This window comes from Strigops habroptila, chromosome 3, assembly GCF_004027225.2.
Source record: "Strigops habroptila isolate Jane chromosome 3, bStrHab1.2.pri, whole genome shotgun sequence".
NCBI classification, from domain to species: Eukaryota; Metazoa; Chordata; class Aves; order Psittaciformes; family Psittacidae; genus Strigops; species Strigops habroptila.
In genome coordinates, this window is record NC_044279.2 from 72431277 (window position 1) to 72719634 (window position 288358).

General features: G+C 40.0%; 6 protein-coding genes and 2 non-coding genes across 21 annotated transcripts; 4 read left to right on the forward strand and 4 right to left on the reverse strand.

Moving 5' to 3' along the window:
• Positions 1-5191: 5191 nt before the first annotated feature.
• On the reverse strand, positions 5192-57104 carry SLC41A2 (solute carrier family 41 member 2). 3 transcript variants are annotated; one of them, XM_030478080.1, is made up of 13 exons: positions 56975-57079; positions 55573-55704; positions 53517-53546; positions 48089-48832; positions 45200-45307; positions 39016-39087; positions 37959-38103; positions 35937-36083; positions 26341-26488; positions 25692-25771; positions 16590-16721; positions 15451-15599; positions 5192-5515 (listed from the first exon to the last, which is right to left on the reverse strand). In XM_030478080.1, the coding sequence occupies exons 4-13, from the start codon at positions 48641-48643 to the stop codon at positions 5330-5332; spliced, it is 1722 nt and encodes a 573-aa protein (XP_030333940.1). In that variant the 5' UTR covers positions 48644-48832; positions 53517-53546; positions 55573-55704; positions 56975-57079; the 3' UTR covers positions 5192-5329. The 3 variants fall into 3 exon arrangements, with proteins under 3 accessions (XP_030333940.1, XP_030333939.1, XP_030333942.1); XM_030478079.1 differs by lacking the exon at positions 53517-53546 and having other exon boundaries at positions 56975-57104; XM_030478082.1 differs by lacking the exons at positions 53517-53546; positions 55573-55704.
• Positions 57105-59593: 2489 nt separating this feature from the next.
• On the forward strand, positions 59594-65238 carry C3H12orf45 (chromosome 3 C12orf45 homolog). The gene is made up of 4 exons (XM_030478087.1): positions 59594-59697; positions 61116-61202; positions 61479-61615; positions 62598-65238. The coding sequence occupies exons 1-4, from the start codon at positions 59637-59639 to the stop codon at positions 62778-62780; spliced, it is 468 nt and encodes a 155-aa protein (XP_030333947.1). The 5' UTR covers positions 59594-59636; the 3' UTR covers positions 62781-65238.
• ALDH1L2 (aldehyde dehydrogenase 1 family member L2) lies at positions 64385-97454 on the reverse strand. 3 transcript variants are annotated; one of them, XM_030478085.1, is made up of 24 exons: positions 97265-97344; positions 97175-97232; positions 90812-90953; positions 88356-88590; positions 84692-84857; positions 83740-83841; positions 82066-82155; positions 80933-81067; positions 80447-80572; positions 78918-79009; positions 77889-78036; positions 77037-77156; positions 75804-75931; positions 73465-73615; positions 72502-72572; positions 72291-72396; positions 71828-71915; positions 70975-71068; positions 70636-70732; positions 69704-69802; positions 68822-68987; positions 67512-67617; positions 66136-66335; positions 64385-65134 (listed from the first exon to the last, which is right to left on the reverse strand). In XM_030478085.1, the coding sequence occupies exons 1-24, from the start codon at positions 97342-97344 to the stop codon at positions 65079-65081; spliced, it is 2856 nt and encodes a 951-aa protein (XP_030333945.1). In that variant the 3' UTR covers positions 64385-65078. The 3 variants fall into 3 exon arrangements, with proteins under 3 accessions (XP_030333945.1, XP_030333943.1, XP_030333944.1); XM_030478083.1 differs by having other exon boundaries at positions 97175-97454; XM_030478084.1 differs by lacking the exon at positions 80933-81067 and having other exon boundaries at positions 97175-97330.
• A 7746-nt stretch (positions 97455-105200) lies between these two features.
• WASHC4 (WASH complex subunit 4) lies at positions 105201-143999 on the forward strand. Of its 5 annotated transcripts, XM_030478089.1 has the most exons (34): positions 105201-105317; positions 109286-109425; positions 110467-110520; positions 110639-110704; positions 110877-110922; positions 112849-112916; positions 115721-115803; positions 116970-117012; positions 117527-117630; positions 118041-118161; positions 119689-119812; positions 119913-120040; positions 120742-120902; positions 122990-123116; positions 124451-124576; positions 125748-125855; positions 127634-127780; positions 127890-127969; positions 128884-128989; positions 129760-129876; positions 130820-130988; positions 131118-131272; positions 132660-132734; positions 133541-133645; positions 134063-134197; positions 134917-135025; positions 135715-135781; positions 136476-136562; positions 137095-137242; positions 137420-137516; positions 138011-138207; positions 139329-139428; positions 140758-140833; positions 141553-143999. In XM_030478089.1, the coding sequence occupies exons 1-33, from the start codon at positions 105257-105259 to the stop codon at positions 140823-140825; spliced, it is 3522 nt and encodes a 1173-aa protein (XP_030333949.1). In that variant the 5' UTR covers positions 105201-105256; the 3' UTR covers positions 140826-140833; positions 141553-143999. The 5 variants fall into 5 exon arrangements, with proteins under 5 accessions (XP_030333949.1, XP_030333948.1, XP_030333950.1 ...); XM_030478088.1 differs by having other exon boundaries at positions 140758-143999; XM_030478090.1 differs by lacking the exon at positions 134063-134197 and having other exon boundaries at positions 140758-143999.
• Positions 144000-144509: 510 nt separating this feature from the next.
• On the reverse strand, positions 144510-180696 carry APPL2 (adaptor protein, phosphotyrosine interacting with PH domain and leucine zipper 2). The gene is made up of 21 exons (XM_030478093.2): positions 180481-180696; positions 175517-175615; positions 165585-165644; positions 165048-165119; positions 163036-163123; positions 160876-160917; positions 160700-160758; positions 159595-159741; positions 157300-157382; positions 153278-153436; positions 152013-152201; positions 151652-151694; positions 151518-151574; positions 151315-151403; positions 149569-149721; positions 149395-149447; positions 148062-148236; positions 147370-147406; positions 147099-147239; positions 146370-146417; positions 144510-145593 (listed from the first exon to the last, which is right to left on the reverse strand). The coding sequence occupies exons 1-21, from the start codon at positions 180532-180534 to the stop codon at positions 145465-145467; spliced, it is 1977 nt and encodes a 658-aa protein (XP_030333953.1). The 5' UTR covers positions 180535-180696; the 3' UTR covers positions 144510-145464.
• Positions 180697-197203: 16507 nt separating this feature from the next.
• On the forward strand, positions 197204-221517 carry C3H12orf75 (chromosome 3 C12orf75 homolog). 6 transcript variants are annotated; one of them, XR_003990652.1, is made up of 8 exons: positions 197261-197411; positions 204568-204592; positions 210758-210793; positions 211901-211980; positions 212784-212819; positions 214392-214529; positions 216567-216636; positions 217291-221517. XR_003990652.1 is itself a non-coding variant. In XM_030480255.1 (6 exons), the coding sequence occupies exons 1-5, from the start codon at positions 197369-197371 to the stop codon at positions 212781-212783; spliced, it is 189 nt and encodes a 62-aa protein (XP_030336115.1). In that variant the 5' UTR covers positions 197204-197368; the 3' UTR covers positions 212784-212819; positions 214392-215502. The 6 variants fall into 6 exon arrangements, 3 of the variants coding, with proteins under 3 accessions (XP_030336115.1, XP_030336112.1, XP_030336113.1); XR_003990653.1 differs by having other exon boundaries at positions 197265-197411; positions 212779-212819; XM_030480255.1 differs by lacking the exons at positions 216567-216636; positions 217291-221517 and having other exon boundaries at positions 197204-197411; positions 212779-212819; positions 214392-215502.
• A 16056-nt stretch (positions 221518-237573) lies between these two features.
• On the reverse strand, positions 237574-237645 carry TRNAG-UCC. The gene has a single exon. It is a non-coding gene; the product is annotated as a tRNA-Gly (tRNA).
• Positions 237646-247247: 9602 nt separating this feature from the next.
• TRNAG-UCC lies at positions 247248-247319 on the forward strand. The gene has a single exon. It is a non-coding gene; the product is annotated as a tRNA-Gly (tRNA).
• Positions 247320-288358: the final 41039 nt, after the last annotated feature.

Sequence of the window (288358 nt, forward strand, 5' to 3'; positions counted from 1 at the left end):
CTTCATTGATCAAAATGAGAAGATGACAGAAAAAAACTGGTAAACAGACAAAATCCTTTTTAGATCCTTTTCAAAGTAAAACATGGAATGTAAATCTGAGAACTTAGAGATATTAAATCTCCCAAAGATGTCTACCATATAATTCATTCAGGACCCCAGTTCTCTTGCAAAAAGCAGATCTAAAATTATTCAAGGAAAGCAATTCTTTGACCCCTCAAGACTTTCAGCTACTCTTGAAGAGGAAGCAATCTCCCAAAAGAGCAAGTTGTAGAATGCTAAGTAAAGGAAGAAGCAAACTTCAAGTATGGTTTGAACTGAAAAATAAAAGCATAAATAGATCTTATGATGAACTATCTGCAAATTAAATAAACAACTAGCAGGACTTGAAATCAAATTCAATTTTTAGCTGCAGAGAAAGCAAAGCCCAGCCAGCCCTGCCAATGCTCAATGACTAAGGAGTACACTGCTGCTCTTTGGTACCCACCCAGAATACTGCAATTGTGTATATTTACTAAACACATTGGTTCTTAGCTTCGATCATAAATTATTCATGTTTTGTTAGTAGTCAATTCCCTACAGCATCCATGCAGAGCATCCATGATGATCACTGAATCATTTTCATTGAATTTACCAGAAAGATTTTCCTTCATGACTCTCAGAATGAGGCTTTAATGACAAAACACGCCTCTTTACCAGTTCTTTCTCCTCACCTTTAAATACAGAGAGATGATTTTTTAACTTTGAGTATGTATGGGAAAATGATAATCCAAAAGATAACTGAACAACAGACTGACTTGATTAGGAATGGATTAGAGAACACAACTGAAACAATGTATTGTATCACAGAAAACCTAGCCCAAAATGAAAGAAAAATCCTAAGAGACTTCACATTGCTTCCAGTACCTCTGGTACTGTTTTCAAACATCATCTTACTCTTTTTAAAGCAGGTTATAATTCAATTACCATATTCTATTACAATTTTCTGCACTTCTAAAGACACTATTTCCTTTGCAATAGCAATTCTACTATTATAACAATAATAAGGAATTTCAAACACTTCATTTTACAAAGTGCTTATACTACAGTTTTCCAATGTGTATTCTGGATTATTCTTGGACTTGAGAGCTTTTCATGATGCTCAGAACTGAAGTGAAGTAGCAAATCCATTAAAAAGATGACAGGTCTTATTTTGAGTCCTGATTCTGCAAACTATTCTGCATTTATAAAGCTTTAATCCTCAGGCTGTTTTAATCTTTATATGAGAAAAGCCTAATTCAGTTGGCAAATTGTAAAAAGAATTGAAATTAATTTGCTGCTCACCAGTTTCTCATCAGTATTCTAAAAGCCCCAGTGAAATTAATATATTAAACATGGGAGTGGAAGAGGATATTGCAAATATAAACATCACAGATTAAGACAAGATGTACAGTGATGCTGTAAAACTCAAAATATTGATCTAAATGTGTTAGAAGAAGAATCCTCTCCTGTATCAAACAGCATAATAAAGCTGTGGAGCTATCCGCTATATAATCACTCTGAAAATAAGTTGGAGTCATTCAGTAACTCACTAGAATGCAAAGATCATTTCAAAGCATTACACAGAAAAAGAAAATAAAACACCTATGGTATGAAATGCTTCTGACTCCAAATTTTAAAGCTGTATTTAGTTGTAGTTTAGCAAATGAGATTCTCCCCTTTCATGCATGCTCTTAGAACAACAGAGATAGATAGTCATAAAATCCTTCAGAATGGCAAATGATACACCTTTCAAATAACCTGCCCCTACTTCTATTTACCCTACAGATATTTCTGAAGTAGAGAAGAAAACAGTACAGAGTAAGAATGGCCAAACGAGAGCACATCAACAGTTACTCAAAATCAGGTTACAGATAGCAACTCAAAGGCAAAGTTACTGGACCTTCTGGCTGGCCTAGAACATCAGCAAAATGAAAATTGTACAAGAAGTTGCAGGAGGAGCTTTAAAGATGACCTGTAGCTTAAATGAGATGAATGAGCTAATATGAGCAAGAGTCAAATACAGAAAATGCTACATGCTGACACAAAAGCAGAGAGATGTGAATCAGACATAGCCTTGATTTAGGCTAGAAATTGTAAAGGAAGGTTTGAAAGAATCTCCTAGAAGGTGGAAGGGAGGAAAACATGATGAATTTTATACAGAGAGTGATCATTTTATCTGCAAGATTATAAAATATGGCTGGTGTGATAACAAGAGACAGAATAACAACTCAGTATGTTCCTTTCATTGTATGCTTTAGGCAGTACAAAGAGCACCCATTTATCTCTAATCAAATTTTTGGTAACATTTCTTACTGACACATACATTGAAGTAATTGACTATTACTGGGACGCATTTAAAAAATCAATTTGGTGGAATACTGTGGAGAGGTTGACTTCACTTAAGGGTTAAGATTGGTTTAGGGAGTACAGCTTTTGTGCAGATTATAGATTCTATGGTATCCAAGTACTCTTTCGTGTCTTCTCCCATATTTTCCTCATGATTGGAATAATATTCCCCCTGAAACTTTGTGGTAAGAGCTTTTTACCTTCATAACAGTAGATAGCAGAGTTAGCAAACCTTGTAAGTTTTTAAAATGCCCCTTCCACACAGGACTCAAAACCCCAAAAAAAGTAGTACATTATTTACTCCTTGCTCTTCCAGATGTTAAGATTTTCTCTGCTTTATCAATGTCATACTCCTTTCCCCACTCAAACTCCTCTTTAATCATATCTTACTGAGAGCATTCTTTCTTTTTTTTAACCCTCACTTCCACCATTCCCTAAAGCATTTCTTTTTCCACCTCTTTCCTAACTCCTTTCAACACAAATTATATTTTATTTCCCTTCCTGAAAACCAAGTTTGATGGTGACATTTTATTCTTTTCTCCAAATAACTTCCTTCTGTTTTGCTCTTGCCTCTCACAATGAATGCTGTGTGAAAGTTTGTACCTCTCTCTTTCCCTCAATATGTATTTAGCTCTCTCAACCATGAAATAAACTTTCCCTCTCTTGAAGTACTACATTTTTCCATTACACTCTTCCATCACTTATTGTTTCCATGCCCACATTATTCCAGTCTGTCAACATATTTCCCTTTTTCAAATATCCCTGAATTTGTCCCATTTAACATTTCTTCCCTAATTCCGCAATCTAACCTCTCACCTATTAGTTGCAGACTGTACCAGCAGTTGTTGCTTATTTACTGGGTAAATACTACACACTAAGGATACTGTCATGACTAAATACCACAATGCCCTCATGTATCAGATAAGCGCAGATCACAAGTATCTAAAGAAATTTCAGTTTTTAAGAATCCTGCAATTCATTTAAAAAGGATCCTAAAATTCATTAACTCTAATGAGAAATGTGCTTGAAATGGCAGATTAGCTGATTCAGATGGCAGTTCTATCAGAATAAAAAAAAAATGCATCTTCATCTGTAACGAAACCAACCATTATTAAAAGAAAAAGTTACATCTAGTCCATTTTAAACAATTTAATAGGAGTATTTCCCACAATGCTACATGTAAGAATCTATTTTAAATAACATTAATATAAACTAAGAAAAGTCAGAGAACCTTAAGTTAGAAAGATTCTATCTTTCCCTCACATAATAAAAGACATAATACATATGATTCATTCAAACAACTATATTATTGTAACTGTAAAAAAAGCTTAAATAAAAGAGTTTCAATGCAGGAGCTAAAAGTCAGGCATTTAAATCCATGTGTAGGCACTGAATAGCTGGTTTAATTTTCAGAATTGCAAACACTTTCAACTTCCACAGAGTTTAAGTTGACCGACACCTATAGATGTCCCACTAACACCAATCCACATAATTTAATTCATCTGAGTAGGTCCATCAAATTAAAAGGGAGGACTTCTATGCATAAATCACAACTAATGTTTACAGGATTACAACATATGCTGATATATGCATTTAGTTTTCTAATCTGTCTCAAAATTTAAAACTTTCAATCACAACATTTAAAATATAAATTGTTTATTTAATTATGCATTTAGGATGTATGTTATAGTCTTTAAAAACATATCCTACTAGATTTTCCAACAGAGCAATTAGTAACTTTTTTTAAAGTGGCAACCAGAGTCCTCATGCTCAATATATTATTTGAGATATTGAGTTATACAAATAAGAGAAATCATTCAGAAGCATACTCATTTTCCTTATCGACCATATTACCTCCACTGTTTGAAAGCAGAAATCCTGTTTGCAGAGATTTCTGCTTAGAAATGGATGACATAGATAGCTCTGGAGTTTTAGAAGTTTGTTTAACTTCCTAAATGCCTAAAAAAGAAATATAATCTTTTATATCCCGAGTTTTAAACAGGGATCAGTATTTACATTTGTATCAACACCTCTAAATACTTCATTAAAATCAGGATACTGGCCATCACAACACCATTAATAGCAGTTAGTTAAACATCTTTTCAGTCGCTAAATGAAAATATACTTTCCAATACAAGGAGTTCTAATCATTCACTCATTATTATGAGGTCAATGTTGTGTTATTTGTCTTTACTATGCTCTTGTTCTAATAAATCGTAACAGCAAAATAATTAGGTTGCTCTTTCTAGCACAAGGAAGAAGGGCTCAGTCCTGCAGACGCTTTTCAAGTGTCTAATTTTATAAATGCTGATGGTTATATTAGTATACACAAAATAAAGCTTGTGACAAAATGTTTAGACTGTCAGGGTTCAAATCACCAGAACAGTTAGCAATATCAAGTCTGCAATGGTCAGAGAGATACAGCGCTGAAATTGCAAGATAAGAACACATCATCAACTAATCATGTAATGTCTATGAAACTGGATTAATCTGGTGCCTATGAAGCACTTCTGTGGTAGAATGAAAATGTATGTACCCACTTTGTTCCCAGAAGGGAAAGACAACGCAAACCACTGATTGGGTATTACCCTCTTCTTCATTACCACTGAATGAGCAATTAGAGATTGTTCTGGTTCGCAATACAGGTAAGGAACTGTTCTTTTAAAAGACAGATCTTTTAAAAAATTTAAAACTTCATAAAGGATTGATCTGCCCCTAATTGTGTCTACTCAGATGTCTTCAAATAGCAGCAACCTACCTTGGTTTCTGAGTCAAGGTCTCAAGTATCCTTCTAGTTCCATCCTATTTTTTAAAAATCATACCAAACTAAAATCATTAAGGCTGGTTTATATCTGCGACAACTTGATTTACTTATACCAAATGGAACAATCACTTTGAGGACCTTCAAGTGGAATGATTGGTCTTGTCAATATTCCAGGAAAAGTCATGGTACCCATTGGAATAATTAGTCTCCGACATCACCATCTCTGTCACCTATGAGCCACAGAAAATGAAAACCTACAGCTAATAAGGCAGTTCCAAGCAGATCTCCCAGTGCAGTAAGATAAGGGATAGAAAAGCTATCAGGGTCTTTTCCTTTTTTCCAGAAGTGGTGCACCATCCAGTCAGCAATCCATAACAGAGTAAACACCTACACAATATCAAACAAACAAAATCTGTATTATTGTCACATAAATTACATTGAAAAGAAGTCAATAGCCAACATCGTGTCCTTAGTCCACAGTACTACTGTATACAACTACATTTGAAAAATATAAATAATTAATGTGAATGAGTTTCAGATTAAAACCATCTACAAGAAGAGACACGGACACTCAGCCAACTTCTCTCAGTCAATCACGTGCACAGATAGAAGGAACATATTGAATCATTTTCTGTGCTTGAGGACTTCTGAAAATGGCAAGAAAAAGCAAAAACTCCAACCAAATATGCAACTGCACTTCCCACACATGACATTTTGTACACTGAAAGTATAAGTGGGGCTGCAGGATCATTCAGAACTGACTGACATTGCCCCAGGTGAAAACACTTGACTCAGGTGTAACTCTTGTTTCCACAGGTCTAGAACTGACCTGAAATCAGACATGATACAAAGAATACCAGGTTAGATTAAGAACAGTTTCATCTGCGTTGTATGAACTGCAAAAAATGGCCTAGAAGCTACTTTTATGCTTGAAATACCAGCTTCAGCCCTTCTGTAATAAGGCACACCTGCAATATATATTATGAAATTGTCACTCCAGGCTGAATTGGTCCCAGAGTAAAAGATTTCATTCCCAACTGTGAATGTCTGAACATTCGAGAGGTTTGATCTTAATACTAAAGGTATGCATAATCATTAATCCAATTTTAGAAAAGAATCCTTTTAATGTTGCACAGCTGTACGATAAGAGATTCTGGTTTGGAGGAATCATGTGGTGCGGCATGGCACAAGGTGAATGGAGAAAGGACTAATGGAGCTTCTATTTCTTCTTGTCTCTTCTAAGGAGCTGCTTAAGATGAAATAAATACTGTATTTTATGTCTTTTTAGTTATTCGGATCTTTAGGTAATGTAAACTTAAGACAGTTACCACCATAATCCTTTTTTTAAAAGTCTACTATGTACATTTAAAAGAATATGCATTATTAAAAGTAGCAAAAGGTATAAAATTCATATTTTATTTAGTAAATGATCAATTACGGGTATCAAAAGCATCTGTATGCACTTATTTATTGAAATACTGATAAGATGGTTGCAAGACACTTCTCCACAATCCAAAATACAGTAAAATGAATGTCATTTAATAAATTGTGCTGAAAAGTTTCTCAATTAATCTTTGCTTTGAAAAAGTATATCTTAAAATACAAGCCTGAATTTCTAATTAAATTTAAAAAAAAAAAAAAAAAAGGAGGAGTATTTGCTTAATGAAAAATTCATGGCTTATTTATATAAACATATCTTCTGAAAAGGGAACTCTGTAGTCTAAGCTAATTATGCAAGTCCTAGGTGTGCTGACTGGAATCCAAACAAATATATTTAAAACAGATGTTTTCTTTGGAAGACTATCAGATTCTTTGAGTCGGCTCCTTCTTCTAACAGAGACAAAAAGAGGCCTGTTTATAAAAGACCCCGTCCATTAACATCTCCTACAGTATGTGCACAGAAGACTCTGTAGCACCCCACATCAACAATAGTTCTGCATGTTCTATTAGAAGATGAAAGCATTTGTAGCAAGGACAATTTATAATGCATTTATATAACACAACCCATTAGACGTAACACACACAGTTCCATTTAAATGACAGTATGTACTTCTGGCTCTTAAAAATCATGACATGAAAAAAAAGTTTAATTTCTCTATGTATTTTCCAGCTTGAAATAGCTGCCTTAGACTACTGTGAAAAATGAGTAGTTCGGCAATTAAGTTTTGTGAACCTTCCCCAATAATTATTTTTGCTATATTAACTTATGGGTGCACAACACATAATGCAAATTATAACAAACCTGGCATCTGTAAGTAACAGAAAAAAGTTATAGCATATTATATTAGCTGCTGCTTATACCAGTATATGCTGGCAGTTGGGACATAGTGCTTCCAGAGTAAGTTATAAGACTGCAGTTCACCAGCCTTTATTTTTGGTGAAGAAATAATCATCATGCATTTGCATGACTAGAAAGTCACTAACATTTAAGAATTATACAGATCAGTCTTTGGAAATGGTTATTTACTTGGCCACAGTAGTTGGTATTAAAAGAGAGAAGTCAATCAATGGGACTTAAATCCTCAAGGAGATTTCCTTCTTATCAATGTTGAGAGGGTGTAAAATCCCTACTATGAGTTTGCTGAAAGTAAGTCCTTGTATTTAAAGTGATACGAGAAGTCGCTCACAGAGATCAAAGAAAAACCATACAAAAGACATTACAAGACTTGTTACTTCAGTGGCACAACAGACCTACACTCCTGTAATTTCAGCAAAATGATGCAGATGGCGTAGCAGTACAAACATGTATACTTCTGCTCTGCATTCATGCTCTGAAGAAGAAAGCCTTCCTACTTCAAATTGAAAACCAGCTGGTTTTCAGGGAAAAAAATAAAGGGACCATTATCACAGAAAAGCCGAATAACACAAACAGATCATTTTTTGTACTGGCATGAAATTCTGTAGGAAAGTGATAAGAAATGCTTGCAAATATACAAATAAATATGTAAATAAACTCAGTACAGTTCAAGATGTGAGCTAGTATTTTAAAACTGTTTAATATTCAGAGGAAGAGAACAATTAAGTGTTTTCTGAAAAAAGGGGGATGAATAGTAGTAGAATTATGAAACAGAGCACTAGGAATTTTTCCAGACTGAAGAATGAAATAACTGCAAGGTTTAAGAAAGGTAAAAAAATAACTAAATATCTATACATACAAAAAGATCTTAGTAAAGTGAGACACTTTATAGTCACTGATCAAGAAAAAAAAATCCAAGAGCAAGGATTGCAAAAATACAGAAAAATTACAGATGTTTGATATTTCAAAAGGAAGATCATGCTACATTATTACTCTTCGGGGAAAAAATTACAATAAAAATTGAGGAATATGAAAGTAAAGACATCATCAGGTTTAGACTGTGTTTCTAAAATGACCTATCAGTCACATTGTTAAAAAAGGTCCTCAGAAGACAGAAGCAGCAGAATCTAGCAATAAGAATGAGAGTGAGGGAGGAAGGAAGGGAAGAAAAGACCAAGAGTGAACTCTTTATCAAATTCTAATGATGAAGAATCTGAAAATAAGTGGTATAACTACACATATAATTTTGTACAACAAAAGGCAGAAATAAAGAGAACCTTGATATTGAAATTTCTGATTCAAATTATATCAGACTGGAACTGAATATAAACACTCAAACAAGAGTGAGCCTTGCTATTTAAAGCTCAAATCTTCTGATTGCAAGACTAGAACTGGGAACAATATACACTACAAAGCAATTTTTTTCCTTTGTTATTGGGCACAAAATTTACTTTAATTCTTTGCAGGTCTTTAGACAGAAACAAGAAGTTAAGCTAAAGAAATGTTATTTTTGGTCTTTTGCATGTAGTAAGGACCCCTAAAAGCTATCTGCATTTTCTCATGTAATTAATTTCTCACGATTTCTGAAATGGGAAAAGAATGAGACTCTATTATGTAGAATAAAAATACATAATTCCCTCATTCTTAATTCTGTCTAAGCTTCCTGTAGCCTAATTGATACTTTGCAGGATTCTATACTATTTGTATTGTTTCTTTTTATCTGGGATGACCATATTTCATGAGTGAATGCATGTCAAATTCACAGTGATAAATATAACATTGAAATGCATAATATTTGTAAATCAGATTTGAACCTTTTATGTTTCTATTGGTTTATACATTAGTTGCTGGGATTAGTGAATTCAAACACCAAACTGGAAAAAGAAAGTTGAAGCTATATATTTGCATGTGCTTTCTCACATGGGCATTATCAAAATTCACCTATAAGTTTAGTACCAAGACGCTCTGGCAGTTTATTTAGCATGCCTTGGACAGGATATCTTGCATGTTGCTAGGACTGCTGATTCACCTTCAATTCTTTCCATGTGAAGGTGCATTACAAAGTAGTTTCCTTTAGACAGGAAACACAGATGCAAATAATTGTGGAACAAGAACTCTTACAAACCTATGAAATGCAAAGGTAAAGTTTGGGTTTTGTTTGTTTGGGATTTTTTAATTATGAGTGAAACTCATAATTAAGGATCTCTAAAGGCTACCGTGTCCTGACTGACATCATTCTCAGCAGATTTATGGTTTAGGATTTTGGCCCTCCATTAAGTTAGTTTTTAAATCTTGTATTACATTCCTCAGATTTTAGATGGCTTTAAATGTCTTCTCGTGAAACTAAGTAGTAACTGTAAAGTTTAATAATAGATCTACACTGAACTTACTTGCTGAATTTCCATTCTCTACAGCCAGAATTCTGCAGTCAGTGAACTCTCAGAGTAAGGTCTACATACATTTTACAAAATAAATTTTTCTCCACTGTCTTCTCAGGTAGCATATCTGGTGTGTATCTTGTCCAGGGGAAACAAGTCATAATTTCCTCTAAACATAGAGAGATTTCCTTCAAGTCTGGCTGCAAAGAAACCACTAAACAGCAAGTTCTTTCTTGCTGCTGTTGTTTGTGTGGTGTTAACTAGAACATTATGGTATCCGAGTATCCAGACAGCATAGCATACTTTTATGAAAGACTAAAACCTCATCCAAGGAAAAAAGGGGATACAATTTTAACTGAAGTTGTTTCTAAATCAATTAGGGAACTTTTTTTTTTTTAATCCCACAGTTTGAATCCAAATTCCTGAGACTGTCTTCATGATTTCTTTGTGGTCTTGCCAGACACCCTGGTTTGACCAAGATGGTCCTAATTTCAGGTTGTTTGTCAGCTGTCTGAATGGGGAGTGCAACCCTGACCATTAAGTCTTCAGGTATGCTCAACTCATACTTGCTGTAGCACAACTCAGTGTGTCATGCTCCATACATAAGCACTTTGAGCTCAGCCTTCTGGAGGTAAAAATGATATATCCCTGCTAATGACTTTGTAAGAGCCAGGCTTCTACCACAGACAACAACATCCCTGGAAGTGAAAGCACGGATGATAGCCACATTCAGATCCCAATAAAATATGGCAAGTCTGCTTCTCATGCTGCAATGAGAAAGCACTGAACATGCAGAACTGTTCAGGTTTGGACCTTAGTTTCCATATTTCCTTGAATAATGTAGTCTCTTTAGCAGTTACATGCTTTACACTTCGGAAATAACCTTTCCTATTAGAAAAAGCAGTATTTAAAATGCATCAATATTTTCTCTATAAACACAACCTTCCTTATTTCTCTTACAATGTACAGTATACCCCATGAGTTATTTTTCCACATTGAAGAGGCCCATACCATCATTAGAATCCCCACACTAGTAAGACATCCAAGATGTTTTTGATGTGAGCAGGAAGTCATTAAGAGCACTGCTGAATTCTTGGTTTTCTATTGCCCCAAAGAGCCCTGAAGCCCTGCAAAAGTTACTTCACATATGACCTTCACTGGATAAGGATTGCATTTTGGAATTACTTATTTGCCTGGTAATAGATCTGGGAATCTCCTATTGTTTGTTTATTCCCCAAATCTTTAACATGACTGTGTGCTCTGATTTGGTTAGGAGGTGTGAAAATTCCTTAGAGGGCGTTTTACTGGCTCAGTGAGAACATGCAAAACAGAGGCTGCCTTTGAATGCTCAGAATCATATGCCAGGACTTACGGCTTGGCAATTCCACTGCTGCTCTCATTCTACTGCAGGTTGACAAGAGAGAAGATGAAACTTTCGTCAGGGCATAGCCTCATACAGCTAAAAAATACTTGAGCCTTTGTGAGGTATAAGCAGAGGACTGTTTTTCAATTAATATATTCTTCGTTGCTCAAACAACAGATTTTAACTGCATATAGAGTACTGGTGTGTGACTTGTAAAATTTTCACAAAAAGAGTATTCCTCTTAAATAAAGGCCACTCACCAAATCCAAAACACATTTAAAATCAATATAACGTTTTTCATTAACCCAAATACTGTACACTGCGTTATATGAAGTACCCTACAAACTTACAGGGTATACCTTCCTATATGTTCCTTCCTATATTATTTTTAGTATTTTCCTCTCGTGCTGCCATTCATAAACACAGAAGAGACTCTTCGCTACAGAGCTAATTCAGACCTTTTGAACTCAAGCCTAAAAATTCTAGCTAAATGTAGATTAATATAAATATTTATGCAGTTTTCCTCACCTTCATGAAAATAAAACTGTGAAATCCTAGATGCATTCAAGTTAAATGGAGTACAGCCTTGGATATCAATAGAATAGATTTATAAATTTAATTGAAGAACTTTTCTAGAATATCTATTTATTTAAAGAACAGAAACAACTGCATTATTAAAGGTAGGAAAATTAAAACAAAAGAAAATAAAACAAAACACTTTCTGGGTTTTCTTACGTCTAGAAACCCACACAACAAAATAGACAAGTGTTTTGTTCATAGAGAATCAGAGAGAATGCAGATCATAATACTGGCTACTCATGTTATTTAAAATATCTTAATTTAATGATGTTTTAGAAATAACTACATATTCAGTGAAATTGTATTTTGTTTTACTACATAGTATATTTTTGGTCAATAATAACTAAATTATAATATTACTGATGTACATCTTCTTGTATTAATTACTTATTTCCCAAAAATATTTCAACTAAATGACATGCTGGGGAGAGAATATCTGAGAACAGGTAGAGAGAAGAGAATAAAGAAGCCGGTATGCCTGGGTGATGAAAAAAAACAAAAAAAAAAAAAGCAAACAATGAGTATCAGAATTGGATGAAAATTAAATTAATTATCTGATTGGAACGTCAGGAATACTATATAGAGCTTGCAATGCAAATAAATTCTGTTTTATCACTTTGGGAAGAAGAATATTAAAGTTTACAGGCAATCTGAAGAAGTCTTGTTAAAATGCCAAATAAAATTCATATACATATTACAAATTTACTGTAGAGATAATGTGTAATAGCGTAAACTGACAGAGGAAGATAGAAATACAAAAGTCATAACTAAAGTTTTTGTATTAACATTTCCCTGGGTTTTTTTTTTAATGTACTGTAATATTGTAGTTCTACTTTTGTCATTTCCTTAACCCCTTCCTCTCCATTTTAAACAAAGAGCTGAACAGTCAGAGATAATAAACAGACCTTGAAGTTAACTAACAACCTATATTAGTCCACTGTAAAATATGTCATTAATAATTTAACATATTTCAGTAGTCACTTGAATTTTAAAGATAGAAAAATCATTTTTTTGCTGTTGTTGGGTTTTAATTTAGCATTAATATTTTAACACAGTGGAAAAAATGTAAGTAGGTGGTGCCATAATCATTATTCTGCTACCCTTTCCACCCCCCAGCTCAATACAAGTAAGGAATTGGAAAGGGCAAAGCAGTGATATCAAACCTTCTCAAACACAAGACTGACCATAATTAACTCTTACTTTCGTGAATCACTGTGTTCTATTGAATTGTCATCTACCACCTCAAAAATAGAAGATAAAGCCTGCAAGCAGGCTTGTAATTTTTGACATCCATTTTCATATGCCTTCCATGCAAAGTGAAAATTAATGCGAAGTCCAATACATGATAAAAAAGGATTAGAATGTAGATCTCTCACTGCTCAAAAGACTGTCAATGGATTTGTTTTGTTGGTAATCTAAATGATAATAATTAGCTGTGAGGTTTTTCAGTTTCAAGCAGAACTGGAAAAGTTCTCACTAGGAAGACAAAAATCTGAAAGAGTTATGAACAAATTAGATCAGTAAATGTCAGCTTATGCCAAAAGAAATGGTAGCTTGAAAACCGTTCTTTACAACACCCAGGTGCATAGAGGTGTCACTGAAAAAAGGGAAGAGGAATGAGTACAAATAAGGGTTTTCTGTGAGAAAAGAGAAACTTCAAAGTACACAACTGCAGTAGGGAAGTGCTTCAGACTGACACTGACTGGTAAATAAAATATGTTCAAGATTTAAGGGTTAAAGCAAGAAATGACTGTCCGAAAATTTTAAATCTGCTCTAACTAGAGGTATGCAAAACTGCAATAAACACTACTAAAAAAATGTCGGAACAATTAAAGTGGTGAAACGAATCTATTAAATATTTTCAGAAGGTGTTAAAAACCAAGGGGTTCCAAAACTGTCAATCTGTCAAGACCCATGAGAAGTTATTGTGTGCAAGTAAATACATCTAAAACTGCCTGTTATGGCTAAATCAGAAGAGGAAAAAAAATCATCAATAAAAGAGAGCAGGGGAAAGGGAAAAAAAGCTTTATCTTTGCTTTATACACGAAAAATCAAGAAAATCAGGTGTGGCCCTGTGGACTGAAATTCAAATGCACAACCCACTACTTTAATCAGACCTTGAATTTATAAAAATCAACTTTACACATGCATATGTGCCGATGCTGGGCCTGAAATACTGTGTGTTGGAAAGTCCTGCTCTAATCCCTTAACTTGTTTTTTGGCTGAACTTCTCACATCTTGACCTATCCTCTGCTGCTGAAGAAAAGGTTTGTTTCCCTAAACATATGATTGCAGTTCTGTGAGCAGGAGGACTGTATGGATTTCATATGGATTATGAATTCAGGTTGATTCCTATGTGAAATCCCTGAAGTCTAATAATGGCTGAAATCACACTGCAGTGTTATCCTCAGCAGAGACATTAACAGGGACTCTTTCCCCATCATGTTTTTGTTAAGCATAACCAAGACAAAGAAAAGCCAAGACACAGAAAAACTTGACTGAAATGGGCCAAAGGATTCAAAAGTTATGAGAAAGGACAGCCAGCCAGCCAAAACAGACAGAGTGAAGGAACAGCATCATTTCCTCAGGAAAAGACATTATAAAACCAGTGATAAGGCTGGAAACTAGGAATATTATGTAAGAGGAAAATGAAAAGTAATTTATAATTTTTAGTATGATATTTTCACTTGCAAAGGTTGGAATGTTATCACCTATATTCTACCAAAAAAAGTATAGAATTCTCATATGAAATTAAAATAGCAACAGCTTTTGAAACCTATCTTTATTGAAATTTAGACTTATTAGACAATTTAGAACATTAAAAATTATAGTTTTTATTAAGGATTGACTGATGATATTGTTTGTATTTTAAAACTAAATTGGTCACATTTATAGAAGCAGTATGTATAACTAATGGATATTTCAACTGCATTTTTATTGTGTAACATGATTAGTCAATTTTTGCGTTTAAGGTACAATGAAACTCTAAAGTTAATTCAGCCAGGTTTCAGCTAAAAATTGGCCATGGATTTAATAAAAACATTTAATTTTGTTTTATTGACTTCTCTAGCTGAAATTATTTAAATTGAGACATTGCTGTTTCAAAAGGCATGTTTCAAGAACTGCCATTGCCTGGTATCTACAGGCTGCTAGGTAAGACCAGCCAAAATAATGTAACAACGTTTGACAACTAATGCAATTACAATTTCTTGTACAGTGATTGCTGTCAGACTAATTTCTACTTTAATAAATATTAAGAATGCACCAACCAAGCCATAACATTCTCATTTACTGTATATTTGAACATGTTAACTAACATGGTAATGTGAACCACTTTAGGAGATTTTTTTGACAGTTTTTCTTGACGCATTCATTATTCATGACTGCTACTTTTCCTTCTCTCCACCTCTCCTGTAGTTGATTAAAAGGATAGGGGTTTTAGATTCAGTGGTTCCAAGAAGCATGTGAAAGAGAAAGCTCAAGATGCATGACTGGGAAGTAATGCAGTCAAGTGTTTTCTGAAAAGCACTCACAATACAGATACATCTGGGTAAGCTGTATACATGTGGAGATAATGAATTACTTCAGAACTGTGCTGAAAACCTGTATTAACCCATGCCTTCTTGTACTGTTCATGAGATTTTAGAAATCAGATAAAACATAATTTTCTTCAAAAAACTGATTTTCAAGTAGTACTTGTTCTTACCTGTAGCAGAGCTGCAAACAAATACACTGCTATAAAGATAGGAGTTAAGGAAGTGTGGCCGCTTTTCATTAAGTGGATGGTGTACAAGAAAATCAGGTGTCCAGGAATCACCAAAAGAAGCAGAACTTGGGCTGATTTGTTATTTACTCCTACAATAAGAATTAAAAAAAAAAAAGAAAAAAAATTCAAAATTCAGTTAAATTTTCAATTACTATATCAGTTTTTTATTAATTTTAACATAAAAAGCCATTTTGAAATTCCACAGCATTGACTATTGTAGAACAGTGGCATTATTTTCTGCTAAAAGACTTCTTGAGGATTTTCACAGGGGGGGAAAAAAGCCACCTCTATTGTCTGCCACAAAAGTTAAGCAGGGCCCTTCCAGGACAGGGTGTAAACTGTGTGCTTTCATTCTGTACTCATGTAATACCATACACTTTTTTGGAGCTGCAGTGATCTCGTAAAGCCTTCCTAGGAAAGAGGATATTTTGGACACCATATTTGAGACATCCTCAAAAGTACTTTCTATTTCTAAAAAGGAATACCACATTACCACTTTCTCATCTGTTCCAATCCAATCACATATATGAAAGTGTAATACACACTGTTGAAACATCACCTTTCTCCACGGTTACTGCATTATTAGGAAAGGGTGCAATACAGAGGAGGAATAAGCTGTGAAGCAGGAATCTAGAAAGAAAATCGCAAATGGGAAATGGAAAGTAGGGACTTAGTAATAATGTTAGATATAAAGTTTGGTCCTAACAGGAGATTGGTTTGAACTTCTGGAGTTAAATGACAAAGGTTAGGAGCAGATAAACAGGCTAAGGAAAGATGAAGTCTGAAATCCTTCTGAGTGGGTATCACAGCATCTTGCCTATCAGTCCCTGTCTTCAACCCTTGCCAGGGTTACACCTTTCTCTATGTTCCTCTCTATGCATCACCTCCTCCTACAGAGTTCCTTGTGATTCTCACAGTCAAACGACTGCAGGCAAAGGAAACTGCCAAGTCTCTGCTGCTTTTGAATTGCATACACCAAGTTGAGTTTGTTGACATTTCTCACTGGTAGTACAGTCTGGCATACAGGGGGGAAAAGTGGAGACATGAGACAGCAGTTTTGACAATTAACTAATACATACCTGTACCATAATATGTTCTGCATGGATAATAGCAACCCTTGGCTTCTTCTGGCAGCTCTCCAGGAATGCTATGTAAATGGAGGTAGGTAGAAATTCTGCTAGCTTGAATAGCTACTAAATTACCACCAATGCCTGAAATAAATACGAAAGGAAAAAAGTGGTAAATTTTCAACTATTTTTTCCCTCTAGTAGGCCATATTTTTGCAAATTTACCAATACAGTCCCCTACTTACAAAAGTCAAAAAGAAAAACATCTTTACAATATATATTAGTTATAGACGGGCTAAGACCAAGCATTAAAATAAGCCAAAGTACTTGGGCTACAATTTGGTGTATCAATGGATACTTGGGATTCGGAGATCAGTTTTATTCATATTAAGTGCAAAAGGCTCTTCCAAAAAGTTCAACCTGATGCTTTCTCTTAGGTGAAGCTCCCTTTTATTGCTCCCTCTTCTTTGGAAATCCTTCTGAAACAATAAAAGTCCTACATAATTGTGCCACTGCTGGATTACCTTCCTAAGTCAGTATTGCTGGCAAGTATAAATAATGCAAAGCAGAAGCACTCGCTGCCAGAAGCTGAAATGCAGACTTCACACACAGAACCATAGGGCTGGAAAAGACTTCAAGAGCTAATCTACTAATTCCCCTTCACCACAGAGCAGGATTAACTGTAATTTTCTGCCATTTATAATTCAGGTTGAAAGGACAAGTGTCTGAATGATAGATTTTTTAAAGAATGGTGGTAATGGAGATTTTTCTTTCTGTGACAACTGTTGACATACTTTGCATTAGAAAAAAAGATTTCTATGGAACAAACCACCCTAGGATGCAAAGAGAAGTGGCTGGCATCTGCCATACAAGGTCACTGTATATAATCTTTGAAAAGTCATGCAGATCTGGGGGTATCCCTGACAACTGGATGAGGGTAAATGTCACACGCATCTTCAGCAAAGCATTTGACAGTTTTCCACAGCTTCCTCCTAGACAAACTGGCAAGTTACAGACTGGATGCGTTGTCTGTGAGGTGGGTATAAAATTGCCTAACAGGCTGCACTCGGAGAGTAGTGATCAACACTTTTTAGAGGAGGCTGGCAGCCTGTCACAAGTGAGGTCCCCCAGCGATTGACACTGGGTCCCACACTATTAAACAACTTCAGAAATTACCTGGATGATGGGATCAAAAGCACCCTCACCAAGTTTGATGATGACACTGAACTGGGTAATGAGATGGACACATCAGAAGAGAGAGCCATCTTACAGAGAGACATGGACAGGCTGGAAGTTTAACAAAGACAAGTCCCGCACCTGGGAAGACATAACCAAAGAGCCCAGTTCAGACTACAATCTGTGTTGCTGGGCAGCACCATGTTGAAAGGGACCTCCTGGATGAGATTAACATCAGTTAGCAGTGCACCACTGCAGCAACAAAGGCAAATTTGATGCATTACTAGCAGAGATAGAGATGTGATTATCCCACTCCACTCAGTGCTTGTCGGGCTGTACCTGGAGTACTGTGTCCAGTTCTGGCCCCCACAATTCAAGAAAGATGTGGACAGACCAAAGAAGTTCAAAAGGAGGGCCATAAAGATGATCAAAGGTCTGGAGAACCTGCTCTATAAGGAAAGACTAAAGGAGTCAGGTCTTTTCTCCCTGGAGAAGAGAAGGCTCAGGGGACATCACAGTTTACCAATATTTAAAGGGTGGCTACAAGGAAGATGCAGGCTCTATTTTCACAAGGAGCCACGTGGAGAGAACAATCAAGTTTCATTGTTCTGCTGGTCATAGAATGACTTGTATGAAGCTGTGCTTGCATTAAATGAATCACTTCAATATGTACAGAGATACTCTGTTTTGTAACAGGAGTTACTGTGCATGTGACGTTATCTCAGCAGGATTAATAAGATCCCTGCAAGAAGCAGAAAATAGATAAAACTACATGGGTTGACAAAATGTCAATAACCAAAATTGATAGCTTCTCACCATCTTCTGAATGCATAAAATGGTCATGTGCTCAGTAGCTGCTCATATTATGAAAATCTCTGTAGATGTGTATGAAGATTGTTTCCGTGAACATGTAAGTCAGATCTGTTGCTTTTTCCAGGTAAACAGTATTGAAGTCATCATAGCAAATACCTGATAACAAAGACTAACTTTGTTAGATTCTTTTCATTCTTGTGAGAGCTACAACACAGAGGAAAACAACTTTTCAAAAGTAAAATCCTGCAACTGTTCTGCATTCCTCTCAGAACAGCAGATCTGTTTAGCTTCGCTATGAGTGCTGCTTTGTCAATAAGCAGAAGAGATGTTCTCTGCTGAAGTGCGAAGGATGTCATGCTGACTTAAAACTTTAAAAGAAAATTAAAACCCTCATAATTTTAATGAGGGAGTTAAGAATTAAGCAAGAATACTTCTGAAAATTGTTATCACAGTTCTCTTTTGTGTAACAAGCACCCTAATATATATTAATATAAAACAATATATTATCATACATATAATAATAAATATAAAATCTATTTTTCTATATAGTGATATATAGTCATGAGACAATCCATAGTTCAAAACAGTCAGTTTTGCCAATTAGTCTTTTCGGAGTTCAAAAACAACTTGCTTTTGGATGTATTTCTATTATAGAAATGAAATGAAAAGAAATGACAACAGTAACCAAAAGATCTAAATTTTTGAATAATATTATCTTTCAGAAAATTCAAGATTAACTTTTGCCCTGACCTCTCTACCACTAACTTTAAAAAATCATGTTTTATGCAAGTGAAATACTTAGATTACAAGCCTAGCTTAACTAGCTACATTTTTACATTGTTTTTTTCATCTTCATTTCTTCCATCTTCCTTTGTAGCATTTATTTTAATACTTAAAAATGTTTGCAGGAAAACAGTTGGAAATTATTAGCTTTTCCTATATGGATGTTTTTTAAGAGAAGCCTTTGAGTCAATGTTATATATGCAAACTATTACATTTTATGTTTTACTCATAAATAATTTCTCTCCTATGCCTAATTAATAAAAAATTGTTCCTTTTATATATATATATATAAAAGAAAATAAAATATTCTGGGTACAATCATGTTGTGAAAACTAATGATAACTGAAATCTTCTAAAAAATTTGCATGTAAAGACCTAAAAGAAAACACACACCTACAATAGCACAGAACATGCAGATTTACATGTACAGCTTAGCAATTAGGTAGGCAAGTGCTCCAGCCACACCGCACAAGTGGCAGAAGGCAAAGGCAGGGACGGGGAGACTACCTGCTGTAGAAGAAGTTCTGGTTTAAGACCATCTAAGGAACCTGAAGGTACATGTAGTCATAGGACAAGGGGGAATGGCTTTAAACTGAAAGAGGGGAGATTTAGATTAGATATTAGAAAGAAATTCTTCACTATGAGGGTGGTGAGACACTGGCACAGGTTGTCCAGGGAAGCTGTGGCTGCCCCATCCCTGGCAGTGTTCAAGGCCAGGCTGGACAGGGCTTGGAGCAACCTGGTCTAGTGGAAGGTGTCCCTGCCCATGGCAGGGAGGTTGGAACTGGATGAGCTTTAAGGTCCCTTCCAACCTAAATCATTCTATGATTCTATAAATCTATGAAACTATGAACTAAAGAGCAGTAAAACTAGCATCCAATAATGTGTCAAAAGTAAATATCCAAAATCAAAACCCTCCTCCTTTTCCTGCCAAAATAAACATTGAATTAAAAAGTTCTCGTACAGCATAGGAGCCTTCGGAGACTATCACATTCTTTCCAATTCAGGATGCAGAAAAATTAATTTGCTACCCAGCCAAATTGCTCTACTGCCATACAAGTACATTAATATTTTCCCTTGTCATTTACAGCGGCAAATTTCAGATGCTCAACTCTCTAAGACAATGGTCATCTTCTAATCAAAGCACTACTCTTGTGTGAAAGCTGATAGTACAACTATGCTATAAGAGATTAAAATATACAGTCATTAAAAAATGCATTTTAGTTTTTTGAGGAGGAATGGTTTCTGGGTATTTTCTTCCCATATTCTCAAAAACAATTTACAGCAAAAGCTCTCTGAAAAACCTGCAATCTGTCATTGAATTTATCCTACTAATAGATAAAAAAAGTATGGCTTGGGGAATATATTACATAAGCTTAACTTTCATCTCCCAGACAACAGACATTCAGTAAGCTTTGTGTTAAATTTTCTCATATGGGTTTCTCATATTGCTTGATCTACATTTATTCCCTCTAGATATTGAACACTTTTACAATATGTACAGCCAAACATTAAGAAATATTACAACAGGTTTGTGTTACCCTTAAAGAATATTGCTTTAAACCATCTGCAAAGGCACGTTTTTCTACATAAAGCCTACAAAGCATTTCTAATTTTCAGGTGTTTTCAGAATTAAACTGCAGAACCTCCATTCTACAAGATGCGTAAAAATGGGGCAAAGTCTAACGACATGATGGTTATTATGCAGTAACTCCTGAAATGCAAATACTTAGAAGATATATCACCATGTTTTGTCTAAGCATACAGTGAAAATGGAGAGGAAAGTGGATCTATCTGGTAACTGCACCTTAGTTCATTTCTGCTGCGTATTCACAAAGCATATAATTGCTTAAGGCATTATCTTTTTTCTGCACAAAAGGAACTGAGTTACTTGCAAACTGCAATTCCTGAGCCAAATTCAACACACTGTGATGCTGTAAAAGGATTTGCAAATTTTAACCATCTCATCCGTTAGAAAACATAAAGATCAACTTGAGTGTCTACGCTGAAGCACAGGCACGCTTAGGCTTAGTTATTTTATCCAGACCATCAGTACAACAAACACAGACATCTAAATCTCACGTAGTTTGTAAGTACCACAATGGCTGAAACCACAAAATGATTTATTTATTTATTAAAAGTCAAGTTACAATTTAAACCAACCAACCATAGAATTAAAAATAATTTTTAATCTCAATATATGTGTTTAACAGGGGAAAAATGGAAAAATGGTTGTGAAATACTTCTGGTCATCAGCAGTAAAGCTGACCATAAATGCCTGCCTCCTTAAGAACTGTTTTAATATTCTTGGCAAATATTTGCAGTTATTGTTAATAGGTGTAGGAACCTTAGAGGTTGCTCATATTCCAGACCAATATTTCTTAAACCAAAGGATTTATGGGTCCACTCTGTAATGTATGTGATGAAAGTAACTTGTCTCACCTCTAAGAATATGCAAACCTTCTAGACAGGACCACATTGAAAGCTATTTAATGGTGCACACAGGAAGCCTAACACTGGCAGCTTTGCAGTGCATACTGTTCCAGATTGAAAATTCTGGACAAATTTACACTCTCCTTAAATTTTGGCTGGACTCAATCCCAATAGGTTATAACATTTCTTTCAGGTTTCCCTGGTTTCTTTCAGGTTTTCTGTGTCATAGGAACAAGAAACTTTCAGGTAAGAGAAAGGAAAAGGCATCTGAAAAGTGTTTTGAGGGAAAACCTCCACTCCTTTCATTACTTAGGCTTACAATGAGAATTCCAAGGCCAGGAAAGCACTGGTAGAGAAAGCTTTCTGCAACAATAATATTTAAAAAGCCATCTGTTAACGGGTCTAGCACACCTTTTATGTCGGTAAATGAATGTCAACAGATGTGCTTTTTTAACTGAAAGATTTCCCAAACCCCAGTTTACTACAGCATACTGACCAGCAATATCAAAAGGTGCCAGCAGAATTATGAAACCCTGGAGAGGTTAATCTAACAGCAAACAAAAAATCACCTACATACAATTTCCTTTTCCAGGAGGTGTACCATAACACAGGCCCATTCTGCATCCTCTACACAGAACATATTTTCTCTATATTTTCCAGTAGAAATGCCTCTATTCTTAAAATTCTGAGGGTTGAGGGGGTTAGCACACAAACACACAATGCTTAACACATTATTCCTCTCTGCTCTTTTCTGAATGAGGGATAACCAGAATTCCTTAGTGCTTCTGTTGTTGCCCACTGGCACTGCAAAAGCATGATTGCTATGGGTAGTAACAGGCCATGGGCCTTAGGATAACTTTAGTCCTGGCCTATTAATTAGGCTTATTGTGAGCTTGTTACGAGCTCCAAAATGGAGGTATTTTTTCTTACAGTGTAAGAGTTTGGGATAATAGCAAAGGTCCTGAAATGCCCTGAAAATACAGAGTCAGGACTATGAACAACTCATTGGTGGTTCATTACTGATCACTGAAGAAGTTTAAACATTTAGAGCTGGGGAAAGACTGCTTTACGCATAATAAGAAAAGGAGCTAAGCATGAAAAATTCAGATGAACAATGGAGTAAGGCACCTGGTGTGGCTTGGAAAACAACATTCTCAGGCATTGCATAGTAGCCCGGTGCAGATGACAAAGGCTAAGAACAACCTAGAAATACAAAACTGACATGAACATTGGAACAGGCTGCCCAGGGAAGTGGTGGAATCGCCATCCCTAGAAGTGTTCAAAAACCGTGCAAATGAGGCCCTCAGTGACATGGTTTAGCGGTGGTCTTGGCAGTCCTGGGGTAAGGGCTGGACTTGATGATCTTAAAGGTCTTTTCCAACCTAGTTGTTTCTATGATTCTACGACTTGTCAGCTAATCAACTAGCATTTGGCTAGTTCTTTTTATTTAAAGATAGTTCAAATGAATGTATGCACATTGCCTTAATTCTGTTGATAGACTTAGGAAAGAAAATAAGAGACAAAGTGGTACATTTACTGTTTTCCCTAGAGACATGTTTATAGCAAGCTGTCATTCTTAGCAATTAAAATTATTTACTTAAGTCAAATCACTAGCTGAAACTGTTAAAAAGGTAAAATGTAAACACACAGGCAATCCAGGTTTCACAGCCATTTTTTGTGAAAGAAAATGACAGTGAATAGGAGGCGTAGTTCCACTTACAAGAGCAGTCCATAACTGCTACAGGGTAAAAGACCATCATCATTACAACATCTGGCAGGAGCATAAGGCCTTGAGAAAGGTGTGTATCCATAAGACCTCTATTCATTGTAGGTAGCAAGTCTAGAATAAGTGAGTCTATAGATAATAAATGAGTCTATAGAGAAAATCCAGAAGTATTTTGTACTGGAGCAGAAATAGGAGCCTATGGGGAAACAGTAAGAAACAATCACCAGACAGTTGTCTTTTGTGATCAAGGGATGTCATCTAAGCAGGACCACTGGTAAGAGTACTGGTTTGAGTACACCTGCCTAAAAATAAAATACAATCCTTTTCTCTTAGAAAGCAAATCCAGTGGGTTACCAAAAAGGACAATTATAAGAAAAGTTACAGATGTAAAGCAGAAAAAAGCTGAAGATCAATATGCCTGCCTTGCCCTTTAGGTATCTGGAACTCAAATGGAAACACACAACAGGTAGACACAAGCACTTGCAATTTCTAATTAATATAAAGGCAAGGAAGCATAAAGGCTGGAGTGTAAAAACTAATTTACAGTTAGCAAGGAACACAAGTGGCAACACAGAAATGCTTCATATTAAAAGTAAGAAGAAAGGAATTATAGGGCCTTAATGGGAAAGAAGAACAAGCAACATGCTCTATGTAAGATAGAAATACTCAGTTCCTTTTTTCTACTGCCTTCATAAAAATGGTGATATTTGATCACAAACTGATATGTATTAGGGCCTGAGGGCAAGTTAAATTTAGTGCATGCTTAGAGAGTTAGATGAACAATCCATGAATTGGCAGTGATCGTTTTTGCAAACTGATTATCTCAGAGGTTAGAGAATACCAGAGGGCTGTACTGGGGAAAACAGAAAACATATCTTTAAAAAGGGACAGAAAGGACCATCTGGGGAATCTTTATATCAGTGAAATTTAAATTCCTACATAAGTATTACAACAAATTATTAAATAGGCAATTTATAAACACCTAAAAGATATGAAAGCTGTAAAACAAGAGCTAACATGAATTTGCCGAGAACATGCTTCTGCCAAAACAATACGATTTCCTCCTTTAACTGAACAGCTTGCCTAATGGTTACAGGAATAGATATACTAACCCTCAACTGTGGTAAAATGTTCTGGTGCTATCCCATGCTAATCTCCATTAGCAACCTCTGGAAAAGTAATTCTTTCAGGGTCATGTGATACAAAACCAAAACTCAGTGTCCATATTAACATTTTATTACCTAGGTGGAAAACAAGTGGTGGTAATTCATTTCATTGATAGCTTAGAAAACAGAAAATAATGTACCCATATGGAATTTACAAAGGCCAAATTAAGCAGTTTGTAAACCAAAAATTAGAAGTCAGATTCATCTTGCTAATTGGAGAAATGGTTTAAAAATCAACAATACATAGAAGTGCAAAATAATGTAAGGAATAAAATGGAAAAATACAAAAGGGGAAAGAAAAGCTATACAGCCACCCAGCCAGAACAGATCTAGTGATTACAATTACTGCAAACTAAATATGTATCAGCCCTGTGATACTGTGGGGGGGGGGGGGGAAAGGCATTTTCAAGCTGCATCAGTCCAGTAAGACATTACTTTGCCTTGTTTTTATTGTTAGAAGATAGAACACTTAACTTAAGGATCAAATTTTCACAAATACATTTCTTATACACCCAGAAAGTGCATAAAAAGTGTGGGAAACAACACACATTTTTCTTGAGAAACCTATTTACTTGCTTGTAGCATCCCTGTTAGTTCTTATATATGTGTACATTTACATGTAAATTACCATTTTGAAAACATGTCCTTGGATGTTCATAAGAAAATCCTTTGAAATAAAATTTTATCTACATTTTCCTCAGCCATAACCATTTCAATATAATATTTAATAATTGAATATTTGAATATACTACTTCAGTGTTTACACTTCCAGTTTCTTAATGCATACTTTGGGTTCCTACTTCTCACATTCTCTATTGTGTCTTAATGATTGTAGTAAATAAGATCAGGAAGGACTCCTTAGGTGTTCAAATAAACAATCGTAGACATCAAAATCAAAACTTGAAATTAATATGCCAGGTAGCAATTAGCATAACAGAAATTTACCGTAATAGACTTTTCTCAAAGCAAGATATATTATTTGATATATAGTAGCATATAATCCTGTTAGAGTCTTACCATTAATTACTGGGGTATAAACAACAATTCCAACTAAATTAGGATCAGATACAGTTGTGTCCAAAATAAGGCCACCAATACTGAAAAACAAAGTACGATATTTAGAATAAGGCAAACAAGTACATTAATTAGTATTTAAAAACATTTTAGCAGTGTTTTAAAACATCTTCAAACCACAATTTTCTTCTCAATTCATCTTTCCTCCTGCCCCATTATCTCATTCTCAGCGACAGACTAACATTGCTATAGTTATTTAGGTATAAAAATCGACTTCTTGTATAACAAAGACCAAAGAATTTCAGCCAATAACTCCAATGTTAAGACTCATAATTTTCAATGGATTAAATAATCTCTTAGATTAATGTAAAATCTTATTGGAAACTGCAGGAGATGAGTATCTCACCATTTTCTTAATTTGATACAGTACACTTCTGCTCAGTCATTGCCACAGGCTACTGCTGGCTTCCTTGCTCATTCCCACCTGTGACTTAACTTTGTAACTAACTTCCTCGTTTGGGGAAGATTAAAGTTTATTCACACTCTGTGTTCTAGAGGCTCCTTAAATGTTTCTTTTAAGTACATTCAGGTGTTAAATAAGATGCAGAGACACAGGATGACTATCAAGATGAAGCAAGATAAATAGACTTACCTGCTTATAACCATGGCAGTTATAACAGGCTCCCATCCTGAATGGAGAACAGTTCTGGTAGCTGGGTGTTTGGCAGCTATGACAATCCCCATCGGAGTCAGAGCCAAAAAAAAGGCACCAACCAAAGGAGATACATAGTAATATGTCCCTAAAATAATAATATGGGAAAAAAGAAAAAGAAAAAACCCAACTTTGACTTTCAAGACATTCCTGTATGTTTTTCCTAATTTAGAACTCTAAAATTAATTATAATATACATCATACAATTGAGGAACTTTAATAGTCTTTATCACTACCATACCTAAAGTTTCAACTACTGTAGTAAACAATATGGTTAATATCTGCCATATGTGACCACTCACTCCCATCTTCTCAAGAACAGAACTGTCTGTACAAAGAAGGAATTTTGAAGAGTATTTGCGTACAATGTTTTATGATAAAAATGCAATAAGGATGTGGAATATCAATCATTATTTTGTAACATATCGAAAAAAAAATCCTGAAGTGAATATGTTAAAATGCCTTTTGTTTATGCACAAATTCATAGCTTATGTACATCCCTTTCTTTCCAAAGCACTGATAATATGGTAATCTCCCTGGAAATAGCATATCTAAAATGATGCAAGCACAATGTGTAATATTGAGACATTTATATCAGTAGTTCTGTTGTTTTATAACCAGTCTGAGTCCGAAAATTCACAGCCACAATTCTGCTGCTTGCACCTATCCATCAGAATTGCATCATATTTCACAGGAACACACCTGCCAACACCAGTGAGTACCATCATAAAGCTGACCTTATAAGTCAAACAGCTGCCTCCACAGAAAGAATACTATTTTTTTCAGATTACTCGGGTTTATAATCTCATCCAAACAGAAGCTATTACAGTGATCCAAGACTTCCTAATTCAACAGTGAGGTAAATAACAGAAAACTTATCCTAATTGCAAATATACATACATATGTATATGTGTATCTATATAACCTATGCAAACATTCCACTTTTTCATATATTTAGTTTTATGAGAAATGTGGTCATGTATTTAATGTCATATATATTTTATCTAAACTTTCAGAATTTGGACAAGTCTTAATGCAAAATATTCTTTAAATTAATAGGTTGAAATGGTTAATGTAGAACACAGACACTTTAGCAAAGAAGAATATTTAGTAACTAAAAATGGATTCTTACCCATGTATTACGGCTTATTACACAGGCTGCAAATTCAAGCAATTACTACTTTAATGTTATCTTGGTGGAGCTAAAATTACTCCTAGAATTGCTGTAGAGTTTTTAGAAGTTACTATCTTTTTGCACTGACTGGTAACCTCTGCAGAAGAGCTGGCAGAAAAGATAGTAAGATACCTTTCACTGAGTAAGCTAAAAGTAGAAAGCTATTAGAACGTGAATGAGACAAAGCCCAAAAGAGAAGTAATTTTTTCCTTTCCTTATCTTACTGTTCTACAGTATATTATCTCCTTCTTTTGTAGTGCCTTTTTTTCCTCCTTTTTCTTCTTTCTGTGAACTAATAGGTAGGCCTAATGTAAAGAGTTCTTCCTCAAAAGAGTACACACAATACCTGATTCCTTCATTTTATAATTATAGTTTTGTTTTAGCAAACTTAATAAGACAAGACAGAAATGTACTGATGTAAGGTTCTTGAACTACTTCTTGCCTAGGTGAAAGCTTCCTCCCCCCCGCCTGCAATGAATATAGAACCCTGTGTGCACTAAAATTGGTCACATGGAAAGGTGTAATTCATTCTACATCTGTTTATTTAACATGTTGAAACTTCTCTCTTTTTCCCCCCCTCTCTTTTCTTTCCCCAGCCCCCCCAAGACATAAATGATTCCGTATCCCTGCTACTTTTTCTTTTTCCCTATCTGTTTCTCTCACATGGAACCAAGGTGAGGCATTAGTACGTACAAGATGCCCATAATCGATTTAAAGGTCAGTGAGAAGAATGAGAGAATAGCTCTAACATAGTATATTTAGTAAAATACAAAAGGGCACAAAATCAGTTCCAAGTCTTCGCAACATTTTTGGAGAGGTTGCCAATTTGATTAAACAGTAAAGTCTGCTAGTCAGCAAAGATCCTCTGTTGCAAACAAACACTGAACAGCAAAACACAGATGCAATGGTGAGCACTACCCTAATTAATCATTACTTTTTTATATTGTTTCACTTGTTCATCAACTATTAGCCCACTGTACTCTTTATTACAGGATGTGTGCCAACACAGGAAAGGAAAATAAAGTTAAAAAAACCTATCCCTTTTACAATAATTTCTTTTTTAATTCCACTAACAACTAAAGAACTTGCTAGAATGTGTTCATGAAAAAAGGGAGACTATGCACCAGTCTCCAAGCTTGGAGAGCTAGTCCAAGAATTTAGTCCAAGAATTACAAAGAAATAAGTAAAGTATATAATTCCTTTCTTCTCGGGAAAAAAGAAAAGTGCATATAAATAAAACTGAAATCAGTCCAGCAAATGAACAATGAACACTAACCAAGAATTATTTAATGGGTAACTTCTAAATAAATAATAACTATTTAAAATATAAAATATACATACACATATCATCCTGCCATAGAAATGTTTTGTTAGAAGTTTAAAAAAAAAAGAAAAGAAAATATGAGAAGACAGTCTCGCTAGTGTATAATGATTCATGAATTATAAATTATATTTATTTTAGTTATATCTGCAGTGCAACAGGACCATTTCAGAACTCAGCGAGCAGCCAGAAGCAAGGGCAGCTTTACAAATCTTGGAAAACATGACTAACCCATGGCTGATTATCCAATCTTTCAGTGGCTGAATTCAACATGTTTTAAGTTAGTTAACAGCAGCTACAGGAAAAAAAGGAAATTTCCATCCATAAAATGACAGAAGCTGTAATTTTTGCAGCAAACAAAGCAAAAGTTAGACGAACTTTCAAGAGGGTGAATATGTATTTTATGACAATAAAACCAAAGTGCAGAGTGATATAAAAGGCTATCTTTTGAAAAAGATACACATGAAAAGATATACATGAAAAAATATACATGAAAAAGAGATACATGAAACAAACTGCAACCAGTCGTATTTTTTACACATTGAAATAGGACTTTCAGGACTCCTCAGCAAATGGCTTAGCTTTGTTCCTCTGAGTCAACAGCAAGTGAGAGGAGTTAAATTTTTTGGCCTTACTGTTTAGCATTTTAGTATGTATAAATGTCTTCATTTCACCGTGGAGATAAGTACAGAGAAAACTTACAGAACAGATTTTATACCTGAGTTCTTTAAGTAGAGTTGGTCATCAAATGGATTATAAAAGCTACCCCATTGTTGCAATACTGTCAGAAGTTTCTTCTTGAAAAGAACAAAAGCCAGAAGTCGCTCTCAGGAGTGAGGGATCTCCAAGGACATGACACAGCCAGAGCTTAGATTATTTTCCTTTAAAAACCCCTTCTGCTATGATAATATACTAGGACTTTATTGGGATTCTTTGTTATAAAGTGCTTCGGGAATGATAATAAATAAACAGGTCAGCAACCATCCCCATGCTGCTAAACAAGGAGAAAATGCTCCATCCCTGGCAGCGTTCAAGGCCAGGTTGGACAGAGTCTTGGGCAACATGGCAGGGGGGTTGGAACTAGATGATCTTAAGGTCCTTTCCAACCCTAACTATTCTATGATTCTATATATATTTAATCTGTTTGCAAGTTCTAGATCAGACAACTGAAATTGTGCCTGCCCAGGCTTTTAAAGACAAAATTTATATAAAAATTAAGGCAAGGCAGTTGCTCCCTACCAAAACTTTAAATTCTACTGCCTGTCTATGAAGCTGAATTAAAAACACAACTGTAGAAGCAAATAATAGGTTAGAATTACATTACAGAATCTGTCACAACTGAGGCTCCAGTTACCTACAGGACTAGTGAAACTACTCTAACTCTTAACCAGTCTAAATAACTCTCGGGAACAGAGCACAGGACTTTATTTTTTAGCTCTGGGAGACTACTTTTATCACACCTTATTATAAGAATCTAAAAAGATGTTAGCTTTAAGATGCATCTTTTAAGGTTCCTCTTCGAAGAACAAGCAAATGTCTTCTGCAACAGCTGGAGAATGGGAAGAGGGAATAAAGGACTCCTCTTTTAGGGCTCACTTCAGTTTTAATAGATTTATAGCAGGTAGCTTACATGGTGAAAGGAATCTTGCTCAACTTGGTTCTGCTATAGAATTTGTATCATCCCAGGGTGTAAGATCAACTCCTAAAAGCATTCAACTCTTCAATGAACTTCTGACTGTAACCCTAAATTAAAAAAGGAAGGAGGGAAGAGGAAAGACACAAGGTTCTCAACCGAGTCCCTATTAATCTTCATTTACTTTAAGCCCCTATTCCTTTAATAAACAGTGATATAAATTAATCTAGTTCAGAGAACTCAGATTCTTTGTGTTTTGCTCCTTGTGCAGGGTATCTACCGTGACATACTGTTCACTGCAGAGCCACTGAAAACAATGCAACCTCTAGTAGAAATTAGAGGCAAATTGGAAATAAACTATTTCAAAGCAACTGGTAGGAACCTGAAAATATTAATGTGACTCACATATCACATAATAATACGAATCACAATTTGTCTTCTCAACCTGGATCCAACATGCACAAGAGATACATGTGTATATTTAAGCCACATTCTGTAAGAAAAGAGGAAAGCTTTAAATGAAATCTTCAGATCATTACCAACAAATGACAAGCAACACTGACCTCCACATTTAATATACTGGGTTTCCCTATTCCAGAGCACTCCCCGTGTTCTGTTCGAGGAACAGGAGCCGTGCTCTACGACGGTCCTGGGGAGCCCTCTAGTGCTTTCCCCAACTATTTAACAACGACTCATAGATGCCGTTCTTTTTAGGCAGTTAAAGACACAACTGTTCACCCTTACTATTTAAATCCCCGTGTTTGATAGATTTGCCATTATTTTTAAAGCACTCAGATAAACTTTGAAGAAATTATATACATAATAGTGGCCAAACAAGATGTTTGACTTGGCCCTAGCCTAGGTAAAAATGAGACCCCCAGTCCTTTTTCCCTGACTGTTCTGGGAATGCCATGAAGCATCCTATCAAACTAAAGGCTGAGCACAAGTGTATAGCTCTGTTACAGAGAAGCATAAAACTTGTACATAAATAATATCCCCCCCATTCCAGTCTTGTTATCTGAAAATAGTTCTTCCCATTCAGAGAGCAGTCTCAATCTTGCACTTTTGTCCCAGTATATTTGAGTAATTAGGCTAATAAATCATAGGGGGAAAATATCTCAGAATGCAGTTCAAAAGTGGATCCCACCTGTTTCATTACTAGCTCATAACTTGTGGATTTCTTAATAACATTCCCATTGTGCTTGCTATTCTAGCATTGAGAAAGCAGGGAAATGACAAAAAGAACATAAGAACATCCATGCTGGGAGAGGCCAAAGGTCTTGTCTAGTCCAGTATCTTGTATCTGACTATGGTCAACAGTTCAGGCTTGCGCAAAGAAGAAAAGAAAATTACAAGTTTGGAGTGTGCTCTGCCAGCTTCTGCTGCTGTTTGCCTCAGGGATTTTATCACTCAAGTTTCCAACTTCATCTGTCTGTTCAATAGTCCTCAATGGTCTCTTCTCTGATTAATTTATCCAAATAGTTTTTGAAAATCACTTTGGTCCTCTGATTACATTATGGCAGTAAGTTTCACATCCTAATCACATATTTTATAAAGGAGTTTCTATTTTGTTTTTTTTAACCTGTTGCCTAGTCATTTTCTGAATGCCACTTCCCTGCCATCCACAACTTTATATACCTCTCCTGAGCTGAAGCTACTCCGTATTTTTATTCCTTGTTACTATTTCATAGTTCAAATACATGCATCTTGGAAACCACACATTTCCAAGAGCTTTGTGGCATGTTCTTACTTCAGAAAGACTCTCTGCTTCCTAAGAGAAAGAAATACAAAGACACTGAAAAATATAAAGAGCAGAAGCAGCTACTTTAGCGATAACTAGATAACTGTATGTATCACCAAAACAGAAATATTTCCAGAAGACCACACAGAAAGAAAATTGGGAGTAACTCTTAGAAGCATACTTATACTTGAGAGTAGTAATCCTTCCCCCTACACATGTGTGGGATCTACTTTTCAACTGCAGTGGCTTACTAAAATGTGAATGGCCATGAAAGTTGTAAAAATAGCAAAAAATCAGTTCAAGCTGGCTCTACATCTTTTTTCATTCCTCTGAGAAACATCAGGCCATCTTCAACTAGAGGTGTAAATTTCTGGAAATGCGTGAAAAGAAAAAATAAGTCCAAGGTTCTTTTCCCATCTTCTTCTAGGAGTTGAGTGGGTTTTGTTTGGTTGGGTTTTTAGATTAAAAAAACCCCATCCATAGTTTAGGAGAAATGGAAATATTAGTAGTAATTAGTTACTTAAAACAAGAGAAACATGTTATCTATAATTTATATAAAGCATAGGAAGCAGTACTAGATATAGTCACAAAATAATATGTTGTTTATTTACAAATGACAAATGTAGCCACTATTAAAATCCAGCTACTATTATAACACCAGCACATGTAACTAAGTTTTGCCTGTGGCCACAATTTTAAAAAAATGGAAAGGAGTAGAGGAAGCTGTTTAAAAACAGTAAGACTCAGTTTTAAGGATTTACTGTCTTTGAATCATATGGGTTCAACTTAAGCAATTATGTAGAAAACATTACAATGCATAAGAAACATAAGGAACTAATATTTGTAGGGGAAAGATTTAGGAAACAATTAAAAAATCACTGGCATATTCACTACAATGTAGTTTACAAGGGAAAATTTTAAAACCCAAAATGAAGTTTGACCTATAGGACATAAGTTTCTAAGAAACTTCATTTGAAATAGTTACTAGTTAACATTTGAAGCCTGAAGTCTAGCATTAATTATTTTAAATCAAACACGGTCTTGACTAGAAAAAAATTTAACCATAACTCTAGCCCCAAATCTAATCTCAGTGTTAACACAAATTTGGCAAATGCTTCCAACTCCACACCTACCAGATAGCTGGTATACGCCAATACTCCCAGCTAACTCTCTCCTAGCAAACTGCTTTCCATCTAGCTAGTATACCAACTTCCCTGACATGTAATTGACTAGCATAAGCTCTACTTTTTACCTGAATTCCAATCAAACATATCAATTGTTGGGACCTGAAATTAAGCAGAATAACCCAGTGTTCCAGTCTAATAAGATTTTGGAGTATAGCAATAAATCTAGATAAACAGGCTCTAATAAGCTAAACTAATTATTATCCCAGCCCTAGCATTAGCTGAAAACACCAAATTTAATAAGAATAGAAGCTTCCTCTCTTTTTCTTATCAGGACGAAAGAAGAGTGGTCAAAAAAATCTTTACCAATTTTGTTTTCAATGTAAGTCTATAAACTTCCCTAAAAGAAGTATTCAAATGAAGTATTAGATAAATAAGGTTTTTTATTAAAATAGAATATAAATTATTTAAATATAGTTATAAAATAAACATTACAATTGAAGTTTTAACAAAAATACAGAAAACATTAAAAATGGCTGTATTGCACACTGATATACTTACGCTGACATCATGTCAACACTTTCTAAGTATGAAAAATCAAATACTGAAAATACCGTACCATCAGTTAAAAACTAGGAAACAAAATGGCAAGGCACACCAAGGTAGCTTAAGTCTTACTAGATACCTTTTCTGAAGTTGCAATACTTACACAGAACGGCTCAAATTTTTACATAAAAGGGCTTGAACAATGAGCACAGCTGAAGAATGTATGTGGTGATACCAACATGCCTGGTAAAATAATCATGGACAACACAAGATTTGGCCTGTGGTATCCTATAGTTAAAACACAATATACTTCAAAGAGTTTGTGTGGAAGGAGTCAGTTGCGGCAATAACTTAGTTTTATACATTGTTTATTTAACAATAAAGTATTGTTTATAGAGGAGATGAACATTCTTCTCCTGTGAAGAAATGTTTTCACGCTGTTTCTTCATGAAGGAGATGAAGAATCGGGAAGAAAAAGACTGATTTTTTAGTTCCTCATTCTCATTTTCCAAGCTTACATCTCCTTTGTGACAATCAAGCATTTCATTACATCAGTTACTATCTGAGCATGCTTCGATAATAATAACTATAGGCATATTCATTTTTAGTGGACACTGTAATGATGAAGTTTCATCAGTGATCTGTCGCTTTAAGAGAGTAGGCTTTAGACAATACTGGTCCTAGGAATCAGAGAAACAGTTTCAAAGGGACTATAAAAACATGCAAATAACTAGTGGAAGAGAAGAACTGGAAAAAAAAGTCATTCATAAGAAAATTAGTTCGGAGCTGTTTACATGTAATTCACCTGTTCGTAGCTATTAATGGGAAAGTAAGTAAGTAAAGAGCAAAAAACTGTCACCAAGAAGCCAGACAGAACGGAAGTGCATGAAGTAGGACTAAATCACTGCCCTCTGTAGTCAGTAGTCAACAAAAGCCTCTCCTTTGCTGCTTAGCTATTCAGTGTGGTTACACATTTTTTCATCTTTCATGGCAGATCTGCTGTTCTAAAGAAAGCTACAGCTAAATTAGCAGAATATGTTCAAAATATAGACACCAAATTTGTAAGACAAAACAAAACAAAACAGAAGACGGTGGAACCATTATTTGGAAAAGCTGGACGTGGTTACTTCATTTGCTGAAAAGCAGAAGGAAACGCTGGTAAAATCAAGCAAAGGTGCAGGGAAAAGGCAGGAGACATGGAAGTGTCACACTGTGAGGGAAACAGGAGATAAGAAAGAGCTTAAGAAACTGGTATTGGAAGCTGGAGTAGGGGAGATGAGGAAACAAGAAGGTATTGCAATGGGAGCTGAAAAGCACATGGAAGGAATCAGAAGGAACTCACATAGTCTTTAACTCATTTAAATGTCCTAGCAATCACAAAGCACAAATCTATCTAAAATCAGGCTTCACTTCTTTGAATACACACTTGTTCTTGACCTGCTATTGTTACTCCGATTACATAAATTATTTTTACTTTGATTTCGGGGCGTAGCTGCAGCTCAAGAGGTATTTCAATGGTGTCTAATACCACAATTTAACAAAGACATTTTCTCAAAGCAGAATTCCTCTCCCAGCAGCTTATCAAGATAGCCAATTCAACTCCTTCCCCTCAGTGCAAGGGGAGAACAATTTAAAAGGAGTCTGGAAAGCAAATATTTGATTTAGGGGTGGGCATTCAAGGAAACTTGTGTGAAGACAGCTTCCCTTCCCCTCAAGGAAGCAGAGTAAATTCAGCAACTACCATTTCTAATTCACATGTAGATTGACTGTGATACCATAAGAATCTCTCAGATATTAGTAGATTGTGCTAAGACTGTGGTTAGTGACTTCTAAAAAGATCATGGCATAATATTACAACCAAAGATTTATCACTCAACAGTATAAATGTTGACAAAAAAAGTCAGTCAAACTAAAAGGTGTTCTGAACCTCTCTCTCCCCACCTTCCTAACCCGAAAGAGATTCCTAGGGAGGCATACACACTTAGAAACATACTTACCAAGGCAAGTATAAAGACCCTGACTTATCCATGCTAGTATAGCAAGAGTGATAAGATCTCCAAAACTTGCTGCTATAGGAGTGGCAACATTGTCAGGATTAATACCAGTCTTCTTTGATCCAACAATAACTCCAACCATTATTATTCCTAGAGTCAACAAAGAAGACAGTGCAGTAACCATATCTACTATTGTAACTCCACAGAAAATTCCAAGATGATGGCAATTTCAAACTTAATAAATAAGAAGTCAGTGGTTTTGCCCCAGGATGATTGTTCTTATCTAACTAATGTCTGTATTTTTTAGTTTAAGCTGTTTTTAAAAATGAGGTTTAAAAAATACAGTAAGCACACACAAAAAAATGAAGAACCATCTGCACAATGAACTGTTTTGCTTATGATTAGAATTAACACTATAGAAATTGTATCAGCCATTTCCTGAAGTATAAAATATGCAGTGTATTATTTCCACACTCTATTAGCTTTTGCTGACTGAAATTTAAATTACACTAGGCTGAAAACAACATAAGATTAAATACTTTGACATCTGATATGGTGCAAGATTTTCAGTCACAGACTCAGCACCGAATGTCAAGAAGCTACATCACAAATTAAAACCAAGACAACCTATAATAATGTTACTTGTTACACAGTTAAAACAATTAATTTAGGGATGTTGGTTTCTATTTTTTTCCTATAAACAGCAACACTACCTTTTAAAGAGGAATTTCCCTGAAGAATGCAAGTGTCTACTAAAAATAAAATTCACATTGTTACTAAAAGTCTTCTTTGGTATTAACCAAGTAATTGCCTTCTCATCATACACTATACATAAGAGATTCAACTATGTATACTATCCTTTATGTTATTTTAAATAATTTTTGATTTGGTATTATAATTTTCATGTATTTTTGCAGTCTTTTGTATTGTAGGCTACATAAGGAGTTCACTTGCAGTGAAACTGCCTAAAGAGTTATGCTGCACGAAATTCTCAAAATAAAGAACTGAAATAATCCCATAGGATCATGATATTTCAAAAGCACCTGTTTCACATGCAGGAGGATGAAGCTTAGAAAGTGATATCCCATGGTGGCCCATCATCAGACACCAACAAAAGTTTCTCTTCATGTCCAAATTATACATGAGAAACAGAAATAACACACTTGTTCCCCAGTTCTTTTGCTGCTCTTAATTCTGTGCATGATCAAACTCAATGGCTTTGTAGTAATTTAAAAGAGTGTGTGTTCTTAATTCCATGCAAAACTTTAATAATTCTGTAATTTTCACACAAGTAAGCATATCAAATTAGTAAAAAAAGGAAGTTAAACATTTTACTTGATTTATTACTACTAAGACTATCGACTAAGTATTTTCATTAAGAATATATCACAAGTAGAGGTACTTCCCACCCCTCCTCATGTCCATCAAGTAACATCTTTTGTGCTTAAATGTTTCCTGACAATTGGGAAGAAAAGATTAAATGCGTCACGCCATATGGCTCCAGACAGACATTGGCACTGTTTGCAGAGGGGGAATTGAACTTGGCCCAAACCCTTCACATAACAAGCCAATTTGTTCACTTCAGGTACAAAGCAGAGCACAAACTAACATAGAAGCACCATGGGCAACCAGGAACTTTGGATTCAGCTGAGCTAAAATGCAGGCTCACTTGAGTTTAATTACAACTAAGTTCTACCTGTTCAGTACTAAGAATATATTTTGTACATTAATGAATATAGAAAGCACGGAGAAAAAGTTCCTTATCATATTAGGTAAAAGCTAAAACCCATACTTTTTGGTTTAGATATGCTCAGGAGGTCATACAAATCAAAACCTTTTTAAAGGATGTAATACAATATGCAGACCTATATGGAAACTGCAAAAGGGCATCCTATTTCTCAGCTGTGTTTCAGATGTATTATACCTTACTGGATTTGAACTTCTGAGGAATAGCAAAGTAATGTACATTCAGTGTCAACAGAAAACTAAAAAACTGTAAAAAGGTAACATATATACTCCTTTTACCTTGTAAAAGAGAAGCTATGAAGGCAGTTGCTACGCTGCTAGAACACAGAAGAACAGAATGATCAAAGCGGTATTTGCCCTCTGGAATCCAGCCCAATATAACTGCAGCCACTGCTGCCAAAAAACCAACTACTGTTGCCTGAACCTGGAAAAGAAAAAAGTGAACATTTCTTAAAATAACTGATAGACTTAAGAAGGCTACAGAATAATTTTCTGTTATTTTTTCCTCCTCTTTGTCTTTCTTTGCAAGGTGCAAAGTGAACACGCTCATCCATTTTGTAGAGATGATGATAACCTTGGACGATCAAGAAGAAAAATCTTACGCTAGCAGAAAAGGCTTTACCAGCATCCCAGAGACTCAAGAATAACAAAAGTAAAATCAGGGAAAAGAGCTGAGGATTTACCAGAAGCCAATGCCTAAAGAGGCTCCCAAGCCCCTTAAAACAGTGAAGTCAGAACATAAACTTTTCACCTATTTTTTGAGCATGTTGTATTGTAACATATGAACATAAAATAGTTCTTAATCTTAAGAAATAGTTGCTTTGGAGAACAAGCACTCCTTTCCTCAAATGACTCAGCTATTTAAAATATTGTTTATTATTTATATTATTTATTTTTATTATTTATTATTATTTATATTTATTATTTAAAATATTGTTTATCATCCAAAAGTTCTGTCACATTCTTTAAACATTGAATCCAATGCAAATACAGTACTGAAAGCATTTGAGAGGTCAAATTTAAAAGGTTTTGCCAAATCTGCAATTTTTATTTAATCATCTTCAGATCCTCTCTCAGAAAAATTAGAAAGGAAATACCCTTGGTACAGTTACATAGAATACTTTACCTCTTTATCTGATAAATATAAGCTCATACTGTTTTAGAGAACTACACTGTTCCAATAAAATGGTCATGCAAATATTGTACACTAAGTATGAGCCAGTGTAGTAGAGCTAGTCTCCCATTGACACTGTCCATCTCCATACTTACTGACGTTTTCAATAACAAAGTTACTGAAAAAGTCCAAGAGTTAATCAAATAAATCCACTCTATTTACCTGTTTTAAGGCCAAATTGCCAATTATTAGGTTCCATTTCTCAATGGGAGAATCCATTTTTCCAACATTTACCTGTCAAAATTACAAAGGAATTTCAGACAATTTACAATTGTATTACTTGAAAATGCACTTACAAGGCAGAAACCCACAAATAATTCAACTCAGACAAAGAAAAGAGACATTTTGAAAGCAAGCTAAAGCCAAGCTGTACTTATTTCAAGTCAAGTATTGCTGTTGATTTTAAATTGTACTTACAGAAACTATCCAAAAGTAGCTAAACTTGATGCAGTTTTACACGGTAACTTGTTTAATATTTGCTTTACCATGCAAGATACTCTAGTCACCTCACATTCCAGGAATGTCCAAGCACCACCAGCAATTAGATCAATGGCTGGAAAGGAAACTTAACAGTGTGCGGTCACTTTAAACTGAATTTGTTTCTATGGTCCTTAAATTCCATAAGCCAATAGAAAAATGTGTAGATACACGTGTGTGTGGACACACGCACTCTCATGCAAGTGTGTTAATTGATTGCAATGAAACTATCTGCATAAACAGGAAGTGCTTACAGAAGGTCAGAAACCACATCTAATACCGTTTTGTATTATACAAAATAGCTAAAGACTTCCGATGCTGTAAGTCTAAACCTAAGGCAGCAATTGGAAAAACAGTCAATAAATCATTCTAAGAAATGGCACAATATATATACAGTTTTTTATAACATATTTCCTACTTCTACTTTTTTTTTCTGAGTTTGAGGGGGTTTTTTTGAGGGTTTTTTTTTTGAGTTTTTGAGTTTTTTTGAGGACAAGATCTGAAGAACAGTACATACCACTGCAGTGTGACTACATTTAAAAATAACTTCCTTTTTGAGATAACTGAATTATTTTTTACGTGTTGAGCATAAATTTTAGTGGTTTTTTCCACAGAATACTAATTTATAATATAACATACTTCTCAAAACACAGGAAGTCTTAATGCCTATATTTTTCATCTTTTGATTTCTTTCCAGTAGGTTTTACTTCCTTTTTTTTTTTTTCATTTTGTTCCATTTTGTGATATTAGTGACTTGCAAGTAACAAAGTATTAAAAGAAATGCTAACGTCAAAACTTAGAAATATAATAAGACACTTTATCTCAATCTACACTATAAACACTTTACAGTATTCAAAGTACAGTCAAATCTCTGCAAATACATGCATTAAGTTTAAATTTTACAGCAATATTTAAGGAAGTGCAGGTAAAAATCTTCTTTGCGTCCTTACAGATATATGCTAAATGGACAAAATGGCAGGCCATGCAGAGAGCTTCACTCTTTTTCTCCTTTGAAGAAGTTTTGGAACAGTACCCAAAAAAATCCCTGGTAAAACAGTAATCTTGCAACATGTTTAATCCAGCCTAAAGTGAGCTGCTGCCAAATGGCATAGTTCTTCTCTCCTCTAGTATCAGCTACATGTTCATGTTTTCTTGAACCAGATCTACCCATTCCATGCGTGAGTTCATGGCAACTTAAATTTGCTTGCTGGTTTTACGGAAAATGCTTTTTTTGAGGGAGTGAAAAGTGCATGCAACCATGCACAAATGCTCTTAGAGTTTGGAAGGTAGAAAAAGAAAGAGCAGGACCACTCCTTTCAGCTGCAGATTTCCATAAAGTAAAATCAAGTTTATTGTGATACTGTGGAATAGGTGGACCTAAACAAAAGGTCTGTAAAGTCATATTGCTAATGCATAATCCTGATAATACACAGTCAAAACAAGAGTTTGCAAGTTTACAGGAATGACTGGATGAATGGTGTCTTGGTGTTGGGTTTTTGTTTTATACTTCCTCTTAAAAAATGAAAAAAAAAAAAGGAAGAAAAAGTAAGTGTGAACTGAGACAATAAGAGTGACCCAATCTACAGCATAAAGCTGAAAAATATAAAAGACACAACATAAATATTGTGCTTGAATGGACAGTTGACCTAAGTATACCACACACAGTGATGCAGGCACAGCAGTGGGCAGAGGGAGAAGAGCTTACATTAACATTAGCACCAAAAAGAAGTACAAGCTATGCTCTGAGGTAGACTAAAAACACAGTCTTGAGACAAATTTAGTGAAATCATAGAATCATAGAATAGTTTGGGTTGGAAGGGACCTTTAAAGTTCATCTAATCCACTCCTCCTGCAATGAGACTGATTCTAAAGTGGACGGGAAATTCAGCAGTAGAAATGCAAGGTCTAATAGTTGTGACCAGTAAGAAGCAGCTAAAGTAGGAATCTGGGCAACAACATGAATGAAGGTAATCAGACAACACTTGAAACCATATGCATTATGGGTAACAGAAACTTGCTAACAAGACTTTACTTTTTGGCTGACTACATAATTACAATGAAGTAAAGATAATTAGCTTACAGCCCCAAAAGCATAGATGTGTGTACAAATTCAGATGCAATTGTAAGCGAACTGGGCAAAAAGGGTAAGAATTAGCTCCAATGCTGAACTTGTGTTAGAAATTTCCTCCTTAAAGGGTAAAGCTATTCACAGGGGCACAGTCTTGCATTTACTGTAAAGACAGTAGCTGTTGGGGAGCCACCTAGTGCAAATCTAGGTCAGAGAAGAGAAGATTAATCATACAACTGCCTCCAAATAGCTGTTTAGATATGTTCTGAATTAACACTCTTTTCTGTTTTCACGTGGTATGAGGAAGACAAGACCAAAGATTAGATGGCTAAATTGAGTAAAGGGTCAATGAAATCAGTGCGAAGAATGCAAAGGTCAGAATAACCTATTTCATAGAGGTCTGAGAGAACTGACATGAAAATTGCAGGTCTAGTGGTAAGCTTTTTGATTAAACTCTCCAGTAAGCAATGATACAGTGTAACACAGCACCTCTTTTTAAAACCTGGGGGAAGTAGAGCAATCAAGGCAACTGACCTGGAGTTCAAATTCATATCTGGCAATTAAGCCCAAGCTGTCACCTGTGAGAAGCTACATGTAACATGTAGTAGGTTTCCACAGGATTTTGGTTTGTTTACTTTTTTGTTTGTGTTTAACGACTGATCAGAAACATTACAGAGGTCTTGTGTATTTGTTTGCCTTTGCAGTAGCACTAGCAGGGATATGGCTGGCTATCCAGCTCTCAGATCTGTGCACATAGCGACTGGTGTTGAGTGTAAAAAGATGATACATAAGAAAACTGGAAGGTTCTTTGCAAAATAAATTTCTTTTTTCCTGTTTGTTTTTTTATTGGGTGGGGGGTTTTTTTACATATAAAAACTAAATATTATCTCATTAGCATTATCTTGATAATGACTTACCTGTACAGTTCTTATTTTGTACAGTATTGTTCTCTTAAATCTCCACTGTGTTGTGCACATGTACATACACACACTCCACTACATTTCCTAATGAACTCTTCACCAACTAGAAAAAATTAGAGCCACCATTGGCAAAAGAGAGAACATTCACTGAACTGTGACAAGCCTCTCCCTCCTCCCTGTGAAGGATTCCCAATGAACTTACAATATGACTAAGGAAGTCCCAGAAAGTATTTCAATAACCTGTGTAACTTAGTCCAGGGTCTGCCATGATTGTTGAAGAAAACAGGTCATACAAGGAAATTAGAGGCATTAGAGAACAAACAACAAAAAAAGAAAACCCCACACGTTTGTTGATGCAAAGCTGAGAAGTAGCTTGGTGCCAGTGGTGCCGTGACTGTGACTTAGAGCAATGAAAAGAAACTGGAACTCCCACATGCCAGACAGAACTGTCTGAAGAAATGTACACTTCACTGACCTCTTCTTCGCCAGTTAATTAACCTTTATGGTAAAAGGATGTGAACAGCGCTGGCTAACCTCATTTGGCCAAGACAGACTTATGACAGCTTCTGGCACAGGGGTGAAAGGAAGCCTTCATGGCATGCTTGAGTAAAAACCTCTGAAGCACTCACAGATTTCTATCTTGGTGAGACTTAATGGCAGTGGTAAATGGCACTAGCAACACTGCTCAGACTAAGCCCACCCAGAATAGACTGTTTGAGTCTTGGTAGGAGTTTCGGCTTCAAATGGCTCTGAAAAATCATGTTGAAGACATCTACAGATCATGTTACCACACAGTTACTGGGATACTCTTAAGAATGCAATTTTGGGCTGAGCTGAATGGCCTGAACCTCATGATGCCAACTTTAGTTAACCACTGAACATGCAGCCAGTGTTGTGGAAACTCCAGTATCCTTTATCTGCGTCTGTGAGAGGGAGACTTTGGTAACAGTTGATGGATAATAAGAATTGAAGTCAGGATTCCCAGAGCATAACAAAGGTCTGCACGACCGTTTTCAAAATGTTTCCTGAATGCTGTGAGGTTCACAAATGAAATGATATTGGTGAGGATGGGGAAATCAGCCACTGACTGGCCCAGAGAAGAAGTTCTGGAGTCATGATCTGGCAAAGGTCATAAGCTCAATTGAGACAAAGAATTAAAGATCCTATTAACTGAAGCAGAAGTGGTGGAACTGATTCTGACCCTCTTTTTTTAAGCCTTCAGTAAGGCACTGGTAGATCTTGGACTTCGCTGATTTTTCACTATGCAATACAAGCACTTTCAACCCTCAGGCCACGAACTGTACCAGTCATGAACAAATTAAGCAACAGGTCAGCAGCAAAAAAAGTAAGGTAAAAGACAAAAGTATCCATGCCTGACAGTAAAGGCAGTAAGGTTTAAACACAAAATATTGTTAAGAAACAGTAAGAATACTCAGAAAAGCACCAAACAAAACAAGACTGAAGAGCTAAGACTGCCATTGATAAAGGTACAACAAAACATGCCAATTTTTGTGCATGAAAGAATGGATATGGGACAAAAATAATTGATTTCTATAACGGGCATGACACAAGCAAACCTTCATAGGACTTCTAAGGCTATGTCCATCACAGTGTGCATTTGGGCAATAACTCAATATAATATGGCAATGACATTTATTAACGACAGAAAACTGAGAGACCTTGTCAATACAAACCATTGTAATATTGTACAAAATCTGAATGTCTTTGAGGACTGCAGCAATGAAAACAGATGAAATTCAACAGTAGAAATACAAGGTCATGCACTTATGGACTAATAATATTTCTTGCAGAAGACAGGACTGACAGCTGGAAATAACACAAAAGGACAAATACTAGGACATAGTCATTAATCACAAAGTGACTGTGAGGTCAGTACCTGACACTGCTAGGCAAATAAGTACATACAAACCTATAAAGTTTCAAGAGCAGTTTTTGAGGAAATAGGGATATGCTATTCTACAAAACCATAATAAGGTCTCATCTGGAGTTATATATACACCTTTGACCAAATGTTTTCTAGAAAGACTGAATCAGGCAGGAACAGGCAGAAAGTGGGGGCCTTACTGAAGTATGGAAAAATTATCTTACCAAGGAGAAACATTGCATTAGGCATTGTCTTCCAGAGATACACAGTTCCAGCACCAGAAATGGTTTAGCCATGTTATTAGAACATTCACACAAACACAAAAGATATACGGTAATGTAATCTAGCTTGCTTAGGCTAGAAAAATTAAGGGATGGACCATCCCCTGAGACATAGAAAAGAACTATGACAAATACGTAAGAAAGAAGACATAGAAAAAAACTAGTTATGCTATGTTACAGTGCTGACCCGCAAAAAATAAGCAGACCCCCTCCGCCCAAAAAAACATCACAACAAAAAAGGAGTAAAACTATTTAACCAGAAAGCTACAAGAGAGTTTCTTACCATTTGATCAACAAAAGTCTGGAATAGCAATGTTAGCAATGCTTTATTTTGGTGCCACACAAGTGGTCTTCAGAAAAATGTGTTCAAAATGTGCACATTTTATTAGCCTATTCAAAGCCCCTCAAGGCCAAAGAGCTCTATCAACCTCACAGAATACACATGTAAAGCTGAAAAATCTACTTCATCTGTTCTGAATGATGACTCAGAGGAGACTTGAAGAAGTAAAATTTTGACGCGTGGAGATTAGAAGAAGGTCAACTTTTTAACTTTGCCAAATTAATAACAGATTTAAAGAGCCCTCCTAACAGTCAGATTAAAACATAAACATAAGATGTTTATGTTTATGTCTATGTGTTATAAATGTGTTTGCTTTCCTTTCAAAATATTTACAACATATATCTGAAGAGCGAAGAGGAAGAGAAAGTTACTTACAGCCGTTGACAGTCGGGATGCCAACGTCATTTCCAAATTTCCTTTGAGACCAAGAAGTGCAGGAACCAAGATAAAAACTTCAGTAACATTCTTGAACACATCCCAATGCTGTATAAAGGATACAGTGGGAAATACTAAATCAAAAAATTAAACCATCTGCAAAATATTCAAAAACTTCTGTAACCCATAACTTAATCCTCTAAAAAAAACCAAACCCAACAAACCAACAATCTTTTTATATTAGACCTAAAAGTCTAAAGCCGGAACTGTTACCTATTTAGATAAAACAGATTTATGACTGCATATTACTACTTCAAAGATGAGAATACCAAAAGGAAGATATACAAAACCTGGCCTTAAGATGTCATTAATTAAAAGCTGGGGTTTTTTCATGACTTTAAAATAGTATCAGGTACTATGACTGCTCTTGAATACTGCTCTTAATTTACAATAATTTTTTCATCTTTTCTCTTCCAGCTGAGTAAAAACCTCACATAAAACCAGCAAGGAATTAGTTGTGAAGTGAACAGAGCCTGTAAGTGAAAAAAGCTGATCTTTATTCGTTTCCTTCTAAGAGTAAAATTAAGAAAAATACAATTTTCCAAAACCCAGATTTTATAAAGCAAGCTCTTCTTTTATTTTTTCTCTGCTGACTTCTCAGCACTGAAATTCTGTGCTATCTTGTATGTCTGTCAATCCATTACAAATTAATTTGTAATCGCTGACCAACTTCAACTAAACAAAACTGTAAAATGCCTTTGTATTAAGGGATTTGCAATCATTCAAGTTTTTATTTCCCTGCCCATGGCAGGGGGTTGGAACTAGATGATCCTAATGCCCTTTCCAACGCAAACCATTCTATGATTCTATGATTATTTTACTTAAAAGGATTTGGTTCTCAAATGTAAACAAGATCTAAGAATTACCTGTATGTGAAGTTATATATCTATTTACCACTAGGAAAGAATAGCCATGAAATGGTTTGTAAACAACAAGCTCAGAATGTGTTATTGTCTTCAAATCTTCATTTTCAAAACGTGTTCTGTCACATTGCAAAATCCTGCTTCACTGACATCACAGTTTAAGGATTAGTTTGAGGTGAAAAAAGGTAGTTCTGACACTTTATTCTTACCTTTGTGTCACATCTTTCTCATTCATAGTGAGCTAGACTGGAAACCAATAACGATTGAAAGTAATATAGAAGCAAAAATGAAGATACATCCCAGTCCAGCTCAAAAAACAGCTATACAAACACATTCCTCTAAGAGGAAGGAAGACAAAGTGAAACATTTGGTTTGAAGCCAGTAGTGGCAGTAGACACAACTGCCTCTTTTGGCTGATCATTATGCTGTATCACGCAGCAAACCATATATTAACCATGTATAAACAAAGCACTTGTAAGAAGAATACATTGGTAAAGATGTAAATGAACAAAGCATGAGATTGGTGTAAAGCAGTGTAAAGAAGCAGTAAAGCTTGCATGTCAATTTTTATTTTCCTTTTTCTTGATGTATAAAAGTCCAAGCTTCCCTTGCTCTCAGGATTTTGAGCGACAGTCACCTCTTACCCATCTTTAACTTTGTAAACTCTTAAAATGTAGCTAAAGAAAACCCTAAAGCTGAATGAAACAAAAGAAAAAACACAGATTAATTTCTCTATTGTCTTTCACTTTAAATATTGTGGTTATTTCATATATTTTTTGTATTTTTTGTGAATACAGGAAGAGAGAATCCATGAGATTTGTATTTATAAGAAATTTCAGGTTTTAAAAATACAAGTTAGATAAAAATAAAAAGTAAATGGAGCCTTCAAAAGGCAAAGAGAAGGTAAGAAAATTAGCTAGTCCAATAAACCTTTCTTAACTGTTACTGTCTCCAGAATTTTCTTCAAATATCACTGCACAGAGAATTATTTCATAGGCAACGGTTACTTTTAAATCCACTGAAAAGCTGCTGACATCTACAACTGTGTTAAACTAGAAACCAGTCCTAAAAATATTCCGTATCAGTAGGGTCTTAGTGATATCACACTCCAAAACAGGTTTTAAAAGTATTATTAAACTTCAGCCTTAAAGTTGAGAGAAAGTTCTATTTCATTTTAGCCCTGAATAACTATCATCAGCTAAATCTGCTACCACAAACCAAGATAATCTGGATTCTCTGGACCTACTACTATTATATTTCAAGGTGGACATCACTTTGCAGCCCTGTTCACACCACCGATGTTTGTAATAGCTTTCATTATACCTAATGTTATACAAAAAAGTCATTTACTTACACCTGAATATTCAAAAAAGCTGTAAATCACTTAATATCCATTTCATATAACATATGAATGTAATGTACATATTTATATACCATATGCATTATCATGGACCAAATCTACACAGTATTACAGAAATTGCATAGACTTGAAGCACTCAAGGAGATGAGATAATGCAATATATTCTTCAAATCTTTTCAAACTCCTATGTATTATAGAATCATAGAATAGTTAGGGTTGGAAAGGACCTTAAGATCATCTAGGTATTGTGGAATTACAGCTAATTAGAACTCCCACTATGTTTACATTTATTAGCGTCAACAGAATTTTGAATCATTACGATATTTCTATCCTTAGTTAAAGCACAAGTTAATGGTTTTATTCACCAGCTCACTGTGGCGAAGAAACAACACTTACCGAGACTTGAATGGTTCCAAATTAAACATTTGAACTGTTTAAGATGAGGTTTAGGAGAAAGGAGCTCATAACAGCAGAACCATACAGACCAAAGTACTCCTCAATATTCTAAACATCTACAGTGTCACATATTAGAATTATACACATTACACGTATTAGAATTATACACATATACCTGCTAAAAAAACACCTTCCAAAGCAAATACCAACCTGTACAATATCCAAAACCATGCCAGCAGAAACAGTTCCAAACCCTGCTAGCAAAAAAGGTACGAGTATCTGTAATGCCATAATACTACTAGATTCTTTGGGTTGCTTTCTACTTCCTTCCACAATGATATCTTCATTACTGTCACTAGATAGGTTGTCTTCCTGCAACATGGCATCTGTTTCCGAAGTGTCCATTCCATCACAGTAACTATAACTGGTAAAATCATCATATTTAGGGCTACAGCTAGATGGGCTGTGTCCATTGCTACCATGAAAACTTGGTTCTGAGAAGTGATGGTATTCTGTGTGTTGTTCAGATCTAACATTAAAATTGTGTCCTGCTGGTTGTAATCCATCTTGCCAGACACCATTCATTTTCTTGTGTCTTTCATCCTGGTTTATTTGGTAAACAACAGGAACCATACTCAAAAGGAGCCTCAAAAACTTATCAGACTGAATTGTATTAAGATTTATGGTCCAGTTTACAAAACGTTCTCTGTCGTGAACTTTGTGGTTTGTTTTGGAGATGGTAGATCTGCCTTTACAGTTAGTCATAGTGCTACAGAAGTACAGGTTGAAAAGCACTTTGTTCTTCAGATGTCAGTGAAGAAATCTTGTAGGTGAGTCATTAAGTGCCATGCTTGATGATTTTAAAACAGATAAACCAAAAGGATCCTTTTTTGCATGCAAAGATGTTTTTTCATTGACCTCAGATCTTCAACAATTCCATAAGCAAGACTGGATCTGCAAAGTAAAATGCATATATTCAAGCTTTATAATATTTTAACTCTACAGAAGACACGAGATGCTGGTTTAAATTTTCCGATCACCCAGTATCTTTCCAAAGCAAGTTATTTGTAGAAATGCCAATATCCTCCAACGTTTAACTGCCTAAGTTGAAAGAAATTAGAAGGTAAAAAGGGAAAGCTGGTGGGTGAGGAAGTTTCACAAACTGGTGTTCTTCCCAGTGAAAGAAAGACACAGCAGTCTGGACTGTAAGTGACCTGGTGAGGGCCTGGCTTTTGCCTTCTTGAAGCCCAGGAAGTCAAAGTCTTCAGGCAAATACTGCCTGTAGCCCTAGACTTGAAGGCAGTAGGTCCCAAGAGAAAAGTATTTCTGCAAGAAGTAAGGGTATGGACAAACGAAAAGCACACAATGCACTGTGGGGCCACCGCTGTTCCTCCCACTTTATGCTAATAGCAAGGAGCCCAGAAAAAAAGAAGTGAAAGGACACACAAGTTTCAAATTACTATCAGAGGTGAGAAATCCAAAGCAATATTCTGGGTGTCAAAGGTCTCATATGTTGACAGTCCCTGCCCTCCATCCCCATAAAAAGATGACAAACCAATACTGGTATGCACAATTCAAAACCATGACAATTTAAAATCCTAACAACTGACTTATCTCTGACGCAAACATACAAATTACGTTAAATATAAAGAGCTACTATATACATAATAAAACTGGTCAATTCTTCTTAAAATACTACATCAAGGAAAGAAAACAGTAAGGAAATTCAGACCAATTAGTCTAAAATAGCTTAAATTAGTCTAATATAAAAACAAACCCACAGTACAGTACTCATAAGTATGGCATATTAGAATTTAATTCAAACTAGAAAAGGGTTAGGACTTCAGATAATTAAAATAAAGGTGTTTAAAAATCTTAGTTTAATTTAATTTTGTATGAGGTGTAGGTTGCAGATGTTTCCTGAAAGATTGGTTATTCCGAGGTCTAGTAAACACTCAAATATAATTATTAGATCAATATTAACACTAGATGTGGTCAGTTTGGTTTGCTTTCTGCAAATCACACAGATAACGATCTTTTATCTTTTATGTTTCATGTGATTTAATGTGCATTTGTTTCTACTTTGAAATTGCCACTGTAGTAGAAAATTAAACAATGATATATTGGCAATCTCACATCATTTGACATTTCCCTATGGCATGGACTAATCGCTGAGAAAGACTGCAACAATACATGAGTCCTCTCTTTGGAGCTTGATCCCTGGACCCAGAAGAGAAGCTTGGAGCATGAAAGCTTATTATATTCCTTCTGTAGCAAGAATTACGTGTCTAACTGGATGTTCAAAGGCAGGGTCTCCTCTACACATCATGCAACTGATGCTACATGGAGTAAGTGGGCCGCACTAATTACAGAACGAGCTCGAGTAGGAAATCCCAGTCGTCCAGGAATTCTAGAAGTCATCATGGACTGGCCAGAGGGCAAAGATTTTGGGATGTCACCAGAAGAGGATGTCATCAGAAGACGCTTTACCTTCCTATTCTTCAGTTTTCATGGTGTGATAATAGTTATGGTAACTTAAAAACGAACAGTCTTAATTTGACTCGAAGCTTTGCTGACTTTGGTAGTTATTACTAGACTCCATGAATACAAGTAAATGATTGACATAAACACAGAAACAAAGGTCAGGCAGACTACATCAGCATGATATGGGATAACACAATTCCACAAACTCAAGACACTGTATCTATGCAAAGCTGTGAAGCATATTTTTACAGAATGCAGGAAATAAAAATAGTTTCGGCTTGGAGGATTTTTAATCTATGCTTCCTGAGAAAATTGGGCTCTTAAGATCATAATGTTTATGTTATGATCCCTATACTTTTCCTCCCTCTGTTTCAGTATTTTTAAGTCATGAAATCATAGACTCATAGAATAGTTAGGGTTGGATTTCTGGATATATCTGAGATAGATTTGACAGAGAGTAGAAATGTCAAACCTGTTAGTAACTAACAGCCTTATAAGAGAACCAGATTTGTGTCACTGCAGTAAGGCATCTTCAAATATTAGCCAGGATAATTCACTCATATATGTGGCCACAGCAAGTCAACTTCAGAAGTCCTGCTACTCACAGAATTACTTGGTTTGGGTTTTTTGAATGAGGAGATGACTCAGACACAGTATGAAGATTTTTCCATCTACCAATTGCTTTATCCAAGGGACCTCTGACCAAGAAACAAGTATTTTTAAAGTCACAATGGAGTTTATTGCTTCACTTAGAAAGAAGTCAAGTTTTGCAAGAAAAAGCATTTTTTTCCAGAAGACCAACAGAGGAATTTAACTAACCAAGATTCCTGCAGTATCTTTTGCTGCTCTGTAACAGGCTGTAATACACTGAACCTTTTAGTGTAAGTGCATAAAAACTCCTAGGCTTTAATTCTGGTTTCCACACACTTTAATTAGGAATAACAAAACAACTTTTGCTGCTATCCCAGAGGAGCTCTAACCACAGGCCAAAATGGTGCTCGGCTAAGTGCTACAGAAAGACAGAACAACAAGAGGCAATTTTGTTTCTTCCTGGCCCAGAGGTGGCATTATCTATGTAAAAGAAAAGAAATGGTACATAAAAATAAGAAAATCAGAAGAAGACGTGTCATGAAATTATCAATAACCTAACTATTATCAACTTCCAAGACAAAAGCAAAGAGCTTTATAGAAAGATTGAAGAATTAAGAGGAATACAAGAGAAGTGAAGTTCATGGAAGTTAAGGAAAATTCAAATTTCAGGAAGGGTATAGCCTAGGGTGCAGAAGGTTGACAACTGATGTATGACGATAGGAAGTGCCACACCACTTAGGAAGCTTGCAGAGGAAAAAGCTGTAGATCACTTTAGCTGGCTGAGTTTCAGTTGGTCACAAAAAACATTTAGATTACAGAAACTTTATGATGGAATTCAAGTATGGGGCGCAGAATTAAGACGTAAAAGTGTCCATGATGAAAGACATGCAATGAGACTCACAGCAACCTCAACTGGTTTTTCTGGGGGGTAGTGGGGCTTTTTTTTTGAGGAGAGGAGTGACAAATGAAGGATTTTATTTCACTCACAGGGAAATACATTGAGAACATTTCCCAATAGCTTTAACAAGGCAGAGTCTGGCTTTCATTGTGGTTTCTCCAACATGTCCTCCAGTCACATCACCAGAGTGCTAGACCAGTGACTCATGGAAATTACTCACTGGTCTGCAACTCTGGCCAAAAATATTTGGATTAATTATGCGTATCTTTCTAACATATGGATTTTTCTCCTTTTCAGTTTTTACTACTTTTTTTTTTTTTTTTTTTTTTAAACAAATCTTTTGGGAAGACATGGTTTCATTTAATATGAGAAAGTGTTAACAAATAAAAGGAAAAAAAAAAGAGCAACAGAAAAATGATCCAGTCAACTAGCAAGTTACAAAAGGAGGATGAGGCTGGCATGGACAGCTAACAGTTTAAATAGTACAAAGTAGTTTGGATGACAGCCATTTATGTTTTTCCTACCAAAAAGACTTGGAATGACAAAAAGTGAGCTAATGATAAATGCTGAAAAATGAGAATTTAAGAAGAGAAATTGAAAAATATACTATACAGTGAAGAATAATTGCTTCTTCAGAACATAGAGAGAGGAGATAACTATGAAGCCTTCTGAATGTAACTATTCATTTCTAAAACCCTGTTCCAACAAAGATAATTTTCCAAATATCATCTGATGCAATAATTTTATCCTGAGTTATGAGATTCTAATATTGCTGTACTTTGTGGGGTGAGGGGAGACTACCTACAGAATGCAGCAAACCATCTAAGGAACAGTACGATCTCAGGGACAAGAACTTCCTAAGAAGCTTTGTCATCGACAATAACAATGTCGATTTTATTGTGTTGTCTAGAAAAGATAAGGTTAGCTAAAGAATCAAGCTCTACGTGAGTCACTCATGAAGAAAAGGAGGTAAAAATCTCAAAAATCCTATCCCCAGATTCTGTAGGAAGAGAAGTGAATCTGGTTTCATGCCATATAATAAGGAGGTTACAGAGAAAGGTGAAGTACTAAAAAAAAGGAAAAGAGACAAAGATCCTTTGAGAAGCCAGAAAGCAGCCTCAAATTTATCATACCTGGCATGTTATATACGAAATGAAAGGACACCTTGTCCCTACAAGCAAAATAACGAGCTATGCCCAGATTTCTTTATTGTTTCCTAAGTACCTGCTTTTAATAGTTTCTTCTTTTCCTTCATGCATTTTGTATCACATAACAATTACTGTGTATTATTCACCTCTCTCAATCCTGCAAACATACACAGACATAGACAAACAGTCCTGCAAACATAAACAAATAGGAAATACAGCTGTTTGCTGAAGATGTGTTCCTGAAAAGCAAGACACTTGGCAATGCAACAAATAACAAGCCAATTTTACCCATAAGAATTTATATAATTGATGCACACATCAATTTAAAAAATACACACAGAAGCAGTATATATAATGTGGGAAAGAGACAGGCAGAAGCAGATGCTGTGGAAAACACGAACCATGAGCTGAAAGAGATGCTGACTTTCGGAAATAGATAGCTGCTTTAGAAAAACCTCAGATGCTTCAACTATGAAACTGAACACCTGGTTCATTATCACATTTTTCCATCACTCACCTTTGATTGGCTTGGTTGGTCTTGATTCATCTGAGAAAGATGACAAAGAAAATGTAACTGCTCAGGAAGAAGCAGCAAGAACAGTCTTCATTATTACCCAAACGAATTGAGAACTGAATCATGGGTGTGTCTGAAGCAATATTGGCAAGAGCATGGGAAGAAGATGCTTTTTCTATATTTTCTTATTTTCCCAGGGTTTAAAGAACATCTACAATTAGAAGGATTAAGAGACTGGATTCTACAGCTAAATTTGATCATACAGTGTTGAGACTGCTGATAATTTATTTAAAGCATGAAAAGAATTTGTAACTAAATCACCTCTTCTTTTTTTCTTTTTTTTTTTTTTTCTTAACCCTCAAAAAAAGAGGGAGAGGAAAGAATTGGGTATGAAACTTGTAAAGTCAACATTATGGCAGGCTAAACCAAATATTTATCAAAGTCGAAGTCCAGGAATATTAATCGTCTGATTTCTTCCCATTTGGCTAACAAAACCAAAAGATAACACCAAGCTTAATACTAGTGAGTGCTCTTTCACAGGATCCAAAGCTAATCACACCATAGTCAAATCCCATTTTTTCCTAAAAGCTGCACACACTTTTTACAGGTAATCTTTTAAAACAATAATAATCTCTATGTTATACTTCTAGGTAGGCCACAATAAAATACAATAGCTTAAATATGTCTGTCTGAGAAACACCTCTCAGTACAAGAACAATCCTTGGAAAGGGATTCAGGAAAGTAATATGAGACATTAATGAAATACTGAGCTTTCATATTTTGCCATAATAAGTAAAGATTAAGCTGGATTCTTTCCTGGCTTCAAAGACTCTTTTTCTGTCTTCAAAGATGAAGCCAGACTCTTTTTATTGAGAGGATGAGAGGTAAAGGGCACAAACTGAAACACAGGAAATTACATTTAAACATAAAGAAACATGCCTATTTATTTATTTATTTATTTATTTTACCAGAAGGGTGCTTCAACACTGGTCCAAACAGGTTACTGTGACTCCATCCTTGGCAATATTTGAAATCCAACTGGACATGGCCCTCAGCAACCTGCTCTGCTGGATCCTACACTGAGTAGAGGTGGCTGAATAGACAGTTTCCTGAGACCCCTTCTGACCTCAACAATTCTGAGGTTATGTAAAGTTTGAAAAGTGAGGTTTTGGGGGGCCTTCTTTAAGTTCAGACTAAGATTTACATGGGTGATAGAGGGATCTGCACGCTTCTTCTCCACTGCTGTGTGCTGTATACATACAAATTCGCAGTATCACACTGACATCCTTATCTCAGTTGTGGCTAATCATTTACATTGCTGTAATGGCCATATCAGTCGAAAGTGAAAACTGCATCGTATCACCTCAGCATCATAATGAGTTAACAGGATATTTTATAATTAACCCTTTTATAGAATCTGCAACCCGAGGTGGTACACTGAGCTAAGATTATTTATACCAGGTACTTAATGTTAAGTATTAAGGACTGGAAAACATGCTGAAATTTGACAAATGTGGCATGCAAGGCAGATATATGGGCATTACACACCATTGCTTAAATACTACGCAGTAAACTGGTTAACATTGTGTTTATAGTATGGCAGTTGTAGGTTATATCAATTGCAAAAGAAACAAAGGAAAAATAGTAAAGGGAAAAAAAAACCCAGATTAAAGAACCTCCGGATGCCTTCTTGAATATAAGACACTGAAAGAGCTGCCAGCCTCAGGCTCTGTTTTCAGACAAGTTTGGGGCTGCTGCATTCCAATTCCTGAACATGGCAGCTCTTGATTTTGGCCCCAAGGAAGAGAAAAGCAGCTGTAGGAAAAAGATTTGATTTGCCTCTGCACTTTCAAGGCAACTCAATTAGAAGAGGCCAAAATAGAGCCACAAATGAGGCAGCAAGGCTGTGAAATGTGGTCAGGTTGTAAAATCACTCAAGTGGATTACCAACATGAAAAATACCAGGCAAATCACATCCAGCCCATCAAAAGCAGGTGGGAAGCTTTGAAACATAAGAAGTAGTGCAGCCCCCTACATTAAGTAACCAAAAGGTACTTACCAGGATGAGTCCTAACTGTACTGTTTGGGGTCCTGATTAGGGGTTTCCACTGTCAACACCAAGGAGGGATGAATTGCTTATTAACTCAGGCACTAGGATACAGACATCCCATTGTTTTTTGTGGATAATATCCTGCGGCATTTGAAAAGAAAATGATACACTGTTATGTTTCCTTCTGAAGTGTCTACCAGTCATACTGTAGTATTTATGGTTCTGGTTTCACAACCTCTTTAAGGCAGTGTATGCAGGGAATGCTGCCAAAACAGGTCCTCCTGAGCAGGTGTGCTCTCATCTTTTGACCAGCATCACTGAACTGGTAAAGTCAGGATAACTTAGGATGTTAGTTATCTATTAAATCCTGCTAGAACTCTACCTAGAAAAGATTTATGAGCCATCTGTTTTCAGGTATTTATGTTTTGTTCCTAAGACTAAACGATTATTTAATTTTATATGTTCTGTTTATCAGAGCCTGGCTAATGTAGCATGGTCTATAATCTAGGATCAAATATGAATGAAGAAGACACACAACCGCATCCTGGACAGTGGATCGGGTGGGGAGGAAATTATAATTTTCAATGAAATTAAAGAGACACAGCCTCAACTTGAACCTAATTGAGAATTAATTACAAAGTAGAAAGTAAGGTAGAGTAGATCACGAAAAGCTCCTATGTTTTGGCAGAAAAGTATGAAAAAAGCACAAATGTACAAGCAATTTACAAGCATGTCAATTACAATGCTTGTAAACAAAAAATGCTTGTAAACAAGAAAAGACGGTGTTAGTCTGTATGTGTGCTATTCGAGTACAAGTTCCATGCCTGTCTAGCAACTGCATCTGCCGTGACAGATTCTGGCCTGTTTTTAGATGCCAGGTGGGAACAGAGATGCAAGCACATATGGACGTACAGAGCGCCAGGGAATCAGTGCCACTGGAAACGCGGGGCAGATCCTGCGCAGACACAGCGAAGCCGAAGAAAAGGCTCATTGTCCAGGCTACCTGGAGCAGCGCATGATGCTGAAAAGCGCTGCGAGGGTCTGCGGAGCGCAGGGTACCGGGACGCGGGCGGCCGGGCGCAGGACACCGGCGGGGTGCGGGTGGCAAAAGAGAGGCTGCGAGGGCTCCTCAGGGCCCGGAGCGGGACGGGGCGAGCCACAGCGCGCACCGGGGCGGTCGGTCCCCTCGGGCACCGGGGCAGCGCATTGCCCCGGGGGCGCAGTGGCGGCAGGGCGGCGCCTGGCAGCTCCGCCGCTCCGGAGGAAACTTTCCCGCCCGCGGCCCCCCATCACCGCCGCCTCCCCCGCCCCGGGGCGGCAGGTCGCCGGCCCGCCCCAGCCCCTCTCCCCTCGCTGGCGGCCCCCCGTCCACCTCCGCCGCCGCCCCCCTCAAGCCGCGCCTTCTCCTCACCCGGGCGAGGGCGATGGCGGCGGTCCGGGGTCCCGCTCCATCGCTGCGGCGGGGAGAGAGCAGCCCGGCGGCGGTGACAGCTCCGGAGCTAGGTGAGCGCCGCCGCCACTGAGCAGGCGCGGAAGCGGCTGGAGGGCGGGCGGCCCCCGCGATGATGTGGCCCGTGATGCGCAGCAGCCGCCACCGGGCGCCTTCGCTTCCAGTTGCAGAAGCTTTCTTGGCGACCTAGCGCAAGAGTTGCTGGTTTGTACTCGCTCCAGAACGTCAGCAGCAGGGCATTTTCCTGCCAGCTGGCTAAAAATACCTTCCTCAGGAATCCGGCTGTTTTAAGTATTTGGGTCAGTCGGAATATTCTCGTCCTTGCCCAACTAGGCTGTGTGCCCTGTGCGCAACACCGAGTGCTTCAGCGTAAGTCTGCGACTGACTCCCGAGATATCAGCTGCATGCGTTAAACTAAATACGGAGGCAAGGTCTTGCTGGGTGCTTCTAATCAGTCCTCAGAACTCTTCGTCTTGAGACACACTTTGTATCAATACATTAAAATAGTCAAGCTGGCTAAACTTGTGCATTTATTATCATTACTAGCATTATTTAGAATCATACCACAGAATGGTTTGCATTGGAAGGGACCTTAAAGATCATCTAGTTCCATAGTCAGGGACACCTTCCAGTAGACCAGGTTGAGCAAAGCCATGTCAAACCTGGCCTTGAACACTTCCAGGGATGGGGCATCTTCTTGCACATCTTCTAGTGTTTTTTTACCTTCGCTTAAATCTCTGCTTTTCCACACATACCCACAGCATCTTGCTCCATGGTAGGCCAACACTTGGTGACTTGCCCAGGCTGCCTTTTGTTTTGTCTATAGAAAGGGAAAGAGATGCTGTAGGCTTGGCTGCTGTCACCATCATGAAATCCCAGTTCTCCTTTCTTCCTCCTTCTCTCTGAGGAGATTCTCTGAGATTCTGGGGCCAAAAGAATCTGCACTACTGGAGCGAAATACACAGCATTGGCTTGAACTCTTGATACGGCATTGAATGAATGAAAGAGCCCAAACCTCTGCACTATTAATTCAGTGGTAGATGCTGCCTCAAGCCTGCATTTATTGGGAATTTGGGCTATGGGTGCTGTTATCCCCTGCCCTGGTAGCAGCCACACATATCCATGCCTCAGGTGTGCTCACATGCGGATATGTAGTTGGGCCACCCTGTAAACCAGATAATGATCAGATCCACTGCTGCTGCCAGCAGGTTAGACTGTATAGCTGAGGTTTCGGAACAGCGCCTGAGGGTGCTATTTCTGGCTTTTCCAATTCCTTGTCTGGTGATCTTGAGCAATCATTCCATCAGTCCCCATTAGATGTTCCTAGATGGTGTTATGCCACTCCCTCTGTCAAAATCACATAATATGCATGGGTGAAATAGATTATTTGAAGTTCACACGCTGTTATGTTGGGCTGTGTGCAGATTCAGCGAGAGTCGCTTTTGTGGCCCAAGGCAAAATTGTCAGTCTGTGAGATCTTTTAGTCAGCATAGCTAGCAATAGGATTTTCTGGAAAAACCAAAATCCTGGAGCACTGCTGGGTGGAAAGGTGCAAACCAGGTTGCAAATTTGGTGGAATGGACCTGGCACATCCCAGGGGAGGTGACAGAGGGCACTGGTTTGAGCCAGCCTGGTGGGAAAACAGCAGGGCAGGCTCTTGCTTGTGGCCCTGCAGGTCTGCTCCGTACTCACAGAATTACAGAATCATAGAATGGTTTGTGTTGAAGGGACTTTAAAGCTCATTCAGTTCCAACCCCTTGCCACGGGCAGGGACACCTCACACTAGACCAGGTTGCTCCAAGCCCCGTCCAACCTGGCCTTGAACACTGCCAGGGATGGGGCAGCCACAGCTTCTCTGGGCAACCTGTGCCAGCGCCTCAGCACCCTCACAGGGAAGAATTTCTTCCTAATGACTAATCTTGTATTTGTTAATTCTAAGATACTGTATGTGGTTTGGGGGTATTTTTTTCCCTTGTGTTCTGCAATGAGGGCATATAAACACCGCTCACCTGATTACTACTTTTTCTCGGTTTTGGTTTGGACTTCCCATCTCATCTCATATCAAGCATTCAGTTCTCTTTTTACAGTTTCACATTATAAACAGAGAAGGGCAAAAACTGGAGAGCAAATCCTGAGTGACAGGGTGGCCAGTGCTGGCTGAACTTGGCAGCTGTGCAAGCTGCTTTTCCAAGAGATAATTAAAATTCCCTCAGGGCCTGACATTTAATTTTAGGTGCGTTTGTCAAATTCTGACAATGAAAACGGGAAGGTTTTCAAAGAGGAGCAGCCGCTGGCAGGCATTCAAGCGGTGCTACATGCTTGAGGCTTAGTTTCATTTCTTCTCCAGGCGATGAGATGGAGTTTTCATGCCAAATCGTTCCATAAAGATTTTAAAACCCCTTTTATTCTTTGCACCGTTAATCATTTTCCTTTCGTCATTATTAACGCCACATTTACCTGACCGTAGGTGTGTGTGCCGCTTACCTGGCACGGTAAGCCTCGGCGCCCCAGAGGAGCCGCTCACCGCTCGCCGCGGATTCGGGGCGGCTTTGCTCCTCCCGCCCTCCAGGGGGCGCTGCGGGCCAGGCTCCCGGCCCGCAGCCGCTTCCGGTTGTGTCGGGGCATGGCGGGGGACGGCGGCGCGGCCGCCTCACGGGAGCTGCTGGCCGTGGGGCTCCGAGGAGGTGAGCGGGCTCGGCGGCGGCGGCGGGAGCGCGGCCGGGCCGGGAGGGGCAGCGCCGCTGTCCATGCTGAGCTGGGCCCCCGCCCGCCTCTCGGCCGGGCCCGGCGCTGCGGGGCTCGGTCGTCCCTCCCGCCCTACCCACTCCGGTCGGGGAGGGTCGAGCCGGGGCTCGGGGGGTCGGCTCGGCCTGTGGTGAGCCTCCGGCCGCGCCCGGCGGCGGGCAGCCCGAGGGAGGGGCCTTCTGAGGCGGGCCGGGTGCTGGTGCCCGCTCCCGCATGCCGCTCCTTTCCCAGGCAGTGCGGTGGCGATAGGAAGCGAATACAGCGGGAAACCGCGTTAAATGAGTATCGACAGTAGTAAGGGCGTTTCTCTGAGGATAAAGAAGTGTTATAAGGAAATAGACCTTCACTTTATTTAACGATAAAGGGCTGATGGCTCAGTGGACGGTGTAAGAACAAACTTGTCTAATTAATGTAGCGTTTCCCCTACATAGTTTGGGTTTTACGACACTACTGTTGGAAATAGTTAATTTAGGTCATCAGCATCGCTGTTTGTGGCCTGCTTTCATTGATGGCCACCACAGTCACACACGTGAAGGAAGGGATTTAAATCAGTGTAACGGGCACACTACCTCCCTGTGTTTTGCTGTGGGGTGTTACAGGTAGTTTATCTGTGTGTTGGTAACTGACATTAGTAAATCTTGACAAAGGCTTTGAAAACAGTTGGAGCCCATATGAAGTGGCCTGCAGGGTCAGGCCAGTGGTCTGCATATCCCAGTATTCTTTCTTCTGAGAACTGCAATAGCAGATGGTAATTGCAGAGAACTTCATAGAATCACAGACTGGTTTGGGTTGGAAGGGACCTTAAAGCTCATCCAGTTCCAGCCCCCTGCCATGGGCAGGGACACCTTGCACTGTACCAGGTTGCTCAAACCCGGTCCAACTTGGCCTTGTTAAACTTGTTTAAACTAGTTTAAGCACTGCGTGCTCCCCGTTCTTGTAGCTGCCCCGTGTCTGCACCTGCAGGGGAGGGATGCTAGGGGGTATGTTCCTGCTCAGTCCTTGCAGTGCCTCATTATGACTCTGCTGCCTTGAATTTGTCCAGTTCCATGTTGAACTTGCAGATCTTTCTGCTTTCACAGCCTCTTGTGGTAGCAAGTTCTAGACATTTACTATTGACTAGGTACAGAAATGCTAAGATGACCTCCAAACAGACCTCGAGAAGCAGTGTTAGTAGGAAAGCGGAGGGGAATTCCTGGAGGCATTTGGATTTACCTGGAACTACTGGAGGCAGTTCCATCCTCATGTTAAGTCTTGCTATAGAAAGGTGGGAAGGGAGCAGCAAGAAGAGAACCTCACAGTTAAAATGTGACATTTGCAATTGATAAAGGTAAACATTCAAATACTTGTTTGTTTCCAGGGCTGGAAGAGACTTTGTTGATTAGATCAAAATGCAGCAGCAAGGAGGCTACAACCTTACAGACAGTGAGGATGCCGAGGAGTAACCGTGAGTAGAGGGGGATGATCACTTCCCTGGCCCTGCTGGCCACACCATTTCTGTTTTGCTGTTTATGGCTTGGGAAATTGAATACTGTTTAAATTAATGTAATTTAAACAGTATAAACTGTTTAAATTAATGTAATTTAAACATCTTAAGTATGGTAGGCAGCTAGAAATTGCAGTTGAAATGGAATCTGTTTAAATGCGTATATTTCCGAGGTATAACTGTATAAATTAATGTGCATCTGTTTATATACACATGTGATAATTATTTCTTTTTCAGTTTTGGACCGAGTACAGAGCTTTTTACCACAGATGGCCCATGCAAATGATGAGCTAAGAAGAAAAATGGTTACAGCACCAGCTCATCAGTTTGATATTGAAAATCTAGACAGTGCAACAGAAAAAGTTATAGAAATGGTAAATGCTTACTATATTTTTATTCCGTAAAGTTAGATGTGATTAAAATAATTATCTGATCTTAGAATGAGCTGATTCGATAGATAAGACTAAGTCTTTATCATTTTAGTCCACGGTCTGCAAATTCAAAACATAGATACAATAAAAATGCTTATTTGGTTTAAATTTACTACTTGGTTTTCACACTTGCAGAATTTAATGACTGGCGATGAAATAGTTTAAGGCGAGAATAGGACAACTTTTGAATCAGCAATTCTGAAACAAAATTATGTCACAAATTGTATTCTAAATGTCTCATGGGTAATTTGGTTTAGAAACTGGACAGGGTAAGGAGTAGTAAGGCATCTCAGAAGGCTTTATTATAAGAGTAATAACTGGGTTTTGGCTGTGCTTTGTATGTATTTTTAGGACTGGCTATAGGTCTCAGGTTTAGAAACGCTGTTAGTGGTGTGATTTTTTTATGGCTGGTATTTGTCTATTTATTTACATTTACATCAATATTTTCTTCCTGTTTTTAACTGAAGTGCTACAGCCACGAGCTCATGTAAGAAAAACTTAGTATGAAGGTGATGTGATATATGCATGTCCCAGACATGCCTTCAGGCCTGCAGACCCACAAGATAAAAAGGCAGAAGCAGGCAGCTTGGGGTTTGGGATGTGAGCTGTCAGAACAATTTGTTGGCCACTGGTTGGATTCACAGTTCTTATAGGCTGTATCCAGCCTGCGTGTAGTAGGTTGTCCAGTGCTGGTATATGCTGAAGAAATGGCCTTATATTTGCTAAAGGGCAATATGAATTACAATTTAAATATTTAGGAATCTCTTAATGATATTTGCTATAATCCTAGGAGAACCCAGAGGTCAGTCTAGTTGTGGTTTTCTTATGGTAGTATGCTCTTTCATGTGTTTACTTTATGTTTTACTCAAATGATTGAAGTGATATAGAAATGTACAATGTGTTAACTTAAGGTCTTTTTCTCCAGAATGTGGCTGTAGTTGAACTGAGTGATTCTGATACAGATGAAGAGATACTAACTTCAGAAGATGACTCGGAATCTGAAGATGACTGTATAGCAGGCGAAGTGACAATAGACAACATTAAGCTTCCGAAACAAAAGGGAGAAAAGGGCAAAATAGAAATTTTGGATAGCAAAGTGAACGAGTAAATCTATTTTATTTTACTAAAAATAAATTAAAAAACCAAACCAAACTCAACAAAAACCCCAAATCAGGTTTTCTTACTTTGAAGACTTGGCCCTTGAAAGCACCTTGTTTCCCAATGTAGTATCCATCAAGATCATGTGAAATGCTGTAATTTAGATGGTGGGCAATTCAGGATCCACTCATGACTGAGGCAGGCTGGATTTCTAAAGAATTAAGTACGGTTTTATTAATCAAGCAACATGGATAATAAACTTCATAGTAGGTTAGACTAAGAAAGCAGCTAGAATTTGGGGCACTTGGAACTAGTTAAGTTAAAATTGTTCTGTTGCTTTGTTGAAGAAAGGTTGTTGAAAGAAGATTTTTGTAGTGTGCTGGAAGAGGTTTTTGCTTCAAGGGCAGGGAAGAGACAACTAAGAAAAAAGCTTTGTTTTTTATATCCCATGTCCTTTGAAGTGTTATGCACAAAGTCTTCAATATTAAACAGTATCTTGAAGTGCGTTAGAGGTATGTCTACATTGCGTTCACAGCAATAACTGTTGAACATTAAAGCAGCGGCTCAGTGTTTCAAGATGAGCTAGCATGGGTAAGGACAGCCATGGCTCTAAAGAGAGGTCAGCAAAGGATTACTTACCATGTCTGCCTGCGCTAAAGTCCCTGTCGTTACAGGTAGGCTACTAGCTCCTATCTGGAACATTTGTGGCTGTTGTGCAGATACCCTCAGTACTTAAACAGTCAAGTCTGCCGCTGTGGTATTCCAATTGCTTTAAGCTACGTTTTTTGTCTCCCACTTTCCCCGCCATATTTCTGTCCTCTCCATTTTATTAAGAACTGTCACTGCCAGAAGAATAGAAAGCTGAATTTTCAGCTGGCCTGTACTTAGGTGAGCTTAAAACAATTGTGAAACCAAAATCAGTGAAAGTATGTCTCATTCATACTTAACCTCAGATTGATCGGATACAATTATTTGGGCTGTTATATTTACAACATAAATCAGTTTGCATTTCAGAAGTATCTGTTGTGCTCCTGGATGTCATTGTTTGTTTCTTAAAGGAACTTTTTATTCTCTACACCATTAAAGTTTTCTATATTGTATTCCTCAAATGTTAAACTTGATGTCATGACTTGAAACCTGCAATTATTTACAATTTACTTCGACTCCCATTCTCAAAGCTATAGTTCTAATATCTGTTTCTATAATACTTGTGATAAGAAATAACAAGGATTCTGATCTTTCTTTCACAGTATGACTTCTTAAAAATAGAACAGGGGCATGATTTACTGGGATTAACCAATTAAACCACAACATATAAGTGAAGGATGGGAATCAGAAAATGGGACTGCTACTTTAAATGGCACACCCACAGATCAGGATAAGCTTTGGGTGAAATTGCACTCCTAGAAGGGCAAGTGGTCTTAGTAGGCTTAGTTTGCTAGATAAGGTCTCAATCTATGGAAAATTTCCTTCAAACTGAAAAAGTTTGAAAGCGAACATCTTAACTCAGTCATTTTACAAGGGATTTTCCCATAGGCAGAAAGAAAAAAACCCCAAGCAAAGCCACAACAATCGTGAAATACAAAGTAATAATCATGCTGTATGAATCAGTGGTAGGAGTCCATGTGAGCAGACAAAGTGATTTTAATCTGGTAATGTAATCATCTTTCAAATTGCAGGCAAAATCACACATTCATATCAACAAAAAGATAGAAAATATTTTCAGTAACTTGAGCTTGATATGCATAGTTTAACGCCAATGTTGAACTCTGTATGTACTATACAAAGATCAGAGTAAGTGCACTTTCTTGCATTGATTTACATCTTATGGCACGAAGGTTTTCTGTACTGCTGAAGAATCACCAGAGCAGAATGTTTAGTTGCTACTGTAAAACTTGAACTGGTTTATCACAAAAATGGCATAATCAGTATATTTTAGTTCAAGCCTAATAACTAAGGATTTAAAATGATTGTGTAAATATGTTCACACAAATAAGAAATAGGGATGAAAGAATTCTTCAGTTGGATTTAAAGAAATAAACCATGTTCTTGGTATTTTGGGGGGGGATTGCGCTAACAACTGCTGCTGCATAATTTAAATAAATACAGGTTGGTTTCCAAATGCTTTATCTGTCAGCGAGACTAAAATTTAGACCTGATTTATAGAAACTTCTCCATGGAATGGGTTTTATTTTGTTGGGGTTTTTTAGTTACAGCGCTGCAGATGGCCTATCTTAGGCAAGATATTAAGTGCTTCATGAAGGTTCAAACTCTGCTGAACGTTTACTTTCCAGGTGAAGCCGTTACTTCAATATTCCACAGTGATGGCTTTGGTTCTAAGATATTCATGAAGAGCTTCTTCACCTGTACGAGCACAATATTCACCAGTTAGTATAGCAGCTCAGTGAGAGAATGTTGTCAGTGACTGTAACTGTATTAAGAAAAATAATAAAATGATTTAGCCAGTATGAGAGTCCTTATGGAACAATGGAAACTAATTGACTTACCCTCCCACTGGGATCTACAGAACTGATTTGACAATAAGAGGCCAAATCCAACAGATGTGGAAAGAACTAGGAGCTGGAATTTAACAAGCAGCCACCTGGGTGGGACTGAAGCAGCAGTGGTGTCTAGGTAGCCACTGGGGATTCATATCTGAATTTATGAACTTCAGTTTGTCTATGTTAAAGTTTCTGGGTAGAGAAGCTGTGTAAAAATTAGTAATCTTCCTTTTCCTGATAGTAGTATTCATTTTGCTTTCAGGAAATGCAATACTTGGTAGAGACTCTAAAGGCAAAAGTCTGTTGCGCCACTGAACATTGTTTGTTTGTTTTTCTTTGGTATGAGGCCTGATCTGTCCAGACTTGTAAAGTTTCTTTGAAAGCCTAAACTTCCTTTTTTTAAAGCTGGTGTTGAAAAGATTTTTTTAAATGCATCTTCCTTTAGGGCTGTTGGCAAATTTTGATAACATTTTAAGGCATAAAAGTTTCCCATGGATTTAGAAATTCAGAAGAGAAAGCTGAATTAGTGCTCTTCCTGAGGGAAAGGAAAGAAGATTTTGGCCAATACCTTTGCTGCTTGGCAGCATTTTGTAGCCTGTACGCAGCTCTGGACAAGCTGTAATGTGAATGCTCTGAGAGGAGTTGGGAAGAGAAATATTCCATGTGCCGTAGCATTACTGAATAGATGTATAGGAAGGGCTGAACGGGAGGTATGGAGGCAGAATGTTGTAGGGATGGGAGAGGATTACTGTAGTTAGAGGAATGTAGGGCATGCAGGAAAGGCATTCATAGCTCATGTTTTACTAGGTAGACTGTACACAGGTAAGGGCAGATGAGAGAGGAGGGAGGGAGAGAACAACTTACCTAAATCTTTCCCAAAGCCAGACTGCTTAAATCCACCAAATGGGGCTGCCACATCAGTTTTGTTGTATGTGTTAATAAAAACTGTTCCAGCTTCTAGCTTTTCACTGATGTAGAGAGCTTTGCCTATGTCTTTTGTGAAAACTCCTGAAGCTAAGCCATATTCTGTGCTATTTGCCCGTCGCAGCACTCCATCAACATCCCTATGAGGGAAAGAAATGACTCAATTGCAACTACACAAAGTAAGTGTTATCAACCTTCCACCTTCGATGTCATTGAAGCATGTTTTCCCGTACTTGCTATTCTCCAGTTATCTTTTCTAAAGACAACTTATTAAGGACTAATCTGGGAGTCAATATGACAGATCTATGGAAATTTATACGCTTGCTTCAAACTTGTAAACCTCGTAACCTTACATGTCACTGGTTAAGATCTACACTAAGAAATGTCAAAGGGAGGGTCGTAGTACACATACCAACTTTGCTCAACTACAGTAAAATTTAGGGATTAGAGAAATACAAAAACACTTGTAAAGCTGACCTTGGCAGCAGATTTTGCATCAGTTTGCTGAAATTTTGGCATGCTTTACAACTTGATGGAGAATAAATGCTGAAACTCGGGCTTTCATCAAGACACAACTTTCTGGGCCACAGCCAGAGTGCTATTTTCTATTTGCATCTCATCTCCATATAGCTTCAAAGATCCATAATAATTTAAAATTTTAAAAACCCTCCATAGGCTTCCTTATCACTATGCATAATTTATGGACGTGATGGGTTATCTGTGTGGCTGGTTCTTAACTGCGTTATCAAACTGTAGAAAATTAAACATGGTGGAAATAGTTACATGAAGTTTCTATATAGGGTTTTAATCTCATCTGTGTGTAAAATAATTCTTATGATTTGGAATGAAAGCTATTGAAACTGGCAGTCTACAAAGTATACAGAGGGATTTTCATTTGCACCAGTAATGTGCCAATGTTACACAATGCACCACAATGCTAATGCAGTCTTTTGTGATGGAGAAAAATAAGTGATTCCACTGGAAAAAATACACATTTTCTAATTTGATCAAGCTGTTGCAATTACCACATCAATGTCAGTAAAAATGTTTCACTGAATACTAAGGCTTATTTAAGAACTGGCACTTAACGGTTGCATTCTATCCTGTCACACACTGCTAACAGCATTATTTCTATACGGACATGGAGCAGGATACCCCCTAATGAAGAGGGTATTTCCTCAGAATTTAACTGGAAGAGGATCTACGTACTCAGACTGGTGTTACAAGATTTAACAAAATCATGCTAGGTATGCTATAATTTCTACACTTAGGGTGAAAGTGAGAAAGTTTCTAACAGTAACCAGAAGAAAACATACCCGTTTTTAAATTTAGAGATCACCATTACAGGACCAAAGGACTCTTCCTGGGCAATATACATATGGTCTTCAACATCTGTGAATACAGTGGGTTCCATGAAGAAACCTAAACAGAGGACAGAGCATCATTTGGGCATGGCGAAAATGCTTCCCAGTTTCTACTGTCCAGGCCATCTCTTTTCCATATTTTGAGGTCATAGATATGTTGAGACTTTAAATGGAAAATATCAAGACATACGGATGAAGTATGAATGCGTGTGTGTAAGCACCAGACAAACAGAAGAAAAAGAGTGAAAGAATGGCCTGTATTGAGCTGAGCAACAACTGTTCCCTGCCTGGCCAAAAGGTCTGTGTGCCACAGACCAAGTGACTCCTCAGGGGAAGACCATACATTCTGACAGCAGGAAGACAAGGTTACAGCATGTTACAGAAGCCACTGTTTTTCTTGTTACCCTATGAGAAGATAGACTGTAGCCATAAAGATCTGTATATTCCAAACAAGGAAAAACATACAATGGGCAGCAACTTTGCCTAAGATTTATGGATGCTCAAGTAAAGAAAATTCTCAAAGGACCTGTCCAAAAGCTAGCACATTATTAACAATCAAAAACTGGCCTGATGTTGTACGCAAGCAATCCTGGTCCTCTACGTCTTTGTGAGTGAGTGTATTCCAATTTGAGTGAGCAAAATCAGCTTCAGAGATTTTGAATATAAATGCTGTCCCCTTCCGTAGGACTTTCCATGTAGTTCCGTTACACTGATTTTGTGTAGTTATGAATCTCCACTTTTATTTAGGGTTGCAAGCATTATTTTCAAATTCTGATGCAAATGTTTGATAAAGAGCAGATGTCCATGAGAAAATGGTGCTTTCATGCCTGCCCACTAAAACTTACCATACATATTATCTATATAGCAAAAAGGGTGTTTGATAATAATACCTTATACAAACTCTGCTAGTAGTTTCCTCAGTCAGATTTAGTGTTAGTGTGATCTAAATTGATATAATTATACTTATGGCTCTTGAAAGTTCAAGGATATTTCAAAAAAAAGCCTCAGTGCCTCACAACCAACAGGAATAGATGACGAAAAGATTCCTGTACAGACTAGACTCTGATTCAATTTCATATGTTATGCTTCAGTTGCAGAGCTTCTCTTAATACAAGACCTGAAAGCCCTGTTCTCAAGTGGTATCTTGGGCTTACCTGGTACTGTTCCCATGATGCTGCTACTTCACATAATGCAGCAGAGACAATCATGATGGCTTTTGTTTCAAGTGTAAAAGTTCCAAACACCTCTGAACAGTATTTTACCTGGTCTACAAACTTGTCTTCCTCCGTACACTAGAGTGGCTCCTTCTTTTACTCCGATTTCACAATATTGCAGCAGCTTTTCCAAATGTGCCTTGTGATTTTGTGGACCATGATCTGTGGATCTATCAAGTGGGTCACCAATTTTCATCTTTTTTATTTCTTCCACCTATGGGTTATCCAATTAAAATGAAGTTACACAACATAGCAAATAGTTCTAAAGTGACCAGTGATTGAAGATGGTTCATTTTTTGTGCTGTGAAGTTGGGCTTTAAGAAAGGGCTCGATTCTTAGAAAGTCGAATGCTCCTCCCTTTCTAAAATGAGGCTTTGTCTTATGTTTGATGATCTCTGGTTCTGAAAGTTTTGGATGCTGTTTTCATGCATTCATTCTCTTCTGCTATTAAGATAGGCATGTAAAATGTTAGCTTTTACCAGTGTAAATGAGTTATGACTGTGATTTCCTGTTCTTGAGCTAAATAAATGAATTCTCCACCAGTACAGTGGATTTTTAATAATGACCTTCGTATTATTCTAGCTGTGCTTCCAATATGCCTTTTTTTTTTTAAACTTCACAGCAGCCTTCAATCATATTGACCCGAGTTCATTAATTATTTTAATCTTACTTTCATAGTCAAATATGAAATATCACCAGAGGTGCAATATCTATTTCAGTGTTACTTATCTGTGCATTACTGATGAAGTTATCTCCCTTCAATGCCTTCCTTTTAACCTGTAAGAGGTTCCCGAGAAGGAGCATTGTCTATCATAAGCAATAATGAGAAATTAAATAACTGAAATTAAGAAGAAATGCAAGTGTCTATAATAGTGGAACTTTGTGCCATGATAAATTATTTGCTTAAACTTTAGTCCTTCAATAACTTACCACTTTGCTAACAAATTCATCATGGATTGATTCTTCCACAAACAGCCTGCCAGCTGCAATGCAGTTTTCTCCTTTGTTGAAATATACTGCTCCCATACCCTGATCAGGGGAGAAAAACATTAATATTTATATGCATCCTTTTGTTTAGTCACCCTTTCATTCTGTTCCCTGGGGTTACATCCTGTGTTTGTGACCCTCAAAGCATAGTGCTTTAGGTAAAGGGACATGAACAATGCAGCAAGCAGACTAATGTTATAAGTGGCAAACACACTTCCACAGACACAAATGGCTCAGGATGAATCCATTAGCACTGCTCTTTCCATTTCCATCAGCATTCCACAGAATCACCTGCTGCAGCATCACAGAGAAGAGGGCTGGCAGCACCATCAGTGAGTATAAAACTGTGCTAATCCACCAAGCCATGCTGCTTGTGTTGAAAGTCACATGTACCTATCTGGGTGAACATTACCTAACTCTAATCTGCAGAGAACCTCCTATTCCAAGAGTGCAAATTCAGACCCCATGCCGTTTGTTCCTTTTTATTTACCAAGATATGATAGCTGCCATTGCTTTTCCGGGGGGTAGGGAGGTGAAGGAAAGAAGAGCAGGACAAATTAAATTCCTAAAAAATAGTTTTCTGGCAGCTGCAAAGGCCTAAGGTTAATTTGGCTAGTGAAAATACTTTCCAGCTATACTTCTTTGTTTTGTTGTATTTTCTTGTAGTACTGATCCCCACCTTTTTGGTGCAGTATGAACAGTTTAACTGTGATGCATAAATAAATATCCTGTAGAAAAAGAGCCTATTTTCTGACAGATTGCATGATTTTTCATGCAAGGGCTCCCTACAGCAGTTTTTGGCAAGAAGAATATTGCAATACTGTAAAGATGCATCACAAAGGCTTCGAATATATTTTATTTCAAAGTAACATTACCATTTTTACAGCTCTGTCAAGTTCACAGTCACTGAATATGATCAATGGTGATTTACCACCAAGTTCAAGAGAAACTTTCTTCAGATTAGCGGCTGCACTGTAAAAAATATAAATAATTATATAAAAATCCCTTTAAAATAGCTTACTTCATTATTTCCTTTTAATCATATCTAGTGAAAATGTATAAAGCTCTATTTTCCAATAGTAGAATTCTACGTAAATGTAAACAACCATATGTAGCTATACTTTTCTATTACTTTTACATGCACAATATAGCAAATAAGATACTTCAGAACTAGATTGAGCAGTGTGTATTTATGCATCTTCTGCCGAGAGTACCTCTTCATGATCTGTTTACCAGTTGGTGTTGAACCAGTGAATCCAACTTTGCGAACATCGGGATGTTCAGACAGGTGCTGTCCCACTAAACCACCTATTGGGGTGAGGAAAAGGGTTAAATGGACAGTACTAGGCAATCTTTACTACTCCAGCAGCAGCACTGTAACACAGAAAGAGCTAACAATATGTCAATCAAGTACAATATCACATCCTTATTTACATTTACAGCTTTATTCTCATGACTATGAAAAATCTCACATTTGTTAACTTGGATCACATTAATATCTCCAAATTCCCCCATCTGTCTGGAATGAATAACTTCCTTCTTAATATTCCACTGTAGATGGAATAATCTAATTTGTAACAGAGCCTACCCCATAGTTACTTTGTCACTTTTCTTCCTTAAGGAAAGAGGAAAATGGTGTCATTAGGTAACACGGTTTGGACCATAACTAACCTGTAGTGTCCAAAACGCATCTTACCAGCTTGCTCTAGGTCTCACAGTCACATTTAAATACTTCCAAGTGATGATAAAATTAGGAGAAAAAATGAAGTTTTACAATCAAGTGAAACATGTTTCTCTGTAATACATTCTTTTTCAGAGTGTTCATGCTATTTGTGTGAACTTGTACAGCGTGTAGGAGGCTGACAGGTCTTAACACTAGCTAGAGCCAAGTGACATACAGGTATTTCCCATTCTGTGCTGGAAATATGTGACATTGATGTATGACATAGATACAAGCCTACTGTCTATGAAGACACAAGTGCTTAGGTAATAGGTCTTCAAAAACACTAGTTGACCAGTTTTAGCATGACCTACTCTTCCCATTAAAATGATTAGTTCAAGTTTTACCTGAACCAGGCAGAATATTTATAACACCCTTAGGAAATCCAGCTTTAGCTGAGAGTTCTGCAAACTTCAAGGAAGTCAGAGGTGTGACCTAAGTAGAAACATTTAGGTTAGGTCTCCTATTTTAATTAAATGCATGATGATATCTTTTACATTCAATTTATCTCAATTTTTCATACAATACTCATCTTCTTACTCACAGTATTGACAGATTAAAATTGATGGCTTCTTGCAGAAAAGAATTCATTCTTGAAAACAAGAGTAGCATCAGAGCATAACCGAAGAAAATCAGTACCTTGTATCATCATGGCAATTTGTATTATTTTACATGCACTTTAAAACATATTATACAGGCAACCTATGGATACATATGACAGGTCATATAGGTGAAATTGGCTAGATTGCTTGATTGCCTGAACAAATGGTAGAGGACCTGAGCCACCTGTACATTCTGTTTTGGTTTTACCTGAGCTGGCTTGAGCACGAGTGTGTTGCCTGCAGCCAAGCATGCTGCACTCTTCCATGCAAGCATCATCAGTGGGTAATTCCAGGGGATAACGATTGCACAGACACTTAAGGTAGGGAAAAACAGGGAAAGATTACATTTTTGATGGCAGCTTTTTAATGGCTTTTCTGTATGTCAAGGCTGTCACTAAGAAGAAAAAAGCGATGCTTACCCAATGGGCTCTTTCTTGGTGAATGTCAGATTATGGTTTGGCCGGGCCTGGTTAATTGGAATTGTAGCACCCTAAAAGACAGAGGAGGGACAAATCTTGGTACTGTTTAATCATTTTTATTACAAATATATTTGCCATGTAAGTATGTTTTGTAAAGCCACAGAGTAGACTTAAAAACCAGAAGCATTTTTGCATCACAGAAAGGGGCAGGGGTGCTTCTACTGTGTCATTTCCTACTATGGATACTGTTGTCAACTCTTGATTTTCAGCAGGGTGAAATAAAAGCACAGATAACAAAAGTATGGAAGAACAGAAAGTGAGGGTCTGAAGGACAAAAAAAGCTGAATGATATTCCTGATTGTGGATCTTAAAGATACTTGAGGAAATGCTGTTAAACTTGTGCCACCTGCTGTTCCACCAGTCAAACTCACCAGCCTTGGCTGGAATGTAACACAGCTCATGAGTCTCTGCACTTATCTGCACAATGACCACAAAGACATTCTGCTTCATGAATAATTAAGACCTGACTAAGTACAGACTATCCACCGTGACACCTCAGCCAGTGAGGCACTGGAATGGGTTGCCCAAGGAAGTTGTGAATGCTCCCTCCCTGGCAGTGTTCAAGGCCAGGTTGGATGGAGTCTTGGGTGACATGGTTTAGCGCGAGGAGTCCCTGCCCATGGCAGGGGGTTGGAACTAGATGATCTTAAGGTCCTTCCCAACCCTAACAATTCTATGATTCTTAGATATTTAGAGTCACATTCTAAATCCATATTCTCCAACAGAAGCAAACTGTCCTTTTTTATTGCCAGGGAAACCCATTTTAGGTAAAACTCTAATTTTGCTTTGTTTTTTGATTACTTGATTACTTTTACTAACAATGGTTTTTGGCAATGTATCAGGAAAAAAAAAAAAAGATAGAGAAGCATTGACATTGACTGTTTGCTTTATATATTCACTTGCCTGAATTTTGTCACACCATCCCGCAAAGTATCTGAATGTTTGCACAGACATTCCAACATGGGTCTTCAAAGCTAAAGTGTAGACAGCTCCTGAGTCAATAGACTCTATTGTTGCTAACTCTTCTTGATGTTCTTCCATCAGGTCTGCAAGTCTTTAATAAAAATATTACAAATCCACATCAAAAAGAAGTGATATCTAACCACTGATACCCTAAAATGATATGTGATATGGCAATTTGGTAACTAAAATAGCATTCCCACTGAATTTGGAGGTAGAGCACTGGAGCTGCTGCCCTTTAGTAAGAGCTTGAACAATTGCCCGTTAAGCCTGCAGATGTCTTCACATTGGCTGTAGTAGACACTGGATGATGACATGAACTGTGAAAACTTAGGTGATTGTTCAATTATGGGTTTGTAAATAAAATAATAATTAGAACAGCTGTACTCCTTTCCTGGTGTAGTACAAGGAGCCAACTATAGAAAATCAGACTAGTAAGTCAGAAAGCAAATACACAGTAATGTAAGAAATGTCAGGTAGCCAAAAGTACCAGGAAGGAGTACTTGGGATCCTAGCTTAAGACTTGAGAAACCTGCTTCATAATGCTGTTTTATATTGTCTGAACTTGGGACTGAAATACTTGAACGTTAGATGCTTCAAAGGCACCCAAATGTCCAAAGACAGAGCTCCTAAGATATAATGCAAATTGGATTTTATATGCCTTGGTACATTTGAAAATCTGTCCCACAGTCTCCTTGGGCCTCAATTTCTCCATCTGTTAGGTTTATGAAGCAACACAGTGAGGTGTAAGAAGGACTGTGGTAAATACTGTTAATAGTAGCTATCTGAGTGTCTCAAAAATGTGTCCACGCAGACAGATACACATACTTATGATGAGCTCTTGCAAATTTAGCAGTCCCCTGCTCAGGCAAAGAGGCCTGTTTGCAGGAATGATTTTTTACATTCAGCCTTAGATCTCTCACATGGCAGCGAAACAGATGCATCAACGTTTTTTTTAAGCTTCTGTTTGTGTTTTGGTACTCAGGCATATAATCAATGCTCCCATGTGATTTTAAGAGCTTAACCAAATGTGTTTTAGATCCTGTAAAGACTATTCAAAACTGGGTGTGAAACTTATTTTTCTATTATGTAAATTCTACCCATTTAAAGCATTTTCAGAGATGTGGAAAAATACTCTTTAACACCTGTTTTAACTTGGAGACCCAGCTACAGGTCAGGGCATCAGCAGCGGTGTGTAAAAGAACGGATATAGCATGTCAGGGACAAATAAGAAGGTTCCATTTAATGCATGCTTACTATCTTCTATTAATGGTTCCTTGACACAAAGTAGCAGAGCAAAGGGTTTTAATGGTACAAACCTTCTTTTTGGTTCAGCACAAAAAATCTCTAGTTTGAACAGAGGCCAGAGAAAAAGGGGCCTTGTTTGAATGAAGGTGGACCAGAAAGAGACTTCATTCATACTGGGAACGTTTTGCAACTTAAATACTCTAGTATTAGCTACCCTGGAGAGCCAGTCACCTAAGCAGAGAAGAGATTAATCCAGGAATAATCTATGCAGTGTAGGGGAGTTACGTTTTCCATATGCCTAACAGTTATTCTTGCAAATCTTGCAAGTGTAAAACACAGAGAAGTAGTTCTAAGATCTTAGAAGTTTCTCTTCAGGGCAGAGTTAGCTTAGGCTTTCAAGCACTCTACATTCCTCACACAAATTAAACCCAAGTTCGTATATGCTTTGAATCTGTGCACACTCATGAAAGATTTATGTGTTCAACTGTATTAAATTTTAATATGAGTTCTGACTTGCCCATTCTCTGTTGTGATGACTACTCAACTTTTTTACAAGTCCTGCAGGCCTTTTTCTGAGGCCTCATCACATACTTTATGAGACAAGCAGAGTTTTCAGTTTAGCTTTCAGTCTCTTTTGCTAAGATGCCTGCAATGTCTTGTGCAACATGGCATTTTTGAATACTTTTTTTTTTTTTTAATGTTTAATTACATCTACTTGGTCCATGAGGATATGGTAAAAGAGGAGAGGGGAATTTACATCTAAAGTATTAAACAAAGTAAAAAGTCTTACTTCTCTATTAATGTGGTAACAAATATTCTTCTGCATAGACTACAGCAGGACATAGACCCATATACCCCAAGTCCAGCACTACATTTCCCCTTGTTCCTCTTCCTTAGCTACCAGTTTAGGTTGGCAGTCTGGTTCCTCTGGCAGTGGGATTATGAATATCCATCATACTCAGAAAACGTATGGAACAATTCTTCAGAGGAACAAAACAGATTTAAGAAGATGAACCAAACTGCCCTTTACATACCTGTACATGAGTCGCCCTCTTTCCCTTGCATTCATTCTTCCCCATTCACCATTTTCAAATGCCTCCTTTGCTGCTGCCACTGCCTTGTCAACATCAGCCAGTGAAGCAGAAGATACACTGGCTATTACCTGTCCAAAAGTACCATTGTGTTAGCTAAAACTGAAAGGCTGGGAGGCAGATTGATACTCCTTCCTCCTAAACTTCTTGATTGGATATAAGCAAATACTTAATATCCTCAATCCCAGCAGCTTTCACAAGCAGAGTCAGACTGCAAAAAGTTCAAACACGACTGACGTGGCAGGATTTGCAGGGACTCAGATTCCAAAGTCTTTCTTCTTCTTCACAGCAAGGTGCTGCGAAAACCCACTGGATTTCACCCTCTCTTTCCATGTGTAAAATTGTTGTGGTATTACAAAAGTTGGAAGTCTTCATCTGTGGTATTATGATCTGATATCTAAATGTGCTAAAATGACTCCCGCATATTCTGTTTCTTAGGCGTGGAGCTTGTTACCATAAGCCACCATATACACACCATATTTTATGATGATTGTGTTCTATAAATGTACATCTTGTAAATCCTGATACAGAATTGTTATTACTTTTATTTCATTCCGCAATGAGTTTCAGGAAAAGTAGCAGAGTCTGACTTCTGATGATAATGAAATTTCTGGCATTGATTTCAGCAAAATTTATTTACTTCAGAATTAAATGGCAATTACATGGACATGAAGGACTGAAGTACAACTGGAAGCATTTTTCTATTGAAAAGTCATTTTTCTTACTGGCAATTTAAAGGGACATTTTGAAGTCACACTCGCCCTAAGACATCAGACTTGTAAAAAAAGTAAACTAAAAATTGAAGTTGATGACTGTCAGGAAATACATACAATAACCTAGAAGAAATACTTCTTTAGCAACTAAACTTCAGCATTTTTCGTTCACAAAGCAAATCAAGAATGAAATCAAAGTAAAACATACAGCTGAGTCTGGAAATTGATGTAACAGTTGAAGTAGAAGTAGCGGGTTTTTTGCTGTGCAGCTTGACTGAAAGGGAAAAGCTGTAGCATATACAAACTGAGAAGTAAATTGAAACTTCAGATTATTTCTAGGGATTGTTTAATATGTACTGTATGGTTTTGAAATTAGCACTATTCACAGTTAGTGGTTTAGATTTTTGTAATAGGCAAAGAAACTGAAATAAGCTAGTATTGATAATCTTTAGAAATTACTTACTGATCCATCTGCTGGATTTATGGTGTCATATGTTTTTCCATCATCAGCATTTATAAATTGCCCATTTATGAAACACTGGTATGGCATATTCACAGTCATGTTGTTCATATTTTTTGAAACCTAAGGGTGAAATAAACAATAAATTTATTTACATTTTTAATAACTAAGATTTTAATGTAGCTTAACAACTTTTGATATCAGCAGCAAACATCCAGATGCATTTTAGCATGTATATATGGCTGTTAGGAGTGGACAAAAGAGTAAAATGAAACAAAAATCATATTTTCCCTGAATGCCAATGGCTACACGCTGAGATAGTTAAGCAGATTTCTGCATTTTTTGTCACAGGATCACTATATTCAAACCAATACTAACCCTGGTTAAGGTTGGTCTTAGTGGACGTCAGTGTAATTCTCAAATTCAAGAAATCCTTTAATGATTTAAAACCCCACAGAATCCTCCTCTCACACAATTTTTTTAAGAGATTCTTAGGAGAAATATCTAACACTGTTTGCCTCTGCGAAGTGGTAGGACTAGAGCCATTCTGACTGAAGCATACAGGCAGGACAGTGCAGGGGAGGTAGAAATATCTGCCCCTGTGTAAACTGCTCTACTGTGCATTCTTGATCTCCTGGTTTCTGGAACACTGTTAAGTGATATTACATATATACTTCCATTTCAAAATGCAAATATATGAAAGTAGCCAAAAAAAAAAAGTCACAAAGAGGAGTTTCTATAATCAAATATTTGTTGCTTTTCCTACTGCATCAAGCAGTCTGATAAAATGCATTGTCTACCCTCCTCTCAAAATGAAGAAAGACTAAGCAATAAAGGCAAAATAAAAGGTCTTACATAATCAATGACTAACTCTTCTTCCTTGTCTTCTCCTCTGAATTTTCTGACAGCCATTTGAATGAAGTCTGCAAACTTAGTGGCCATGTACACATCTTCATTTTGTAGCTGAAGTCCACCATATTTCTGTTTGATCTCTTCCAGCATTCTAAAGATGTTGAAGAAAGAATAAGTTTAACTACAAATGAAAGAATTCTTCAGATAATGGAATCATTAGAAGGTTGAAAAGGATCAAAACTGGGCATCAGTTTGCATACATCTTTATATGCGTGCGTGTGTGTTTCTGTGACAACAATGGCATGGAAGATGTGCATTTTACTGAAATCTTTTGGCTTAATTGGGGGTGTTATGGAAAAGAAAATGTCAGTTCTGGACTACTCTTAGGTAAACTTTTGGAAATAAATGGCAAATAGAACATATTTTTTGATAAAATGGTATATGGGACTACTCTAACCCTACATGGAGGACATTCAGAGCTCTATGAGACTGGTAAGTAATACGGACAGTGATCAGTTTGTTAAAAAAAAAACAAACCCAAAACACTGAAATGCTGATTTTATGTTATGGCCTGGAATATCTGAGTTGCAAGAAGGTAGCTGAGGCGACCCCAACACCGGATGAACTCAATGCACTTGTAAGCATGGGCTCAATTCTTTCTGTGAAAGGCTCCTCTTTCCCTCTGTGGAGTTCTTTGCTCAGCTTCCCAATCAGCCCCCTGGTCTTGAGATACCTATCACTGCATGCAAACAAGTTTGAGCATCACCATACTCCTCCCATGGGGATGATGTTCCTGAAGTTAGGGGGAATTTTCCTTCAGTAGAAAGAGCAGGATTACATCAGTATCTCCTAATTTGGGGAGCAGAACTGTTCCTCATTTTCAAAGGTAGGAGAGGGAAAAGTTAGAGTATTGGAAAATATAAACGGATTTTTTTTTTAACACTACTTGATCAACTCTAACTTAAAAGACCATGACAACTTTGTTTCCATTAATGCTGGCTTCAAAATGCTGTTATTTTCAGTATTTTTTACCTGACAACATGCATAGAGGATGCTCCAGATTTGAAGAAGTCTGTGGAATCCTCAATTACAGCAATATTGCTCAGAATTCCCTTCCAAATAGCCTAATAATACATAAAAATAATGGAGGCAATAATGAATAATCCTCTAATTGCAAGAAGTATTTATCAAACTATATTTTCTATGGTATCTGTGCCTACAACATGTATTATCTCAAAGGATTCTGAAGCAGAAAATTAATTTAAGGTAGTATATAACTGTCTAAAGACCTGATGTTAGCCAATAAATTCATCAGCATAATTAGCTTATCTAAATACATTGTTTTATCCATGGTAATTTCACGTAATCAGGCAAGAAATCTGAATGGTATAATGCTAATAATTTTGAGGCTTATTTTTTTAAGATCTTTATCCTCCAAACAATAACTTCCTATTGCATTCTGGAATACATCAGCAGCAGAGGCAAGGACCGCCTGGAGCACGTTATGTCTGGATTGATGGTATTTCTGGCACCTGGGCAGAGCTGAGAAGTAGTTTAAGCTGCATGCATGAGATGCAGATTTCTACTAACATGAATAGTGAAATAACTGGCAAAGTATTCTTTCAATTAATTATAGTTAGGTTTCAGAGTCAGCAGGTCATGTTATGAACGGAATAGTTTATATTTCTTTTTGCTTGTGTCTCTATCAGTCAATAGCTCCAGGCAGCATTCAGGTTGCTGGCAAGTAGGCTCAAGGTAATCTTGAAGCAGCAGTTTAAAATACTAGTGCATCAAGCTGCCTGACCTGTGCCAAAAAGCATTTGCCCTGTCGCAGAGTAAGCAGAAGGAAAGGTATCTGTGATTCATTTGCTCTAGCACAAAACTTTCATGACAAATGTGGCTTTCAGCTAAGCCCCTGACACTTGCTGCAGAGAGATGGATTACAGGAGAGGGCAGAAGAGTACCTCTCCGTCTATGAGAGTTTCTTGCTCCAGCTGCCCCATTGCTGCATCTTTCTGCCAGCCAGCCCCTTGTGTGTGGCTGTAGCAGAAGAGAGACAGACAGTGCACACAGGTACAGTGAGAAAACTGGTGCTCTTCACTTTCAGACTCCTGTTCTAAGACTCCGTGGAGCTTGTCCAACAGGACCACTGTGAGCACATCCTGGTGAGTAACACCATAGTGAAGAAAGGTTTTCATGACTGCTCAAGTCTGTCAGTGTTGAAAACCTCGCTGTTGCAAGGCAAAGCTCCATTTGTTTTTCCTCACTTCCACCTTCATCATTCATAGATATTGACCATAACTGACCGTGCGACCACTGTCTTTGTATCACTTGTATCTGAAACAAAACTTTCTAAAGTGATGTGTAAGTAGTCTAATGAATTCCCAGTTTCACCTTAATTAGTGTCAATAACTGAAGATTCAACCCCATACCCTTTGAGGAGTACATTTTATCAAAAAACAGTTTGCATGGCTAAACGAAAGATATGTCTTGCCTGTAATGAAAACTATGTAATGCTTTTGTCTGAAGTAATATCCTACTAAAGCAGTTTACTGAATTACCTTAATATCTTCTGCCATCTTTTTCTCCTCTTCTGTAAGTTCCAGGGCAGTTGTTTCATCCGCAGAGAAGTATTTAGATGCAGGGATCATTTTTCCATCCTCAAATTGCAGATTTCTCACTAGTACCTGAAAATTGAGAGGATATGATTTTAAATTATCTGGGACGTAATACATCCTCGTGTGAAGAGTTTTTAGGCATTAATATGGTTATTGAAATAGTAAAGTAAATTGCTTGCAGTAAAGTTCCTACCTGTCTTTAAGATTCTCTTCCAGTATTAGTAAATTTTAATCCATATTGGAAATGAATAGGGATTGAGAAGCAAAACATTAATGTCTTCTCCTAGGATGGTAGAGGACTGATAAACTACAAGCAAATTAGCAGCCTGTCATTAGCAGCTGAATTTGTATAGCCTGATAATTCTATCCTACTTGCACTTCTTGCTAGTTATTCTAACCATGTTCAAGTTTGCCAGGGAGAGCACTTACCATCTTCCCATCATTACCAAAAACTACTAGGCCATTCTTGGTTACAAGCCCAGGTCTCGAAGCACCTTTTATTGCCAGCTCTTGTCCAGTGGGCACTGAAGCATCAAGTAATGATGACCCATAAAAAGTAACCACCTAAAAGTAAATGGAATTACAAGTGCACAGATTCTGAACATGCTCTAAAATTCCAGTAATGATACTATTTTGAAGCTTTAACATAATATAAATAAAAGTATCTACACATGGGAAACATGTTACAACATTATTTCTGTGTCTTCACAACCCTGGACATGTAAAACTTCACAAGCTGCCTAAACCTGCAAAGCTGCTTAGCTATAACAACGTGCATGCTGGAACCAGTGCAGAAAGGGAAGCACCATTTGTTAGTGCATGCCCAGAGTGAGAGACCAGCAGAAGTCTGGCCGTGAGTGGCGGAGTCCAGCTCTGCTCCCAGGATGGCAATGCCAAAAACTGCCCTTCTTTTGGGCTCTTCTGTTCTTTCTGGGGTCCCAAATCAGTGACAGTTCCTAGACAATAGGGCAGAACCAGGCTTTGGAGCAGCCTACCAGTAGATGGCTAATAGTTAAGTAACAAAATATGGACATCACAGCCAAGAAATATAATGTGTTCTTAAAATATTTTGTGTAAGTACAATGTGGACCAAATGTATAGTGCTTTTAATATGCTGAAATGAAGTAGTTTGTTTTGGATAAAATGAAACAGATTTATTTCTGCAAATGATCTACTATGATGTTGCCCACTGTACAGCATGGGTTGCATTATGCTGCAATGCATGCCTACTTCCCAAAATGACTGGCACTGTCCGGTTCTACCCTTCTTACTTACTGCTTCATACTATGCCCATTTTTTTTTTTTCATATATTACTCTTATCTTTCATTGAACTAAAAGGATCTATCATTAAAAAAAAAAAAAAGTATCTTAACTACTGTGTTTTGTACATTTGTTTAGGTGCCTGTTCTAGATACAAAACACACAGTCATCAAATGAGAGCTACTCCAATGGAACTCTCATTTGCGTTCACATGTATGCAGACACCTTTAGTTGTGTAATTAAAAAAAGGCCAAAAAGAGGGTATAGAAAAAAACATATACTTCTGGTTTTCAGACCATACCTGTCCATCTATTGTTGTCCATGCTCCAGGCACTTTATCATGCCCTCTAATCCAATTGTGCAAAGATGATGCAGGTTGGTCCCAGGAGATCTAGGAAATCAAGACATGCCACCTAATTCTTCTCTGTTCAGGTATAGATCAAGTTAGTATTATTTTCCTATATAAGAATAACAAATTCTCCCTCCTTCTCTTTCAACCATTCATGTATCTAAGAATACAAAAAGCATCTGTTCTAACAAAAAAGATCAGTGATCTCCAGATGGCTAATCACCAAAACCTATCAAATGGAATGCTTTTCATAACTTTTTTCAATAACTTCTGTGTTATGTGCAGTCTATATCTTTTCATAGATTCTCCTTCTCATGCTAATATAATGAAAGTATAACTCTTGCTACCGGGTATTAATTCATAAATAATTAATATTATGACTAACAAAGTTAATAAGCATAGCGTAAACATAAATAAGTGCATGTCTGGGGTATCACTTTCTGCTAAAAATGATCTGTTTATAGCTTGGATCCTAAGTTCTTTAATAAATCTACAAGCTTCTATTAAAGTATTTTCTAATTATTTACTAACCCTTTATAAATTGTCTCAGAAATGGAATCCCTACTACAACTTGCAATTCCTGCAAGTTTTTGAGGGAAAAATAAATAATGTTTTAGGAATGTCATGTATGTTTAATATGTAACACAAGTGAAAATATATTCTTTCATCTTTGCAGTGTTGTGAGTATATGTACAAAATGATTTAAAGAAAGTATCAGAATAGCTATTAAATAACAACAGTCTGGTATCCAGCATCCTTCTTAGTTTAAGCACAAAGAATATTTAGAAGTAAGTTATAAGCCAATGAAATAGTTATGCAGCAGGGACATTAAGCTAGTTCACTCCAAGGAAGCTCCTTATATTAGAATAAAAATATCCTTATTCAAAGCTATTTGTTTCTAAGGTAAGTCAGGAATTGGAATATGAGAAAAAGCATCACCTACAATACTTCAGGTGGAAAGGACTATATTCACCATGGGCAAGAGACTGAAATTGTTGGAATAATTTTAACCTTTTTTTTTTTTTTTTTTTTTTTAAGTTTTGCACTGGTCTAGAAAAGAAAAGAAGGTACAACAGGCAGCATTCATTATCATTTTATGGTGGCCTTAAAATGAAAAAGATCCAGCTAATGCAGCAGGGGATGCTTGTATAATATAATTCTTATATGGGTGTTTAAATAATTTTTTTTATCTGTTGTTTTTTTATGTGACCTATTTTTTTTTCTGGTGCCAAAAGGAAAGGTGCCAACACTTGCTTTTCCCAACATTAAATCTATTTCTGGTAAAGAATTTAGTATGGACTGCGGGTAAACAGAGCTATCTTTATTCAATACTGCATTTAAAAGTATAACATATTAAGAAGCCACTGAAGTGCAGCTACCATCTAGCTGTGTGTAGATGATCCCAACTCGGTGTAGAAACACCAAGTTTATAAATACCTGCAACTGCTGAAAGGGAATAGGAACTTACCTAGGGCTCCACTACATGTATCCTTGGAGTTATTCGAGGAATAAGACATGGAGAAACAACTGAGTTAAAATTCATGTTAACTACATATTACTACTACTGTAATCTCAATTCGTAATTTTTTTGTGATATGCATGAATATAGTGTTATTTAACACTAACCTCTGCATTTTCCTTTTTCTGGATGCCTTCATATGTTGCCCCTTCTTTAGGCTGAGGTATACGAGGGGCCTTACCATCAGCAATTAGATGTACAGCTTCCACCTAAGTAAAAAAGGAACAGATTTAATGTTAGCTTGGTTTGCCTGTTTTCCTCAGTCATACTTGGGAATGACAGCAAAGGACTTTCTGCCACAAGGGGAACTGGTTTATTTTTAAAAACTAGGATTACAAAAATCTAGGGGATCAATGCTGCACTGATTAATATACATACATGCTTGTAGCTCTTTGACAAACGAAATAGCCTCAGAAATTTGATGAAAGCACCTAGTCACCAAACATATACCAGCTGCCTAAATTCTGCAGGACAAGAATGTGGCTCTGTAGGATTACATTCAACTCTCCTTTTTCTTTCTGCAAAAAGTTATTTTTCTGCGCTTAAATGGAGAGAGAAAAAAAAAATCTCTAAAGTCATGCTCAGTATTTTTATGCATTTTCTTTTCTTCATTTAAAAACAATACAAAAAAAGGACAAGCATAAAAAGTCCAAAGCAAATACACCAGGGCTTTGAACATAAAAAATCATCTTCCCTCCTCCCCCTCTTGTTTTCAACGTCACCCTTAACCTTCTGTTCTCTCAAAGCCCTCAAAAAAATTCACCTTGTAAAAACATTCAAGAAATCTGTTGAAAGAGCCACATTCCAAACAAATTTGACTTCTTGCCTTCTGTGGAAATGGGATATGATCTGCCTGCTGCCAGCAACAAATACTTGGAGGCTACCTCCTCAGCTGTTGTGAAGCAGCACAGCTCCACTGAATTGTGGGATTTGACTGAGCACCACAACCTCTGTCTTTCCAAATGTATGCATCTTGTCAATATTTCCTTTACTCTCAAACTCCAGCACATGTTTTTATTTTCATTTTAAAATGCTGATATTTAGCACAGCTAAACATACCATAGCCTTTATTCCTTCTGGGAAGAGAAACCGGTTATACAGGTCATCCACAGTATCGTTTTGGCCAACATCACATTCTCGCTGCAGAAGGATTGGTCCAGTGTCCAAACCATCATCAGCCCAAAAAATAGTAAATCCTGCTTTCTTATCTCCTTGAATTAAAGTCCTGGACATAAAAAAAGCCTTACAGTAAGTACAGACAGTATGAAACTAGTCAGGGATATCAACCCTTCTGTTACACGTTCATTTACTTTAGGTAGATAGAAAAGAAAATCGTAACTGTCTTTAATACTAGCTTCATTGCTCATTTCATTGCTCATTTCATAATCAAGAACACAGTTTTGATACTGTTGATGTGTTGTTTCCAGAAAGTGACATAAATGCTGCAACTGAATCCAGCGTGTCTTACCACACATTCATTGTGACAATTATTTTTCAAGTATTACTACTGATAAGACACACAAAGCGAAAGATGTGCAATAGTTATGATGTAATTTGAAAGATAGAAGCATCTAGACAGCATATTGTCTTAATAATTCATAGTTGTTTACTGTAATTAGCTAAGCCTCATAACTTACCTGCAGGTCAGCAAAGGAAGTACAGTTGTCACACAGCTGAAAAAGAGCTAAACTCAGAGTGGAAAATGATGGATATGCAACTGTTTAAAGAAAAGTTATTAAGGGAATTTGTATCCAGCCAAATTCCCAGCTGCTGTGCATGAACATAGCCCTGCTTAAAATAGACCTATGCTGATTTACATTAGCTCAGTATCTGCCTCTGAATCTGAAGGGAACTTCAGCCAGTTAGACTTTCCAGTTCTGCTTTGGAACTGCATGTGCCTCAGAATGATGGAAAATCAAACAGAAGTGTGTTTAAGGGAGCAGCCACAAATGGAGAGAGATATCTTTCCTGCATGGTTTTAACCATTTGTATGCATGTAAACACCAATGCAATTTTCAGTAAGACATATGTCATGTAAGTATTCCCTTGGCAGTCCATGTAACAGGATCACCAGACATCTGGTTTATACACTCAAAAATTCATTATTAATTGATTATTAACTGAAAACTACATTATTAACTGAAAAATACATAATTAAAAGAAGTAAAGCACACATTTGTGCAGAGCAAACAACAAATTCCAAAGACAATTGGGGAAGTTGGCAAGTATAACAATAGTAAAATCTTACAGAAGTTTTGTTAGACCATATCAGATCTTTCACACATTTGAGCAGCATTTTTTTCTGTTTTGTATTATCTAAAAATTCCAAAAGAGCACGCTTGTGGGAAGTGGATGTCCTCAGCATGACACTAGAAGAGAAGGTGGTGTGGGCAGATGTCCCTGATGCTGAATAGATGACATGATGAGAACTACTGCGTGACCCCTCCTCTGTTCAACAGCTCCCTCTGTAGACGGCTGCTGACAACAAACTGGCAACAGCTGGAAGAGGCTGTAAGGGGTGGTGTGAGGAACCCGCAGAGGCCCAGGGCTCTTGCTTGTGCCTGGTGCCCCTTTAGCCGTGCCTAATTCCCACAGGCTTTCTCGGTCACACTGTGGGGGGAAGGTATGATCAGCACCAGAGCTGTAGCCACAACATGTGCAAGAAGTTGTGATGAGAACAAGGTGTGTGAGGATGAACAAGAATGGTGTGAGAATCCTATCTTAGATTAAAGGTCTTAGGACAACAGCCTTTACCTGAGAAGGCAGGAACAGATGTTTACAGAAGGAGTATGCAAAATAGAGCAAGACTTGGTGATATACCATTGGGATACACTCCCGTTCCTTCATCTCAGGAAATTCCTGAGAGTTTGTATCTACATCTTCCTGTGGGGTAGATCTTGATTAACTTCTCCCCTTCTAGAGCTGTCTAGACGAGCAGTTTCACATTTTAATAACAGACTGCATAGAGTCCTCCTTTATTTAATCAGATGCTACTGCCTGATGTCTCTGCTGGCTGCCCTCTGACTTTTGATTAAGAATGAGCAATCATTTCTTATTCACCTTCCGCATGTCTTTCATGGCTAAATACACTGCTAGTATATTTCCTTCCCAATAACCTTTTTTCCAGTCTGAAGACTCTTAGATTCGTTTTCTGTCATGTGGAGGCTGTTCTATACCTTTGACCATCTTTCTTAGCCTTTTCTGAAGCATTTCTAGTTCCTTCGTCTTCTCACTTAGATGCAGACAGTATTGAAGATCCTTTCATGGTCTCTTTTCTGGCTGGCAAACATTAGTTTAAATTTTATTACTGCTTACATATAGTCGGTATTTTTCCCCTCATGTGCATTACCTTATATTTTTTAACTTTGAATTTGACCTCTCACTTTCTTAATCTCACTTTCATGTTATCACATTCACCCATTTGTGTAGGAATTGTATTCTTTATTAGATCAAAATCAAAGTGCCTGGTCAAAAGTTTCCTGGCTTCCCCTTTCAGCCCTTTTAAAACTGGTATTCTCTTGCTGTTTTCCAGTCTCCTGCACCAATGCAATCTGAAGGAACAGAAATGCTGCAGGCTGTCCCAAACCTGCAGAACCTTTGCTTGAACATCCCCTGGTCCTGAAAAGAGATTCTTATTCATTCATCGCTTTAACTAAAGTTCAGCTCAAGAGAATTGTTGTGACTTATTCCGCACAAAGAAGGGCTCTATGGTAATAAAATCTTAAGCTACTCCATCCTGAATACCAACACAGACTTCTTACTATAGTATTCTCCTTGATAAGCACCTTTTTAAAATCACCTATATCACTCTACACACCTCCCACCTTTAACGTATTTGGGAAAATTGTTATGATTCAATTTTATGCCTTTAAAAGGTTGGTTTGGTTTGTGGTTTTTTTGTTTGGTTTATTTTTTCCTGGACTGCCTTAGTCTCATTTTTCATCTGATTTGTCAGAGTTTATGGTCTTGGACACAACTGCCATTTTTGAAGGATTTCCTTACAGCTCTGATAGTCTCCTCTACTCCTCTGTTTAAGTACTTCAGCTTAGCATTTTTTTTCCATTAAGGATTAAAAGTAAAAAGACAAAATATGCTTTTGCTTTGAATCTACAATACTGTGTCTTTAGATAATCACCATGCTGCCTGTAAGGTTCTTTTAAGATTGTTTCTTCATATTTAGGCAACTTCTTACTGAATTTAAACACTGCGATAATGGCATTTATGTTGTCACAAGAACGTTAGATCTGAGTCTACTGGGGTATTATTGCAGTGTAGTTCTTCGACAGGAGCATTTTGAATCTAGCCTTGTGCATCACCCAGGAGGACAGCAAGATAAGGTTTTATTCTTGAAGATTCTCTTCTCTTTCCTCCCTTCCCTTCTTAGACTGCATCAAGCCCTATTGTGATACATATCTAGTGTTTGTGGGGAATGAGCTACAAGGGCCTATGAAAACTCCAGATTGTCGCTTTGCCTATGTGAGTAAAATATATGAATGTACAGATCACATCACTGACCTTCCAAGAGTAACAGCTGCAGTTGAATTGAAATCACAATGAATCTCAGGTATGAAATGCAGTTCATGAACCAAATACTCAGCTGCTTCAGTGAAGTTCCTTCAGAGCACTTGCAAGTGAACAGAACTGTGCCAACATTTACATGAGTAATGGGTACAGGCTAACATCCTAATGGGACACACATGTAGTTTTGCTGCACAAAACTCACCAGTTGATTGCAGAAGCTCCTCGGTGACGTGGTAGGATGGATGGATGGTAAATAATTGAGCCATGTTTTGGGCAGTTGATCACATCCATGGGGATGAACTGTGTACAGAACGGAAGGACATTTAACTCTGCTCCAACCGATTTGTAGGCTGCAATTACTTCCTGGATAGGCTTGCCTTTAGCTCTCCATCTGGGGAACTTAAACACAGGAGTTCCATCCTTCTCTGCTGCCAGTGCTGAAGGGCAAGGAAAAAAAATATTTTTTTTTTAAATTCACATTTTGTGTTAAAAATCTGAACCGAAATCAGAGAGATATTGCATGACAAGTCCAGCAGATCATCAAGCGTATGATTACAGAGTGCCCTTTGTACTGTTCTCTAAGCTGTTTAAAAATCTTTGGCTTGGATATATTCTATTAATTCTGCCTTTTATTCTCATTCCTACAGCTTATTCTCAATTTTAAGGTCACTCCTACGACCGGCCTAATAAGTACCAGTGAAAGCAGAAAAGAATGATGAATGTTACTGACTACTTAACAGTGACACTTAATTTCTTGTCCAGTCATTCCATTTGCCTGCAACTGGTTTGGTTTAGCAGAACTTAGTTTTCTACTTCAGCAATTTGTATGTGAATATGACTATGTACAACTAAGATTCACTTGTGTCAGCAGCATTCTGGCATATGGCAAAAATAATTAGAGATGCTAGTGGCCTTCAGTAATTTCTTAAAAATTCCGTTTACTGATGCCTCCTGGATATGCTTTTTTTTATCTGTGAGGCACACGCTCTGTTTGAGCTACACACAAATTTAAGCTCAAAGATGAGAAAAAAACCAGCTGCACTAACTGTAGAGAGAATTTTTAGGTGTTTGATAAATTCCATTGTGCAACTGCTTAATAACTCATCACAGAGAGTAAGAGTCAAACTCTACATCTGTTGAGTTGTATGTGCAGTAGGAAGAAAAGGGAAAACAATAAGAACTACAAAAAATTCATCTGATTTATATTTCTATACACATTTTTATACTTTCCTTTCTTTTTTTCACTTCTGAAATTGGACCTTGACTTCGACTTGAAGCATCTTTAGCCTATTAATGTAGGTCTTAAGTAAATACTTAAATACTAGTCCATGGAAGTTAGTGTGTACTAATAATTTCTTTTAGAAACAAAAATTGTAGCTGTCTGAGGGTACAGAAACATTATTAAATTTCATTGAGACTTAAGCTCTTTGAGTCATCTAGAAGTGAAAAGCAATAAAGTATCTAGTAATTTTTTTTTCATCAGGAGGGCAATAAACTAATTCTATGGTTTAGTTAAAACAAATATACAATTGAAATCAGTGGAAGATTTACTCAATTACATCTGCTAGTGTAATATCTGTACAATAATAGTTTATGTAATGTAGAAGTACTATGGTATGCTTCCAGAGCTGAAGAGTTGAGTTGTCTTTTTCTAAACAAAGAGTTGCCTCCTCTAATTCTTCCAAAGTGTGATTAAATCTTTTACTGAGGTAGAGTTACAGAATGCAATAAACTTGAGAACTATATGCTAGTTTGGGAGCACCGTAGTCCACATAAGTAAAAGTTATGTTTGATTCTTTTCTTATAAGAGTTCTGTAAAAACATGTCAGGACCTGACCAAAAAAAAACCCCAAAACTGAGAGAGACTTGAACTTGAGACAGCTCATGGAATGTTAGTTTTAATTTCAGATGATCCACGAAAGTACATTCCATTCTGGCACTTCTATTTGCTAATCATATGATCTCACTATTTTTGTGCCAGTGAATAAAAAAAATTAAAAGGTTACAATTCAGATTATTCCAAAGTAGCTTCTTTGTCACACTGGGTTCTGTTCTATGAGTACAATTCTGTTGTCAAGCAACAACTCTTTCTTTAGGAAGTCTAGAAAGTCCTTATGCATCTTGACAGTGGAAAAAGCCAGAGCAAAGTCTCCTCTAATGTTTTCAGTTGGTTTTCCATAGTCTAGGTGAAAGAGAAATAGGCTCTGCAGGTACGCTGCTGCATGCAAGCTTGACAAGACAGGCAGAAAGCCAGGGATAACCACTCTTGGCTCCCTGCCTTGAGTGTCCCAGCCAGCAGTGAAACAGGTGACAGACACTTGTGCTTGAGTACTGGCTCAGCCACTATTTGCTTGAAGATACATTTATAGTTCAAAATTATTATCTCTGGGATGTACATTCAAATAAGGTAGAGAGATTAATTTATTTTTCAAATATCTTAGTGTATGGCCCTGTATGGTTAGAAACAACTTTTAAGTACTGACTGACAAGGTTAAACTGGTTCTGGGACTTGTGTTTGTTAAAGCATAGTTCTTTTGCTGAATCAGTGTAATAAGGGCAATATATGCAAGTCATTTCCATACACATATCACCTCTCATGAAAAGGCAAGTTTATTATGTATGCCTGTAATTTAACATTTGGATTAAAGTTACACTTACCCAAAGGATCAGCTTGTCCATTCTTGTCAGGCACTGTGAATACTCCCACAACTTTATGTCCGTCTTTTCTCAGCTTGTTATAAACTTCTTGCCCAAAAATACTTTGACCTATAAGGGCTAGCTTTAGCTTATGTTGATAAGCCTGGTAAAAAGAATTAAAACAGGGCATGTTTTCGGATGCAAAGAAAATACATTATAGCTTACATTTCTCTCTTGCACTTTCTTGATCAATGTTCATTTCAATTTAAAGTGGAAGAGTCTTTCCATCCCAATCACCTTTGAAGGAATAATAGTATTTTATTTTTTTATTAATGACAGGCAATGTACAATTCTGAGAGGCTGCACTTAACATGATAGTATCATCTGATAATGTCACTGTTGTTTATATGGCTTTTCCAGATTGTCATTAGACAGACCCACCCATCAGGCTCCATGATCTTATTCAGTTGGAACTAATAAGGTAAGAAATTAAAATACATCTTTTGAAACAGATACATAAAACACTTTTTCTAGGCATAATTTAGATGCCTGGAACACGCCCTTTATTATAGGGATTTACCTTATAATTGAACGGTATCGTATTATTTGTGGTTAATATGTATAGGCTAAAGAAGATAAGCTTGCATTGTTCCCACCAAGTTAAAGGTAATGAGCATCCATTTGATCCTCCTACAAGGAAATACTGCTAAATGTGAGGTTCCCTTGCTGGACTTCCATTGTTTTCTGCATTTGCACCCCACTACACTAGACATGTGCCTTTAAGCTTCTTCAGACTGAGTAGGTGGGAATAACTGCCCAACTTTTTATTTTTAGCATAGTTAGAATCACAACGCTACTATGACATCAGGACATCATGTACTGCTATGTTATTTAAGTGCTTGCACCCTGAGAAAACTACTAATTCCTTCAGAGACCCTTCAGATTTAGAAGACAGTTGTGCTCCTCTCTCACCCTACCTCCAGCCCCTTACCTCTAACACGTCCTTTATCCCAGAACTGGTATTTCTGTAGCTGCATGAACTGGATTAGGGTACTGAGGTAGGGAGGCACTGACCTATCAAAATGTGGCTTGTTCTTAACTGTATCTGTACACTGAAATACTTCATTGCACTGCCATGAGTCCTAACGCAGGTCCTGCAGGGGAGCAGGAATGAGCATGCAAGCACTAGCAGAAAGGTGGAACTATCCCTAGAAGCATTGCCTTTGCATTTTTCATCAGCTCCTGGAAACTTGAAACCCTTGAAAAACAAATGGACTAGCAGACCTGGTTATGAAGGAAAGGTCTACGTAGGATATACAAAAAGCTTACCTTCCTTGAAGTTAAATCTGGTAGAAACTATTCCTAGACTCAATCTATAAAAATACCTCCTCTTAGGAAGCCTGAATAAAAGGCAGAAGATAAAACCACATACTCCGCCTCCACTTTATTCTTAACTTCATCTTTCACAAATGGACTTTGACTTCCATTTTTTCTATACAACCCTTTAGATGCCGTAAGCTTAGAATGACAAAAAAGAACCAAAGCACTGTTTGAATATCTTAACCACTGGCATTTGTTTGTATGTTGGCACTTGTATGTTTTCCTCCTGCCTCCTCTTTTCCCTTTCTTATGGTGCTGAGAAAGGAGGGTACTACTTGTGTTATTGACTGGATACCAATGGTCTTAACTGCCCATCAGATCATATGAAAAATTCTATGACAAAGAGAAATGTCTTGAAAAACAGGTTGCTCAAAACTGCAATCCATTTTCTTGCACTTAATTTCAGAGCTGAAATACTACAGATGTATTTTGCTGGCTTCAACTTACATTTTAGTTGCGCAACTGTCCTTAGAAAAGGGAGTTATGAATTGGTAAGTTCCATTACAGGAATACTGAAGTGTGCTTTTTATTTTTTATATAAAACAATAGGAAATAACTATTTGTCCAGAGGCAGTATTTTGCCTTGGAATGAAACTGCATAGTAAAGTTGTCGCTGTATTACAGCATTAGTCAGCACTAGTGCAACTGCAGTAGTAACAAGAAGATGCAAATGTGGACATAACTCAGGCTCTTGCAAAAATCAGATTGTTATAGTTGGCTGGTAAAAAAGACTGTGAGACTGGTGATGATAATGCTACTAAACAATGCTGCACTGCTGGCAGTATTGCCTAAAAATATGACCACGAGACAAGACCTTGTTCTGAATTACGATGAGAGCAACTTTTCCTTGCAATGCAATCCTTATGTAGCAATGCCCAAGGGATGCAGGTAGATCTTACTACCAATGCTTTATGACTGTTATTTTGCTTCTATGGCAGAAATACTGCTGCGTTATAAAAAGTAATCAATCATCAGATTTTCCTATTTTAACTATAGCAGACAAGTTGGAGGACTAACTGCTGGATCACTGAACATGTTTGGCATGGTATGAAATCCTCTGATTACTGTAGTATGCTAATTTACAGTTGTAGCCCAACTAATACTTCAAAGAAACATCAAAGATAGTCCTGATGAGAATTATTTGACTTTTGTCCTTTTGTTAACATCTCTCCATAAGAACACAAGACTGGAAGGGATCTTCTTACCTAACATCTAGTCTTCCATCACAAGCAATCATGTCAAAGGATTGCTTTTATAAATTTACCCAAGCTCCTTTTTAATGTACTGGTTGCTGCACTCTGTTGCTTTTCTTACACTTGGCCAATCTCCCTGTAATTTTAAGTCCAAATTTATCACCACCTTAAGAGCTACTTTTTCTCCACTTACTCACAAAGTGTTAATAACATATGCATCCTCTATTCCTAAACTTAACTTTTAGTTCATGTTTCCCTGTGAATAAATCTGATTCTCATATTATATGGAACTGCACACCAGTTGAAGTTCCAAATTATGAGTTGCTGCACAGTTTCAGTAAAGCTACATATGCTTAATTTGTCTAAGTTGTGGAGCTGAGTCAACAAATGGTGAGAAACAAACAGAGAACATGATCCCCAAACAAACAAACAAAAAAAACCTGGCAAAATTGAGAAGGTTGCAGACTGACCAAGTCCCATTTCTTCATTTTAGTGCACATGGCAGCAAATCAGCTCTGCTGTCTCACACTTACAGAACGTTACTCAGATGGGGACTGATTTCAATTGCAAGCTGGATCTGGTAATTGTGCTATCACCAGTGATTCTTGAGTTACTTCTCCAATTAATGGTACATGTGTGTTGCATGATTTCTATTAACATCTGGCTTAGACATGGCAATTTGTTTCTACTGCATTAACACAGGCACTGTCATCAGTAGAAAGCAGGAGCCAAACCCACAAGTAAGCCAGGATTTCTACTGAGTAAAAAAAAGAAAAGAAATCCCATATGTGGAGGGACTTGCACAATCAGGCCACAAATTCAGTCCTTCATTTTTTGTTGTATTTGAAAAATTACACTCAAGCAACTGCATGAGATCTTATAGCCACCCTGTATCTTCTCCTGCAAATTCTCCTCAAGCATTTTCACCTAAGCTGAGTTAGACCCGTGAAAGTGGGAAATCCTTTCAGAAGAATTTAATGTGGACATAACACCCAATTAAAATGGAAATTCTATCAGATTACACAGAAATGAAAAATAGTTTGATGTTTCGTTTCTTACCAAAATGGCACATTCTGGCCAGTGTACCATCACAAGCGTTCATTGAGAAGTGGTAGAAAGGAAGCTCATTAAAGAACACCTCAACAAACTTGTTGAATAATGTGTTAGATGGATACTGAATCATTATCACTAACATATACAAAGATTAATCTTTTAATTTTGTCCATCATTGATATTAAGAGGTTATATTAGATGTCTTTAGCAGTTGCCTGGCTGACTATGGATGTATAACACTTATGAAGACAGGCTGAGAAAGTTGGGGCTGTTCAGCCTGGAGAAGAGAAGGCTGTGTGGAGACCTCATAGCAGCCTTCCAGTATCTGAAGGGGATCTACAAGGGTGCTGGGGAGGGACTCTTCCTTAGGGACTGTAGTGGTAGGACAAGGGGTAATGGCTTCAAACTTATACAGGGGAAGTTTAGATATAAGGAAGAAGTTCTTTACAGTGAGGGTGGTGAAGCACTGGAATGGGTTGCCCAGGGAGGTTGTGGATGCTCCATCCCTGGCAGTGTTCAAGGCCAGGTTGGACAGAGCCTTGGGCGACATGGTTTAGTGTGACGTGTTCCCGCCCATGTCAGGGGGGTTGGAACTAGATGATCTTAAGGTCCTTTCCAACTCTTACCATTCTATGGTTCCATGATTCTATAAACAGATGCATGGGAAGGTTAATAATCATGTAGTATCAGACAGGACTTTTTGCTGTACTTTGTAAGGTTACCCAATTCCTACTTACGGCAAACAATGCAATCCAGGTGGCTTAAAGAGAGCAGGCTTTTCTTTTATGACTGATCATAAGGTAATGTAGTTATTATGACAGTGCTACCAAAACAAGAATTTAGAAGGCTATTTTTCACTCTACTGTAATTCTGTTGTTTTCATTGTCTGAACTTTTAATTTATTCTTTAACCTTCTATTTTGTTTATATTATAACACAGATTAATATTAATTCTCTTTCCTCAACTCAAGTGCTCCCAGTTTGGATGAAGAAAATCAGATAAAGATAAGGAGCATAAAACTTGAGAACTGCTTTAGAAGCAATCTTATCTTGGATGCTCAGCTTGTCTGAAATTCCACTTTAATTTCACTGCCTCAATACAAAAGCACAGATTTAAGTTTCACTTCCCTAATTAAAAATTCTGCCCATATACCATCTGTTGATACCGTACTGGAATTTATTTTACAACAGCTCATTAAAAGATATACAGTATTTTAATGTTGGGGGGGAGGGTCCTCCAAAACACCTAACCAAAAAAAAAACAAACCAATAAATAAACAGAATTCAGCATGGTAAAGCAGCAAGAAGCAGCTTGACAAATGCTGGTAACTATCTTGACAAGTTCTAGTTCCTAACAATGGAAGATAAGTCCAAGAGCTACATTTTCTTCTCTCAGAAAAGTCTAATGTTACAAAACCTATCCATAGTAGAATATTTATTTCATAGATAAAAATAATTTTCTGTTACTGCCTCTTTTGTATATTTGTCTAACATTCAATTGGTTATCAGTTTCTAATCAAATTTCTTGAAAGCAAACATTTAGCAACTGCTACTGCGGTTATGAAGCTTACTATCAAAAAGCTTATATTCTTTATTCTGTAGAAGAATTTAGTGAAGCTAGTGAATATTTTCATATGTTACATCTTTTTTTAAAATGAGCGTAGAATTATGCCTCTTTCACAAACCAGTACTGCAACTTTATTTCTACGGAGGTTCCCCCTACATGTGCTAAATGTCAGTGCTTCCAGACAGAAAGAAACCTATCGTAGAACTTCCCCTCCCATCTACACATTTACAGGCAATGTGTTCTCACCAGTCATTCATTCACATTTTTTTGGCACGGCTGACTGCATTTCCAAAAAGCTTGTGTTAAATCTCTTTATTATAATGCCTTCCATGTAGATACCTTCGGAGGACTGCTGTCCTCACCCTAAACTAAGCAGTCAAATATGAAACAAAGAACAGTCTGTAGGAAAGGAAAAAAAACTACCCCCAGCCTCATTCAGCTTGCCAGACCTACACATCTGGGCAATTTGGATTGGGCAAGGCTTTCAGGGAGCAGTTACTTGCAGGAGTTCTGCAGTCCACATATTTAACAGGACATAAAGGATGGCCTGGAACAAATATTCAGAGCTGTAAAAAACTAAACCATGAGGTGCAGAGGAATTAAGGCCACCAACTTTAACCTGAGCAACCCACCACCATCCCAGAACTAGAAACTGATGATAAGGTCACAAACTAAACACACTTCCCAGGCCAAAGCATAGGCTTCTCTTCGGCACTGGGAATGGACATGGTCCTTTCTATTTGAAAAGTCAGCCTTCAGCTTCTCACTGGGCAAATCCAGCGTGAGGGAGGCAGCGAACAGCCACACTCACATTGTTCTCGACACAGGACTACTGGGACTTATCACAGCATCGCTGGTGCCTTTTCCCCGCAGCTTCCAGGCACATCCCTGCAAGATGCAGCGCCCAGATGATGGCTGCGATCCCGCCGCAGAAGAGCCGGCCGAGATGCTGCTTCTGCGCGCAGACCAAGCCCTCTCCGGAGCCCTCCTGACCTTCCCGCGCTGTACGCGCTCTATTAAAACCCTGGCAGAGACAATACGCATCACATCCTGAGAAATGCCCCCTCCCGCTACTTTTCCCCCTCTGTGCTCGGCCCCTGGAGCCGAGGAGCAGCCCCCGCCGTTCGCTCCCGAGCACGGCACGGCACGGTGGGAGGGGGCATGTCCCCGCTGCCCGCCCCGCGCCACTCACCGCGGCCGACGTGCAGATCGTCCGCAGCAGCCGGGGGGCTGTTCGCAGCATCTTGCGGAGCACCGCCGGGCCCCGAGCTCCCTCGGCTGCCCGGCACCCGCGGCGGCGGCGGAGCGCCTCGTCTGATGCAACCCGCGCCGATGCTGCTGGCGCCCCGCCAGCGCCTGCATCCGCGGCGCGCGCCCCCGCCCGGGCCCGCGGCGACCGGCTCGGCGGGTGGAGGGCGGGACCCCCGCACCTGCCGCTCCCGCTGCCCCCGCCCTCCCTAGGCGGCTACACCGCGGGACCGGCCCCAGCCCCGCTGCCGGGGGAGCGGCGGGGGGGGTGGGGTGCAGGCGCCGTGCAGCCCCGGGAGGTGGCGGGGAGCCGGGAGAGCGACTCTGCCCCCCGCCCCACGGGGCCCGAAGGCACGGGTCACGGACACCTGGACAGTGTTTCGTGGGCCTAGGGCTGGGGTCTGAGTGGTCCCCAGCACTCCCCTTCCCCGGGGCAACCACAGCCTCAGGGGCGGTGGAGCCGGTCGCCCCCGGATTCACCCCCTCTACCCAGGCGGTCAGGGAGACATTCATGTGAATCTGCTGCACAGTCAAAGGATCATGTAGATTATCGACCTAAATTTTTAGTTTACTGCATGTCAAAAATGACATTAATGAGGTTTAACAAACACATTAATGACTTTCGGAAAATCTGTATCGCCAACATCACCAGGTATTTTTAAAGCAGCTCACTCTACTTAATAATAATAATAACAACAACAATAATAATAATGTTCCAGCATTTAAGGTTGTCTATTAACACAGATGTTTAAACTTCAATATTTTTCTCAAGTCACAACAACATCTTCTTGTCAGAGCTATAGGAAAGGTCTTGAAAATACGAATTCAAAGTGCTAAAAATAAAATCAGAAGGCAAATGAAAATTACTCCCAAAGGGATATGAACAGCGAAACCAAAAGCTGAGAGCACGGCAGTAGTATAAACGTCACTGCAAACTGGGTCAGGTTTAAACCCCAGCATCACTTGATCGTAAAGAACACAGGTGGATAAAAGAGTGACAAGCACTCTGTTGCTGTCAAGAAAATGAAGGAAAAAATAGAGAAGTTTTTCTTATGGCTGAGTTGTGAACCACATCAGGCACATCAGAGCCAACCCATCAGCCAAATTTATGACCTGCAGAGATGTTGTTTGTAGTAGAAAGTACAGTAGACAAAGGCTTCCCTAGCACTTGCAAACATCCATTCCTCACTGCCCTTTTTTGATGCTTTCCTGCAAAAGAACTGCAATGGTAATCCTCAGGATTTAACTGCAAGGCCCCCACCCTCTTCAGAGAACTTCGAATGCTCAGCTGTACCTGAAGGAAGAGCACTGCTGCAGAACTGGGGACACAGGGAGAAGAGGTGCTGCAAGAGGCAAACTGTGCCAGTCCCAAAGGAGGTCAGGTTGGCACCACACAATATCCCTTTGAGTAAAGTTACACAGGGGCTTACATTAGGACTCTCATAACGTAATTAATTCCCTGATTTACTCCTGTGTGGCAAAACTATGCCCTTTATTCAAGGCTCTTGGCAGCCTCAGAAGTGTAGGTGGCGTTGGGTGGAATCAACAGGAAACAAAATAAAACTTTTTAATTAAAATAAACCACTGGACTTTGCTTTTGCAATGGAAATTCAATGAAGAAAATCACTAGTCAGTAATTTCCTCTCTATGGGATGAAAAAGCTAGGGGAGTACTTGGTCCACTGCAGTGAAGATTCTTCTCATGATGCCATCATTTGGAGTATGTGGTTTCTTAGATGATGGAAAAAGTCAACTGAAGGAATTAGTGAGTTTCTTTACTCTGAGACATTAAAAACCAAACTAGTAGAATTCGTCAAAAAGTCCCGTTAACAAGGGGGGACAATATGTTTATACAAGTGGTTCCTTCTCTAGTACCTGTGGTACTATGGTTTTAAAAAGAGTGGTGTACAGTAATGCCAGATTTTCATTATGAAAGCTAAAAGATTTTGCATTGTGGCTTATTTTAAAAATAGCATATATTCTGCTGTTACTGGCTGCTTCTATGGGTATGTGACTTCACATCTTCTAATTGTCTCACATAAAATCTATCAAATTTCATTGTTGAAAGTGGGGTTTTTTTTTAAATACTCCCTCTTTAAATTGTACAATAAAAACATTAAAACTCATAATTTTGTTGAAATAAATTGCACCATTTAACTACTACATTCACTGTTAGTCTGAAACGTCTGTTAATCTTCTATTTGAATTAGCATTTTTTGAAAGAAAGATTAATAATTGCAGGGTTTGATAGGTCATGTTGTAGCAATACAGGAATTATACACACGCATGCACAAGACAGTCGTGTGACTGACCAAACCCACTATGTGTTCAAATAAAAATTAACGTCATCCAGTCCTTACTAAAGAAACTATCTCACTACCTCAGGCAGTAGGAGGACTCAATGTGTGTGTAGTCTTCCTATGACTTGATGGAAGCTGCACAAATTCCATACAAGAGTGCAAACAATTTCTACTATAAAAGCTGGCATTGAAATAGTCCTATACTGCAAAGTTTGGAGCCAGATTCAAGCACTGAATCATGAAACTCCAAATCCTGGCTCATGATCCAAAATCATCTTGGACTAGAACAACACATACTTGGCATTTAACCACTGACACACAGGCTTACGGCAAAATACCTTGGTTTCCTAGTAAGCAATTTGTAATGACTTCTGGCTCTGTTCGTTACACACACACAACACAGACAATACAACAATGCACGTGGTGAAAGGACTAAGGTTTTAATTAGTTGGCATACCTTCCTCTTCAAAACACAACTCCAAACCTATTGAGACAATAATATATCTCCATTTACTGCACAGACTACTAAAATGTTAGGTGACAAAAGGGAAAAACCACAAGAGAAGGTGTCATTTGTCAGCAGAATCATGGCATAAAGAAGAGCTGGGGAATAAGACATGGGCTTTACTTTAGATTTCATAGTAATGAGAGGGGCAGGGAGACTAACAGGGGTAAGGGTGTGATAAATAACATGTGAGGATGTTATCTGCATACCACCAGCTTCTTTCTTATGATCATCATAGAATCATCATAGAATGGTTTGGGTTGGAAGTGACTTTAAAGATCATCTAGTTAGAGTATTGAACTCAAATGCATGGGTTTTAACAACCACTTAACAAATTGGCTACTTAGAATTTCAAGGATGTCTGTAAACAATTACAGTCAATTTAAATAATATGTTTTTTGTCATCCAGAAAAGAATGAAGTTGGCCTGCCTATCTGAGAGTGAGCAATAGGTCTTGTGTGACATAGTAAACTCCAACATCAGCGTTAAACACTGTAATGGTTACAATGCACTCTTCCAAGCTTCATGTTGTTTGGAAAAAGTGACACAAAGTATTCCCACTGATTTCTGTACCTCCCAGATTATCAACGTTTCTTGTTAATCTGGGGAGAAGTCCTGGCTCCAGTGGAATCAGTGTAAATTTATGCAATCAGTTTAGAGCACGTTTTATACATTAACTTTTCCCTCTTGCTTTTTTTTTCTTCCATTTCTGTCCCTTGTTTCTTAAAACCAAAGTTTAGCTTCAAAAAATCCGCAGTTATCCATAGTAAACTTTCCAGTGTGGGCTTCCCCCTTTCTGTTCCCTAATTTTCCAGAGATGTATGTCAGCAAGTCGTAAATACGTATAAGGGGATATGTATACAAAACCTATTCAGGAGCTAACTATGCTCATTCAATAGCATGCTCACAAAGCCAAATAGGTTTGTATGTGCAGAAATGTACAGAACAAATATAAGATAACCTAATCTATCTGAACATTATAAACCCTTGTTGATTTCTGTGAAGCAGAAGTTATTTAGTGTCTTTGAAGATATCATCACGACTTGGCGAGATCTTTAGGGAAGGCTGTGTTCCAGAGGACTCTGAGTATGTGCGCATACTGAAGTGCCTGGGAAACTGCTCAGAATCTTCCAGGATTTGCTGTTTTTTGAAAATCATGTTCTGGGATTCAATAATCAACTAAATTAGCTTTGCATAGGCTTTTTGTCATTGGAAATCAGCCTTGATGGAGCTTTTCGTGATTAATAAAGATTTGGTCATAGTTCAGACTCAAATTCCTGAGGAGTACACCCAGTTTTAAAGGTTGAGTAATTAAAAAAAGTAAAATAAGGCTTTGTACTGGTTATTCCCTAACTATGTTAATTGCATGGCAAGTTTCAACTCAGATTTTATACACAGAAACTTCTCACGTTTTTCCACTTGCTGAAGAAAGGTTTCATGGGAAAGTTACTTGTTTTATTTCTGCAGCATTTGTATTTAAAACTTTTTTCCTCTTATTTTTTTCCACTGGGTGTGAACTTCATTTCAGGCCAGACACACACACGACAGTAAGGCTTTTAAAATGTACTCATATGGATTTTCTGCCATCTATACAATCATTTAAAACCTTATGCATGACATTTCATTTTCCAGAGTAACCAAAAGGAGGCATATATCTGATGCAAAAAGGGAATTATTTTACCAATTTAACCAGTATAAAGAATGATCATGTGCAGATGCCTCACTTGTATACATAAATGGAAACATCTCAAATTCAATACAACAGAATTGAAACTACTTCTGCACAAGTTGGCATTATTTTTGTGTAACAGAGTTGCTAAGAGCAAATCTCAGATAGTAAATCCTTTCTGGGAATCCTGCCACAAAAACTTTGAGCAAGAACTTTATTTTATTTAAAATATTCAGAGAGCTAAGTATTAAATGTTCCACAGACCAGGAATGTATAGCATAGTTAGTTTCCTGCAGATCCAGCAAGCCAAATTCTTTCTATTATAAGTAACTTCAATTTTATCCGTCTTGGTGGAGCTCTGCCTGCATACACAAGAAACAACTTTTGCTCTGGATGCTTTTCATCAGTTTTGTTGGGTTTTCTTGTTGTTGTTTTTGTTCGTTTGGTTTGGATTTTGTTGGGTTTTGTTGTTTGTTTTAATAAAATGGTTCCTATTTGAATGCTTTGTAAAGTTTTCAATAAGCTTTCAAACATCATAAAAATGCTGTGTAAAAATACCAGGTAACTGTACTGTCCAGTGTTGAATGATGTTTCCAACTGGGATAATTTCAAAAGAAAAAAGATTTTTAACAACTCCTGGAGTCAAACCCCTCTTGATTTATGAATCCATAGACACCTAACCACTCCATAAATAAAACAGTCATGGTACCATATTAATTCTACTATATTATACTGTACTTCATTCTCTCACCTAACCTTCCTAGTACTCCAGTGTAACAAGTAATTTTGGCTGGAAGATATTTATGTTCACATTTCACTCGGTTCATGTGAAAGTCCAATATGAAATTTTACTTTCATGATCATTTTGGTCAGGTCAAAAGAAATTGTTTTCTCAACAATGCCTGTCTTCAGCAAAATTCATCTTACCAAAATCACTGTCCTAAAGTCTAAAGACTTTTTTGACCACTGCATTATCTGAAGATGCTAACAGATAATTGAGCAATATTAGCAATTTCTATAAGCCTGTACCAAATAAAAGCTTCCTGGTAGCAGTGGAAACCACAAGTGTCACCCAACTTCCAGAAATGGTGCTTATAAAATATCAATAATTTCACATGAACAAACAGCATAAAGCCATTCACTGATAAGACAGCACAGAAAACTTATCAATCAAAGCTGAGCAGTCTTGCTCTCACTAGAACAGTCATCCTCAATATGAAGTCTAAATCAGATTTTCAGAAGACACAGAAATTCTAGCAGCATCTAGAATTGACCTAAATAACTTCAGCGTAAGCAACATAACACTGCCACCTACTGAGCCAAAGGAACATCCAGTAAGAAGTCATTTAAACAGCTGCATCGTGAATGCCAGCACAAAATTTAACTGGTGTACTTCCTTGAGTCTAATTGTGATTTTTTTTCCAGTTACTGAGCCCCCTGCTCTATTAAAAAAAAAATGCACTATTTCAATAAATTTTCTTTTATAATAATTTTCTTTTTCCATATTCAGCATAAAGGTTACATCAGCTTATCCTGTGGGGCTCACGGTGCCCTCTGGTGTGGCCATAGTATAGACCAACCAGTTGGATTACCTTGCGTGCAGTTTTGACAAGCTCACAACGTTGTGATAACCAATGCTACAGTATTTCACTCTTTACAAATTCAGTTCAAATGTGTGGAAGGGAGGGCCCTACCAAGTGCCGGTTCTACAAGTTTCTCTCTTGTACCGTCCTGCAGAATTCAAGGACGTGTTTTTCTAAGACAGGTAACAAATGGCCTGGTGGTTACTTTTTAAGCAGTCTGAAAGCCTATGTTTATGTGAAGTCTTCCATAGCTGAGAGAAACAGAATTTGTTTCAAAGAAAGCATATATGGTTCGTAGAGAAAAGTTTTCTATTGTTTTGTTTTTCAAAACTGGAAGACATATCTTGGCTTTGAATATATGTATAGCAGCTCCGCTGAGTTCAATAAAAGCTGCCTCTGCATAGATGTAGACAGAGAGCAGCCTAGCATAAATTGTAGTTTCATTTTGTATAATGCATATTATCTCCTTAGGGACACTTGAGTTTACTGCCAGCTGCCAATGTCCTGCACAATTAAACTTCTAAGGATTTAGAAACCCCATGATGAACATCTTAATTTTGCATAGAAGCCAATGAGTGGAGGAGACACATTTACATTATGGTTACTTGACAAAGTTTCCTCCCTTAAACAACAAAAAAGCCCCAACCAACCAAACAAAAAAGAGTTATTCCAAACATTGTTTATGTCATTTCACACAAAACTAAATTTGATCTCTTCTTTCCCAGACCCAGGCTGGCCTCTTAGAATGCACTTTAAGTAGGTAAAAACTCAGCAACAATAAACCTACCACCTGGATCTTTCTTCCCTAGAAACTTTAAAAACCAATAGATTCCAAAGGATGGATTCATTTTAATCAGAAAACAATGACAGTAGGTGCTATTTTCAGACCAGCTGCATCAGAGTTAGATTTTATGTATGATCCTGCACTTACTGATACATCTCTCATCAGAGTTGCTATTTTTGTTGTTCCTTCCCCACTGACATTGCTAATGCTCCCAGTGATGCTGCTTTTGAAGCCATTTCCTTTTCTGCTGATGCTACAGATTCTGCTGAGGTAATGTAATTGCTGCGGTCATTGTTAATGGCCCTGAACAGTTGCTTGTCTTGCGATGTATCCAAAGTACTTCTATTTTTATTCTCTGATATTACACCCTCCCGGGCCCTGAAATAAAAATAAAGAAGCAGCGACTGACCGCACGCCGGTAAGTACCTCATGGCTCTGCGTGACAACAAATGACAGGGAGATAGATGATCGCGAATGACAGGGAGGAGATTAGATGGTACCGCTGCAGCAGTCACCCCGTGCAGCTGCCTCTGAGCTCCAGACCCTCCCCCAGAGCTGGCACAGTTCCTCCCGCCGCTTCCTTCCACCAGCATCAGAACGGGAAGTGCTGGGGGGGGTGTCACACTGCCGACTTTACCCGGCAGAGCAGCGTGACAGAGGTGTGGAACCGCTGTGAGAGGGACTCGGACAGCAGATAAGCCCCCAAAGCTCCGATCCCTCGGAGGGAGGGCCCTGTCTCACCAAAACCATCAGCTCACTGGGGCAGGGGAGTCAAGAGGAAAGCGTGGTGCAGAGCGAGGACTCCCCTACCCCACCGCACCTCTGAGGCGCCGCCGCCCGCTCCGCAGGAACCCCGGCAGCACCACAGCTGTCCTCCTGCACCATGGGGCCTCCTGCCTCCCCCCGACCTCGGCCGTGGGGCAGGCACTTGCCGGCACCGGCCCTTGAGGACCGGCTCGCCGAGCCGTGAGGGAGCGGTGAGGGGCGGAGCACACGGCACCGCCTCGGGGCCGCCCGGGAGGGGCGGCGGTGTGCAGCGGCTGTCCTCGAGGGGGCGCTGCAGCCCGCCCCGCCCGGAGTCCAACCCCGCCTCCCCCCCTTTCCCCTCCGCCTCCATTTCCCAGAGGGCGGTGCGGGAGCGGGGCAGGAAGTCCCGTGCGCCTGAGTCAGGGGAGGAGCGGGCGCGATGGCGCTGGAGACCCTCTCCCCGGACTGGGAGTTCGACCGCCTCGATGACGGCTCGCAGAGTGAGCGCGGGCGGAGCGCGGCGCGGGAGGGGCCGGCGCCGCGGCCGGGCCCGGGCCGCCGGGGCTGCGGCGGTAACGCCACGGGGCGGGGGGAGGCGCGGGCTGAGCCCCCTCGCAGCCCCTCACCCTTCCCGGCCCCTCACGTCGTTGCATCCCCGGTGGGAACGGGAGGAGGAAGGAAGGGAGGGAGGGAGGGAGAAGGAAGCGGTCGTGGGAACTGAGCGAGGTCACCCGCCCCAGCTTCCCCCACGGATCCTGCCCGGAGAGGGGAGCCGGGCGCTCGCCGCGCCCCTTCCCCCGGCCGAGGGCTGGGCTGGCCGTCCTCCGGTCAGGCCCGCGGGGTGGGCTGCGGCGGTGACCGTTTTTCCTCTCACCGCTCTCTCTGTAGTTGTCGGAGGTTGCTGGGGGTGGGAGAGTGGTTTTCCCAACCCTTCATCCTTTACTCCCTCAGGGGAGTCGCCTCCAGTGCCGCCGGCGCGGCAGGGAGCGGGCGGGCAGTCTTCCGTGACTTACTTTCCTCGCACGAAGCGGGCAGGAGGAACAGATGCTTGCCGTGGGGATGGGGTTTCTTTCCGATCATTTCTCCTGGCTCGTGGATTTGTGCAGTTGCTTCCTCGGTTTGCTGGAGAAGTCACGTCGAGATGAATTAGTTGTATGCAGCTTCTCTTGGTAAAGGCTTTCTGGTATGGAGTCGGGTGGTCACTTGCGGTTTCACCTTTAAAAATAATTAAATAAGACCTTGAGATGCTTAAGTCATTGACAGTGGGTTTGTGTGCCCGTAAAAATCCACGTTTTTCTCAGCCTGTGGAGGTGACCTACTTTCTAAACGTGGGACATGCATGGTTGTCACACTGTAACACACACCGTAAATTGAACTGTGCCAAATTAATACGCCAGGTGTTGCTGTGAAAATATGTCACTCATGGACCAACTGTTTCACATAGAATGTAATCCCAAGGGATGATGCTGTTTATGCCATATTCATTTGATCTGGATTTCAGTGGAAACTGAAGCTGTCCTGAGCCGAGGTTTGTGACAGTTCTCTAGCTGCAGGATGGCAAATGTGGCTTTTACTAAAAATGCCACATTGCCACTAGTTTGGCCATGACAAAGTGCAGCTGCGAGAACTTTACATGACATAATATGCTCTGTTAGCACCATCTTGATGGTGAACAAACAGGCTGATCTTCCACTGAGAACAGCACACAACATTCTCCTAGAGAAAAGCCAAAGAAAAATCCTGTGACTTGAAAAACGTGTTTTGTTGTTGTCTACTTTCACTTTATACTTATATCGCTAAGCTTTAGCAATTATAATGTTCTCGTCTGAGGACACCAGATACTAAGTAAGTCTGGCTTGTTGCATCTCTGTCCTAGATACTTATGGACAATGTACTTGCAAATCCTTCTGTGGCAGTAAGTCCATTGAATATCAGTGATTTTATGGAAAGATAAGCTGAGGGATCTGTACTACTGAGTAGATCTCTTGCATTCTTCTAATTGTAATGCTTTCATTTCATCACTTGAGGAGAAACTAAATCAAACTTTATTGTAAACAGATTGTGCCTTATGAAGTAGTATGTACGCTGCTCTGGAGAAAAAGAAAACGACTGCTTTCTGTGATTTCTTTTTCTTTCTCCGTATGAGCCAGTTTGTTTAGGAGTTTTATTTTTTTTTATTTATTTTTTTTTTTCATCTTAAAAAGCTTCCCCCCATCTCCAGCTAATTTTTTACCAGCTCAACCGTGCCTATCTCTGGCTGGCTAGTATCTTTCTTGTCTCTAAAATAGTGAGGAGTTATTCACACCTGTCTCTTATTTTACATATAATCAGTACAAGGCGGCAAATTGATGGCTATCAATAGTTAAGTATTTGGAAATATTTTATGTAGGTCAACGTAACTGTTACCATTGTTCAAAATCCATCATTTGGCTGCTGGAAAGGTGACAGTTTGTGAGCCTCTAGCAGAGCGCTGCTGCGAGATTTTTGTTTGAGAAATGCTGCCTGTTTAACAGGGAATTGCTTTGAACAGCAGTGTCAATTTCATAGTCTTGTATGACTTGAAAGCTTTTTTGGTTCTTCCTATAAAGCTCCAATATCTGCCAGTTTCTCTGCTCTTAGTTTGTCTTGTGCAAAGGAAGGACGTGAGACTGGAGGAATACCTCAGCATATCTCTATAGTAGGTCTCCAACCTCAAAATTTTCTAGCAGTAAAGTACTGAAGCTGACGTGGTGGCTAGGTAAACTCTGTTCTGCAGGGCTCTGCATCCATCACTCTTTTACTGGTTTTCTGCAGCAGAGCTTCCAAAAGATGCACTGGAAGGAACCCAAAAGATGAGATGGATTTGATGGAATAGAATAGTATGATGATACAACTCAAGGGTTGCATGTCAGTGCTTGGAGTACATACTGCTGATGGAGAGCTTTTTGTTTGCTTGCTGCTTATCTGTTTACATGGAATTCAGTCTCCTTATTTTGACAATGCCTGTGCACTGTCTAGGCTGCAGGTACAGGTAGAACCCAATGGCACTAATGCAGAACTTAGTGTGGGAGAGTCTTCTGTGCTTCTTGGACAGGCTTTGTAGTCCATATGCTCTTACAGCTGGCATTGCTGCTGGCTTCCAAGTGGTAGCTTAGAATTAGTTCCGGACTTCACTGCAGTCATTTCTCCTTCCGAGTCTCAACCTTCCTATGCATGGTCCTTCTCATCTTTTCCTTATTTGTCCGTATTCATTCTTCTCCTTATGCTCAGTGCAGTGTCTTGTTCAAATATTTCTTTCTCCAAAAAATGTCTGATAATTGATTCAGCAGTGTTCTCCTACTGAAGTAGTCATCCACTACCATTTGCTCAGTTATTGACAATGTGGATGAGTAAGAGGTTAAACATGCAGAATAAAAGAATATGTTTTCTTAACTTTCTAGAGCAGCCTACTTGCTGAAATTGAAAAGAGCTATATGAGAGTTGAATTCTTGTTTGGAAACAGTTCAGCTGTTCAGTTGACTTACATTCTCTAACTTTTACGGATAATCTTATTTTCAACAAATAGCAGAAGATCATGAACTACTAGATTTGTTATCTAATTATGGGGAAGACACTTTAGTCTTCACATGAAAAAGGATGGTACTTCCCTACTGAGTGTAGAACCTTGAGCTGTAGTCATATACTCTGTAGTTCAAATTATGCAACTAAGTCAGTAACTATATATAATTTGGGGAGGAGGGGAGTGTATCTTAATGTGGGAAGAAAAAAGATCAAGATAGAGTGAAACTTTTGTGGACTAATTGTATTTAGACTTACTTTGCTAATTAATACCACTGTGCTTGGTGTTTGACCAGCTGAATGTTATCTTTTGAATCTACTTGCCCCTAACATTAACAGGACAGCTGTGCATTTCAATGTCCAAGTGTTAAGCAGAAGTTCTGTTTGAAGACGGTGGTACAAGAGGGAGGAATGATTAAAAGCTATAAATTTCCATGTAATGCCCAAATATCTTATTCAGAGAAAGCAGAGAGTGAGTGAAAGGAACATTGCTACTAATTCATCTGCTACTCAGGCTGAACTGATTAGACCCATTGCCTCAAAGTTCTAATATAATTGCATGTACTGGTTCAGCCAATGTGTTGTGGTTTCTACAGTCGTTTCTTTGCTCAACATCTTGATGTGATTGTTAGGTTTGTTAAGATCTTAGCTTGAAAAAATGCATACATTTAAAAATTTTTGCAAATCACTCAGATGGTTGATATTCTTTAAGTAGTATTTGGATTTCTTTCAAACTGACACTAAGTTGTAGGATTGTTTTTAAACAAATAGGAACTTTGTATTAAAGATATGATGGTGTTAAGGAAAAGTGCTGCAGCAAAATGAGGAATACAGTACTAAAGCTAAATAGCATCAGATTTAATATTAATAAAATTGAGATTGTAGTTTAGTGAACAGTCTATAAAATTGTACAAATGTTATCAATTCTCAGAAATTCATGCTGAAGTGCAGTTGAAGAATTATGGAAAATTTCTTGAGGAATATACATCTCAGCTGAAGAGAATTGAAGATGCTTTGGATGACTCTGTTGGAGATGTTTGGGACTTCAGCCTTGATCCCATTGCATTAAAGGTCTTCATCTATTTAAAATGCATTGCAACTGTTATTTTCCTGATAACTTTCTCCTTCCCTCTAAAACCTGAGATGTAAAAGGTTCATGCGTTTGTGCCCTTAAAATTTTGACTTTTGTGTTTGAGAAACCTATCTAATGCTTTTTTAGTTATCAAGCAGTTAATATATTGGTGCATATCATAAGAGAAGGTGGTTTCACATTATTCATTTGCAGTGTTTCAGTTACTAGTGAAAGTTAAATAACTTTATAGTTCTACATGTGTTGGGAAGGCCAAGTCCAACAAACCTCTTCCCTTTGGGGGCCGCGCTTCCAGACGAGCTCACTAATAGTTGTATAACTGCAGTGAATACTGTGTGTGTATTTGTAGTTGTGTTGTGACTTTATGGCCTTGGCACGGTGTTTTCTGTCCTCAAGAGGTGGCTATTTCCTTGGTCATAAATTCTCTTGAGAACATTGGTTTTTTTTCTCTTCGCTGAATTTGCAGACATCATCTAAAAGCACTTTTGTTACTCCATGAAACTTGTCTGTACTGAAGATGCAGTCTCAAGCAATCATCTGCCTGAATGGTTTGAATAAACTCTGTGGGGCCACCAAAGTGCTGGATGTACATGAACTAGTCAGTGCCATGGCTGAGTTCAGTACAAAATGTCAGTGCCTGCATACAGCTATATGCTTTCCATCCCGTTTTTGGGATTCTTAATTCATGTTTTAGGTTTCCTGAGCTGTTTTTTCCTACATACTTCATAATGACCATGCTTTTACATTCCAAGTTTTATAAGTAAATTGTTGTAAATGCTATATAGTATACCTAGTTATTTGCCTTTCTGCCTAGAGCAAAAGGAAAGGTATTTCCATGTAAATGTGAAGGGAGGAGATTTTCTGCAGCATAGGTTGCCTGTAACCTTCAGTTGTTGCTCTCTTATTACTGAACCTGTTTGAGATTAAACTGGGGAAGAGGGAAATATTTACCTAGTTGGATAAATGCATTTTTGACCAATATTTTCTAAAGTTGTTGTTTTGTTTTTGTTTTTTAATTTTAGCTTTTGCCATATGAACAGTCCTCCCTACTAGAGCTCATAAAGACAGAAAACAAGGTAAGAGCTTTATGCTTAAAAGAAAAAATAAGAGTTTTTTCTAGCTAAAATCAAGCCCTCTAAAAGTGAATTTACGTGTAATCTGTGTGTTTTCCCCCTCTCCTCTCTTGGAGTCTAGGTTCTAAACAAAGTAATAACTGTGTATGCTGCTCTCTGCTGTGAAATCAAGAAGTTAAAATATGAGGTAAATTCAGCTATCTTTTATTACAGTGTATGAAAATGTTTGCGGATTGGCAAGCTGATGTATAGATTTATTCTTTAGCAGTAAAGAAACAAGATATGATGTCTAAATAATTTTTGTAGCATGATTACATATATCCTATTTATTAAAAACAAATTTCTGCTTTTGTTGTTAGGCAGAAACTAGATTTTATAATGGCCTCTTGTTTTATGGAGAAGGAGGTAAGTAGCTCCCTTTAAAGTAAAAGTTTGTAGTTTTGTTACTGCTTCAGGTTATATTAAATGCTGCTATAAGTATAATTTTATAATATGGGTACATGCTTTCTCTGTTTCTTTGACTGATGGACACCAAGTAACAGACTTTAACGTTATAGGGATGTATGTTAGTGTCTTTTCACTGTCCTGAGTTAGCTTAAGATAACAATAACGTTTATCTGTAAAGTCCTGTTGCTTGCAGTAAGTGTTCTTACATTAAAAGAAATTTTGTGGCAGCCTTATTAATATGAGAAATAGGGAGTATAGGCCATTGAGGTTGTATTAAATGTATAATATGCAGCTTATATACTGTAGCTCCTATTTTTTTTTTCAAAGTATGGCATTAGAAACCTGTTTTTCACATATGAACACATACTAAACCAAGTTATTTCCTATTGGGACTAGATTTTACACTGGTTGTAGTAAAACAGTAGATCTGTAATTTCATTGTAATACAACCATTGTAATACAATCATTGTAATGAAACCATTAATAACTCGGACCATGCAATCATAGTTGTTCCACAAGAAGTTGCAGTGTGTTAATATCACCTGCTCTTCAAGTGCAGGTAATAGTACTCCTGCTACTGTTCAAACAGTGACATAAGAGTACTGACTTAAGTCAATTCAGTTGACAGATCATGAGACCCTACTTTAGGTGAAAGCTGCTTTTTGTCTTGGAGTTAAAATGCTAACTCCTCCCAAGGCTTGATGTTAAGCTTCTACCTTAAAGGATGCTAGTCTAGGAATAAGCGCAGGTCTTGGCCCTGAGGACTGAATATATTGAGTTGTTTTAAAGACATATCACCTAACTTTGTTTTCTGTTTCAGAAACTTCTCATAGTAGTCTTATAAAAGGATTTTTTAAAAGCTTTTCAAGAGCTTTGACTGTGACAGAAGTATTGGAGAATGTGAAATTGTTGAGCTAGGGACTGTTTATCATTCTTTTAAGTGCTATATGACTGTTATGGTTCAGTTAAGGAATGTGAAGAAGTGTGGGTTTTGTTGGTTTATTTTACCTTTTATTTATTTTTTTTTTCCCCTTATTAGATTCCCTCTTCTTATCAGCATGGTTTTAAATATCTTAAGAGAAAGTATGATTTTTGGCAGCATATCACTAGGGAATCACTGAAAACTTCTCCATGTTTCTAGCATGAAAAAAGCCAGACTGTTGCAGATTAACATTGCAGCAGCAGTTTGTTCCTGATGGGTATTCTGCAGGGAATGCTTGAGAACGGCAAGAACTGCAAGGTCAGCCTTCTGTGGGTTAGGCAGGGATGCTGAAATTAGATTCTCCACTTCCATATCCTCCTTGTAGCACCTGCTTTGATAGCAGCAAGCCTGCTTACTTAGTACAGCTTGCAAAGTTAGTGGCTCAATGATGGTTGACGTTTAAACCAGTACTGTGCTGGTCTTTTTCTTCTGTATAAAGAAACATTTGTTTTTTTCATCTTGTCCATGGAGTGACTAGGACTAGTCCAGGAACTTTGAATAGTTAGTTGGATAGTAAATAATAACTCGTGGATGTTCCTCGTACTATAAATACCTAGTGCTTTTATACAAGCTTTTTAAAATGGGAGCTTTTATATGAAGTTAGATAATATATATGCCCTTAAAGAATTGTTTCATAGTCTTTATTTTCTTTCAGGTGTGATGGAGACTTTTTTTCCTGCTTTGTGTCTAATTTACAAACTGTAATTTTTAATGAGAAAGAAACTTCAAAAAAGCCCAGCCTAGGAGAGCAAAATTAAAAGCTTTTAAGGTTCCATCGGTATGCTTAGAATAGTACGCTCCACTTGTATGACAGATAAAGGGCTTGGAGAGAAAACTTCAATGTTAATTTAACAGGTATAATATAGGCTTTTGAAAGTGGTGACAAATGCTTGTCTTTTAAGCCACAGATTCCAGCATGGTGGAGGGAGATTGCCAAATACAGATGGGAAGATTTGTTTCTTTCTTGCAGGTAGAGTATGTTTTGATTACTTTTTTCTTTTTTTTTTTTTTTTTTGGACAGCAATTCTAATTTTATTTTTACTTGCAAAGTGGATTTAAGTCTGCAGTATCCTGCTTGCGTCTTGCTGAAAGGCATTGCAGTCGTTCGATATGTTACTATGTTTTGCCTGTAGACCTGTCACAACCAACTGACATATCACACATTGTTTTGGAGTTTTTTTTTTTATACTCATCTAAAACTCTGGATATCTAATGAGAGAAGAAATTGCAGTTTGTGTATCATTGCTCAAAGAAATTAGAATTTACTTAAGAAAATTTCAGTAGGAGAAGATAAATTGAGGTTGTTTCCTTTGATGGTAAAGTTAAAGATGCTTGTTTTTTGTGGGTTTAATTAGCAGGTTTTAGTTTTCATTGGACATTGGGAATGGATTAATTCTTTATACGTCTTTTTCTTTAAATGATAGAAGAAAGCAAAGCTAAAAGATGTACCTGGAAAAAAATTGCTTGAACCTGACTCAAACCTTCAGGGAAGAGCACTCATTTCTTATACAGTTTGGTTGTTGTCAGGGTTCTTTGGATGAAAACAGGATCTGTGTTTCTTATGAGGATTTCTTATGCTCTTGGGTTTCAGTCTGTTATGGATTTTTTTTTTTTTTTTGGTCTTAGTATAGCTTAAATGACTGTTCCCAAAAATGTTTCTATTTTAACGCAATATTGCTTATAATATTGCAAATATCTGCATTGAAGTAGAGAATATACAGGAAGCTTCCAGAATGTTTAAACAAATTCTAGTTTAACAAAGGTTAAAATTCCTTTTCTTGCTGTATAGTAGTAGCATGGCAGTAGTCATTTACTGAGTCGTAACAGGTTGAATGCTATAGGAAGTTGGTTCTCAAGCTCTTTTACCATGCCCAAATGCAGTTAGTTGTTAGGATATCTTGGAGGTTTGTTTCCCATTTTCCAAACTTTTTGTCCCATCAACTTTGTCAGTTTCATGTTTCATCCTTTATTTCTTTCTGAGCAGATGTCTTGAGACTTTTTAGTGGTTCTGAAATGAGGCTACTGTACACTTATGTTTTTTCCAGACTTCTCCCCCCGCCTCATGCCAGGATGCTTTGTTCAGGTAGAAGTTGAGAGCAGAATGACTGGCTCTCTGGGTATCACTCTGCATTGCAAACTCGTTCTGTAGAACAAGTTTATGTTTATTTTTGGGGTGAATGCTGATGTGTATATTTATAGGGTAAGCACTATGGGAGTATTTCTTGTGAGCCTGCTTTGTATGTATGCTGTGATGGCTTGCTGATTGTTGAGCAACTTTGGAAAGAAAGGAGATGCAGGATGTTGCGCCAAAGGGCGGGTTACTGAGCGAACAGGTGTGTACTGCTTTGGGTAAAGCGAGGAGGAAAACTTTTTCATTACTGAGTTTTCTTTTACAACTGCTGTGTTCCCCTAAATCCACTCAATAGTAGTCTGTATCCATAAACTTGGAAATGCTGTTTTGGTCAATGTTATAAGCATACCCCCAAAAGCAATGTGAAAATATGAATTAAGGTGATAAGAGGTGAAATGTTGCTTTCATAGAGCTAATGTCCACGTATTGATTTATTGCCTCTTCTGAGTTCAAGGTTTCTTGATTAACTAAATATAATAGCCTCAAATTTGCTAGGCCAGTACTTCTTAATTATCAAAATATTGCTGTGAAACTAGTTAGGGTCTCTTGATCATGCAGAAGACAGTGTATTTGAAGAACTATGACGAAATCATAATCTTGTTCTATTATAAGAATCATAGAATATTTAGGGTTGGAAAGGACCTTAAGATCATGTATTATGTAGCTGCCAATATGCATGTGCTGTTAAATTGGACTATTGCCTGGAAGTTTTAAAACGGCAGCTGGCGCCCCTTGCCCAGGAAGCACGATCTCTGTGTCTATTAATCCATTCCTCTGGAATCTGTTCTCTTGTTTAAGCTGCTTTTTTAGAGCAATAAAAGTTTAAGAAGTAACGACACTTATGTTTTGTGAAAACTGGTGACTAATAGAAGGCAGAAGCCCAAATAAAATCTATTTTTGATGGAGAGGAAGACAGAATTCAGCTGTTAGCCAGTCTTCTGGCAGGAATGCAGGCTGGCTGGTTAGCCAGTGTGGGCTGTCTGCTATGAAGCCATCTGTGTGCTGACTGGCTAGACTCAGCACATACTGACTTTTCTCTGATAATATTACAGGGTGCTTTAATGAGTCCTTTAGAAAGATTTATAAGTACCTTTATAAAAATATTATAGTGGTTAAGGGAAAACTCAGATTCGTTTATCCTGTTGCTCAGGGAACATTGACTTGTTTTGGGTGGGTTTTTTGAGAACAGTATTCTGTGGCTTATCACTCTTAGAGCACGTACAGGCTTCTGTATAAATTTCTAATTTGAATTTGTCTATCACCAGCTCCTGAAGCATGACTCTTGAATATCATGGGAAAAGGCACTGCTTTTGCTATTGGGTATATTCTTTTTGAAAGTACTTGGGCACTGTTAAGTTGCTTCTTACTGTCTCTGATAAGTTGAACCAGGAATATAAATAGTCCAAGATGCACTGGAAGCTTGTGTTTGGAAGCTTATTAGCTTAGTCCCAGATCCTTTTTTAGAGTTGTTAGTAGGGTGTTTTCCATCCTCATGTAGGTCTGCCCACTGACTTGGATTAGGAATGTAGTTGGGCCTTGGGCTGCAAGTTCAGTGGTTCGTGTTCAGTGTTTTGGATGCAATGACAGCTTGTGTATGAGCAGAGTGTATACGGATAGATGCATTTTATTTTCTTGTATTTCAGGAGCTGTCTTGCTTTGTTACCCGATGTTATGAAGTGGTGGTGAATGTAGTGCATCAGTTGGCCGTTCTCTATACGAGCAACAAGTAATTATTCCCTAAAATGCTATATTATTTTTGTGTAGTTAAACAAATGTATAAAATATGAATGTTCTGTCTAAGGTGTGGTCATTTTTGGGATATTGTTATCTAGAGATATGGAGAGTGCTTTGCTATGCAAGTTTGGGCTTCATAAGCCATTGCAGAAGTGAGTTTGTTTTATTTTCAGATAAGGAAGTGCTTTTATATTATCATGGAATCAGCTAGGTTGGAAAAGACCTTTAGTATCATCAAGTCCAACTGTTACCCCAGGACTGCAAAGTCCACCACTAAACCATGTCACTAAGGGCCTCATCTACATGGGTTTTGAACACTTCTAGGGACAGCGATTCCACCACTTCCCTGGGCAGCCTGTTCCAATGCCTGACTACCCTCTTGGTGAAAAACAATGAGATGCAAGATATTTTATGATTAGGAGATATTATTACTCTTTCATCTTTGCTCTGTTTGAGAGATTCCTTCTGTTGACTGATACAGTGGATACTAGTAGCTTCAGAAGGTAAAAAATCAGATCCCTTCCACAGTCTGTTTTAAATGCATAAATCTTGGCGTATAACCTCACAGAACAACCATGATTTTAACACCTGAAGTTGAGCTTAGTAAGGGCTGTTGGGTTTAGCTCCTCTGAAAACTGTGGAAAGTTTAGCTCTGAATATAAATGCAGGGCTCTTGATTCCTCCCTGAGCCTGCCAGATAGGATAGCATTGTTCTTCTTAGTTTTATTTGTTGTTTTAATTTTTGTCTTGTACCACAGCACAAGGTAGAGTTTCTGCTGGATGTGTAGCTTGGACGTGTCTTGATTAAATATGTAAAGTGATTCTGTACTTTTGGGTTGCAAGGCTATATGTACCAAGGCAACTCGCTGTCAGCAATAACTGAATTGGGAATAGCTGATACACATGTGCACTGAATGCAGTCAGTAGTTTAAACCAGTCACATGCTGTACATTTAAAAATGTGATATTAAATTTGATCATAGTACAGAGATTTCACAGAGCATGTAATTTTAATCAGAGGTTCTTTGTTTTCTGAAGTTACGATGTTAATGAAGAAAAATGTACCCTGAGAAACAAAGAACACACTGTGATACAGAGTTGATAAATATGCTCTGTTCTAAGGATTAAAAAGGCATTGAAATATTTATTTTATTTGCAGGAATGCACCTAAAATTATAGAGACATCTGGAGTTCATTTTCAGGTGGGAATGATTTGGTGGAACCCTTTTGCTTATGTCAATATATGTATGTCTTGATCATTAATCCTGAGAAAAGCAGCAAGAAAGTGAGTTTCAAGTACAACTTTCGATCTGGAATCTCCTTTAAAGGTTTTATTTTGATAATCAGCTTTTTCTGGCCTTTATGTGGAAAGGCCTGGTGTCTCCATGTCTGTCATATTCTAGCTTTCTTAGGTGAAAAGTGTTTGCATGCTTCCTAAATGTGTGCAGTGTATGCTTCTGCATATAAATGATTTTAAAAATCCTACCTTCTATGTCAAAATAGATCAGTGAGCTTTAGTTTGTGTGCAGGCACCGCTTTATGTTCCTTGTGTCACTATACAAGCAGTAGTAAATCTTTAAGCTACTGAACCAAGAAATCTTAGGTTTAACTCTGCAGCTGATGTCTCGTTGGCTGATAATATATTAAAATTGCATAAATGCATTAAACTTCTCAATAACTACAGTCTTTTCCTTTTTTTCTTTTGTTTTAAATCAGGCAATGTATGAGCACTTAGGGGAATTGCTCACAGTCTTAATCACTCTGGATGAAATAATTGACAATCATGCCACTCTGAAAGATCACTGGACCATGTATAAGAGGTATGTTTCTGAAGATGTGAAAAATACTCCCACAGCATAAAAGATAAAAGCATGTGCGTGAGTCTTTGTTCCAAGAAAGTCAGCGTGGGAATGTGGATTTTGGTACCCCTGAAAGTTTTCCAGAAATCTTAATGAAAAGTGGGGCTAAGATCCCACTGTGTCCCAACAGTTATAAAGGTAGCTAAATTAGCGGGATAACCACTGTTTCATTGAAAGCCTAAATAAATGGGAGTTATTAAAATGCAAATGGCTTATACAGACTGAGTGGGTTTTGGTTTTTGTTTAATTTTGGAGTTGCTGCTAGGCACAAATGGGGGCAATTAAAATCTATTATCAAAACAGTACAGGATAAGATAAAACTGTTAGCATGTTCTAATTGTATGTACGTGTTCCACACCTACTCCTTGCAGGCTGCTAAAATCTGTCCATCACAACCCTTCTAAGTTTGGGATTCAAGAAGATAAACTGAAGCCTTTTGAAAAGCTGCTGTTAAAACTGGAATGCCAATTACTTGATGGAATGATATTTCAGGTAATGCAATTAATATTCCCCAATATATTAGTGGAAAGTTATTACATTAAAGTGACCCTCCGTTTAGAATGCCTTGTTTGTTTTATTTTGTTTTGTTCTGGATATAGTGATATGTGAATTTGGCTCTTGCATCTGTGTGTGGGGATAAAAAGCCTCCATTGTAAGATGTTTCCTTGCTCTTCTCACATGCTAGAACTGTGCCAGGCTTTGAATGGTAGCAGTTAATGCTTACTCTTTTTACAGAATTAAAGAAATGCAGACAGCTTGGTATTAGGACTGTGTGTTATCAGGGAGTTTGTTTTTCACCAGAAATTTTGATAGTGGGCAAGCTTGAATAACATAGGTCCACTTTATTTTAGCTGCAAGTTAAAATCTCCTCAGCAGTCTTGAAAATATGTGAAGTGTGACGTCTTGTTAAATATTTTCTCTGATTCCTAGCATGAGAGACAGGTAGCTGTCATCAGGTACTACTTCAGTGGTGCATACCTCTGAAACACGCACCTGTATGGGTGGATGGGAAGGTTTGGGTTTTTTTTTTCAATACAGTTAACTTAAATGTGTTCATGCAGGAAGCCATGGGCTTTTTAGGGAAGTCTGTATTTGAGTCACTGAAATTGGATGTTGTGGTGTAGTCGGCAGAGGATAGTGTTGCTGAATCTGGCCACAGCAGAGTCAGTTCCTAATAGGACTGTTGTTCAGTTCTTACTTTAAATCTGAAATGGCATAGGGAAGAAGTTTGTTTTTTTTCTGTAAAAGCCTCCAAAAGGGAAATTGTAGATAAATAATTAAGCACAATTTAGCTTATTCTTTCAAAGGACATTCCTACCAGCTATCCGTTTTTCATCATTTCTCTAATGTTGTGTTAGTACAAAGACTTCATTATATGTTTGAGACATGAGTAGGATTTATCTGGTATTCATTCAGGAAGTCTCTCCTCCTGTCCTGCAAACGCCCCTTCCTAACAAATGCAGGAAAAATACTCTTGAATACAATTCCATTGAAGACTTTTCTAATACCTTTAGAAAATCCGAAGTATGTGTCTCTCCTTTGACTGTTACGTGGGTTTTGGTGACTTTTTTAAACTGCTGCCAGTGGTGTGGGGTTTTATGCAGCAGGTTCATGAACCACATCCTACAGGCAACTTGAATGATACTCTTGTTTAGTTAATGGGTAGTTAGTAATGTACTATAATGTAATAATGCAAATATGCATCCAGTTTCTTATCATTAGCACATCAAGTTTTTTCCTTAAAAATGGCCCATAATGGAAGTGTGAAGTAAATAGAGTTGCTTTTTGAGTGTTAAGTATAAGAGAGGTTTTTAATGTTTTCTGTTACTGTACTAAATTTAAGCATAGTTAAAAATCTGTATGTCGTGAAGTTTCAGACTAACTTCAGGTTACTTTTAAATCACTGTGCTATTGCAGTATTCTTCTCTTGCAAAATCAATATTCTTTTAAGGTCCAAAATTCATGGCATTATTATAATGCTTTTTTTTTTTTTCTTCCTTCCCCTCCCTTTTTGCTTAGGCCTGCATAGAGCAACAGTTTGATTCTCTGAATGGTGGAGTGTCAGTGTCGAAGAACAACACGTTTGCTGAAGAATTTGCTCACACTCTTCGCACAGCTTTTGCAAATGTTGAAACCAAACTTGGTAATGCAAGCTCATGCTTCTCCTGCCAGCTTCTCTGTTTCTAAAATTGTTTGTATTGTTTGTCTGGGAGTAGACTTGAAAAAGCAGTGTATTTCTGCAGGTGAACCTTCAGAAATTGACCAGAGAGATAAATATGTGGGCATCTGTGGCCTCTTTGTACTGCATTTTCAGATTTTTCGGACCATAGACAAGAAATTTTACAAGTCATTGTTGGATGTCTGTAAAAAGGTGAACACCTTATTCTTTTGTCAATAATTAAGATGGGGTGGGGGGAGGGAAATCTTCAATATTGAGGTAGATAATTTTCTTAGTTGTGTTGCATAGCACAGACTTGGGAAAAGAAAGAACACACAATTTACCAAAACAAGTCGGAAAGCAGAATTGAGATTTATTTTTCTTTTTTTTCCTACTTTTTCTAATTCCTCCTTCTCTCATTTTCTTTTAAAGATGGTCTAAAATCTGTGCACTCACTTAGCAGCAAGGCCAAATAATGTGAAATTAAAGTGCTTCTTCTGGTGGTTAATGTGACAAAATCACCAAGGACAAAAGATCGTTATGACTATTGTGGACTGAATAAATGCTGTGGGTTTTGACCTTGGCTATAAATGTGTATTTTGAAAGACTTACAAGACCAAAGGATGTTGGGGACTTTTTCATATTATGTGGTATTAAGAAACTATTAAATTCTCTAATTCTGTTTAGAATCACTGAGAGTGATAATAACTTTGCTTGTATTGTCTTCAGTGGACTTCTGGGGGAGAAACATTTTTAACATGAATGTAATACTTTGTAGAAATGATTTGTGCAGAAATAAACTAAATTGTGTTATGGTTCAGAAGAGGCATTAAGAAACATGCATGACAACATAGTATTTGTTGTAGTTACTTATGTTTATCGCTGCTTTTTATTACCCCCTTTTCCCCCCTCAGGTACCAGCCATCACATTAACTGCTAACATTATCTGGTTCGCTGATAACTTCCTGATTCAGAAGATACCAGCTGCTGCCAAACTTCTGGACAAGAAAAGTATTCATACAGTTAAACTGCAAAGGGAGAACTTCCTACAGCAGAAGGCACAGTCACTTACCAAGTATGTTTCATAAATACAGCTTCATGATGCTGCTTAGCAAATGGTTTATATACAAGTGGGTTTCTTCATTCAGCGTACTAGTGTATTATGTCACCAAAATAACAATGTTCCTGGCAGTTCTAAATATTTGATTTTCAGTTATTTTTATTTCCATACTTTCAACTTCCTTGTATTTAAATGAGTGTCTAGTAACCTGAGCTGCTCTGGTTTCTATATTAGGGTTTCCTGCATCTTTATGGAGGTAAATCACTACTAGTCTTATAGAGGACTTTTCCTCTGCTTGGTGATGATACTTCCTTTGCAAGCATTTCTTTCTTCATGACTGTTTTAATTGCTTTCTTAATGGTCTTTGAAATTATCTGTATTTGAAAAGGCTTCTTTTATTCTGTGCTCTGCATGCAGTTTGCAGGTTAACTGCCTTCTCAAGTTATTTTTAAAATATGTTTAAAGATTAATTCTAATTTTCAGTCTTATGAACAAGTGTGCTGTGTGGAAAATGTGGTCTGTGGGATAGAAGTAAAAACCTAGGTTTTGCAGGTTGTCTTCCAACACTTTATGCAAACTGGCAGAACTGGGTTGGAGGGGAGGAGGGAAAAGCAATTCCATGGCTACGTGGTCCTCTGGCAGATTATTTTTCACTACCCCCTGTTTCTGTTTCAATCCTCCTCTTTCTGATTGATGTCCTACCATCTGCAGGAAGATTCAAGAGCTCTGACTGAATTCTTCCCTGGGGTTTAATTCCTGGATGGAGCATAATTGCATTGCTGCTTTGCTTGTGGTCTTGGGTGGTGGTACAAGTAATTTCTTGCAGCTCTTAAGAGAAGGTTGAAAAAAGATGTAGGTATTCACAGGCATTTCACAGAATCATAGAGTCATTTAGGTGGGAAAAAACCTTTAAGATCATCAAGTCTACCTGTTAACGTGGCACTGCCAAGTCCACTAAGCCATGTCCCTAAGCACCAATTCTGTGTATCTTTAAAATACCTCCAGAGATGATGACTCAGCCACTTCCCTGGGCAGCCTGTTCCAATGCTTGACAAACCTTTTGATGAAAAAATTTTTCCCAATACCCAGTCTAAAACCTCCCCATGCACAACTTGAGGCCATTTCCTCTTGTCCTATTGCTTTTTACCTGTGAGAAGAGACCACCTCTATCTAGCCTCCTTTCAGGTAGCTGTAGAGAGTAATAAGGTTCCCCCTGAGCCTTCTCTTCTCCAAACTAAACAACCCCAGTTCCCTCAGCCGTTCCTCATAAGACTTGTTCTTGAGACCCTTCACCAGCTTCACTGCCCTTCTTCAGGCATGCAATTTTGAGGATATTGTAATAAAACCCAGATTTTGCATCTGTGATTTCCATTCTGCCACTAACTTTTCTTGCCTTTTTTATGAATTCTTGCACTGCCTTTGATAACTGGACTGTTGTCTTAAATATGAGTACTCTTTAAAGTGGAATTTTTTTTATAGTATAATCAATGACCTAAATACATTCCCACTATAACTGCTACAATAAATAGTATTGTAGTGTCACAATTCTGTAGCACGTAGTTTTGAAAGTGAACTCTGTATAAAACATTTAATTACAACTAGGGTGATCCAAGCAGATTAACTTCTGGAGAATTGTTATTTAGGAGCAGTCTCAGTCTGGCATGGATGTAATGACAAGTTATGTGTGTGTGTATGTGTGTGTGTGTGTGTGTATATATATAAAAACCAAAAATTCAGACTTGGAGGGAGAAAATGAACATCAGTGTAGGACTTACTTGTCGAGTGTTTAAGGGCATTTTCTAGCTGTTTTAGTTACTGTTTTAATTTAAAGAAGTGTAATATATGCACTATTCAAAGGGCCATTGTTCTCTTGAGAGAGAGATGATTTTGACTGTTTCGGGTATGCTTGTACAGATATAGTTGGCAGACTAACTAATCCTTGCCTATAGAGAATGAAAATGTAAATGAGCATGAGGTGCTGATACTCTTAGGAATGGCAAATTATACTTTTAGGGACTGAAGACTTAGCATATTTCCCTTGCAAGAATATAACATGCTCTTCTTATCTGTAAGTGAGCAACATTCTTTGTTTCCTTCTCCAGAGATATGCAGTCATATTATGTTTTTGTGAGCTCATGGATGACAAAAATGGAATCTATCTTATCAAAGGAGCAACGTGTGGATAAGTTTGCTGAAGATCTTTCGAACCGCTGCAATGTCTTCATCCAGGTGTGCAGTCTTTTAATGTGGTGATGCAGCAAAATGATGGTGTGGTGCAAGTTGCTGAACATGAGAAATCACTGAAGTTCTGTGATCATCGGTGTGTTATTTTACAATGTGGGAATTCTTCTAAAACTTTAAATGCCCACTAGATACTCTTCTAAGTAAATCTATAAAAGGCCTTTCCATAAGGCATGTGGGGAAACTGAATCTGGCTAAATATTCAGTGGCTAAAATCTTGAATTTTCTCTCTTGAAAAGCTTTGTTTCCTCTGTAGTAAAGGTTTTGGTTTAGTTTTGGGTTTTTTCCTTTTGAGTCGGTCATGAGCTACATAAGTTGGTCCGTACCATCATCTAATTTAGTTTTATTTAGCACAGTACATACTTCAGTAAAGGTTTTGTGTTGTTTCATTGTGCTTTGCCTAGTGATGGTACTTTTGCCAAATCTTACTATGTTTCGAGGCAGCTGGTTTTCTTTTAACCTACTAATAGTATGTAGCCTTAATGTAAGATGCATCTTATTTCTGATTATTGGGGGTTTTTTTGCTAGTCTTTCTATCTGTGAATAGGTGTGTGATAGAAGCATGATTCTGGATCTTCTGTATCTAAAGACATGCGTATACTAGGATCTGTGGGTTTTATATTTGAATTATTTGCAGTTGGACTTAAAATTTTGCTCTGTAGTGAGTTGACCTTTTTACACCACTTGCTGTCTTTTCCTAGTCTCTCTTTTTTATTGTTACTATTTTTCCTTTGAAATAAGTTGAATAACGTTTTTGTTGTGCTGTATATAATTGACATTGCATTAAAAGCTTAGCATACGTTGATTTAGAAATTATTGCTTTTTTGTGGGGTGGATAGTTCTATTTTGGAAGTACAGAACTGTAAATACTGTCAGTATATTTATTTCATGGAATCTGGAAACTTTAGGTTGTTTTTTTGGTAGGCTTTTTTTGGGGGGGGGATGGAATTTGTTTGGTGGGTTGATTTACAATAGGTCTGAAATTATTAGACCTTTGAGGCTGTGTGATTAATTCACTGACCTATGTTTAACTTGAATGTCTTCAGAAGAAGCTAATGATCAGGTCATCTGATGACTTTTAGGCAGTTTCATAATGTCTGCTTAATAAAAGAGTCTCACTCAACTTTGGGATCCCAGGCTTGCTTACTAAGTGAAGTGGTAGGTTCTCTAGTGCGAAGAGGTGAGAGTTAGAGGTCTGTCATATGTGAAAAAACCAGAGAGAACGAACTTGATTGATACGTTGTGAAAATACTCCTTTTTTTTTTTTTTTTTTTTTCTTTTTTCCTTTTTCTCCCCACTCCCTGTACTCGTTTCATTTTTAGGGTTTTCTTTATGCATACAGTCTTAGCACCATCATTAAAACTACAATGAATCTCTACATGTCAATGCAAAAACCTATGACCAAAACCTCAGTGAAAGCTCTATGCAGACTTGTGGAACTTCTGAAGGTAGGTCACTGGATGAAAATTGTTGATCTGTAGGCCTTTACAGAGAACATTGATCAAAGTGACGTATTAAAACCCCCCTGAGATGGGAAGTGTTTTTGCATGGGTGACTTCTTGTTCAAGACTGGATTTGGTTAGAGAACAGGAGATTTGGGAGGCTAGAACCAATTTTTGTGTAACTTCTCACTGGCTTCCTTCTGTGGTGTCAAAGAATGATAGAGGTTGGAAGGGACTTTCTGAGGCTGTCTGGTCCAATCTCCCCATGCTCAAGCAGGGCCACCTAGAGCTGGTTCAGAGGGAACCTCCTGTGTTTCAGTTTGTGCCCATTGCCTCTTATCCCATCACTGGGTACCTCTGAAAGGAGGTTGACTGTCTTTTGCACCCTCCCTTCAGGTATTTATGTACATCATGTACATTGCATTTATATACATTGGTAAGATTCCTGCCCAGGCTTCTCCAGGCTGAACAGTCCCAGCTCTCTCAGCCTTTCCTCATACATGAGATGTTCCAGTCCTTTAATTATCTTAATGGGCCTTGGCTGGAGTCTCTCCAGTATGTCCATGTCTCTGTTGTACTGACGAGCCCAGAACAGGACCCAGCACTTCCAGGCGTGGCATTACCAGTGCTGAGTAGAGGGGAAGGATCACCTCCCTTGGCCTGCTAGCAATACTGTCTAACACAGCTAAAGATACCATTAGCCTTCTTCATGTCAAAGGCACACTGCTGGCTCACGTTTCAAATTAGTGCCCACCAGGACCCGTAGGTCCTTTTCTGCCAAGCTGCTTTCCAGCTGGAGGACTCCCAGTGTATATTGGTTTATGGAATTGTTCCTCCCCAAGTGCAGGACTTTGCACTTCTGGTACTTTTTCCAAAGGGAAGTTACTCTGTTTTGAGGTAACTTCAGAAAGCAATAATGAACAGAACTGGATTATTAAAAAAAAAAACCCAAGCAACCAAACAACAAAATTTAGATCAGTCCTGAACTTTTTTACACTTCTGAATGGTTTGATTTTCTCAGTTTCTAAGAGTTAATCGTAACTGCTACAAACAGTATGCTACAAAGTGTAAAGAGTCCGTATTTACAGTGTGGATGAGTCACACAGCATAAAACCAAATTTTAAAGGCAACAGTTGCAGTAACTACCTGAACTTCTGTGTTTTGGGATTGACCTTAGGCAATAGAACACATGTTTTACCGAAGAAGTATGGTTGTGGCAGATTCTGTGACACACATTGCTCAGCATCTGCAGTATCAGGCTCTTCACACTATTTCTGTAGCCAAGGTATGTAATCCAAGTTCTAATGATTAACCTTCCCTATCTAAATGTTTAAAAAGGGCTTAATTTTAAATTAAAGTATTTTTCTTATTCTTGCAAAATTTGTAGTGTAGTGCTGTATCATAGTTGACAGATATAACCTTTCCAGTAGGTCAGAGCTTTGCCCTAAAAACTGTACAGCGCAGTGGTCATCTGGTTTTGACCAAGAATGGTTCCTCTCTTCCTCTAAACTGCTGCATCTCATCATGTTCTCGTGTTCTTTTTAGTTTTTACTTCTAGTGATTTTCACAAACTGACCTTTTATTACCTCTTTTCTGAGGTACATTCTTAAAGCAATCTGTTATAGGTCTAAGCAAGCAGGCTGTTACTTATTTAGATCTTTGCTTGGCAAAATAGCAGTGGTTAATACATGATGGCTAACAGGAGTCTAATGCTGCCATAAAGTCACTGTTTTGCTGTGGGGCAAAGTGGCTGCTTGTGATGAGACACTGTAATACCTACGTACTATATCTTACTATAAACAAGATCAGTTTATTACACATTTTGCTTATCAAATCTTGAATTTCTGAAGTCAGGGCAAATGGGAAAACAAGATTTTAGTATATCTATTCTGATGTATTACTGATTGTTCTTTCATCGCATTCCGTAGCAGAATTGTAAAATACTTATGCTATTGATATTGGTGCAGCTATTTAATTTTATTTGGTTTTAATCTCAGTTTGTGTATCTGGGATCTCCATGTTTTACTTTGTACTTAAAGTTGTCCTTTAAAAAACCTAGGTAGATAGATATAAATATGTATATGCATATATATCAGGAGCAGCATGAACTGAAGAAGTTCCAAGCTTCAAAGCTGCTAAGAAAAATGGTATATCTTCAAAGAGTTCACATATATTTAAATATAACTTTCATAGTCTTTTCAAAGGGTATCTGTAATTACAGATTATTTCTAAATGTATAGAAATATGCTGAGACTTGTGTGTTGAGAAGTATCGAAGAGAACAGGTCTGTGAACAATTCTTTATTTTGACTACTTGGAAAATGTAAAAAGCAAATGCTGGTAAATAGAAGGTTTTATTAGTACTAATATTTTTTTTATGTGCTCCACTTTGTTTCTAAGTGGTGTAAGGTCTAAGGCATATACCTAACATAGCTTTAGCATGTAAGGTTAGGAGCTTCATATTGAACATTCTTTCTTAGAAGAAGTTTTCTTCAGCTCTTGCATGAAACCATACCTCATCTGAGTCACGCTGCTACTCTCAAACACTTCTGTGACTTCAACTTCTTAGTTAGAAGGCTTGTTCCCTTCGTTTGTTCATGCAAATATGTTTGAACATAATATTTCTGATAAATTAGAATTTGTAGAAAATTGCAAGTTATTGTTATTACCATGTTTATACATCTTCTGACTGTTCAGCTGTAAACTGGATTTTGTTACCAATAACAGGGAGTCACTGATGAAGAAATAATTAGAAATTAAATTACATGTACCTTAGATCTAAACTTGCAATGCAGTTACATGCAGCTTGCACAGTATTTGTGTACTGTATGCCCTGACCCATGTTTCTGCTGAACTGCACGTATTGAAAGTGTATAGATAGGTAATACCACTGAATGGACAGGGAAGTGAATCTGGATTCAGTTAGCTCTGTTCACAAATAATAATTTGTTTGCAGAAATACTCAATTTATGACAAGTCCATAAGCTTTGGAAAGAAGAGGTAAATTATTGCTTTTAGGCTTAGGTGACCTTTCTCTGAATTTCTGTGTCTTTCTGTCATTAAGAAAAGAGTAATTTCTGATAAAAAGTACAGTGAACAACGCCTGGATGTCCTCTCTGCTTTGGTGTTGGCTGAGAACACCCTCCATGGGCCAAGTACGAAACAGAGGCGATTAATTGTTTCCCTTGCACTAAGTGTGGGAACACAGATGGTAAGTGCCATGATTGTTCCAGACCTATACGTGTTTGGTGTGGTGTCTTGTAAAGAAATATAATCTTGGGTTTTTTTGGTTTTTTTGGTTTTTTTATTTGTTTGCACAGAAAACTTTTAAAGATGAAGAACTCCTTCCCCTTCAGTTAGTTCTGAAAAAGCTAGACTTGATCAGCGAACTTATAGAGCGGTAAGTAGTGGTATGTAGTATATATAAGGCAGAGTAGTGTCACCTCGGGAGCTGGATCTTCTCTGTGTGAAGTGCAAAATCTGTTAGCTGCATGCTGGTGGTGATTTTTGCATGTATTGTAGACCAGGGATAGACAGACAGAATGCCTGAGCTAAGCCTGAAGTTTGCTAGTCTTTGAGCAAGTCATATTTACTTAACTGTTGCCAATTTGGTAATCCACTTTTCTGATTGTTTAGAAATGCTGTCGTTTTCTTGGTTGACTTGGCTTTATGTTAAGCTAAGGTCTTCCTCTTAACCCAACTCCTAAATTTATGAATTAATACCACTCTGGGAGATCAGGCTGTCAGTTCATGTGTGACACCGTGTCTTACTGCTGCTTTCAGTGGACACTCAAGTTACATCATGTTGATTCTCTGAAGGCCAGGTAAATACCTGGGTTCCATGCATACTTTATGGAGAGAGACAAACACCTCCAGTGGATGACTCATGGGATAAATTCCTGGGATAAGTATTGTATGCTGGTTCTATCAAGAAAGGCCTGTTTCTTTTTTGATTTACAAGATAAACTTCGAATATATGTTTGACCTCTGGGTTGCTAATTGCATGAATAGGAAAATAGTTATTTAAGAATTTGCTGTAATGTAAGGTCTTATTCTTTCAGAGACTGAGTAAACCTCTTTTTCTAAAGCACATATCTTTTATTTATAAATAGTCTAGTGGAAAACCAGAAGTAAAATGTTCATTATTAAACAACTTTCTTTTGAAGGTCAATGCATCTGGAACATTAAAGTAACCATGTAAAACTTAGGCTTGAAAAGCAGTTGTCTTTAGTTTAAACACACTAAAATAAATATCACTGTGTTAAAGGATGGCCTCTTCCAGTTCTGTGTCTAATAAGTAATTTTGTATTCTAGAATTCGAGCACAATGTGACTGTTGTTTCTTGTACTGGCATCGAGCAGTCTTTCCAATCTATTTAGATGATGTGTATGAAAATGCAGTTGATTCTGCTAGATTGCATGTAAGTAATACTGTTAGCAATGTTAAGAAGCTGCTGTAGTGGGAGGGATTTAGAGGAGGAGAGGATAAAGCTTAGACTGAAACACTTAAAAAAGCTCAAAAAAAGTAAAACTCAGCAAGAGTTACTACTGAGACAGAAATTTCTTCTCAGTCTGGAGAATACAAAAGCAATCTTTGTTCTAAATCTGATTAAAGCATATCTATTTGCTCTAAAAAAATCAGGTTGTCACTGTTAACTCTGGTTCTCTGTGTGTCTGTCTCTCTGTTCTTCTCTTAATTCATTCTAATTTGAAATTTGAACACCTTTTGCTAGACTTGAACATTAAAAGTCTTTGTTCTACATTGGGGTTAAGTATTTCTAAAGCACATATCACTACGTTCAGTTGTTCTGTAGCTTTTTCCGCCCCCCATCTCTCTGTCCCTCTTTGAAGTATCAGGTATCTGCTGCAAAAGTGAATCATGCTTTGGCATGCTAATCCTGAGAAAAATTAATCGTCTGTTCTAGTATTGTGCATGCCATGGTCAATTTCAGTGCTAAAATGAATATAGTACAAATAATTTCACATAAAATAGCTAATAATTATGACCTTCCAGTAAACACATCAGTAGCAACTAAATTGAGTGGAAACTTCAGTAGGGCTTGTGAAGTCTGTATTTAATAATAGTGGGAAGACTAGAGATTTTGATTCATTTGTTAGCTTTGAACACTGTTTGAGATATTGTTGACATGTCTGTCAATCTGTTGGTTAAGCATAATAGTTTCTTTTTTAGTATATGTTTAGTGCACTGCGGGACTGTGTACCTGCTATGATGCATGCAAGACACTTGGAATCTTATGAGGCGCTTCTGGAATGCTATGACAAAGAAATCATGGAAGTGCTCAATGAGGTAATTTGTTGTGAATGGAAATTAAAGACAACACTGTGCTTGGAATATCTTACAGGTCAGCATCTGTTGTACCAAACGTGATATGATTTACAGAAGTAGCACAGAGATTGTGCTTTTTTGTGCTTTTGAGATTGGTGTGAAGTATTTTAACAAATAAGGAAGCATTCACTGATGATTTTGGTTATTTAAGACCTGTCGCTAATGGTATCTGGCTGGGAACATGAAAATACTGCACTCTAAATTACTTAAGTTGGCAAAACCTCAGTTACAGATTTGGCTACGAAAACAGAAGAGTGCTTTTAGTCAGATTAGGATCTGATGTATGAATGCCTAAAATAAGTGCTACTGTTCTTTGTATGCATGGCTTTTAGTAGTGAAGACTCTGTAAATGTAGTTAGACTCTTTAATGAATTATTATCTACAAGTATGAAGGGTGCTTGACAGAAAGAAAAAGAGAATTCGGATTTCCCAAGTTCTGGGTTTTTTGACCTAGGTTTTCACACTTATTAAGTAGTTCAAACCCAAACATAATGTATTCTGCAAAAAATCGGGCCAAATTGCTTATTGCAAGACTCCTCCTCACTGAGTTAAGTGTTATTATCTAGATAGCCTTAAGCCTAGCTCTCCTTAAGATGAAAAATGAGAATACTTCAGTTTAAATTATGTTAAACTCATGTGGAAGTTTTAATTATGTACAGAATGGCATTAGGTAGTTAAACCTTTACCTTTTCTGAGCTATTGTGTACTAGAATAAGGACAAAGGAAATTAATAACTCTAGTTCCCATGTATTGATTCACTGTGACTTGTGTGGCCCTGCCGAAGCAAAGCTGTCTTCACTAGTTTAATCAGACTTTCATATATCTCTGGAGAGAAATGTTAGTTCTGCAAACAGAGGATTGTAGGCGGACACTGAACATGGCTTTTTTTTTCTTCCCCAAACAGCACTTACTGGACAAGTTATGTAAAGAGATAGAAAAGGACCTGCGCTTATCAGTTCATACGCACCTAAAGCTGGATGACAGAAACCCCTTCAGAGTTGGTATGAAGGATCTAGCTCACTTCTTCTTTCTGAACCCAATACGTTTTTTCAATCGATTCATTGACATAAAAGGTGAGGAGTTACACATTTTCTTGATTCTATTACTTTCATCTCTGTTGCACTTTAGCTTTTCACTTCTTTCTACACTCCCCTAACTAAATGGGTAGTATTGTTTTAGTTCATCCTTCTATATGTTTACAGCTTATGTAACTCACTATTTGGACAAGACCTTCTACAATTTAACGACTGTAGCTCTTCATGACTGGGCCACCTACAGTGAAATGAGAAACCTAGCAACTCAACGGTATGGTTTAAGTATGACTGAAGCACATCTTCCCAGCCAGACTCTGGAACAGGTACAGTGCCCACAAGATATGAATATTGTTTGTTCCATTAAACTGTCATACTGGCTAGCCATTCAAAGGACTGAGTTGTTGAAAGTACCAAGAGTAGAGAACTGTTTGGAAAAAGTGGTCTTTAATTTCTGGTTGAGTTCCAAGACAGGATCTTTAGTTACCTTTGGAGATAACACCAATATTGGTTAATTTCATGTTGGACTTGTATCATTAATTTTTTTTAACATTAGATTTAATAACATGAAAGTGGGTATACAAAGTCAGAACATTTTCTTGACAATTCAGTATCAGCAATTTGGCAAGCAATACAGCTGGAATATAACTGTCACAAGTCTGGAATGACCTTTGATGGGTTTTTTCCCAGGTTTATTGCTTGCTTCTCAGCAGGTTCTACTCTGATCATCAACAGAAACTCTTTCACAGACTGGGCATTGACGACTTTGGGACATCCCTGAATAGCTTAATAGGAGAGTGACTCAGAGCCTCCTAGAAACTGCTGAATATAGTTACATATAGAGTAAAGTAGTAGTCTCGCCAAGTTAATGGTGAATGCACTCGTTGTTACAGGGTTGATGCAAAAGAAATTAAACTTGCATATTTTTGAAGACTTTCCTTCAAGAGTTTTAATGTCTTTGAAATTTTTGGCAGTTAGCTTCATTCCCTCCTTTAGGAAACCTCTTAGAAATACAGCCTTCACCACACAAAAAAATGTTTGTGATGGCTGTGTCTTCCTAAGTTGAAGGAGGGTGTAGAACTAAGAACTCTCGCTGCTTCTTGGTACAGAAGTCCTGTGGATTAGTTTAAGTTTCTAGCTTTGGCTTTCTGTTGGCAATATTTGGCCATCACAGTGTTACAAAGAATTAAGTCATTTCACAGCATCGGTTTTGTAACATTCGTTCTGGTATGCGCTTTACTTCAAAACAAAGTCACCCCACACTCCATTCCCCTCCAGCCCCAGCAAAATCCTGATAAAATCCTTGGCTCAACCGTAAATAGAGCATAATAGATTAAAGGGCATCCTCTCTATGCACAATGATACTAAAGGGACTCCTACAAGCAAAATTTTAATTGGGGCTTGTAGTATAGACTGGAGGATTTCTTAGTTTCAGGGGAAGCTGTAAGAAAAACAGGGGTAGCTGGAAGAAAAACAGGCAGAAGAGTAAACGTTAAAACAGGAGCTCAGCTTCTGTTTTCTCCTTTAAGCATTATCTTACAGACATCGAACAAAAATTAAGAGATTCTTCATTCTGCAAAGTGAAAACATTGCTTTTGAAAATGCTTTCACGTAACTACAGAAATAGTATTTGTGCACCTTAGTGGGTTAGACGTGTCAGTAGTTCCTGAGAATTTTTATCGTAATAATTCTAAATAGATAATATTGTTTCAGGGTTTGGATGTTTTGGAAATCATGAGAAATATTCATGTTTTTGTATCCCGCTACCTCTACAATCTGAATAATCAGGTAAGGTATATCCTGTGCTTTTTCCTGGATTTGGCTCTTATTTGAAGGGATTGAGAAATGCAGAAATAGTAGACATGTAAGAAAAACTAGAGCTCAACATACTTCATAATGAGTTGTAAAACAGCTGTTGTCTAGAAAAACATCTTTAGGGATGCTGTAGATAGGTCTTGGAGAATGTTCTCTAAGCGTGTTTTGAGTACAGTGTGCCAGTAGGATCACTCCATGTTAGATATTCCCTAGAAGCTATGAGAAGGCAGCAAGGGTAATTGGCTGCTATCTAAGGGCATACTAACTATGTGATTTACAACTTGAAAAAAGGGTATCTGCAAAAGGGTTATTGGAGAGATGAAGCAGTGAATGACGTGGAGAATGTGTACAGGGAACAACCCTTTGTGGTTTCTCACACTGTGAGAATGAGGACCACTTTCCTTAAAGAAAAGGAAGTACTTTATCTTCATAGCACGTAATTCAGTAGTGGAATTCACTATCATTGTATATAGTGGGGCCAAAAGTACAAACAGGTGCCAAAAGAGGTTAGACCAATTAATGTAGGATATAGTCTCAATAAATGTGAGAGTTTGGGTGCAACGTTTGCCTTGGAATTGTTGAATTGCTGCTTTGCAGAAACTGGAAGAATCTACCAGATGAAGTTTATTGTATGCATGCTGGATTTTCTTGGTTCTTTCCCTAATCATCAGTTACTGGCTGCTCTTAGAAATAGAATATGTGTTTACCTACATTGATAACTTATTACAGAATCAGTTTTGGGTAAATAACTTCATTTTTTTTCTCCCTCTGCTTCCCAGATCTTCATTGAAAGAACAAGCAATAACAAACACTTGAACACTATCAATATCCGACACATTGCTAATTCAATTCGGACTCATGGAACAGGAATCATGAACACAACAGTGAGTATCTTTTGCACTGCTGTTGAATATTTTTTTTAATAGTGTACAAAAGCCTTCAAACTCTTGCATCCCCTAATGGTTTATTTGGTTATGCAGTTTTAATAATGCAATAATCATATGCTGTTTGTATTAACGAAATAATTCAGTCCTTGGACATGACACAAATCAGTATCACAGTCTCTTGGGAGTTATGCCACTTCCAGTTGTTACATGAAAGTTAATGCAGAGATCTAAAAACACATCAGAGAAAATACAGATGTTCTGGTGGGACTCTAAATTTCAGTGAAGAGAAATAAACTGGGTAGACAGTTCCATATACATACAAGTTATTTGAGAATCTACTGAAAATAGGTTGCTGGATATGTTTGTTACTTTGCTAACTTGTCTTGATTTGACTTTTTTTTTTCTTAATTCTAGGTAAACTTCACATACCAATTTTTGAGGAAAAAATTCTATATTTTTAGCCAGTTCATGTATGATGAACATATCAAATCCAGACTTATCAAGGACATCAGATTCTTCAGGGAAGTCAAGGATCAAAATGATCACAAGGTATAGTAATTTTTGAAGGATTGATAGTAACTTGGATAAAAATGCTACTTTCATGCAGCAAACCATAACAATCCTATTATTTAAATGTGTGTTTCCAGACAAAGTGACAGATTTTGTCCTAGCAAAATACAGTGTTACAAAAGTCTGTTTTCAGAGGGCTTTGTTTCATTACGGCTGCTCTGTAAGTATAATGTTGGCTAAAATCATTCGGTGACCTGAAAATGATGATTTGATGGAGTCGTAGTGTAATGGAGGTTCTAAACTTCTAGGCCAAATCATGCTTAACAGTTGTTATCAGTTTTGAATAATAAGATTATTCAAATTGAATCCAGAATTATGTGAACTTGTAGCACTTGCTCCAGTATGGCGAGTTTTGGGGATGAAGGTCTGATTTTCAATGCTGGAAAATTCATTTCTCAAAAATGTGAGAGACAATGCATTTAGTAAAAGAGACTGCCAGCTTCTTTGTATGTCAAATGCTTATTTCTTGTAGGAATATTTTCTTGTTCACAGTAACACTTCTATTTCACTTCTCAGCTTGCAGAAGTGACTTAGCCATATGACTTCTGTGCACTAAAATGGGTAGGCAGGTGGTATAATTTATAAAAAAGCTGTAGATGTGAGGTAGGAATATATTACAAATATAATTGTATTGACATGATGAAAAAAATTAAGGATGGATAATTATTCTTACAAATTATTCTAAAATATTTTTCTAGTATCCCTTTGAAAGAGCAGATAAATTCAACCGTGGCATCAGAAAACTTGGAATAACCCCGGATGGCCAGAGCTATCTGGACCAGTTCAGACAACTCATAAGTCAAATTGGTATGAAATGCTATCTAAGACAATGTTATAAATGTTATTAAATGGAAGAGATCTTCATCGTCTAGTAACTTAACTTTTAGGTCAGGCTAAAACTAGCTTTAACTCTATTCAGATGCAAAGTGCTTCATTTGTACCCCATGTGAAATAAATGCTCTCACCTAATTACACAGAAATGGTCCTTGCATGTCTTAATCTAAAATATAGCTACAGTTTGCCAGGATGCCTGTTCCCTTCTGACTTCTATTCAGGTTGAGTATATTTCCCAGTAAAAAAAAACAACAGTACTAAGTTCATGTATTTCAGAAAATGGCCATATATTCAGCTGAAGTAACTTTGGAAGTTGCTTCAAAGTAATGAAGTAACATTACAATGGTATTTTCAGTCATTGATGCTGTAGATGAGTAGGACTGATCTGAACTTGCAAGTGTCTCATGTGCCCAGTGGAGTTTGTACTATTTTGCTCTTACGCTATCACTGAAGTGAACACAGCCTTGCTAGGTGATGCATTTGTGTTTTATTTCTCTGTGTAGACTTGTGATACCAGGGTTCAGTGTAATGTGGCTTTCAGAAGAGTTTCTTTGCCAGAAGTATATGGCAACTTTACATTTCAGAGCTTATAGGAGTTATGAAGAGTGTGTGTGTATTTAAGTCATTACGGATTACTTCCTTGTTTTTTCTTGTTTTTAAAGGCAACGCTATGGGTTATGTACGAATGATAAGATCTGGTGGACTTCACTGCTGTAGCAGTGCAATTAGGTACTTACAGAAATACTCCTTTTTCTGTTTGTTCCTTCTCATTCCTTTGCTCCCTATTCATGCTGATATTCCCTATGTTCTTACAATTCCCCATAAATTTTGAAAAGGTCCATTTTTATGCCTTTATTAAAGTGGTATTATCAAAACCAGTGCTGGAATTCAGAACAGTACTACCATTGCTATAAACCACTGGAAATCAAACAAATGTGGAAAAAACCTTCAAGAAAGTTAATAGAGCTTACATGTAAGTTATTAGTTCTTAATTAAGTCAGTAATTGCTGATGTTAATCACATCAGGGTGCATTAAGGAAAAATAGTACAAGCCTTGAGGAACTTGGGAAAAACATTCCTTTGATACTTCGTTCTGCATAGATGATTGTGTTTGTTTAGGGTCATTAAAAATAGTGACTTTTTACAGAAGTAGTTGTTTTTCTTGCAAATAGTAGTAAACTTACAGTTAATCAAGGGCAGCAAGTGCTAGAGAGGGGAGATGTTAGCCTGATAAACGCAGAAGTACAAATAATGTGTGTGTTCTAGAAGTGAAATTAATAGTGCCTGGGTGTCAATGGTGTGGCATATATGCTTTAACTTCAGCTAAGTAGTTTGAGCCCAGAAAACTAAATTAACTGAATTATAAGTTAAGGTAGTGAACATAGACAATTGAGCATAATCCTAACAAACAGTAAATTCTCAGGTTTGTTCCTGATCTGGAAGATATCGTTAACTTTGAGGAGCTGGTAAAAGAAGAAGGACTCTCAGAAGAAACACAAAAAGCAGCAAGGTACCCTAATATCATGCTTCTGGGGTCTAAGGCAGGGATGGGATGACAGAATGGTAATTTTAAAGTTAAAAATACAGCTGTTAGTTGCATGTGTATGTGTGCTAAAAGTTCAACTGACTTTATGCAAAAATACTTTCTCTTCTTTGAACAGAGAAGATGGAAGCAGTTGTTTTAAAAATGAGAAGTGCCATTTGTACCAATAGACAGTTAGAACTTGGTTTCTTGATAAAATTCTTGTGGTTTAAAGGCTAACAGGCTTTCCTCACCTTGTGTCTGACATCTGCTTTAAGAATATTCAGGGCCTTAGGAAAAAAACACTCCAAATATGCTATTTATAGGCCTTTTTGGAGAGAATTAAATCAAGAAACATGATTCAAGGTGGGTGTAGAGGTGAGGTGTAATCTTGGACATTAATCTAAATACTGGATTGTGGGTGTAGCCAAAGGGTGAAGAGAGGGTTGCTACCCCAAGGGGTGAGTAAGCAAAGAAACTTCCAGCAGAAAGCAGGTAATACATTGCTTGTTTTTTGCAGACAGTTGGACTCTGTCCTCAGTGACCTCACGCGTAACTTTGCAGAGGGAACGGAGTACTTCAAAATGCTTGTGGATGTATTTGCTCCTGAATTCCGCAGTCCAAAGAATATGCATTTGCGGAACTTCTATATAATCGTTCCTCCACTGGTTAGTGTTTGCGTTTCCACTACTTAAGTTTAAAAAATTTATCACATCAGATTTGTGTTTAAATTAGCAGAGTTTTAGGTGGGGAAATATATTGATAGGTAAAAGCATGTATGAAAATACCTTTTAAAATTTGTGAGCTTCTCCTGATGATTCCAAGACAGCTTTTCGCTCTTTCAGACCCTCAATTTTGTAGAGCATTCAATCAGTTGCAAGGAGAAATTGAATAAGAAGAACAAAAGTGGAGCAGCCTTCACTGATGATGGGTTTGCCATGGGTAAGTTTCAGCATGCTGACTAGCCTTTGGCTAGGCCAACATAATGGATATTTGCAAGAAAAGCTTCTTTTTGTTTGTGTTTTTGTGTGTTCCTGTAATTAAACATTCCATGATTTAAATTTGGGTTGTCTTGGCTTCAGCACAATGGATTTGAGGGCTACTGTTGTGTTCAGAATCTCTTAAGCATGGAATAGCTGTGTATGGGAGCAGAAAGCTTTGTATGTTGGTGCTCCCCAGTTTCTTTCAAAGCTTGCAGATCTCAGCAGATGAGAAGGTATGCAAGTCTTTGGGTAAGTTTTGGGTTTTCAAAAATGGAAGCTATTGAAGCTTGTTCTTTATTAGCATTTTTTTCCTTGTAGATTTAATTGTAAATTAATTGCAATTTAAATTGTATTTGTGAGAATTATCAACGTAAGCTGATCCATTAAAGATATTCATAAAACATTTTACAAATTACATGTTGACTTTGGTACATGGTTTGTTAATGACTACAGGTGTGGCTTACATTCTGAAGCTTTTGGATCAATACCAGGAGTTTGATTCTCTGCACTGGTTCCAGTCTGTTAGAGAGAAGTATGTGAAGGAAATAAGAGCAGTAGCTAAGCAACAGAATGTGCAGTCCACTAATCAAGATGAAAAACTACTACAAACTATGAACCTTACCCACAAGCGACTGGAAGTTTGTTTACAGGTAGAGCACGGCTGTATTGGCTGTTCTGTGTTGAGTTCTGCACTTACCCATTACAATTCAGGCATCTGATGGAGCTTATTAAGAGCAAAAACCATAGAGCATGGTCTACAGTGATAATGCAAAAAGAATATGAAGACTTGAGGTGTGTGATCCAGAGAGGATGTCGTAAGTGTTGATGATACTTTGAGTGAGGCAGGAACTTGACCTGGTTGACTGGAAGTCTTTGTCCCATGGAGTCTGAAATCTAATCTAGTGCAACTAAAACCTAAATGCTTAAATAGGAGAGAATAATTTCTTGGTTAGATTTCTTTTAACAAAGATTTTACATAACACTGTGATCCCCTCAGGCTTACTTAGAATCACAGAATGGTTTGGGTTGGAAAAGACCTTAAGATCATCTAGTTCCAACCCCCTGCAGTGGGCAGGGACACCTCACCCTAGACCAGGTTGCTTGGCTGTTAATTCTGAGCCGCTAAGTTGAATGATGCACTAGCTGTCAAATAGAGGAAAGATGCATTTGAATTTCGAAGCACAACAGTTCAGGTTTCATCAATATTGTAAATGCTTTTCATCTCACTCTGCTGTTGATTTGAAGTGGCTGTGGGACAAACATGTAGCTGGCTGTCTATAAATAACCTGTGATGATGATCTGTAAAGGCACATCTGTTGAAATAGATAAAGCCCTATATGTCCTCATGACTCCCATGAGTGTGCGCTCTTTGGTCCTCTGCTGTTAAAAAAACAACATTGCTGAACCTTGTTCAGAAACTGATCAAGCTTGTGGTCATTTAAATTTTTGGCTGGCATGATTTGCCATGAGCAAATTGCTCCAAATTCTCACTGCTCTTACAAACCTCATTTTCAGCCTCAGTAGATTAGTGACAGATTTATTACACTGATTCTGCTTTGCTTAAATTACCCTTTAAAGTTTTTGGCTGACATCTGCTTTGTAAAATGCATGGAACAAGGAATGAATGGAGGAAGATTTTTTTTCAAGAACATTTAAGTCATTTAGAAATCTAATTGCCTTTAGATGCTTCTGAGAAATCCTAATTATATCTGTCTACAAATTCATTCTTGTGATATACACTGACACTCCTTTTCTGTATCTTTTCCCTTAGGAATTTGAACTCCTTTACTTCTCACTCAGTAGCGCAAGAATCTTTTTCAGAGCAGATAAAACTGCAGCAGAAGAAAACCAGGAAAAGAAAGAAAAAGAAGGTGAGTGAATGCTATACATAGAACACCTTGGCATATAAGAGAGTGCCTTAGTAGGGAAGGTATTTTCTTGCTGGTGTGTTCATTCAGTATTCCAGAAAGTATTTTATGGGGCTTAAGGGTGATTGGAGCAGTAAAGAACAGCTCACAGAGGCTGCCTTTGGAATGGGTGAATTTCAAGCTGGATTTGAGGGCTGTGGGTAGGACAACATGACCAAAAAAGCCCCCAAAAACCCAATCAACCCCAAAAACTCTGGGACAGGGAGAATTGCATACTTGCAGTTAATACTAAATTCAGTAAATTCAGCATCATACTTACCCTCTTAATTACCAATTTTGACAGTGACAGCCTTTTCTGCACAACCTTAGCTAATGATGCAGATACTGTGACTTTCAGATGTTTATGGTATATTTTGGTCTACCATTGAATTATATTCAAAGAGTAAGATCTTAATTTGTGGTATGGTCCCTTGACGAGGTAACAAACATGAATATCTTGTGGTTTATATTCATGCTTATATATTGTTCTGGAAGATTCTCTTGGGTATGGGAAAACTCTTTTCAAAGAAATGAGAATGCTCCCAAGGATCAAGATATAGAAGTGCAGTTCAGTCACAAGTGATTTAGAAACTGAGGTAGCAGTATATGAAAAATGGAGTTGGTAAATAATTTCCCACTGTAGTTCTGACAAAAGCGTAAGTGTTTGAGATTACAGTCACTGGACCCAAAGGTCAGTTTTCTTCTGTACTGGGAAAAGAGTTTGTAAAGAAAGAAGTCTTTTAGCATTAATTTATATTAGATCATATTCAGTGAAGTTGCTCAAATTGTGGTTCAACTCAAAAAGAAATAAAACCCAACTACAAGCATTGTGGTGGGTAAGAATAGTACATATTACCCTAACTGCTTTATGAGAGCATCATGTAGATCACCAAGTACTTAATTTTAGGTTAAATATCCACTGTTGTGATAAATATTCAGTTCCCTGAAAAATATTTTGTGGTGAGAAAAGCTTGAAATGTATACCAGGGTGCAAAGTTTTGAACATGGTAATATCTTTGCTTTCTACCATAATACTTGGACTGGGACTCTGCTGACATGTGAGCATGTGTACATATTGTTTACACAAGCTTCTGATAGAAGAAACCTTTCACCCCAAATAGAGATTTCCTCACAGAGCCAGGACCCTTTGTGCTGCAAGGTCAGTTTGCATGTGCTGGCCGTGGTGTTACCAAGTATGTTAGGACATCAGCGTAATATAGATGGTAAGACTTTGCTTTTACTGCCTTGAATAAAATGATAGATGTGATCTGTGTCTTCATTTTTTTTTTGTAGAAGAATCTGTTAAAGCCACCAATGGAGAACTCCCCAACTCAACGCCTGCAGATCCTGTTGTGAAATGATGTGGCTGGTATGGGTGATGATTACTTACTCAAATAATTCATGTTATCATCATCAGTAACACTCTGTAGGGGTTAAAAGCTCTAGATTTGATTTACTCGCTCTGTTAAACCCAAGAGAAAATGTACAGTAGTAGACTAGCATCCAGTGAGGCTAGATCTGTGTTTGTCTATATTTCCTAGAGGAACTCCTATTTTTCAGGAGTTTCCATTATTTACAGCACTTTGTTTAGATTGAAAATAATAATAAAAAATATTGACCTTGGAGGTAGTTATTTTAAAGTGCAGATAAAAAAACTTACTAATTTTTAGATGCATTCTTGCATCTCTAACATAGCATTAAAAAAAGACTCATAGGCCACTGGTCTAAGATTCGAACTGGTGCATCTCTTCAACCAGGAAAAAATTGAACCAATTGCATATCTGTAGTCCAAAAAAGAATTCAGACATGTTTTTATGAAGTCCTGTTGTATTTAATGCAGTCACAGATTACACTGTGGGTGTAACAGTGTATATTGTGAATGCATGTTAGTTATTAAACAAAATGGAAGTCCTTCTTAATGTTTTATTCAACAAACCCTTATTATTAGTACAGAGAGTATTTGCACTGTGGGAACTGAGGATCCTGTCAGGCGTTTATTTATCCCTCCTGTTTTTTAACCCTCCTATCAGAGAAAGGGGAAAGCTGGAAAAGTTAACGTAATAAATTACTTCTCATTTCATACCCAAGGTCTGATTTGCATCCACAGAAGTAAGGAAATCCAGAGCCAAGAGAGAACCACAATCAGCTCTTCCTTTTATGACCAGGCACTGTGTGATGAGTGTCTGTAACTATTAAGTGATCTTACAGTTCATGAATATGTTGTGCCTAATCGCAAGTTTCAGCCTCAATGCTGTATTTCCTGGCCTTTGTAGGCTTGTTGTACCGTCCGTGTTGTTCATACAGTCTTACATGCCTGATTGTTAACAATAATTGCACTGCAGGCTTCAGAAGCTGCTGAACACTGTGAGAACTCTGTATAAATGTAACATCCATTAATGCCTGCAAGTAGAGGTTTTAGATTGTGCAAGAGTTACTCAGATTCCTAACTTCAGTAAGTAGCTAGACTTAGCCTAAAAGTAAACCCCACTCTCAGTAAAAGATAGGGTTTTGTTTTAATCTCCCAGAACATAAAACACTTCTAGGTCGTAGTAACTAGAATAAACTACTCTAGTCAGTCCAACGGAGAATTACTTTTTAGGGTTTTGGTTTTGACACTCTTCACCATAGTTTTAGACCATCCATACCAGCTTCTTTCATCTCTTCTCATTACAAAAAAAAGGTGATGTTTTAGTGGTTCAAATTGTTCCACCCACCCTGGGTCACTAAGACAATTCCTGTTGTAATTCTGATTCGCCCTTTTCTGCCAGTCACTTTGATGTTCAGAAAACTAGGACAGATGTTTTGTTGCAACTGGAAAGACCAGACTGATACTAAAGTCCTTTTGGTCCTGGAAACAAGACACAGAAGCTTCATGGACTGTATAAATCAGCTGGGCTCATTACAAGTTTGAATTCATTGTCAGTGCAGAGACTGCCCTAAAGAATGCTGCATTACTTGAGTTATAATTTTTGCTTTTTTTATTTTGATACAGGTATTTTTTTTTAATTTGTGTACACTTCCTTTTTTTTTGACCAAATTGTGCCCGCACTGAACACTCGGTAGCGCTGCCGAGATCAGCCGCCGCGCTACTGCTGCTGCTGCTCATTCCCATCCTGTTGCAATTGCAGTGTGTATTTCCATATTCCTATCTCAGCTGAAGTCCCAGGAGTTCTTGGCTTGGAATGGCCAAGCGCTGCATTTTCTCCAGCAGCTGCAGAGTCATGCATAGATGGTGTCCAGTCCCCTCGGGGTGGACTTGCTAGGTAGATATGCACAGTCAAGATGTTACCTGCCCTCTAATGAAATCTATGCTTTCTCTTCCTTCTAGATAGGAGACACTATCTATCTTGGATAGGTAATACATTGCAATTGAACATGCAGTGGACTGTGCATTTTCTCAATGTATGGTGGTGGTTAACTCCTGTGGTTCTGGTGATGGCAATTCCGCAGGCAAAACGTAAGCCTATTTTTATAGAACCCTGTTTAATCTGGGAGACCTGAATGTATACTATATGTGGCAGAAATATATACATACACATAAATATGTACAGTGATAGTAGAGCTATTCTTGCTAATACAGGATAGTAGTTTATATTTCCTTCTTTTTGTCATGTAGCAGCATATATACACACTATTTTTCTCATCTGAAATACGAGGTGGGTCCTGGATTTGGATGTGTCACACACCCCTCTGTCAGCGAGAGGCACATTAAATCTTTTTTCCCTTCCACAATGAGCTGGAGGGGGTGCAAAGGTCTTGCTGTGGTGCTACTTCTATTTTCATTGCTTTTGCCCTCCTGTTCTGATTATGGGAACAAAACAGAGCCTGGTTTGGAGGTGAGACTGTGGAGCTAAAACAAAAACATCCCCCCAACTAAACTGAATGCTCTCACTCAAAATTGCCAGGGGTGATGAAAGAAAGGTGAGAATGATGCATTTGCTGCAGAGACATAATGCAGGTCACTAGGTTTCTTCCTTCAAGACAGGAGCAGAACTAGGCTGAAGTGCAGCCTCTCTGCCGAGAAGGCAGCTGCCACTGCTGCCCTCGTGTGCTCAGGCTTGTGTCAAGCAGCAGCAGCTGCTCTGCCAGAGGTCTTGCAACCTGCTTCTGGTATGGCACTGTGCCTTTTTGTGCCAGAAGCCAGTGGGCTGCCTTGCTGGTCCTCCTTCTAGCATGGGGGTTAGGGAGAGTGGAGCCAGCTGATGCTTAACTCAGCCCCAAAAGGTATTTGCAGTGAGTGGTCTCTAAGTGATGGTCCCAGTGGCACCCAACTGCTCTGGGCTGCATGGGACTGGTGCTGAAGGGTAGATTCCGGAGGTCTTCATGTGGTCTGTAATTGGAAGTAAATTTGAGTTTTCATCTGACATCCATTAACAACAGCTGTTTTCAGCTTCTCAGGTACAAAGGACCAAATGTAACACTTAATGTTTCCTAACTCAGTGTACAAAAGGGTATTTTGTTACCTCGGTCTCTTTGGTTTGTGAGTAGAGAACATTATGTATATAAAACTGTGTTAATAAATGCAATTTTGAGAACCTCATTCTCCGTGTCTTCAGTAACATCAGTTCAGCAGGTGTTTATTTATTTTTAATAAGAAGACAGCTTCAACTTTTATGAAGTTTTTGTCAGTTACTAACAGTTTTCTTCCATGGTTCTTCTAAGCATCCAACAACTAGCTAAACTGAATTTATTCCATGTCAAACAACACTTGCAAACTGGGATCTTTCAGATGCTGTAGCACAGATTCTGCTTACAGAAAATCTAGTTTCTGAGTAAGTAAGTGATTGAGTTAAATTAAGTTCAAGGAATTTCAGTCATTTGTTCTGGTTACCTCATCTTGATTAATACAAACTCCTGGCATAGATTATATCTCCCCACCCCCCAATACGAAATGTTTGTTTTGTTTGTTCTTGCAAAGTACCATTTATCATGGTTTCAGGTTAAACAGGAAGGGGGAGAAAAGTAAACTTATTAGCCAAATCTATCTACTGTCTAATTTCAAGAAGACTAGAATAGACTCAAATAGACTATGAGACTAGTCAATATATTGTGGACTTACAATCTAGCATTTTATTGCTCAGTTTCTCAAAACCAAAGATTGCTGGTAGACTCGGCTGTTGCATATCACCATAATGTTAAAAATACAAAGAATTCTTCTTATAAAAGTACTTATTTGTCCTACAGCCACCACCTCTGGCTACTTAACTTTGAAGAAACCTAACCCTAGAAACAACTGCACACAACTAACATGCCTCCTTCGCTGACTACTCCTGCTCTTTGCATGTCAGTGGTATTTAGAATAATAAATCAAGGATGTAAATTCTGTCCATTATTTAATTACAGATGGTGTGAGTGTGGTCCCAAGGAAGGTAAGAGTAGGCACTTACTTAGATTTGTTTTGTAAGCTTATTCTAGATGCAATATAAAAATAATTATATTATTAGGAAAAATTTAGTGTTTAACAAATTGTTTTGTAAATAGGCTAGCACAAAAGAGAAATCTTGTTACAATTACAACTAGACTAAAAATAACTTCATCTGAAAATAAAAGTAAATAGTGCATTTTTTGCCTTCATTCAGATGCACATCATCATGCAAACTATGGAAGTTGACTATGGTGGGGAATTTGAGGCTGGGTAGTTGTTGAAGGAGCTGACGCATTGATTTCAGTGGAACTGTAGACTGCTGGTCCGGTCAAGGTGAAGAAGCATCAATAACCCTTTGTGGCTGACAGGGGGGCTGTCTCAACTGCCAGCAGCAAGGGGCTAATGCTGAAACATTCCCAAAGATTGTCAGCTTCCAGGCCCATCTCCACACTGCACATTCACAGATGCACAAGCCCTGCTGCTGTTCCACTGCAAATCCTGAGGAAGCTCCAGTGCAGACGCCTCACTCCCTCCAGCAGGAAGATGGGTTCTGGCCTCCTGTGTGCACGATGGCTGAAAACATGGTCCCTGCTGCTCCTGCTCCCAGCCAGGCTGCAGGAAATGACAAGAGTTTGTTATGCTTCTGATTCCTCCCCTTGTTCACGTATGGCTCCATCCTCTTCTGACTCATCATTCAGAAGAATGAACTTCCCATCATTTGTTAATGGCACAGACTTCATTAGCTGAGCTAGTGCTTCTGGATCCTGAAAGGGAAAAAAAAACCCACAAGGGAGTTCAGCAGGCTCCAGCACTCCTTGAGGAACACACGCTTCTCCCAGCACTTCTTGGTAAAGTTTTGCAACTCTTTTATGACAACCTTTAGACTAAAGTTTTGAAACTTAAACAATCCCTTTTGGTTCAAATAAACCCCCGCCTTGAGTATGTGAGGGGAAAAAAACAGTTATTCACTTTGAGCTTTTATTTTGCTGTTCTTATCTGGCATTGCTAGAATTACTGAAAAACAAGGGGGAAAATTAACTACATTAATTATTATACCTGTACTTATTACCTGTGACTAAAAGCTCATTTCCCCAACTGTTCTGAAATCTTAGCAGCAAAAATATACAGCATGTATTGATGTATTAGTGTCACATCTTCCTATAGGTAAAATTTCTCTAGGAGGAGTTAAGTAACATTGCCATTCATTTTGAGTGGAAAAACACTCTACCCCACAGTGTTTGGGGTTTTCTGACAACTTTGCTCACAGCTTCCATTCCAACATGAATAACTGAATTTGTATAGTTCTGAATCTGATTTAGGGTGGCAAAATTTTATCTCTAATCAAGCTACTGCAAAGTCAAACTGAGTTTATTTTCATATGAACTACCCAGGGGCTGTGTTAAATAGAGTGCTCAGAACTTTGTGATTAGGAGGAATTGCAGTTCTCCTTTCTTAGGCACACCAGAGGTACTTGGAGGGTGCAAGCAAAAGCAGAATAGGATGTATCACAATGCAGACATGGAGAATGAAACAAGCTTACCTTCCTTGCCTCAATGATTTCTTTTCCCAAGCTAATGGCATAGCAAATCTATAACAAACAAGAAATATATGTAAAGTTCAGGTTTGGGGTTTGTTTGTTTCTTAATTGGGACTAAAACACAGACGTGTCAATGCACACCTAGTCCTAAATACAGGTCTAACAGCAGAGGTGGAATACCCCTTCACTATGCTAACCACGTAAGACTATCTTGGGTTCTGCTTCAGAGCTCACTTAGGCTGGTAAATCGCTGCACTCACAGTTTTACTCACTAAACTTTATTTCCAAACCCAGGGGATCTTTCCAGTGCATGTAAGAGTGGTGTTAAGACATAAGTTCTCCAGCACATTCCTTATTTCTAATAGTCTGTCGTTATCCCATGCAGCGTATCGTTTCACCACACCTAGTGGTGTTACCACGGAATGGCTGCCCTGTCTTTTGAAAGCTTCACAAATGTGCATGTCTTAACATGAGCTGATGTTCACACTTGTTACTGCTGGTGCTTGGCACACGCTTCCCCCTCTCTCTCACTGCTGGTGTGAGCAACCACATCCTTTCTTCCTTGTGGCACATGCTGCTGCAGCATCTATATGCTATCACCATGTTGAAGCATGTTTTCTTGGCAAGAAACTGAGCTGCTCTTGCTTCTGTAGCACTGTTTCCCAGATGTGTAAGGCAAGAAGCGCAAGACCTCTTCTCTAAATTAAGTATTTTATTAAATCTTATGCAAACCTTTTCTCCTTCTGTGTTGCTCTCAAAAACATATGCGCTCATGGATTCTTCTCCCACCGGCTCACTCAGATGGACCACAAAGCCAATCAGTCGCCTGTTATCCTGATGAGCAGCAAACTGTGTCACAGTGGGGAGGTCAAACTGGAAAAGTGTCATGAAGGATTTAGTTTTTTAATCAGCATATGGTTTGCTTGGTCAAGAGCTCAAGTTCATGTGACTTGAGTATTCAGTGCTGTGGCAGAAAACCAGGTTCAAAACAGAAGTTACTTACACTTGTGCGTGTAACTTGGGTCTGAGGATCTATTAACCTGCAATTGTGTGTAGGGGACAAAAAGAAAGAAATTATTTTAGAGTGATTGTTAGTCATTTCAAAATGCTGTATAATAAAAAGGCAATTGCTATAGCAGTTTTACAGATAAGGAAATGTGCACAGAATCAAGTACTTTATCAGTGATCCCAAGTTGGTCAATGGCAAGGTTCAAGCTCTAGACCCTGACTCCCAGCTGCCTGACCCGTGTAAGTCACAGGATCTTTCTGAAGCACTGATCTGGTAAGCACCCTGACTGCACGTGCTACCGCACTGGATGTAAACGCACTCCAGCTAAAGTAAAGATCTTGCTTCAGCACATTCTCCATTGACAAGACTGTCCACAAGACAGCGATGGCTCTCTTGCTGTTACTACATGTAAGGAGAGAGCATCTTCAGTGCTTTTTTTTTTTTTTTGCATCTTTATCCTTGCAGAACCTTGTAGCCCCACTGCATCCCCTAAGTTTGGTAGGATGTTCTTACAACTTTCTAGATACTACAGAGTAAGAAAAAGACACATTTTTACAAAGTAATCTTAGGATCTTGCTCTCTCGAAGGGTATATTTTTCTTGGGAAAACAAGCCCCAAATATACTTTACTAATCACAAGTTGTACGAAGAGAATAGAACATTGACAAATTGAAGGTTTCACAGTACCTCAAGTTCTTGCTGGTGACCATGAGATGGGATTCAGTCATACGGAATATGTTGTGGATGGCACGAGCAGCTAACACTTGTCTCATTGCTTCATAAATCACCTCACTTGTGGCATCTGACTGGACAGCCATAGAGCCCAAAAACCGAACTATGAACATCTGCTGCAAGAGTGAATCTGTAAGATAAAAGGTGTGATCTGCTTTGCTGTGCTGCCTCAGTTTTCCAGCAGCTCAAGTTATTTATGAAATAATTTTTTTTCACTTAAGAAACCCAAGAGTAAATCCTGTGGGTGGTGAATGTTGTGAGCAGTGACTTCCTGCTGCGAGCCAGGCAGGGCCCTGACCCAGTTTTAAACAGTGCTTGAACTGGCAGCAAGCGTGCGTATGTGAAACCACAGTTGCTTGGAAACTCTCAAAGTGTAACTGGTCCTTTATGCCTTATTTGTTAGTAGAATTTACTTGCCTGTCTTATCAGGTGCATGTAAACCATGCATGTAAACCGTGATAAACTTATGACTGTGCACAAGCCTTGGCTTCCATCAAATTAACTCTTATCTTTAAACCTTGTGCATTCCTCGCATTCTGTATCCTTCTGACCTTCCATGCAGCTGGGTCTAGTGAGGTTGTCATTAAATTCTTCCCTGCCCATTGACTATCACAAGACAACTCCTACTTGCAACTCAGTACCCATTATGTGACAAGGCCACCATTTGATGAGGCTCTCGTTATGGTTGGCGGTGAGCAAGGTAAAGTGGGATGAGTCCTGCTGAATGTAATGGTTCAAAGGCCACAACAGCTATGTCTCCATTGCACAAGAGACCACAAAGACTGATACATAGCAGCTTGAGCTGAGCAACACCAATCCACATGTGCAGCATGAGATGCAGGGCAGTCACTTGAGCACTGCACTCTCTTTGGTGTGCTGCAGTGGAGTAGGGCGCTGCTGCGGACACTGCGGAGGTGCTTGTCACAGCTGCTCTGCTGCCAGGCAGCTTGCAACCATCCTACCTTGCACTGGGGTAGCACACATAACTGTTAAGGCTTGTTCAGCCAGGAGAAGAGAAGGCTCCGGGGAGACCTTAGAGCAGCTTCCGGTACCTAACGGGGCCTACAAGAAATCTGGAGAGGCACTAATTACAAGGCCATGTAGTGACAGGACAAGGGAGAATGGCTTTAAACTGACAGAGGCCAGATTTATGTTAGAAAGAAGTTCTTCACTATGAGGGTGGTGAGACACTGGCACAGGTTGCCCAGAGAAAGCTGTGGCTGCCCCATCCCTGAAAGTGTCCAAGGCCAGGTTGGACTAATTTTATCTGGAAAAATGAAGCACTCACCTTCCTCTTCATCTTTGCTGCTGTCTTCAGATTCCCCAAATGGATTTGCACGCCTATGAAGTAAGAATAAAAGCTGTAATTACAGATTCTGGTCAGCACACACATGCTGCAATACCTAATCTTCTCCCCTGAAATCACTCTGCTAAGGTGATCGATCACTGTCTCTGGCTATACCTGCCACCTCTGTTCTGGTCCAGGAATTCCATGGCAGGCAATACGATATCAAACTGAATTGGTGTTCCAGGAGCAATGAGTTGTGTGGAGTCTTGAATGCCGGCTGATTCACTGGGAATTATTTTATCATTTTCCATATTCTTTACATTCTGGCTAAAATGAAAATGGGAGAAAAAAAATGTTTCAGTCAACCAGTGATGCCCTATCTTTGCTCTGGGAGGGAGACGAGATTATTCAAAAATCCAAAGCGGGATTGAACCACTATCCATAAACTTAAAAGTATTTACCTGTCACTGAGGACTCCAATAAAATCTCTGTTGTACCTAAAATTGTTTAGGACAAATGTAAATGCTGGCATATTAAACCTGCCTGCAGATCAAAGCTGAGTGCGGGCTGGCTTTCGGCAGCAGGCTGCTGTTGGCCTCCCTGCCCTCCAGTGGCCATATTCCTAGCAGCGCGATCAGCTCACACAGCAGAGACCTGGACTTGTGCCTGCAGGTGCAAATGGCAATCCTGACATCTTTTTAAGATCTTCCTTGGCCACAGGCTAGTCACGATGCAATAGTTCTGAAGTATTATTACACACTGGGGCTGATTTCTTCCTGCACCTTTTCTCAAAGAGAATGAAATCCCAAGTTTCCCACAGCTACAGAAGGCTTCGCTATTGACACATTACTCCATGTGGTGCACTGGGTTTATCCTATTTGTAGAAAGTTTTCTGTTTCTTTCTGGTTGCACACAGATGTAAAAGTGACTCTGGAGATTAGCTGTGAATGAAATAGCTATTTCCTTTGCCCAGTGAAATAGATGGCAATACTGTTCTATTTATAAATAGAGGAGCTGCACTGTGAATAAAATCAGAAAGAAATTGACTGGCATTCTCCCTGGATATAGAGAATCTTTGGAATCTGTAAGCAATCATAATAAAGGGAATCATAACTCATAGCAAAGGCACTGGCCTGAGAGAAGTAAAAGAGCTGGAAAAGGTTTGAATTTCTAGAAGTAAATATCTTAAGTAAGAATTTACCATTTTCTAACAAAACTTGCAGAAAAGTCTCTTCATGTTGAAGTCGGTGTAACACAAACTTGCCTTATTTTATTTATCACACTGCTTTTGAAAGCTGGATTTCAGTCCAGCACTGAGCTTGAAAGCCATTTCTGATGATGAAGTCTAAATATTTCCCACTGGGCAAGATGCCACGATCACATGGACACAAAGAAATGATATATAAAATACATATTTTGAATATCCTAGAGCATTATTAACAATTTTTGAAGGAGGGGAGCTTTACTGGTTCCCCAGGGATATTGCTGGGAGGGTTATTGCTGAATGAGCACAAGAGAACAACAGGAATTATTCTGACAACAGTGTAAGGCATATTCCTGTGACTGACAGGAACTGCTTGAGGCAGTACACAAGAATATACTTACTTCAATGTATATTGAGGACTCTGCTGTATTACTTACATTACAAGTCATTCCTTTACAGCAAAGCACATACAACTACAGCATTGTTTGTCCCTAAAGAAACAGCAAAATCCCACTGGCAACCGCAAGATGCTACCCTCAACATGGAGCATCTCTTACAGCTTTCAGAAGGAAACATCAGAAGCAGATGAAATTTGCTGGAACACACAGGCTTGTAAAGCCAGGGCCTACACAGGGCTTTCTACTGAGTGCCTTTTGCCCTGTAGAAAGGGCATGACTGAGCACTTGGGCTCTAGGCTGTGCAAGTGAGAATGTTACCTGGGGTGGCGAACTTCAAGTTTCTTCCCAAAGCTGGTAATGGGAGTCACTGCTTGTAGAGCTGTCTGATTTAACTTGATTGCAGCTGCCTATGGAAACAAGACACAACAGCTCTTTGACACATGTACTTTACATTGCCACATAAAGAACAATGGGAAAGCGAGTTGGAAGGAACAGACTGAAAGATGGAAACAAGCTCCCACCTCTGGATTGTCAGTGAGATAGATCTGTCTGGAGATGTTGTTGATGGCACATATCCACTAGAAGAGAAAGATGACACTGAACTCTTCAAGCTCTCTTGTATTCAAGAATAACAACATTAAGAAAATATTTTTACCTCCTCGTATTCTTTCTTGCTTTCTGCTTGAAGGGTTATACCCCTAAAATATAAAAACAGTTTATCAGTGCAAACAGTGGACTCCAGGACGGTTTGACTCCAGGTCTTAAAATAATGTCACCAAGCTTTGTATCTATTAACCATCAAAAGAACAAAATTCAGGAATAAGCTGCAGCTAAAGGATACCGCATATGCTGTTCAAGCAGTTGTGGGGGAGGATGGGAAGGAATATGCTTTTAATTTGGAAACATCCTTCTGGAAACCCAAAAAGGCATACTATTATAGTAAGCATGTTTTACATGAAACAGCAGCTGAACGGGTAGGTGTGACTGGCTGTCCTCAAATAAAACCTGTCTCATACGCTTTGCCTGTAGGAGTAGTGATCTGAAAGCAGTATCTTCTGTCTTCGCAGTCTACAGCCATAACAGAGCAGTTGTCCAGGTCCTGAATCAATCCTCCAGCTACTGCTCCCCTTGGCTGACACATCAAGTTGCCACCTTGAGTGAAGAAATACAGCCTTTCCCAAGTTGTAGTCACCAGACCTGTTTTACTGAAGACAAGATGCAGTGATAAAGACTCATTACTATTTAGAAATCACTCCAAACATACGTGAAACTGCAAACGTACCCTGATACTAATCTGAACTTTATGTCCAACCCTGGGATTTTTTTTTTTTTTTTATGATTAGTCTCTTAAGTAAAAGCAGCACCTCACGTATTCCTAGCAGAGACTAATCCTTAATGAAAGCTGAAAAATTAAACTAATTCCAAATGCCCCAAGTTAAAAACATTCTCTGCAATATCTCCTAGTTAAGGAGTAAAAAGAATTATTATTAACTGACATGAAATACTATTAAACTGGATAAGGAAAAAAAAATATGCAATCTGAAGAGCAGCATCAGCTATTTCAGCACAAAAAAATCATCATTAAAAAAGAAAAAAGTATCTCCTGCAAGTGGTATCTCTGAGTCCATCTTCTTCCTACCTATGGAGTCCTATTATGTTGTAATCCAGCTCTTAGAATGCTACAAGAAATTAGTAAGTGTCTACTCACACAAAAATAATTACTAGTCAAATTAAATGAACTGATATTTAATACATAAACAGGGTTACTATATGGCACCAGTATACACAGCTCCTGAGGAAGCCGATGGAAGATTTTATTTGGAAAATCTGCACAGGTAACTCCATGTATGGTATACATTCAAAGTTATGCACTTGCATTGTCTATAAAGCTTTTATCTATGTAAAGGAGATTGTTTATGAAAGCATGTAGTAACTACAAAATATAACTATTTCTGTAAACACTGTTTTCTTTAGCTCTAATAACTGGAACAATCTGAACCCAGCCCCATCAGTTTTTAGCCACTTCAATGCACGGAATCACCCCTGTAGGTGAATTCAACGAGAAATAAACTTCTGTTTTGAGGAAAACAGTTTCAAATACCCCTAATTTAGCTTCTAAAACACACTTCCAAAGATGACAGAGATACTTGGGAGCTGAAGAGTACAGCCACCACAGTGATTCAGGAGCTTCAAACATCATTACCTGAGGAGCCTTTACAACCTAAAAAGTGTAGCAGCTAGTTAGAAACGAAACAAACCAGCAAGTAGCAAGAGTTCTTACTTTCTAAGATTAAGGTAGCCAGCCTTCTGGATGAGATTTCTGTTAATAACAGGTGAAGTTACATCAGAATCTGGGGTGTAAACAGATTCATTAACTGCAATTAAATCCTGTTGGGATACCCTCATTTTTTCAGCTTCAGCATCCAGCTCTCCCTGTATGCTGGAAGAAAAACCAACACAAGAAGAAACCCAAAGCCATCGTTAGTCAATTTATACCAGGATATAGCTAACATCTGTAAGTCAAAATGAACAAAAATACCAGTTGAGATACAGAATCTTTGGGAAGGCAACAGCCAGTGCAGGTTTATCAAGGGCAAATCAAGCCTGACCATCCTGATTGCCATCTGTGATGCAACGACTAGCTTGGTGGGCGGGAGAAGAGCAGTGGATGCTGTTTCACTTCAGGAAGACCTTTCACACGGTCTCCATAGTATCCTTATAGCCAAATTAGTGAAATACATGCTGGAGAAGTCGACTACAAGATGGGTAGAAAACACATCTGGGCTACAGGGCTCAAAGGGTTGTAATCAGTGAGATGAAGCCCAACCAGTACCCAGCTATTAGTGATGTTCCTCATGGGTCAATACTGAGGCTTGCAGGTTTACAGTCTTTAATGAGAGCTGGACAACCCACATGAGCAGATGACAATAAACTGGGAAGACTGATTGACAGATATGGTGAAGTGGAGAGTTCAGAAGAACCTTGACATGCTGCAGAAATGGGCAGACAGGAGCTTCATGGAGTTCAGAAAGGACAAATAGTCCTGCTGGGATGGAATAACCCCATGCAACTGTAAAGGATGGAAGGCATCTGGATAGAAAATAACTTGCAGCAAAGGCCCTGGGGGTCCTAGAGGACAAGTTGAACATGAGCCAGCACCACACCCTTGCAGCAAAAAAAGGACAGCCACATCCTGGGCTACATGAGCAAGAGCATAGCCAGTAGGTCAGAGGAAGGAATTATTCCCACCTGTTCAGCACTGGTGAAACTCCAGCAGAAGCACTGTGTCTAGTTTTGGTGCCCCAGCACACACAAGACAGAAACAAAAGTCAAGTGAAAAGCCACCAAGATGGCCAGGCGGCCAGAACATGTGGCCTGAGAAGAAGCTGCTGGAATTGCTTTTCAGTCTCATGAAATCAAGGCTAAAGTGGGCGGGATGTCTCACTGCTAGCTTACCCTGATAGGAAAGGTAGTAGCTAGCCGCTTACTGGAATACACAGTGATAGGATGAAAGACAATGGGCTCAAGCTGTAACCAGATACTGTGTGCACCATGCATGAGAGGGAGGGAGACAGAGAGAAAGATGCTCAGAATGTGACTGGACACAGTGCTGAGCACTCTGCTCTAGCTGACTCTGCTCTCAGCAGGAGAGCGGACTGACCTCTTGAGTTCCACATTGCAGTGGCTGTTCTTTGACTGTTAGAGAAACAATACTAGCAAATATTTGATTTATTAACTTTTCCAAACTGGAGGAGTTATTAACTGTATCCAGGCTACTAGCAAAACTCATGGGGTGGAAACATAAGAATACTTGACACTGCATACCTTAGAAAGTCCCTAATACCTGCACCTAAGCAATAAGCAATTTTCTGCCTACTTCCTGCCCAAGTGGTTAAACCTTTTGAAGAACTTGAGCATGTAACAGAGACTGTACACAGCAGGACCAGAGATCCATGTAGTCCTGTCTCTGAAAGTGGCAAAAAGCCTGTGGAAAAGTACATGTATTTCTTCTCCAGTCTTCACCCCAGTCTTTTGTAGAAGTTGGTGATATCCTGTAACTGTGGAAGTAATGTAGACACATAATGCTGCATTTAAATCAGGACTAAGCAGTATCTGACTGGCCAGGAGAAGGGTTCTTGCATCATCCTGTTAGTCTGTTTCATGTTAGCTCATTTCCAACTTTTCTGCATGTTCAGAAAGCTGAGACTTCCTAAACTCCCACATCACCTCCAAAATGAGAACAGCTGTGTGTGTCTAGCCAAGTCATATGAGAGGCTGAGTTATAAAGGCTGAGTAGTATCATCAGATCTGAATTAAATTAGACCATATTTTGCAAGCTAGTACCTTTTCAACGTTATCGTTAACTGTCAGAATAAGAATTATTTGAATTCCACTTTGAAGTAAAATGGAACAGTGCTGGCAGTTTTTTTACATAAGGGCTACTTCAATGAATCTTTCAATCAGACATTTCTGTTGCAAATTGCTTCCAATAAAACTGCCCTTAGCATCTTCATGGTTCCCAAGACTGGATTACTCTTCCTAAGGCATGTTTCTCCCATCTCCAAGGTAGAAAGGAAAGAAAAACTGATAATTCTGAAGTTCTATGCACTTGTGGCAATCAGACCACTTGGTTACTGAGAATATTTTAGTGATTGGTCTTGTGTTTTTACGCTGTTAGCAATACTCACTGTATAAATGAAAATACTGTTAAATATGAGACTCAGGTTTCACAGTCAGCTTAAAAACATGCAAGACTACATCACTGCTGGAATTCTGTACCTGCACAATAGGTCTCATCAGCTTGTGGTTCCAAGAAAACAAATCTGACAAATAAAAACCCTTTAGCATGATTAGCAAGCAGATCTGACTCACTGAGGCCTTGTGATCCCCAGCACTAAGGAAGTAGAAGAGTGGGCAGCACAGTTTTCAGCGATTGCATAATCTTAAGTCATGAAGCCATGTCCTGTATCAGTAAATGCCAAGCTGCATAGTGTCATTCAGAATTCTCAAGCTTCTCTCTTGATTTTTCTACAGATGTCACACTCCTGTAACTAGTACTTGAGCCGTACTTTCAAGCTTTGCTGTGTGACAGACTTAAAACATAAAAAACAGACTCAGAAAAACAACTGAGCAGCCTATTTTTGCTGCCATTTACTACCATGTACTATCCAGAATTCAAATCCTTTGGGCTTTGGAAAATAAGAGCTTATTCTATCATAAGGATCCGGTGACAGTATCCTCACTGTGCCTGTAAGACACAAGCAAGATGCTCCAGCCTTAGTAAATAAAGGGCACTATTTCGAGGGAGTTTAAATCTGTCCTCCAGCCTGTACAAATGCTGCAGAAGGATTTATTTCAGAAGTGAGTGTGAAAAGATATATATGTAAGTATAAAGGTACAGGAAGTAAAGAATCATTTCGTGAAGGAATCTACTATGCAGGACAATTACTTATAACACTGTTCTCAAATTAACAAGTATGCATTATTCAAAATGCCACCAGAGTCAGAATAAGTAATGATTTGGCTACAGTCCAATATGAAAGGAATGAAGCAATAATGTGAAGGACTCAGCCTAGTGTTCCAGCTGATTTAAAATAAATGATGAATGTTCTAATTGCACTTTAAAGGTAAAGTTTACATTTACAGGGACTTAGTCACAAAGAAAAGGTCAATCTTCACTACAAGTAAAGGATGGGGGTAGAGGTACGAAATTGGGAGCATAAAAGTGGGTCAGTTTATTGAAATAAGGACTTAGCCAGAGTAGGTTGAACTCAGTGGACTGATACAGCTTATACTGGATGCAATGGATACGTTCTCTAGGATGAGGAGTTTTGTTTGCCTTGTGTAGCTACATCATCAAACACTACAGGCTCTAAATCCTTATTTGATATGTCAATGGATTATTGTTACAGTATTATTACAGAAGACCCAGCAAGTAACTCAGAATGCACTTTAGCTCTACTGTATTAATTCTGTTAACCCATTTCAAGCCCAAATTGCATGCTTTTTTTATCCATGTTGAGACACAGGGATGTAAGAAAGCATATGAACACTTTACAGTATATAGTTCCTGACTATACTGTACAAATACTCTCTGCAGTGCACTGACAGCATTTTCCTTTGCATGTACAAACATACTTCCTTTCTACTTGCTGCTTCAGCGAAATATGCCCAACAGTGCAATGCAAACATGGTAGGAATCTCATAAGGAAGAAACACGGCACTCTGTTACATGCTGAAGATTAGAGTGCTATTACTCAGAATTCGATGGAATGACAAAAGGAAGCAAATGTACTGCATTACCTTTGAACCATGTCTGAAACGGATGACAAAAAGCTGTCCATTCTTTTGGAAAACATCTCTGCCCCTTTCTTAAAAAAGTTGATCTGAAAAATACAAGAAAATGGACACTAGAAGTTATCTTGGCTTTGGCAGAGAAATAACAGATTGTGGGGACTGAGTTAACAGTGATCCCATCATGACTGATGCTTTTGGCTGGTGATCAAACACACGGTCGAAGCAGCTGTGTTGCCTTTCTTTGCATTTCTCACTTTTGGAACTTTCCACATTTTCACACACACATGAGCTGCTGGGTGCTGATAGGTATGTTTCCAACAAACTTGCTAAATAACTGAAACAAGGGAAGAGGCAGCGTTCTCCCACACCAGCACTGTGCAGAATTGGGTCTAGTGGTGTTGTGAGCCACTGCGTGCAGTGCTACCATATCAAACAGAATGAGACACAAATCATCCCTTAGATTTATTTGTCCAACCTGGACTACCAGCTCCAACCTGGAAATTTTTAAACTGCTATGGCAAAGTCAGTCAGGAAAGTGATAAAGTGTAGCTGTGCTAGCAGAAGCCTCCAGGGCAATCAGTTATGTCAACTACAGATTTGCCATGGATCTTGTTCTACTGAAGGGGCTAAAAAAAGCTACTAAGGCCAAAGTGCACATTTTAGGACAGAAGATGAATTCACTTGGCTGGTATGGCTCTGCAGGCATGCAGCAGCAGCAAAGCACTCAGTGTAGCCTTGACCTTGGATGACCTGCTGAGGGGCACATAGTCATCATCAGGGCCTACTGGCAACTGTGTGAAATATGGACATGGCTAATGAGTGTGTGCAATTAATTAGTATAAAAAAAAAATAAAATCAGTGAACTACTCTGGAAAGAGATATAAAAGCAAATTCTTGGCTGTTAAGCAATTTATTAGCCATTTCATTCAATCTTACTTGTGATTCTGCTCCTTTTCCCCAACCTTGGGATGTGGGGTTCCTTTTACCTGTAACTCAGGTTCCCACACCCATGTTATTGACCAGACTCCCTTTACAGACAAAGGAGAGAAAGCACGCTTTCTTAAAGAATGATTTACCTATTCTATTTCAGAAGCCTACTTCAGGATGGAAGAGCTCCAAATTCACTGATGATAGACTGATATGCCTTCTTTAGATGTTGATGTCAGTTTTTAGTCAAATAAACCCTATATTAGCCACTGCTTCTTCCAAAAATTCCTTATGATCTGCTTTTGTTGGAAATGTGAAATGAGACATGCTTTGAGTAATTAATAAAGAAAATATATACTTGGCCTGAAGGGCAGTTCACAGTATTCAAGCATCAGTATCAACCAGCTTCTGGCTACTCAGTCATTCCCATGATTACCTAAGACCTTCCTGTATAAAGTACTCAGATATGGCAGTTTTGCCAGATGAGTTCTTTTTGGCTTCCAGTAAAGGAAGCTAATGCAGTTCTTCCACTTAGTGTAATTACAGTAGAGAAGCAGTGTGTACTCCCATGATGGGGAAAGTGACCGAATTCTCATTTATTACCTATCTTATATGGGAGCACGTGATCTGCAAAAGACACAGAACAATGGAGATGATGACCCACACTACAATCTCTAACAGAGCACTGCATCCTTTTTTTGTGTTTTCATAGCCCAATTCTCATTTTCCCAACTTTCTTTCATCAATGTCAAAGCACGACAGACCATTAAAATGGGTGGTAATTGGAATCAAGAGCTGTGAAAATACTAGGATGTCTCCTAACATCCTGGAGAATGACATTATTAGGATTATTACTGCACTTTACAGAGCTGAGAAGCACTCTATGAAATTGCTGGCAGAATAAAGATTAGAAAGAGGATTTGCCAGCCTTATACTCAATCCACTCTACTGTTCTGTCGTTCCAGTTCTCCAGAGCATGCTCTGTTCCCTACCGTGTACACCCCTCATCAGTATGCTGAACACTATGTGCCAGGAAAGGAACTGCTACATAGGAGAGTTTGTGCGGAGTAAACAGTGGAAGTAAATGCGGCTGCACTGATAGCTTAGCTGTGAAAAAAATTAAGCCCAGGCTGATTTTGCATTTAAGTGTACTGGGTTTTTTTTCATTGGTGTCTTTCCTGAACATGTAAGCATTCGACTATCTGCCTCAAACAAAATCAGTCGTTAGAATCTAGGCAAACTGAAGAAATGTTTTTCCCTCCCCTGCTACAATTTGTCAGTTCTCAAAAGAAAAAAAAATAAAATTCCAGGGCTACAATGTTTTACTCTTCCCAGGGAGGTGTCCAAGAGATACAGACACTTTATTGTCCATACCTGTCCTCGTGTATACCCTAGCATAGGTTCCATCATTGCCACTCTCTTCCTGTATTGCAGAGCATTCAGGGCACAGTAATATTGCAGAGATGAAAGGTGCTGCTTTCTTCTTGCGTTTGCCACTTCTTTTGCCACTTCTGCCTTAAGCTGAATAAAAATTGATAACAAGGTTGACACAGTGTTATTGTGCATATGGATACATTTACAGATTATTTTCAAGTTATCTTTAAACAATTCTTATAACAGAACTTCTCCACATTAAAATGATGGAGGAGAAACTATGAAAGTAAATCCAAAACCCAAAGCAAGTACTTCAAGCCCTTCTCTGGCAAGATACTTAAGCATTTGGGGAGTCCCTGTGACTATAAACTATGCAACTATCACCACTGAAGTTCTGGATCTGATCTCAGTGCAATAGATCCGTTGGCAGCCGAGATCACAACACAAGCCTATAGGTGCAGAATTCAGGGATGAATGATTCACAATATGCTATATCACATTCTGTTTTGGTCCTTTAAGGACCACCATGTAGAACTGATACACTCTTAGGACAGAACCAATCACACACTTTTTGGCATACAGAGGTATGTTTTGGAATGGTGGTCCAGTGGGCAAAGAAGAAGAAATGTAAAACAGTGCCACCAACAGAATTATGTACCATAAGTGGAATGACAATTGACACAGAAAATTTTAGCAGGAAGGTAGATGGGAAAAAATTGAATGCTTTATAAACAGCAGACACAAGGCTTCATGACAGTTCACAATGAATTGTACCCAGAGATACAGCATCATCACATGTGCTGTACAACAGTAGGCCTACACAAATCTATTTATAGCCATTCAGATTGCCTCTGTCTGAACAGCTCCCCTGGACCTGAAGGGCTCTAGTTCAGCACAATACTTGATCATTGCCTAACTTGGAGAAAACAGGCATAACTTTGCTAAATTGAGGTTTAAAAGCTTTGTGTCTGCTTGGAAACAAAATCACAAGTACTCTTGAGCTACTGTGAATTTAACTGATGAACCCTCTGAAGTGCCCAAGTGAACAATGATGCAGACAGAACAGCTGATGGAAACTTTTCCTCTTCCCTTTCACATTCGTTACCTTTTCATTTTCTTTCCTTTTCGGTAACCTGCTATACTTTGCCATGGACACGTCATGTTCTGTAGACAAGGAATATTATTTTTTTTAGAATGTGATGTGTGTGTGCGCAATTTCAAATGTTTTCTGTGATATAACAGGTGCCCACCATTAGAAACAAACAAAACAGGGAAACGTACCATTGCTAGCAAGGCCAAAAAGATCCTTCAACGTGCTTACTTCTGGAAAAGAGAAATCACATATTCAAAGTAAAACCATCCGTAAAAACCTTGTTCCACTGAGACCAATTTGTGACACATTTAATGCCTAAATCACTCCAGTCCTTTCACAGCAGAGATGCACAGGTTGTTCCTGTCTTGAAAATGATAAACCAATTCAGCTGCTAGAGAAATGAATAGGTAGATAGCAAAGTAAGAGCCAAGTGAGTTCACCTGATTGAGCAAGTTATCACTATGAAAAAGATTCCTTATCTGCCAGTGAAATTTAGCCAAAGAAGCACCATTTCAGTATGTTTGTTACAACAAAAGGCCCACCGCTATCATAAAAGAGTGGCAGTTCTGAACATCTTCCTGACAATGCTTACGTGACACTGAGAAATCTACTGTCCCAGAGACACATGAACTAAGCACTTTTCCTGTACATCTTCATCAACATGGAACATTTTTTGCTAAATTCCTCCGTGGAAAGAAACATGTATCTAACACATCTGACTGCTGGCTATGATGCTTACATTGCAAACACTGAGTCTCTGATACAGTAACTCAACTTTCACAAGTGTGGGGCACAAGCTCTCTCAGCACCCATATGTATGCTGCAACTGGCAAAGCCCTTCTCAAAAAGCTACAAAAACCCAGCACATTCACAAGAACAGACATTATGCAACTGTGAAAAGAAAAAGGGGAAATTGTAGGATGTCATCGAAGTCTCTGATTATTTGCCACAGCCTACTCATTATTCACCTTCACTCCTCTTTTTCTCCCCAGAACACTTCCTCATGACTCTGAGGCAGAAAGACAGAAATTCTTTCCAAGAATGACTAACTTGTACCTAGATGTTTCTACAGAATTCAATACATAGACATAACCAGACCAAAAGTAAAAACAAGAACACTGTTAATCTTCCTTGCTTCCCTGTTTAATCCTATGATGAAATTTTAATATGACCAGGTCTCTACTAAAAATGCTGTTCTACAGACTATGTCAGAGAAATAAGGAGGTTGTGATGGATGCATAGAACAAAGAAAAACCTGCCTTCCAGGGAAGCTGAAGAAACTTTCATCTTTCGTCATGAAGCGGCTGAGGCTTTGGATGCAGGCTTCACTTGCATATGTTCTTTTTATGTCTTTTTATATTAACCAGGGGGCAGAATCCAGAAACACGGGAGCATAATCACTGTATCAGTGATGTGGGATTTATTATTAAAGATGTGGGAAAGTGTTTACAGACCCAAGATCTTACCATCCACATCCTGCTTTATATTTGACATTCTATGATAAACAAGATATCCATTGAGACACCTTGATGTCTCCACAATTTCAAATGAGATGCTGCGATGCAGGGAACCTAAGCCAGTCACTATTCTGCTGTAGTTGTTTTGTCTCCCATCAAAATGATGTCTTTAAGAAGTACATAAACAGGACTGAGATTAGCAAAATGAGAAGTGGGCTTAAAAAAAGGCAAACACAAAACAACCAACCAAAAAACTGCAGTAAAACCTTTAAAACTCATGTTTCTGTTGCATGTATAGGATAGAGTGTCCTTGACCTTGAATATGAACTTGTTTGCTTTTCAAATTACACCATGTTTGCATTATTGCTTTGCTGTATGAATTTCCAAGTTTGTGCAATCAGGTTACATGGAATTACCCTTGGTTGGCAAGGATTTAAAGAGGACTGATTCCTTAAAAGGGCAGGAATAGACTATGAAGTTAAAAAAAAAACATTCTTGTTTGTACTTTTCAAACAAACCCAAACTTCTGAAGCAAGACAAACACTGTTTGTAAGCAGATGCCCTACTGAATTTCCCTTCTTTAGGCAATATAACACCAATGACTTCAGTGAAATTATACTAGTGTAAAAGCAGAGCGACCCAGCAAAGAACAAAGCTGTGTATGTTCAAACTTGCACCGTATGGCACATAAAATGTGGTGAACTTGTACTGTTTATGCCTGAGTAAAAGCACGCACCCCTCAAAGAAATTCTGTAGCAGAAAATAAAAAGTAACACCAAAACTTTTCTGCTCATCATAGAACAAATGATTACATGGCATTATGTCTCAGTTCAGTATGAAATAAGCAAGAAGGAACACACGAGGAAAATTACAACTTAGAATAAAATTTACCTGTGAGATCCTTCTCCCGAAATTGTATTATTGGGAGAACCATTGTATCTGCAAGCTGTTTTGCCAGTTCAGAATGAAGAATATTGAGCTGAAACAGCGAATAGAAGAATGCTCTAAGACATAGTGTAAATAATTAAAAATACTCTAATTAAACACAGTGTAATTAAAAAAAATAACAGCATTCTACAGCCTGCCACTTGTGCCCAGCAGACAAAGAAAGGATATAATGTACTTCCAATGTAGTTCAGTGCTTAAAATACATCTCTCAAGATCTCTAAGAGATATGGGGTTTTCCCCTAAATGCTTAATTCCTGCCTGGTGTTTTCCAAGGTTCCAAGAACTTTTCAGTTCTTACATACTGTATTAGGGCAGTTCACTTGGCCATTAATTCTAATGCTTAACCCAACAGGATTTCATCTTTAAATAGCCTTTGTTAACCAGTTTTTGCTAGTCTTCATACCACAGAGTTATAGTCCCACTGCCATGACTAGAATCTCTTTCCATTCATGAGTTACCCAGGACACAATCACAGCAGGGGGCAACCACAATGAAAGATCCCAAATATTTCACCTTTAGAGCAGTTTCCTGTTCCTGTTTTTGCAAGTGTTTTTCTCTAAAATTCAGCACATTGAGACATATTTTAAAGCACTCGTGTGACACTGTTTAGGATGAAAGCAAGGCTCTCACATCAGCAGTGGCTTGCTAAGAATATTAGATGGGTTCAGGTAGGATAACTAACAATCGCACTGCTAGAGCACCTCATACTACAAACTGGGAGTGTGCCACAGGCTGACATGATATTCTACTGCTCACAGCATCCTGGACGCCTCTAGGCAAGGTTGTGCAGGTAAGGATGAAGTCACTGTTTCCCACTAGATGATACAAAACTAAATGAGGGCTATTCAATGCCTGTAGAACAGAAAACTGAGAAACAGGTACAGGGGGTAGCTAAGACACAGAAAAGGAGGCTGAGCAAAGGAGCAGGTTCTTGTGAGGGAAAATGTGACCAAAGAACTGAACAGACAGGCTCTCAGCTTTCTGCTCTGAAATGAGATGGTTCTTTTGTGCCTGGGAAGGAAAAAGTTCTTGTTTTGATGTATTCATAGTTCACACAGACAAGTACAAGACTTGTGACAACAGATGCTCTTTCCAAGTATCCTCCAAGAGCCCATGCACAATGGAGAAGCCTAAGGGATTCTTCTCATTAGATTGTTCAGAATCGTCCATGGGCTCGACAGTTTTTAACTTATTTTTTGCCCCACAACCCTATCTCCTCTCCCAAACAGCAGACCTCAATACAGCCTTTTTGCCTTCTTAATGCAAACTGAAAGTAGGCTAACAAGAACACCACCACTTTTCTGGTAGCACAGCCCTGCTCACAACAGCGAGTGATGTGACAAATGATACTACAGCAATAAGGATGTAGATACTAAGATTATATTGAAATGTTATAAGGGCAGGTCTAACAAAAGCATTTAGGAAGACTCCCAGTACTTGGCAGCAACCTACAGGGAGTAGAAGTGTTGGGAGCACACAGCTGTAGGACCTAACCTGCCTTCAGCAGGCACTCCTGCAGCCTCCCCCAGACACCTCTGTGTTCTTCATTATCTCACAGCAACTAAATTACCGCTGCCCTGCACCCATCCTCGCCAAGCTTTGTCTCAAACTGCAGTGTTTAAAACTTAAATATATAAATGTCATTTTAAAATGGAATTAAATAAAAAATGGCCCCAGCCTAGATGACATGTCCTGTTCCAGCCTCTTTTCTCATTTCCCTATTTAGGAAGTTCACCTTTGCTCTGAGGACAGCACGTGGGACGAAGCCACAGAAACACGTCTTGCCATTATAGAAGGGTGATATTAAACTTCTTTATCCCCAATTAGATGATTCTATAAAACCCAGGCACAATCTAGCCTTCAGTGGAAAGGCTCAGAAGCAAAATGACAAAGACCAAAAGAAAAACCACTAGTATTCTATATTGTAGAAATAGAATATTGGCAATTCAAATTACCTCATCCACAACTTTTGAAAAGTAATGAAGGGTGGATATCACTTCTTCATCTCCTTTACCTAAGGCAAAATGCTGAGAACAGAAACACACATTTGGTCCATAAATCAATAAAGTGAGTATAAAATACAACATGTGTTTTACTACAAAGGTAATGAATACTCCTACAAAACGCAATAAATGATAAAAATATGTGGAAAAACTAACTCATAAATACATATTCTTTTACTCTGCTCCTCTTGTTTTAAATGAATGGATTTTGGACAACACAATCCTTATTATACTAATTTTAAAGTCATAGTCACACAATAGGAACAAACTGGTTTGCAATTTTATAAATTAACTCACATTTTGCGCCCTTTTTTTTTTTTTTTAAGATTCTCAGAAGTGCCCTGAACATCCTGGGGAATTTTACAGCCACCTTCACATGAAACCAAGTAAAGCAAATGCCCTAAGCACTTCTGGAAACCACACTATTTACACAGACTTCTTTGCAAGTCCTGAGGCAGAAAAGAAATCAAAGTCGTATGTTGAACATACCTGCTTTTCATAGGCAAGGAGCTGCTTCGAAAGCTGTTGTGTGGCAAGACACATTTCATTCTACAAACAGAAGTGACATGTTATAGAAATAATGAAAGGTCTTTAGCTCTGGCTGTAACTACTATTTTGTTACCAGCTTCCTGACTGAATCTGCAACTACTTACACGAGCATTCAGCTGTATGAAAACAACTAGTCCCAAAAATACCTGCATAGAGAAGCAGTAGCAAACGTATGTTTCAGACCTAATCACACACAATTTCCATTTAATTACTTCATTTAGAGGTAGGATTTTGGGGTTTAGTTTTGGGTTTCCCCCCACCTGCCAAAATAACAAAACTAGAACAACCTCACACAAGTCAGCTGTCACAGCAGCATAAGAATGTTTCATGTTGGTTAATTAACTTTCCCCCAAATCTACAGCAATAAAGAGAACAAGCAGATGCGCTCAGGGAATCTACTGATCGTGATGACAGTGTTTTAAGTTGATATAGGACTATATAACAGCACATAGATCTGTAATGTCATGGCTAAGCTTGCAATGAAAGTACACACATCCTCAAGATGTGCTTATGCAAAGCAAGACTCGTAGGGAGGGCAATTTAATTTTGCTTGAGAGCTGAAAAAACTGACAAGGATTTGGATATGTCAATCTTTAATCAATGTATTCCTAAAACTAGTATGTCAATTGCTCTGTCCCCGATTTGTTAACAATTACTTAAAACTGGAATAAAAGAAAAAATGGGAAGGGGAGAACTGGGATCTGTCTTAACCTCTGTCAGATCCTTTTCTTCCACGTGTAATCCACAAAACTAATCACTTTTCCATTTAATTCTAAATCTTGAACAATGATCTATTCCTCTCTCCACCATATATAGGCCATTAGGAGTCTGTATAACTCAGAGCAATCTCCTGAGCTGCTTTAATAGCAACCTTTTATGCTGGGGCTGGCACAGAAAACCATTAAAATTGGGACAGAGTTTGTGTGCTCTCTTATTGCCCCTTGTCGTCCTGAGCAAGTGGAGCATGGCACAGTTAGCTATCTGGGCCAGAGATTCTGAAACACTCTTTACTTTGGCCTGAAGCCACCTCTGACATACTGCATTTCAGCCTGGTGCTTCTGAACCACCTCAGCATGCCAGGAAGAAGGGTTAATATAGAAAGCAAGGCCTAAACATTTAGCCAAAGTCTTAAGTCAGCCCAAGTGCTCAGAAAAACAGAGATATAGACACAGCCTAGATAACAGCAGCTGTATGTGAACACAGGGCAGGAAAAGATGAGTGAGCTCATTCATAAAACTTAAAACTCTATGGTGATAATACTCACAGGTGGCTGGAGATGGGAGAGCAAAGGCCTTCCAAGGTACAAACGAGGGCTCAGAATTGAGTTAATCTGGGTCCAAGCTCAGCTCATGCGCAGCCCATGACTATTCTCACCTCACAGTGATGGATTAGTCTTGTTTCTTGTCTTGAATCAATTAGTAATGAGCATTACACTTTCATACAATAATCATGCCAAGGATTCATGTAAGATTTGCAAGTTTGTTATGCAGATTATGTAGTTTTTAATGTGAAAAAGCTTTACACAAACACCTGGCATTTAAGTATTTCCCAAGCCTGTGAATGGAAAAAGACACCGTGCCTTATAATAAAGTAACAAACCTTGTTAATGGCTCAGGCAAGGATAGGAATGTGCCTTGCCTATCTGCCTCCAGGCTGTGAGAACACCTAAGAGACTTTGCTACCTTCAAAGTGGGAGCTAGCAAACAATGACCTGATGACAGGAAGGATGAGACTTTTGCATGTGGATAGATGACATCCAAAGGGCTTGTTTGTTTGTATGCATGTGGGTAAAGTCTGAAGATGAATTTCAGATCACAAAAATAAGCAGAGGTTCTCAGACCTGGGATCTTTTTCATAAACACAACCTCAAAGAGGGAGCTGAGTAAGGCCTGCAAGAAGACCAAGTCTTCACAGCAACTGTGAAGCCACCTGTCAGTTGTACAGCTGGGTGAGGGCGAGAGAAATCTTTTGAAATAAAGGGAGTATTAGAAACATGCCTCTTTTTTTCTCTTTTTGTTTCAGTTGACTTATTCCTTAAAGTCTGCAACTGTGTGGTTCTGTTCTGAATTTGGAAAATAAATGCTTCTGCTTTAAGCTTGCTAACACTAAAACAAGATTCAGAATAATGGGCTGACACCAAAGGCATCCTATTCCTTTGTGTTAGCCATTCTCAAAGCTCATACCAATTTGGATTTTAAAGACTAGTAGATCCTCAACTTCCTCACCCAATATCCGAGGAGTAACAAAGAGCATCATTACGTATCTGTATGGGACAGTTCAAAGATGGGCAATGCAAAGAGGCGTGTGGAAGAAGCGATCACCACTTGCCAGCAGCAGTCTCCAGTATGTGACAGGATAATGGAGAATGCATAAACCCTGATGTCTCAAAGGGGTAAGTTAACAACATCATATCAAGTGTATTGATCAGGTGACAACAGTCACATGTAGACCCCAAGAAGACATTCAAAGCTAGTCTGGGTACAGAACAAATTGATGGAAGGGCCTCACACAAGATTTACTTTGGGATTTCGGGCTGATTTTGGGACAACAGCTCCATGCATCACTGATATCCCCACTGATGCCAAAAGGTCACATTTTTCATTTAAAGGCTAAGTTCTTTGTGATGGAACACTACAAACAAACTTGTTACTCAATCCCTGACAATGTGGAAGAGTTAATCTGGGTTCTTCACCCTCCGTCCCAGCCTCTGCCAGACTTTGTTCCCATTAGAGGTACAAAATCATTCATTATATCACTAGGAAAACACACAAAACAAAACAAAAACCAAGCACACATACCAAACAGCTGTAAACAAATCAGATTAAGCTCGCAAACTGAAACACAGACACATTGCACAAAGAACAGGAAGCAGGCAAAGTGCTCTGCTGACCTAGTAGTAATACTGCATTGCTAAGCACACTGGGAAATGTGGGAAAGTTTGGTTTAATCCTCCTCTCATTTCTTCCTAATCAGCTTTCTCCCCTCCCCCTCACTACTAATCAGTCCCAAGACTTAAAAGTTATTTGCATTGCTTCAGTTGCCAGATCCATTTAATCTAGGCAAATTATTTTAACAGGTTTTAATCTATTTCCAAGCCATTTTCCCATGGAATACAGCAGCATTCAATTCTTTTGTCCTGAAGTGACTGAAATTCAGTATACCACAGCAAAAGAAAAGCTACAATGCAATCCTGACTGCCTGCTCCACATCTCTTCCACATTACCTTAACACTTCCGAATTCATCAAGCATTTATGCAGCAGGAGAGCTGCTGAGGAGATGATGTATCAGGCAGAAACTCAGTAAATCCTGAACAGAAATCCAAGTACTCTAAACGAAGGCAAAATTAACCAGTACTGGGCCTTGCAAATACATTCATTTTCATTAGATGATTTTATTATCAGTGAAAACACTGCCGCAGCATTACTGTAAAAAAGTATACCAGAAGGAAGGGAGGATTGTATGCAAATAGGTATCAAGCAACCAGTTATGATTACAGATGTGCTGACTTCTTTTTCTTTTTTAACCTAGCCCTAAGAATAGATTTTTATAACGTTCACTAACACCAGTTCATACAGATAAGGTAATGGAAGTGGTGTCTTGAATCTACCATTAATCTACCGGAAATGAAAAACCAACATATTAAAACGCATTGTTTAATGCTCAAGTTCAGTACCTTACCCTGCCTCCACATAAGCCAGCAAGAAAATGTCCAACTGTTATTTTCTGATTTAGTGCCAGAGCAAAGACGTGATTTTTCTGAGCTGATTTCACCTTTTTCATTATCACCTTTATTCACCAAGCTGTTCATATCATCAGAAGAGAGCATAATTTTTCTGTAACCTGTTTGTAATAAAATTTCCATGCTATTAACCATTTATCAGCAAGGCAGCCCATCCCTTTTCAGGGTCTCTCTTTGTATTTTTCCAAAATAAACCGAGAGCTAGCACACTTAAGTCCAAAGATATTTCTGCAGACAGTCATCTAACAGACTCCAGATTTGAGGGCACATAAAGGATTAAGTTGAGCCTATAAATTAACATCTAAAGACAGCGAACTATTCCAGCATGTCCATTTCCAATCCCAAAATAATGAAGCTTTCCACAAAGCTACTTTCCTACTCTGGCTGAAGCTGGCATTTTAAAAGCTTTGCTAGTAACCAGCACACAGAACTGCCAAAGTTGTCTTCACATAAACAAGCAAGATACCGGTAAAGGTATGCACTGTACGTGCAGAATGATATGTAATAAAATTTGGCTTGCATCTGGGAAAGCTAAATGCTTCATAAATGAGAAGACAGGCAGGTGGCTGAAAGAGGAGGTCCATGAGGCAGTTGCAGCCTTCTCATCCTCTCAGAATTAGGGAACACGTTTACTTTCAAAACCACGCACAGCACAGGAAAAAATGGGTCTTGATACAACAGTTTTATGCAGCTTGCCTATACATGCACGTCATAGAATTCTCCAGCAATCCAGTAAATGTTATAGTCCTACAGGCTTAGGTTTGCATATTAAATGGCTTGGAAACATGAACCCAAGGTTGAGAGAAGCTAAGCCTCACCAGGGTGCTCAGGCTGCCCAGCACTTTACAAGATGAAGCTAACATATGGCTTGCCCTGCTGCTGATTCACAGCATGGCATTCAGTCCTCACAAATGTGAACAGTTCAGCAAAGGATCATCTAAGAGCTTCAAGAAATGGACGATACTAGTCAAAACTCTGCTGCAAACCAGCAAAAGCAGCTATAGTAGGATGGCTATTTCAGTAGGGGTAGAAAATCTCTTCAGTTTCCTGCAAAACAATTACTAACAGCAGAGAATCCAAACATTTATGCCTCCTTGTAGTACTCAAATCTCCAGATCCTGCTTAGCGCAATATAAACCCAATTCCAGGCATGGTGACAACTTCATCACCACTATTAAAAGCAACTCCCATGGCTTTGTAAATACATCAGTTCTCATGTGATAATGAGAACTCACCTGTTGCTTACCTCTGTTAGCAACATATGGTGACTATGCCTCAGGAAGTTCAAAGGTATACGGTGCAAAATTACAATGAATATGTAACAGTAATATATACAGTATTTCAGAGAAGTCAGTGCTGACAACTAATTTATTGCAGTTGTTTTTCCTATCTAATACTCTGTTGAAGCTTCTCTATGTGGAACTGAAAGTTTACAAAAATGCTAACTTAAAATGTATTGTTTCATAAGGTTTGGGGAAAAAGTCTTATCATTTGAAAAGGCAACACAATTGTTCCCTCAGATGTGAAAAGAAAACAATTAGAAAAACTATCAGTATTTACTTGTTAGTTTAGCAAGAACTAATTGAAGAATTCTGAACACTTGGGGCTAGCTATGCAACATAATAAATACATAAATCCATGTGTGCCCTAGAGACTTTGACACGTGAGTTACAGCCTAGGGAAGTTGATACATAGAAAGGTGAAACAAGCAGCACTGCTGAAAAAAATGCAGACATGAGGTGTCATGAATTTGGGAAGAGAAGACTGGTGTTAATCACCACCTAAAATAGTCCTGGACAGATTCAAGCTGTCCTGATACCCATGTAATGTGGTGCATATTACCCACGACTATTCCACAATTGTAAAGAGTTTCCTTGGAAGCCTGGACATAAAAAGACAGTGAGCCCCGGAGGCTGTTGCTGCTTTGCCCCTGTGACTCTGCAATCACAAGACAACTGCTCACAGAGACAAATATGCTGAACAGAATTACACTTCACAATTCCCATGCTGTTCTCTCTCTGGATATACTGGTAAAGGCAACATGGATTTCTTTTTATTCCTCTACTGCCATCACTGCTCCTAGTATCTCGACAGGTTTGTCAGGACTCATGAGATGAAACCTCTTTCCAATGACAAAATACCGCATCTTATTTTCCTCTAACCTGCTTAACTGTTTATCCCTTCTAATAGTCAGTAGAGACAAAACAGTCTCTTGAATTTCCAAACAGCATTTTACTTCAAGTCGGGATCCCAACTGAGCCAGTTCTGTAGTATGATAGAGAACTGGCGATGATGGTAAAGCTCTGAAAATAGTTTTCTATGGCAGTGGGAAGCCAGGAATGTGAACTGGGCATGCTTTGCTCATACATCATTGAAAAAGCCTCAGCATGCAACTTAAGTAAATGAGGTTTTCTATCAGTCTCTGCTTGCTGCATTACATATTCTCAGATAATAAAATGTCTAGAACAATGAATGCATCATTCACAGAAATCAGACAGCAGTAATGTCAGATGCACCATCAGGGCTTGCCTGCAAGGAGGAAGAACCACAGGAATAAACTCTGTAAGGCGGATTTACTCTGTAAGACCACTAAAGTGATAACTACCTCAGGGAACCACAGCACAGATGGGAGAACTACAGCAGGAAGTACAATATGTACTTACGCAGATGTGGTTTATTTGATGAAGACATATAAAAATGCTTCACTGTGTTTACACACATAGGCTTGCCAGATCAATCAAACCTCACACCTTGAGCACAGCTCACACATTTGGATCCTGTGACTTCTTAATTGCCCTACTCTCATTAGAAAAGTTAAAGGCATGCAAAATGAAGTCCTGCTCGAATACATGCAAGTCTGAGAAGTTAGGTCCCCAGCACCTAGCAGAAACCTGTAGCTTAAAAAAAAAGGGGGGAAAGGAATGTTCAAAAAGATTCCTACTTTCCTAAGCTTTTTTTAAAAGCTCTGTGGAAGTTTCTCTTTCTCACATTCCTTTCAAAGGCACTGATCCAAGTGTTTAGAGCAGCTTCAGCTGTCAACTTGCAAGCTTACTGCTGTTCTGCACAGAAAGCAGTGTTTTGGGACAAATATATGCATATATCCACATGGATAATTAACAGCATGCAGTTGATACTAATTGCTATTCCCCTGAGACTTTCACTGCATCCATTCAGAACCATCAACTACTGTCATCTGATCACAAGCTACAGTGGCTTGAATTACATGAAAATCTGAGTTTTCATCACAAGAAACACTAAACTTCTGGTAAACTACCCCAGAAAATCTTGAAAATATGGTTGAGACATCTGGGAAATTTTAAAGTTAAGAATGCAGTTAGAAAGAAAATAAGATTAATGTTTTTTAAACTGCCATCACTCTTTGGGGGGGCATAAACCCAAATTTTTCATTACTGTGGACTGGTATAACCCACTGGTGTTTTGTCTGACTGCCATGACTGTGATTCCAGTCATTTTTACAGTCATTGCTTCAAAGTAGGTCAGTAACTGGAGTTCCGATTTTAAGGGTAAGGAAATTAGAGCAGAGGATGACAATGACTTTGCAAAGACAAAATTTAAGTCAGGAAATTAAAAAGACAGATTCAGAATCTGGCTTCTCAATACTCTCAACTTTTACGCTCTCTCTACTAGATCTTGCCCTCTCTCAAAATGAAAAAGGTCAGCAGCAAGTACTTCCTAATATGCTGTTGTTGAGGCCCAGACAACGTGTCTCCTACCAACACATAGAATCATGAGCAAAAGTGGATTTTCTTTCAGGTTGTGATTAGGCAGCAAAGAAATATTACATACAGATTTTTCTCCATTAGTGTTCAGTGTGCAATTCACCATTACACTTCTCTTTGTACAGCAGGTGCAATCATAAAGCATGTGCCTCTCAAAAACTGAGGGTTAATTCAGTTGGAAAGTGTGTCTTCCTTTGAAATATTCATAAATGGCTCCTGAAAAGGATAGACTGATATTTGCAAAACTCTGTAAACTTAGTCAGAAATCAATGTTAGCCTGTACACCACCACCATTCTCTTGGGAATTAACCAACATATATGGCTGAATTAAATATTTCCCTTAATTTTTATTTTTAAAAAATTCAGAATTCTGTCCCAATTTCAGTGTATTTCTTTTAGGTCTCATGCAAAAATATCAAGACTTTTTAAAGCACCACAAAAAGTTTCTGGGTTTTTTTCCAATTACATAATTAGTATGATCTACTTATGCTTTTTTGTTACTGCAATGACATTTTTGTGCCACTACTGGATGCTGAGAACACAAAGCCAAACTGAAGTCACAAGACATAGTGATTCCCAAAGACTTAAACAGCAGAAGCAGCAACACGAGGAACACTAAATGCTGAGCCAGTGCCATTGGTAAAGTCCCCAACACTGGCCAGTAAATCTGAATTTTCCTAAGCCAGTGGTAGTGTAGGGTGCCCTCTTCCACGTCCTTACAAAGCTTGACTTTAAACAACCACTATGCACCTTCCATCTTAAAATGGCACCAAACTGTGATGATGTATTTCAAGGAACACATCCAATATTCACAAGTGACTGAATATTTGGATCAAACTAAAGCAGGAAATGTGCAGGAAGAAAGTGGCCAAGAAGTGCTGGGAATATGAAGTAGACTCAGTAGGACTGCAAAGTACAGATGGGTAAATGTGCTGAGACAGTGAGAAGAAAGAGGAAATGTCGTAACTGCAGGGCAACAGAAATGGAGAAGACTAAACACTAAGATGAAAAAGAAGAGGAAAACAAAAGCAGACAAAGCATTTTTTCACAAATCACAGGCCAGAGTAACTGCTTCCTAAAATGCCATCCTAAAAAGGCATCAGCAGGGAAAAGGGACATGTAGTCCACAAGCTGGACACTTCATAATCAAACCATATTTATCCTCTGATTTCATCTATTTCAATCCCACCTGCTCTTTGGCCTCAGACTTCTACAATCCAACATATGTTTACTCTTACAGCCACTCTTAAAGCTCAGCGACTCTACCAAAATGCCCATCATTGATTTTCAGTGCTGATTTCATGTCACCTTTCCAGCCCCTGGCTGTGCACTGTGTTGTCTTCTGAGTATCTAAGCTGTGTTGTAAGCCTCTGATTGCTCTGCACTTGCACAGGACACAGGACATGAAGACTCCGAAGCACTCCAAAGCTGGATCTTCCAGGTGTTGGCAGCTAGATCCTGGACAGATGTCTCTTCCAAGTCAAACTATCAGTGACCCAAAAGAGCAATCCCACCAGATGGACATACACTAGTTTTATAGCTGAACTAATTCCTGATAAGAATTGGGCACTTTAGTCTTCCAATAAATTCAAAATACCCTACTTTTCCTCATCTCTCCTTGTCCTCTGATTTAGTGGTTTAAGAATAGAAATGCTGTTGTTTCTGAGGAACTCAAGTATTTAACCTCCATAAATACTTGCAAAAAATAAATTCTATGAGATAGTATGTGTCTCTAAAGACCTAGATAGGGTATTTTGAAATACCTAGTTCTTAACTTCACTGAAAACCACACAGATTTACAATAATATTTTCCAAAGTACTGGATATAATTTACCTTCCAAGTTTTACTTTCAAAGGGATTTAGTCATCTAGGTCATGTAAGTACTTTAGAAAGTGGGTTTTTTTCCTCTGCTCCTGCTCCTGTATTTTTCACACTGACTACTTTAGGTACTCAACTTCAGTACAACTTAAAAGCATACATATTCTCAGTAATCAACAGACATAGACAGTTCCTTCCAAATGGTGAGTCACAGTATCTAAATTAGATGCCTAAAGTCAATATGAATACTTATCTGTGTATTGTGTCTACATTCAGACAAGCAATTTTGTCAAGGAAGGCCTTCCAATGTACGATAAGGTAAGGGCATACCACAATTTTTCTTTCATTAATTGTTTGGAGACAGACAAAGCAAGTTAGATTTTTTTTCATGCATGACTCTTCTGAACATCAAGGCAGAAAGGGGCCGAGCTATCAGATGGAAAACACCTGCACAAACCATCTTAACCCACAAGAGGTAGAGGTACTTGGCAACTTTCATGTAAATAAGAGCATCATAATAGCAATTTATCTTCTACTCCACATCGAACAAAAGAAATACAAATGACAAATTACCTGAGCACCATAGACTCGTTGCATTGCCTGAAGCAACTGGTTTGTATATTCAGTAAGGGTTCCTGCATCTTCTTCAAATACACTGAGCAAAGACCGAGTCTTCAATAAAAGAAAGAAAGCAAATGGTTTTAGTCCTGAGTGAAAATATTAAAAAGAATCATAAACAACTGTAAATAGATGGTAGCAAAAAATACAAATTAAACAGAAATAGTAAGTCTTTAACTTTGCATAATTCTGTTCATTTAGAATCTCAAAACATGTAGAAATTATTCCTTCTATTATGAATAGATAAACTGAGGCATAAGGAAGCAAAGTGATAAAATGCTCTGGCCAAATCCTGACTCCCAGTCTCTTGCTCCAGTTAATAGCCATTCCTTCCAACACAATTAGGAATGTAAAAAATCCTGAATATCTGCCTGCTGACTACAGTAATCCAAACCACGTTAAGGACTCTGGGTCAAACACCACTGCTTGCTCACTTTACTTCTCTAATGTCAGAGTGCATTAAAAGCACCCCTTTCCATGAGACAATTTACACAGTATTATTCACTCTCAACTGTCTTGAGCAACTCTTAAAGGGCCACTGCCAAACCTAGCTGATGTAATTGGCCCAAACAACTGCATGTTCATCTAAACAACTGGTGCAGAAGCATACACCCATTCAGCGATACACCATAATTTCTCCATTCTGCTAGCTCATCCCTGTCAGCAAACAGGTGGGAAAAAGAGCATAATGACTTGTGTCATCTTAAAGACATGAATTCCCTTGGTTTGTTTTGGTGGGATCATCAGGAACAAATAATTATGTTGGTGACACAGCTCCTGAGATGGGAAACAAATCAGAATAATGCCAAGCTCCAGAATTTGCTAGATCATTACAATAATGAAAGAGGGAAGGCTGTCTCTTTCACAATGTCATGATCCATCCTTAGTCTTAACTTTAGTAAATCCGATCTATTTGATGCTAACTAGCAGTGTCTTTCCATCTGTACAGCTAACTTGTATGACATTAATTAGTTTCATCTGCTTATGTAAGGGGCACACAAACTCCAGTACTTTCATAATCACACTAGTCCTGTCACAGAGCAAGTGCTTTATCTATCCTACTATTACAGGAATCTCTAATGTACTTGTAGCATCCAAGTTCAAATCTGGGAAATTTATTTCCAAGATTTAAGATAGTTTGAAGTTCCTCTGCTATTTTAACAGAAGGCATACGTACTTCCCCAAGCCATTTATTCCTCTCTGCAAAACTCTGCCCAGACTTTATGTTTGTCCTGAAAAACTCAAAATCAGCATCCTTCGAGAACCCTGGCCTACAATTAACTATCATTTTGTCTCTGCCAAGATGGATCTAAGCCAGAAATCAGTGTTGCTCAGCAGTTAAAGTCATGACTTGGGAGTCAGCCCTTGGGTTCTGTTCTAGACACCACACAGGAGTACTTCCATACTCTGAGTAACTCTGAAGTTCTCAACATTTCAGTCTCTTAACATGCTAAGCTGCTACAATACTTCCCACCTTAGAAACACTGGCAGTCAGTGCACTTGGGAAACTAGTTTGAGATCTTAGCATGTAAGAAGATATGTAATACAAACCACTGTTTTCAAATATAGAGAATGTAGAGAACAGAGAATGGACAGAAGGCCAAATCAATGAAATGGATACCAAGAACCCAAACTTACAAAGGACCTTTGTGCAGAACATATGGAGAGTGGCATAATTTTAAGAGTTTTCCACACTAAGCTATTATTTCAGTAATTGAAAACATATTGCTTTTAAAAAAATACCTGGTTTTAAATATTTTATCTTCAATGATGAATTAAAACAAGCAAAACTAATGTCAACAAACTATTGCGAATCTCTACAGCGCTCATCCACCTTGGTTTGTGTTACAACAACACATGAAATGCACTGGGTATGAAGATGGATAAACAAATAAATCTAGGGAAGGCAAAAATAATAAAACTCAACACAGTGTTTCTCAACATAAACCTCAAGCCAAGGCTAAAAAGTTACAAGGAAATTGTATAAAGTAGGGTACAAATGACACATTTCTGCATGCTGGTTTCCAAACACAGGAATGTCAACTAAATTCCTAAATCTTACTTTTTGCACATTCACTTCTTCAGATGTCTAAATATGGGTTAAGGTAGAAGAGCTCTGGGAAATAATTTCTGAAAGTCTTGGCCTCAGTTATTAGCACATTGTTCAAAAATAATAAAAACAATTAATGATTCAAGCAGTTTGGAAGTTATTCTTGGAAACTTTTCCATTTAAGAACACCATTTTAAATCACTGCAAGAAAATACCAGCACATGTATATTTCAGTTGTTGCTGTTTTGACAAATTCTGGAAGAGCAGCTAATGCTGCTGAAATAAACCAGTAGTCAAAATACTAAGCTAACATTTAGGAGGCCTCATTAATAGCACCATTATCTCAGCTTCTGGCAACATAGGAAAAAATTTCTGCTTTCACGGAAGTACTTCCCCTGGTTTTAGCATGACTGCTTATGTAAATTTCTCTCCTATTTTGTGGCCAAATACTTCAAAATAAAGGCACTTCTTATGGCCTTTTTCAGACAGTGCTTGCAGACAAATCAAGACAAAAGTACTATGTTGTTAGGGAGAGAGACATCAAGTTTCAGAAAGCTGATGAAGAAATAACTTTGGCCTAATTCTCTTCTGTCTTGCATGCAATCTACTTACTTCACATGGTTTACACAAAGTGAGGTTATACCCTTGTTTTACCATCCCTTTGCATTGCTGTGACTGTACAGAGCAGAGGAGAACCAGGTCACTTCACACAGAAGTAATCCCACAAGCTGCTATGCTGTAATTTCTGCGGGACAGAGACTGCCTTTTTGCTTTCATTTTGTAGCACTCACAACACAGAGGCACCCTTTGCATTGTGAATGTAAAGCTCTCCCCAGTAAAAAAGTAATAAAAATATAAAAGACCGAGAAAATATTACCCCATTTAAAAAAAAAAAAAAAAAAAAAAAAGATTTTAGCAACACTGGGCCAGTATAAAGATTAAACAATGCCCTTCCCTTCCAAAGTTGTAGGACTTGAACAAAAAGTAATGACCAAATCAAACCAAAATATCCTTCAAATACTCAGGTTTATGCACAGCCTGGTATTTCCAGTAATTGCAAAGGAGATGTTAACAGCCTTCATTTCAGGTCAGAAGAAAGACAAAGACCTCCAGACTGAATTCGGTGCATTGTTTAGCTGCTGTCAGCCAGTGTTACATTTTTAATCATTGAAGGAAGTGCTGACTGAAGAGGTGGAGAAGTTCACTTATCCTGTGTGTCAAGTTCTTCAGCTCCAGAATGCAATGAAGAAGTTAATACTAAAAAAGTTAATAACTGCTCTCAATCATACTATCTAGCACATTTAGGTAAACTGTGGAACACAGAACAGTTCAGGCTGGCAGGGAACTCTGCAGGTCACCTTGTCCAAACCCCTGCTCAAAGCAGGGCTGACCAACACTATGCCAGGTTACTCATACTTTTTCCTTTTGAAAATCTCCAAGGATGATTCCATATACACAGTATCAAACAGATGATGAAAATCATTCTTACAAGGATGGGATTTCATGGAATTGTAGAAAATCAAGATGAGCCCCAAGACTCATTAAGTCCTGCCAGGTGCATGTCCAATCTTTCCTTCAAAATGACCCATGACAGACTTCATAACACCTTTCAGCAATCTGCTCTGCAGCTTACCTATTCATTCCTCCTCATCATCCATCAGCAGATGAGTTAGGATTACAACATAAGGCTACTTGAGAGCAGGACCCATGGTGATCCACCCTGTCCTCCCTTCTTCTTTCTCTGCTTCACCAATTACTTTTGTATTTCTGTCTGCACTATGCTTTGTCTTCAAGTGTGCCTTCCCCACCCTTCTGTGAAATTTCCACTCTTTCCTTTTCCCCTTTCCCTTCCTTCTCTCTTCCACCCCAACCTCCTTCCTTTCACACTCCTTTCCCAGCTCTTGAAGCCTCACACATCTCTGCCCCCTCAAAATACTACGACATGATGTGTTCTTCAACGCAGGTGTGGGGTGTCCACTGCCCTAAGGGGTCTCTTCTGCAGCTGTGTCCCATCATGATTCCAAGCCATGGGGCACGGGGCACTACACAGGCCTGGGCGCAGGGGAGAAAGGTCCTCCCTGCCTGCAGCTGGGAAGGAAAGGCTGGCAACCACCTGTCCTCGTTTCTTTGACTCCTTCAGAAGGAGGTCATCTTCGGTGGGATCCACCTCACCTCATCTATCCTCATGGGAAGCCCCTGTATCTGAACTACCTTCCTTGGGAGTGAGGAGTAGGCACGCTGGTGGTGACATTCCTTCAGCCCACGTTTGTCACCAGGGCCAGGTGACTCACAGAACAGAAGCCTGCCTTTCCCTCAGGGACCTCGGAGGAAGCAAGGGATGAGAGCCATGCCCACCTATCCTTCCCCAGCGCACCTCACCTCTCTAGGGCAACTCTTATAGCAATCCAAGACAAGGGGGCGTGAGGAAAAAGCCAAAGGAGGAGTTTCTCTGAGGGAGGTGAGGAGAAAGAGTGCTGTGCCCCAACCTCCTCACACCATGCGCCTACGCTGGGGTGCAGCCCTCTTTCCCGGAGGCCCCCAGCAGCAGACACAGCCTGTTTTACTCTGAGAGATGCCCAGTGGGAGACCAAAGCCCTCCCCCGACGCCACACGGGTGCTGTTTACCTGCTTCACAGCATCCCTGCTCCCCGACAGGCGAAATCACCCTGACCCACTTCTCCGCCCGCCGGCAGCCCGCCCTGCTGCCCCGCCGCCTTGCCCTCCTGCACCGCCTGCTAACACCCCTCTCCCAGCCGCGGCGCCGCTGCTCCACGGCCCTCCCGAGGTGTCAACCCCCCCCCCGTCGCCCCGACCTGACCCAGCGGGCTGCGCCCCCCGCCCGGCCTCGCCCCTGGCAGCGGGCCGCTACCTGCGGGCTGTCCTGCAAAGCCTCTTCCAGAAGGAGTTTGTCGACGGCGGGCATATTGTCGCTGCGGCGCGGCCGGGCGCTGGGAGCTGGGTGCGCGGCGGACGCCCGCTGGCACGCCCCGGCGGCGGGGCTCGGCGGCGTCCCTCCTCCGCGGGCAGCGGGGCACGGCGGCGGGGTGGCTCCGCTGGCGGGGTGGGCGCCTCTCACTCCTCCCAGTTCCCGTCCGCCGGAGGAAGCGAGTCACGGGGAAGGCTGGCAGCGGGAGAGAGCGCGGCGGGCGGGGGGAGGCTTCCTGCCGCCATTAGCGCCTCGGGCCTGGCCAGGGTCGCCGCGGCTTCATTGTGGGGACGGAGGCTCCTAGTGGAGGCTGCACCCACCCCTTCTTCCCAGGGGCTGGAATGATCTCCCGCAGCCCTGCTCTTGCCTCCACCCCCGGGACAGTAGACTGATAAGAAGCGGGGTGCAGCTGGGGCTGTGGGATCTCCCCTCAGCTGAGGGAGATTTCCCTGGGTGTGGGGATGATCACATCCTTCAGCCTAGGCTTGTGGGGCTGGAGGCTGTCCAGCTGGGGTTGAGCCCTTTGCGGTGCCCCTCGGGGCATCGAGGCTCTCCGGAGGGCTGGGGGCTGCTGGCAGGGCCAGCGAGCTTGCTGGAGTCCTGGGTGGCTTGGAAAAGTAGTTCTGGACCTGTGCCGCTTTCTAGGAGCAGTGCAGCCGGTAGCTAAGATGGGCTTGCTTGTGAGCAGCCCTCATTTGTGGCGTCTCCATTCATTCCTGTTTACCAACAACTCCGCAAGGGAAACTGGGGGGCCGCGGAATGCCCCAGGCAGGTCAATCCCCACTCAGCCATATCCCTACATTTGGGGGCTAGGAGGGATGCATTTTGAGTTGCTGGTCCTTCATGTACAAAGCCATGCTTTTAGTACTGTCTCACTGGTGTCTTAATTGTGTCAGATAACTTCAGCATTTGGACATTAATTCAGAGGCTTAGTTGAACAAAGCTAATGTTTTCAAAGTAGGTAGAGTCTTGCTTGAGCCAGGAGTATTTCATTATGTTCACATCTTTGAAGGGTGGCCACTGCTTCTGGATGCCTCAGTTTCTCTGAAAGTCCAGAGTTCATTCGTCTACAGATCAGTCACTCCATGCTTGTTGGCTGTAGCTTATGTTGTTCCAGTCTGGCTCAAGATAAAAATGGAGATGCTCAAAACTAGAATCCTGTTTAAGGAAAAAAAGACATTTCTGAAGAGTTTAGGAAGAATCCTGATAATTAAACAGAATATGCAGAGAAAAATACTGGGTGTAAAATGGTAAGATGTTACTGCCTTCGAGGAAATTTCAGTCTTCAGATATCTCAAGTTGCTGCCCTCTTTTAAAAGAAGAAAAAAAGTTTTAAAGAATTACAGCTTGGGTTGTAAAAGAACTCCAAACATTAACATTGGTCTCTTTTGCCATTATGGTAGGTGCCTGCTTTGTGCGTCTAAATCCCAGTGGATTTTTCTGCTTCTGTTGAACAATAGTGAACATTTTATATGGCAAGAAATGTGATGGCTAATACAGATTTTATTTTTATCTCTTCAGGTGGCCTTAGGAAAATTTTGCAGATCAGCTAGATGATTATTTGCTTTAATTATGTATAAGAAATGGCCACTGAACCCTGTAATTTGGGCTAAGATATTTCTGTGAGTCTGACATTGATTGGTATTGCTTCTGAAGTTCATGAGAGGACCTTTAACCCAATGTGCCAAGCCTGCCTTGGTATGATTCTGCTCCACTGGTCCCAAAGTTGGACTCCCTGTTCCAGGCCCTTGAGTACGAAGAGAGTTCTCACGTTCAGTCCACTTTTCCTGCCTGAATAAAGACAGTGAACCATAATAAAAATCACCAGCTAATACCAAAAATACCAAGTATGACAGTATATATTTATGTAATGAGAAAACAAAAATAAATGTGGCTTTTTCATAATAATGTTGTTTCAAAGAATTTTGGAATGATGGAAAGAGGTCAGAGTTTTTTTTTCCTACAGAGTGTGAAGTAAGGCACTAGTTGGGCATCAGATTTGAGAACCCATGACCTCTTCTGAGCCAGTTTTGTCAGTTTGTGTTAAAGTCTTATTTTTCTTTCTTCAGAGATTTTTAAAACATTATTTGAAATTCAATGAGGAAGAGAAGACCAAGCGTTACCAGATTTTTGCTATCTGTTAAAGTAGCTTCAGGGCATTTTTGAATACTTCCCAAATACTTCTATTCCAACTCTGCCCTTGTCTTTCCTCCTCTAGTCCTGAAATAGTTCAGCAACAGCTCTTCCCCATTGGGTTGAAGTATTTCCTTCACGAAGAAAACATTCGCAGTTTGTGTTTTTATTTCATGTTGTCATCCTTCCCAAGAGCTATAACATTTAAGGTCTTATCTTGTTGACTTTTGATGACTTTGTTTAGTCTAAAGTCCAAGTGTGGAAGCCTGTTGTCATTCCAAACTTGAGGATAGCAAGTTCCAGAACAGGTTCTACCAGTTTTATTTAAACACAACAAAAAGCACTTCAGTAACTACCGAAGGGTGACACTGTCATTCTTTTATGTATCATTCCTTACAGAGCTATAAACTTGGTGGATTGTTTATTTACAGTAATCAAAACATTTTTATGAAATTTTCCCAACACAACCCAGGTGGGTTTGAATTTATTTTTGTTTTAATCGTGCCTATTAATATTTGAAATGACCTTTTCCTTGGATTATTGGTAATTGCAAGAGTCACTTAGTTTTATTAGGTCTCAAGAATTATTCTTCAGTCTTGGTAACTCCAAATAATGTTTCTAAAATAATTAAGATCACAGAATGGTTTGATTGGAAGGGACCTTAAAGATCATCTAGTTCCAACCCTCTGCCACGTGTGGGAACACCTTCCACTAGACCAGGTTTCTCAAAGCCCCATCCAGCCTGGCCTTGAATAATGCCAGTAATGGGGCAGCCACAGCTTCTCTGGGTGACTTGTGCCTGTGTCTTCAGCTCCTGTCTTCTAAATCCAGGTACTGAATGCAATACTCTGTTACTGCAAAAAGCCTTGCTAGTGAAAAACATTCTTACAGTTATTCTTCAAAGTCAAATTTAATGGGAACGTTAAGAGAGTGGGGAAACAGCAGACAGAGTATCTACAATCAATCACCTGAATGTTCAAAAACCTTGTCATAGCAGTATGAATTAAGCTGAAGAATACTTCCAGTAAGCAGTCCAATTAATTTTTATGTGTGTTGTGTAACCTACAGATGATTATGTTAACATAAATGCCACTTAGAATGTGAAAACATAAGGTAAAACCCCCGGAATGGCCAAAATGAAATTGATACGTACTGCTTATAAAATTAATAAGAATTAATAGTGTCAAATAAAATCAATAAATAATTGAGTGTTGAGTATGAGGTAATTCATTACATGAACTAATTGTACTATTTCTAAGAAAATATGGTGCTTCCTTCCAGCAAAAGCCTGAATGTAGCCAAAAAATGTCATAGTAGAGAGAATGAACAATTTTAAAGGAAAGAAGAAGAAAGTTTGGGTTGATCTGTAAGCTCGAGATTTGTCTGTGTATGAATCTCTTGGGAAAATGATGTAAAATCTTCCAGTACTATTGCAGTTTTGCCAGAAACTAGCACATCTGCAAACTTGAATTGAGGCTTTATGTGTGACAGTCTTGTTCCTGTTCAAGGCTAGTCAGGAATATCCCTTAGTGACCAGCTGGTTGAGTATGGTTCTCCCCGTACTGCCTTTGCTCATGTGACAGAAGGGACCACAGCATGAGATGGCAGCTGGGGACCGTGCCTGCTGCAGGATGGGAGGGACTCAATGCCATGCTTCAGGTTTGCCCAAGTGCTTTTCCGCCCAAGTGCTTTTCCACCCAGCTGCCCAGCGCTAGCTTGGGGCTGGAAGCAGCAGTGCTGAACGTGGATGGTGCTGGGCGTGAGTGAATAAGCTCTGCCAGCTTTAATTGGCCTATTTGGAAACAAGGCAGCTGTTGTGCATCCTTAGCGTAATTCATTTCCAAATTTGATAATCCACCCACTATTAATGGAGAGCTGACTATAATTATTTTTTCTGGTTAGACTAGTTACAGAGTAAGTCATATTGCATGGTGTTTTCTTTCTCATAAGTTCCATTATAACTTTAAAGAAACATACTGCGTTATACTTCCTTTTTGGCTTCATACCTTATACTTTACATGAAATTTCTGAGCAGTGGTGTGCTAGTCACATGTTTGCTGAGTCAGCTGAGTCTATTTCTGCATTTAACACAGTGTCCAATATTCTTCTTCATGCTCAGTAGCAAACAAATCTTTGAACTACAGACGACTTTTAGAGGTATAATAATCTACCCTAAGTTATGTGGCCATCCTGCATAAATATAGAGGGTATATTAAATGACAGCAGCAATAAATTGCCTCAAATGAATTATTTACAAGTGAAAGGTTTGAAAAAGGCTCTCACTACTCTCACTACTAGAAGCATCCCAGTACAATTTCTTAATAGTATCTGAATGAATTACTGATTAAATTAATAACAGTGCATCTAATATACAGGACAAATCTTGGACACAAAAAGGAGTATCTTGTGATTTTGTGTCTAATCCACAAGCTAGTACCAGACTGAAATAAAATTCCACTGAAATTATTAATTGCCCTGTAACCAAGATGTCATGCTCTTTGTTTTAACGTAAAACACATGGCTTTATTTATTTCCATTAAACACATTAGTAATATGCCAAAATGGATATGCACAGATGTACTGTCTAGTGGGATGGATTGAATTAAAACCTCTTTGAAGGTGAAGAGTGTAAGTGCTGTCTTTAATTTCAAGTAATTTAAGGACAATTAAGTTCCCTCACGTAACCAAGTAGAGCAGCAGCCTCCATCCAAATCCAGAATAAGAATTTGGTTTCAAAAGCCAGAGTTTCTGTTGACAATACTGGCTGGAGGTATTGCCAGCACTTCCCCCATGCCTGCCTCTGCCCTGCGTGTGGCCTCCGGTGGTGTTGGCACAACTCTTTGTTTGAGAGCCTGCCTGATGAAGGGCATCTGATTTAACAGTTTGTATTTGCTTTTCAAGGAACAGGAGCTAATATTATTACCTTTTGTCCACAGTTTTTGCAGCGTTTGTGCAAATGCTAAGATATAGGCTCCCTTCTCCTTTTAGCTGTGCTTCTTGCAATGTATGTTGCTCTCTAACCTAGCAGATGCTTCTGTTTCAGGTGATGGTCCAGTGGAGTTCAGGGATATCTGTAGTATAGTGAAAAATCTTACTGTGAAATACAAGTGACAGAAACAAGTGGTTTGTCAAAGAAATGCGTATGTGGTATGATTCTGTACATTGAAATAAGAGACATCTAATGCCTGGCCTATGATTGTTTTATGAAATGCTAATGAGTAACCTGTTATGTATAAAGGTTACCAAAGGTCAGAATAACGTGTTGCAAGTGCACGTTGGATCTGCAGGTAGGACTCTCGTTTAGTGTCAGAGAGAACACTGACTCAGAGCCCTTGTTTCATAGTCTTTAAAATACATTAGTACAAATATCAGAAACAAATGCACTTAATGTCACTTTGTCTAAAGTCAGCTTTCAGCATATTTTTTACATCATGAGATCACCTGAACCGACCTTCACTCTTGTGTTTCCTTTGAACAACAGAATTGAAAAGTTCATGTTGTCTTAACTCTGATCACTCCCTTTGATTCACCTTCCCTTGGCATCTTTCTGTGGCTGCTTAGGCCAAAAAAGCTGCACGATAAAGTCATAACATTTACATATAGCAGAAGATATCCTAAAACCTGTTAGAAGTCCACAAAAGTCTACTAGCAATGTTAATATCCCTTTTGGCCTTCCTACTTGCTGTTTGCGGTCTTTTTGTTCTGCTTACATAGTGTAGCACAAGGGGGTCCTTGGCCAGTAACAGGGGCTCTGTATGCTAGGGAGGCCCAAATGTCTCTCCTGGTTGCTTCCCCCTTGAGTGGAGCTTGCCTGTGCTGCCCAAGGCAAAGGCAAAGCAGGACATTGTGGTGCAACAGGTGTCATTTTGTATTTTTAGAGAAACAGCAGAAAAACCAGAAGATCATACAGAAAGTAATAAGGAAACTCTATGCAGTACCCAAATGGGCACTGAAAATGCAATCTGTTTCCTGAAGGGGAGTGACTTCTCTGGGCTGGCTGCCAAGGCAGTGTCACGAACACATGGACACAAGCAAGTGCTGACGTACCAGGAAAATACTCTGCTGCATTGCTGTCCAGGCAGAAGGTTTGGACACCCCCAGTCTAGCTCAGCAAGAACCATCTTACCAAGGTTTGTGTTCCTCCACAGTGCTCAGAGGCTTCCAGCTTTGCAAGATCAGGCATTTCCAATTTTTCTTCCTGTGATGGCCACTTTAAAGTTCTTCTGCTGTCTGGAGAAAGCCAAATACTGGAAACCCTCTCCTATCATATGACCGGACCTGCTGTTGCAAATGCAGAGCTTTCCAGAAAGCCAGATTTGTGCAGTGTGTGCACTGAGACACTCCATCCAGCATTGCTACTGGTGGCAGGATCATCACCCTGGCACGCTGGTAGCTTGCCTTCACGTGGGCCAGTGGGGAGTACAAGGGGAGGAGAGTTAAATGATTATAGTAGAGGTAGCAAGCCATGTATTGTTATTACCTTTCATAGCATTGTAGCTCTTTGAGTGTCTTTTCAGAGATGTGCTCGTCTTATAACATGGGGATGAGCACTGCCCCTAGGAAGGCTGGCAGCAGGGCCAGGCTGCTGCTGTTAGCAAAATGATTCTTCCAGCTGGCAAAGCTCTCTCAGTATTTTCCCAGGGTAAAGGCCACTGTGAGCAAGGTACAAGCAGGATGAATTATCTCACCACGCTGTGGGCAGCTTGCTGGCTCTCAACTGCCCACCATATGTGACTGTTCTAACACCTCACATCAACTCCTGCAGAATTTGCTATGCAGTGGAGAAGCTGCCCTTCCCTTTTGCTTTCCACTGTGTGATTTGTGATGCAAGTAGATGTTTTGTAACCCCTGTAATGATGCCGTATGCTACCTGTGCATTTGACTAACTGGCTCCAGTCCTTCAACCATAGAAACTTGCATTTAGCCTGTCAAATTCCTGGAGGTTAATCAGGCATATAAACGTTGGCTGGATCAGGAAATAGTTTTCCAGTTCTTTCAAATTCATTTATGGTAACGCATTGCTTTTCGTTGGTTTTCTTTCACTTTTTAAAAACAGAACATTTAGTTCCAGGGTCACATACAGTCATTATCTTTAAATACTCTGTACACGTAAATGCTGACAAGATCCTAGGTCAGCAAGCATCTCTCTTTGTGAAAACCATGGAGCATGCAGACAACATGTGCAACAGACTGAGTCAATAGGACCTAATAACAGATGTGAGTTTTTCTTGGGGGGGGACCAGTGGTTCCTAATTCATTTTTCACCTTCTCAAATCAAACCTGTATGAAATAGCAATAAGAAAAAAAGCCCCAAGCAAACAGCAATGCATATCCGTAACTGGGAGAACATGAATAATAATGCAACAGAAAATGTTCTCATCAGCATTTAAACTTAATTGCTTTGAAAGAAATCTATGACAAAAGAAAAGTCTCCAGTTTTTCAGCTGTTGCCTGAACAGAACTGCTTGTGCATACAGTACTTTGGAGGTTTTGCTACTTTTGATTTACACTGCGTTGTAGCATAGGATTGCCAAATGAGCAATGATCAGTACTTTGAAAACTGAATCAAGAATGGCTTGGTTTCAGATAAGCGCTTTGGTTATTGTTAGATTTGAGTCCAGATCTCTTCTCATTTACGCTGTTTTATATTTGGATTGATGCTGCCAGCATGTGTGGTTTCACTTCGTTGCTACATTCTAGGGCAGGGTTGCTGTCAGGGGCTACCGGGGCTGTCAGCTCCCCATCAGCACTTCCTGGAGTGACATGTGCTTCTTGTTACGTGATGAGGGAGATTTTGGTTTTGCTGGAAAAGGACTAGTCCTTCTCATTGTGGAGGAAAGAGCAAATGCAAATCCTCAAAACCTAAATGCTCACTGATCAGAAATCAAAGAAGTAAATCTCCACAACAGTTATTTTAAACTACGTTCATAATTTTTGCACAATCCCATGCATTTTCAGAGACCCAACTCATGATTTTTGGACACATTTACAGGTGCAAATACTAGTAAACGAAATACTAGTGGTTTGGGTGTAATTCCAGGGATATATTGAGGAACAGTTGGTCTTGAGTTTTGGTGTGTTGCCTGCATTATGTTGTTAAACCTGGAATGAATGAAACTAGATAAAGTATTTAATGCAGCAATTCCCAAACTCCATCTGTTTCTGTGTCTCTCTCCCCCCTTTGCCTCTATTTGTGGATCCAGAAGCTGGCTCCATGTTAAAACAAGGGTGAATTGCTTAATCTTTATTCATACAAGAGAGATGAGATTGTCACCTTTATTTAGGTGCTAAAAGGATGTCTCCTATGAGAACATCATGTAACTACACCTACCGATTGCTTACAGTTTGGTTTATTTCATGTGTACAAATGCTCTGCTCTTACAAATATTTCAAATTATGTATACAAAAGCCTTCTCCAAGGGCTTAAAAATTACTGATATTTTATCTGTCAAAAATCAAATTCTGATTAAAATTCAGTGTTAAAAACATACTTTTGCTCTTTGTCAGTCAATGCAAAATAATATAATTGTCACACGTGGGTGTCTTTTTTGAATAAGCTAACACACACTACTTCCGTATTGCTAATTGTATGAACAACTTCTGTTTATGTCTAATATGACAGAAGTTTCAATTAATCAAAATTATTAGCATCTTCTAATATTAAATGCAGATTTAGATAAAGAGGTGCTGTTTTGATGGACATAGAGTTTTTCTCTTTTTTTTAACCTGGCTGGTGTTTGCTGAAGCAGAATTCCATATTTTCATAAAATGGCATATACAAGTTATGAAAGTCCTACCCAGTGTGAATTATACATATCCTCTCTAAATACTGGCAAATTTTAGCCTAAATTCTCAAAAGATAAGGTGTTAATTAAGCAGAAGTGTATAAATATGTAGATTTGATAAAGACATTTTTCATCATGAGGATGTATGTTCTGTTTCTACAATCTGCAGGCACACTGCATACAAAGATGAGGCAGTGACTGTGCTATTTAGCTTCATTACCAATATAAGGCAAAAGCAATTACTGTGTGTGGAAAACTGTAATGGAAATCTATATCAACAACAGAGGATGAATTTACATTTGAAAAAAGCGCATGAAAATGAAAAGAATAAAGCAGGGATACCATCTTCCCACGATACTGAGCAAATAAGAGCCTTGTGTGCAGAAGGGCCTCTCTTGGAATAGAAATGGGGACTCCTTAAAACAGATCAGTATATTGTGCAAAGAACCATCTTCTGAGACTTATGCCTTTCCTCGTATTCAATTTTGAGGCAAGGAGAATTTTCTCTGAGGGATCTAGATCAGGTTGTCTTACGCTGAGTACTTGTTTACTTACTACTGGAGTACTAGTTTAGGTTTATCAGATCCTGCAAGTGTGTGCTAAGTACACATCAGTGGGATTAAGCATATGCCTGAAGTGAAGCACATGCTTTGTTTCAAAGGGATGCACTGCTGCACTGGCATCTCAGTGACATCTCAGTATAAATGTCCTTTCTCTAGCATTTATTTTATCTTTTCATTTTTGTGATCCCTTCTTTGTTTGTACAAGCTGGTTTAGCAGCATCTTGCAAATTAATTTATGTAGTGAGAGACAGGGGAAAGAGATTACTCTGTCTGCATAGCATATTAAAAGAAGAGAGTAAGATGCTTTTCTCCTCCAGAATAGAGCTTCGGGAGACTGTTATCAGCAATAGTAAAATGAAGGTTGAGTGACCTCAGAGGTAGGAAGCGCTGTTGTGTATCTCCTGTATTTTTGTAAGACCTCTAATAGAAGGGTCTAATGCAGCATATGTATATAATGAATGTTTCAGGCACAGAAAGGATTCCAAACTGTTTCTGAATATACAATGTAAGCATTTGCCCATTTGTTATTTTCAAGGGCACCTGGCTTGGATGGTAGCAGCAAATGCACCAACACTAAGCTAAGCATCTTCTGCAAATGAAGGGAGGGGAATTAAGGAAAATGTGCCCACAAATTTGCAATGTTATTAATTAAAAGCCACTGAGATCCTCTATTTGTATGTGGAAAGGGAAAAGACAGGGTAGTTACCTAACTGATTCTGCAGAAATAAGACATGGAAGGTCAGAATTTGCATTCAGGTATAGATTTCCAGGATGGTTTGCCATGTTTCTCTCTGCCTTTCACAGGGATGATTCTGATGTCTCAAATGTAACCATTTCTTGAAAGCTGATAATTCGCATTGCCAGGTCTGAACATGCTGCAGATGTTTGAACTGTATTTCACTGCCACTGAATGCAGCCGTTTAAGGAGACATAAAATATTCCTTCTAAATCAGCCTTGAGGTTGATACAGCGATCCTCACTCAGACAGGGATCCCTGAGCTCAGAGAATGTTTGGTTAAATGACCCAAAACTGAATCATCCTTATGGCTCTGAAAGAAAAATCTTGCAGGCAGTATGTAATGGCTGAACTCAGGACCAAATTCTTCAAAAGCTCTATGCAGATCTGTGTGCTAAAATCTAGGCTTTTTAGGAACAGACGTGACACTGATGTGAACATACTACTGTTGAATTATCTATCGCCTATTTCTTCCCCATGAACTTGCCTTTAAAAGTTTTACTCCTGAGCTCTATTTCTACCTTGTGAATCAGGTAAGAATCATATGCCCTGGAATGTTAAAAACAATCCACTTTTAAAAACAAAGGGGATTTCATGACTATGCACAATAAACATATTCAGAAGGAATTATTGCAAAATTAATTACTTTTTATCCAGACAGAGATTGGGGGGATTTTTTGTAAAGCTGACATATCCACTAACAGATTATTCACCTTTCTTTGGCACTTATTGGCCCTCTACTTAGTGATCTACTTAGCGATCTACTTAGCAATCTACTTAGCGATCTACTTAGCTTGCATTTCTCCCTGGCTGACCAGTGGATTCCTTGTTCATTTCTTGCCAGATGTTTTAGGAGATGCTACAGTTTCACGGGTGTCATTGATTTTGTCTCATTCCATGTCTGATTTGGCCCAATAATGGAATTTTATTTGTGACTTCCATGAGAGCAGGAACAGATAGACCAATGAGAATCTTCTTGCCCTAGGAAGAAAAAAACCCTTGGTCTTGGCAAATACTCTTTTTTTCTTTAAACTGAGGAGTTTGTATGATTTTTTTTTTTTTTAAGTCAGCTTCCATGGACCATTATAAACCAAAACATTCTACTGTTTTTTGTTTTTAAATAGGAGTCATCAGTTTGATTTAAAGGAAACACTCAAGTCAAATCACTGCAAGAAGGAAAAAATGGTTTTCCTCTTAAGTGTTTGCAGTTTGATTCTGTTCTTCACTGTGTTGATGTGATAAATAATGTTGTATGGATGATTTAAGGCTCACTGGTAGCTGACCTATCTGTGGGCTGCTCACTACAGTGGTGGGCTCAGTGTGAGGTGGGAACAGCTCAGGGCTCAGAGGAATGTGGGGCTGGTGCTGAAAAGCTCCCATGGCAAGTGTGGGGCTCCCAGGCAGCCAGGAAAAAGAAGAGAGTGGGATGGTGTGGAAAGCTCTTTATTATCCACGTTTTCTCACTGCTGACAAGGAGTGCAAGGAAACACACACTGCATGGATTACAGTAAGTCTGTGATGGCTAAAGAAGTTCGACTCCCTCCATGCAGGGTGCCTGCACAGCTGCTTGTATAAGCTTGGTGTTACTAGCAGAATTCAGTCTGTAGAATGAGGTTTTTAAGTCCTGTCACATCAAATCTCTTTCAAAGTATTTTAACTACCTATTGGCACAGCTGTGAGGAAATGACAGCTCAGCATCCCTGCTGCTAACCAAAGATTAAGATAGGGGGTATGGCATATTGATTCTTTGATTCTATGGTGTTTATTCTACTGTGAAAAACAAAAATCATAAACGGCATGAAGTGGGTGATTGATTCTTTAGTGTTTATCCTGATACAAGGAACAAACCATCAATGGCTGAAGTGGGCAGGAGCCAGGCTCAAAGTGAACAAAAGGAGGTTCTCCATATCACATGCAACTGAGAAGTGGAACACAGGAATACTTGCATCCAGAGGCTTACCTGGGTTCAAGGATGGGTGGGACACGTTCATAGGGAGAAATGTCTTAAGGGTTACTAAATATATAGTAACCACGTCTGTTTTGGGCAGACTGTGATCTGCAAATGCTGGAAGATGGGAGAGTTTTGGGGGAGACGTACCACATGGGTGTCCTGTGTTCTTTCAGAGCTGTCAGAGACAGTATCCTGAGCAAGCTGGATCTTTGCTTTGACCTGATACAGATTTTTTTTAATGTTCTTGTTAGGTGCATCCTTTTTCTAAATAGTAATCCTATCCCACTGCTTCCTACTTTGGCTCCTCTGTTATCTCACCCATCAGCTATTTCTTGTCTCTCTGACTGCCAGCAAAGATGGAAATTCGTTATATGTCCAGATGGTACCTTGTACAGTTGGGGTCAGACTGGCGTGATCATCAGGTACTATTGCAATATAAGGGTTATTAAGAAATGCAGTAGGGGTTGGTGGGGGGTTGCAGTTACATTTCTTTTTTATGGCCTCTGGGTTTTGTTATAATTGACATTTGGTTTCTGTTCCCCAAATCAGATTTGTTAACATTTTTTGTTAAGAATGCAATGGATTTCTGAAAAAGTTCGCAGCAATGTAGAGATTTTCTCTGTATGTAAAATTCTGTAGTGGGCACCTTGATGGTTGTGGAACCATGGCAGCTTTTACCAAATTCTTGATCTTTTTTTTTTTTCCTGTTTATATCAATGAAAATAATTGACTGTCTTGATTCACTGGGCTTTGTTTACTGACATGTAAAAGCAAACAACCCCCATCTGACTCAAGAGTGCCCTGTTTGGGGGTAGACTGAGGCTCGGACTACTGAATTTTTCAGTGAGAATCATCCTTGCAGGTTTACGGGGAAATTTGGGGTGGAAGTCTCTGACCTTTGGTGATTAAGTGATCACAGCCATGCAGCACCATAGTATTGAACAAGTTAGTGAAAGCTACTAGCCCAGGTTGCTAGCTATAAAACAACAGTGCTGTAGCAAGAGTGTAAAGCTGTCCAGGGAGAAACATACTACATGGTAGCCTGAAAACACAGGAATTTGACAATGGATTTGTAGTGCAAGTCTTTAAGTGGGAAAGTTTGGTCTAAATTGAATTCCTGTTGTAAATTTGATTAGGAAAAACTTAATCTCAGGATGCTAACTACTGATGAAGAACTGAGTTTTTTCAGGACACTTGTGGCTTTGAGAACATCCATGTCTAAAAGACCTTCTTCAAAAGAAAACACCCAGAAGATGGCCATTAGCACTACATGTTTTCTATACTTGCATGAGCTAAGATACAAGCTTTTGGATGCAAGTCTTTTGTAAGAAGAAAATCATGGGTGAATAAAGTTTCTATATAGTTGCTTAGATAAAAAAGAATTTGGGAAAGTATACCTTTTGTACAAATAAAGGCTGTTCTCTAATACCCATAAGTAACTATGATATTTAAAAATCCTTCTCCATAGACCTGCATATCAGCTTGGCAGGCAGATTGTTTGGATTTCAAACACTCAGACTAGCAAAAATGTCCAACAAGAGAAAATCACTGGAATTTCAGATTTGGATTATCCTGGTAACCAACCTGTTTTCCCAGCTGAGTAAATTTTAGGTTGATTTAGGGAAATAATGGCAAAGTCCCTTCTCACTACACCTTCTGAAATAATTGCAGAAGCTCCCATCCATACATCTCCCAATCTTCCTCAGAGGAGATGGAGTACGCAGGGTGCGTGATGGCAGACACTGAGAGTTTACTGATGCAGGGAACACACTGCTCCTTTCCTTTAATGTAAAGTGTTCATTTAATTCACTTGCTTATGCAACTGTACTTTGCTAATGTTTATTTTCAGTAATAAAGTGAAATGATCACAGGTAAAGTTGAAATTCAAGTGTGTCTTCTTATTTGAAATAGGAAACACCTAAAATACACCTGCAAAGAGAAAAAGTTCAGGAGGGGCTGCCTCATTACAATCCAGTTTGTTGAGGAATATGCATAGAGAAGTATATAAAGGAATATATCACATTCCCTTTGTCTTAAGTCCCCTGGAACCGCTACTAGCTTCAGCTTGCTTTGGGTGCTCAGAGGGCTGGAGCACTTCTCCTGTGAAGATGGTCTGAGAGAGCTGGGCTTGTTCAGCTAGGAAAAGAGAAGGCTCTGAGGAGATCTGAGAACAGCATTCTAGTACCTAAAGGGGGCCTTACAAGAAATCTGGAGAGGGACTTTTTACAAGGGCATATAGTGACAGAACAAGGGGAAATGGGTTCAAACTGAAAAAGGGTAGATTTAGATTAGATATTAGGAAGGGATTCTTGCCTGTGAGAGTGGTGAGGCACTGGAACATGTTGCCCAGAGATGTTGTGGGTGTCCCATCACTGGAAGTGTTCAAGAACAGATTGGATGGGGCTTTGAGCAACCTGGTCTAGTGGAAAGTGTCCCTGCCTGTGGCAGGGGTGTTGGAACTAGATTATCTTTAAGGTCCGTTCCAACCCAAACCATTCTGTGATTCTATGATTCAATGCAGCTCTTAGTTTGTACACATAGGGTGCTCGGCTTGTGCTGATACACTGAACTTGTAAGAGGAGTGGGGGTGTTTAGAAGGAAGCTACAGCATCTTTCTGTCATCCTTAGTACTGCAGGTTTCTGAACCAGTCTCCTGTCTTCTTCTTGTGGCCAGGGCAATGGCTCGATGTGAGGCATCTCCAGGGGATATTTTTGCTTCCCAGCTGCCTCTTCTAATGTGTGAGGAGATGGCTTAGTATCTGCGCTCACCACAACTGCTTCCTCCCAGGTAAATTATATATTAAAGCCATGTTCATAGATTATTCCATAGTGTGCCAAGTCTATGGTCAGTGTGGGTTGCTGGGATTTTTTGTTTGGTTTTGTATTAGAAAACCATATGCGATCTTAACCAGCAGCATGTCGTTCAGCCATGCTCTAGAGCACCCTTTTTACCTTCTTAACTCTGCCATTAACATTTCCCTTTGGGCTGATGCTTGGCACTTGAAAGCTCAGCCTGAGGATATATTTTTCTATATGCAATTTTCAGAAATATTGGCCGTCAGAAAGAGGTGGCTGTAAACTTTGTGAGATGTTTTTTCTGAAGCAAAACGCACACAATGGCGCTGCCTGTCTGCTTGGGGGCTGCTGGTGGTGAAGGAGTTTTGTGGCCGTGCAGATGTACCCATTAGCCCTTCCTTGTTAAATTGTGAACTGGTTGTTCAGGTTCAGGCTGTTTGTCAGGGAGGTATAGACAAAGACCTATTGACTTCCTACAAATGTGATGGCCAGTTAGAGGAGATTCTACAAATGCCCACCCTTTCCTAAGGTGTGTTCATTGCTAGCTGGATGTCAGTGAGCCCATGCAGGTGTGCTTCCTCAGGGCAAAGATCCGTGGAGGACTGGACGCTATTGGCAGGGGGGTTGGAACTAGATGATCTTGAGGTCCTTTCCAACCCTAACTATTCTATGATTCTATGATTGTATGATTCTGCTGCTTATGGAGCTGCTTGTTTTTAATATGTGCGCTTGGGGAAGTCTGTAAAAGAACTGCGATATCTTTGTTTCCCTTCTCTGAATAGACTGAACAATCAGGCAGCAGCATTTTATAACTGTTCTTTTTGTAGTAAAGACAGTTATCAGTCATATGCATATGTGGTGCTTGTATTGGTGTTGTTATGACACCCCAAAAACATCTTTCTGTGCCCTTAAACAGATTTGTTGTAGCAATAACATAGAATCACCGAATAGTTTGGGTTAGATGGGACCTCCAAACGTCATCTAGTCAGACCCCCCTGCAATGAGCAGGGACATATCTATCTAGTGTGCTTGTGGTTCCATCTGGCTGTATCATTTGAGTTTCAGCTCCCTGGTCATTTGAGAGGACTGAGCAAGAGTAAGTCATCAAAGTTTGGAAGTATTTTACTTCTCTGTGTGGAAGAAAGGTTTGAGTTAGCAAAAAATAAGTCAAATTCAGTTTGGGGAATTATACAAATTTTAACTAAAAAAATAAAGATCACTTGCACTTTGTAAACTCATCTCGCACATTTCTCAGTGCTGTTTGTTGATACTAATTTGGAAAAGCGAATCTGTAGCTCTTACCCAGTGGGTCTGCAGTTTCATCATCATGTTTCTATAGGAAGAGAAATACTGAAAGCAACCAATAAATATTTGCTTAAGATAGTGAACTGGATGTTACTGATAGCAGCAGCCTGGACCTATGGTTCCACCGGTTTTCCCCGCAGGGAACGAGGGGTGTCCCGAAACAGCAGTGAGAGGCAAGGGGTACCTCTGCTGCCCGGGGACGCTCCGAGCATCCCCGTGGGGATCCTTCGGGGTCCTGCAGGCTTATCCCTGTGTCGAGCCTTGTCTCCGGCTTAGCAGCTCCAGCCCGGGGGCTCTAGGGGAAAGCCGAGGAGGCGGGGGGCGGCTTTCGCCGGGGATGGACGCGGGGCGCAGTGCGGGGCCGGGGGGCGGCGCTCGGGGCCGCCGGTTTCTCCGGCGGTGGGTGGGGAGAAGGCGAGGAGGAGGAGGAGGAGGAAGAGGAGGAGGGGTCCCCGCGGCTTTATCTCCCACCCGGCTCCGCCCGCCGCCGGCTGCCTCCTGTCGCCGCTCCGTGCCGTACCGCTCTGCACAGCCGGGCGCAGCGCCGGGCAGGGCAGCGCCCATGGGCTGCGGCAACTCCACGGCCGGCGGCGCGGGCGGGCGAGGTAGGGCGGCGGCGGTGCGGTGCGGGCGGTGCGGGGCCGGGCTGGTCTGGTCTGGAATGGGCTGGGTGAGCGGCGGCGTGAGCACCCCCGCGGGCACCCCCATACCCACCGGTGCTGCATCCCCCTCCGCCGGTTTGGGGGATGCCTGTCCGAGCCGCGGGAATCGCTGCCCGTGATTCTTTCTTTTCTTTCCCGAGCATCTTCCTTTCCCGAGGCTGATGCACTTGCCCCGGAGTGATGTGGCCCGCCGGGCGGCACTGAGGCTTGCCGGTGCCAGGGTTGTCGTTAGGATCACTGTTAGGATCGCCACCTCCAATGGTAGCTGTCCTGGGCATGGCCAGCCCAGGCCGGGAACTGGACCTAAGGATCCTGCCGGGGATGTACGCTCCGTCCTCGTTGCTTCCCTATAAGGCCACGAATGCCACTTCTGAAATGAATTTGTTCCACCACTTCTCCTCTGCTTGCTGGAGAAGTTGGAGGATGTTCCATGGTTGAGGCTTCTTGCATGCTGATGTGTACCACTGACTGGTGCATCCATTTGGCTCCCTTATTTGTTCATTGTTATTTTCAAAAGAGATAAGATGTGGGAAGATGGTGCTGTTATGCTGTCCTCGTCCCCAGCCCCTGCAAAAATGGGAAGTATATGGAAATTGATAAGTGGACCTTCACCATGTAATTGCAAATATGAGCATTTCTCAATCATTTTTTATCCTATCTGCACTTGGCAAACACTGCCACCTGTTTCAGTACCTGTATTAAGTCTTTCAGATGCACTTGTTAGCTTCAGAACCTCTTGGAAATGTGCAGAAAAATAGTGGCTGGACCAGTCAGAATTACTTGGTCTCTGTCTCTTACTGTTTTGACTTCCTTTATCCAGAGCTTCAGTGGTGCCTCGGCTGGTGCTAGTCCTGCTTTGAAGATCTGGGCATATCTTTGAGTGTGAATGCTCATGTGTATCTATCAGAGGCCTCTCTCATCCATAAAGAATGCCCTGCATGAATTTGCTTGTACTTCCAACACTCTTATTAGAGCTGTCCTGTTTGCACACTGCAATTCTCTCCTGTTGGTTGATTCCTGCCTTGCGGTGACTGGAAGTTGTTTCAGTATATGACCAATGTATATGACCAGCTTCATGCTGCTGGGGTGCTGCTTGTTCACATCCTATTTCTGTTTGCTGGGTAAAAGCGCCAGAGCTAGCATCAGAGAAGTTCACAGGAAAATTCCGAGTTGATTATAAGTCCCTCTGTGGCAGCTTCTTGGTTAATGTTGGTCTGGCCACCTGGTGGAACTTGTGACAGGCCACAAATTGATAAATGTCAGATAGGCTTAACTGTGACAGCAGTTACTATTTAGTGAACTATTTTGAACTAAAAGTGTTTGTTTAAATATGTCGACTGTCGCATTAAAAGCAGTTATCTTCAGCAGGTTTTGCTTTGTAGGTTCATAAAATGTTTTCACGGAAGGTACAACCCCTTTGGTAGTTCAGCTTTCCTGTACTGTTATTCATAAAATATTTAAACATGCATTTTGTGGCAACCTTTTGCATACTTTTTAGAAATAGTTCACAGATCTCCAATGGCTTAGTGCAGGTGAAAAACAACGTCATGAAAAACATGTAATTAGTATTATTGCACCGACAGACCTTTCCAAAGCAAATACAGCTCTGAAAGGTCCAGTTTTCTTCTCACTTTCACTGCTGTCAGACAGGAATAACTCTATGCAGTCTATCATCTTAAAATAACAAACAACTGGCAATAAAATAAGAAGTCAGATATCTACTATTTATTTTTTCCATTTAGCGTTCCTTAAAAAGTGTGTCTGATAAAAATAAAATTTTTTTATGTACCATTATTAATCAGAATCCTAGAGCTTTTAAGGGAAATGCAACTCAGTATTTTACCAAAATACGTGAATCCTGTGTAAATACAAATTAATTTTGTGGTTCGCACAGTATGACTAGATCTTTAGTGCTAAAGTTATGACTATTCTACAGTCAGTAATGTCAAAGCTAGAGGTACGTAACATATAATTAACCTGTAACACTCTGTCATGTTATATGACTAAGGATAATATTGTACCATACTTCACAGAATACATTAAACATGTTATGCTAGTCCCCATTTTCTTACTCTGGCGAAATTTCTATTGTAGCCTAACTCGATTTTTCCTAAGCAGACGTATATGTAATGATAGTTCAGCTAATGATATTATCTTCTGTTGCATGGCTAGAATGACATCAGAGGAGCTATCAGCCCTATGGTCTGCGAGATCTAAACTAATAGGCATGATCTAGAATAACATTTCTGTCTGTGGTGTGGTACCCCAGAACACCAGTATAACTCACAGAGTTTCAATCTTCCTTCCAGAATATCAGACACTGGAAAAAGGTTCCTCAATTAAGAAATGGCAACTTCTGTTATCCAAGTGAACTTGCTGCTCCATCCCTTGAAGTGCTCAAGGCCAGGTTGGATGGGACTTGGAGCAACCTGGTCTAGTGTGAGGAGTCCCCCATGGCAGGGAGTTGGAACTAGACGACTCAAGGTCCTTTCCAGCCCAACCCATTCCATGGTTCCATGGTTCCATGTATACGCATCCTTCTTAAATCACCTAATCTATGTGTTAACTGTGGATTATGCTTACTTTAAAAATTTTCCATTACCCATAGAAAGTTTCATCAACAAATTGCTATTTTCCTGATGTTTTGTTACCTTGCTTTACATACCCTTCTTTCATGTTATTTCCTGGTGGTTTAGAAGCTCCAAAATAGCTCTTCTTTTTTTGTCTTTTAAAAATATGCCCTTAAAAATTAATTTGCTTTCTTTTTCCCCCGGTGTTAAGGTTTTTCCTTCATTCTAGTGCTGCCTCACTAAGAATTTTTAACTGCCTTGTCCTTTCTGTAGGAATTGTAGTAGCAATGACAGCACCTTAAATTATAGCACTCAGGGAGGCTGGCAGTCTAGCCTGAATTTGAATATACAGAGGAGCTGTTAGTCTGTGAAGAGCTTCAAATACAGCCAAATTATGATAAAGGAGAACTTTCACACAAAGTTTAAACAGATTTATTAACTTTAAGTTTGGTGGAATGCCCAGGAAACTATCCTGCCATTCTATTCAAAATCCAACTAATTTTTAATATTAATGTTTGGTCAGGTCAAGTCTATGTACAGGACTGCCACCTCATGAGTTGAAGAAGTAATCAATTTGAAGTAAATAGATATAATTCTGTCCTTGGTTACACTGGGGTGTAAAGAGAATAAATTAATTGATGGTGGGACTTGGTTCCATATTGCTGCATTTTGAAGGAAATCAGAAAGGAGCCTACAACAGAAAACTCACTTGTAATCTTAACTGTTGTTAACTGTATGTGTAATTTTGAATATTTGCTTTTTGTAATTTGAAGTATTTGCAAAGAAATATTATAGGAAATTGTTCATTAAAAATTAATGGGAAAATATTAGATAGTTTGCTCTAGGGTCAGATACTGGCATTTTTTGTATCCATGTTATTATTCATGTACATGGTTGCTTTTCATCCTTTTTATGTTTTTCTTAAGTTTTTGTCTTCCGTGTTCACTCTTGTTGCATTTCTCAGCACAGAGGAATATCATCTGTGGCCAACAGTTTGTTTCAACCATCTTTTGCATTTGTCCTGTGTTTACTGAAATCCTGTAGGGTCGCCTGTAACAAGATGCTGCTGTTTTGAAAGAGCAAATCCCCATCTCACCAAATGGAAGATGCTTTGGAATACGTTCTCATCCTTCATTTGTGACTGTTTAAATGCTATGGGGGTTTTTGAGGGATCACAGCTCCACTCCTTTAAACAGAATGTTTTTCTGTATTTACTTGAGCGCAGAGCAATGTATGGCTGAACGGTCCTTGTTTATTCTGCAGGCTGTACTCTTCCTTCTCCTCCTCCTGCAGCTCTAAAATGCAAAAACACGCTCATGGTACTACTACATAGATGGTGTGAGCAGAGAGGTTATTCAGGACAATTCACCACTGCCTATTTTTTGTGGATGTAGCTTCTTGGCTACCCCTCAGTCTGTTGCTGACGTTAGGCAGGTTTTGGAAAACTAAATCAACAGAAGTCTATCAAGACTAGGTTTGTAGGGTCAAGTGCGGCCTTTTTTTAGGCCAAGCTGATATAGTGGGAAAAAATGGACAAGCTTTCACATACGTGAGCCTTTTCACAAGTCATCTATCTAAAACATCATGGCTATGAAACCACTAAGCCTTGCTGCTGTGGAACAGCTATGCACTGTTTGTGAGTCAGTAGTAAATAAGATTCTTTGGCTGAACTTCTGGCAGGACAAACTTGAGTAGCTATAAAATAATGTGTTGCTCACTAAACATGGAAGAGTTAGAGAAATATGTCAGTGAAGTAACAGGGGTGAGAGTGAGTGGACTGGACTTTAAAAACAAACATGTCTGTACAAACTGAGATGTTACTGAGTTCCTGGTGAAATAAAATCTATGTATAAGGAGTGTTCAGGCTCCCTAATGAAGAAAACTTTATGAGTTTTTACACAGAGATGCTTATAAACCACCTAACTGAAGCGGTGTTCATTTGCAAACTCAGAACTCTTCCAGGAAGAAAACTGCTTTGGGAACTGAAAATACTTTCAGGTATATATTCAGGTACTGTTGTGGTACCAAGTGAATTTGGACCAAACTATTGTTTCACTTTTGCTAGTGAAAATGAGAAATAACATCAATGAAATCAATGGAATCCCACTGCTGGAAGTGAGGACAACCTGGTTCTTTGTGCTTATAAAACCAATAGATAACAAACTATTTGTTTGTTTATTATGCATATTTAATTATTATTAATCGTAGAAGTAATCTCTTAAAAAGTGAATTTGTTTTTATCATACTTCGTTCTCAATTTTTTTGTTTGAGGTGCATTTCAAAATGCTGCAGTGGTTTTTCAGCAGTGGTACCCTCTATTATTCAAAGGAAACAAGTGCTGCCAGGTGTGAATGCTAGTGGCACATCCCTGTTCTCAAACACAGGTTTATGGCTGTACAGCTCTACTCAAAGCCCAAGTTGATGGGTCTGAGAGACAGCTCCTGTACCCAGAGTGCAAATGTACATGTACCATAATGCATTGAAGATAGGTATTGCACATGGGCATGGCACTGAAGTGTGCCTGGTGATTGACTAGAACTTGAGCATCTCCACTGGGAAATGTAGCGGTGCTGTAGGTACACAGTTCTCACTTGGCTAAGGTTTCATTTTGTGTATTAACATTTCTTACTTTTGGTATACTTCCTGCAAGGAAAGCATTAGTTTTTCAAATGAGGATCCAAAGTGCTGAGACCTCAACTCAGATGTGAAAAAGGCTTGGTAAAGGCCTCACAAAGGACCATGAATCTTTTTGAAGAAACTGAGTTTGTTTGCAGTGAGCTTGAGAAAAATAAGAAAATAGTTGTTCTGGTGCAGAACAGGCCCAGCACAGGAATAGCACCTTCTGGGAAAAAATGAAATCCTGCTAGCTACAGCAATGGATCTAGGCTTTTCAAAACGTATGTTGTCTGAGGTGTTGCTGATGCCTAGGCTCTGTCTAGATGTGCAGGGTGATGCCCTGAAGGTACATAGCTGAGCTGACTCTGGATGAACTAGCCTTGCTAGCAGAAAACATCTCCTTACACTAGCTGAGATCGAGCTTGCATGCAGCACTGCAATGCCAAGCTTCCACCTGCACACAATTAGTTTGGAGGGTTTATATGTAGTACTATGTAGACATGCCTGTAAAGCAAAAAAAGTCTCTGAAAGCTGCCTGGTAGAATAAAGTTTTAAAGCAAGGACTTGAGCTTATTGTGCATAGAGGTTCTCCCTCCAGGTAGTTGAGGGTTTCTGCTCATACATATAGCTGTATAGCTGAGATTTTGCTGACTCTGGAAGCAATACTAACAAAAGAAATGGCTTCTACAAGTCTACTCTACATTGTTGTTGGGAAAAGGAGGGATAGTTAAGTCATAGGAGTTGGGAGTGATATTATGTTCAAGAGTTAGTTGTAAAGGGAGATGTTTCCTGCCAACTAAGCCATCTATTCAGGTAGACAGTGCTGGAAGGCCTTGCGGGGCTGTTTCTTCCTCTCTGCATTTAAAATACTAATGCAGAAGGCATATTCTTACACATATCTGCTATTTATGGATATTTTTCAAAAGCAAAAATCAAGTTTTTCAGGAAATGAAGTGCCATAGCTGAAAAACCCCAGCATGCTTCCAAACCCGTAATCTTTTGGAATGACAACTGTAGTTTCTTCAGAGTGAGCTTGGATAAGCTCTTCCAGCTAAGTGCTGAGAGGAAGAGGAAAAGAAGTGAACGGTTCTCTAATGTCTACCTTAGCTTGTGTAATTAATGTAAGGGGTAATTTGCTGGTTACTCAGCTGAATGATATACTAGCAGTAGCAACATGGCATTAATAACTTGGGAGGAACAGGAAAGAGTTGTACTTGAGTGAATGTTCCTCTCCCAGCAAGAAGCATCTGAGTCACCAAAAGCCAAAAATCAATCATCACAGATCAGGCAGCCCAGTGGTAGCTTTTGTCTTTTTGCTTTTTGGTTAAATTGCAAGATGAATTAAGGGGTGGTTGATCTCTTTAGAGTTTTGGGGCTTTGGTGGATCATGTCCCAGCGTTTATATTAGTTCTGTCTAGTTGTTTTATAAAACTTTGTTTATCTGGCAGGAAGAATGGAGCAGTATTTTACACATGTAGTGCCAAGTCTACAACTGAATCAACCGGCAAAATAAACAGGCATTCAGGAATAACTGCTTGGTTAGTTGCGGCGACCTTGTAGCAGACAAAACCACCAGAAGACTGAGCAACGTGAAGCATATAAAATTCAGAAAGATTAATTTTATCTTATGTTGCTCTCATCCTGAGTGACTGCACCTGAGCACTGGTCCACAGCAGCATCGTTCTTACCCACTGAGAATCTGGCCCAGACCTAAGTGTGATACATTTAAGGGATGATATACATAGTCATTAAGGATAAACTAGACAATCATGAGAAACCTATTTTCTGACAGTAGAAAATTCCTGTTGCTATTTCTGCATAGTTAGGACAGAAAGGCTTACTGCACTATCGACTGGTTTAGAGGATTATTGTATATTGTCTTGTAAACATGTACTTTTTTCTTTTCATTCTAGGTGCCACAGGGACTACTAAAGATGTGTAAGTACTTACTCGACTCTTTCAAATATGTAACCCTGGACTTCTCTTCAGTCCTACAAGGCTTATAATAGATTTAGTCATATATGATTCATCTGGCTCTTAACATATAATCAGCACCACCAGATGTTTATTGTCTTTAGTGACAGCTTCCATCTCCACAAAACAACTTCACGTCTTGTTTACTTTTCTACAGATTCCTTCCCTTATTATTTCTCCATCAGAAATGTCTTTTTTTCTGCTTCTGTTGAGAGAATTGTCTCCCAGAGGGGGTCTTGTTGCTTCAGACTACTCTTCCCTGTCGCGTACCAGTATACCTTTTTCCAAAGGCTGTGTCATTGTATGAAGCGACCACATAAATTTCCACCAAGCCCTGTGAGATATTTAAAGAGTCATTGAGGCAAATTTCCCCTCTTTGCAGGAGACCCAGTAACCCATCCAGACTTCCTTTTCAAAGCACTCGTCTTCTCTAGATCTTCTCTGCATTGAAGATAGTATCTATTGGCTCTTCTTTCTCTCCCTTATCTTTGACACTGGGTAGCAGAGGGCAGCCCTACCCATCCTGTTTTTGTCTAAATGTGGAAGGTCTTAACCTCTGTTGTCCTGTTGCCTCTTGCCAGCTTCTGGTTTTCAGAAAAGCAGCAGCAAAAGATCAGCCTTTCTCAGCCCATTTTTCATTTGCTGATGCAGAAATATGCAGGAACAGCTTTATTCAGCCATAAATTTGTTTTCCTATCAAAGGAAACATTTAAGAGGTCCTCCTGAGGTCTTGCTTCTTCTATTTCATATAATTGGTATTTGCCACTAGAGTTTAAGACTGAGGGACCTGGGAGAGATTTTCATGTTATGCAATAGGAACATTCTTCTATTTACTTCATTTAGAAGAACTGCTCTAATTAGACAGAGGAATCCTGGTGTAGAAATGAGGGCTGTCAAGTCAGATAAACAAGCAGGGAGAAGAGCTTAACAACAGGCTTGTCCTGTCTATTACAGAGCACAGCTGAGAACTAACGACAGGTCTCACTTGGCAGATAAACACTGTTGTCACAGATACTCTTGAGGTCTGTGTTACCGGTGTAGTTTGTTTTCTGGGTTTGCGGTGTCAGTCAATAAATAAATGACAGAAGGCAAGCTTATGGGGAACCTTGCCTTCATACAGCCTGCAGCATCCATGCCCTCAGCAATTGTACATATACAAAACCACTGTTTTTAATTTATATTAGGGCCCTTTTTTGTTGTTCAATTTAGATAATTTAAGTGACTGGCTTAGAACTGCACCTCTCTCTTTGCGCTTCGGTGGTTATTGTAAGAACTGTTAAATTATGAATTCAGTAGGCATGTTTCTGGGCTTAAAGGTATGAGTATGTGTAGGACTGTGCTTGTGTGTGTGTAAGCATTTGTAGAGCCAGGGTTTAGGAGTTGAGAACTTCCTACTTGTTAGGGTTAGATCATCTGTCATGTTTCAAAAAAGTATGAGGATAACTTAGAATAAACTAATTCCTAGTGCAGACTTAAACAAAGTGAAAGGGTCAATCCTGGAACCATTACTCATTCAGATAGGTATAATGGAGCCAGCCAAATAACCTGTGTGAGTAATAGCATAGTTGAGCCTTCTTGTCAGACATTAGAAACACAGATCTGTTAATGAGGAGCGGCAGCGATGACCTGAAAAGTCCTAAATCAGTCATCCTAGTATTTAACAGCAGATTTTTACGATGGAAGTAAAACACCAAAAAAACCTATTTTAATTTCATGGAAATGAACAAAGCATGTATTAACTAACAGTATGGATCCATACAGGCTTTTATTTTACACCATTTCACTTTTACCAGCTAAAGATTAAAAAATTCTCTTTGAAAAACCCACATTCTTTTTGGCCATCAGATTTCAGTCGTATTGATCCTGGTCCAGAAAAGTATTTAAGTGTGTGCTTATTTACAGCATACTCTTTGATACACAATCTGGTTATTCTAACTCAAGAGATTTCTCATTTCTTGGGTGCTACTCATTGCCAAGGCACCAGTGTCTCTTGGAGTGAGCAGCCATGTGGAAGGAGGGACGGCTGGATCCTTCTCTGAGCCTTCCTGGGTGACTGCAGGGAAGAGTCTTTGTCCTCTGGGCCTTAAGTTTTTCCAGGCACCACTAATATAGGGATGATGATATGATCTTTCTACGCAAAGTGCTCTGAGACTGAGGGCTGTGTGGTCATAAGAAGGCTGTGTGGTCATAAGAAGGCTGTGTGGTCTGGAAATGTGATGTCTCCCTGTGTACTCCAATCCTCCAATCAATGGTGAATCTGTTGGCCACCCTCTGCCCCACTAATAAAGAGAAGTACATCACTACTAACTGGAAAAACTTAGATATAAGAGGGCTAAAGTATATGCTAGAAAAAAAAAGCAATGCCTGTGATATTCAGAATGTGGCTAAGTTCAGAGGAAGATTAGTAAGAGTAGGAAGGAAAAGACAGAGCAGTTCAAGCCTGTTTCAAAATATTGTGAAGAAATCCATCAAATACAAACGACGGGCCCTTGTTCATAACATATGCTGAGAAATTGAGGCGAAGTGGTCTGTCACTTGTGCAAAGTTTAGTGAATCATTTCTGATGGGACTACTGAGCACAGCTAGAAAGAGTCTCTATAATGCTTGACACAAACAGGGTCATAAAAGCCGAGGTAAGAAAAATGTGGGTGGAATGAATTAGTGTGAATGCCTGTCACTTGATATTTAACATATTATGTGAAAAATGGCAGCTTCTTTTACCATCAAATGGACATAGGGCTGATGGATGTAAAAACTGACAGCTGAACCAAGTATGTTTTTCAGACTTAGGAGTGTGACAGGAAGCTTCTTGGGATAGACAAATCCTTACTAAAGAAACATTTATTCTACCTGAAAACAGAATGCTGTTACGTGGATTTGCTGTTAAATCTGGCTGCAGGACTCCACCTATGCTACCTGCTGAAAATGTGCTCTCAGTTCCTCTGCAGTAGATGTCAACAACATCTGAGGGAAGATGCAGCAACACAGCAGCAGATCAGTACAAAATACATCAAACTGATGAATTCCGTTTGCTGTCTATTCCTGGTGCAGAAAAGCTTATCCTAGCTTGTTCTTCCTGGAGGACTTTGTAAATGAAAATATTTAATGATATTTTTTATGCTAGTTTCTTCCTTTATTCCTGACATGAGAAGAAGCTAGTGATACATTGGAGTTGGAGAGAAAGGATGTGCTGGACTCCCCTATCTCCATACCCTCTCTGTGAGTCTGGAAGATGTGGCAGTAGGAGCACTGCCAAAACCAAAGGAACTTCTTTCCTTCCTTGCTTCCATGCAGTTGAGTGTTGCTGTTGTAGCTCTCCTCCATGGAGTCACCCGTGTTCACCCAGCACCTGTACATTTCAACATGTGAAATTAGTGGCGCCTTCCAAAATGGGGCCTTAAGCTGCTGTATGTGAAAGGAAGGTGTGTGAATATGCAAAATGCATAAACATACCCCATGGTGCATAGAAAGGAGTCTCCAAAAGGGAGTGGAAAATGGCTTCTTCCTTATGTACCATCCACCAGAACTTTTCTTTCTTTTCCTTCCCATGCTTCCACGTTCCTCCTGTCTCTGCTTACCTCCTCTTTTCTGGCAGGACTACAACAGTTTGCACCCAGTCATCACCGAGCCCAAGAGCTATGGCCTGTACAATCCCAGATTATATTTGCTGTTGCACATTTAAGGAAAAAGGTATTGCAAAATTGGACTTTGATTTGTAGCTATTCAGAAGAAAGGAATAAAGCAAAATGTTTAAAAAAGCCCCTAGTCTTCTTAATCATCGACTGGAATAATTTGTTTTGGTGAGAGAATGACAATAATAGTTCAGTGATACCCCATTACAAAACATTTCTGGAACAGAAGAAAATAGCCCTGTTGCCTAGTAGAGTCTTTTTTAGCAAAACATTGTCAATAATTTCTTGTTGGACAATATTGATTTTTATTCTTACAACTCCTTTTTAGAGGCTTTGCGCTGTGTATGCAGTTGCCAGGGCTTTTAAAGGATTCTTTTCTCTGGATAATGGTTAATCTGGATTATAGAAAATGTTTCCAGTTGTATGAGAAAACCAATTCTGTGACACATTCAGCTGGTTCAACAGAAATGATTGTTTGTGATCTTTTGGCACCCAGAATTCTATTCTTAAAGTGTTGTCATTTTTTTCTGCTAAAAATACAGGCTTTTTTCGACCCACTGTTACAAACAAGTTTTCCACTTTCTTCAGCTGGAATTGGCCCACACTAGGACAGAGCAGCTTCAGTCCTCAAGGAAGGTTGCTTCTGCATTTTTCTGGCTGCACACATGAGGATTGAAAGGTGGCTTAGGCTACATGGGGTTAGAAGAGATGGGAAATGCCTTCTGAAATGGCACCAGCTCCTCCAGGGAGGACCAGAGAATGAGGAGTTTATACTCAGTCTCTCTTGAGTGGTAAGATTTAGGCAAAGGCAGAAAACCAGGAGGCTTGCCCCACTCAGTGCTACGCCTTGCATGAATATCGTTTAGCAGAACTACAGCATACTTAATTTACCCTATTCCTCCACTATTACAAGGACCTGTGTACCCTTATTCACTGTAGTGACACAAAAAGAGTAGTTGGTAATGTTTTGCCGCTTAGAAAGTTGGTAAGTGTAAGATAATTTCTAACAAGTAGCAGTATTTTAAGGCATTTGCTACCTTCCCAGGAGAGTGCTGACTGCAGTTTAAATAGTGTTTTCTTGCATTTGAGGCTGCATCTTGCTACTAGCTCTCTGCACTTCAGGCCAAAATTCCATTGACTTTGGGGATCAGTAATAGCATACAGCCCTGATGATTAAACATGAGGCACATCTACCTTTTAGAATAAATAAATTATAGTAAGAAATGTCATATATTATTGTTTAAGATCATAGTTCAGAAATGCCTTTCAAGGCTACAGTATGGATTTAGCACTAATGCTGCAAGAAGTCTATCTCTTAGTTTTATTGCCTGGGGAGAAATTCATGAATCAGCTCATAATGGGGAATATCTTTGCATTTCCCCCTGTAGTCCAGGCAGTTGGTTCTTCAGTGGGAATATTCAGGTGAGGATATCTGTGTGAACAGCCTGTACATTAGCATTTCCACAGCAGAGCCCTCCTCTGTCATGGTGCCTCCTTTGCTGTTCACAGCCATCCCCAGGCACTGCTGTGATTGTCTCTCATGGCTCCCTGTGCAGCTGCAGCATGGGGCTCTTGCTTGGCCAATTGTAGGGAAAGAGTGAAGGATGTGTGCGAATTTAACAGCACTCAAGTTATCTTGCCTCTGTTCATATTGCTAGGTTGGTAGGTTGCAGACCAAGCTACAGTGCAGCTGCTGCCCCAATCCATACCCAGCCAAAGCAGAGCTCAAAGTCCAAATATTTAATCAAAGGTGGGTCAGTGATTTATGTGAAGACTGATGCTGGGGAATGGAAGCTGCACCTCAGGCACTATACGTTCCAAGGAGTAAGAATAAATTTTTTATCTTTTCCGTACTACATTTGCCTTCACATTGACACTGATTATTTTACCCTCTACTCTGGTTCAGCCACACTGGACAGTAGTGGGGGGAGTCAAACCTCGGTGATTGCCCATTTATAAAGGATTAGTAACACTTATTTGGTTTGCAAACAACTCTGGCTTCAGGAATTGCAGTACCTCATTTTATGCTCTTTTGGCACAGCTGCTGAGAAAGTTTATCTTTCTTCATCTTTATTCCCATGCCAGCGAAGACGCCCAGTCCCTTCCAGTCCTCTTTTGGTGGAAGAGCAGCTCAGACTCATTCCTGAGATATGCAGAATCTTTGTGTTCCTGTTATGTGTGAGGCAGTGTGGGGAATCACTCAGGAAAAGTGTTAATTCAGCTGTTTCAGCTCCTAAATCTACTTTCAGGCATCACTGGCAGGGGCCATGAAAAGTAAGCTGCATCTGTTTTCAATCCTTTTCTTTCTTCTGTGCATTAGATTGGAAAATTGTCACTCTTTTTGTACCTGAGTACTTTATTGAATTGTGGATGATCTGAATTGAATTGGGATCAGTAATAATCCCCTTGTTCCCTTGTTCCTGAATGTAGCCAGATGGTCATGGAGTACCTGAAAGAAACAATCTGCTAATGTGCTTTGTATCTTTTGATGTTACAGAGCAGAAGAATCTGTATCAGATGATGACAAAAGGAGGTAGGTGCTCTACCGAGGCTGGCTTTATTTACAATAGGCTGCAGTGAGTTCTCCCTCCTTCCATCCCTCCTCCTAATTCCCACCACCACCATCAAAGCAGAGAAAAAGAAGAGAGAGGAGGTGATCTCACATAGACCCCAGTATTGATGAGTGCCACCACCCTGTTAGTGAGCTGGGAGGGGGGAACTTTCTGGCAAGAAGATCACATTATCTCACAGTTGTAGGTGATGTGCTCAGTAAGGGTCAGTGATGTCTGCCTTCACACCAGCCCCGCAACAGAAGATGGCATTAGCACTTGTGGGAGATCTCTGGTGGGTTGGAAATTGAAGGAAGTATGGAAGTATATCATCAAACAAATCAGAAATCAACTCTGAGCCGCAGGGGATGGAGGAGGTGTGAATAATGTGGCACCTAACGGGGCAGAGCAGTGTAATGGGAGTCTCTGCAAGTAGCTCCAGGCATGGCAGAGACTCGTAAGGACCCAGTTTTTCACCTCCCTGCTTTTCATACAGGCCTTGGAGCCAGAAAGTATGCTCTGCAAGGCCATGAAGGGGAGAAGCCTGGCTATGAATGTACCTAACACCCTTGTGCCGCTTCCTACTGAAAGTTTCCTCCAAGTGTGGCCCTGAGCAGGAGGATGCAAGTCTTATTTATTAATGAGGAGAGGTCAAAACTGCTTAACTGCTGTGATTGTTTGAAGTGAGGTGCTTTGGTGGTCGCAGTGTCAAACATTACTATCAGATTGGCTCTCACCAGTTGGATATATTCGGCGTCTAGAAGAAGCTGGGCAGGTGGGGTTTATTGTCACAAGATACTTTTAACGAGATTTAATGAAAAATGTTAGGAAATTGAGTGAAAAATATCTCCTTTCACAGGCATTGGTCCTTCCTTAAGAGTTAACAGCCTCAAGGTTTTTTTGCCTGGCACCATATTAGCATGCATATGGCACTTAGTGGCACTTTTCCCATAGTGATGGGAAGGGAGGGCTCCTCTGTGGATACTTGTGCAGAGGTGCCCTCTCTGACCATCCATGGTCTTGGTAATGCTGCTGTGGGATGTTGACATTGTATGATTAAGCTCTGATGTCTCTTTGTTTCCTTAAATCAGGAATTACGGTGGCGTGTATGTTGGCCTGCCGTCAGATGCGGCTGCCATGGTTTCCAGTCAGACAAAAGCTACACCAAAAGGTACTGGAAGGTCGTGTATTGCATTTCTCCTGCTTTCCCAGTTTAATTTTAATCTAGTAGGATGCATTTCCTTTAAAAATCAATTATTATTTCAGACAGACTGGCTAGCCTTGGAGACTCTTTAGGCAGTGAGGCTATTTATAATCGTTAAAGTGATTGTGCCCATTTATTTAAAATCTTACACACTTTTGCAGAAGGATCCTAGAGCAGATGCTGACAGTGTGGTACATTGTCTTCTGAACAGCTTCTCCATGCTCTGAGTGCTCTGTGAATTCAAAGAAAACAAAATCCTGTTAGGACTAAGAGGCTGTGATAGATGCACTTGCAGAGCCATCATGCTATTTTTAGTTTTGAAGGTGTTTACTTGCATTGCGGTGAATTCCAGTAATAACAGTTAGTAAGTGCTTGCTTTCAGATTTATTTCTGTTCTTATAAGAAACCCAGGGGAAACTGTTTCTTTTCCATGTGATATTTTCGAACAGGGGGAAAAAGCATTAGGATTATAGGTACTTAATAGACAAGTCATAAACGTATAATTATGAAATAATGAAATATTGTTTAGATTTGATACAGCAAAATACTGTTGTCACATACAGCACAGAGTTTAGTTACTGCGTGGTGCTTCCAAAATTTGCTGCAAAACAAAAAATTGAAGAACAATAACAGTATTGACCAAAATAATAGTGGCTGCTTTTGGAACAGTAGTACCTTTGTTGCATACTTTTTTTGAAATGGTGCTCTAAATTAGTGATATGTTACAATGTTTTAACCACCTTTATCTTTTGTATTTTAATTAAGATTAGAAGGAAATAAACACATCAAGATTCAGACAGCAGGAGGTACAGTATATCTTAATTAACGTTATGCACTTGGCATGCATTTGTTGAACAGAAAGAAGGGGGCAATGCTTCCTGTGCTGCTCTTGGGTGGTTTGGAATCACCCAGTTACTTCTTCAGCTGCAGCATAACTCTTCTAAAGGCTGGACCAGGGGCCAGTTCTCAGTGGTGCAGACATGAATTGGAAAGTGGGTAAAGTCACCTTCTTGGTGAGAAGTGAGAAGCAAGGAAACTCCGTATTACTCTGTTTGGGAATGAAAAAAAATCAAATGTCCTTGTATTCACTTTCAACCACACCACAGCTAATCCTGCAGTGGTACTAAGACCTCCCATGAGAGGCAAGGTGCATCAGCAGTGCACAGACCAGCATCTGTAGAGATAAAGAATGAGTAGCTTGCAGTTAGAGAACATCTTCTCCATTTTGGGGAGGATCTTGAGGACCAAAGTGAGGCACCTACTAAGTGTCGTACTGGTGCTTTCCTCTTGCTATGGGAGAATCTGTGGGGGCTTTGTTCTCCACTGGCCAGAATAAGGCAGTGAAAATTTATAGGCTCTATTCCTGACTGAAGAGTGTCAACTAATTAACTAAAAAAAAAAAAGTCCTTTACAAGTTCATGTCTGAATTAAAATAAACGAAGCTAAGTTTCCATTCAGAATTTGAACTAAATAAACACTGAAAAATTTCGAAAGGGAACTGTTCTGATGTCCAGCCGGTGAGGAGAGGGAAATTATAAAACTGCCAACAATTTCAATAGAAAGCAGAATGCTTTCCTAATTTAGGTGAAGAGCCAGAAACAGTTCTGGCTGGTCCCAGCACTGGAAGCAGGCCTAGTAGAGCAGAATACACATATATTGATTATCTTTAATGATGTGAATGGTTAAAGCTCTATGCACTTTGCTAGGAGCACTCTTCTACAGACAGGCCTTCAGCTGGTCGTCACTCCGGATTTCAGTAACCTGACTGAGATATCTGAGCTAGGAACACCATCACCCTTTACCTGGGCAAGAGTTAAGCACCTTCTTGAGGCTGCAGCTTTCCATCTGTGGCTGATGTACAGAGCCCAAGTTAGTTAGGTCCTTGTCTAGGTGCTTTAGCTAAATGCCTGAGGTTGGGTAGAATCAGTCTCTTGACATTTTTTGCTATTCAGCATAGTTGAGAGTGCACTTTGCCTTCATTGGTGCAAGACCTGGCAGTGTTCAAGGCCAGGTTGGACAGAGCCTTGGGCAACATTGTCTAGTGTGAGGTGTCCCTGCCCATGGCAGAGGGGTTGGAACTAGATGATCTTAAGGTGCTTTCCAACTCTAACCATTCGATTCAATGATTCTATGCTTCTATGGCTGCTGGCTCAGGCTAAAAAAGACTTACACAGATGAACACCTTTAAATCTGCAGAGTCCTCTGAGACCCACCAGTTCATGTGCGTGTGTGTCTGCAAGTCATAGGCTGCAAATATCTCGGCTTTTAATGACAACCTAGTCTTCTGGTTTGTGTATAGAGTGTTACTGTATTGCTTTACCAATGTGGTTTTACCAGATTATCTAAATCTGTTTGTTCCTTTCTTTTCTTTTGAACAGTCTTCTACTAAGACAAGTTGCCAGTGCTTTAGAGAAAGCTGTCTTTGTGGTGAAGATTTTTATATTTACGTAGCCTTCTGGAGAGCAAGAAAGACCACAGCACCAAAAAATCTAAACTCGTGCAAGTTCCAACTACGGGTAAAGCTTAAAGTACAGCATTGAATCAGTTTCCTATGATGGTTGCGTTACGGAAACCTGCTGTTCTCCAGTGAAAAATGAAATTAGTGAACTCATGGTGGATGTTTCTGCACAAGAGCTAACTTTGATGATCTGCAACTTACTTCTCTGTGGCCATATTGCAGATTTCATCAGCTATCAGCTACGCTTTGTATATTTTCTCCAACAATTTTTGATAGATTTTATATAGAAAACCATCACTACTGTCCACTTATAGGAACCTACCATAAGAGCTATTAAATTAATTGTTAATTTACTTCAGAGTAATATATTTGACAGGTTTGCATCTTTTTGGTAATATTGCAAATTTTAGTATTTTTGCTGTGAAAACTTAAGAATAGGAGAAAATAATCATAAGACCATCAGGTTCTTTATAATTACTACTGTCACTTTTATACAGTGAGACAAACACTAGTGGTTAATTTTCACCTCTTAAGAAGATATTCCTCAAGGAAATTTACTTAAATAAGAACAATGTACTTCATCATAATATATACATGTCTGGGTTTTTTTTCAGCTTTCTCTCTTTTATAAAGCATTACATGGAAAAAAGTGCTAATGAACCAAACTATTAAGTTATGTCTTCTGCTCTGTGTAATATTATAATGACATTTCCTCACATAAGGATGAAGTGATTGTATTTTTAGAGATAGCAGGACTAAATTCCAGTGCTGCATCCTCCTCAGCTGCAGAGGAATTTTGATCACTATTAGAGTTTTGTATCCCTGACTCATCTCCAAGCATCTCCAGTATGGCAAATTGTAACCAAATGAGTGTTAGTATTACTTAGCAAATTGTTGTATTAAATAACGTATGTAAGGTTTCAAAATTCATCAAGTTTATAGCAACTGTAGGCTTCCCACAGAACATAAATCAGATTGTACATTTCCGTATGGCTGAACAAATATTTAAATTATTAAAGCCTTTTCCATAATTCTTTAGTCAAACTTTTGTTAATAGGACACGATATGCCATACATTTTAAACAAACAAATAAACAAAAAAAGCCAACCCACACTACATTAATTTATTACTGTAGATTAATAAACACTTTTAAATTTAAAATAAAAAAGCAAAACAAAAAAACTGGACATGAAGAAATGAAACATTTTGAACTGTGAAATTCCTGCCCGTTTAACTGATATCTGTTAAGACCAATGAATGACCATTGACTATGGTTTCCAGTAACTTGCAGCTCTGGCTTTAAACTAAGCAGTAGTTTGCTTGGTATGAGGCCTGTAAAAAGAAGTATTTAAAAATATTCCTTGCTTATCCTCTTTTAAGTATTGGTGACATTTACTGCTATTCTCTAGAAATATGCTACTTGGGCTATCAACTCTTTCAGGCTTTCAGCTCCTGAAGACAAACATGCATCTCTTTCTTGACCCCTTCTACCTTGAACCAAGATGAAATAAGCTTGAAGTAAGAGGTGGTGGTAAAATGTCTCACTATGAATGAATTTCTGTTGATTACATCTGTTGAGTCTTGTTCTTGCAAGGCAAGCTAATGAGAACTCAAATTTCATTGAGTAATAAACATGCAGGTTTGCTTCCCACCTGCTTACCATAGCATAACAGTATAGTTTCCACATCACGTGTTCTACATCTGGTCTAAACAGTTTGCACAGCACAAGTTTATTTAGTACAAAGCAACTAGGTCCATGTCTGCCCTGATCACGATTGCCTTTCCCAAAGCAGAAAAACCACCAGTCGTGCTAAGATACATCATAGTTCAGCTCAAAGAGCCAACAAGAGATGCCAGTAATCTTCCAAGTTATTTGTCCCCTTCTATCCTTCAGTTGCTGGGAAGAATAATCAAAAAGGTGGACAGGCCTGAATTTGAACATAACTTGTTCTGCTACTGACATGTGAACCCTCATGTGTGGGCTGAGGAAAGAAAGAGAGGATCTTTAATGAAAAGCTCCTAGCAGTTCGTGGTGGGACAGTTGCAAAGGGTACTTTTTCTTGTTTTACGTCATTGCTTCATTTTTCCTGTGCAGAGCTTCAGAGAAGTGTGGAGAACTTTGCAGAATTGGCCTCTTAATGACTCATCCTTTGAATGTGTGGGAGGTATGGTGGTTTCTTAATATTTTTGTTCCTCTGCACCTTTTCATCTCAAAAGCTTACTGATAACTGACAAATGTTTCAGTATTATGGACCGGAGTCTCTTCAATAGACATTGCATTCATTTATGCCACGTGGGCCTGTACCCATCAATCTGAAGAGCTAAGGCCATGCCTTTGTCTTGGATTTGCAGACTCTTGTCTATTGTATTCCCAAGGACCCACAGATCTAGAAACAGCATGACAGGACACTATACTCTGTCCTGGACAAATTCTACTTAAGGAACTGATTTTCTGCTCATCAAAATTCCTGTATGCTGAGCAGAATTTCTTAAGCCTTTGTTAGTAAGAGCACGTGGCATTTCATGGAGAAATAAGTATATCTGCTCTTTCAAAACCTACAATCTATGGATGTTTCTGTTAGGAGGAGGAACACAAAAGAAACCCTATATGCCAGCTGCCAGCTGTGCATTTGATGGCATCCTTGGAGGATATTTAGGCGCTCAAATGATGGTTCAGTGTGAGAATTGAGAATAGAACACAAGGAGTCATTGAATGGCAGAGTTATTATTAAGGAATATACTTTGGTTTTGTCAAAATATCTTGAATTACCATTTGTAAAGAAGAAACATTTAAATGTGTAATACCATTTCCTTTGCAGTTGTCACTCTTTCTCCAGCCAGAGCTGAGGAGCCAGTGAAAACACTTTAGTAAAGACAGTGGATTCAGGCTTTATAACCTCAGACTCTCCAATTTGAGATCCCTTGACAACCCTGAAATATTATACTTGAATTCACGTAACTTGGACAACCGAATCTTGAAGAATTCTGGAGTATCAAAGCATAGGACTGAAACTACAGTTCGTGATTAGCTGAAAAACAATCCAGCTATCTTGTTGGATTGCAAATTTTGGTCTAGGACAAACTCTAGCACAAACTATTTCACCTTGAAGACAACTGATCCTTTGCATTACACTGATGAGACAGTGCATTTATATTGCTTTCTTCTTAAAGTAGAACCTGGAGCTTAAGGAGTCGACTTCTCAGTATCTGGGTAGTCCAGACAGAGATACTGCCCATCTCATGGGTGCCATCCACATCACAATGTAGCTCAGAGGATGTGACATAGCTTTAAACCTCAGTGTCACTCAAGGGTTAAATCTGTCACTAAGAGGGTTGCAGAAGACCTGGTAAAGCCCAGTTATGACTTTAATCACTAAAAGCTAAATCCTCTGATAACAAAGAGTCCACACAAGGCTGAAGCTGCAGAAAAAAACTAAAGGTGAAATTTGTCTTTAATGAACACAAAGGCAAAGTACTAATTTACTTGATTTCATCCTGCATGTCTAGCAGAGGTGTCTGCTGTGTTGGGCTATAGTTGAAATGGCACCACTGGCGTATTGTTCCTTGTCACCCACACAAGTCTAGTGATTCTCAATAATCATGCTTCCCAAGCAGTTGGTGAGTCACTGCTGATCTGTTTTCTGCAAAGTAGACCTCTGTTTGGTTCCCATGGTGATCAGAAGTGACAGTTATTACAGACTGCTACTACAGTTCCTCAGTTGCGTGTACCTTAAAAGAAGCTCTTATCTGGTTATAGTTCCTGGTTATAGTTCCTTGGAGTTTTGCAGTTCATAGTCATCGCTTCCTATTGATAGCAATTTGAACGCTCCAGGTGAATTGGCTTTGTGGAGAACGTGCTGGAAGAGGGTAATTTGTGGAGTATTTTTGTTTTGCAATGTAGTTAGAGAAAGATCAAGAAAATAACGGCTCTGTTAACTTTCCATAGAGCAATAGTGTGGCATTATTGCAGGAAATCTTTTGAGGCTGGGCTAAATAATTCAACCCTCGTTTTAACAACAGACGTGCACAGAACTTGCATTTCATTTTATATGATCTGGCAATTTTTTGCTGTAACCCTAGGGTTTTCAAACATAGCAGTATTTCCCAGACAGCAAAACCCTGCTTGTAAGTGCTTAGAACAGATGTCACCCATGTTGTGGGAACTTCTGTTTACTGGGCACTTATCTGGTCTTTATTAAAATACCTATAGCTGAAGACAGAACCCTACTTGTGAAACAGATCATTCCATAAAGTGCAGTGAAACTCACAGTAGCTTAACTGTACTGAGAAAAGAATTAGAAAGATACCATGGGATGGAGCCTGGATGAAAGGAACTTCATGTGTTGGAAAGGAGGAAACACATAGGAGAATGAGGATTATAATATTATGCAGTGAAGACAGATACAGAAGGAGGTTAGGAACAGAAAATGACATAAAAAAGGAAACAGTTTAATTAAATATCTGCTCCATTTTGCTGTGATTCTAATCTCTTGAAAGCAGAGCAAAAAGTAGACCACAGCCAAATTGTTTTAAGACTGAAGAGAAATGGAGATAGGCTTATCGCTTCATTCCAACCCTCAGATATCTGAGATTGCAAACCTTTTGGGAAATAGTTTGTCTCATTTTCATTTGCTTAATGTCCAGTGTAATGAGCCCATTGAACCTTATATGTCTTTTTTGGGTGTTAGCAGGATATATGAATATCCTGCCTTCTCTTTCAACCTTTGTGTCGGTGTTTCCTTTGGTTATGCCTCTCTATGCAGACTGAAATGTCTAATGACTTTGGAAGTTTGCATCATGCTTGGAAAACAATTTAGTAGACTGAGAAAATACACAAGGTGTATAAGTAATTAACAGGCATAGTACAAGGAAAGATATTGGAATGTGAAAAGGAAGCAAGAGTTTAATCTGAAAAACAGGGTAGAGTTAGAGCTTTGGTTTGGTTATGCTATGTATTTTATATTTCTCGTATAACTAGTGAATCCCAGTGCAAGCGCTCAGTTTGGATAACAGGACCCTTATCAATATTCTGGAAATTATCAGTCCATTCACAGAGTTTTGTTTTTGATCTTTGATTCTTGTGTTATAGAAGATGGCAGTAATGTGAAATACTAAATTCCACCATTAGCCTTTGTTGACCACTTTTACTTTTTATGTTTGCCAAACCTCAGTGTTGTCTGTAGGATGGTTTCAGCTCCATAAAATCTGAGCTCATTGGATTCATACTACGAGGCTGTGATTCAGAGTGACATGTTAATTTAAGGCAGGTCATTTTCAATAAGTGTTTTGTGAGGGAGACCAGACTGTAGGAAAATGTAAGCCTGTTTATTGGTGTTAGGGAGGTATTCAGACTTTGGAGAGAGTCCACATTGCATCACTACCAAAGTCCACTGGACAGAAAGCAAGCATAACACCACATGCATAAATAAATAAAAGCAGGGAGGTAATGCACACCTTTCAGTTTATATCTAATACCATATTTATGGCTATATATTACTGGACACTGACTGTAACTTTGAGCTGTGAATATTTTCCTACAGCTAGGTTTGCATTCCCCAGATGATACTGTTTAAGGAAAAAATCTTGGAAGGATTCCCACTACCTGGTTTGTCCATACCAGTCTTACATACTTTTGGGAAAACAGCCAACAGATTTTCTTTAAAATTAAAAGATTTAATTAGATCTTAATATATAAATACTATCAACCTGAGCAAACTCCAAGTATCTGGTTATCATAACAATATACTTCATCTTTGAAATATCACAAGGATGCCTACCTCTTTTTCCTCTTCGAAATTGTGGGTTACTTTAATAAATAAATGATTAAATTCTTTTATTGTTCTATCAAAGAAACTGCTTCGGATCATCAGATAAAGCCAAACCATTTTTGGCAGGGAATTAATTTGTAATAAGAAAACTGTGCCAGCCAGGGGAGATGAAGATTCTATAAATTCCAAATTCTTTCTAATAGAATAAATAATGGTTGGAGAACTTACATAGCGCTGTTAAAGAGTCTTTGTTCAAGACATCACTGCTTGTATAAGCATTGCTTCTTGAGAAACCCAAGATTTCCAGTGAAAAGAAATCACTACTTGGAAAATAATTTTTGATTTCTGATAATAATTTGCCAAGATCAGCATTATATTTTTCCCTTTGAATTTCAAGAGGAAGCCAAATTCTCATCTGAACCAGTGAAGTAAACAATCAACCTCTTCTTGGCTTCAAACCATTGCGGACAATTCCCATTCAGAGGTACAAGAAAAAAGATAAATGGTATTAACTAGCTCTATCATAGGGACATATATATTTGTGCACTTGAAATTAATCTCAGTCTTTAACAAATTAGGCTAGATTAGACTAGATTTCATGTTTCCTTCTTTCAGGTATTTTTGTTAAAACATGATATTATGTCTTCATTTTTTCTTGTTGGCTGAAATGATCTCTGGCAAAAATATTTCTTCTGTATTTGTTTTAAGAATGTGTAATTCAGTACAACTTTCACAACTTCTTGCACTATTTCCCATTTTTGTCTTGAATACACCCTCTGGCATAAAAGTCTGCCACAGACAAGGTGTTACCCAAAGGGTTAGGCTCACACCTTTGCTCAGGTGAGCATTCCAAGTAGGTGCCACTGGCGAACATTTCATCCTGAACACTTCACTACTCAGCTGTTTTTAAAACTTCAGTTGAAATATGGTTAATGTTGCACGATTGTTCACTAGGAGGAGCATTTACGGCACATGTGACTGCATCACCTTGGGATTTGGATTGGCATGGTTTCAGGAGTCTGCCATTCCTCAGTGTAGGATCTTGAAACCTTGTCTTACCTTCTGCATGACACCTTCTTATCATGGTTTAACCCCAGCTGACAGTGAAGCACCATGCAGCCATTTGCTCACTCTCCCCCATGGGATGGGGGAGAGAATTGGAAGATAAAAGTGAGCAACCTGAGGGTTCAGATAAAGACAATTCAATAGGTAAAGCAAAAGCTGAAGCACTGCACTGCACTGAAGCAAAGCAAACCAAGGAATTCATTCACCACTTCCCATTGACAGGCAGGTGTTCAGCCACCTCCAGGAAAGCAGGGCTCCATCACATGGAACAGTTACTTGGGAAGATAAATGCCATCACTCCAAGCATCCCCCCCTTCCTTCTTCTGCCGGCTTTATATGCTGAGCACAATGCCACATGGTGTGGAATATCCCTTTAGTCAGTTGAAGTCAGATGTCCCCTCTGTGTCACCTCCTAGCTTCTTGTGCACCTTCAGCCTGCTCACTGGTGGGGTAGTGTGAGGAGCAGAAAAGGCCTTGATCTGTGTAAGCACTGCTCAACAATAACTAAAACATCCCTGTTAGGAACACTATTTTCAGCACAAATCCAAAACATGGTCCGCTACTAGCTACTGTGAAGAAAATTAACCCAGCCAAAACCAGCAGACTCCTTCAGATATGTCTGTGGACAAGTAGCTTTGTGCTACGAAGTTGAATGGTACAAAGTGGTGGGAAAGTGTCTCCATTGCATTCCAGTTTGAGCAGTGATGTGCAAAACAAGACTAAACATTACTGGTTAATTAGTTGGAGATATGACTTTGCACCATTGCACTGTCTCTTTGGAGCAGATTGAAATAATGAAAAAAGGAGCAAGATAATAAGGAATCAGGTCCTGTGATTTAATATCTCAGATGTCTGTATTAGCCAGTTGAAATTATAGCAATATCCCTTGTACTGTCATTGCAGTTGTCAGAAAGTAGTTGCAGTCTTCTTGTAATTTCATCTGCATGCCTCTGCAGATAGTAAGGGAAATCACTTCCAGTGGCCGACTGTTTGACCCACAGGTTTTCTTGCCTGGGCCATGGGATCTGACTGATGTGCACAAAGGGTAGCTCATCATCATCTGAAGAGGCTCGCTTTAGAAGCTCGTGGTTTTGCCACTTGACTCTGCATTGCACCTTCATGGTGTCTACCAGTGTAAATAGACAAAGAGGTTTGAAGAGCTGGCTGGTTGACTGGTGAGGCAGAAGGACACCTCCATGACATACTCCTTCTGTTGATCCCACTGTCTTTTAGGTATTCTGCGTGAGGTATTATGGCTTCACACCCACTGGGTGTCCAGCCATGTATTATCAGTGATCCTCCCCAGGAAAGTTGTATCATGCCACACTCACCCAGTGACAACAGGCGAATACAAACAACACTGCTGTGCTGGAGGGGCTTGCCTTGTCTTTGGCTAGCTGAAGTCTTAAATAGCGCTGGGGTTTGTTTTTCTGCTTCTCTCTCTCTCTTAGCAGCAAAGCCCAAGTGACTGCAGGGAGTTTCCTTTTATGTGCCTCCTGAATAAGCTTTATGCTCAGATCTGTGCTGGTGACAACCAAATTAATCACTGTCCCACCAGCAGCTGCATGTTGGGCTCTCCCGGCAGCCTCACAAGGGCAGGCTGTAGCCTGGGATGTCAGAATAAATCCTTGTCCAAAGTAGGTCAGCAAACCATGCCCAGCCTCAAGAAACAGCTTTGATCAGAGACAGCAAATTTCACGCTATTGCTGGCAATCATTTCCTTCAAATGTCTTTTGTGGGAAAGAATCCTACAGACTCAGATGGCAACGCCGGTTCTCTGAAGCCTGACCCTCTGGCAGAACTTAACAGAAAAGATGATCTGGAGAGAGAGAATCCCAAAGGATTGTTAAGAAAACCCTAAGAATGTGTAAGGAATCCTTCGTAAGGAGGCTTCATACACCTCTGCTGCTGTTACTTCTGTAACAGTCAATTGATTGCTCCTTGCAAGCTGCAAATGTCTCAAGTTTTGATTTCATAGCATATATACATATGATTTTAGCAGTTAAAAATAGCAGTTAAAAATTTAGCTTTTTAGAAAACACTTATTTCAGATTTGGAAAACAGTTACTCTATGTCTATTATCCTGATTTCCAGAATTAATTCATCAATCACTTCAAAGCTAGTGGTTATTTATTTTTCACTTTAGAGTTTAGTTGTAACAGATGCACTGAAGTGCTGGTATTAAAATGAGGAGCTATCTCATTTTACAAAATATTTAGCAATGAGAGTGCTAACAGTACTACTTGTCACTTTGCCACTGCCTATGACGAAGTTATAGTTTATAGACATAACTTAAAAATCAAATTATTTTAAATAACTTTGCTTCTTACAGAGCTTTTAGGTCAAGTCTGGAGGATAATAGAGTCTATATAAATGTTGTCTCTGGGCTACTTCAGATCGTTCTCTAAGCCATAAAAATATGTCTCTGTTTTTTCTATAATGAAATCCATGCTGTTGTCCAGTTTCAAGATGATTCATTATAGTTCTGTTGTAGCCTCTCTACAGATGCTCTTATTATTTCGCAATGAAAAAAGACAACACACCATTTCTATGTGCTCTGCAAAGTCCTAAAAGCAAGATGGCTTAAAATAAATGTTTACATCCTGCTGTGTTTTTATGACCTCCAATGCACTTTGGGCACTACTAAACTATAAATAAAATCAAAAGATTCACTGTCTAATGCTCTAAACCCTAAACTAATTGAACATTAAAAAATTAAAGAATGCCCAAATTAAGCTTCTGGACACATTTGTATTACGACACATTTTTTTGGCAATGTGATCAAATACTATTTTTTCACATGAGACATGCTAAAATTGACCAACCTAATTAGATAAGTATGAAAAAGTATATTTTCCCTTGAAATTTTGCAAATATTCATTTATTCATTTTATCATTGTTTTACTGTTGCTTTGGGCCAATTTTTTGCCTGGGAATATGTTTTCCTTTACTGCCTGTGCAAGTTCAACGAGAAAAATGTGGTTTTTTTCTCTCTTTCTCTTATTTTTGACTGCCGAAAGCTGGTTCTTGGTTACCGAAAGATGGTCTTCTTACCAAGGGCAGCATCTGCTAAGGATTGTCAATTGCTGTCTAAAATTCAGAACAAAAATGTCTCCTTGATGAATCTCAAATTATTTTGTTTTGCCTTTACTGTAATTTACTGGGAACTCAAGTTTTCATCGTGCTGCTGAATGGGTTAAAATAAACTGAAAACAAACAAGGAGGCTGATACCCTTACTGCTTTATGAAAACTAGCATAGGTACATCAAGGGACGAGAGGCATCTGAAAAGAGAGCCCAGCACCTGCCTTTGGGTGCTCGGTCATTCTTTGGGACCATGATGTGAAAATATGAAGTTTTCCTAACCCTCCAGATGACAAGCCTGTAAAAACAGCTAATCACTCATTTATTTTCTCTGTATCTTTTAATTATGTTTGTTGTTGTTACTACTTAAAGCTAGCTACCTGTGGAAGAAAGCCAGAATTACACAACTGCTATTTTTCAGCAGGTTCTGTATTTGCCTGGTTGGTTTTGATTTTTGTTGTTTATCTGAATTCAGAGCTAAAAATAGACATGAAGGGCTGGGAATCAGAAACTCCAGCTTTCCTTATGCCACATGCTTATTAGTCTTGGCTGAATCACTTAGGTGGAATCCTTCAAAAAGAGTTTTTTAGACTGGAATGCTCAAGTAAAGGGCTTTTGTTCTAATGATTTCAGTACTCCTTCTCCAGGGAAAGCCAACGGGAGTTTGCAGTGGCAAAGCATGTTTCTGAGGCTCTTGAGACCACCACTGAGGCTGGGTGATGTGATGAGGAGCCTGCATGTTGCCAGCAGGCAGTCTAGCAAGGGACTGGATCTCCCTCTCTGCCCTCTTCCTCCTTCCTGCTGCCTCACAGAAGTTTCTCTGCCCTAGAAATGCAGCCCCAATGTCTTTTACATCAGCTGCAGAATAAGGATTTTCACCTCTTATGTGTGTGATAAAGAAAAGTGAAGGAAGGGTGCCGGAGATGAGCAGAAAAGCAAGAGCGTGTTAGTGATGTTGATGACTTGCTGGTTGTTGAAATGGTGCTCCCTGCACTTCTTCAGTGGAAATTACTCTTTTCTAGATAGAGAAACAATCAGTAGCTTCGCTCCATTACAGATGCTGAAAAACATTACTCATGTTAGCAAACCAGCTTTTTGGTGTGTCTTTTTTTTTTTTTTCCTCTTTAAAAGCCCCAGAATCTGTTATTGTTCCCAGTAATAACTTGGAAACGAGATTTTTTTTTTTTTTTTTTTGTAAGAAAACCAAATAGTTCCTGATTTCATTCCCTATTCAAACGCAGCAGTATGGATCCTCTGGTGAATTCTCCCATCACATTCACAGCTCTGCTAGGAGCAGCAACAATCCGTGCGAGCGACCTGCAGAGCTGCAGGTCAGCTCTGGATATGCAGGAGTGCTGAGTTGTGGTCAATGGTTTTTTTGGCTTGGGGGGGATGTCTGTGTTTCTTTTCATTTGACGTCATTAATTCTAATGGTACCAACTCTCTGGGTTGAAGGGCCGTCAGTGCACCTGCACAGAAAGCCCTGGCAGCAGCATGCTTGCATGGATTTTTCTGGGCTTTTACCAAAAAACCAAACATTACAAGGACTCAGAGAGAGTTTTTCACACATGAAGATCTGATTGAGTAAACAGCTATTTTTAATCTTGCTTGAGAGTGTCACTTTCCCTCATATTAGATGTACTTCCCAGTGATACCTGTGTGTGAGCACATGAGTCCTTTCTGAGTCTAAGGGCAAGTGTTAAACTTAATGCAGACTGGACGGCTCTGGAGAGGTCCAGCTTGAGAAAAAAACTCCAGTGTTGCTGCTACAGTGGAACCACCAGCTCTTGCTTGTCTTGGGGACCTGAAGAGGCTTGATGAGGTGGTGGTGGGGCTGGGCCTTCCCAGGCACCAGGAGCAGTCCTCTCTCCAGGGCCCTAACTCCCCTACTGTGTGCAGCTGCAGCCTGGGGCAGGACAAGCCCTTGCACCGCGGTGGCAAATATATCCCAGCATGTTCCCACACTGTGTTACAGGATACATCAGACTCCAGCAGGGGACCATGAGCTGTTGAACACCAGCTGAGCAGTAGAAGTCCAGATGTTTTCATGAAGTCACCCATGGTGACCAGACCTGGTGATGCCATTACTACCTGGAAAGATTTCCTTTCCTGAGGCACTTTAAAGGGGAGGATCTTGTGGCATTCCCCAAAGACTGGAGAGTTTGGGCCAGCAGGTGGCACAGCATGAAGATGGGAGAGAACAAAGCATGCTCTCTGCTCTCCTGAGGAGCCCCAGTAAGAAAGGTAGTGTGATGTTGGTGAAAAGCACCATATGAGGAGCCAGGGAGCATATGGAGGTGGCAAACAAACACCAGAGAGCATCAAGCTTGAAGGTATGTGGCTAGGTTCACGCCCTGTGAGGGAAAATAAGGGGTATGCTGTGGCCATCTGAGTTTGTAAAAGGCGAGCAGAGACCTGCAGCAGAGCGACAGGTGCAGATGCAAAGGAAGGGACATGGGACAGATACTGCAGAAGAAACACTCTAAGTGGCAGCCACTTCAGGATATTTTCAGGCTCAGCAACTTCTTCCTTTGACATTCACCATTGCCAGCAATATCCTGGACTCTTTCTCTACAGGGGACATGTTTCAGGTGTATGAAGCAGGGGATTTCAATACTGACAGCTTGGCTGAGGATGCAGTGGCAGCGCGGCTTTCTGGCCAGGGAAAGGGGAAACAGACATGGGGAAGTGGGGACTTTGTGCTGCAAAACCCATCCCTGCACAGGGGCTGGGTGCAGGCAGGTTTCCAAGGCAGTGAAAGCAGAGGTGAGGGTAAGAGCAAGAGTACAAGACTCTTTCCATGAACACATGAAAATCTTATCTTCTTCTGGACTTGGCCTGTGTGGTACCTCTTCCAGGGAATGGCTGGGAAAAATGGGAAAAACTCAGGTCTCCAAGGGTGTCTCCTGAAACCAGCGATTAGGGAAAACTGAAGAGCTTTGCCGGGCTGTGTAGAAATCGGAAAAGACCTGAAGTGCTTGAAAGGGAAACACCTTATTCAGCAAGCAGAACTGACTGTGATCAAATAACTGACAGCAAATAACAGTGAGCACCTGTGAAGTTAATCCCAGAAGACCATGGTAGAAGCAGAGGGCTGATAAGCACCAGGGTGAGAAAGGTCTAGATGCTCCTGCCTTGCCTCAGGACAGCACTGAAGCGCTGAAAAACAAGTAGGTAGTGGGGGCTGATGCAGGAGGTAGACTGAAGACTGTCCTGATAGAGCAGGAATCCAGCTGAAAGGATGTGGGAGACCTGGTCCTGCTTGGGATGGAAGCCAAGAAGGGATGAAGACTCTGAGAACAAGGGAATAAAGCCCTTGGGGCAATACAGGAGGGTTGGATCAGTTGTCTCCTGTGTATGTCTATATAAGGGAGACAAGCCAACAGCATGTTGGAGCCATGTTAAAGGGTTAGTATTTCTGCCTGGTTAAAATGGCTTTTAATCTCTCCTGCTGAGCATGCAATGGCTGGAAGGTGATTGTACCTGTGTGCATGTTTGCATGGATGCTCTGTGCCCGCCTGCCTCTTAAACACCGGCACTACGTTACCTACTATTGTGACCCAAAACACAAACCGAAGCAAAATCAAACGACCAAAGCAAAGCAGCCGCCACTGCAGAGGCAGCAGCCGCACACACGTGTGTTACCCACCAGAGAGCAGCGTTGCTCCAGCACTGAGCGGTCCAGGCTCTGGACGTGCCTCCCTCGGCTCCGCGGAGCTGCTCTGCTCCGGTCGTGGGGCTGCTGCTGGAGCACAAGTGCCTAAGGCGAGGCGCTGGGGCCTGACCACATGAGGTGCAGGTCACCTACCGATGTGATGGAGCCCCGCTGGGGTCCGGGCCACTGATGCTGCGGCATGGATGTGTGATGTACCGCGTACATCATCTGCTGTCTCCGGTTAAGGCTCCTGATGAAGGTATCAAAAGGGAGCCCTGTTGAAAGGGCTGGCCAGCAAAAGTATTGCAGACCGTGTGGTTAGCCAGGGCTGAGTCTGAAGTGGACCTGATCTAAGCCAGCTGCTGATCCCACATGCTGTGAACTGGCAAAGTTACTTTTCCCCAGGGGCCAGTGAAGTATGTTCAGTGTTCAGTCACTGTTTCCTTTACAGCCCATGTTTCCCTCTCCTCCAGGGGCTGAAATGTCGGGCAGAGTCAATTTTTGCTGCAGAGAGCAAAGCAAGAACAGTGTCCCGGGGCAGGACCGGTCCCTTTGAAGCAGCCCAGCTACTGTCAGAGGGTGGTCAGCCTGAAGAGCTATGTAGCTGCTTTTGTGCTGCATGGCCCACGGGTGAAACATGTGCTAGAACCCAGCTACTCACCAGTCAGAAACAGCAACAGAAAAGACCTGAGGGGGGCCCTGAAGTCCCACTAGGAACTAATAGTTCTTAATGGCTCTCACTGGCTTCACCCGGGCCCCCTACTCACACTATGGGCTTGGGAGCCTGTTTCAGGCCAGCCCAGGGTTTCAGCCTCTTTCTTTACTGGGTTCTTGATGGACCTGTCTCCAGTCCTCTCTCTCAGCTGAACCCTTTGGTTCTGTGTTGCAGCCCTGCCCTGCTCCTGTCTGGGCACCCTGGTACTGACTTGTCCCTTGTGCTGCCATCTATAGACTTTCCAGCCCTTTGGGGCTGAGGGACCCGCTTGCATTGGACCACCCTTAATGCCCACCTTGTCTTGTTCCTGTGGCAGCCCTGCATGGCTCCCTGGCAGGGTGCTGGCCAGTCCGTGTCCCAGTGATATCTGCAGGTACATCTCCCTGCTGGGCTTGTTGTGCTTCTCTGATGACATTTCCCTTCTTTTTTTTTCAGCTCAAATCTCTGCACTACTTGTACCTGCTGAAAGACACCCGCTGCCTTCTGCCAGTGGGGGAGGGATAGATATTATGTTGTTCTTCTCTTGTGCATGGACCTGAACCCTTTTAGGGAATTGGTCCTATTCCAAAGTAGCACTTTCAGTTTTGGGCTCTGCAGTGCTGGTACAACCTAATGATGGGCAGGCTGTGGTGTTCTGGATGGGAGTGAGTACTTTTCTTGCTGTGTCTTACCTTGGAGTAGCAATTTCTTGGGAAATGTCCTGGCATGCCAGAACCAGTGGGTTCATCAATCAGGCCAGCAGCAAGGTAGCAAAGCACTGGGGAAAACAGATGTGCTCCTGAACATGGTGTTTTAGTGGCAGAGCTGGTTTTTCTTGCTGGAAGATAGAGAAGTTACAAATGAATGTAAGCTGTCATGTGCGTGGTGCTGTAGACATCTCCCCACCACTAGCTAGCATATGTTACTCAAGGTTCGTTCTTCATTTTGGTTAGTTTTGAGATGGCATCATCAGGAAAGAAAATTACAGCCTTGGCTCTCTCTGATCCACTCAGCTCTCCTTGGTAGCCTGAGGAGTGTTCCTCCTCCTGACATTTTCCATCACCTCTGACATTGAGTCTCTTACAGAAGCTGGGTTATTTCAGTCTGGTTTTCCATACATATTTAGTGGTATTAGGAAAAATAAATATGCCAGCAGGAGGATTCCACACTCTGAAACAGAAAAAGAATGAACCTAAATATTTGGGGTGATGCTTTGGCAGTAATACAAAAAGAATTCCAGAAAATTATTCTTTCTGCATCAGCAGAGACTAAGTGCAAAGCATGTCATTTGTCTTGGTCTATTCTAAAGCTGTTGAGGGGAATGGATGACCAGGCTTACAGAGCTTTACTGCCTGTGTTTCAGCGCAGGGAGAGGTGTGTCACTGCAAAGCCTCCCCGAGCACTTTAGATACATCTCAGGATCCTGCATTGCCAGTCACAGGCTTGATTCCAGTCTCTCTTAGGAGTACTCTGCTGACAGGCTGTACACTGAAGCCGTAGCTCAGTTTTAAGTACTGGAATTAGGAATTCCTGCTGACATGCAGTGGTCATATCCCAGGCTGCATCTCTACATCTTCCTGCCATTTGACTGACTTGCTGTCCTGCTTCTGCCAGTGCTGTGACTGTAGAAGTGGAGCACTTGTACTCCTGAAATAGCTGAGACCTTTTGCAAAGCCCATGAAAATTGATGCAGCTTTTTGTTACAGATTTCACTAGCTTTGGCTCAAGCTTCGGCAACAGTGCTGTTGCTCAACATGAATCCTGGAAGCAACCTTGGGTAAAGAAGCCAGGCTAATATTCTACAGGCTAATCATAAGTGCTTGAAGAACAAGATGAAGTGAGTAAAACAAAGTAACAATTGTTATTTTTAAAAGTTTTATCCAATAATATCTAAGCTACCTCACGCTTGGTTTGATTTTGGTGAAATAGGTATCTCATTTTATATGTGTATGTGGGCTTTACAAAAAAATGAAGGAATGAGTGCCAAAGTTCATCTCTGAGAGACAGATTTTCGGCTTGTAGCAAAACAAGCTCAGCTTGGTGCATAGTCAAGGTAGCTGCAAGAGTACAAGTTGCCCTATGGCCTCATTTGCTAATTCCAGATGCCTGGGGAGCTGAGCCTGATGCTAAGGCAGAGACAGAAGAGACTGTAGAGCAGTGCTGCTTGGCCAGGATACAAGTGATCTTTCGCAGCAGCACATCTTGCCCTCAGTCCTTCCAGTCCCTCTGACTTTCCATCCTGCAGCTCCTTTGCTCCTTGCTGTGTTCCTTGTTGCTGAGTGAAGGTTGTTGGCCCCATCCTTGAGGTGATGGAGTTGGATGTTGCCTTTGCTTCTGAGAGATCTGATGCTGCTGCTGAGGGAAACAGGAACTCTCCAGCCCCAGATGTGGCGGCTTTAGCAGGTCTGTTTTGGTGTGCTCTTCTAAGGGGACACTGACAAGGAGCCTTCTAAATCAGTTTGAAACTTGTGCTAAATGCACTTAAAATAAAGCAAAGTCATTAGGAGCTGAATGCACTTTCCTGAAAGCAGCTGGCCCTTGTCTCTTTGGGAGATGGGATGCCAAAGCAGCAGAGTGACTTTGCATGAGCCAGTCCTGTGTTGGTGTTGATCTGCCAAATATTGCGAGCACGCTGGACTGGAGCTAAAATACCAAAACTTTGGTGAAGAGAGGCCACCCTGAATTTCAAGAACAGCTTTGAGTAAACTCTTGGCTTTTGGAAAGCTCCTTGGCTGCTGTCTAGTGTTGTGCTATTCTTTCAGCAAAGAAAGTGCTCCCACTGTCCTGCAGTCGTCAAGTGTGCGTTGTATTTTTATGAAGAGGTCTTTAGAAATCTGCAGTATGCTGAATGTGGGAGATTCAGTGTTGTGAAAGAGTGTGTAGGATAACACTTTGGGAAGTGGATTCATTAGCGTGCCAGGGAGTGATGCAATTTTGCTTTTTACATTAAGCCTTTTTCTGAAACATTGGGCTTTTATATGTTTCTCGGTTTCTTTTTGCTGCTTGGTTGTTTATATGTGGGGCGATTTTTTTGTGTTTGTGTTTGTGGAGGTGCAATCCTGATCCTGCTTATTGCATTTGCTTTGTGTTTTCCAAGTTGGATTGGTCTTCACCATGATTTTTGCAACTTACTGCAGCATTTTCCAATCTACAAACCAGAACTGGCCCTCGTGAAATGAACTTACACTGTGTAGATGCAGCAAAGTGGTGCTGAGTCTGACACTGCTTCTCTGCCTGCAGAGCCAATTGCTTTGGAGGCTGCTGTGTCAATGAGCCAGAGGAACATAGGAGAAACCTTCCTTCTCCTGCAGAGGTGGGAGGGTGTTGCCACTGAGATCTCTTGGGAAGCAGATCTCTCACTATTTAACCTTTGAAGGGTAAAATGTTCTGCAAGGTCAATAAGTTAAAAACCAGGGTCACGGTTCCTCCCCTTGCTCTTGCAGGCACCTGTAAGCAATTGAAGAGGGGGAAGCAATTTTAGAAGAGGTGGAAGGAAGAGAGAGATGTGGATGACAACAAAGTATGAAATAGTGTCACCAGTGTGATGTGACTGGCCGCAGCTTTAGGGCAACGAGTTCTCATTAGAAATTACTTCTTCCCTCCTGGACTGTTGTTTAGACACTGCTGTCCTTGGTATGCAGCCTGTGTATGAAAGAGAACTTCCTTGTGAGAACCATTCCTGTTAATGGGACCAAGCTGTTCTGTGCAAGAAAGGGCTGGAGAGTCGCTCTCTATGCATGTTAAATTACAGTGGATGTGAAATAGCTGAGCAAATGCTCCAAAAGGCTGAAACTGTAGCAAAAATTTGTTCCTCAGCAGTCTGATCCAAAGCCCATGGAAGACAAAGCCAGTGGTTTCACTGACTTCCGTGACCCCTGGATCACGCTCCAGGTTCTGTGTGAAAGCTACTGTATTTGTAATTTTATTTACTTGTGGGTTTGTCCTACCCATGTTTCTATCCAGAAACAACTGTAAGCTTTCTGAAAAAGACAACTAGAGCAGTTGGAATGAGAGAACCTTTGCTGTGAATAAATTGCCAGTAGAGACGTGCTAATGGAAGCTGGGGATTGTATCTTAATAGAGACCAATTACTGGGCCTAATTTGATGCCACAAAGGGAACATTGCAACTCATTGTGCTCTGACACAAGTTAAATGTTAATGAACCCCCAGAGGTGTTTGCATTTGGCTTCCAATTAATGTAACTACACATAGGCTTTAGCCATATGCATATAGCTGAGCCATATTCAAGGCTTATGAATCTTGCTACCTTTACTTGTCTATCAGGAGAAGATATTGGTGCTCTGAAATGTCACCCCTGGATTTTGCTGTTTGAGGCCTGTACAGTGCAGGAGGAAGAATCCTGTCACACCTCTGAAAATGTCTTGTTTATTATGAACAACCACATGGTGATGGAGGCATCCTGAGATTTCGTATGCTCTGGGATGCTTTGGATGCAGAACGGCAGAACTGTTTGAACTGGTCTGGTGTGAACTATTGCCAGAGCTGGAGAGTGCAGTGCCAAGTCCTCTGGGCCAGATGTACGCACGTTAATCCCAGACCAGCTGTGCTGAGCAGTATGGCACAGAGGTTTCCATTCCACAAGTACAGCACTGTGGGCCCAGGCTGGCATTCCTGGACAGCTCTGTGTTGCATTGTATAGATCTACCCATCCTGTACAAGCAAAGGCATCTACTCCATCCTGTGGGTCCCTCCAGGTGGCAGATATGTCATCAAGTCAAGGAGTGCAATTCTGTGTTCAACTCTGTTCAGGCTATGTGGTACCCACAATGAAGTGGAAGAGCACTGTGGCTCAGTTTTCCTTCTGCATTGTTCAGGGTCCTGGTGCACAAGGTGTTCCTAGAGCATATACGTGTGCCCCATTGCTGTCAAGGGCTGAGAGGCAAAATAGCTCACAAATCCTGTGACCCATTGGTTGCTGCATGGGTTTTATTTCAAAGCCTTTATTTCCCATCCACCTCTTCCCTTTGTTGTTTGTTTTGAAATGGATCCTCTCAAGCTTTCAGAACGGAAGGCTGCCTGAGAAGCTGTGACATAGAGGGGATTGATCTCTTAACAGCTGGTCCACATAGCTGTGGCGATGTGTCCACAATGACTTTGGCTTTCCTGAAGCTGGGCATTGGGCAAGCAGATACATGTCAGTACATTCAAATTGTTCAGACCTCTGGACCAGTGTTTTTGGAAAGAAAGTGTAAGCAGGAGGAGTTATTGTGATGCTGGTCATCAGCAACCACAAGAGTTCTGAAAGCAAAGGTGACAAATGGGGAGAGAATGCAGAGGAGAGCAATAAAAAGAATAAAAGCTTTCATAATGAAAACCAGTAGATTTGAGGTTAAGAGAGCTGGGAGTTTCCCCTATTTTTTAGAAGCCAGAAGCAAGACATACACATCTTCAAGTATAAATCTATAAAGGAAAGTCATAGAAAATGGAAAGACTGGTTCAATACAATGCTAATTTCACAATGTTTCAATTGACTCTGTACGTTGGTGTTGTTACGGGAAAAGCACACATGGCCTGTCTTTAAACATGAAGTGAGCAATGAAGATCCCTCTCGTCTCTTAAAATGTCAGGAGCAAAATGTCTCTTAAAATGTCAGGGTCCCTAGAGACAGAGAGCTGAAGCTTCTGAATGATTCCTGTGCTGGATTAGCTTCACAGAGCAACCTGTCTTACTCATTGGGCAGATGGCAACCACTGTGCTAAGCATGGAGCGCAGTGCTGAAAGTTAGGTGATGCATACACGGCTTTCCTCTCTTTTCAGGTAGCTTGCTACACAGTCAGCTCCTGCATGCTTCACTGCATGAGCTCAGAGCTTCACACCTTTGGGAGAAAGTGGAGATGCATCAGCTTTGCTGGCTAGCATTGAAGGTTGCTCTCCCTGAGGGCTCAATTGCTACCGATGCCTCTACACACCCAGCGTGCTTCCATTTTGCCTGGTGTAGACATTGTGACGTCAGCTGTGCTTCTAAGCTTCTAAGGAGTTTTCTTACTCCATTGGATTAATCTGCTAGGCCTGAGCAACCTGGAAGTCAGCTGGACCTGTCTGAACTGCCTGCTACCCTTTCAGAGGCACCCTTTCCGTAGGTAGTGTTTCCTATTCATATATTTTTAATACATATCTCCAGGATCACAGATAAAGCCAACAAGCTTAGAGATTTTTGAAAATGCTGTCCTGCAGGAGCTTGAATTTATGAGTTGCCTTCATTTAGTTTTACATTTTGGTGAGATGTGGTGAATGCACCACCCTGGCTGGAGCAGGAAAAAGGCGGCTTCTACACGTGTCTTTGTGCATGTGTGTTTCTGTGATTGCATAACTCAAAATGCCCCAAACCCAACACTGGGCACAGGAACAGACTGCTGAGTCAGGTGGTGATGTCACCGTCATCGCAGCTACTGATCTGTAAGGTTTGGTCTGGCTTCAACATGGGCGAACATGCTTGTTCTTCAGGGGTGTGGAATAAAGGGCTGCAGAGAGGGTTCCTTCTAGCTCCAGCACTTCTGTGGAGGGCTTTCTGGAAAGCAGATGAAACAACAAACAACCCCATCTGCTTACGGTGTCACTGATCATAGCAGTTGGCATTTGGTTGCACTGATAACTTATGTAGAAGTCTGCGTGTGCTGGAATTGCGGGGTTACGGATGACAGCAATCTTTCATCCGCATGCATCTTGAAACATCTCTATGTTGCAAAAAAGTTCCTTATAGTCCTAGTCGATAGGACATCTACTGGCTCACTGTCTCTTGTCAGAAGACAGAGCTGTCTATTCATAAACACTTTCCAACAACGGAAGGAGAAAATCTGGGCTGCCTGATTCACATCACTCTCCTCAGATGATGAATAAAGTGCAGAGCAAATCCTGTGCAACTGGTGGAATTTTGACTAAAGCTGTGTGCGAAAAAAAAAAGAAATTAAACATCTAGTTAGCTATTCTAAATAATTATCCATATAAAATGAGTTATTTGAATTTTATTATTATTATTATTATTCAAATGAGATTATTAATACCTTTTCCAAGCAGACTAAGATGTGTTGTGACTTCTGTGGGGAGTGCCCCTGTCTGGTTTGAAAAGGTATTCCCTACAGAAAGGAGAAAGGAAATTCCCTCCTGTCTCACGTACCCTGCTTGGCAGAGATAGGCAGTATGTACAGTAATAGCCTCATAGAGGCTTCAACTGCCAGGGTCACTTTTTATTCCAGGGAAGGCTGACCTTTGTATGATGATGCCCCCATGCCCAAATCTTCAAATGTGTCACCTAATATCATGTATTTGCAACTTCCCTGCAGAAAACACAGCCGCTCCTTGTGGAAAAGTGACATGCACTGGTAAGGCATGCTAAGTCTGATGCAACAAGGGGAAATTCTTCTCTGACTGCCAGCAGCATGTAAATGGCGCGCTCTGAGGAATGGAAGGAAACACACTAAAATCTGGGAATACCTCTGCTGATAGCCAAAACCGATTGGTCTCCAAAACATCCCTCTCCTTCATGCATGGTTTCCTCTTTCACCACGGGTGTGATCCATACTGCAGATGGAAAGGTTGTTACTGATGTCAGTAGATCTTTCTCTGTATCCAGTGATATGTAGAAGCTGCTTCCCAGCCAATGTCTGTGGAACTGTCTAAAAAGCAGAGTTTTATGAAGCTATGAAGTCCCCTTTCTCATGGAATTTGGGGCCTCACATGATTCTTCCTCTTATCTGCCAAGCCTGTGCATACATCTTTTCAGAGTTTCTTTGCCCAGCAACCCTGATACACCATGTCCAAGGTAGAGACAAAAAGTGTCCATTAGGGCAGAAAGATCTTGATCCTATAGACAGAAATACTCTTGGGTAAATCCCTCTAGCCTGTTATAGGCCTGGAGGCACAACAACAGCTTGAGGACACTGAGGCTGTGGGTGTGTTGCTCACCTGCTGGGCACCCAGACTTCTGAGCTTTCACGGTGTTAGCTGTGACACCTGAATGGCAGTCAAGAATACAGGAACCTGGCAATATCGTTTTTAAAAGGCACTGGGGAGAATCAGGAACTGAATCGTTGTCAATTGCTTTTGGACACTCTTGGAAATCTATAAACAGATGGAATTTTGGCTTTGATCTCAAAGAATTAAATGTGCTTAGAAAAGTCTAGAAAAGTTGCTTTAGTCAGAGAGTGCAATCCTATAAAATAAAAGAACTGGCTGGATAATGGGTGAAATCACAGTGGTGCCAACTTGGAGGATTAAGGAAATACTCTCCTGTTTTGGTTGACTGAAGTAGACAGAGAGCTATTGGTTCTTCTTTTAGCCTGGGGATAGAGGTTTGAATTGCTTTGTCTTGTTGGAATGTGCCGTGCATCCTTAGGGATTAAATAGAAGTGAGTAGAGAAAAGGGAACTGTACTAAGTAAATAATATTGTATGGCATGTCATATGGTGTACGTAACCAAGGGTTTCTATGTAATGTACAGACTTGGGCTATTCAAAAGTGATGTTGCAGTGGTATGCTTGCTCAGCTCACATTGATGGCATGTTTATCTTCAATGTGTTTCAGTGACTCTGTGATTTTAATGCTAACAGACTATTCCTGCTGTTTGCTTTATTATATGGAACCTGAACAGTGTTTTCTAAGTCATTTTGGCAGCTATTCATAGATTGGTTAGAGTTGGAAAGGACCTTAAGATCATCGTCTTCCAAGCCCCCTGCTGCGGGCAGGGACGCTTCACTCTAGACCATGTCGCCCAAGGCTCTGTCCAACCTGGCCTTGAACACTGCCAGGGATGAAGAGTTTGCCACTTGTTTTTTTGGCAAGCTATACCAGTGCCTCAGAGCATCCTAAAAGGGAGCTTTGCGTTGGCCGGGAATCGAACCCGGGTCAACTGCTTGGAAGGCAGCTATGCTAACCACTATACCACCAACGCCTGGCACTTCTGTCCCAATCCAGTTGCATGAGGGAAGCTATTCCAGTTCGATGACACAATTGGTGGAGGCCTGAAAACCAAAACATATCAGAGAAGATGCCAGCAAGAGAACACAGTGGGGATAATGTTAAAGCCAATACACTATAGCTACAAGGTTAACACTCTTACGAGGGGTAATGGAACCCCACTGCTGCTCATTTTGAATGTCTGTCTCTTCTATGCAACAAAATGCTTGGATCACAGTCACAAAGTGTAGGCGATAACTCCTAGTAATAGAAGGAGCTTGAAACAGAATATCCCGAACTGACTCGTTCATGTCTATGTAGAAGAATGAGATAATTCATATATAGTTGGTGGAATCATTTGCATACCGTATGAAGGGCTTTAGTTAGCATTTCCAGGAGAGACTTGTTTGATGCTAACCTGAAGAGCTGGCAAGGAACGGAGCACTTTGGCTCTAGTTCAGGAAAGCATAACATTCAGCCTTCAACAAGACTTACTGGTATCCTTGAACTCAAGCACATGTTTAAGTGTCCTGCTGGCCTGTGGCCAGCTTGTTTAGCACCTTGTGGAACCAACTTCAGAATAGTGGAGTGGGCAGAGAAGTATTAGCTAATGTTATCAGAACCAGCGCCTTTAAATCGATGTGGTGCCTTGGCCTTAAGCCCCTTTCCCTTCTTTATCAAGAACTAATCTGGAAATGCTCCAAACTGGTTTGAGAAGAGTCTTTGTGAGACTGAGCCCTCTATCTTGTAGGCTCCTGGCAAAACTCCTGTTGCCTTCACTGGGGCAAGGTTTGGTGCTTGGTCTTCAGAGTCTATCCAGAGAGGAACACCTGTCCTATGAAAAGGGAGATGCTGTGGTGGCTGTAACGCTCTCTCGGCAGCTCAGCAAAGGTATCTTTGTTCTAGTGGTAGATCATCAGCTGCTTTGTGGGCTCTGGGATGATGTGCTCTTACACAGCTCGTTCCTGTGGGCTGCAGGGAGCAGCCGGGCACGGGGCACTGCCCTCGTGTTGCAATCAGGCACGCGCAGCAAGGCACAACCATGGGCGGCATCTCCATCAGTCCCTGCCTTTCCCACGCAGTGCCACACCACCCATCCACAGGCAGATGCAACAGGGCTTGGCCTTGGGCTTGCTGTATCAGGTCTCTTATTAGTAATCTAAAGAACATTAAAAACTTTCCCAGTGACAGGCAGTGGTGTGCTGGGTCCTGTGATCTTGTGAATCCAAAGGAAAACTTCACCATTCCTCTTGTGGCTACACAAGCATGAGCTGCAGTGGCATTTTTGTTCTTGTTCTTTTAGAAGTCTAGCGTGAGTTTGCTTTCTTTGGTAAAACACCACTGCTGTCTTCTCTGCGGTATGTTATGCGTGGCAAGAGTGTGAATGATGGAACTGAGGCTTGGAGCACCTTCTATCTTCACAGCAGGGAGGCTGAATTACCGCTGAAAGGAAAGCCTTTATTCATTTATGAATGTATTTTTCTTGGCTATAGCCAGCCACAACTTGTTTTCTTAGACACATACATGTGGAAATATTCTGTGTTCTGAATATGCTTTCACATATCAAAGGCACAAACCTCATTGAAAGTTCCATAAGGACTGTGATCCCTGGTTATTTTTCAAATTATAGACAAAGGAGGACAAAAAGATATATTTGGAAGGCTCTGTCTTCGCTTTGATCCTCAGATTGTCAAGAGACCAAATTATTAAGTCCCTTGAATCTGCCTTAATGGTGCAGGTAACAAGAAATTTCCCATACAGCATAACTGCATGCATCCAATTCCCCTGGTGTGTTTGGCTGATGACTCCCTATATTCAGGTAACTTCCTGAAGTCAGAGGGCTGGAGCACCTCTGCTATGAAGTCAGGTGAAGGGAGCTGGGTTTGTTCAGCCTGGAGAAGAGAAGGCTCTGTGGAGCCTTCAATACCTAAAAGGGGTACAAGGAGCCTGGAGAGGGACTTTTTACGAGGGCACTTATTGACAGGACAAGGGGGAATGGCTTTAAACTGAAAGAGGGTAGATCTAGATTAGATACTAGGAAAAAAATTCTTTATTATGAGGGTGGTGAGACACTGGCACAGGGTGCCCGGAGAAGTTATAGCTGCCCCACCTCTGGGAGTGTTCAAGGCCAGGTTGGATGGGGCTTTGAGCAACCTGTTCTAGTGGAAAGTGCCCCTGCCCATTTCAGCAGCACGGTTGGAACTAGATGATCTTTAAGGTCTCTTCCAAATCAACCCATTCTGTGATTGTATGAATCTATTTCCTAGTCCTTACTGTTTGGCTGCTTTCAAATGGCGAGGTGAGAATGAATTTGATTAAACATCCCATCTTGTAGTAAAATTCACTTTGGTCCTGTTTTTCCTTTCACTTCAGATTTATGATGCCATAGGACCACTGCTGTCTGCTGTTTTCCTGCCTGGCTGTGTTGGGAATTAATCTAACAGCAAACTACCAATGTTTTATAGTTTCCTCCATGTGACAAGGACATAGAAATAGACAGTCCAGTTGTTTCTCTGCAGGAACGTGCTTAATGGCTACAACCTCCTCCACAGGAAGAGGTGAGCTATCTTGAAACCGAACATGATAGTGTCTAGCAACTGAATAAGGAGCTTGTGTTGAAAACTCCATGCGGGAGAATGAGGCTGGCCTGGACACCGTGTGCAGGTGGCAAGCAATACTTAGGAGGATTATGTTTTAACTGTTTTTATTGCTGGGAAAGGTGTAAAGGAGATGTCTCTCTTCAGTAAATCACTATGAAATGAGGAAAATATTCGCCTGTTCCCTGTAGAAATTCAAATGAAGAATATATCTATTTCTGAATACTTACAGTCCTTCTTGCACAAAATTCATAGAATAATAAAGTTTTAATGAAGTTCAGAAGTAGGGAACATTTTTCCCTCTCAGCTGTTTCTTTTCTAAATGAGTCTGATCCTCCAAACATCCACTTGAGATGACTAATAAACCAGTCAGTGTGCGCACAGAGCAGCACAGAAAGGGGAAAGCCTAACACAAAGAAACTGAGTGACTTGCTCAAACAGAAATGCACTCAGTGTCAGCTGAGGGACTAGAGCCCAAGAGGTCTTGGCTGCAACTTCTGTGCTGAAACTGCTAGACAGAACTTTTGAGTATTCATTGACTTGCACAACAAAATTGAAAAACCCACAAAAAGGCAATAAAATGAGCTGCTGAGCAGTGGAGGACAGCTATCTCCTGTGCTAGGTGACTAGCGCTGAGCTGATGATTTCCAAAATTCTGAATAGGGGTGGGAATTGTGCATGCATTTACTGCATGGGCAGTCTGTCCACCAGGAGGCAATAAGAACTATGCTGGGTGATCAGATGAGCATCACTTCGGCCCCAGCAGATCCAGTCTGCTCTGAGTGCTGTTAACATCCATTGCAGGAGGCTCTTCTAGCCATGGAGATGGAGATGCTCATCCTAAACTCTGCAGCCATCCTGAGTTTACCCTCTGTCGTGCTGGGTGAAGAATTACATAAACTTGGTGAAGAGAAGGAAACCTTGGAGATGAGTGAGGCAGATAAGAAAATATCTGGATATGCAAATCCACAACAATAAGGTTTTGCCTTCAGCTCTACACTATGCAGTGAATCCCAGACCATTCTTTTTCCCTCACAACCATGTGAACTCTGGCAAGAGGACACAGTGGCAGCCCTGATATGATGGCAAGAGTGAATCCCTATTTCTGGGATCGGAACAGGGGATATCCCTTGAATCTGAATGTACGTGGGATTTTCTACACACTAGTGCATGCCAGTGGAATCAACATCCCCCACGTGTGCTGTACACTTACGTTGTTTGATCTGATCTGGATCCTCCACGCCAAAGTGGCAAGAGCAGTGAGAGTTTTGTCTACAGGGCCACTATATCAGTTTTCCTATGTTCCTCATTCTTCTGGTTGTATAAACTCTAGAAAAATATAAATTAACCTCTTCACCGCAAGTCACGGCCACTCAGATTTTGACAGAAATGGGAAATCACAGTTAGAAAAACTAAATCCTGCCTTTGTTTCCTGAACTTTAAACTCCAGATTAATTTGACAGATGTCTGAGCCTCATTAATATTGCTATTGTCTCTCTCTGAATAATAAGCCTGATGATCACTATACTCTTTTGAGCCACACATACTTTAATAGAATGCTCATGACTATTAAAAATATAAACCACACTAACCAGTTTTTCTGTTGTTTTTTTCTTTCACATGGTCATGAAAAACGCATTTGAAAGGGAGATCTGTCATGTTTCCTATTTCATAAAAAGAAACCTGTAGAAAGAACTGCAAAATACTCAAAATTCATTGCTAAGGAACTGTCATGGCTGGGAATGCTTTCACCTTTTTTACAGGCTCTCTGCATATCAAAGCTGGGCCAACTTCACAAGGACCCATTGGGCCTACGCCAGGGTGGCTGGATGAGGCGGAATTCCTGAAGGAACGGAACCACAGCCAGTGCACTTCCATGTTCTGATGGTATCCGGCTCCTACAATGGCTTTGCAAAACCACAGGCTTTTAGGCATGGTCTCAAGAATCCCAAAGACTTCTCTTAAATGCTGTGTGAGGCTTGCTGGCCCATGGCAATTCTTCATGGAAGAACCATCGTTTTGTCCCTAAAGTTGAAGTGCAGCTTACTCAGAGCCAGAGGCCCAACCTTCCTAGGGGGGCTTTTCAAAACCAGCTGGGCAAATAGTCTCTCTGCACAATGTGTTTGCACACCCCATGCAGCAGCAGTTCAGCTTGAGGAGCTGATGATTATTTGTGTCCTTAATCCAGCGGACCCATAGCATTGAAGAGAAAGCAGAACTGGTGACCACTTGCAGGCCTTCGAGCAGGCCTTGGAGGATGCAAAATGAACTGTAGCATTTCATCCAGATTCACTGTTTCAATCTAACCTCCAAGCATATTCCAGCAGCTCTCCATACTCTATACTTGCAACCCAGGCTGGGATGACTTTCCCCTTTTTCAGTCTTGCTCCTTGATCAGAATGGCACCAATCATCCTGATTTGGGAACGCAGACCCACAACATCAGCTCTTCCACATCTTCCTGCACATAATGCTCTTCTTTTCACGCATCCCAGGCAGGCACAGCCTGAAGCATGTTTTGGACCCAGGAGCTCTTTAGTCTCCTGTGTTCTGCTGAAACCAGACAATTTCTAGATTCAATTTTCATAACTTGGGGAACTCCAAAGACAATTACAAAATGGAGGTCTATCTGTAAGATCAGCTCAGGACTCTACTGAGGTAAAAGAGACATGGCTGGAGGACAAGTAGGAGAACTAATGCACCCAAATTCACCTGAGATCCTTTCGGGGAGTCCATTTTTGTTTGGGAATGAGGCCAGTTCAAGTAGTCTACTTGAAGTCCCCAAAAGATCTCAGGAGGACAAATAAAAGATGACTGATGTAAGGCTTCCAGGGTTTTCTCTATGCAAAGATCCTAATGCATAGCCCCTGCTTTCCCGGCGCTCCCTTCTCCTCAACTTTTGGTGAAGGTGACAGGAATCATTCGAGGAACTGGATGAGTAAGTCAGGAAAAAATAAATCATCGCTCAGGCCCAGCTAAACCTCTTTGTCTAGTTTTTCATTCCAGGCAAATGCCATGGGAATGTGCTAGGCTCAGATTGCTGGTCCTGCCACCCAAGCTACTGACTGATGTGTCTTTTTCCAGGGTTTGCCAGAATTCTCACCCCGAGGAAGTTTTCCCTGTTTCTGTCCTGAAGAGGGTTCTGTTAATACCTCCCCTCCTTCTCTTGGCAGCCTGTTCCAAAACGCTAAATCCCTATTTCCTCAGCGAGGGTCTAATATCTTCTCTTATTAAAAATGCTGAAACACAAGCTCACCCAGAGGTGTGTTTTATTTGACGCAAGGAGATTCGGTAAATGCGCTTCCCGGGACAGCTCGAGTTTCAGCGTCCTGCACGGCTTTGGCTGACATTCCAAAGGTTCTGCTGGACTCTCTGTTGGAGATTTCATTAACCCCTTTCAAAAGTGGCACTTTCCAGTGTTTCCAAGTGCCGATGGATGGAAATTTCGAGGTCTTTTGTCTGGAGCTATGGTACAGGCAAAGAGAAGGACTGACTCTTCCGATTGATCGCTGGGGAATGGAGTGAATAAGGATGGTGTAAAACTGTGTTTCCAAACCTCGCTGCAGCAGCGTTTCTCAAACAGGCAGTGAATTTGACGTCCTGCGACGGTGACCACCAAATCCTTCCCATCAAGGCCAGGTTGCATGGAGTCTTGGGTGACATGGTTTAGTGCGAGGTGTCCCTGCCCATGGCAGGGGAGCTGGAACTAGATGATCTTAAGGTCCTTTCCAGCTGTAACCATTCTATGATTCTATCAGCCTGTAATGGTGTGGTGCCTTGCTGTGAAGAAGCAAGAGAGAGCTGGAACTCTATTTGTAGCAGATCAAGAGAATAAGACAGGAGCATTCAAGGGACCAGCATTTGCTGAAATCACAACAGGGCCTCTCACGCTCACGTGCTGACCAAGCCGTGTGCGTGGAGGCACAGAGGAGTAAGCAGGTGTCCCACTTTGTCTGTGTGTCAGAAGACATCTGCGCACCGTGGTATGGCCATCCCGAAGGAGAGATCCTACTGGTGTGCCAGAGCAGTGTGTCCCACAGCCAAGGCTGCCACTGGCCATGTTTGGATACTGGGGCTCCCGCCGCCCCTCAGTGGAGCTGACGTGAGCCTTTTCGCTGACCGGTGTGTTTAAGCTCCTGCCCAAACACAGAAACTACCCACTGACCTCTGACCCTTGATTCTTGACTCCAAGCTTTGATCCTGAGCTCTGACCTTTGACCCAACAGCTGGCACCCAAATGCCACCCCAACCTTTGTTTCTCGCCTATGACCTCTGACCCTGATACGAGACCCCAGGGTCCAACCCCTGACCCACTAACTGTGATCTGACCCCTGGCGCTTGGCTATGGCCTATGACCTTTGACTCTTGACCCCATCCAAAGATCTTTGACCTTACACATGGCCACTGACTTTGACATGTGACCTTTGGCCCTTATCAGTCATCTTTTACCTTTGAACCCAATATGTGACCTTTGACCCCCCTGAACAGACCCCATCCGTGACCCTGACCAGACGCGTGACCTTTCACCTGACGTGCAACTTTCTACCTTTGACTCCCAACAACTATCATTTAACTCAAATCTCTGACCTCTGACATTTGACCTTTGACATTGATCCATGACTTCTGTCACCAAACAATGACTGTTGGCCCATCCGCAACATTTGACCCTTGACTCTGATCCCTAACTTTTGACCAATATATGTCTTTGACTTTGACCCCTGACCTTTAACACTCATCCACAATCTTTGATCTTTTGACCTAAAACCCTGATCTTTGTCTGTGACTCTCTGCTCCTTGACCCCTGCCCCGATCCCTGCGTGCTGACCAGTGACCAAATACCTTTGACAACAATTGGTGTCCTTCAACCCTGATCAGTGACCTTTGACCTTTGTCCCCAATTGATGAACATTGACTCCAACATTTGACCTTGGAGCCAAACAGCAAGCTTTGACCTTGACCCATACCCTTTGACACCACCTGTGAGCCCCGAAACTGACTGCAACTTTTGATGCTCATCTATGACCTTTGACCTTGCTTTTGACACTTACTTCCGTCCTTGACCCAATCTGTGACCTTTGATCCCTGACCTTTAAGCCAACCTCGACCATCAATGCTATGATATCAAAAAACTTCACTAGCTAATCGTCTCCAATGTAAACACACAGAGCCCAAGAAGCAAGGGAGCTGTCTGAAGGCAAAGGAGAAACGGGCTTGTACCAAACTCCTCTCTCAAATCCATATTCTGCCTGCTGGACCATAAAAAGCAAAGCCAGGGCTTTTCGGCTCTAGAGCACAATAGTGTTATACTTGACACCCTTGACAAATAGGAAAACTACATCAAAACGTAGACCAGCAAATGGCTGTCTCATGAGACCGCTGCAAGTAGGAGCTGGTTCCTACTTGGGTTATTAGCACTTGCTTAGGATTACCTACGTATTATGTGAAAGTGTTTCCAGAACAGAATATTTCAACATGTACGTGTCTAAGGAAACAAGTTGTGGTTGGCTATAGCCGACAAAAATACATTCATAAATGAATAAAGGCTTTCCCTTTAACAGTAATTCAGCCTCCCTGCTGTGAAGATAGAAGGTGCTCCAAGCCTCAGTCCCACCATTCACTCTTGCCAGACATAACATACCACAGAGAAGACAGCAGTGGTGTTTCACCAAAGAAAGCAAACTCACGCTAGACTTCTAAAAGAACAAGAACAAAAATGCCACTGCAGCTCATGCTTGTGTAGCCACAAGAGGAATGGTGAAGTTTTCCTTTGGATTCACAAGATCATAGAACTCAGCACACCACTGCCTGTCACTGGGAAAGTTTTTAATGTTCTTTAGATTACTAATAAGAGACCTGATACAGCAAGCCCAAGGCCAAGCCCTATTGCATCTGCCTGTGGATGGGTGGTGTGGCACTGCATGGGGAAGGCAGGGACTGATGGAGATGCCGCCCATGGTTGTGCCTTGCTGCGCGTGCCTGATTGCAACACGAGGGCAGTGCCCCGTGCCCGGCTGCTCCCTGCAGCCCACAGGAACGAGCTGTGTAAGAGCACATCATCCCAGAGCCCACAAAGCAGCTGATGATCTACCACTAGAACAAAGATACCTTTGCTGAGCTGCCGAGAGAGCGTTACAGCCACCACAGCATCTCCCTTTTCATAGGACAGGTGTTCCTCTCTGGATAGACTCTGAAGACCAAGCACCAAACCTTGCCCCAGTGAAGGCAACAGGAGTTTTGCCAGGAGCCTACAAGATAGAGGGCTCAGTCTCACAAAGACTCTTCTCAAACCAGTTTGGAGCATTTCCAGATTAGTTCTTGATAAAGAAGGGAAAGGGGCTTAAGGCCAAGGCACCACATCGATTTAAAGGCGCTGGTTCTGATAACATTAGCTAATACTTCTCTGCCCACTCCACTATTCTGAAGTTGGTTCCACAAGGTGCTAAACAAGCTGGCCACAGGCCAGCAGGACACTTAAACATGTGCTTGAGTTCAAGGATACCAGTAAGTCTTGTTGAAGGCTGAATGTTATGCTTTCCTGAACTAGAGCCAAAGTGCTCCGTTCCTTGCCAGCTCTTCAGGTTAGCATCAAACAAGTCTCTCCTGGAAATGCTAACTAAAGCCCTTCATACGGTATGCAAATGATTCCACCAACTATATATGAATTATCTCATTCTTCTACATAGACATGAACGAGTCAGTTCGGGATATTCTGTTTCAAGCTCCTTCTATTACTAGGAGTTATCGCCTACACTTTGTGACTGTGATCCAAGCATTTTGTTGCATAGAAGAGACAGACATTCAAAATGAGCAGCAGTGGGGTTCCATTACCCCTCGTAAGAGTGTTAACCTTGTAGCTATAGTGTATTGGCTTTAACATTATCCCCACTGTGTTCTCTTGCTGGCATCTTCTCTGATATGTTTTGGTTTTCAGGCCTCCACCAATTGTGTCATCGAACTGGAATAGCTTCCCTCATGCAACTGGATTGGGACAGAAGTGCCAGGCGTTGGTGGTATAGTGGTTAGCATAGCTGCCTTCCAAGCAGTTGACCCGGGTTCGATTCCCGGCCAACGCAAAGCTCCCTTTTAGGATGCTCTGAGGCACTGGTATAGCTTGCCAAAAAAACAAGCGGTAAACTCTTCATCCCTGGCAGTGTTCAAGGCCAGGTTGGACAGAGCCTTGGGCGACATGGTCTAGAGTGAAGCGTCCCTGCCCACAGCAGGGGGCTTGGAAGACGATGATCTTAAGGTCCTTTCCAACTCTAACCAATCTATGAATAGCTGCCAAAATGACTTAGAAAACACTGTTCAGGTTCCATATAATAAAGCAAACAGCAGGAATAGTCTGTTAGCATTAAAATCACAGAGTCACTGAAACACATTGAAGATAAACATGCCATCAATGTGAGCTGAGCAAGCATACCACTGCAACATCACTTTTGAATAGCCCGAGTCTGTACATTACATAGAAACCCTTGGTTATGTACACTATACAACATGCCATACTATATCATTTACTCAGTGCAGTTCCCTTTTCTCTACTCACTTCTATTTAATCCCTAAGGATGCACGGCACATTCCAACAAGACAAAGCAATTCAAACCTCTATCCCCAGGCTAAAAGAAGAACCAATAGCTCTCTGTCTACTTCAGTCAACCAAAACAGGAGAGTATTTCCCTAATCCTCCAAGTTGGCACCACTGTGATTTCACCCATTATCCAGCCAGTTCTTTTATTTTATAGGATTGCACTCTCTGACTAAAGCAACTTTTCTAGACTTTTCTAAGCACATTTAATTCTTTGAGATCAAAGCCAAAATTCCATCTGTTTATAGATTTCCAAGAGTGTCCAAAAGCAATTGACAACGATCCAGTTCCTGATTCTCCCCAGTGCCTTTTAAAAACGATATTGCCAGGTTCCTGTATTCTTGACTGCCATTCAGGTGTCACAGCCAACACTGTGAAAGCTCAGAAGTCTGGGTGCCCAGCAGGTGAGCAACACACCCACAGCCTCAGTGTCCTCAAGCTGTTGTTGTGCCTCCAGGCCTACAAGAGGCTTGAGGAATGTATTCAAGAGTACTTCTATGAGAAAGGGGACTTCACAGTTGCCTAAAACTTTGTTTTTCAGGCAATTCCAGAGACATTAGCTGGGAAGCAGCTTCTACATATCACTGTAGCTTTCACAGATCTCTGGATACAGAGAAAGATCTGCTGACATCAGTAACAACCTTTCCATCTGTTTGAGTGCAGTCTGGATCACAACTGTGATGAAAGAGGAAACCATGCATGAAGGAGAGGGATGTTTTGGAGACCAATCGGTTTTGGCTATCAGCAGAGGTATTCCCAAATTTTAGTGTGTTTCCTTCCGTTCCTCAGAGCGTGCCATTTACATGCTGCTGGCAGTCAGAGAAGAATTTCCCCTTGTTGCATCAGACTTAGCATGCCTTACCAGTGCATGTCACTTTTCCACAAGGAGCGGCTGTGTTTTCTGCAGGGAAGTTGCAAATACATGATATTAGGTGACACATTTGAAGATTTGGGCATGGGGGCATCATCATACAAAGGTCAGCCTTCCCTGGAATAAAAAGTGACCCTGGCAGTTGAAGCCTCTATGAGGCTATTACTATACATACTGTCTATCTCTGCCAAGCAGGGTACGTGAGACAGGAGGGAATTTCCTTTCTCCTTTCTGTAGGGAATACCTTTTCAAACCAGACAGGGGCACTCCCCACAGAAGTCACAACACATCTTAGTCTGCTTGGAAAAGGTATTAATAATCTCATTTGAATAATAATAATAATAATAAAATTCAAATAACTCATTTTATATGGATAATTATTTAGAATAGCTAACTAGATGTTTAATTTCTTTTTTTTTTCGCACACAGCTTTAGTCAAAATTCCACCAGTTGCACAGGATTTGCTCTGCACTTTATTCATCATCTGAGGAGAGTGATGTGAATCAGGCAGCCCAGATTTTCTCCTTCCGTTGTTGGAAAGTGTTTATGAATAGACAGCTCTATCTTCTGACAAGAGACAGTGAGCCAGTAGATGTCCTATCGACTAGGACTATAAGGAACTTTTTTGCAACATAGAGATGTTTCAAGATGCATGGGGATGAGGGATTGCTGTCATCCATAACCCCGCAATTCCAGCACACGCAGACTTCTACATAAGTTATCAGTGCAACCAAATGCCAACTGCTATGATCAGTGACACCGTAAGCAGATGGGGTTGTTTGTTGTTTCATCTGCTTTCCAGAAAGCCCTCCACAGAAGTGCTGGAGCTAGAAGGAACCCTCTCTGCAGCCCTTTATTCCACACCCCTGAAGAACAAGCATGTTCGCCCATGTTGAAGCCAGACCAAACCTTACAGATCAGTAGCTGCGATGACGGTGACATCACCACCTGACTCAGCAGTCTGTTCCTGTGCCCAGTGTTGGGTTTGGGGCATTTTGAGTTATGCAATCACAGAAACACACATGCACAAAGACACGTGTAGAAGCCGCCTTTTTCCTGCTCCAGCCAGGGTGGTGCATTCACCACATCTCACCAAAATGTAAAACTAAATGAAGGCAACTCATAAATTCAAGCTCCTGCAGGACAGCATTTTCAAAAATCTCTAAGCTTGTTGGCTTTATCTGTGATCCTGGAGATATGTATTAAAAATATATGAATAGGAAACACTACCTACGGAAAGGGTGCCTCTGAAAGGGTAGCAGGCAGTTCAGACAGGTCCAGCTGACTTCCAGGTTGCTCAGGCCTAGCAGATTAATCCAATGGAGTAAGAAAACTCCTTAGAAGCTTAGAAGCACAGCTGACGTCACAATGTCTACACCAGGCAAAATGGAAGCACGCTGGGTGTGTAGAGGCATCGGTAGCAATTGAGCCCTCAGGGAGAGCAACCTTCAATGCTAGCCAGCAAAGCTGATGCATCTCCACTTTCTCCCAAAGGTGGTGAAGCTCTGAGCTCATGCAGTGAAGCATGCAGGAGCTGACTGTGTAGCAAGCTACCTGAAAAGAGAGGAAAGCCGTGTATGCATCACCTAACTTTCAGCACTGCGCTCCATGCTTAGCACAGTGGTTGCCATCTGCCCAATGAGTAAGACAGGTTGCTCTGTGAAGCTAATCCAGCACAGGAATCATTCAGAAGCTTCAGCTCTCTGTCTCTAGGGACCCTGACATTTTAAGAGACATTTTGCTCCTGACATTTTAAGAGACGAGAGGGATCTTCATTGCTCACTTCATGTTTAAAGACAGGCCATGTGTGCTTTTCCCGTAACAACACCAACGTACAGAGTCAATTGAAACATTGTGAAATTAGCATTGTATTGAACCAGTCTTTCCATTTTCTATGACTTTCCTTTATAGATTTATACTTGAAGATGTGTATGTCTTGCTTCTGGCTTCTAAAAAATAGGGGAAACTCCCAGCTCTCTTAACATCAAATCTTCTGGTTTTCATTATGAAAGCTTTTATTCTTTTTATTGCTCTCCTCTGCATTCTCTCCCCATTTGTCACCTTTGCTTTCAGAACTCTTGTGGTTGCTGATGACCAGCATCACAATAACTCCTCCTGCTTACACTTTCTTTCCAAAAACACTGGTCCAGAGGTCTGAACAATTTGAATGTACTGACATGTATCTGCTTGCCCAATGCCCAGCTTCAGGAAAGCCAAAGTCATTGTGGACACATCGCCACAGCTATGTGGACCAGCTGTTAAGAGATCAATCCCCTCTATGTCACAGCTTCTCAGGCAGCCTTCCGTTCTGAAAGCTTGAGAGGATCCATTTCAAAACAAACAACAAAGGGAAGAGGTGGATGGGAAATAAAGGCTTTGAAATAAAATCCATGCAGCAACCAATGGGTCACAGGATTTGTGAGCTATTTTGCCTCTCAGCCCTTGACAGCAATGGGGCACACGTATATGCTCTAGACATAGCAACGTCTTGCAAAGAACCCTGAGTTCCTTCTGGACTAGTTAATGAGAAAGAATGTCACACAAAACCTGTTCTGACACAGCAGCAGTGTTCAGCTACCCCTAGATTCAAGCTGACAGCAACACTGACTGTAAGCACTCCTGAGTTAGGTCTGCACCAGAACAATGTTGAACACAGAGCTGTATGCCCTGATTGGAGGACATATCTGCCACCTGGAGGGACCCACAGGATGGAGTAGATGCCTTTGCTTGCACAGGATGGGTAGATCTATACAATGCAACACAGAGCTGTCCAGGAATGCCAGCCTGGGCCCACAGTGCTGTACTTGTGGAACGGAAACCTCTGTGCCATACTGCTCAGCACAGCTGGTCTGGGATTAACGTGCGTACATCTGGCCCAGAGGACTCGGCACTGCACTCTCCAGCTCTGGCAATAGTTCACACCAGACCAGTTCAAACAGTTCTGCCGTTCTGCATCCAAAGCATCCCAGAGCATACGAAATCTCAGGATGCCTCCATCACCATGTGGTTGTTCATAATAAACAAGACATTTTCAGAGGTGTGACAGGATTCTTCCTCCTGCACTGTACAGGCCTCAAACAGCAAAATCCAGGGGTGACATTTCAGAGCACCAATATCTTCTCCTGATAGACAAGTAAAGGTCGCAAGATTCATAAGCCTTGAATATGGCTCAGCTATATGCATATGGCTAAAGCATATGTGTGGTTACATTAATTGGAAGCTAAATGCAAACACCTCTGGGGGCTCATTAACATTTAACTTGTGTCAGAGCACAATGAGTTGCAATGTTCCCTTTGTGGCATCAAATTAGGCCCAGTAATTGGTCTCTATTAAGATACAATCCCCAGCTTCCATTAGCACGTCTCTACTGGCAATTTATTCACAGCAAAGATTCTCTCATTCCAACTGCTCTAGTTGTCTTTTTCAGAAAGCTTACAGTTGTTTCTGGATAGAAACATGGGTAGGACAAACCCACAAGTAAATAAAATTACAAATACAGCAGCTTTCACACAGAACCTGGAGTGTGATCCAGAGGTCAGGGATGTCAGTGAAACCACTGGCTTTGTCTTCCATGGACTTTGGATCAGACTGCTGAGGAACAAATTTTTGCTACAGTTTCAGCCTTTTGGAGCATCTGCTCAGCTATTTCACATCCACTGTAATTTAACATGCATAGAGAGCGACTCTCCAGCCCTTTCTTGCACAGAACAGCTTGGTCCCATTAACAGGAATGGTTCTCACAAGGAAGTTCTCCTTCGTACACAGGCTGCATACCAAGGTCAGCAGTGTCTAAACAACAGTCCAGGAGGGAAGAAGTAATTTCTAATGAGAACTCGTTGCCCTAAAGCTGCGGCCAGTCACATCACACTGGTGACACTATTTCATACTTTGTTGTCATCCACATCTCTCTCTTCCTTCCACCTCTTCTAAAATTGCTTCCCCCTCTTCAATTGCTTACAGGTGCCTGCAAGAGCAAGGGGAGGAACCGTGACCCTGGTTTTTAACTTATTGACCTTGCAGAACATTTTACCCTTCAAAGGTTAAATAGTGAGAGATCTGCTTCCCAAGAGATCTCAGTGGCAACACCCTCCCACCTCTGCAGGAGAAGGAAGGTTTCTCCTATGTTCCTCTGGCTCATTGACACAGCAGCCTCCAAAGCAATTGGCTCTGCAGGCAGAGAAGCAGTGTCAGACTCAGCACCACTTTGCTGCATCTACACAGTGTAAGTTCATTTCACGAGGGCCAGTTCTGGTTTGTAGATTGGAAAATGCTGCAGTAAGTTGCAAAAATCATGGTGAAGACCAATCCAACTTGGAAAACACAAAGCAAATGCAATAAGCAGGATCAGGATTGCACTTCCACAAACACAGCAGAGTTATTCTTATCCACACACACAAAAACCACAGCAAACCAAGCAGCCAAAAGAAACCGAGAAACATATAAAAGCCCAATGTTTCAGAAAAAGACTTAATGTAAAAAGCAAAATTGCATCACTCCCTGGCACGCTAATGAATCCATTTCCCAAGGTGTTATCCTACACACTCTTTCACAACACTGAATCTCCCACATTCAGCATACTGCAGATTTCTAAAGACCTCTTCATAAAAATACAACACACACTTGACGACTGCAGGACAGTGGGAGCACTTTCTTTGCTGAAAGAATAGCACAACACTAGACAGCAGCCAAGGAGCTTTCCAAAAGCCAAGAGTTTACTCAACGCTGTTATTGAAATTCAGGGTGGTCTCTCTTCACCAAAGTTTTGGTATTTTAGCTCTAGTCCAGCGTGCTCGCAATATTTGGCAGATCAACACCAGCACAGGACTGGCTCACGCAAAGTCACTCTGCTGCTTTGGCATCCCATCTCCCAAAGAGACAAGGGCCAGCTGCTTTCAGGAAAGTGCATTCAGCTCCTAATGACTTTGCTTTATTTTAAGTGCATTTAGCACAAGTTTCAAACTGATTTAGAAGGCTCCTTGTCAGTGTCCCCTTGGAAGAGCACACCAAAACAGACCTGCTTAAAGCCGCCCCATCTGGGGCTGGAGAGCTCCTGTTTCCCTCAGCAGCGGCATCAGATCTCTCAGACTCGGAGGCAGCATCCAACTCCATCACCTCAAGGATGAGGCCAACAACCTTTACCCAGCCACAAGGAACACAGCAAGGGGCAAAGGAGCTGCAGGATGGAAAGTCAGAGGGACTGGAAGGACTGAGGGCAAGATGTGCTGCTGCGAAAGATCACTTGTATCCTGGCCAAGCAGCACTGCTCTACAGTCTCTTCTGCCTTATTATCAGGCTTGGCTCTTCTGGATTTTGTAATTTGCAAAAGGATAAATCTTTTTAACATAATGATTGTTACTTTTTTTACTCACTTGCCATCTCACACTTCATCTTGTTCTTCAAGCACTTATGATTAGCCTGTAGAATACTAGCCTGGCTTCCTCACTCAAGGTTGCTTCCAGGACTCATGTTGAGCAACAGCAATGTTGCCGAGGGCTTGAGCCAAAGCTAGCGAAACCCATAAGAAAAAGCTGCATCAATTTTAATGGGCTTTGCAACAGGTCTCAGCTATTTCAGGAGAAGTGCTCCACTCCTACAGTCACAGCACTGGCAGAAGCAGGACAGCAAGTCAGCCAAATGGCAGGAAGGTGTACGGTCGTAGCCTGGGATATGACCAAGGGATCTCAGGAGGAATTCCTAATTCCAGTAGTCAAACTGATCTACATCTCCACTGTACAGCCTGTCAGCAGAGGAATTAGCACCATTGTGATGTTAGATCAATTATCTCAATGAGATTTTAAGGAGTGGAGTAGTTTACATAGAACAGGCTCAGTCACTAGGCATGGAGCCTTTGCTATTTCCCTCAAGACTGTTATAGAACAAACACATTTAATTTCCACGTTTCTTTACTGAAAAAAAAAAAAAAAGCCTTTTAAGTCAAAGATCTGAGTCTTTGGTGATCATATATCACAGATTAGCAGAGGGGAAAGACCTTCTTAGTTCTTCCCTGTTGTTCCTCTGAAGCTGCAGTAGAAGTCCTTCCTTCATTAGAAAGTAGACATCTACATGGGAGACAGCCATTGCTAATATCCCAGATGAGAGAAAAACTGCCAGCAAGTTTTGGATCTTGTTATAAAACAAAAAATGATGGAAGCACTAGCTCAGAGGAGACTGGGCATCCTCTGATCTACTCTGTCCCCAGAGAAGCCAAATACTTGCGTGTATGGCAAATTCAGTCCTGGTTCACCCATCACTGTATTAAGGTAACCCAGGCATCATCCCAGCCATCACAACAGGACTGACTGTGTGAAACAAGTCTTACAATGTCCACATTTTAACCAATGGGAAAATTTAATTTCTCACCCCCACTCTTCAGAAAAAGGGCTTGTTTATTCACCTGCTGGGTAATGTGACCTAAAGTTATCCATCCTGCATAGACACCCAGCCAAAGGCATCTAAACAACCTCCAAGGCATCACTGGGCAGCACAGCTAATGTCTGTTACTCTCTTTGCCTCAGGCCAGCAGGAAAACTGAGCTCATGGCTTTTTCCTCTAGCAGGGATGCTGGTGTTGCACCTCTGGATTTCTCAATGCATTGAGACTGCACTTTAACTCAAGCCCTGTACAGCAGGATGACTGCTGGAGTGATGCGAGTGATTCTTTAAATTGCTCTGGGATGCGTAGCAGTCAGTATGCATCAATCACTCCTAAGAGCAACTGCAGTCAAGCCTGTGACTGGCAGTGCAGGATCCTGAGATGTATCTAAAGTGCTCGGGGAGGCTTTGCAGTGATACACCTCTCCCTGCGCTGAAACACAGGCAGTAAAGCTCTGTAAGCCTGGTCATCCATTCCCCTCAACAGCTTTAGAATAGACCAAGACAAATGACGTGCTTTGCACTTAGTCTCTGCTGATGCAGAAAGAATAATTTTCTGGAATTCTTTTTGTATTACTGCCAAAGCATCACCCCAAATATTTAGGTTCATTCTTTTTCTGTTTCAGAGTGTGGAATCCTCCTGCTGGCATATTTATTTTTCCTAATACCACTAAATATGTATGGAAAACCAGACTGAAATAACCCAGCTTCTGTAAGAGACTCAATGTCAGAGGTGATGGTAAGTGTCAGAAGGAGGAACACTCCTAGGCTACCGAGGAGAGTTGAGTGGATCAGAGAGAGCCAAGGCTGTAATTTTCTTTCCTGATGATGCCATCTCAAAACTAACCAAATGAAAAACGAACCTTGAGTAGCATATGCTAGCTAGCGGTGGGGAGATGTCTACAGCACCACGCACATGACAGCTTACATTCATTTGTAACTTCTCTATCTTCCAGCAAGAAAAACCAGCTCTGCTGCTAAACCACCATGTTCAGGAGCACATCTGTTTTCCCCAGTGCTCTGCTACCTTGCTGCTGGCCTGACTGATGAACTCACTGGTTCTGGCATGCCAGGACATTTCCCAAGAAATTGCTACTCCAAGGTAAGACACAGCAAGAAAAGTACTCACTCCCATCCAGAACACCACAGCCTGACCCATCACTAGGTTGTACCGGCACTGCAGAGCCCAAAACTGAAAGTGCTACTTTGGAATAGGACCAATTCCCTAAAAGGGTTCAGGTCCATGCACAAGAGAAGAACAACATAATATCTATCCCTTCCCCACTGGCAGAAGGCAGCGGGTGTCTTTCAGCAGGTACAAGTAGTGCAGAGATTTGAGCTGAAAAAAAAAGAAGGGAAATGTCATCAGAGAAGCACAACAAGCCCAGCAGGGAGATGTACCTGCAGATATCACTGGGACACGGACTGGCCAGCACCCTGCCAGGGAGCCATGCAGGGCTGCCACAGGAACAAGACAAGGTGGGCATTAAGGGTGGTCCAATGCAAGCGGGTCCCTCAGCCCCAAAGGGCTGGAAAGTCTATAGATGGCAGCACAAGGGACAAGTCAGTACCAGGGTGCCCAGACAGGAGCAGGGCAGGGCTGCAACACAGAACCAAAGGGTTCAGCTGAGAGAGAGGACTGGAGACAGGTCCATCAAGAACCCAGTAAAGAAAGAGGCTGAAACCCTGGGCTGGCCTGAAACAGGCTCCCAAGCCCATAGTGTGAGTAGGGGGCCCAGGTGAAGTCAGTGAGAGCCATTAAGAACTATTAGCTCCTAGTGGGACTTCAGGGCCCCCCTCAGGTCTTTTCTGTTGCTGTTTCTGACTGGTGAGTAGCTGGGTTCTAGCACATGTTTCACCCGTGGGCCATGCAGCACAAAAGCAGCTACATAGCTCTTCAGGCTGACCACCCTCTGACAGTAGCTGGGCTGCTTCAAAGGGACCGGTCCTGCCCCGGGACACTGTTCTTGCTTTGCTCTCTGCAGCAAAAATTGACTCTGCCCGACATTTCAGCCCCTGGAGGAGAGGGAAACATGGGCTGTAAAGGAAACAGTGACTGAACACTGAACATACTTCACTGGCCCCTGGGGAAAAGTAACTTTGCCAGTTCACAGCATGTGGGATCAGCAGCTGGCTTAGATCAGGTCCACTTCAGACTCAGCCCTGGCTAACCACACGGTCTGCAATACTTTTGCTGGCCAGCCTTTTCAACAGCGCTTCCTTTTGATACCTTCATCAGGAGCCTTAACCGGAGACAGCAGATGATGTACGCGGTACATCACACATCCATGCCGCAGCATCAGTGGCCCGGACCCCAGCGGGGCTCCATCACATCGGTAGGTGACCTGCACCTCATGTGGTCAGGCCCCAGCGCCTCGCCTTAGGCACTTGTGCGCCAGCAGCAGCCCCACGACCGGAGCAGAGCAGCTCCGCAGAGCCGAGGGAGGCACGTCCAGAGCCTGGACCGCTCAGTGCTGGAGCAACGCTGCTCTCTGGTGGGCAACACACGTGTGTGCGGCTGCTGCCTCTGCAGCGGCGGCTGCTTTGCTTTGGTCGTTTGATTTTGCTTCGGTTTGTGTTTTGGGCCACAATAGTAGGTAATGTAGTGCCTGTGTTTAAGAGGCAGCTGGGCACAGAGCATTCATGCAAACATACATACATACAAACACTGCGTGAATGAACACCTGCCTGCGTGTGTGCGTGTGTGCGGCTGCTGCCTCTGCAGCGGCGGCTGCTTTGCTTTGGTCGTTTGATTTTGCTTCGGTTTGTGTTTTGGGCCACAATAGTAGGTAATGTAGTGCCTGTGTTTAAGAGGCAGCTGGGCACAGAGCATTCATGCAAACATACATACATACAAACACTGCGTGAATGAACACCTGCCTGCTGATGGGAATGAATGAATTCCTTATTTTGCTTTGCTTGCGTGCATAGTTTTTGCTTTACCTATTAAATTGTCCTTATCTGAACCCATGGGTTTTCTCACTTTAACCTTCCAATTCTCCCCTACAACCCACCAGGAGGGAGTGAGCAGGTGTCTGTGTGGTGCTTAGCTGGGGTTAAACCATGAAACCAGTGTCTATATTGGTTCCTGAGTTATACCTCAGTCTCATGTCCTAGCGAAGATCACCTAAAAGTGTCCTTGAAGAGTCCTAAGTGATCTGTGATGTGACATTGAACTGAGCTGCAACTATAATGCTTTTGGAATAACTGGCATCCTCAAGGCATATCTGTGTATTTAGTAATAAAATAATTTAAGGAAAATATTAGGACAAGGGGTAATGGGTTAAAACTTAAACAGGGGAGATTCAGGCTAGACATTAGGAAGAAGTTCTTCCTTGTTAGGGTGGTGAGACACTGGCACAGGTTGCCCAGGGAAGCTGTGGCTGCCCCATCCCTGGCAGTGTTCAAGGCCAGGTTGGACACAGGGGCTTGGAGCAACCTGGTCTAGTGGAAGGTGTCCCTGCCCATGGCAAGGGGTTGGAACTGGATGAGCTTTAAGGTCCCTTCCAACCCAAAACATTCTATGATTCTATGATTCAGTGATTCTACGTGCAAATAGTGAAGGTAGATGTACCTGTCTGAACAACTATCTGCCCATGGTGTTCTCATCTGAGGTACCACTGCTCTTGTCCTGATGAATGGGAAGAGTATGGTCTCTTCTGGAGGCTGAGAGGGGTCAGGGTCAAGGTCAGGGTCAAGGTCAGCCTTGCAGGATGCTGAAACTCCGGGTCAAGGTCAGTGTCAGGTATCGTGGGACAGAGGCCATGGATAGAGGACAAAAGTCAAGTGTCAAGCTCAAAAGCCAGGGCTTGGGAATCAAAGCCCAGGGTTCCAAAGGTCAAAGGTCACAATTTAGAAACAGGAGTCACAGTTCACAGGTGTTAAAGGTCACAGGTCAAGAGTAATGGGTCAGGGCTCAGTGGTCACCACTGTGTGTCAGAGTCATGAGTCAAGGTCTAATTTGAGATGGCTGGGTCAGGGGTCATGGCTCCATGCCAAATGTGCCTGGTTGGGGCCAAAGAACAAAGGTCACAGGTCAGGGGTCACAGGTCAGCATTAGAGGTCAGGAGTTGGGTGTTGGGATCAGAGGTCATGGGTCACATGTCAGGATGAAAGACCAGGGTTTAGACAAAGGGTCAGGTGTCACAGATTAGGGTTTGGTTGGCAGGTTTATGGCTTTGGGCAAGAGTTTAGGCACAAATTTTGATGGGTTTCTGCCTGCCAAACAGGGATCGTTTTATTAAAATGTAGGCAATATGAGCAAGACACATTCCACCTTGACCAAAGCTGTTGTGTGATTGCAAGGTCAGATTCTCAAGTGTTGAAAGCCAGCAAAGCGTTGCTGGTGTCACCAAGAGGCGATTTACTCCAGGTGAGAACTCAGAGTAACAGTCGAGGGCATTCAGGTTGAGATGGAAGAGTCTATTTGGTGATGAGACATCCATTTCATTAGCTATCCATTTGATTAAATGATCCAAAGACAAGCTATAAGGCAGGAGCCTGGCAGAAAGAGATGGATGAAGGAAAAAGTAACCAGAGGTGGAGAGTGAGAAAGGTTCCAGCTCTCTCCTGCTCCTTTACCATCACCTTTACAAGCTGATGTTGGGAAAGATTTGGTGGTCACTGTTGCAGGAGGTCAAATTCACTGCCTGTTTGAGAAACGCTGCTGCAGCGAGGTTTAGAAATACGGTTTTACGCCATCCTTATTCACTCCATTCCCCAGCGATCAATCGGAAGAGTCAGTCCTTCTCTTTGCCTGTACCATAGCTCCAGACAAAAGACCTCGAAATTTCCATCCATCGGCACTTGGAAACACTGGAAAGTGCCACTTTTGAAAGGGGTTAATGAAATCTCCAACAGAGAGTCCAGCAGAACCTTTGGAATGTCAGCCAAAGCCGTGCAGGACGCTGAAACTCGAGCTGTCCCGGGAAGCGCATTTACCGAATCTCCTTGCGTCAAATAAAACACACCTCTGGGTGAGCTTGTGTTTCAGCATTTTTAATAAGAGAAGATATTAGACCCTCGCTGAGGAAATAGGGATTTAGCGTTTTGGAACAGGCTGCCAAGAGAAGGAGGGGAGGTATTAACAGAACCCTCTTCAGGACAGAAACAGGGAAAACTTCCTCGGGGTGAGAATTCTGGCAAACCCTGGAAAAAGACACATCAGTCAGTAGCTTGGGTGGCAGGACCAGCAATCTGAGCCTAGCACATTCCCATGGCATTTGCCTGGAATGAAAAATTAGACAAAGAGGTTTAGCTGGGCCTGAGCGATGATTTATTTTTTCCTGACTTACTCATCCAGTTCCTTGAATGATTCCTGTCACCTTCACCAAAAGTTGAGGAGAAGGGAGCGCCGGGAAAGCAGGGGCTATGCATTAGGATCTTTGCACAGAGAAAACCCTGGAAGCCTTACATCACTCATCTTTTATTTGTCCTCCTGAGATCTTTTGGGGACTTCAAGTAGACTACTTGAACTGGCCTCATTCCCAAACAAAAACGGACTCCCCGAAAGGGTCTCAGGTGAATTTAGATGCATTAATGCTCCTGCTTCTCCTTCAGCCATGTCTCTTTTACCTCAGTAGAGTCCTGAGCTGATCTTACAGATAGACCTCCATTTTGTAATTGTCTTTGGAGTTCCCCAAGTTATGAAAATTGAAACTGGAAATTGTCTGGTTTCAGAAGAACACAGGAGACTAAAGAGCTCCTGGGTCCAAACATGCTTCAGGCTGTGCCTGCCTGGGATGTGTGAAAAGAAGAGCATTATGTGCAGGAAGATGTGGAAGAGCTGATGTTGTGGGTCTGCGTTCCCAAATCAGGATGATTGGTGCCATTCTGATCAAGGAGCAAGACTGAAAAAGGGGAAAGTCATCCCAGCCTGGGTTGCAAGTATAGAGTATGGAGAGCTGCTGGAATATGCTTGGAGGTTAGATTGAAACAGTGAATCTGGATGAAATGCTACAGTTCATTTTGCATCCTCCAAGGCCTGCTCGAAGACCTGCAAGTGGTCACCAGTTCTGCTTTCTCTTCAATGCTATGGGTCCGCTGGATTAAGGACACAAATAATCATCAGCTCCTCAAGCTGAACTGCTGCTGCATGGGGTGTGCAAACACATTGTGCAGAGAGACTATTTGCCCAGCTGGTTCTGAAAAGCCCCCCTAGGAAGGTTGGGCCTCTGGCTCTGAGTAAGCTGCGCTTCAACTTTAGGGACAAAACGATGGTTCTTCCATGAAGAATTGCCATGGGCCAGCAAGCCTCACACAGCATTTAAGAGAAGTCTTTGGGATTCTTGAGACCATGCCTAAAAGCCTGTGGTTTTGCAAAGCCATTGTAGGAGCCGGATACCATCAGAACATGGAAGTGCACTGGCTGTGGTTCCGTTCCTTCAGGAATTCCGCCTCATCCAGCCACCCTGGCGTAGGCCCAATGGGTCCTTGTGAAGTTGGCCCAGCTTTGATATGCAGAGAGCCTGTAAAAAAGGTGAAAGCATTCCCAGCCATGACAGTTCCTTAGCAACGAATTTTGAGTATTTTGCAGTTCTTTCTACAGGTTTCTTTTTATGAAATAGGAAACATGACAGATCTCCCTTTCAAATGCATTTTTCATGACCATGTGAAAGAAAAAAACAACAGAAAAACTGGTTAGTGTGGTTTATATTTTTAATAGTCATGAGCATGCTATTAAAGTATGTGTGGCTCAAAAGAGTATAGTGATCATCAGGCTTATTATTCAGAGAGAGACAATAGCAATATTAATGAGGCTCAGACATCTGTCAAATTAATCTGGAGTTTAAAGTTCAGGAAACAAAGGCAGGATTTAGTTTTTCTAACTGTGATTTCCCATTTCTGTCAAGATCTGAGTGGCCGTGACTTGCGGTGAAGAGGTTAATTTATATTTTTCTAGAGTTTATACAACCAGAAGAATGAGGAACATAGGAAAACTGATATAGTGGCCCTGTAGACAAAACTCTCGCGGCTTTTGTCGCTTTGGCGTGGAGGGTCCAGATCAGATCAAACAACGTAAGTGTACAGCACACGTGGGGGATGTTGATTCCACTGGCATGCACTAGTGTGTAGAAAATCCCACGTGCATTCAGATTCGAGGGATATCCCTTGTTCCCAGAAATAGGGATTCACTCTTGCCATCATATCAGGGCTGCCACTGTGTCCTCTTGCCAGAGTTCACATGGTTGTGAGGGAAAAAGAACGGTCTGGGATTCACTGCATAGTGCAGAGCTGAAGGCAAAACCTGACTGTTGAGGATGAAGCAGGGCAATTCGCATACCCAGATATTTTCTTTTCTGTCTCCCTCATTCTCCAAGGTTTCCTTCTCTTCACCAAGTTTTTGCAACTCTTCATCCAGCATGAGGGAGGGTGAAGACAGGGTGGCTGCAGAGATTAGGATGAGCATCTCCATCTCCAGGGCTAGACAAGGCTCCTGCAATGAACATTAGCAGCACCCAGAGCAGCCTGGATCTGCTTGGGCCAAGGGGATGCTCATCCTCCAGCAGACCCTTCTCACAGCCTCCTGGTGAACGGACTGCCTGTGCAGTAAAAGCAAGCGTAATTCTCATCCTACTTGAGAATTTAGGAAATAAGTGTTGGAAATATGTTGGGTACATAGAGCAGGTCCCATGCTTCACATGGAAGATTTGTGGCTGCCATTTGTTTGCAGTTTCATTGGCAGGGTCTGTCAGCTGTAGAGAGAAGCATGGGTCAAGCATCCCTTCTGAGAGGTGAAAATGGTGGTGGGTTATAGGCAGTGTGCCTGGTGTGAACAGTGTCTTGATTACCCCATAAACACTAAGCTAAACCTGCATGAGAGAATCCCTGTGGGGTTTGGAAATCTCTCTCTTCTGTCTGGGAGAAAATAACTTAACCTCCATTTGTTTAGAAAATATGATGCCATGAACAAGTTAATAGGATCATGTAAGATAAGAAACTTACAGACAGCTTTTCTTTGTACAAAAGGTGCCTTCCTCTCTAACTCTTCTCTCATCCAACGCTGCGTACCTGAAACAGCAGAGTGCAATAAATCAGTGTGCCTTTGAAACTCTTCCATTGCTGAGAGAAAGGTTTCCACCAGAGTACCTACCTCCATTACCACCAGTGAAAAGCTGTCAGCTTGAGCTTTTTTTTTTTAACAAGGATTTATGGGATTCCTGCTCTTTGATCGCAGCTTTAATTTTCTACTTTCACTGCATGATGTAATTAATCTAGCTTTTCATTTGTCTCCAATAAAAATAAATGAAATAACAAAGAGACTCAAATCCAGAAAGTCAGAAAACACTTGACAAATGTCTTAAACAGTTGTGTGCTTCACAGTTGAGAGTGTGGTACCATGAGTGCTGTGGAAGAGCCTATACAGACAATTGGCTCACAGGTGTCACAGGCCTGTCTCGTCTTTGAGATCAATCTGATCTTGCAGGGCATGTTTGCAGCCTGGCTAGGCTTTGGGTTTGTGGTTATGAGACAAGGGAAGAGGTTCTTCCAGCACTATGTGCAGTGCTCTGCCTCTAAAATGGGTTGTGGGCTGAGAAGGCAGTGAGGCTTCTTGGAAAAAGGCAATAACATTGGTTGGGGGGTTCTACACACATCTTCATATTGGCCATTTTGTTGCTGCTTATGTTCATGAGTGCATTAATTACTATTCAGACTCTGGCCAGTATTATTTGAATAGATACAAGAAGTTCTGATTGAGTTTTAAAGCAATATTTGATTCTCATACTGAACTCTTCTGTTGCTTATTTTTGGAGTATCTTCAAATTGACTTTGAAGCCAGATCCATTCAATCTATTTACAGATGTTGTTTCCCCCGTGAAGAACTTCTATGAAATCAAGTTTGAAGTACTGCTCTTAGCTCTGGAGTTCAGACTTCTGGAGGTAAAGATAGTCCTGCAAATTCTCCTGAGATGGAAGAGCCGCTCTAATGGACGGGTTTGGATAGAGATATTCTGAGAAGTTCTGGTCCTGCGTCAAGTGAATGTGTAGGGTTATCTGATAGTCCTGGTAATGAGCATATTACTCTGACTGGCATTATTTTAGTGGTGTAAACTCAAAGTACTCAGAGATCCACTACTGATCTTTATGTAGATCAGCTGTCAGGAAGGGATCCCTGCCATCATCAGCTCAGTGCTAGTCAACTAGCAGAGGAGACAGCTGTCCTCCACTGCTCAGCAGCTCATTTTATCGGTCTTTTGTGGGTTTTTCAATTTTGTTGTGCAAGTGAATGAATAATCAAAAGTTTTGTTTAGCAGTCTCAGCACAGAAGTTGGCCGCCAAGACCTCTTGGATTCTAGCCCCTCAGCTGACACCAGGTGCATTTCTGTTTGAGCAAGTCACTCAGTTTCTTTGTGTTAGGCTTTCCCCTTCTCTGCAGCTCTGTGCACACACTGACTGGTTTATTAGTCATCTCAAATGGATGTTGGGAGGATTAGACTCACTTAGAAAAGAAACAGCTTAGAGGGAAAAGCGCTTTCCTACTGCTGAACTTCATTAAAACTTTATTATTCTATGAATTTTGTGCAAGAAGGACGATAATATTCAGAAATACATTCTTTATTCTTATCTTTTGAAGTTCTACAGGGAACAGTCCAATAGTAGCCCCTTTTCTTGATTAGCTGAACAAGCAAGTGCATTTTTTGAACATCTCTAAACTATTTTTAATACATGCTGTCCTGCTTTCCTTTGCTCATCATAGGAATATCATGGAAAAGTGCTAAGTTCATTTTTTTAGAACAACTAGCATCAAATAAGGTGTTTACTGTAGAGTCCAAACATTTCTCCAGCTAAGAAAATAAATAATCATAAAGACGTGGTTCATATGTGCCTATTGGGGTCAGTAACTTGCAGAACGAAGTTAATTTTTCTGTTGCTTTCAAAATACAGTCTGCAATTTGCATGGACAACACGGTGACCAAGTAGCTGTAACTATCAACTCAATTTCTTACACTATTATGTCTATCCTCTTCATAAGAAACTACGCCACTTTGTCAAAGGCCCTAAATCATCAACTCACACACACTATTTGTAAATGTTCATAAGCACACTAGTACTGATGGTGGTGGGTCAGATATTGAAAGGAATTAGAGAGCCTAAATGCTGACAAGCACTTAATGCAGGACAAATATCTACACTGACTGGAGCCCTGTCTTACCCCAGAAGTGGATTTGTAGGTGTCAGTCAAAAACTGATGAGGATAGTGTTTGTTTCAAGACCTTGTATTAGAGATGCGCACATGGGAACATGTATTCCTGCACTGCATGTTCAGCACTGCAGGAGCCCACCTTGTGTGCACTGATTCCTTCAGCTTGTACCAAGAACATCCTTGGCAATATTTGAAGAACAATTTAACCTAAGCCCAGCTGTGATGACTGTCAATGCAACAGGTGCCTCTTCTTCAGTCCCGCTCCTGCTTTGGCTCATCCGGTAAAGTCTGTGGAGTACAGTAAATAACTGCAGGCCACTACAGCATTTGGTATAAGCATATGTAAGGAATTCTGGGAAAAAAAAAAAAAAAAATCACTTTGCTTCCAAACTAGTTCAAAACATAAAATACCAAACAGGACTGCAATATTTAAAATCAGATTAAAAATAAATCACCAATTAAACATAAATTTATACCCTTTCTTAGATATCAGGTGCTCTTCTACACTATCATCTGCCTCATTTCATCATGATTTACTGAAGAGAGACGCCGCCTTTACACCTTTCTCAGCTCTAGAAACAGTTAAAATATAACACTTCTGACAAGCCAAAAGAGATAAAGATAACTCCTAGCTTTCTTAGTAGTTGCCAGCAATTGGTAGCTTGCCTTGACTTGGCAGTGAATGCAACTGTTATGTTAATCTCATTTTTAGCACATCCACAGCTCCAGCTTTACCCTGCTAATGATAGTAAAAGGTTGCATGTTTACTACATTTTTCTTCACAAGAAATTATTTTTCAAAACACACTTTTAAGGAAAATTCACTGTCAGGACTGGTGGATCCATCCCTGCTAAGGATCCTGTAATTCAGTTGCAAAAACAGTTAATAAAGAACCAGTCAGTTAGCAGTACCAAGGGATCATCTTAGAACAACATTTACATGACTGCCTTAGAATTGAAATCCTAGGTGTTTCTGAAAATTTTACCCCAGAAGAGCAGTTGTGCCCTTCAAAATTTCAGAAAGCAGGGTATGGGTTCACATAACTTTCCTCAATTGCTTTGGTGTCACTTGAAATATGAACTAGATAAGCCTCCTTGTCACTAGAGGCATTCTGAGGAAAATTCAACACAGGACAGCAGTGTTTCTGCTCAGGTCAGTCTTTTCTGGTGGGATTATTGTGAGCTGTCTCTGAAATAATGTGGTGGTTTTTTCCCCAGAATAGTCAGCACAGGCCGTAAGGTTTATGTGGTTGGCATTTACAAGGACTTTATTTTTAAAATGGTGCCAGAAGTTATTATATGCTCTCCTAGGGCTGTGGGCTGAACTGTGCTAAAAAAAGGATCTATATTAGTGACAAAGCAGTGACTGCATGTGCCAGTGCTTAACCTTGTCATTGCAAATGCAACGGTCTTTTGTAAACTATTTAAAAGCAGCTGCGGGTTGGATGCTTCACTGCTGCATTAGTCTGAAACTCAAAAACTGGACTAACCTCTCTCACTGATGTGAGGTTGGGTGTGCAGTCAACCAGATTTACTAGGTACATTTGGATTTCACTGACGAAAGTCAAAATAAGAAAAATTCCTTTTAATATTTTTTTCCCCTCTAACATACAGCAGAATTCTCAACACAGTTAGCCAGAAAAAAGTTAACACAAGTCAGTGGTCCTATCGTAGTGTAAATCCAAAGTGAAAGGAAAAACAAGACCAAGCGAATTTAACTACAAGAAAGGATGCTTTACCAAGTCCATTCTTAACCCGCCACTTGAGATCAGACAAACAGTAAGGAGTAGGAAATAACATGCAGATATCTACAATATCTCTTTTCAAAGTATTGTCTCTACATCAATGACTGGCAGTGGCCATTTCAAAGAGATGTTTCCTTACCTGCTATGGAAAAATCATGACTACTGGAGAACTTTCTATCCATGCATGCTTACGAAAACGCCCAGAATAAATTAGGAAATCATTTTTATGCTCATTTCAGATAAAGGTGTATCACATTTCAAATCCACTTCCTTTTGTCAAGTTATCTGACATCCATGTGGGAATCTTGCCTCAGATGCAGCAGATGTATTCATTTGGGACACTATTTTGCCAGTGTGCTACTTTAATTAAAGTGCAGAGATGGTTCCTGTATTTTGAAATATTCAGGTATTTTGATGTTGTAGTAACAATGTTGGAGCCAAGATGATGCAAGGATATAAATAAGGAAAAGTTTGTAGGAAGAGACATTGTGGATTGATGCAAGAAACCTTATCACCTCCCTCTGTGAACCTTGTGCTGTTGAAAGGCTTTCACTTTTGGGTTGTTCCCATATAGACATCTCAGACATAATCTGTCCTCAAAAAGAAGTCTGCAGAGCTATCGAGTGACACAGCCAGAAGACTGCAGTAATTTCCCCCTGACCTAAACCATATCATCTTCCACACTATCCTACAAGGAATCATCTGTGACTAGCTTTTTTTCTGCTATCAGTCTGTACCAAAAGGTTAAGAAAGTTGCATGAAAGTGCCTAGAGCCCTGAGGAAAACCCTCCCAATGAAAGTAGCTCTGCAGATATTTCAAATGTCAGGCACAGAGATACAAATAAATTTCAAGTATGACATGCTTTCTCCATCCATGTTATTTCATTTTAGTAGAAATCAGTTTTCTTCCTTCCCCCTCCCATAACATTCAAGTTATTGCTGGTTGGTATCCACATACCTGTGTGGGACAATGCAAGAGCTTTATTTAACAGGCCAAGATCATAAGTCATCTCAGGAGTTACCTGAATACAGGGAGTCTTCAGCCAACCACACCAGAGGAATTGGACACATGCAGTTATGCTGTATGGTGAATTTCTTGTTACCTGCAGCAGATTCAAGAGACTTCATCATTTGATCTCTTGACAATCTGAGGATCAAAGGGAAGACAGAGTCTTCCAAATACATCTTTTTGTCCTCCTTTATAACCTGAAAAATAACCAGGGATCACAGTTCTTATGGAACTTGCAATGAGGTTTGTGCCTTCATGCTACTAAGGGGCAGATCCACACAGAAAATGCTTTAGTGAATCTTGTTCCCAGTGAGTTTTGATATGTCTCCCTCTGTCTGTGTCCTCCAGTAATCCTTGGATGCTTAAAAATTTAACTGGATGATGAGCTCTTTGGTATCATCTATCTTGCTAATTGCTGTGATGAGATGTCCTCAACCTCACTGCCTGCTGTGACTCCATAGTTGCTTATTTTTTATCTGACCTTCTTAGAGGTGTCCCACAATCCTCCGGGCTGATTCCCACGCTGCTTCAAAGTAAACATGCTGGAATGGGTACAGTGATTTATAGAGTGCTGCTGCGATCGGAGAAGGACTATTGGCAAGTGACTAAGCAAGTCTGTTCCAGTGGCAGACCAGAGAGAGCGAAAGGGAATAGGTTTATGACCCTCGGGCAATGTGTCATGACCTGCACTTTAAGACCTTCTGGCTTAAAATATCACTGGAATGTACAAGGTCTTAGTACGTCTGTTAAAAGATAGAAGATAGCAACATGTCCGCAACAAGAAAAGCTGACATTATCTCACGCTGCAAAACACGCTGAAATGTGATAATAAAATGCCTACATTCACTGTAACTCCTTTTGCTTCTTGAACCTGTACTCAAGACTTCTCTCTTGGTGAGCTTTGGATCAGCTTCTAAGATAAGGAGGCAAATCACCAGAGCTCAAGGAGAAAGAAAAGGGAGCATTAGGACATTACATTCTTAGAAGTTCAAATACTGGGGACAAAAAGTATTTAAATCCTGTTGCTAGTGATTGTAGTGATAGCAAACTAGAGGTGAGGCTCTTCTAGTGCGGCAACTACAATTCCTCATTTGCATGTGCCTTCCTGAACTTCGGTATTGTCAAAGCTGTGTCTAGCTTTGAGCTGTATAGCTCAGATGAATTTCCTATTGCAGGGAACCAGTGGTTACCAAAAAACCACGGCCATTCAGTGCTGAAAGTGGGGAGGGCAGCATATCTCCATTGAACTGCTATGGAGGACTGGAACTTGCATGGTGCCTCGGTGTAATAAATATATATCCAAGCAGCGTTAAGCTTAAGAGCATTGAGAGAATCCTTTGAGGTCACATATTGGCATTAAAGAATAGGAAAGATCTTTTTCCTGTTTTAACTCCTTCATTCATTCGAAATAGGGAATCCAAGGAGAAAAAGACCAGGGACCCACAGATGATCACAATTTCTCTGTGCTGGCTAAAGGAAACTTTGGCTTTTGCAGTCAGATGCAGGGGCCGCAAGCTTGTTGGATGTTGTGCCTTGGAACCAAACTAACCTCCAGCAAGACCTATCGCTTGAAGAACAAACAGCGTGAAGACACATGTATTGCAGAGATCCATCATGCCAAAGCCCATCTATCTGATCAGTACCATGGCACTGTGTTGCAAACCCTGCATACTGCGAAACACAGCAATGAAGAATGGGAGATCCTTGCACCATCCAACTTCTGCTCAGATCCACCTACTCGCATGCAATTAGGGGGCTAATTTAGATATGATTTTTGACAAGCCTGGGCTTCACTGGGGAGAAAAGGGAGACTAATGAGCACCCTTTTAACCTTAGTATTTAGATAGTATTTAAAGCCTTTTCATGTTGAAGTCCAGATACCTCAGCCAGAGGTATGTGTTTTTTATGGCAACATCTATGTTTTGAACAATATTCTCTTTTCTTTGTAAGCTGAAAACAACTCTATAGTATTTCTGCGAAATAAAAAACTGTTCTCTTCTGTCTATGCTTTTTAGCTGCTGGGACCAGCACAGAACATAGGATGTGCAACCTCCCATCGTCACGGGGTCTAATGCAGACCAGAGCCCAAAAGCACATGAGACAGGGACTGGGCACCACTTCCCAGGAAAGTGCCAGAGCTCGGTACCAATCAGCAAGGAGTGTTTTGTTTCTTTTACCTGGCCAGATAGTCCTCCTAGCAAAACATAATAGCCTTTTAATGGAAAAATAGCACGGCAAAAACATTTTGATAGGTCTGTAAAAGTTCCTTTGAACTTCCAGAGACAGCGTTATAGTGACTTGGATTCCAATTTGTATTTTTGTTCTATATTTTTGTATTATCATCAGAATAATTTGCGAGAAATCAGAAAAAAGTTCATTGGGCTGTGAAAAACTGAATTGATCTTCCTTCTCTTTACCTCTGGACAGACTGTGACATCTATATTCAATTGTGAAGTGTTAAAATGCTTTTGTAATTTGGTTGTAATTTGATTTTGGTTTTGTAACTCCTTTGTCTTAAATTAGCTTCTGGCTCACAGAATTTGCATGTCTGCCATAGTTCTCTAGGCATGGAAAATAAGCAACCTCTAAAGAGTCATGAGGAATTCTGTGGAAATAAACAGGATAAATGTGCTGTGAATAACTAATTAAATTAACATTAACTAGACAGATTATAAGGTTTTTTTTTACAAGGGGTCTTCTTTGCATAGCTAAGTGAGGATGTCGCTATCTAGCAGGTTTTAGTGTTTATTTGTATTTTCCATGGCACATAATTTTTCAGCCTCTTGCAAACTTCAAGAAACCTGAATTTTTAAATACGTGAATATGTGGATATCAAACTGCAGTAAGAATGCACAGATTAATATTTACTAAGGTTTCCACAACCATGAAGAAAAGCTCTGGGTCTATTCATGGAGGTGCATTTAGAGTCACTCTTTCTTGAAACAGAGCATTTGCATTGGGAGTATGACCTAATTTAAAGCTCACAGAGATTGAGCAATGATTCTATTCACTATCATGGAATTTGAACCAGCATCTCCACAGGCTCTACTTTCCTGTTCACTACTGCTCTTATGTTTGATTTTCACTTTGTTAAGTTTCTGTCTCTGATGTTTTCCAAAGCAGCGTTGATTGCCTTTCTGCTGGATCTGCAACTCTCCAGCATTAGTTACTAGGATTAGCACAGAAAGAACATTGTAGTCTGTGCTAAACAGGAGCTCAGATGACAGAATCGGTACCGTTTCCTTGAGTTTTGCACTTACAAATATTTGCCTTTCAGAATTCAATCATCAGAGAAGTCACAGATACTATTTTTTAAAAAATAAAATCACATCACCGGAAGTCTAACATCCTAGTAATTAATTCTAATGAGATATAATTCTGAATATTTATTTTAGATTTCTGGACCTAGCAATACTTACGCTGTATTTTATTAGAAATGTCATTACTCAGAGCATCTGAAAACACATTTTCATGATCTATTTGATACCCACTGTGAGCAAGAGAAATCCATCTCATTCCCTGTACGTTTTTAGAAGACGGCAGTTTTGGATCACGATGTGCAGTAGGGCAAACTGGTTATATTAAGAATGTAGGAAAATAACATTAAGTTGTATTTTTCAGTAACACGACAGCAAGAAATACCTTCAAAGAACCCTTCCTGGAGTTTCTGGTTTTATCAGGGTATTTGGTCTCTCTGGTTCAGTGCCTAGTAAAAATAGTCCAGCTTTAATAAAGCACAGATGTTGACATATTCACTCACCTTCATCACTGCATGGATGCATTTCATACTGAATTTCACCTAAGGAATTTTAGACTTTACAGATAATAATCAAAAACACTTCTGGCTTCCCATCGGGATCATTGCTGTTTTTTCAGATCAAAGATGCCCCATCAACATAATGACTTGAGATGGAAAGTTGTGATTTTTTTTATGTACTAATGAAAAGATTAATGTGGCTTAAGTACGGTAAGTTTAGCACCTCTGTTCCTTAACCTTGTTTAGCCCTTATGCCATTAGACCATATTTTTGCAATTCTTTCCTAAAATCCTTCTTTGTCCTTTTCTATCAGCAAGGGTAGTCATCTATAATAAAGTTAGGATTCTGTTTCAATATAATTAAATATATTTCCTTGCTGAATACATTCCAAGCATTCCTTGGAAATACTTCCTTTTTCATGTATAGAAAGCCCGGTATGTTTAAATTTCAAACAGTACCATTAGTGCACAATCCAGCACTTTATTTCTAATGATACATCAGATCTGGAAATTCCTCAGTCAGTTCAAGACAGGCAAAGGGGGCAAGTTTTCAAAGTAGCAAGCTGGAGGTACACCCACAAAATCCATATAATGCTTAGCAGATTTTTATACTTCACTTTGAAGATTTATCCCTTTCATACAGACCATGCTCTGTGGACCATAATAGATTGTTAGCGCTGATTAAAAAGAAATCCCTTTCCAAAAGAATACCACCTTTAGAAGGAAGAACGGTTTAGTGTGGTTACTTTAATGGTCAGTTCAGTGAGGGATAGCTGAAAAGATAAAGAGAAATTATCTACTTCTGGAGTCATGAGAGATTTGGATGTTTTACTCTCTTTTCTATTAATCCCTTGCAATCCCCACATACTGAATTAGAGGGAATCCCCTTGAGACCATGGAACAAAGGAATAAATATGTTAATGACTTAAGTGTGTGGACATGGGAGTTAGACCAAAAGAATAAAGCAGATACTGAGACTATTTTTGTTATCAAAAGTAAAAAACCAACTAGAACAACACCCAAAAAAATATGTAGTATGTCTGTGTGTCTCTGTGTGTGAAAGAAGGAATACTGTTGGAAAGAGTTTCAGCTCTGGTTTACCTGTGGAGAGAGTGGTGTTGAAGGAGGCTACAGCTGCATCATGAATGCTATCACTACTATTTATCACTGTAGCATATGAGTACTTCGCTTATTTTCATTCTTCATTGCTGTTTTTGTAAGATTAGCAGGCTCCACTGATTATTTCTTGGCTCTTTGCAAAACATGTCATGTTCTGTGTAGTGTTACGTTTGTAGTGCAAGAGACCATAAAGCCACCAATATTCAGGAAACTTTATTGTATGAGCATGGAAAGTTTCTTTCTCTTACATTCATTTATCAGGGAGGCTGGGAAGGATTTAGAATCTGTTACAGATACCTGAGCTTCCTTTAAAAAAAATGGTTCTCTTTTTCTTTCACAATTTTGCTACTTAGGAGTAAACATCATCAGTTCCACAACCAGGTGAGAGTGGGCTTCACTAAAATATGATTGAGAATGTATAACCAGCAGAAGCTTCATAGGGCACAGTGTCATATGGGGTTCTCCATATACACAAGGCAAGCAGACCGTAGTGCTAAATTGAAGACTCAGCTCTACCTTGACTGTACTATCATGTTTGACCAATGCAATACCCTCAAAATAATGAGACAGATATTTTTATTCTCATATGTTTTCTTCTGTCTTGTATTTTCTTTAATATTTCTTTTGTAGGCTGTAGAGTAAAACAAAATAATGGACTTAGCCTTCAAACCACTGAGAAACAAGGGTCTGGCACAACTTCCCATGAATGGAGTCCTTTGAGATCAGTCTCTAAGTGTGGTATTTCCTATGTTTTACTTATTGTTATATGGGTTTTTTTCTTTCTTCAGTCCTACCACTGCTATGTCATTGGTTCATCAGAACCAAGAAAGCATTTGGATGGTATATTTTAAATAGCATACAGTATTACACCATTTACTGTCTCCAAATATGTTAAAGCAGCAATAGTAATGACAAATAGTAAAGGCTATTATCCAGTGTATTAAATCAACTAGAAGGGTATTAGAAAACCTTACAGATCATAGGATCTGAGAAGTAGAGTTGAGAGCATCCTTTCGATGTCACCTTACTCATCTCTCCACCTGTGATAAAATAAAGCTCTTCTCAAAAACTTGCAGGAACACATATTCCCTGTTTTTTTCAGGCAGGCAGTTCCATTGCTTTGCTAGCCTTCTGTAAGGAAGCCTTTCTCAAGAGTCTGATCTGATTTTTCTTGCTGCAATTTAAGCCTGCTGCATCTTGGGTTAGTATCCTTGGAAATGGAAATGGGCTTATCCTTCCATAGCCTTTCACATAACTGAAGACTGTTAACATGTAGTATTCCATTCTGCCACCACCTTTTCGCAGTTCTCATTTCTTTATATGACTTATATTTAGACTAATTATTTTTGTTGCTTTCCTGGGGACTCTGAAATTTGTCTGCATCTTCCTTTAAGTATAGTGCCTAAAGCTGGGGCTTCACAATGCTGAGCAGAGTAGAAGGATTCCTTCCCACACCTTGAATCAGAATCTTGCGTTCAGGTTTTTGCTGATTCTTGTAGATTATTTATTTCATTATTTTGACAACTGAACAAAACAAAATCTGCATCTGTTTGTTTTCTTCTGAAGGAATAGGAAATTTCTAATGAACTGTTGAAAGTCCACATGTAAGTAAGTTTAATAGCCATACTCTGGTCCCAGAAAAGTCTTTGGAAAATTAGCTATTGTCTATAACATGATCAAGATTTGGACCTGAGTAGACATTAGTGCTTGATATAATAAATGAGTTCTGAAGTGTGTAATTAATTGAGGTACATGGCAGTTTGCAGGTTCATGACTAACCTTTTGTCTTATTCCCCAAGAAGAAATTGAAGTGGGATGTGATTATGTAGCTCACAATAGCGTGCAAATCTTGGAAGAAATGCCTTCCTTCTAGGAAAATTAGAATAGGTCTGTTTGAGAGCCAGTCTTTTCTGCTATGCAAGAAAAATCCTAGCCTTGGATCTATAGGCTGTCCCTTGCAAAGAAACTTAAATTTCCCTAACTGTGTAGTCCTTTACTTTGATCATGTTCCATGTGTACAAGACAATCCAACCAATCTGTCATTTGTGACTTAAACCTTGATTGTTATAAATAAATGCTGTGCAACTGCTGGCTAAAGGACAAATCAGAACATTAGGACGATTAAGAGAAAGCAGAGCATCAGTCCAACTACAATAAAGCTAATATCATTCAGTCCACTGTAATTTAAAACAGCTGTCAGCTAGTCCTGGCTTATGATATAAGAGGCCAAATTCTTGGACACTGAGTTATTCTTAGAAATATGCATGCAGGCATTGGCAAGTCATGCTGCAAATTGCCTGTTGCCAGTACCCTGTCAGTTGTATGTGCCAACAGATATAAAAGCTATTGTTCTAGCTCATGAAAAATAACTTCAAGTTTTTAATTTCAAATTACTCAAAGACTGTGGGGATATGGAAGCCAATGCATTTTAACCTAAACCTCACACAAATGAGAAATAATTCACTAAATGTTGTTCTGTTCACCCCGAAGTTAAAGGAGGTTCTGTTCACTCATTGTAATGGGCAGTGTGTGTCCCAAGCTGGTGACCTCAAGTGAGGGATGGAGAAAAAGGGAGAAAGGGCTGCATGCCCCCAAAATGAAAAAAAATATTGGTGTAAAATAAGTAGGCATGATACTTTCCATAAAAGATTTAATACATATTATTTTAAGTCTTGTCTGTTGAAATGTACACCCTCACCTATTTCATCTAGCCTCTCTTTCAAAGATCCATGCAGCTACCGGCATTTCCTGTGTAATATCACTTAGGAAAGTGAAAACATTAGTGGAATTTTCAATAAAAATGTTGTTTGATATGAAGCTGAGTTATTTCCATGTAGACCATGCTTTCAGCTTCAAGACCAGAATCATTGCCCTATTGAAAATTTGTATTAGGGTTGGAACTTATTAAATATATTTTTCCTGCATGGAAATATGTGATTCACATTTATCCTTTCTTCTTTTTGTCCTTCTCTCCTGTTCCTTACCTGTATTCTTATGCTTTCACAGTTTGGTGAATAATGTAGGTAATTTGGGAAAGAATGGTGGCAGGAACATATATCATCATGTTCACAGGACATGTTGGTGGAGTAATGCTGTATTCAGGAGCATTGCAGCTTTTATTGAATTTTGTGTGTAAGGTGGAATGGAAAACTGTGGTGGTTGTTAAAAAAATTATTGGTTATTGCATTTTGTGAGGAGTTCAGACCTCTTGTTTATGTTATGTGTGTTCCAAAACTGCCTAGCCTTATCCCTTCGGTATTGAAGAAACTAACTGGATTATTAGGTGTGTGGTAGAGCGGGTCCTATAGATTTATGGTCTATATATTTAGACTGGGAGTAAGCACAGTCCTATCAAGGATATGACACTTAAGTTCATGTATGGACTCCTGGCAAAATCCGTGATCAGAAACTGCAGGGCTGTTGAAGCTTAGGCACCTCCCTGGTAGACAGTGACTGATCTGTGGTTTTAGGGGTGCACTTTACATGCCTAAGACCTCCTTCATTGCTATGTCTAAATCTCAATTGAATTGTAATAGAATTTTGGTGGCAAAGTTAAAAAGTGGATTAAAAATTGTCCTTGGTGCATCGGAAACTTGGGGTTTTGGGGTTTTTTTGCAGGTATTTTTCGCACGGGTTTGTAATTATTTCATGCTCTGATGATTTTGGTGCTTTCTTTTCTCAAGGTTGATGAAAACCTTCTCTTTTATTTTAATCTGTTTAGATCTGGGTTTCAGTAAGAGCATGAGCTTGAACGAAACAAAACTCACTTGTTTAATTTCATCTGGTCTTGTGTTCTGATGAAAATATTTTCAAAAGCAGTGGTTCTGCAAAAGTCAGAAGTGAGTTTGTAAGCTGTAGAACTGTCAGGCATAGAAGCAGAAACAGCTTGTGGATAACTCCAAAGCTGGGTGCAAATCGATCAGTTGCTCCTGTTGTGTTAATTTGTGGGGCTCCACCAAAGGCCTTTGGTTCATTACAATTGCACTAGAACATACCAAGGGTCAAAAAGGAGCTTATTTTTAAACGGCAAGAATTATTCTGGACATATAGCTCATGATTGAGAGAGATCTCTTTGGAGGTGGAAGAAATGTTAGCAATAGTCGATTTATTTCTATTTTATAATAGGACTGATAATTAGTAAATGGCCATTTGCGCTGCTGCACTAGGGAGACTTGATGCTTCATAAATGTCTGATATCAGTCTCACAGCATGAGGTATTGCCCCTGTTTTGCAAATGGAAGAAGCTGGGGGTAGAGAAGTGAAGTGCTCCCACAGGAAGCCTTTGGCAGAGCCAAATAACGAGAGTCCTGATTCATGGTCTATGCTACGTTTGCTTGATTACATTTTCCTTTTCGTCTTTCCTTGTTTGCTGGTGAATCATGATAGTGAGTGACCCCAATTTATACTGCAGATGGTAACATTTAAATTTCATTAAAGTCTTCATGTACTGAATCTTTTTTTTTTTTTCAATCTTATATCTTTTTCAAGAGATTTAACTGAAAAATAAGTGACCTCTGTGTAGAGAGACTATCAGGAATATGACCTACTAGCTTTACTTTCTGAGCTTGGCTAAAAGAAGAAGCTGGTTTTAGAAGCTTTTTTCACTCCCTCTCCCCTCAAGATTCTTCTTCCTGCCTTTGCTTTCTTTCTCCACCTTTCATAAGGAAACCAGAATTATGGTTATGTTGGGCTCTCTCCAGGTAATCTTTTAACAATGAATTGCCCAATTCCTCTCAAGATTATTCAGTTAACAATTGCCTTTAAGGATTTGTCTTTTTATTTTCTCAGCTATTAGTAACTGTGAGCTGAACTCTGTTTTAACTTCTTCCAGTGTTGTAAGTTCAGCACTGTTGCACTTATGACAATTACTCTGATTTATAATTACTAGGTGAGAAAAGAATTCTTATCAATAGATTTCTTATAGCCTGTGAGTACCATGATAGTATCAGAGTTGATTCATGTTGGATCTAAAATACGAAGCAATGCTCGCTGCCAAATTGGAAGTGCATGGGCACAAACTCACAATGTGGATGCTTTCGATGTACTATGAACACTGAAGGCTACTTCATATTTCCACTATCAAAATCCTGTGGTTTTCTTTGAAAGAAAAGGGCGCTGTCTCTATACTTTATAAGACCTATGAAATTCTTGCAAAGAGAAAACAAGTGGACAGTGTAGAACACTTCTCAATAACTTCACTGGAGATAGATAGTTTTTCCTCCAAGAAATGTTTTTCTTGTGGAAATCTCTAAGCCTGATTGCAAAATATCCACAGCATGAAGCAAGTCTATGGGAATGGTAATTACCAGCACCATTAAAACAAGGTGCTCTTTTGTCCTTAGGGGTCTTCTGGGGACTTGATAAGGATAAATTCTTGTCTGCTGGGTGTCTGAAAAACAAAATGAGCAGATTGACTGGCTGAACCAGAGCTGTGGGGCAAATGAGGGTGAAAAATGAGAGGGGCCACTGAAAATTACTGTTAAGCAGGGAATACCCTGGAAAAAAGTGACCGCTACTTTCTCATTTTTGTTGTTGAATTTACAACCTTATGAAGAGAACAGGGGACACTTACTTACCCTTACTGTGCCAAAACTTGGCTTCTGAACACAGGAGATGGGAAATACTCTGGGGAAAGAGATTTTTGCAAGGAGACTGTGGGCTGGGGCAACAGTTCGTGTGGAGGAGCACTTCTGTGCCTGCATCCAGTGCAATGGAAAGAGAGCGGGAATCATCTCTCCTCTGCGCCCTTTCAGCTGAGGGTTTTAATTGCAACAGGCATGACTCAGATTAGACACCAGACAAAACTCTGCAAAGGCCAGGAGACCACAACAGGGGAATAGGTTGCCCGGGGGTGTTGTGGAATCGTGTCTGGAGGATTTTTGAGCTGTTAGACAAGCGTCTGTCAGGAGTGACAGTAAGCGTAGCTGATTCTGCCCTGGGGCGGAGGGATGGACTAGCTGACCTCTCAAGGTCCTTTCCAACCCATGTGGCTGTGATTGAGGGAAAGGTCCAATTACTTATGATGGGAGCGACAGAATGAGTTGACAGCAGAGGAAATGCATGATGAATTGCACCTTATCTAGCTCCCTTACTGTTTTCTCTACTTGCAGGCTTTTTGGTATAGTGTGATGATACATTTGATTGTAGTGCTTTATTCAGCCATTCTATTTCTCTTTGTTTTACTTAATTAAAGAGAAAAGCTGCTTTCTTTATATTTTTTTGTAACTTTTGGTAATGTTTCACTTTTTATGCTAAACATCTGCTGCTGTAGCTGACATATTAATTTTAGAACTCTATTCCTTAAGACTGGTAGTTGGGGGGCCTACAGAGATGTATAAATCTGTAGCAGCTGATCAGAATCTCTGCAAACTTTAACAGCTTTTCAAATCCAAATAATAACCAAGAAAATTAATTTAAAAACATTCGGTTTATTTCTCTGATGTTGTTAGTAAACAAGAAAAAGGCATCCAAAAAAATAGGCTTTACTCTACAACTGTCCTTAAATCATCTCTGAAATGTAGTGTGCTTGAGAAAGAGAAATCTCATTCTTAAAAGAAATATTTTTCCAGCATTTGCAAGATGTCATAAACTGTTTTATGCAGAGAGAAAAATGGAACATCTGTGCCATTCATATTTATTTTCCCAACATAACTTACCAGAAAATAAAAGAGAAGGGGGAGGGTTTATTTTGCAACTTCTCTGCAGCTGTTTGTGTGACTTTCCAGGGCTGCCAAAAAAAGAAACTAAAAGAAACAATCAAAAAGCTTCTAAGACTTAAACAAAATGGAGAAAAATAATTTAAAAAGTAGAAGCCAGCATTTGTTTTCTAACTTCTTGTGTGATTTATCTGAGGGACTCCACATGCCAGTTTAACTGTAGCGCTTTCTGATGCAGTATAGACAGCAATCCTGAGGAAGGTCTCCAAAGAGCGGGGTGGGTGACCTTGGACCTGCAGATTTGTTTCTAATGTTCCCACATAAAAGGGTATTGTCAGCTTAGTCCTCCACATGCTCCCCTAGCCCTCACACCTGTGATAACTCTATTATAAGGTTGTGGCAAGGCAGTGCCCTCCTTGAAGATTGCTCATTCCTTTTGATGTTAACTGAAAGGAATCACTGAACTATTCAGCAATGAGATCATCAAGGCAGAACTCGTGTTTGGCAATCATACCTGCTGTCCCTGGGAAAGTCCTGCTTGCACAATGGCCTAATTCCAACCTGATGGCTCTTACATCCACTTTCAAGCTGTCTTGCTGAGGCCTCAAAGGAGTAAAACTCTTAGTATTAGCTCTATAGTGTAGTGTGACCTCCAGTCTGGAGCTGGACTGTGGACCCTTGTATGCAGGAAGAGGCTCTTACTTATTCTTGCTGGGCATGGGCAAGTGAGAAGCTGGCTGGTGGGAATCCCACTCCCAAATCTTAGCTAGCTGGAAAGCAAGTGGCCTCCTGCACCAGCTGCCTGGTGGCTAGACGGTGCTCTCACATACAGTGGGACCATGAACACACGCTGAATGGCTTTAGTTGATAAAGGGCTAAGGTTGGAGCTGTACGACAAATCAGGCTTAGGTGGACATGGCAGGGGGTTGGAACTAGGTGATCTTAAGGTCCTTTCCAACCCTAACCATTCTATGGTTTTATGATTCTACCTCTCTAACACATTTGCAGTTTTACACTTATTTTCTTTCTAGGCAAGAGCAATAGTAGCATTTGCATGGGGCAGGGATTAGATCTGCCACTAAAGCTTACCTAATTAATTTTGCCAGCACTTCGGGAGCTAATCTTGCACCGAATAGCATGATGACATTCTTGAAGACTAAAATAGGTAGCTTTTGTAGAATAAATCATCATTTGCTCTTGTATAAAAAAAAAGAGTAAATGGACATGCCTTGAGAAAGAAAAGGGCACCTTCTCAGAGGCAACCAAGGAGGACAAGGAGAGGTGGTCAGCCCATTTTAAAAAACTGAAGGTGGTAAGAAGTGGCAGCAAACGAAACTTGCTTAGCCCAAGGTAGTGTAAGTTTTCAGGAATAGAAAAAGAATGAGGTGGCAAGACTGGAAACTGAGAAGCCAAAGTGGGAGTGAGAAACCAGTTCTACAGTGACTGAAAAAGAAGAGCTGAGGTGACATCAGTGATTAAAAAAATATAATGGGCAGGAGGGGAGAAAGTGAGGTAACAGGAGTTACTTTAAATTACTCAGAAATGGCAGAAATTAGTGGAAATGTGGAGACCAGATGCAGCTGTACTGCAAAGTAATGCTCATAAAAATGGCTTCTTGGTGCTTTAAGGCACCATTCAGTACTCTAGCTGGCAAGGACATCATGGATTTAGGCCTCTCCCCCAGGTAGGTCTCTGCCTGAACTGGCCTGGTTAGCTGTATTTTATTAGAAAATACTATGTTTCTAAGGCTGACATCCTGAGGGTGAGACTTTATGTACTGAACTTCTCAGAGCCCTTCACCAGAGGCATAAGGGACGCTTAAAGTGGAAAGTAAAATTAAGACTTACAGTTCTGTTTTGTTGATTCCAGTGAAGAATTTCTATTAAAAACAGGGTTTCTGAGATTGCTAGATGCAATTTGCCTGTTCTGCCGCAAAGCTTGGGATCGGCCCTGAGCCAATCTGAGTTTAGACCTGCTTCATCTGGTTGCAACAAAACTGCAGGCACAGCAGCTGCATTTCTCATATCAAGGCAAAATTTGGCTATATTTCTCTGCCCTAAGAAAACAACTGAAAGGAGTGCCAAGCTGAAGCCGATGTAAATAAGGTGAATCCACAAGCTACATTGACTGAAGTCCTGAGACTGATAGCATAGGAAGCATCTGATGGGTGTGGGAAGATCAGTGATGGGAAGAGTAAATAGTCCTAATCACACAAAAGCCGGGGTCTGCAAACCACACCCATCTGCCAAAGCAATATTAACAGTTTATTCAATCTTTTGCAGAAAAGGGTAATTTGCATCCATCTGAACCCAAATCCTACTGAGGCTGGTCAGCAGCAGAGTCCTGAGGGCACACATGTTCTGCGAGCAGGGGAGCTGGAGGGGCTCAGATGCCCACACAAGGCTGGCAGTACCAAATGGTACCCACTCCTCAGCTTTGCATATCTTAAAATTCCTCTGAGGGCATGTTGAAAAGAAACACAGCAAGAGGTTTTAATGCTGTTGTCATCCAGCCTGCGAGCTATTTAGTTTTCAGAAATGATTGCCGTGAGGAAGGGGGAGATTAGGTCCTGGCAGTCAGCCCTCCCGTCAGTCTGACACAAAAATGTTGTTATCAGTGCTTTTAAGAAGGCTAATTGATCACTTGTTAACAGTGGCCCTGACCATCAAGGTCTGGGAGAGGCAAACTTGTTAAAATGATGTCTGCTGTTTGATTTCTTAAATTTTGGGTAGATAAAGCCAATTTGCCAGTTACACGGGCTTAACATTGCGCTGTTTAGAGAAGCACTGCGGGGTTATGGGTGATAACTCCAGGGGTCGGACCGCAGTGGTTTTTCCGTGTCATCTGACAGGGACAGACTTCATTAACACACAGGCCAGGCAGCTTCTACCAGGATGTTAAATTAATGATGATATGGAGGCAAGAGTGCTATCTGCAAAATGCATGCTGTCATTTCCTCTGGCTTGTAGCATTTCCTTTGCCCTCTCCTTCACAATTTTGTTTAGCTCATGAGAGCAAAAATCGCCCTGCATGACGGTGTCCCACACGCATGCAAAAGAGGTAAGGGGATCTGCAGGGGATTTTTTCAAGTTGGGTTTGTACCCTTGTGCTGTATCTTTGTGAATGTAATTATCTGAATTGTTAAGTCTGGGATCCCTCAGTCTGACAGAAGTGATGCTTAGAGAGGAGAGGCTTAACAACTTGCTTACACTCAGCTCTCCAAGCATAATAAAAGGTTGGGTTTGCTCTATCTTTTACATGTGATTGTTTGACCCAAAACAGTGGTCATTCAAGTTGAAAGCGGTGGCTTGAGAACAAATAGAAAAATAAGAGCTGTAAACTGACCTAAATTCCTCCTCTTGACTCCTGGGTCATCCCACCAGCCTCCAGGTGCCATGGGCTGTTTACACGACACTTAAAAAAATGAAGGGGAGAGCTTGCAGGTCCCTACCAGTGTTTGCATCTCCTCCAGTATTTGACCCACTCCCTAACCTCTGTTCCCTATGACAGAGAAAGGAGAGTGCTTAACAACACTAGCAGCCAGCTTAAACTGTTTTGCCTGTGTGAAGAAGTGTCTGAAAAACACTAAAAGTTTGACAGGATTATACTTAGATGAGTTTTCTGATAGAAGAGGCCAAGTAGCCCTTCTGCTGTAGCTACTGTCAGCTGTATATGGAGTTTGATATATGGAGTTCAATTGTGCGAAGTGCACAATTTCGGGTCAGTAGCCCTCCTCAGATGCTGCTGGCTACGCAGGTGTGATGCAACAGAAATGGATCCCCCTCTCAAAGCCCCTGGAGTCTAAGTCAAGGAGGAAAGTAATTCACACGGTTAGAGAAAGGACAAAGGATTCACCTGTGGAGCAGGAAGAGAAGATGGAGGCAAATCAGTTGCCATTTAGGTGAGGGCAGAGGAAAGAGGGTGTGATTGGTATTGGAATATGCACTGGAATATGGAGATGAGGAAAGTGGATGCGAGATGGAGACAGGAGCTGGAACCAAAAGGCAAGATGGAGAAGGAGCAGAGTAAAGAAGAAATCAGGTTTAGATGGACCAGGAGCAGAAAAGTCAGCATCTGTGGGCCTTGTTCTCTATAGGAACCTTGTCCACTAGAGGAAAAGGACCTCTGCAGCTCTCTCCGGGTTGGTGGTGAAGGGCAATGTAATAAATCTGACTACTCCCCTTTTGATGACTCACTTAAAGGTCAGAGTGATTCCACCTCAAAATGTAATAGGGCTGAGAGGTTATCTGGACCATCCCTCTCTTGCTCTATCTGAAATTCAGTGGTATGCCTGCTTTTTTCAGGTAGCATTTTAAAAGCTCAGTTAAATGCACACCAAAAAAGCATTAGAAGAATGTTGTGTTTGCCTAGCTGTGCTTTTGCAAATTAGTCAGTTATTAGCAATCAGCAGCCCGAGTGCAGGCTGCTTGGGAAGGCATTCTGATGCCAGTCTGCACCTACAAGATCATAGGGGTGTTGAGGTTAGAGTTGGAAAGGACCTTAAGATCATCTAGTTCCAACCCCCCCTGCCATGGGCAGGGACACCTTACCCTAGACCATTGCAAACCTAAGGCCATGTCCAGAAACACAAGCCATCTCCCAAAATACAGATGCTTTAAAGCTAGTTCCATTTATGTGGTGTAGAAGGTCACACAAGCAATATTAATCAACAGAATAAATAAGCGCACTTCTATCTGCCAGGCTGATCGTGTGTATCATGTCTCTCACATCAGTACATAAACAGTCCTGCTTGGAAACCTGGGCTCCTTTTTCAGTAGGGGATTTCCCACCAAAGCTCTGCAAGAATGCATGTCCTTGTACTGTTCTTTCTGGACAAGGACTGGCAAGAACAGTTGCTAGCAAGCTTGGAGAGTTTTATTAAGGGCAGATAATTATGCCTCTCTGCTTAAAAGGAAGAATGTTACAGCAATGTGTGGAAAAGAAGTTGCAATTATCTGTCAAACTTGTGCACACTCTATAGACTATAGCAATGAAGTGAGAATCAGATTATGCTCCCGCACCATGTCCCAGCTTGATCTCTTCTGTGTGCCTGGTCCCAATAAAAACCGTGTGCCTCTGTCAGATATAGTAACACCCTTGGCCTTCCAAGCTTGGTGGGTAATCATTATTGCAGTAGCAAGATTGAACCTCTTGCAAACCCACAATAAAGCTTTGCAGTATCCCCTTTTTCCTGTCCCTCTGAAAGGTTAACTCCAGATTGCCAAACTGTGGAGAGAGCAAAGGGGGAAGTGCTGTCACCCTTCTGAGATCTTGAAATGGCCTGCCATGGGCTAATGTGCAATTTTAGGGCACATCACATTAGCCAGTGATAACCCACCCAAGAGTAAAGGCTGACTTATGAGCAAATCTGTTCCAAAGTGTCAAATATCTGGAACATGTGAAATGTCAGGCCTTAAAAAACCCAACCAAATCAAGAGTGTTTAATAAGATAAGCATGCTGGTAAAGATAGATATATGGTGAAAACTTCCTTTGAAACTGCAGGGTGTTTCAAGGTGTAAGAACTATCTGTCTCCCTGATGCTTGAAGATTGGTTGCAAATTATCTTTTTTGTTCATCATCTTAAACATGGATATTAAATGGACCAAAGATAGAGATGCAGCCAGCTCTAGTGACCAGGAGACATCCCATTTGTTAACGTGCCATTAAGAAATGCAGATGGGAACTGCAATACTTGCTTTGGTGAATATGTGTTCACTATATCCCATTAAGTGATTTTTGTGTCTAACTGGGCTTCATGACAAGTGATAGATATTTGAACTCTTTTGAGAAGCTCATAAATCAGTGAGCGCTGTATTGTACTTGCCCTGATGCAACACTTACCATGCTCCCCCAGGCCCATCATTATGCTCTCACAAAGACAGGTTCTTCCTTACAAAGTGATGTACTTGACCTTTTGTTTAGTGTGTCCAAATGCTTCAGCCTCATGGCACTTTTACATTTTGGGAAGGGTTATTTATAGCTCACCAAACACGGCAAGTCCTTCTCTGCCTGAAAGCTAATATCTGTATTTATTTATGTTCTTTAAGGAAACATCCTCACAATCAGCTAAATGATGGATGAACAGCAAAGCACCTTCTTTACATGTGCATAAAAGCCAAGCTCAGATCTGCTAGTACAACTTCTTTGCTCCAGACAGGTAGTTCAGTCTAACTATACATATGGTTAAAATAGCCCAGACATCAGAGTGAGTAGAAATAGATGGAAAATTGAAAGATCTGTATGTGCTAAAGGTAAGGGTGGGAGTTCAAGTGAGAAGACCCTGTTCTGCACCCTGGCACAAACTTCTTATGGGGCAATCAGCAAGTTGCTTCACCTCAGTACAGCCCTTCTCCATCCATCCTCCCTCTTGCTTGAGCTTTCCTGAGCTCCATCTCCTGCTTAGTACAAGTGGCCCCTGTAACTCTTGAGCAAACAAAGCTGCTGCCCTTCATCCTTCTGATAACAGACAATAAGTTGTAGATAAAAAGGAGGATGTGGCTGGAAGCAAAGGAAGGTCCTGATGCTGCAACCTCCTTCTAGCTCCCTGTTTGACTACTGCTGCCACTCAAGGAATTGTATCAGTATGGCAGAGGAAGGAGTACATTTTGTTCTCTTTTGTATGTCCTTCATTTTAAGGAAATGAAATTATGCTTTCTACCCTACCTTAAGGTATCATGAGGGGGATATTTGCAGGTAACTTCACACAGGCTTCCTTCAAATTAACGTCTAATCATGTATTTCCTTGCAGAGAGCAGTCTTCTGTTGCACTGAGGACAATTATACAGCCGGTGGGGCTACTTGGAGGAGAGGGTGAAAAGCTCTGCGGTCCTTGCTACAATCTGCTACTCAAGGATAACCTAAATAGGGATATTGCAGTGATTAAAATATGAAAGGATAACTATAAGTATAAGCAGACAACACTCCTGAAGGGGTCACAGAGAAACAAAAGGTTAGTCAGAACAGAGATTTTGGAGAATTCACATCAAAGTTACAAAGATGTTACAATTAAAAATGAATAGTGTAGTGGTGCAGCTGGTATAAACAATCCTGGTACAGTGATTGGGATAGCTCTGTTAAAAGATCAGTCAAGGTTCAGAGTAAGGAACTCTGCTGTAAGAGTGAGGATGGAGTGTGATGTCTTGAGCAAGAATGGAGATAGAAGAAATAACTTGTGTAAAGAGATCTCTTATCCAAAAAGTCCCTTATGAGTCTGAGAGACTGCTGGACAAAGCCATTGGCTCCCTAGTGAAAACTTGGTGAAAAGGTTGAAAACCACTAATGAATCAAGGGAGATTTAGATTGGATCAATAACAGCATCCATGAAGAACAGAGGCAGGAAGTGTATAAAACTAATTCCAGCAGAACATCTTATACGAACCTAGAAGTTAACTGTATGCTTCATCCTTGTGGAAGATTCAGGTGGATCTTTGGTGACTGAAGAGTCCGATTTTGATCCACTCTCTGATGTTTCTTAAGACTTCTTTAAACTCTGAATTTATGGCAATGGAAGTGAACTTTGCAATTGGTGTGTCAAGCACTTCTAATACCCTCTCAGTCAGCGCCTCATCCTCAGCTGCTGCAGCTCTGCTGGCCAGGGGTTACTCTAGAGGTGGGCTAGCTGGAGAAGTGACCTGTGGAGTTTCATAGGTTTTACAGTGCAGGTCAGATTTTCAGTACAGGTTTTCAGTACGCTGCTTGAACCCTCCATTTGACTGAAAGGTCTTTGTTGTCAGAATAGCTGAACAGCGAAATAGGGAGTTAGAACAAAAACTTTTTTGCCTCTCATGAAGTGACGTGTGAAGAATATTGATGTGGGACTGCCTCTTGTTTCTACTTCAGATGAGGTTATGACTGCAATTGCTCAGGTGAAAAACAATTAGGCAGCAGAGAAAAACTTCCCTGACTTACTTATGAGATCTCAATAAAGATAATTCTGTCTTCCCAATTTTGGAGCCTTAGGCTGACTTACATTGCTGTCATCCATCTGGGCATGGCTGTATGTCTTCTCCAGCAGAACAGCTTACACAGGGCAGCCTGTCCTCTGATCCTGCAAGGTTCTCAGAGGCCCACTAAGGGAGAAGAGGACTTGTGACTGCTTGTGCTCACACCTACCAGTGCACAAAGGGCTTACAAAGCTGCAAAAACAAGTGTCCTTCCCCCTCCTGGGACAGGACAGTGCCTGAGCTCAGTGACATTTGTGGAGGGCAAATAGTTCGATGGAGCCCAGATGAGTTACTGCAGACTCCTCGTGACTGTCACCGAGATCAGCATCTCCCTCTCAACTGATAATCTGTTGTGCTTTGCCTTACTTGTCATCTTAAATTATCTGTGCACACAACCGATGGGAGCACTCAAAGAGCCTGTTTTGCAAACCGATAGCATATCTCAGAGGAAGCATTTGCAAAATGTCAGTATCCCAGTAGAGATTGTGGGATAAACAGTTCCAGTAAAACAAAAATACCCTCCCCACCCTTGACAACAAGTAATGGATACATGGCAGGCCTGGGTTTTGCGCATTAGCTTCCATTAGCTTCCTTATGTGCCATGAAAGATTTCAGGTTGAATTCTAGGTTTTGTTCTTGTGGTGCTTCAGCCAGTAAGTTGTAATTTGAGAGTCCTGCAGAGGTGGAAAAGAAAAGTCTGCCACTAACACAAAGCAGACACAGTGGCCCTGTGCATTTGCTAGGTAAGACTGAAGGGGCCACTCTATGGCTCATTCAAAGCTGGCAGAGCTGACTCGTCTTACGGGGAAGAAACAGTCCTAAATCAAGTATCTTTATGTAAAAAACGCACCCCACCTCATTTAGTTGTCAAAAGCTTTTACAGTCATCCTTAAGTGTAAACTGCAAGTGCCCGTTC

Excerpts from the sequence above, each read along its gene's own strand:
- APPL2 (XM_030478093.2), bottom strand. The coding sequence starts at position 180,534 with ATGCCCGCCGTCGACAAACTCCTTCTGGAAGAGGCTTTGCAGGACAGC. Across the intron at positions 153,437-157,299 it reads GTTTCAGACATGGTTCAAAG|CATACAGGGAGAGCTGGATG; the intron begins GTAATGCAGTAC and ends TTTTTCTTCCAG. Across the intron at positions 151,575-151,651 it reads GCAAGAAAGAATACGAGGAG|TGGATATGTGCCATCAACAA; the intron begins GTAAAAATATTT and ends TTTCTCTTCTAG.
- WASHC4 (XM_030478088.1), top strand. The coding sequence starts at position 105,257 with ATGGCGCTGGAGACCCTCTCCCCGGACTGGGAGTTCGACCGCCTCGAT. Across the intron at positions 109,426-110,466 it reads TTGATCCCATTGCATTAAAG|CTTTTGCCATATGAACAGTC; the intron begins GTCTTCATCTAT and ends TTTTAATTTTAG. Across the intron at positions 118,162-119,688 it reads TTGATGGAATGATATTTCAG|GCCTGCATAGAGCAACAGTT; the intron begins GTAATGCAATTA and ends CTTTTTGCTTAG.
- C3H12orf75 (XM_030480252.1), top strand. The coding sequence starts at position 197,369 with ATGGGCTGCGGCAACTCCACGGCCGGCGGCGCGGGCGGGCGAG. Across the intron at positions 204,593-210,757 it reads ACAGGGACTACTAAAGATGT|AGCAGAAGAATCTGTATCAG; the intron begins GTAAGTACTTAC and ends TTGATGTTACAG. Across the intron at positions 210,794-211,900 it reads TCAGATGATGACAAAAGGAG|GAATTACGGTGGCGTGTATG; the intron begins GTAGGTGCTCTA and ends TCCTTAAATCAG.
- SLC41A2 (XM_030478079.1), bottom strand. The coding sequence starts at position 48,643 with ATGACTAACTGTAAAGGCAGATCTACCATCTCCAAAACAAACCACAAA. Across the intron at positions 38,104-39,015 it reads GCAATTTGGCCTTAAAACAG|GTTCAGGCAACAGTAGTTGG; the intron begins GTAAATAGAGTG and ends TTTCTTTTCCAG. Across the intron at positions 26,489-35,936 it reads GGGTCTTTATACTTGCCTTG|GGACATATTACTATGTATCT; the intron begins GTAAGTATGTTT and ends TTATTATTTTAG.
- ALDH1L2 (XM_030478085.1), bottom strand. The coding sequence starts at position 97,344 with ATGCAGGCGCTGGCGGGGCGCCAGCAGCATCGGCGCGGGTTGCATCAG. Across the intron at positions 81,068-82,065 it reads GGACAACAATAGATGGACAG|GTGGTTACTTTTTATGGGTC; the intron begins GTATGGTCTGAA and ends ATTTACTTTTAG. Across the intron at positions 77,157-77,888 it reads AAGAGTTAGTCATTGATTAT|GTTTCAAAAAATATGAACAA; the intron begins GTAAGACCTTTT and ends TTTCACCCTTAG.
- C3H12orf45 (XM_030478087.1), top strand. The coding sequence starts at position 59,637 with ATGGCGGGGGACGGCGGCGCGGCCGCCTCACGGGAGCTGCTGGCCGTG. Across the intron at positions 59,698-61,115 it reads GGCCGTGGGGCTCCGAGGAG|GGCTGGAAGAGACTTTGTTG; the intron begins GTGAGCGGGCTC and ends GTTTGTTTCCAG. Across the intron at positions 61,616-62,597 it reads CAGAAAAAGTTATAGAAATG|AATGTGGCTGTAGTTGAACT; the intron begins GTAAATGCTTAC and ends CTTTTTCTCCAG.